General features: G+C 38.5%; 1 protein-coding gene across 1 annotated transcript; it reads right to left on the bottom strand.

The window, feature by feature from the left end:
* Positions 1–107,181: 107,181 nt before the first annotated feature.
* On the bottom strand, positions 107,182–287,940 carry GRIN2A (glutamate ionotropic receptor NMDA type subunit 2A). The gene is made up of 12 exons (XM_075106200.1): positions 287,794–287,940; positions 187,377–187,969; positions 174,143–174,257; positions 161,789–161,994; positions 160,159–160,327; positions 159,881–160,034; positions 154,919–155,044; positions 152,083–152,312; positions 145,464–145,624; positions 127,672–127,859; positions 113,667–113,905; positions 107,182–112,113 (listed from the first exon to the last, which is right to left on the bottom strand). Exons 1-12 carry the CDS (start codon positions 287,938–287,940, stop codon positions 110,323–110,325), a joined length of 4,119 nt encoding a protein of 1,372 aa, XP_074962301.1. The 3' UTR covers positions 107,182–110,322.
* Positions 287,941–288,358: the final 418 nt, after the last annotated feature.

Raw genomic sequence — 288,358 nt, 5'->3', positions numbered from 1 at the left:
CTTATAGGCCAAGTCCAATCCATCTTATTAGCTGCATGCAGTTGTTTCTGAGTGTGTTTGTGCTTTAATTATTTATAACATCAGCTTCATATTTTATGGGTTATTCTGCATCAGTTCTGCTACTTGCCTCATGAATTATGCATGCACCTGAATCCGTTCTGTTGGTAGGCATAAAAACCACAAAACATGTCTCTCACCTGTATGCTTCTGATTAGACAAGATTGTTTCTAACCCTGAGTCTGAACTGAATCCCAAATGTGTCCTCCTTTGTCCCATAACTGCACATTCTCCAATGAAAAGAAATAGAATTTTTTTCTTTTCTCCCTCACCCAAACTCTCATAATTTTACTTTTCGGCCAATGCCAGCTTATAGCAAAAATTTTTCCTGTATAAAATGTACTTTTTTCTGATTGCTGGACCAGAAGTAGTCTACTAAAAGTCACAGCAAAATGATTTTTTAAAGTAATATCTCTGAATGAACCAAAGTCATCAAGTCTAAAGTCTCAAAACACAGGCATTGTGTAGTATATTGCTGTTTCGTACTAACAGGCATTAAAGAAGACAAAGGGATACACTGTTCTGATCACACTAATACACCTTACTGTTTAAAAAATGTGACAAATTATTCATAAGCTTGAGCAGAAATCCAAGTGAAAGTTATTAATTTTTTTTAATTGCTAAGTGGTTCATTGTGCCACACACCTCATTAGTGATGTTGCATTCCTTTCTTCTGTTTTTCAACGTAACTAATTGACAGACCTTCTTTCCTACAGGGCCCCAACTTTTCAAAAATCAAAGACATTTTTCAAAGTTGTCCTAGGCAAGGAGGAAATTATTTTATGGCACAAGGAATGCTCAGGTTGGATGGGGGAGACACTGGTGCAGAGAGACACAGACCAGCATTGCTCTGGCTGGCACCCGTGTTATCTCCGTTCACTTGCCTCCAGGGAAAGGCTCTGATCTCCACCAGCCCAGTGCCACACAGGAGGTCCTTGTCTTTTTCCTTGAAAGCTAACTTTCCAGTAAAATTACCAAGATAGCTCCAGCAAAGGACAACCCAGGAAAGAGTTCTTCAATCACACAGAAATATTTTAAGAAAAACATAGCAAAATTATGTAAATATATTTAAATAGCAGCCTCCTGCATTCTTGGTAATTGTTTTGCCTCCTACACCCAGAGCACTGAGTTCTGAGCATGAAGAAGAGACTGAAACTAATTATAACAAATCAGCATCAGCCCTTGGTCCAAGCAGACACTAATCAGCATCCTGCATTCAAAAAACTATGGGTATTCAACATAGAAACCACTGTTTGATTTGAGGTGTTATTCTTTCCCATTACACTCAGCAGGACTGTTAGCTGCCTGCATTGAGGTACCTGACTGGTTTTCTCCACTATTCTAGCTGGTCTCCAGACAAAGACCTTGGAGAGAATGTAGCTGTTATATGTGTCTGCAAACCATAAGGAAATTATGTCATCCAGCAAATTTCAGACTCTGTTTTTAATCCAGTTTAAATAAACTAAAAATTCCCTACCTGCTTCCTCTACTCATCCTCCCCTATTTGTCAGGTTGAAATGAACCTCAACATTGTTTCATCAAATGATTATTTCTTTTTTTCCAATTACACCTAGGAGGGAAAAAAAAAGTTTGTTTTTACTCATGGCAGACTTGACTGAACACTCTCCTTTATCCCCTTGCCAGAGCAGAGTTACATGCTGTCACACTTTTATTAGCTATTGCACACAGTCTTGCTCTAAAGGTAGCAGTGGTTTGCACCAGTCTCCACCGAAGACAGCAGGTCTCTTCTCTGCGTAGCCACAGGTCAGGCTCACTATCAGCAACATCATGAGATGCAACCTGCCCTCCAGCCTTCCAAAGCGACCCTAGTCTTATCTTCCTGAACTACATTACAATTGTTTTCCACTCCTGTATTCTGCAGCGTTCAGCTATTCCCACCCTACCAGTCTTGACTTTGGGCTGCCAACTCCTACTTTTAGCCGTAATCTTCCTTCTTATCACTTTGGGCTGTGCTCTGCCAGACTTCTAGACATTCACCAATCCAGGCAACTCTGTGTCTGAAAACCCTACACAAATGGCTACTGTATTCTCATTAAGCAACCTCACCATCTGGAGGAGGTGCTTTGGACGTAGAATTTGCTACAGGCTTCATCACTTTGATAGGTGTGTTTTAAAATGTATCCCTACCTTTTCAGCAAAAGTTTCAGAAGAATTGGGGAGTTTTATGCATAAACTCAAAGGTAAACACATATTTATATGTTTTGCATAGTAGATTTTGATGCTTGTTTGCAAGTAGAGAAAGGTTTTTAAGCAGAGTTTTAGGGAGAACACGACCTCCTCTAGACGGCAAAATCTAGGATCCTACCAAATAAACCTTCTCCTGGAATATACAAATTGGATATTTTCCCCCCAGATTTTCTGATGGCTGAGAAAAGTGCTATGAGCCAGCAAATTACTGAGAATTATGTTGACAAAAATGACACCTAAGGCAACAATTTCTGCTATGTTTCATCTCTCAGTTAAACCTGAACAGTTCCCATAACACACAGATACAGAAAGTAAAAGGAGTATGTGAGACTCAGGAGAAATAAACACTTTACTTTGGAGGAGTTTATCTCACCCAGCAATTGCTTATGGCCAGACTCAGTGGAGTAGTCACATACACAAGCCTCTTAATCATTCAGCAATGGTTTCATAAGTTGCCATTTAACTCTTGCTAACCTGTCCAAAAGAAACTTTTCAATAAAAAGGAGCTAGTTAAGGAAAGGTGACTGAGACTCACCTGTCACTTAAAAAGGGTCGTATTGATTTATTTTTAGCCATGCTAGCATGCAGGAAAATCTTGTTCTTGACTGACTTCTTTCTTTTCTACAACAATCCTCTTTCCATCATCCCTCATTAGACAGTAAATCTTCATTTATATCATTGCACAAGGTAACAATGGCATCTGCAACTCCAGTTATGACACTTTAATTAGCTGGCCAAATGTTCCCAAACCTGGTTTTAACCTGATTAGTATATTTTGAGGTTCAAGCTGTATGCTCATTACCATACAAATGTGTCTATAGTGTGAACTTCCAAAGCAGGTTGAAGTGAATGAAAAGACTGTCATGGAGCTCAGTAAGTTTGGAGTGGATATTTTACACCTCATATCAGAAGCACCGGGTACCTGCCTTTCCAGATAGCATGAACTGATTCTCAGCCCTTCTGTATCCAGCTCAGATCAGGCAAGGAGTAAATATCCTACATTTAGATTTACAGAGCACTTTTTATCTCTAAAGTGCTTTGCAGGCATTAACCACATAATCATTAAATATTTATATTTGCACGATTAATGCTTTGTAGTTACATTATATGACAAGAAAGATACAAATGTTGGGAGAAGTTATCTGCCTTGGAAGCACACCATGAATTTGTGCACAGTAACACTGTAACTTGTGTTTCAGATATGCTGCTATTAAAAATCTGACAGCTACAGAAATAGAACTGAGGTTGTAGTGATGCTGGTGCAATATCTTCATTTCATCCTGTGTCAATAATTTGGCTGAAGTTAAAGCCAATAAAGGACCGTTTCCTGCACGAGTGTTTTGAGGCACTAGGTTATACTGCACTAAGTCTGATGGATCTCAGGTCAGTATCCTGGTTTGGGGATTTTATGGTGCCCATCTGCATCACATCTGTAATGTTTCCTTTTGTAGGCCAAAGGGAAAGGAGAACAACTGCTAATGAGACATTTTTCTTCTGAGTTTACTCATTTCCTGCATGTGACTTTTGACATAATTTTTTTAAAATCCATTTCTTAAGGAGGTTAAAAATATACATACAAAAATGTTCTTCATTCGACTAATAAGTTGCTTCCTTGTTACTTAAAGAAAAGGCAAAACTTAGCTGCACCAAGTAGGCAAAGCATAAAGACCAGATCCACAGGTGTTACAATTCAGTACAGCTTTGACAGTTATACCAATGTACCATAGCTGAAGACAGGGTCCCAGAGGGTCTCCATGTTATTTATTTCTCTATTGCACATCTCTGCTAAGTCAGAAAGTTCCTGGTTTTCATTAATACAGTTCCTGCAAGAGTTACACAGAGGTAATGAATGAAACCCAAAAAGGTCCTTTCTAATCTAGTTGACCTTCTTTACCCAGCTTTTTTCCTCCTCCTTCCAATATTCCTCATAAGGCTCAGCATAAGAAAAGCCCACTTCAGCTAACCACCACTTGAAAAGAAGCAGTTGACAAGATTATTTTTTTTTTTACTTTGGATTTTAAAACTCCCTGGGAAGATTGTTAATTGTGAAATATAAGTGATTGCGCTGGTATTTTTAACACTTGGCCAGAAAGAAAATCAGTCCCTCTTCTTCTCAATGACTTTGTAACAGATTCAGAAATTAGCAAGAACTACAGAAGGTGGGAAAGTGAAGAAAAAATACAAATTTAAAGCTTATTTAGATACCAGGTCATTTAATGTCCCTATCAGAAGTGACTAGGACTTTTTGCTACACTCAAGCTGCAAATCACAGAACCACAGAATGGTAGGTGTTGGAAGGGACCTCTGTAGATCATCTTGTCCAACCCCCCTGCTTGAGCAGGGACACCCAGGGCAGGGGGCACAGGAATGCGTCCAGGTGGGGTTTGAATGTCTCCAGGGAAGGAGACCCCACAACCTCCCTGGGCAGCCTGTGCCACTGCTCTGTCACCCTCACAGGGAAGGATTTTTCCCTCATGTTGAGGTGGAACTTCCTGTGTTCCAACTGGTGCCCATTGCCCCTTGGCCTGTCATTGGGCACCACTGAAAAGAGCCTAGTCCCATCATCCTGACACTCACCCTTTAGATATTTATAAGCATTGATAAGATCCCCCCTCAGTCTTTTCTTGTCCAGGCTTAACAAACCCAAGTCTCTCAGCCTTTCCTCATAAGAGAGATGCACCAATCCCCTGACCATTTTCGTAGCTCTCTGCTGGACTTGCTGGTGCCTTACCCAACCCAGAGATTGTTCCCCTGGGGAAGCTTGGAGGTGTCTGGCTTAGCTCTGGGGCTACGTAAATGGCAAGCCACAGCTCCCCAGAGGCCCTATTGCATAAGAAATATTTGTCACAACACAGTAAAGAAATATTGTGTCACAACACAATAATGAATGCTTTTACATTATTCCTAACATGAACTCGCTTCTGTTTATATGCATCATCCCTAAACAAACCCTCCAAATTCTGGATAGAGATAATAGACACATTTTTATGATTATGATTTACCATAAAAATGTGGCACAGCTAGTAGAAAGCTAGACACAGCCACTAAAATAGTCCAGGAGAGGAATGGCAGCCAAGATATATTAGCTCTGTGACATATTACTCTTTAAATACACTCTGATGTAAATTTCTTACACTTTTTGCCTTTTTCTTTTAACTTTTGACATGCAGGATGGCAAGTGGCTTATGAACAAACTACAGGCTTCGATGTGCTGTTGGAGAGGTGTTAGCTGGTATAAATAACAGGTGGTTGAAGAGGAATAACAAGTCTCTGCTCTGTGCAGTAAAGAGAAATGCAGTAAATGTGCCTGGCAAGTAGAGAACCAGTGAGTACTTTCCTGGTTTTCCAAGCACTATAGAGTAGACACTAGTGCTCAAGAAGATTTAACTCAAGTCGGAATAGAAACTCCGCTCTTCCACGCTCAACAGTTGTACAGAATGGACTTGGGACTACATTGGAAGAGTACCCCAGATATTTAATATTCTTTGAGACACACAACAAATAAATAGCCAGTTTCCATTGACTGTTACTTTCTACTTATCTCTTTTCAGGGCAGCAGAAGACTTGCAGTAGTTTTTTAATTTTATATATTATATTTTTATATATATATATATCATATTTAGGTAACACAAAGGTTTTTCAGTCTCCACCATCATACACGGAATCCTTACTCTGAACAAAGGCTATTATCTGTACCAGCTCTGCCCATGTGATTTGGTTTTGTGTTGATGCCCATTGGGAACTGGCCTAGATTGTATTTACACTCATACTAGTTTTGCATTGGATAAGGAGATTTCTAAACTCACATCAACATCCCAACAGTAACAAACTAGTTATATACCCAGGGAGTTCTGAAGGACACAGAGCAACAATCCTCTGCTGTGCAACCACTACCTGCACCATCCAAACAACTATTTTTATCATTCTTATTCAGAGTCACAGCATCAATTTCCCTACAAAACATATGTCATTATAGCTTGCTACAATCTTGGCACCACTAGATTGTGCTGATGTTATTTTTGCCCTGATAACAAGGGCCAAGGACAGCTGTAGCACAATCCTGATCTTGCTGATATTGGTGACAGGACAGCAATCTACTGGAATGTGAGATGGATAAGCCTTTGCTACCCACAAGCAAACACCAGAAACAAAGAAAGAACAGAAAAGCCCATCCTATCATATATTTTTTGTGGTTTTGGCAGGACCAGTGTAATCAGATATGTATATTACAGTGTAACAGTTTAATGGATGTTGTGGTTTAATCCAGGCTGGCAATTGAGCACCACTCAGCCATTCACTCACTTCCTTCCCAGTGGGATGGGGGAGAGAATCAGAAGAGTGAAAGTGAGAAAAACCTGTGGGTTAAGATAAGAACAGTTTAATAATTGAAATAAAATAAAATGTAATAATAATAATTTTAAAATATACAAAGCAAGTGATGCACAATGCAACTGCTCATCACCCACTGACCAAAGCCCAGCCAGACCCCAAGCAGCTGCACCCCAGCCAACTGCCCCCAGTTTATACACTGAGCATGATGCCATACGGCATGGAATATCCCTTTGGCCAGTTTGGGTCAGCTGTCCTGGCTGTGTCCCTCCCAGCTTCTTGTGCATCTCCAGCCTTCTCAGTTGGTAGATCATGAAAAGCTGAAAAGCCCTTGGTTTGGTGTAAGCACTACTTAGGAATAACTAAAACATCAGCGCATTATCAGCGTTATTCTCATACTAAATCCAAAACAACACAACACTATACCAGCTACTAGGAAGAGATTTAACTCTACCCCAGCCTAAACCAGGACAATGAAAACATAGAATTTGTAAGAATTTCCTTATAAGAGTTATGGCAGACTCTCATTCGTGCTCCTGGGAGAAGGACTAGTCAGCAGCATGTTCACACTGATACATTGTAAAGTGCTGCAGCCAGCAAACGATTAGTCGGACCCTGTTCACCATATGTTCAGGTTGAAATAGCTTGTAAAAGGAATGTCAATCTGTCTTTAAGGTGAAATTGTGCTCTGCAAAGCTGAGGTGACAGTGATTCTAGACAAACATGTTTGTTCTTTAACCTTTGGTGGGGCTCTGTGATATTTTTTTTAATAGCTAACAAGCAAGGTTTGAGTAGTGGGCTTTGGAAGGACTGTGGCTTGAAGCATGGTTTCCCTTCCCAGAGGGAAGTTTAAGAGAAGCAAGCCTTGGTGGTCTTAGAGCAAGTCTTTGTCAGATCTTGGTGGTCAACCATTCCTTTGTGCCCACAAATAAGGCATTTCCTCAGAATGCTACACAGGTCAAGAGTGATGAATATATTTTTCTAACCCATCTTGGATACATACAGCATGCAAATCATCCCTAGAGTTCATAGAATTAAGAAGGCAATAGATGGCAGGACAAGAATGCCAGTAACACTGCAAAGTTTAGCTGCACAAGGAATATTATTGAAAATATGCTTCATACTAATGCCAGCAAGCTCTACTTGAAATCTAGTTCTAGACTTTTAGAGGCTTGTTTTGATCTACAGTAATTAACATTCGTTCATTAAAATGCATTATTGACAAATATGCATGTTATGAAAGCAGGAAAGTTGTGCATGTAAAGCAAAATAAAGTATTTTATTATAGAAAATTATTTGTATTGGTTATCTATGTCTGACTTTATACTGCAACTTTATTCTGTTATCTTATTTAAGCATAGTGTTAATATAGTTTTTGCAGCACACCATATAAACAGACATCACAGCTGTGGGAATCTGTTATATTGCTACAGATTTACCCCATGGCTCTCCACAAAGACTTGGGAGTGTAATGCTACATTTGTTCTACCCAAATGCTCTGTTTGACAAAGATGAGAGTCTTGTGACATGTGAGCCTAATAGAGATTTTAGCAAAAAGATTTATTTTTGCCTTGGGTCAAGATGTTGTTTTAGGGGCCAAATATTTTTAACTATTATTTTCATTCTGGTTACCATTTTTAGGCTTTGTTATCAATAAATTAAAACTGGGTAGTATCTTTTACCTTTTGATATCTCAAAAAAACCCTCACCACAGTTTTCCTAGAAAAATATTGGCTGGGGAAATATATCCTAATTTCCCCAAAACTATTAACAACAGTTGACATTTTTACCATCTCCAGTGGTTATATAAAGATCTTTAAATCAAGTTTTATTGGGTTGCAACAGATTTGGCATTTTGTCTACTATCTAAACAGCATTTTATACTGCATTCCACATTCTCTTATCCTTTTACAATCTCTAGATTTTTAAATGCTATTTTTTAAAAAAAATTTCTTCACAGCTTCTTCATATTGGGTTTCTACTATATTATTCACTACTTGCTGAAAATAAAAAAATAACATCAAATAAAGGTGAGATAAAACCCTGATATTTAACATTTCTCATAAACTGACTTGAGATGAACACCTCTGACTGTAGGCATAGTAAAACTGTACACCATTAGGACCTCGTTTATAAAAACATTGGTGTTTAATCTTTAAATCTCAGTAAAATAAATGTTTATACATGTCAAAGAAATTATCCTATCAAATGAAGGTGCTTTCACACAGCTCAAGTATAAGTAACAGTGGTAGGCTTTCCATATTTTTAATACAGTTGGAATAATTTATTTTAGTAACTATTCAACAGGAAAGAAACACTTCATGCTGCCATTTCCAACATCCTTAAAGTATTATTTTTAAAACCACCTAAAGAATTCAAAAGCGGGGGCACAATTCTCTGTTGATTACATTTTATAAGTTGTTATAAATTTTTTATAGAAAGGAATTGCTTGCTATTAAATACTCCAGAGTTTTAAAATTATTTCTATAGAGCTATTTTTAATGTATACACACACGCACAAATAGCTACATTAAAGGACACAGCAAAGTCACCCAATTGAAAGTTAGCACATGCCAGAATTAGAGAGGCCCAAGAAATCTTCCCTCTATCTGTTTTCTGTGTGCAACTTCTCTACTGCGAGTAGCATCACAAATATGGGATACCATTGTGGTGTTAGAGATTGGATCAGAAATCCTGGGGAAAGCATTAAGGTTCAGTGGACAACTATAAATCTAGAAATTTCTAACTTTTGAGGGCTCGATGACAAATGCATTGGCTCTCAATTTACAATACTGTGATTTTTTTTTTATTTTTAAGGAGAAATTAACAAACAATTAGATCATACTATTACAACTGTATTTCCTCAACTATTTCCTTCAGATCAACTGTCTCCACTGCCACGGGAGGACTCCACAAGTGTCAGACTGGTTGGGGCACATGAAATGGGCAGGAAGTGTACGGGTGGGACAAAGGCCCAGCAGCTCCCCCTCAAACTGGGATTGCTACTCTGGTTCTGTGCTGTGTGCTTTACGTAGCATGCGGTGTTACTGCTGTTACTTTGGCTAATTTAAGTTTCAGCTCTTCAGAGTGTTTCATATTCATATATTAATTAGGCTAGATACCATAATTTTCTTGGGGATTACAAGAACGTGAAAGAGAAACAGCAACTTGTAATAGCTTATAACCCAGTTAACTGGAATACACATGAGAAGGAACTGTGGCTTTTCTGTAAACCCAAGGGCTTCCAGTTAAATATCAAACACCTTCTATGAAAGTCAAAGACATTAGACAGAATTTATAAAAATTTGAAAGAGTCTTCTCTACTGGAAAAGAGCTGGGCAACCTCTGTTAGCAGGATATTTTATGCAGGTATTAAGTTCACTCCAAAAATTTCCGAGCAAGTTTCCGTGTCCCACTCCAACAACTGCGTGCTCTTACAGAAGAATAAAAAAAGCCCAGACTGTAAAATTCAACTATATGAGAACCATCTCCAGCTGAATTCCCCCACATGCAGGGCATGCCAAGACCTGGCACAGTAGTCAGGTTGCGATTAACATGTACCATGACTGCAACTAGATTGAAATCAACCTGAAGGAAAACTCAATTCAGCTGCACATAGTTGAATCCTTAGCAAAGTGCCTGATCATATACTCCACACCAAGGAAGAGCACAGTGCAGCCCTCAGAAAAGGGAAGTCAGACCCTTACTTTTACGAATGGGGCGTGTATAAGATTACAATGCTGAAAAAATATAGCCTCCTTTCCTTCTTTTTCCTCCCTTTTTCCTCTCTCTCTTTTTTTTTTTTGTTTTGCCCTTGCTGTTCTAATTTATGATGTTCTGCAGAAAACAAAAGCCCAGAAGAACTTAGTGCACTGGCACCATGCCTGGAAAGGTGACATATTGCACATATATTTTTCATACATTTTCAAAAATATCCGTGCGATTTTTTTTTTTTTGCATGAATTACTGTACGTGTTTGGCAAAGCAACACCCCTCCCTTTATCCTGGGCAAGTACACAAGGACATTCTGCCTTCAGTTCCTGCTGAAACTTCCCACAGAAAGAGACTCCTTCAGAAAAGCATCCTTTTCTCAGAGCAGCTCTGAACTATTCTCGTAACTGTCAGCAAGAGCTTGAAAAAAAGCCGTTGGAATGTGCTGCTTTATAATAGATTGGGACCCAATATGAGGAAAAAAAAGTACAGATTTCAGGGTGTGGTTCAAATCACAAGCAGAGCCACCAAAAAATACAGTCCACAGATACAGAGTTCCTTATCTGAGAATCATCTTATCCTTATTCCTAATCTACTTTGATGTGTTAGCATAAAAAAAAAAAGGTCTTTCTTGAATAATAGCTGCATCCAAACTCTACTCCCCAGGCAAAAGGTTTTTAAGCAAGTGAAGTAATATCCACCTGAACACGAACACGAATCTAACTTTAAAACTTGTCAGTGCAAATTTTTTCACGGTTTTATGTTTGTCCTACCTGCATTCAAGCTATCTGAACAACCTGCAAGGCTTCATCCAAAGCCTTAGTGCTTCAGGGCAGCTTCATGAGCTAGTTTGAGTGCGGTGCTGGCACATTATTGCATCCTCACAGACTCCACCTGAGAGCCGTCCAATCTGCGCTGGGTCTCTGCAAGATGCTGCAGACAGGCTGAACCCTCATCACACAGATGCTCAGTTGAGGACTCATGGGAAGGTGTGAAATGTTCATTTATTCAACACAGTAATTCAGAACTTCATTTTACACCTGCCATTTTGATGTAGTGAGTACAAAAAGTAAGTCAAAAATCCACCACTAAACACAGGCTTTTAGGAAATTCTAAGACTCAAGTTTCTCTTCTTTGAAAGTCTAAAAACACATTCTCTCAGAAACAAGTTTTCTAAAGTTTTCTCTGTTCAGTCCTCTTTCAGTTCACACTTCAGATGCTAAAAGATCTATATATATCCCTCTATATTTCATTTAAGATATTGTTAAGTATATTGCCCTCTAATCTGATGGTGAAACTCAATGCTGCCTGAAGGAGAAAAGAGTTAGTGTTGTAGTAGGTTTTGTGAAGATTTAGTGGAGTATAAATTTAAGTCCATGTAATGCCAATGGTTGCTTTCTCAGTGTCCAGGATTTTTATCCATGAATGCAATAAGATTTGAAAATTCTTGTATTAAACTATTAAGAACTAGTGCAATTCGCTTTTCAAAGTTTAGCTTTAGGAATCATTGAGTTGTAGTAAAACTACTGTGCAATACGTGTAGACAGAAGACACAGCAGACATAAAAATACTGCTGGTGTCTCCTCAGCTATCCCATAAAGATTTTTCTCTTCTAACCATTGGAATTATTCTTCAAAACCAGCCTAAAAGCCTGTACTTCCAGGTTTTTTGTGAATATGCAAATACCTTTTCTTTGATGGCAAATATTCCCACCAGGGTGTACAGAGAGTAGAGGCCTCAGCAGATACATCCTGAAGGCAAGAGAAGGAGAGCCAGTGACTTACAACCATGCCAGATTGTACCCTTTACAAGCAACAGGGACGAAGACAGGTGCAGGGCATAGGACAGCAATCTGCAAAGTTTGAATACCCCTCTAGCTTGATCACCAGCAGAGAGAGGTCAGCATATGTTCCTGAAGCTCCAAACCCTACCAGACTCATTCCATCCTAAAATCAGGCTTTTGTCCTCAAGTTTTGGTCATCCCACTAAACAGTCTTTTCCCAGGCAAGATGCCCTATTTGAATAGTAGGTACCTGACACGCCTTCAAGAGAAACTACCTTCCTGCATGCCTTCCCCTTCACAGCCCTCTGTACAGACCTATGGAGACTGAGGAGCTGGAGGTTTTTAGTTAGCGCAGACACACACACACTCAGAGTTAAATCAAAGCTCATGTTTCTTTCCCATGTGAAGATGTCTCCCATCTTCACATTTGCTCACACTGAAAGTCATCTGCCATTTTATCACCCAGTGATTCAGTTTTCTTTGCTGTACCCTCATGAGCTAGCTCCTCTATACCAGGATTTGTATGCCTGTCGTAACTCATGATATAATACTGGATAACTTAAAACGGAAATAGTAAAAAAAAAACGTTAAAAAAAAACCCCGTAAAATGTAAAAAAAAGTATCTATCTTCTGAGACAAATTTTCATAGTGTGCATGACAATTATAGATAATATATAGGCTAACCTACGCCTGCTGTATCCAGTATCAACGTCAGAGTGCTGAGGAACTAGCCCACAGCAGAAAATACTGCTCTGAGTTTTATTTACTGGGACATCATAGTTACTCTGTTGGGTGCATACTTACTGTGCACTCTTTCTATTGCTTTATTTAATCTTCTGCATAATGATAGCTGTTTCCATAGCCGTTAAATGTCAATATTAATTTTAAAAGCAATATTGTATGAAACCAGCCAAGTAAAATAAGGAAAACTTATTACACCACCTGTACAGCTCTGGATTTTAAACTGTTGGAAACAAAAACAATTCATTCCCTTCCCACTAAACCAGCACCTTTGGGCTCACTAGGCATAACTATAGAAACTTCTCCCTTTTGTTGTTCTCTTTGCTTTCTCTTGTGGCACTGACAAAGCCAGAGAAGTGCTTAATAATGGAAAGTACAAATTACTGCAAATAACAATTTTTTTTCCTCTGACATACATATTTTTCGAAACGAATCTGTACTGTACAGTTTGCAGTCCCTGTTTCAGCAGCATCATAGAGGTCTCTGAACACCCTGCTTTTCAGGGTGGTAATTCATTTTCCTGAGTTAGCATAAAGTAGTTGTTAAAGGAACCCACCACACAGAAAAAAAAAAAAAAAACAAAACAAAGGAAGGAAAATTATGTCAGCCTAACAAAACAAAATAGATTCCAACTTGTGTGTAAAGAAGACTAATTCAAGACTCTGGACAGCTGAAAGACAGATTTCAAGTGTGTGTGTGTATATATATATGGATGGATTTTTGGACTTTCCTTCCCCCTGCCTAAAACACTGTATTAAAATAGCTGCTGGCATGGTTCAGCAGAAGCCAAATCAGCCAAATCAATTGCTACTAAGACAAGAGCCAGTCTTGGGTGAAGTACAAGAAACAAAAGTGGAACAACTGGGCAAAATGATGGGCAGAGAGCCAGTCTGCCCTTCAGAGTGCATTAAATTTTTTTGTTTCAGGCTTTTTTACAACTAGAGATGAATGAAAACGGTCTTTGTTCATGGATTCTTTGTGAACACCATGTGGCCATTCAGATTTTTATATGTAATTACCATTAAGCACCTTAGATCCGTTATGTCCTCATCCAGCTGTACACCACAATTTTAAAGGATCAGTGCTTGAATCACTGAGGAAATGGATATTCATCCTTTCATACTCAGTCTTTCTTTTTACTTTCCACCGCAGATACTTCTAATCATGTGAATTTGGGTAGTTTGTTGTTAAAAACATGGCTTTAAAGATTAAACCACAGACTTGGAAAATCTAAAGAAAATAAAACAGGAATTCTGAAATGCCTTGTGCTGACAGGTTGTTATTATTATTATTCATGGGGGAGTAGTGGAAAAAAAGTACATCCTAAATCAACCCTGGACTATATCTCTATTAAGCATCTATTACAGTCCTAAAAGATTTAGGACAGGACATAGGGATACTGAGAGAGGCATATTGTTCATAAAATGTGACAAAAATTAGTGTCTCCACAGAAACCCCAGTTCCCCATGCCTGTGACAGCACAACCACCTCTGGAGACATGACACATGACGGCACATGATAGATCAGGGTCATAAAAACATGGGGAGAATTCAGAAATGGACCTTACATGAATCCTGTCAAAAATTTATCACAGTTTCAGAGAGGTAATGTACTCCTCATTCCCAGGGAGATTTACATTTCTTACTAGTGTCCCACTATGTAAAGCACCACTTGGTCTAGTGCAGCCAAAGCTAGAGTCCTACTTTTTCCTGAATGCACCTTGATAAAAAAGCTGACTGGATCCAAGTAAAATCAGCTCAGTAGCTGTGGGTTGCAAAAGGCAGCAATGACTGATTTGATAGTGTCCTGAAAAAGTGCTTCATAACTTTTGCTGACTTCATTGGGATCTGCCTGACAGACAGTAGAGACTCTCAGTGAGTACAGCCCTACTTTTTCCTTACTCTCTACATGAACACAGCTCTTGAGAGCATCTTCCAGGTGCCTCACATGGTTGGTCTTGCTTATGAGGCTGTGCACCCAGGTGTGCCCCATGGAGGGGCAGTGGGGCCATGGCAGCACCAGCCCTGCCTGGGTTTGGGGTGCCAGGGGTCCCATAGGTTCTCAAACAGCCCCTTCAGGGTATTCTAGTTCACAAGTACAAAATACAGAAAATTTAATACACAGGCAGGGAGAATTGATACAAACATATCGGCACAGCTTGAGAAGCAATTTATTCACACTGTTAAGTTAATGTTTCTAATAGAACTATGGTACAATTCAGCCCAAATTAGCCCTTTTTTCTGATACCTTCTTCACAAAGACCTGTTGTTCTTTGATCTGAGCAACTCAGTTTCCTCATCTGGAAAAATACAGGGAATACTGACTTAAATCCTCTAGGAAATACATCCTTCCAGTGTGTATTCAAAATGTAGCCTAGGGTGCCAGTGACATCATTTGAGAAATGGTAAGTTGATTCAGACAAAGGCATTCCTCTCTCCACCTCCCACAGCATGTGGGATACCTAATGGAGGTGAAGCAGAAGATGACTGGGTGGGGAAAAACCAAAACCAAAACCTTTATGAATAAGAGCTGAAGACCTAGTAAAGCTCAGTTTGATTTTTTTCAGTGATATGTCTTTGTTCCCTTGAGATTTTGCGCCATATTTCTCTCCGTTTCAGGAGAGACAAAGAGAGACAGAGACGCTAATTTTCATAGTGTATTAACAACCACTTTCATATTAGGCTTATTACCAATGTTTGTTATTCTTATCTGGCTTGCACAATGTTTATATACAAACAAATGTAAGGAAGAGCCACATTTTGTAGTAACTAGTTTGATGATCTTAACATTTTGTTTTCGTTTTCTATAAGGAGGAACATACGGCACTAAGAAAATAAGTGCACCATTAAAAACATCCCATGCATACTAAATGCAGTGATTTTAACTCATTCTGACAATTTAAAATCCTATTAGAGCATATATAGCCAAAAAAGCCCATTTCAAGCATTTAATTGTTGCAAAAGTAAAGAAAGCAGATCTCATTATCCTCTCATGGTGATTTTCACAAATGTAATTCTCCTTACTTAATTGAAGTCACTCCTGATTTATATTGACGTGAGTGAGTGAGAATTTGGGTCTGTTATTCTCATAACACAAATCTCCTGACTGGATGACACTACTGTTAGTGTTCACACTGAGTACAGTCTATTAGTAACCCTGATGACTTCAATCTGATTAACTTATATTTCAAGTTTAAGATTGAAATCTTAAAACGTCAAGCTTTCAAATTTCAAGAACAGCAGCTGAATGCTGGGACAGAAACTCTTCAGCAGATGCAAAATATATTACATAAATAATCATAGGTTGGAAACAACCTCTAGGGTCATCAGGTCCAACCATCAACCCAACAATACCATGCTTCCTAAACCATGCCCTGAACTGCTGTGTCTACACATCTTTTAAATACCTCCAGGGATGGTGACTCCACCACCTCTCTGGGCAGCCTGTCCCAATGCCTGACCACTCTTTCAGTAAAAAAATTTTTCCTAATATACAATATAAATCTCCCCTGATGCAGCTTGAAGCCATTTCCTCTTGTCCTATCACTAGTAATTTGGGAGAAGAGACCAACACCCACTACGCTACAACCTCCTTTCAGGTATTTGTAGAGAGCGATAAGGTCTCCCCTCAGCCCCCTCTTCTCCAGGCTAAACAACCCCATTTCCCTCAGCCGCTCCTCATAAGACCTGCTCTCCAGACCCTTCACCAGCTCCGTGGCCTTTCTCTGGACACGCTCCAGCACCTCAATGTCCTCCCTGCAGTGAGGGGCCCAAAACTGCACACAGTACTCAAGGTGCGGCCTCACCAGCGCCGAGTACAGGGGCACGATCACCTCCCTGCTCCTGCTGGCCACACTATTCCTCATACAAGCCAGGGTGCCATTGGCCTTCTTGGCCGCCTGGGCAAGAACAGGGTGGTTGTGACCAAAGCGCATGACCCGGAAACTGTCCTTGTAAAACCTCATATAATTGGCCTTGGTCCATCAATCCAGCCTGTCCAGGTCCCTCTGTAGGGCCTTCCTACCCTCAAACAGACTGACACTTCCACCCAGCTTAGTGTCATCTGCAAACTTACTGAGGGTGCACTCGATCCCCTCATCCAGATCATTGATAAAGATATTAAACAAGACTGGCCCAACACTGAGCCCTGGGGAACCCCGCTCATGACTGGCTACCAAGTGGATTTAGCTTCATTCACTGCAGTATGCTCTGTTCACCACATATATTTCTATTCATTTTTGTGTAGAAGCAAATTACATGCTAAGGGACCAACACATAGCTCTCCAAAATGCTCTCTTGTGTTCCTTGATCTTGCAGGACTCGTAAAGCTCACTGTGGGCTATGATAAAGAATTTCTGCATTTCCAGGTCAGTGGAGACCTCTCTCAAACACATGCACTTTCAGTTATAGGACTGAATCAAAGGTAGAAACAGACCCACCAGACCTCCTATCACAGCTCCTGGCATCACAGGTGATTATCACAGAAAAACAAACAAACAAACAAAAAGTCGGGGGTGGGGTGGGGTAGGAGGGGTTTAAGACATATGGCACACTGCAAGAGTCTACATTTCCCATTGCAAGAGAAAGTTCTCTAGATCATGCTTTGTTTGCAGAAAAGAAAATTAGAAAAACAAAAAGCTGATTATGCCTCTGTCATCTACAGCCAAGTAAGCAGGTCCTCTGTGGTAAGAGATACCAGCTGCTCTGGAGGTTTTGAAGAGCTTCCTGAGAAGCAAAGAGGGAATGAGACAGGCCTTGGCTGTAAGGGGAAATGCAGGGCTTTTAGTTGCAGGCTCTGTTGCTAAGAGGAACAAATGTTTCTGTCCATGATGCCAAGTATGAATAAGTTTGAAAAAATACAAATCCCTAAAATAGCCTATTTAAATAGTTTAAATAAATATGTTTATTAGTTCTAGATTTACCTTTTGAGATTTCAACTGTTTTTAATTTAGGATTTAATTTAATTTAAAAATGCATGAAGAAGTACCTACTACATCTAATAGATGTCTTATTGCTCCTAGCCAGAGGAGCTGCTGCTTTTACTCAATTTGTAAAGATTTGCACTGGCAGATGGGTTCAGAGCTCTAGAATCAGCCAAGACAAACCAGAGCTCTCCACAAAAGTAATTATGAAGACGGGAAGCACACAGTAACTGGGGGAGAACAGACTGGTGCATTACGGCATTTCCCTTCCTCCTCCGGAACAGTTCCTTCAAGGAAGCCTCATACTGCTTTTGCTTTTCTGCTTTTCATCTTTTGTAGGAAGAAAACCAGACAGTTATGTGCAGGAGAAAACTGCACTGAGATGTTGATACATCTTGATTTGTTGATGCTGTCATGGAGTTAAATACCCATTTGCTGTTGTTTGCACCTCATTTGTTTCTAAAAAAAATGAAGGGCTATCATTCTTCTAAAATAATGGTCTATTTAGTAGGAAAGAGTGGTGTAATTCTATTTCCTTTTTAAAAAGATGTAACAATATAGCAATAGCTATGCCTGCCTATACTAGCTTAAAATTTGTAATGATTAGAACCTTTCTTTCACACACTCACCTTACAGTGAAGTCAACAAGGGTAGAAGCATGTTCCAAGGACAGGTGGTAGTATCCCAAAATTTCTAATTTGGAGGCTTCTGCCTCTCCTTATGCTTCCTAATCTTCTAAAGGAGAAAATGAAACCCACAAGCCTGGAAGAATGCAATAGAGAAGACTCAGATGAATGACCTAAAAGTCCCTTAAGTCCCTTGGTTTACGTTTTTATGTAAATAAAAGTGAGGCACATGCTGCTTTTTCTGGCTTGTCTTCTGTCAGTAAATACATCACCCCCATCCCCACCAACACTCTGGCTACAGCAAAATTCTCTTTTCACATAATCAGTTTTCATTTTCATCAGAGTTGAACATTAAGCCTACAATATTCTATCCTGTCTCTCAAAAACACCAGGAGCTGTTTCTCTGCTTCCTTACCTGATGTGCACACAGGCCTTTGCAGGGGGTCTGCAAAGTACAGGACACACATTACTATACTGTTTCCCGTGATAGCTTGAGCACTAAGATATGTGTATTTGTCTTTCCTTGTAATTCATTCCACATTCAGCTCAGTTTTTAAAGTGTATTTCTAGTTGAAGAACAAAGAGTTAGACTACTAGGCTTTCTGCTCTTGTGAGCTAAATGTGTTTTGGCTGTGAACCCCAAGCTGACATTTGACTATGTCACACAAATGCTATGTATCTGTCAAGATGGGTACCAGATTGTATTTTGATAGCTACTGCTTCAGTAGAATACTCTCTGCCAAAAATATGGGTCTCTGGCAGCTTGTTTGTCCGGTGTCCAGTCCACAAAATCTTCAGTTAGCATTTACCCATAAATCTCAAACTTTCATAATGTATTTCAAAAACAGAAATACCAGATTTAGGGCAACCATTGAACTAGCACATAAGCAGTTTTCTGGGCTGTAAAGCAGGCACTGAGAGTAAGCCATTAAACCAGATTGTCCAGACAGGATTGGGGCTAGTTTATCTGTTGAGGGTCTCTCAGGTTAACTATTTCTGTGTGGTGAGTCAAATGCAGGTTAATTTAAGGTACTTCCTTAATCAAACATATTTAATTTAAGACACTAATCCAGTAAATGGATTCCAAAAGTACATGCAATGGGCTACGATTACTGTAGAATTTCCCAAAAGCAAAATTAGGCAAGAGGAAACACAGCTTTTTGTTATAAGTGGCTCTTAAAACTTTTCACAGAAGATTAGCTGTCACAAAGGTTGGGAAGTTTCTGGTTAGAAGACCTAGAGCAAAGCAAAAAATGTCACACTGAAGCCTTGAGATGATGTTGTTTTCCCCATTAAAGTCCTCTGGTGATGGAAGAACAGTGACTCAACCTCTAATTTATCACCATGTTCATATAGTAATAGCAGCCTCCTGCTCCTTATTATAACCATATGCCAAAGGTTTACCTTGAGCCATTAATTATGAAGGTGATCAATAAAAAACAAAAGAAAGCCAAAAAAGACCCCTTCTGTTTACGTTTGCATTTTGCCTTCATTCAGTCTCAGTGTGTATGGTATCCTCCAGGGTAAGGCTGCTATCTTTTAGATCCCAATGTCTTGTTTATAGAAAGTAATAAATTAAGGCCCAGAAAAAAAGATTAAAAAATTCAGGATAAAAATAAAGAAAAATCAAAGTGCTCTATTAAAGTAGATATCCTTTCATTATTTATGATGCCTAGAAATTTTATTTACCATTTCTGAGTGATATTTTAAGTGACTTAGGAGAAGCTAATTTTTTAAAATAGCAAAAATAACACTCCTTTAATATCCTTCCTAGCCTGAGAAATCCTGCAGTTATTTACACTAAAACAAATTGAAATGGAAAAACTGAAATATCCTAATTTTTCCCCAAGTACCTGTCTGAAAGTTCAAGCAGAAGCCAAAGCCATCAGGGATCCAGGAATATGCATCCATGTATTTAGAAAGCTCAGTGAATATTTCATAGAATCATAGAATGGTTTGGGTTGGAAGACACCTTTAGAGGTTGTCTAAAGAATTTCATAGAATTCTTGAAGTAAGCAAACACATGGAGTGGGGTTTAGTTACAAACGGAAACGGAATACGAAGCAATAGTATGGTACTAACCTAAAGAAAGCACATCTCCCTGCTATTTTTGTGATATTAATTACTATAATGAACCCATTTTCTCTGCATCAGAGGACAGCAACCTGTGCCTTTTGAACGGCTCGTGCCCGTTAGCAGCTCACAGGCAGCTCCAATGCTAGGGCTACAACATGTGATGACTGACTGGCAGCAGGGCTGGACTGACACAGTGGCTCCTGCTTATTAGACATAGCTGGAAAACAAAATGACCCAGAGGGACTTACATTAGCATTACATTGAGAATTAGCTTTCTTACCCTTATACCCAACCTAACATCACATGAAGCATCTGGTGCCCTGACAAGCTGCCACCTTTTCCCACCTATGAGTTATCCCTGTACTTCTTCAGCTGACTATGTGAAATTCAGAGCTCTTCCTCTGCAGGTTACAGAAATGTCCAAACCTGTTTCACACTGCATACCCTGCCCAGGAAAATGGCAGTCCCAAAACCAAAAACGCCAACCAGTGTTGATTCATAATATCCAACACAAACACATTAAAAAAAGCCAACAAGTTAAAGCTCGTGACAGCTCAGTGCTGGTAAGGCAGATCAAACTCTTTTTGATTCAGTATCTCTAATCCAAGGCAGCGAGCACAGATGTCAACTAATACATCAGTGAATCAGACTTTGCAGTTCCTTCTCCAGGAGGCTGACACATGGCACCCCAGGGAAGAGTCTAAAAGAAGTAACTGTAAACTTTAATACACTACCACATTAAGTGGCATCTGTGCTCCCTGGCTGGGCTTGTTTATTTATTTATTTATTACAGTATTCTAATGTTGGCAGAACTATACTTTAAATAAAATTATTTTCTTTTAATCTAGTTGAACTTAAATAGCACAGCTGCTCTTGAAATTGGCAAAATTTGGGTAATTTCAATATTAAAGCTGCTGGTTTTTGGTAGTCCTACAGCTTGGTTTTCTGTTACTTGTTTATCTCAGAAAATTCAGCACTCACTTTTCACAGAACATTTTATTTACATTGTCTAGTTTTGGTTGTTTTGTGTCATGGATGCAGCACAGTATAAAACTGAAAATTTCAAGAGCTTTCTGGAGTCAAGGGCAATGAAGGATTCTCAAATTTAGCAGAGGACACTTAGACCCATTACTACTACATTTTTCAGCTTTAAAGGATGTATTATCAATGCTGAATATGTTTTCAGGCCTTTAAAGGCAACATTCAAATGAGAAGTTACTTAGCCAAGGCATCCTTGGGAGTACAGCTGTGTAAAGGCAATATATCTTGTACTGTCCATTGATCATTACGCCTCTTCAGTGGAATTTGAGACAGATGATGTGCATGGAGATCATATCAGTGTTGGGGAGATTTTTGCTCTTATTCCTCTTAGGCAACATCCCAGAGACATTACTGACTCTGTAAACTGAACAATATGAGTGTGTGACAAGAGTCACCTACTATAAGCATCTTCGTGCCAACAGCGACTTCAGTGGTACTTCAAAACTCCACATGCAAAGAGGCAGAATGATTCCATTTCTCTTGCTACATGTTGTAAAAACCTGTGTTCACAGAGGCATGAAGTGACATTGCTCCCTGAACTACTACTTCATGAAAGACAACTGGTCTGAAGATTACAACATCAATTATTTATACAGCACCTATATAATTTTTGAATTCTCTCCAGTACTCTGTGAATGACACCAGTAACAGTGCTACGTGCCATTTTAATTTGTTACTCTTTTGTTATCCTCCTCCATTAGCCTCTAGACACTCCAAATTAAATCAGAGATTAGGTTGATAGCACTGTACACAGGGGAAAAAAGAAACTGTTTCCTAAGGAGCTATGAGAGGATACCAAAGTATGGAGAAAGCAAAGTTGCTCACCTAAGCCGGCAGAGTTGAAATCAAATGTTGGTCTTTATATCATGCCATCTGCTAAATATTCTGCAGTGCTTCCCATTTACTCCAAGGTAGCGCCTTCATGCTGCATGTTTCCATTTTATAGAAGTGTATTTGACCTCTAAGATGCACCAAAGTACAGCAAACTACATTATTCTGAAATTTGTTTTCACTATAAACAGATCTTTTTAAAAAAACTTCCTGCTCTGATTTTTTTAAAAACTGTTTCAAATTGTTTATATTTCAGTTTTTTCCTGGTTACTTTTAAGTCAGATCGGTGCCTTTGAACCAGCATATAAGCATTAATGCTTAGATTATGAGACAGCAATAAGGACAAAAAACTAACATCTCTGGATGTGCAATGAGAAGCGAGCAAGGGAAGAGTACTTCCACTGTCACCAAGAAAATTTGCATCAAAGCCTGATCCAGTGCATGCAACATACCTATATTTCAGGTACATCTTTCAGTCCATTTTACATTTCAGCACATATTACATTTCAGTAATATGTCATGTACACATGTGAAAGAAGAGGAGCTCTGATGTCAATGATAGTGACGAAAGAAAGGCAAAGTCTGCATTTCCAAGGGGTTCAGCTTTTAAAAAATATTTCTGAAACAGTCACTAGTTTAAGCTTTTTATCTGAAAAAACTTAGAAGATAAATCATACAATGTTATCTGCAAATGGGGAGCTAACGCACTGAGGAGATTAAATGATTCATCCAAAGAAAACTTCGACAGAAGAAAAAAGTGATTTTTGATCTCTATCTCATGCCATAAGGCCATTCTCACACCTTGGGCACAAGCAGCATTTACCCAAACAGGAAGGATTGGGAATGGAGAAAAAGAAATTATTACTTCATCTACTGTAACAGCTAGTATCAGCCCCTGAAATTGCTTTATGTGAACATTTAATGTATAGCTGGAGATACTTCCAAGATGACATGAATGTAACCAGCAATATCATTCCTAATCTGAGCTGTACAAAATACCCCAAAAGTTAAAAAAAAAAAATCAAAAACATGATTTTCAATTAATGTTACCTTGCATATTTCATTACATGAACCAAAGTCTTTTTTAATGGAAAAATATACCTGATGTTGAGGAATGTTGCTTATAATTTTTTTTAACATTAAACAACAGAGAGGTTTGCAGAGGAATTTCTGGAAGTGGTTGTCAGACTAATATGCAACACAAAAGAATAGCTAGTACCATGGGTTTAGATTCCTGGTGCTTTCTCACATTAGATGTGAATCTTGTAAATTATTCAGCACTTCTTCAAAAATATGTTATCCAAATAGAAAATGGCCCAGAAATTAAGTTAGGACACTAGCCATTGCAAACAATTAATACAAACTCTGCATGACCACATATGTTACTGCTGTTTTCTTGTGTACCGTGTGGCGAGTGGTTCTTTGATATGGTAATACAGAGAGTAACAAAAGCAAGTGTCAAAATAATCTGTTTAATAAAACCTTTTCCAGGAAATCTAAAATAAAAGGTACTCTCCAACTATATGATATAAAGCAAATTTTCTAGAACACATTCATTACCATGGAAATAAGAAGAGTCTGTACCCACAGTTAGCTCATCCCTTCCAGGAGGGCAAATAACTAACATCTGCCATCACCCCTCTCCAGGGGAAGGAATGTGAGCAGTCTTTTGGATTTAATTTTTTTTTCTTACTGCTTACTCAAACATACGCACATGGACACAAACATAGAGACACTGCTGTAGGTTTATCTAAGCAAAGACCAAAGAAATATGTTACAGTCCTGACAGTGCTTAGCTCATATCTTCTGCAGTGCTCACCTCCCAGAGAGGCTTGTCTCCTCTTCAGATGGGGATTCCAGGGATATTCCAGACATAACCTTTAGTTCAGAATTTCTGTGGCTTTTTGAATGAGGACAGGTAAGTATAAGTAACAAAGAAACAAACAAAAAAACAGAGAACTAAATCAACAGTCACTACATGAACAGGCTATTTATTGAGACATATGCCTCATCAAGGGGAAAATAGGAAGACTGCTGACAGAAGAGACATTTTTAAAACACTCCTACAAGAAGAATTGACATCAATCCAGCCCAGTGAAATTCCGTCTTCTGCACAGTTAGCCAAATGGTAAATTTTCAAGGTATTAACACTGCTTCATGTAATGCACTTAACAATAAGTGTTAAAGCTAGGGAACTAGCCTTCCTGGGTTTCTTGCAGAGAGGCAGAGAGAGGGTTTTCCAACACATGATTAAAAGTGATATGCTGACTTAGATTCCTACCTACAAGTGCTGCACCCTCAGAGCTCTTTTACTTTTAACTGCAAGAGTTTCATGTCCCACACCATTCAACGTTCACATACTCACCACTTTCCAAAATAAACAATCCTCAATTTGAAGGTAGTTGCCTGGTTTTCTAAGTTGTGTGCGCCCCTTGATATGAAACCAGTTGTTTATGTCACCAAATCCGGTAGAGGTCTCAAAGCACTGAATTTCTACAATATTGTCAAAGCACATGGCTAGGTAGAGGAAAGAGCCACTATTATGCTACATGCTGCAGCATATGAGCACCAGTCTTTATTAGACATCAAGGGATTCATGCACAAACTCCACCTCCAAAGAAAACTCATAAGAAACCAGGGTTTACTTTTTGCTGTTAAGAAACCCAGTGCAACCAACAGAGCTGGACTTGTCTTCCACAAATAAAGGCAACAAAAATCAAACCTCACATTAAGTCTGGAGACTCTGTTTTGCTTTATCTTATAGCTTCCTTTTTTTCCCCCTATATATCATGAATTTTGCCTTTCAGTTATCTAGGATTATTTCTTTCAAACAGTACTGCCTATCTGAAATAAGAGTCCAATGAGAACTTTAATGCCTGTTTCCAGAGAACTTCAATCTTAGTCAACACAGGTTTACTTGACAATAAAATGGCTCCCAGCTAACCTTAAAACTCAGAATGAGAGCTGACTGTGCTGTGATTTATTCTATATGGCAGCTCATCTTAAAAATAAAAAAGGAAGCAAATTAAAGAAAACAAAACATGGGAAAAAATTGAAAATAAATCAATATTTTCCTTATTATTCAGGTGAAAAAAGGAAAAACATTATTTGGGTCTAAACTAAAATTGTTTGGCTTCAGAATGAAGTGTTACTGGTTGTGTGTGTATTCATGTTGTGAAGAAGGATAAGACAAAAAGTTTACGACTTTTTTTGTAACTTATCCATATTCTACTGAACGATGTCATTTCCAAAGTGACAATCAAAAAATTAGTTTAAAAAGCATGAAAATAAAAGAAATATTTTCTTCCTAAGGGAAAATTTCAACTTTCTTGAAATAAAACATTTAACTGTCATTTGTGCAGGAAGTGAGAGGCTTAGTTTGATTGACCCCACCCTGGCCAGATGAATTAACAGCATTCAGTCCAAAGCCCTACAAATGGCTAAATTTTCCTTTTCCTCAAAAAAATAAAAAAGTTTTATGCAACTCAATTTGGAACAAAACCATCTCCTCTCTTTATCAGTCTACAGAACAAGCCAACAATGCAGTAATGTAGCTGAACAAATTGAAGAAATTTTCCTAGGAGATTAAATTTTCAGTTAATATCTCTTCTCTCTACCCTGCGTATATTCAATAAGCAGTTGAAGCCAAAGTATATAATGGGTGTGTTTAGCTTCTTTTGCCTTTGCCTTAAGCTTGACTTCACTTGCTTCCTTGGCAGTATGTCTGCCTGCTCCTTTCATGAAGACATCACCTTTCAGAAAGGACACAGAAAAGCCATTTGTCATCCCAGAGGGGCCTGTATCTCATATCTAGCACTGTTCTCCCACTACTATTAGATCCCAGATTAAATGCAAGCTATCAGATGCCATGGATAGTTTGGTTTTTTTTATTTCGCAGCCTGTGTCTTCCTGCAGCATGGTGAGAGGACAGGACTGCTGCAGCCCTTCACTCCCAGGAGCTGTAAAAGGACTTGACATTGGGATGATCAGACCCGTTTATGGTTAGGGGCTTCTTCAGCTCTGCAAAACTGTAAATGTTTTTAGCCTCAGATTTCTACAGCAGCTCCTTATCATGTTCTTGCCTGTCAGTATTACTCAGTATGTTGCTGTCTGGGGATGGGTGAATGCAAGAGCTTTCTACTACTTTTCAAAGTTTTCCTCCCAGGTGAACACAGATTCCGTTTTCTTCCTCTGAATTTTCAATAGTTTGTGTTGAACCTGGAAACTCTCTGAACAATCAGTTCTTTTCAACTAATAGCCCAAAAGATTGGAAACTTTTGGTAGAATATCACAAACCACAGCATTTAGCTTTTTTCTCCTCAGTCTTTGAGACTTTTTTTTCTCCTAAACAATCTCTTTCCCCTTCTACCTCAACTGTTTTCTTTCATCTGAGCTCTGCAGCAAAGGCAAACCTACGGCTTCCTTCAATTCCTATGTTTCATGTTCATTTCCAGAAGGAAACCAGCTACTCTGATGTTTGTGCTTAACACAACTTCATATGCTCTGCCTTGGAGGGAAACAATACTGGTAAAACCTCAAAGTAAGCAGGACTTGGTTTTTCAGCCACCCTCACAAAAGCCTGACCAAAACAATTATCAGTAGCAATAATGCAAATCAAAGAAGCTGAATTAAATTGTTTACCTTCTGGGAAAGACTGGTGCCAGCAGATACCTGGATTAACACACATAGCCAGAAAAGCAATGTGGCTACCCACCTACTACCCACAAGGGAGTAAACAGCATTTTAGTTGCATTTAACCTCATTAGGAGGTGAGGCATTTTGTGCTGCTACCATGACACATACAAGATTTCTAAGCAGGATCTTGTCTGCAGATGGAGCTGACAGAAGCAGAGATTTTATCAAGATGAGTTGAAGACCTTGCGCTTTTTTAATTTTTCTGATCAGCAGAGTTCACTTTGAACTGGATCTTCTCAGATGTGCATGACTCCATGGAAAGATCTTGCTCATCATTACTGGTGTGCTAGTAAAGCTAATGTTACATGGCAAAATATCGCTTGCTTCCTTTACCCAAGAAAATGCCTACTTAAGGGCAAAACTGCTGCATGATTATTGAGATATTTTTTAAAATGCAAAGAAGTAGGGATAAGCACGAATTACTAACCCCTTAAATCCACTATGAAAAAATTATTATCTTCTTACAATCCAAATAGTTGGAGGCCTAATTAAATTATCAGTTTCTCTTAGCTGACATTCAATGTAGAGCCCTAAAAGAGCTGGTAAAGAAAATGCCTTCTCACTCTGCCAGAAGTTCATGCTGTGCAGCATGTCCTGTTATATGTCTTTAATCAGGAATAATGGCTGTTATGTCCCTTTTTATAACAGAGTCAATGCATTAGACTACCTGTGATTTGGACTTTAGTCTTGCCAGTGTGGGATGTCAGATACAGACACATGCAGTACACATGTTTGTGTGAGAACAAGAAAGGGAACAAGGAGAAAATAGCTTAAATATAAAGGAGCTAATATGCACCTGGCTTTCTGCCTCACTCAATTCTGTGATCTCAGAAGAGCTGCACACAATAGGATGGAATTTGCCATTCTAAAGATCACTATTATACTTATAAAAAAAGAAGGATGATTAGGCATGATCCAGGTTAAACTAAAGAGGTTTATATTCTACTTCCCATATATGTGGTCTAGCAGAACCTTTCTTTCCCCCTCCTGACTACTATGGATTTACATGAGGGGATGAGACCCTTGATTTAACAGCAGGGCTAACGACTGACAAAATAAGGTTTTTCTATAAATATTCCCAAGAAGATCACCTGGATCAGGAAACATGAACTCCGCCCAAAATGTCAGGATTTCAAAAGCTTTCAAAATTTTTTATTTAAAAGGAAAGGAAGACAGGGAGAAAAAGAGCAGGATCTGGAGATGATATTCAGGGGATCTGAATATATGATATTCAGGATCTGAATCTGGTATCTGGTTCCCCCATAACTCAGTTTGAATATCCTGGGCTCTAAGCTATCGTCTGTTCTCAGATCTTCCTCTTGTCAGCTGATGTATTTCCACAAAAAGTTTTCATTTTGATGAATTTTCCAGGGAAACAGTTCCGCTGAAAATGCCCTTACCAGGTTTGTATTCATCTCCATGGTAATTCACATGTTTCTGGTTTCCATGCTGGCTTTTTTTTTTTTGTGCATCCGTCACTAGTACCCAATGCTATAAAAATTATTCCACCTGATCCCAAAGTTGTGATGTTCCTGAGTTACCATTTATAATTCAAAAGCCAGAGGTCTTCTCTGGCAGAAGAATCTGAGAAGGTTTCTCTAAAGCTAGAGGCCTGCCATCTATCAATCATCTGAGTCTGATACTGGGACATGCTTCCCTCCTGGGGTCTGTCAAGTGCCAATGAGTGGACTGAGTAGGCTAAACTATGAATTATGGCATGGGAAAGAATAATAGTCAAGACTGTCCAGTTTCCCATCTGCTCCCAGGGCCCAGACAGAAGGCTATACTGCACGAGCAGCGTGCTGCTTGCTATTCCACAGTGAGCAAACAGCTGAAGACATCACCTAAACCTGTTACGTAAGTTGAAACAGGAAAGAGCTGTCAGAATTTAGGAAGGATAATGCCACCCTTCCACACATCGAAAGGAAAGGAAGGGATGAGGTCTGAGCAAGAATGGCAAAAAGATCAAAAGACAAAGTATTGCCAGCAAGAGAAGGCAACTAAATTCCACCTCAGCCTCAGCTGACCCAGCTGCTTCACTGAAGCAGTAACAACCCTGGTTTTCCCTGCACCCTTCCTGTTTGCCCTTTTCCATGCCTCATTGCACAGGGACGTGCAAACGAAACTTCAAAGCTGCACACCAAACACAATACATCTGCCCATCAGATACCTGCGTACCTCTGTCAAAGGATTGAGTTCAACTGTCACACAGGGCCCTCTCTTCCACATAACTTCTACTGGTATTCAGGAGTGATTAAAAACTAGTTAGCAGCTCCAGGAGCTAGGGAAAGCAAAGATGTCAAGGCTAAAAAGCTTTCAAATGCAGTGAGGAAGTGCTACAGAGTGTCCGGAAAAATCTGATAAATTGAGCAAAGGACACTGCCCACCCCTTCAGCTTTGCATGTTGATTCAGATAGTCCCGGGGCCCCTTTCAGGCAAACTATACCTTGTTCCCAAAATTGTATTTAGAAGTTTTACAAGTGGATATTAATCAACATGTCAGCTACTGTTGAATCATTGACGTCAAATCAGAAAAAGTGCTGTGCTCAGCACTTCTAAAGGATGTTTCCAAAAGCCTTAGATCAAGATTAAAAAAGCTGGAATAGTTTTAACCGTTATTATATTTTCACTGCTAGAAACTAAACTGGAAGTTCGGTGATACAGTAGGAAATTAAAATTATAAAAGCCAAGAAATAATAAAAGCCGGGTAAATAGGTACCCATCCAGGAGTCCTGCCAAAATAAACTGCAAAGCTGTAAAATTACATTAAGATGCTTGCAACTAGAATAAGAATTGAATGTATCTGTATGTGAAGTCAACTTAATACATGGAAAGCAGCAAGAGGTCTTTCTCGCTAAGCTTCATACGAGGCTGGACAAAGATTTGAAATGAGTAGCAAGCAGCTGTGTTTTTTGCTTTTAGCAATCCTCTTTCCTTCCCTCTAAACATTCCTCTTCTAAATAAAAAACTCTAAATTCTTTTGACTGTCAGATCACACACCACAGCAGCTCAATAGAAATGTTTGCTTTCCTCCATTACCTTTCCTTCTACAAGTGTAGCACTCTAATGCTGAATTCAGTTATGAAAATAAATGCATCACTTTTTAATGTGTGACTAAAGCATAAAGAAGTTTAATACCAGACACCAGCAAAATATACAGTGAGGGTTTAGTCATGCACTTTGATACACGTGAATCAAGAAGGCTTTTTCAACAGGTTATGGTGTTATAACAAGCTGTGTTGTTATAAGTTGTCAAGTCTTAAAACACAAAATCGACGCCTCAAAACAAGAGACACAGAGATGTTAGGAGTGGAGAGTAAGAGAAGGTACAATATATTCGCAGCAGGATCAAACAGAAGAACTTGCACTGTGTTGGGAAGAACCTCTGTTTCAAGACAAATATTACTGGAGAGCTCAGCAGTATGATATACTTGCAAAGCTAATGAGCAAAAGCAACCTACAAACTGGAACACTATTGGTTTTAACTCTAAGAAAGGTACTCAGGGAATACAGGCTGGTAGGTTAAATAAAGGAAATGGCATTCCCTTCCTCTAGGTAACAGTGGTGATGACTACATGCAGCATTTCTTACTTAAATTATATGCAACTTGCATCTATAAGGGATTTTGAAAGTAGGGCAGTAACAAACATTAAAGAATTAGGCTCACTTATTATACACGATAACTGAACCAGCAGTAAACTGTACAGATGATTAAAGGCATACAGGTTACAGGAGCATTAAAGGAGATGCTTTAATTAAGACTTTGTGAACACCAGCTTTATCAAGGGGACCAATTTTATGCATTTCTTTCCACATATGTCTGGACCAGATAAGGAGACGAACACCATAATCAGTGCAAATACCGTTTAGATTTTTCAGGGACATGTGAATTATATTGTTCCAAAGCCATTGTGTTTCACTCAGCGTTAGAGTTAAGGGCTGCAAATGAAACACACTGTAAAATTACTTTTCATGAGCACAGACATATAAATCTCTGGGTTATGATTGCCATCTCTGAAACTCATGACCAGTCTGATACTGACACATCATCTCAGCTAGCAGTTACTGAGCACAGCAACATACAGATCTGTGCTATTACTGCGTGAGACCCACTGAGATCCCAGTGATTTCACACAGGTTCTGGCTCTACCTTTCCTCCTTCCACTGCAAGCAGTCCTCAAGTCAGGATTTTCACAAAACAGACATAGCAGAAATGAGCAGTGCTAGGAAATCAGCGTTTCTGCCACTCTTAATGTACATCCTGAAACTACATGGTGTTCTAAATGGCAGAGAAAAAGAGATGGCAGCCCTCATTCCCAGCCTGAAAAAAGATGCAGGTGTCAGAACATCTACTCTGACCTGTGGGGCAGCAGACACTCTTCTGGGCATAGTCGCCTACATGCCTTCATGGCCACAGGAGAGATAGGTGACCAACCAAAAATTAATCATTCATTACAGGTGCAGACTCAAGCTGATTAACATGGAAACAGAAACACATACCCTCATAATCTGCTGAATTAGATGTTTCCATCACTGGGTCCTTTTCAAAGAGAAGTAACTGTCTGACCATCATGAACAGTTAGAGTTTTTTCACATCTACATGCCTGTCTGGTGAAGGACCCACAGTAAAAAAGCAGCATTCAGCACAACAAGAAGACATCTTTGCGTCTGAGAAGGATGTTAATATAGCATGCCTGTTACTCCAATTTAACCAGCTAGATTTACCTGAGAAGACATGTTGAAAGGAAGATCATGCAGGGAACCGCCCATGCCTGTCCCACTGGGCTAATAAAAAATAGGTTTGTGATTCCACAATCATATTTGTTCCATTCCACCTCTTCCAGGTGTTGTGGCAAAATAATGTGACATCTTTTCTGAAAAAATTGCAATAATAAGAAATTAACTGACATGCTCAAAACCCCATAAAGCACCAAATATCAAAAGCCAATAAGGAACTCATAATACCTACTTCATAGTCCCACGCACTGCCTATCCCCCTTATCCTGCATTTCTCACTTCAAAGAAGCTTAAAATACCTCCCTGACTGAAAATAATTTCCAGACTTTGCACAGAGATTATTTCACCCATCAGTAAAAGGCAGTCATTTCTGAAGTAGCATTTAACAGAGCATGGCAGCCTGGAACAAAAGGTGAAGAATAACTTATTTAAATGAAATGTGGGAGGAAATCTAGAAAGGCAGAACTTTCCTTTCAAAATTAGCTCAGGATATTGGGTTAAAAAAAATTCTGCACGTTGTGAAAATTACAACAAGCCGTTGAAAGAAGATCCGAGATGTTTCACAAGTTGATCAGTCCATCTCCCCCCACCATCCTGATATAGCAACTGCATATTAACTCCAGTGCTGAAGGATTTTAGCTAGAAAGCCACCAACTGCAGCTTCAAAAGCATTCCTTGGTGACCCCTCATTCAACACTGACTAGTCTAATTCAAATACCCTGGGGAAATCAGACAACAGGCAATGCAAAGAATAAGACTCTCATCTATATGGGAGTTCCTTCCACCAGCAAACTGAAGGCTCAACAGATTTCCCTATCCAATCATGATTCTGCTGTCCTGAAGCAAAACCCCATGGTTTCTTTTCAGGAAGCTATTTGTCATGTTAAAACATGCCCTGGATTCTCTCTAACATGTCCCTCTCAGTATAGATGCAGGAGCACACTGAGAACAGCTGTCTGGCCTGGGAATCCTGCCCGTAATAAACACACTGCACATGAACAATGTTTCAGCAGTCTAGATCCGTTACCATCTGTCTGGATGGCATTTTTCCCTGCACCCTTATTAACAGATTTTTGCTAAGGGATACAGCTACCAGGCTGGTGAAGGACTTTGTTAGTCATCCCATTGCACACAGAATAAGACATTTCTATTAAAGGCACTCTCTGTGCCAGAAACCACATCCTCTGAGACTTTCTCACACCCGCTACCTTACACAAAAACCACCACAACTCAGCAGAGAAGAGGAAGGTACACAGCTCATGGCCACCAGAGGCTGCCAACAAGACAGCTTGAGTTGACTCAGGTGACTAGAAAAGCCATGAAGGTGGACTCATCTGACTGCCTGAGGCCAATGATGGGAAGGAACACACTATGAAAGGTTCTGATATGAAGTTTCATCACATAGTATCATAAAAGAGACACAAATTTTGGGCGTTAGAGATAATTGCACAGAGCTGATCCCACACAGGAAGAAAAATAAAGCTGCAGCAAATGGACAATCACATGACATGAAAATAATGCTTACACTTTTTCTTTTCTCTTTATAAGGTCTCTGCATCCTCAGTTTTTGAATGGCAAAGCCAAAGAAAGAAAAGCTCTTCCTTGCAGTGGTAGTTTCTATGGTACCCAGACAATTGCCCGTGTTGTTACATTAGGATACATTACATGCTTTTCTGTTACACTGAATTTTTGTGGAGTGATGAGGAGTTGCGGAGTACAAAGCTTCTAGCAGGAGCTGTTCAACACCTTGTGAGGTTTGCCCTTCTGAGTAGTAAGAGCTCTGAGAAGTTGACTTGTTAATGATGGCTGCTTGCTGTCAGCTTACACAGCTTCCCCCAGCTAGGGAGCATGAAGGGCATTGCTTGGGATTTTGTCCTATGAAAGCTGGAGTAACTTCAGGGGCAATTTTAGGGCAGAGTGAAAGACAGGTCAAGTTATCACTCTGTGTTAACAGGAATAGGTGTCTGTCTTAAAGGTGTTCACAGATATCTACTGCTAAAATATTTTTATACAAATAAAAAAAACCCCAAAATAATAACAGTCTGCTCAGTGAATAATTCTTTGCTTGTCCTGGATATTCTCAAAGATAATTATCCCTGAAAAAACATCATTTATTGAGGTTTTATTCTCCAACTAATTTATCCTGACTGCTCTCACAATGAAATTAAAATCTCTCTATTTAGGGTTTAAAATAATCTATTCCCTGAAACCAGCTATCAGAAATCCACATCATCATTTTGCTTGAAGAGTAAAAGAGGACTAGATAAAGAGAGATAAGTCCCTTCTTTGGGATACAATCACCTTTCGCAGCTTAAAAATAAAAAAAATCGTTTAAGAAATCACATATTATAAATTATTAAATACTGTAACACAAAAATCAGACTGTAACAAAAACCAACTCCAGAGAATATTCCTGAATACTAGTATCATCATCTCTCATACAATCAGAATTCAGGATTTGTGCATCCCTCCTCATTAAGTGTTAACTATCCTAAATAAAGCTGATTAAATTTCTGTCTTGCAGCAATAACAAGAAGGTAGATCACTTCATTGGCAGTCTCAGGAATGAACTACATCCCCAGGTTATGATGTTGCAAGTTAATTTCATTACTTTCATGGCTGGAATATAACAATATTATTTTCTAATTAATACTCTTTGCTTTGTCTCAAAGCCTGGACTCTTTTCCCATGGAAATAACAGGTGGAGAGTTGTTTAAAGGCTTTATCTTACTGTTGGCGGGAAAAAAAATCAGTTCAGTTCCAGCTGTCAAAATAACATAAACTGCTAACATAGCGAAAATAATTCTAAATTCTTTAACTCGACTGAGATGAAAAGGCAAAAACACAAGTCAGTTTTTATAAAATCCTTGTCTACATTAGAAAACAGTGCTTTATACTAGGTTTTTCCTGACCTTGTCTTGGCCTACATAATTCTCTTGGCCTCTAACAGAAAATCTTTTTACTTATTTTTAACATGCCATTAGAAAGCTCAAGTACCAGGCATCAAACAGTGATTTACATGACTGGATTTACTCTAAGTATGCGTTTGAGTACACATTATTCAGTAGCTTCACATAACAAAACTTCAACAGTTATGATATCAACACACATAATAGTATCACTTCAGAATCACAGAAAAAAAAAAACAAGTTTGAAGAAACATTTAGAGGTCTCCAACCCCCTCTCCTGCAGAAAACATCTGACTGGGATGGGAAAAATCCGTTTCTTAAAGTTCACCAAATTCAGTTCTGACCAACCAGGAAGAAGTCCCCTGGGACAAAAACCCCAGCATGTTTAGCCATCTCTAACACTGACAAAACTAGTACAATTAATAAAAATACTCGCAAGTGTTTCTTTTATCAAAATTCATCAGAGCAGCTAGAACTGAAGCTGGGGTCTTTCAGATAATTTAGTAACAAACATAGTGGCTGCGCCTCAGCTGTGGTTAGCGCACTGTAGTACTCACAGCATACTACTGGCTTCCCTGATGGGACACGGGTATCCCTAGTTCCTGTATCATATGTCCCAGCCCCATCCAGATGTTTTAGCTATTTTAGAGCATCTGAAATGCCACTGATATGCTATTCTAAGTCTGTATCACTGAAGCCTGAATACACATAATGTGTATTTTAACAGCTTTCTTCTTGCTTGGACTAATGGGACAAACTCACCTAACATCCAGCTCTGGATGCCTAGAGTTTATATTTGCCTGGAAATGTGAATTTCTGACCAAATACATATATATCAAGGGCTTTCGGTATTTTATTACATAATAATAACACAATGAAATCTTAGGTAGTTCATATGTGTAAGCTTCAAATTCTAATGTTTCACAGGCAGGATATTGAGTGCATGGTGGGGTGTGTGTGTGTATCTATTGAAATCCACAGATTCACTACTGATGATACTGAAAGGAGTTCTAAGTGCCCCCAAGTCCTTTCCTTCCTCATTTTTTACAAGTGAAAAGCAATATGTTGTAATAGGCACTTCTCTGAAAGAGCTTCTTAAAATAGTATTTGTAAAATGGCCTTTGGTGGATTGCTGAGGTTTGGGGAGAAATAAATTGGGCAACATGAAATAAAAACCGTAATACTGTCTAGAAAAATTATTTCTATGTCTTTCTTAAAGGCAGATCTACCCAGAGTTATACATCACTGTGCTGTTTGTACATCAAGCAGCAATGAGCTTGTGCCTGTGTCTCCACCAGCTGCATGGAGCTCTTAGCATTTTCACTTCCTTTTCTTTCCACTTCATATTCTGGCCCTCAGCCCATTGTATATCCAAGTCCTCCAATCCCCCAGCTGCCCTGGTACCGTTCTTTCACCTTCTTGGGGCTTCACTCAAAGGCATGTGCAACCATCAGACAGGGTTTCACAATTACATGAACCAGATGGGAGCTCTTAAGTTCATGCTAGTGTCATATATGATTCAACTCAGAGCCCAGTAATTAGACCAGCTTCTGCTTCTGCCTGCATTTCTCACTATCAGAGATACACAGGCATCTTATATAATATTTGGGCTGCCTCCCCAGAGGGTGTCCCTAGAGAAAAACTGCCAGCATGTACACAGATACCAATAGCCTCTTAATGCTCAGTACAACAATGCAGATTCATACCAGCAAAGGAATTGGTGCAATTGCTTCAATCAGGTCATCTCTGCTTTAAATACAGAGGGAAACTTAATAACAAATTAACTCTCTGAACTGCCTTAGCCTTCGGCTCCTTCCAGCTATCATTTACTCCTTCGCAAGGACACTTACTGCTATGGCTTCTTAGCATGGTTTTATTTTATTTGAAGATGGAAAATGATTTTGAAAAATATTTTGAAAATGCAAACCCTCTTCAAAGAAGTATTTCTTTTCTCTTGGTAAAACTGCTACTAAATATAAGCAATGCCATCTTTGAAAACCTACAGAGAGCTAGGAAATGAGACATGATTCCTTAAATATAGCTTCCTATTTCTGAAGTGTACCTTTACCTAATACGTCCATAATGGCTAGAAAAGAATAGGACTGTGTAGGCACTTGAGCAGTGCCAGAAATGGGGAGGAGGAGGTGTTGCTTGCCTTGATTATTTCTAATAATGAAAAGGTTTTCACGCAGCCTTTAACCTACTAGGTATTGTATAATATATATTAAATCTCCTTTTTTCAGATCTTCATCATCTGTCCAATGAAAGTAATGCTACTATCAACTGCCATTGAAGAGTTAATGATGACTTTTATAATTTCATGCATATTTTTTGAAATATTATCCCTCATGAGGATGATAAGTACTTCCTTCTAACACCATTTGTATTAGTTCCTTCTTTAAGTTGCAGAATCTTCCAGGAGCAGAGCCTAGATCTGCTGGCCATACCCCACAGCTGACGATGACTGCCTCAGGAGTGCATCTCTTGGGACTTAATACATCAATTCAGATGCATAGGATTCTGACAGAAAACACAGTTTTAAAAAAAAAAAAAAAAAATTTTTTTTCATTACTAAATGCCTCCAGCTTTCCTGTCCAAAAGTATTTTGATTCCTAAACACAATATTTCAATTTAGGTCAATTCTACCCAAACTGCACTTCATTATTTGCTGTTTCTTGAAACAAACCATTATAGTGGTGTGCTACTTTTACCATACCTGTTAAAGCACTTTGCATCATTAGTTCCAGCAGTCAAACAGGTGAGGAGTAGGATCTGATGTGACCACAGCCTACAAGTACCAAAAGAGGCAGACAATCAATAGACCACAGAGGACATTCTAGCTAACCAATGTAAAACATAATTCCATGGCTGGAAATCAAAAGTGGGAAAAAGACTTGAAGAGAGAGTCAGCTACTTACTGTCTGGTACAGGTGGTCCAGTTTTCGAAGTTTTTCCACTCAGGACTGAGTATCTTTCTAGAAGAGACACTCATTTTGGTATTAATTACCAGGTGGGATTCCACAGCATGTGCAGTACAGGGGTCTGGGGTGATCACAGAGGTGCCTTCTGTCATTCGTCTCTCTAACTCATCATGGCTTTATCACCCTCCCACATTTCTAATGAAGTGCTGCCATCTTGAAGACGACTTGACTCATCCCATCCAAAGTCACCTCTCAGGTCCTGCATGTATCTCTTTATTCAAAAGGGCTTGGCAGAGATGAGGATTCCCCTGAAGCACTGAAGCCACCTATCTCTCAGTCCCTCTGTATCCTTCTCTCTTGGTCTCAAACCTTGCTGACTTCAGTACAGTGATATTTACCTGATTTGTCATCACATCCTATTATTCTTCCTTCTATTTTTCAGTTCTCCTCATTTGGCCCTTCAGAGAAAAGTGATAGATTGCTTTTTATTTATTCATTTATTTTGCCTGAAAGTTACAGGCATGCAAAGTTGGACTGCAGTCTGAATTTCAGAAGCAGCTTCTGCAAACAGTCCTATAGGTTTTCCTCTCCTGCACAAGTCAAACATCAAAGGCATTTGAAACATATTGCCAATTATAAGACTGCTTACAAATGCCATATTAATGCATTCTGAAGCACATTCTAAATAACATTTGTAGTGGATTATATAAAAAGCAGCCATAGCTTTCTTTTTAGCTATATGGGCAAATTCCCCTCCTGTTACCTGTATAGCAATGAAATTCATAGTGATAAAGAAACAAAAACTCTCAAGTTGAGACAAGATGTCTCATTACCATAGAGATAACATAGCCAATGTTTTTAGAATCTCTATCTATGTCCAGTGTCTTCTGGGGAAGGAACAAATTACTAGAAATGAAACAGCTCCACCACAGTCTATTGAGAGACAGTCACCAACAAGGACCAGCTGAAAAATTTCAGCTCTTTTTATCAATGAAAGACAAAAAAACAGAGCTTGCTGTGTCACTCTGTGATGCCTTATCACAGACAATCTGTTTAGATAATACGTACTCGGTTCAGCTGGTGATTTCTGCTCAGAGGAATCTCCCCATACTCACTGACTTCTTACTTCAGGACTGAACTTCTGTCTGGAAAGTGTTTGAGTGTGACTTTTTGCACATTGGTTTTCTGAGAGCCAGAGGCCAGGCTCCACTTGGCTAGGAAGCCCTGGACTCTGGAATGTGAATATGTAGCACATACTGTGTGCACCTTCTTCAGCTTTCAGGGGAATTTTTTTTTTCCCCCTCAATCAACAGTCTATGAATGCAACATCTCAGAGAAAACTTGGAACTAAATTTCCATTATAGAGCTGAGAAAGTGAGAAAATATGGATCAACACTCATGGACTTAAATAGGACCTTCTAAAGTCCCTTCCAGCCAGGGTTATCACAGAATCACAGAATGGTAGGGGTTGGAAGGGACCTCTGGAGATCATCTCGTCCACCCCCCCTGCTTGAGCAGGCACACCCAGAGCAGGGGGCACAGGAACGCGTCCAGGTGGGGTTTGAATGTCTCCAGGGAAGGGACTCCACAACGTCCCTGGGCAGCCTGTGCCCCTGCTCTGGCACCCGCACAGGGAAGGAGTTTTTTCTCATGTTGATGTGGAACTTCCTGTGTTCCAACTGGTGCCCATTGCCCCTTGTCCTGTCATGTTATCCTATGATTCTCTAATAATTTCTAAATGCAAAAATCCAGGGTAGGAAAAGGCTTCCTTCTTGATTCAATTTATAGCAGAGCGCTGTTTTGCAAATTATGTGTTTTGATAGTTACACTTTCTAGTGGTAACCAATTTATGAACTGAAAAATCAGGAAAATAATTCTTTCCTTTCACTACCAACTTCACCTGGCTTCCTAAGCTACATACACTGATTCACATCTGTTTATAGGTCTCTTACTCAGTCCTGACTGCCTCCATTTGTGTTATCGCTCTGTCCCTTCCAATCTGCAGAATAGAGAAGGAAAGAAAATGCCAGTAGCAGAAAAGCCTAGTTATTCGTTTCTCAGTATAATCTTTCTTCAAGGAGCAATACGATCATAGGCTAAAGCGGACATAGCTTCCTTCAAAGTTGGCTTTAGGTAGGAGCATTATGACAATAACAGCGGATTTACTAGGTTTGTACTGAATGACCTTGAAATTTTCTAGAATTCAGTTACTTCATTACCAAACAACTTCTTCTGTCAGCTGGCTGTCCTTCATTTTAAGGCACACCATTAAATTTAACCCAAGATATCCATATTCCAGAAAAATGTGCTTCTTCTATTGTACTTGCTTTACAGCAATAAATTCCTAGTAGGAATCATGGAACTGATGAAAGATCTGTTTCTGTCAAATAGAAACAACTGAATCCCCCAATATGTATGTCACTTTTACAATTTTGATTTAGCCTGGTAAGACAAAGACTCCCTTCTTATAGACCTTACCATGAAAAAGACGCCAAGCGGCCTGCTGGCTGCATCACATAATCTATTTCAAAGACTGAAGAAGCAATACATTGTCTTCAAACTACCACAACACCATTTCCTTGTTTTGTAACTGTGGCAAGGTCACTGCATTTCACACAGACACATTGCCCTTTTCCCACCCACTTACTACAGCATTCCCCTTGCCCACCTGCCCTTATAAAATGCCAAGCAATCTCCCTGTTTCCAGCCTATTTCATTCTTTCCACCACCACAGGAGATTTTCAATGACATGTGGCAGCTTTGCTGTGCAGCAAGAGCTCAGCTCTGAAACACCACAACCCTTTAAGTTCAAGAGGTATCCCAAAGTGAAATGCCACAGTGCTAAATCATGCAGTTCAAGTCAGAACAATGAGTAACAGGTTTCACTACATCGTATGTAGAAGTTGGTTAAATCTAGTCAGGGGGCAGGAAGAAAAAGTTGTCTTTATGAATAAGTCCTCCTGAGACATCTCTGACCTCCCAGCCCAGGGCAGGAGGGCAGTGAGGCAGTGCTGGAGTGTGCCTGGCTTACACAGCTCTGGAGCAGACCCCTGGGCCACACAGTGCCCCTCCAAGCCCACGCAACTCCTGGGGACGGCATAGGAATGACATTGACTCTGGGATTACCTTTGGGGGCTTTTCTACAGCTCCTGCATGATGGCAGTTCAGTCATACATACACCATAGCACAAAGCTTTTTAAGCCTCTCCATTCTGCTCTGACCCTCTTATATATAAACATATCAGGCACACATTGAGAAATAGGCAAATTTTGACCAATTCAAGCTTGGGACAAAACTCTGCTCAGCCTCCCTGATAGATTACCTAGCAGAGAAAAAAATTCTCCAAGATATTTTATTTTTATGTGTTTTCTTCATTTCTTTATGTGTTTTCATTTATTTATAGTTTCTTCTTGATGAAAGATGAGTAGCAAATATATCTTCCCATTTTGTCATAAATATTTTAGTAATATGGGTGTATATATCAATAACATAGGTATATAATAGAAGCTGTCTTTGGCTAATTTATTAACATTTACCAATGCTTTAAGAATCCATATTCAGAATGCGATTACATGTTAATTGTTTTCTTCATCATCTGCAATGACATTGACTCAATATTCAAGTTAAATCTTATTCATACTTGCATCACAGCCTGATTTATTTATGGTGTATCAATTTACAGACACAGGAGAGCACTGCATTCAAAGTTAAACAAAATTCCCAGAAAGCAAAAAGTGGTTGTACTGAAAATACAACATAAGTACTGGGCAGAAAAATCACAAAAGAAGTAACATGGAGATAAGTAGGGGGAAAAAATACAAGCAAACAACAGAGATCAGCTGAACAAAATACTGTACTGCAAAGTTTGCATTGGTCACCTTGAAAAGAAGTCTTTTTAGGTGAACTGGTTCCATAAAAAGGTGCCATGAGCTGAGAAAGCTCAGAGGAAATGTAAATGTAGATGGACTCCTGAGATGATTAAGAATTGCCTCAACCTCAGTTATCATTGAAGGCACAAGGTGATATAAGATTATTCACTTATCTTATTTTTACAAGCAATTTCTAAGGCCTAGATGCATATACATATTTACAAGGGTTTTTGCAACAACTCAGTTTTAAAAAATTCAGAATCTGAAAGTGGGGGCAGCTCATGCCATTTCACTTCAATTTGTATACGCAATTGAAATAGTATTCAGAAATATTTCGCTCACTAGAGGCACTTGGATATGGACACTTCAGGAGCTGGAACTGGAGATTATCTACCCCTGTATAGAGTTAGTGTGTGATCTTGATCAACAGCCTTTTGAATTCAGTAGGAATTAGAGATTTTAGTGCCTCCAAAGAACAGTGCCCTGGCTGCTCAGAGACTCAATTTAATTTTAGGTGTACATGAAAATAACTTCCTTAATTATAGGGTCACTGTGCAGATAAATTTCTTAAAACTGTGATTAGCTAAAATGTTGTTATGATAATTACTAGATATAGATTAGTTGTGAATACACTACTGAATAGAAACTGCAGCTTCTGACTGGACCCTCAGACCTTTTTCTTGACTTAATTTTAAGGTTCACAAACCATATTTTTTCTCAGTTACTCCAAGGTGAATATGGAGTAACTCTAGAAATAGCCTTTTAGTTCCTGAAATCTTGTTCTTACACCAAGTACAGACAACTATATCCAAGAGGACAATAGAGTGCCTGTAATTGCTAAAGGAAAAAAAACCTAAATTTTTAGGTTATGAAACACCAAAAGATTCCAAATCTGAAGGCAAGTTAAGTTTTAGAGAGTCCTTCAGAAACTTTAGCTCAGAAATTATAAATCCAACTTCAGATGCTGGGATCTATATAATCTACCCCAGCTTTCCTTTTATGGAGTCCATAATAAGAAAAATCTGATCAGGATAAGCCAAACAATCCCTATTTAAAGACAACTTCTCCAACAAACACAAGCTCTAAAGTTCACCTGTGAGAATTGTCTCATCTGCTTCACACTCAAACTCTTGAGCCAAAAATCCGACCATTGACATTCCCCAGATTGTTGTGACAAGATTTTCTCTAAGCACTAAGAAAGCACTTGACCACACAGACTAGCAGCCCATATTCCTTGTCAAAGAGCTTTGGCTGCAATTCTAAGCACGCACATTCACTGTACTGAAACCACAGATATATGTCAGCAAAGGATAAGTGGTGACACTAGAAAGGGGTAGATCAAAACTATACCCATAGATAAACTATTTCACTCTTGTCTTCAGAAAAATGGTGTCAAGCATTAATTATTATGATACATTAACATTTTCCCCAATTTCATTACAGAGATATTAAAATTCAAAGTCCGTTTTTGGCAATACACTTGATAATTACTGACATCAAATTGCAATGAAAAAGCTCAGAACCATTCAAGGGATAAACTCTACAGTTCACATCCATTGAAATTGATGCAAATCTTTCCAGTAAGTCAGATACTGAATAGTCAAGCTAGAACTACATGAACATGATTTATTCTTGTTCCTTTCAGGTACAAACACATCTTTCAATAGGACTTACTTGTTCTCTTAGTCTTACAAGAGAATGTATGAATTAGGATAAATCAGAAAACATTCTTCTAAAAATATGTTATTTCCACAGTGCTGGAGACATCATAAATATTTGCTTACCAGGAGTGAAAAAACATTGACATTTTTAGTATCAAATCATAGCATGCTTCAATATACAAATACTATCCAACATCACAGAAGTCTCTTTAGTTACATATTTTGCATACCATGTCAGTTAGATGTACATTTTTTTTTTTTTACACAATATATAACCATTGCACTTACACAAATACATATGAGGTATGAGCTCCTTCTCTTTGCTTATTATCAAGTCCAGTTTAAGGTCTTTTTACAAACCTCTGGTTTATGCCGAATATGTTTCTCTTACACAAACTAATAAATACTCACTAGGCAGAGAAAGTAAAGTCATCAGCTGCTCTCAGCACTGTTTTGAGGTTTTGCATGTCACCATTACAAAGCAGAACAGGGGAGTTGGGGCTGAAGGAAAAAAAAAATAAAAAGAAATCTGGTAGTATTGCCTGGTGTCGCATGCTGATTAGCATAACCCCTTAATCCCTTCTTGCTTATCAACAGTCTGGCTCCCTGCCCACTTAAGCATTTTCTTGCTCCACATGGTCACCTAAGTCATTTGAACTTGGATGTTTCTGGACAGCAACAAACTATAAAAGTGTATTCTGGGAATCCTGAGATGCAATAATTACTCTGCCTCTGCTACACTGAGGTGTTTCGCCAATTACTTTGGCATATTAATACCTACTCTTGGCACTCTGCTGATAGAGCAGCAAGATCAAGGTACCATCTCATGTAGAGGTTGCTAGTGCAACAGCTATGTATTTCTTTTTCCAGTCTCCTCATCAATAGAAATATCTAATTGCTAATCAATCAGCCAGCTCATCCTAACACTAAAACTCAACCCCCTCTTGCAGTCATTGTCTCAACAGGACACTTTATAAAGTAGCTATCACGTAGCCAGATACAGATCTTAGCTGCTGTTCACCCTGCAGCCATGGAGGAGGTTTTCATGATTTAGCCATTACTTGTTCTCACTGTGGATTTTTTCCCTTTTAAAAGCAGAATATAGGTCTTCCTCATTTCTGAATTGAGGTTGCTACTGGCATTGCCAATCCTCTGACCCATGACACTTCCCCCTGAAGATTTCCGTCAGTCATGCATTCAAATCTGTATCTATCCATCCATCTTCATGGTACTTGTTCATTGCTCAAAGGAAAGTGATTTTATTTTTCATTCGATTGATGTTGCAATGTTCAGGATGAGAACACATGAATAGGAGCAATTATACAGCAGACAACGATTCTTTCTCAGTTACCTCTTTCCTGAATACAAAAGAATAGCAACATTCATACACCATAAGAAGGAGCTACGTCTGCACTATCCTCTGCTTAAATTTGCGCAGGGATTATATAGGATACGCAGCACCTCAGAAAAATGTCTAGGGGGTTGGTTGGTTGGTTGTTTCAAATTTTAAAAACAGTCCTTAATTTGAAAACACTGATTTCTATATGGTCATGATTTCCCCCTAAGACTCCATGAATTAAAGGCCTTTAGCCTGGAAATTTTATCTCCACAAGACAGGCAAGGCTGAGCACCACATATATATGTTACTAGGCTGTGTCATACCCTCTCTTCATGGACTCTGAAGGTACTGTAACCATTTTTCTGTGACAGGTTGTTCTGCTATCAAGTAGTACTTTGCTGGCTGCAGTGGAGCACTCTGCTGCTTTGAGCTCATCAGCTAAACTACATATCCTTTTTGGGAATATATACTCAAACAATAGCAATATAACAAATTCTTTTTTCACTGGTTTAAAATACCCATGTAAAGAACAGTTTTGCAAAGCTGAGACTAATGTTGAAAAATTAAAGCAACTGGAATTAACTAATCCTCTCCAATTCAGTATGATCAAATAATCTTGTACCATTCCAGATATGTCTGTCTTGACAAAAGCCCTCTTACCTGAGCTCAAAGTGAGATGGGAAAGACAGAAATTAATACTTAGCTTTTCTAATTTTTCCTTCATATGATGATCTCACAGCAGTTTACAATTGAGAATGAATAGTACTTTGCAGAGGTAGGGACTGAGATGGAGAGCACCTCACTGGCAAAGCCCAGGGTCCCATAATGGTCCATGACAGAGCTGTGACATTGCAGTTCTACTGCTTGCACCTTTCTACTTTCAGATCCAGGATTGTCTAACTGGATTCTGCAGGAGTAAAGTCCATAAACTAGACAGACACACAAAAATATGTTTTCCTTCTGAAGCTATAGGACTTTTTTATCACTATTATTATTACACAGAAGATAAATGTTATTAATTGCCCTTCATCCTGGCTGTGATCATTATAACATAATTATATATGTATAAAGTATGCAAGTATGACATATATACTAAAAACTATAAAGATCCTGACAAACTAAAAACACCACTACTAAAAAAAACACTAAAACCAAAACCAAAAAATCAAAAATCCAACCATAAAAATAGACATCTGAAATGGAGGACTCACCGTTCAATTCCCCCTGCTTATTGTGTGCTGTCTGTTGCCATATGGGCATACTCTATCTACCACGTTCTGGACTAGCTCCCCACTTTCCCTGTGAAGGGTGAGTGAACATTCACTGGAGGAAAACTGGACATGTCCAATACTAAGAGGAGCTTCAACACATCCAGAGACTGAGTGGACTTTTTAATGGACCTTTGAATGGCTCCACCCTCAGTGAAATTCTGACCTTAACCAAGCTGGGAACAAACAAATGCAGAGGTTAGCAGGAGAAGCCCAACTGTATTATTCCAGTGCCACTACAATCCTTGTAAAATGGGTTAAAACAGGGATCATGGAAAGACCACCTGCTATCCAGCTGCTTCAGTTTCTGAAACACCATTAAACAAGTGTTCAAATGAAAGTTCAGGTCTTTCCAGAAAGCATCAGGGAAGACAAACACAGACATACACCATCTTTGCTGGAACACCTACAGACTACTCTGCTTAGGAGGCTCCTAAACATTTCTGCAGAGGAGGATGACTCAAGGAAATGTATTGCTCAGATAGTCTTTTGTCTTTCTTAACAGGCTGTTACTGCACACAGCAATATCAACCAACAGCTGTGATTATATTACTTAATGCATGTGTCCATAACCAAGCAGATCTTAGCATTTACTATTCATTTCTTTTAATGTAGGATTCTAATTCACTGAAAGATAGCTGGTTTTTACATCTGCTAATGCCCCTTATTCTGTGAGTGGAATAAAAACTCAGATTACTCAAATCCTCAGAGTCGTCCCATATCTTTTTTCTTCTACAGTGAAAAGTTTTTGTAACATCAGAAATATTGGGCCTCAAGGCTATTTTCACAAAAGTGTGATTGTTTAGTTTGTGCTTATGGTGACAGTAACTGCCTCAGTACCAGATGTTTCCAGTAGACCAGCAACCTGCAAGTATTTAAGATTCCTTAGGATTCTGTCTATCGCTCATCTTGCCTGGAAAGGCTTTTCAGTTTCACCTTTATTATACAAATATGCCTAACCAGTTAAGATACTATTTCTTCTATTTCTCATTACCCTTTCTATGTCTCTCTGCTTTCAGATAAGTCAACAGGTTAAAGATACTTTTAAAAATAAATCCGCCTAAGAGACTAATGTTAGAGGGCATATAGAATTTCAAAAACCTTCAATGAGCATCCACCTTTGAGACCTTTTTTCAAAAGTTTGTCTCTCTGATGCATACTTAAAATCACTAATTTTAAAGCCAGGAGTGACTCATATCGGAATCTACTCTGACCTCTTACAAGGAACAGGCTGTAAAGTTTCAACCAGTAATTTCTGCGTCAACCTTACAACTTTCCTTTTTGTCACCTTATTGTCCTAATTTATATGCAGCATGTGATAAAATCCACTCCTATCCTTAAGATAATCAATTCAATGGTGAATTTCCCTCCCTGTTAAACATTAAAAGATTTTCTATAATGTTCAGCCTTTAGTGGCTATCATTGAACCTTTACCCCATATTTGACTATGTATGAAATACAAATTTGAGTAGGCAAGCAACATTAAAAATAATAATGTTGACCTAAGAACAAACCTCTGTAATTTACATTTGAATTGCTGAGTCCTACTTAGAGTTTTAATAAATTCTAGAAAGAAATATATTGGGGGGGGGGAAAGAATTTTTCCTATCTTCTGATTTTTGGTGTCTTGGTCACAAAAACACTGTGCTATATTGGCAGAAGTAATAACTCTATTGCAACTATACAGCATAACTATGTTGTGAAACTCAGAGTGATGTAGAGAACAAAAGTAAAACCAAGGCAGAAAAGGGACGAAATACCTCCACAGAGCAGACCACTGTTAAACACAGTGAGCAGCTGGCACAGTGCAAAGTAGCTCAGGAATTTCCTCAGCAGCTCTCTGCTGGAAGCAGGGGAAGGGACATGCTGGACGTGCCCTGTTCTTACAACCAAGCACAGGGCGCTGGCAATTCTCAGGAGCCGTCCACAGTGCTGGAGCGACATTCGCTCGGAGGCCACTCTGTCTGTTTACACACACAGATCGTGGGGCAAGGCACCAAGATTTGACCTAATGCACTGACTTCAGTGGACCTTGGCTAACATCATTATCTCTTGTAAGCTAATAATAAATTATTCTTCCTTTCTAACACAATAATACAATTATTACTATTTATATTAATAATAAGTTGTGCTAATATCAGCATATCTCAATATTATCACATATGGGTTCCCATCTCAAAAGATCAGCTGAATAAAGGGCAACCTAATAGTACTCATAATCTGTAGACAGATGCAGCCTGTTGAGCTGAACAATCTGCAGCAATCTGCTCCAATGGATTGTACTGTTTATTAAAAATCTTTTGAAAACATTTCCACAGAGATAAGGAAAAATGAAGGCTAGATAGCATTCATGTTCCCTCTTTCTTTTCAAAAAATTTGCTCATTATAAACATCATGCAGCTTAATATGCAAAACAACAACAGTTCAACTAATGCCAAGACCATTCTCTATCAGTCTGACCAATATTAACTCCTTCACTCTTTACCTATTTTCTCTTGATTTCTACAGAGATTACAGTCTCCTGGAGACATAGCCTGTCTTTTTGTTCTGCGTTTGGGTAGCACCTATCATATGGGTATCTTATCTCTTCTGTGAAGTACAGCACAGGTGTACTAAGAAACTTGCTGAAGAAGAAATAATGAGCAATTAGCCCATGCTAGGTACATTTCCAGTTCAGTGTCCTAGAAGAATGTCAGGCTTCTCTGCATGTAGAGATCTGAGATATGCTTAAACATAAGGAGAAAATCCTAAAACATGTACTACCTAACAATTGCAGGTAGCACAGCTGAAGCAGTGCTTTCAACAGCTTCAAGAGATGAAGAAATAAACATAGTGTTATCTCATGTATGGAGGTATCATATTCCCTATGTTGATTCACAGTCTATTAGAATGATTATTTTCTTTCTGCTTTACAGAAGTAATACCATGGATAAACTTCTGCCTGAAAATTAACATCATCTTGGTAATAAGGAGCAGCCCAAACATGAATCTACATCCCTGAAGAACTCTTCCTAAGATGCTTACATTGACCTCCACATCCCTACAAAATATTTAAGGCAGAAGATGAAGGTGGGAATCAAGACACTATCAACATAACACTTTAGGATAACACACTTTACTAACTTCTGTGGGACTTGGAAATGTGTGTTCTTCCCTATGAAATGCTGCGTATTTCTTCCAGTCAAGCCTAATTTAAAACTGGCAAAGAGGACACGGGTATTTCATGTATCCCCAAACTGTTAACAGTAGGAGGCCAGTTTCATTTTTAAGCAAGTGAAGAGCAGAGGTTGGCACTACTACAGAATTCATTCAAGACTTAGTTAACTTTATTCAAGGGGGTCCAAACTATGTGATCAAGGAACAAGCACTGTTCTGGTTTGGGACCCAAAATCTCCAACAACAACTTCCCCCCTCCCCCATTTTTAACATTTATTTTCTGCCCACGGTTAGAGGTTAGATTTTGCAGTAGTTTTGTTTCCTCCACCTCTGAAACACTCTGAAACAGGGATGATACTCATTACCAACACAAGTTTCTACAGTAATTGTTTTAGAGCAACTGGGGGGGGGGGAGGGGGGAAGTGCCGTTGTGATAATAGTGGTTTAACTTTTCAGTGTTGGCAGATGACTGGGAGCATACACCCGTTGGTGGACTGGTTCCTTTTCCCTTAATACTGTGTTCATATTTCTCAAATGAAGAGCCCAAGTTTCTACCAGATGACAGAATGTCTTGGCAAAATCAATAAGAAATTCCTAAAGAAGCTGTGTGCATAGTACCATTTTTCAGTAATTGCTTCATTTCAGCAAGGCACAGACAGATTGGTAGAAGATTCATACTCCAGAATTTGTGCATGTCTGAACAGTTTTTGATAGTTTTTGAGGTGTTATTCCAATAAAGCATTTGAAACTGGAGCTGATAAGTGTGTTGAGTTTATGTATCTAGGCCATTCCTCATTGACAAGTTAATTATTATCTTTTGCCATAAACTTTTCCAAGCTACTACATGCACAGTCAGTATCAGCCATGTGATGAAAAACCCAAATTAGTTGATGCAGTTTTCAGCTAAAATATATAAACAATCATCATAATTCAAAAGAATATTATCAAAACAAAAAAGATAGGTATTTTAGAAGCATGTGGCTTATTCTTTTAATACCTTTCTCTTTCTTCCTTGGTCTAGATTTCTCACTGAAAAAGAAGCTCAAGAAAAAGGAAATGAGGAGGAAGGAAACAGGGAGGGGAGGCTGCATTTATTTAAAAAACAAACAAACAAACAAACAAAACCCCAAAACTTTTGCTATGAAGTTTTTTGGGTTTTCACCCCCACGGAAGTCAAGGTTATTCTTCATTTCTTTCCCATGGGTCTGTTTTTGCAAGTGGGTTTTTTACTTCTTTTTTGAGTAAAGGCAATTTAACTCTGTGCTAAGACCATATTGCTGCCACAAGAATGCTTGCAAAAAAAAGTGAGAGTCATAAATCTCTTCAGTTGATTCAATTAGACACTATTTCTAGAAAAAAAGAAAAAAAACCAACCCTATTTCCTATAACAATGAAATACTGACAGCTATTTGTGTTATCAGAGTTCAGTTCCATACTAGTGTACCAGTGAACCACACACAAACAGAATAATTTAGTTATAAAAGCCCTTTTCTGCCACTGTCCTTTTTAAGGACTTCTGTTGATAGAGTGGCACAACATGAGAACTCTGAACAATACCACCTTGCCAGCTAAAAGCTGCTGTGTATGTATGGCCTTATTCAAGCTTTTGCTTTATATAAACATCAAATGAAGAAGCAGTAATTGTTTTCCATTGATCCAGGCAACCAGTCACATGATATGAACAGAGAAAAACTCAAATAAGAGTGGCTTTGTAAATAATACCTATGAAATCTACCAAGTGAAATTGGTTTGCCATCAAATCAGTGTGATTAATGAATATGCCAAAGTTTATCGGCAGACAGTTCAGGTGCAGAGTCAGAAAAATTTTCTGTGGCTAATACTGTGTCCCATTCTCCTCTCTAGAAATTGTATTTCATCATGGTAATAGTAGAAATTAAACTGCTACTAAGATTTTGTCACAAGGTTTAGCTGTTGTAGTCATCCTAAAACCCAAAGGTCAAACCTTCCTTGGAACCAAACTTTTAGAAGTTAATTGGAGGGGGTTTTTCCAATAAACTATAGGCAATTAACATACACTGCTTCTACTTTTCACTGTTTGTCAGAGAAATAGCTCTTGGATGTTTGCTTCTTATTAATATTATGAATTAGAACCTTTTATAAGGGAGCAGGAAAATATAAACTGTATAGTTCAGAAGCAGATATCAGCAGGAAGGGGAGAAAGGGCCATAGGAGTAAGAAAGTAAAGATTTTCTACAAAATCAATCATGCTGCAGGAGTTATAAGGTCAGGTTTTTTGCATTAATGTGTAAAGATCAAGCTTTGCTAGAAGAAAGCCCACCTGCTTGCTGGCAACACTAAAGAGATACCTCAACCCTCAGGACAGCTATAACCCAAGACATGTGGCTGTTTCAGCATCCTACCAGCCAGAGGTAGGGACAATGAAAACAGTACCTGGAACACCTGCATGCCTTGAGGCTATGAGTATTTTTAGCATACAAAGCTAAAGTAACTTCAGATTACAAACCAATGCACAAGACAGTAAGTCAAACTGTGCTGGAGTAGAACTGTTAATTTTAAGGGACCAGTGTTAAATCTGATCCACAGATCTAGAGCTGTGTGATAGGGGCTTCTCTAGGCAGAATCTTCAAAAAAAAGAGAGCACATTCACACCTCTTACTTGCAAAGTAACAGATACCCAGTAACTGATAAACTGATAAACTTCTTTTCCTGAGCTCTGCCACCAAACACTGTATCTTCTCTGACCGTAGAACAACCAGTTCAGATATTCCCCAAATACACTGGTACTCCACACCTTCTAAATGAAAGTTGCTTACTCTAAAAGTCATTTATGTACAATGCACCCTGACACAGTAATCCACTACTGGTAATACAATTTCAGTGGCATGGACAAATAACGTACATATAGCCATTTACTTTTGAAAGGGTGCAGGGAATTTTCATGAGTTCAATTTATCAAGACAGATCCCAGAAAACACACGTAGGTGTTACTGGGCATGACGGACACCTTATGAATACACTTCCATTCATTAATGGCAGTCTTGTTCTCTTTCTGTGGAGAAATATTTCCTCAGTAGAACAAGCAAAGTGCAGCGGCTAGCAGAGAAAATCCTGTTCTGAAGGGCTGATGACCCATTATTAATTATATCTTATTTGCATATTAAATTCTGTGGCCTTAAAGAGGGAGACTAATACATGAATGTTATCCCAGTGATTAGGCTTTCTTCCTCATTAAAGACTTGTTTGCACATGCTCACAGGATGGCAGAACAACCACAATGGCAAAAAACAAAACTGAGATGGATCTCATGAGACCCATCAGAATATCCCTTTGGAGATTTGCAGCTGCATCACACCAACTTCCCTAGTCAACTTGTCCCCTCAGTGTGGCTGACACTCCTTCCTGGAGAAATCCTAGAAGAGCTTAAACTGATAATTCCTAAAATACCTTCTAGGGTGTTAATAGCTCCACAAGTTTTGGGTTAATGCAGTATTTTATTCAGCCATAAAACATAAAAATTTTCAATCACACCAGTATTTCTTAAAGGGCTTGTACTCAGCCCTTATTTGGCTGGAGGGTGTATGTGGGGGGTTTGGAAATCAGGAGTTGCTCAAGGGAGAACATTAAGAAAATAAGAATCATTAAAGAGATTATTTTGGGTCTTTTGCTAATAATCATCTTTGCAATGCTGTGTAAGTTCTTCCCACACTTTCTCATTAAAAAGAGAAGGTTTGTATTATCCTTTAAACATTTCCTTGTGGAAGCTCTCTGGTGGCCTCAAGGAGACAGGAAGGCCTAAGAGGTGCTTCCCCAGAGCTCCTATGTGGAAGGAAGCTACAGCCAGGAAGCTGCTACAAGGCTCATTAGTATAAGTGGTTGTTAGCTGAGCCTGGATCTTTCTTTACCCCAAGACTGAATTTAAGGACAAAAGTTATGCACACATCTCTGCAGAACTCCTCAGAAGTTCCCCCGCCTCCTCCCCAGAACTCCCCTGCTGCTGGCACCATGTCCCCTGCTGGCCCCTGCCTGCTAGAGGAGTTTCTGCTGCCAGCCCCTGTATACTGACGCCATTTCCCACTGCCAGCAACATTTGACCTGATGGCCCATGACTGCCAGTGCCATGTCCCCTGCCTGCGGGTAGCATTTCTGCTGCCAGGGTCTGCCCTGCCAGCGCCATTTCCCACTGCCTGCCAGTGCCAATTCCCCTGCCACCTAGCAGCCTTTCCCCTGCTGGCCCCTGCCTGCCAGCAGCATTTCCCACTGCCTGCCAGCAGCATTTCCATTGCCATGAGGCAGCATTTTCCTTGATGGCCCAGGACTACTGGCAACATTTCCCCTGCTGGCCCCTGCCTCCCATCGGCATTTTCCCTGCCAGCCACAGCAGCCAGCACCATTTCCCCTGATGGCCCCTGCCAGCCAGCGCCATTTCCCCTGCCGGTTGCATTTCCCCTGATGAACATGACTGACAACATTTCCCCTGCCAGTGTCATTTTTGCTGCTGGCAGCATTTTCCCAGCCTGTGGCACTTCCCTGACTAGGCCCTGCCTGTCTGCAGCACTTCCCCTGCCAGCAGTACTTCCCCTGCTGGCTCGTGGCATTTCCCCTGCCTTCCTATGAACACCCCGGAACTCCTGTATGGAAGCAAGTTACTGCCAGGAAGCTGGGACAAAACTCCTTAGTATGAATAAGTGTTTGTTAGCTGAACCTGGAATATTTTTTAACCCCAGGTTGAATTTAAGGACATAAGATAAGCACACATCTCTGCAGGGGGGGAAATTCTAGCCCTGCCACTGAAAGCCAAAGCCTACCATAGTCCTTCTGCAAGTATTACTATGGTAGATTGGAAACAAAGAGATTTCAGCATGAAGTTGCTTAAATGTTCATTCATTGGTGGCTTTGATGTTATGCCAAGGACTACAGTAGGATGCCATGTAGAAATTCAGAGATGCTATGAGAGCTATAGATGCATCTTCATCTTATCTTAATGTTTCCACCAGCAACACTGCAGAGAAAAGTTCCACAAGGTACAGAAGCCATTAAATATATCCACTGTGTTTCTACTTCAACCTGTTGCTGCAAAACCCATGTTGATTCTGTCTTGCACAGGCACGTATGGGTGCCCAGACCACCATAGCCCAATACCTATCACACATTTGTCTACTACATAAAAAATCCCTGCACTTCTACTGGCATTTGTCCTGGTACCAGAACCTCTGGCATGTCAAAACCTTCAGTAAAACTGAACAAATTAAATACAGTGATGTCCTCTTTAACTCGCTTAGTGTACATAATCTCTTACCTGAGGAAGTCCTTGATTTTTTCAGACCTGACTCAAGTCTCTCACCCTTAAAGGTCTGAAGGTATTGGCTGGTGAAGTCTCATGCAAATGGTGTGGAACAAAAAGATTTGGTGAGAAAAAAATTTAGTAAACTAGTGAGTCTTCCTTTCCAGAGACAAAAATAAATATATCAGAGGCAACATGAAATAACTGAGAACAAAAAATTGTTCTGAAGATATAATGGGCAAATTATTTTATCCCAAGGCCAAAGTTTATCAGTTTTGACTTTGATTTATTTATGCAGTACCACTTTGGGTTACAGTAAAATTACAGAGCAAGAGTCTTCTGAAATTTGACAAATTTGTCATGTCAACAGATGGGCTGTAAGAACAGAAGCTCTGAACTGGGATTAAGGATGATTTGGTCTTGAATGATTCCATCTAACTGCTAGTTACAGCTAAAACAGCTAGATATAAACTTAGATCATTATCCACCTATTATAAATCATTCTGTTCATTATATTGCTAGTTCAGGAATACTACAAATATCTCTCCTTGTAAACTTCTCCCCACTGTTCCGATTATTTGAAAAAAATTGTGCTGGACATCAGGTAGGGGAATTAGTAATGGCTGACCAGAAAAATAGTTGCCTTCCCCTCCTGACATTTCAGTCTTCACATTGAATTATGTTGCTTAAAACTAATTGTAACACACTACCTTGTACCATGCTGTTATACCTGATGCAATAAATCATTAAGTCCTGTTAGAATCAATCTATGCTCAGTTGCAACACTGCTGTCGTACCCCACTGGTTTGTGTCATGGTTGAGAGATCCAGCACCAAACTCACATGCAGCAGAGTGCTCCATTTCGTGAGTCTTGGAATTACATTTAATTTAAGGGCATGGATTCAAGTGGTCAAGACTTCACTTTATTAGTCTGGGTTTTTTAGGAAGAAGAATTCCTGGAACTCAGGTCCTTGATCGCTCCAGGAAAAGTAGGTGGTCCTTAGGTGGAATGGGCCCTCATTGGCTTTCATGTTTATGAGACCTAAAGCTAAACTTAGCCAAAGATTATACTCACTTACATTCAAGTATCCAAATACACACATCCACTTAGAAAATCATATTCTTCTGCTGCATGAGCTGGTTCCTGACTGCAAGCAGACACACACAGAGAAAGCTTCCCATATGCTGTGTCATTAATCTGCATCTCTGGCTTCTTCATCCAGATCAATACAAGGTTGCTGTATCCATATGAAACATGCTTATGCTTATGTAGCTCTTCAAGGGCTACCATTTCCCAGTTTGGTTTCCCAGAGTACTTCTGTTGGAAAGAAAGTGCCATACATATGGGTGCATGTGCAAATGTTAGGTCAAGTCTAGAAATCTCCAAGTACCAGAATGACTTAGAAAAGTTACTTTACACCAAGCCCAGCCAGTAATCACACATAATTTTGGACCAAAGCATCAAAAAAATGACTCCACTAGTCTGTGGACCACAACTCCCATAAATAAACCTCAAAAAACAGGCAAGGTAATAAAAGTATCATAGCTGACATCAAGGTTTGCTAACAAGAAAAATTACTCAAATGCTAGTCTCTTACAGTACTTCATTAATTAGATCTTCAACTTGTAGGGCACAATTTAGAGGAAATACAGTGCAGTTATGTAGAGTAATTTACGCAAAGACTGCCTGTCATAATCCATTTGTTTGGCTCATAATTTTCTTCCCTGCTATGTCTTATTCACCCATTAACTGTTATAATAATTTTCAAGCATGAATCTACTGTAGCTTTCCCACAGTATTTGCACACCTTGAGGTACGCAGACACTGCAAACTGCACGGCCAATACAAATCGACTTTATCATATGTTAAAGCAAGGGAATAAAACCTAATCCCAGGCTTCCTGAAGATTGAGAATATTTCCCTAAAAAAAAAAAAAATAAATAGCCAGCCATTAAAAGGAGATAGGACAGTTCACATCATCAAAAGTCAAGTGCATATTGGAACCTCCCTCCTAGAGCTAAATTTGTCAGTGCTTTTTCATGGTTTATTTTTTAATTCCCATAAGGGCAAGAAATATGCTAGACTCACCCACCCAATTAGCATACTCATGTGTCTGAAGAACCATGAATTCCACTCCTGGTTATGCTCATGCTAGAACCGTCAGTCAAACACGCATTACATACACTTCCATCCTCCAGTGCTTGTCCCACCCAAAGAGGATGGGCATGACAAAAACCACAAATAGGAACCACGGATATTTAGCTCAAGCTGTAAAGAAATACAGATTCCTCCTCTGGCATCTGCCACTGGTGAGCAATATGATACCTCTTGTGTTAGAATGTTTCTGGATACACAAAAAGGTGTAGGGAATCTTCAGCAGAATTAGGAACTAACTTCAGACCTTCTGGTGGCTAAAATTTTCAGTTAATATGTAGGGTCTGGAGCTTTTTTGACACAGGTCTAATAGTAAAATCTAAACCACATTTTAAAGCATGAGTGAGCCTATTAATAACTGTCTGTGCCTTGCTGGAAGAATATCCTTGTGGTTTCCACAATGCTTCACTCTACGCCTCCTTTAGCCTTTGCAAAAGATACTTAGCTGTAGGTAGGAGCAGAATTTTGGTTTACATTTGAGTTTGCCTAATTCTGAATCCTTGAGAAGGGAGAACAGAACGGTATGATTCAAATGCTGTTTTCTAAAGCACAGGTTCAGACAACATAATCAAAGCATTCCTTTGACACGTTTACACAAAACACACAGCAGCTTACAGTCATATGAAGTGAGGATCTGTATTGCATGCAACTGTTTTACTCTGTTAAACTGATTTCTTAGTCAACATGGGGATTTTAGTATTGCAGAAATGACTTATTACTGCTGTAGCTGTTTGAATTTTCTATCTCCTCAGTCTAAATAAGCCTGTGGCATGCTTGCAGTAACCTTGCCTTTTAACCAATGATCCAGTTAACCATTCCCCTGGCTCACCACTCTCTGGCAGTTGGGAACCAACCATCTTGCTAGCCATAAGTGTCAGAATATGAATTTGTATGGTAACTGCCCTGACATGGTATCTTGTTTCTAGTAAAACTACTCCACGCCTTCCCATTGGATTGTTCCAAACAAGCCCATTCCCCACACCCCCCGAACACTGGCAGAGCAGCATTTATCTCCTAGGTGCCCACTTCTAGGGTTCTTTTGAAGACCTATCCATTTCTTTTGAGCCACAGGTCACTAGGCTTAAGCAAAAACATGATGTTGTTTAACAGTCACGGATTGAGCCACAACACGTGTGATCCTGTGCAAGCAAACCTCAAAGGGCGATAATGAGTGTAGAACTGCAAAATTTAATTTGATGAAAGCATTTGATGAGACTAGGTTAAATTTGGGTTTGTTTTTTTGATGTATTATGGAGGAGGATGGAAAAGAGAGTGGTTGTCTAAACCAAGTTATTTGTTCAGCTTTGGATAGTCTATCCTCAAATGGCATGTTCCAAGTCCTAATTCTTGAGCAAGTAAATGCACTTTCACCCTTACTACATTTATGGGAATTGCTTGACCATAGCTAACAAAGTTACCAACAGAAGCATTAGGAACAGAAAACTTTGAAAAAGTTACCAGTAAGACCAATAAAAAGACAATCTATTTCTATCCTTTATTGATCGAGTTCAACTGGTGTAATTACTTTTCCAAATTTAAAGATGAATGATTGAAGTTGCAGAAATTTAGATAGACACCTTTAGATAGGCATCATTGCAAGGACATACTTTCCTTCCTTGCTTACACATGCAACATTTCCAACTGATAGTGTTATCATCAGTGTAATGTCACTGCCATCCATAATTCCCATTTTAATCACAGAGGACCCCAAAACTGTATTACATGTGGCACTAGAGGGAGTTGAGTGTATTCCCAATTAAACCTGAAGATTGACAAAGATGTATGCACTGCTCATTACAAAAATACATTACTTATCTAAATCTGTTGTGAAATTATTAATGAGAAATTCAGTTGTAAGCTATGAAAAAACTGTCCCTGTTCAGAGTTCCTTTCTAACTTTGGATTCCACAGCAGCTCACTTTAAAAGAAATATTAAATCAGTGATAGGATGTGGAACACTGTTCTTTTAGATAAAAATAAGAAGTTGTCTGGGGAATCTAATTAGTTCAATAAGCTATGAATGTGTATAACTAACTTTCAATACTAAGAATAATTTTGAGTCCCTGTTTGGCCAATTAATAAATATCTGTAGTTGTAGCTGAACTGGAGAGTCCTGTTAACTGTAAGTAATAAGCCTAGGCTAGTTTCAATGACAACTGTGGCTAGATAAACACATTAGAACTTTTTTTCTGCTTTGGAAACAGTAAAGATTTAGCTTCACAGTCTTGCTTCCAGCAATGCTTTACATAACTGCATTTTATAAAATGTCATCAGCTCTTTCAGTGCCTGAGGACCTACTGTGAGGAAATGCCATAGTTCTATATATGTCACACACATTCTGACGTCTTACCAAAATAATAGCAACATCATTAACTTGTTTGACTGCATCTGGATGAAAAAGGGTTAAAGTGTACTTTCTACAACTTGACCCCAACAAAAAAGTTTAGAGAACAACTTCAGATTCACATTTCCAAATGGACCTCAGTTTTGCCCTTGGATACATGTTGCAGATTTTGCATAAATGTGCATTTGCCATTTAACGTCACAGAATATTATCGTCCCTTAAAATCAGTGCACGGACAACCATTTTCTTTCTTTCTGCATACGTGGACCCCAACTAAACATTCCCATTCAACAAGGAAATTGTTTAAATTCAGCCCACTGTTGGCAATACAAATAGTAAGTTATACTTTACTTTCTAGGCACTTGTATTCTCCAAAGTGGTAAGATTCCTAAGCATGAACCAGACACCACTGGGGTTTATTGGGCAGATGACCAGAGATTATGAGCGGATGATCAGAAATTCCCTGATGACACTAGATCCCACAGAGCAGCTCTAGCACAAGACTGCATAAAATTGTTTCTATACTAAGCTTCTAGGTTTCCAGTTGGAGAACAGGAGCCTTGGCAGTCTTGGAAGACCCACCTCAAAATAGAGCTCTCGATACTTTTCCCTTTTTTAATTCTAAGGTTAGTTTGGATGACCTTGCTGGGTACAGAATATAGCACATTCCAAAACATCTGACTTAGTCCCTCTAAAATAGGTATTTTTCTGCTGGAAGAAGCATTACTTAACAATTTTGGAAGCTAATTTTATTGTAACATTCTTAAGTACTTTGTGCAAATTTAAGCACAAATGCAAATTGAAGCAAAGTTTTAACTATAAATTGGTATATTGGGGAAAACAGTGATGATTGATTAATAAATGCACTCTGCTAACACTGTGAAGAAGGCCGTGAAGGTAGGCAGAGAGATTATGATTCCATATTGCCAGCAGATTGCAGAGGAAAAAAGATAAAACAGGGAAATTCCATCTGAGAAAGGAGCCAGAAAAACATATCTGTGTGGCCTTTCATCTCTGGCAGAAAACACAGTGATATGGGAATTCACCTTAACAATCTTATTAGCTCACAGCCTGCCTAAAATGCACAGCAGGCTGTAGAGAAAAAAAAAAAAGCAAGCATACAGCTTGCAGAGAAAAACAACATCTTGTTTCACTAAGATTTATGTATTGCCAAAGGACAGTGACATTAAAAACAGGAAGATGGCCAACAGCAGTCCCTATAGCAAGTTTATGGTAAGAGCTTGAAGGTATGTGAGCGGTAGAGAAATTCAGCAAGTAGCATATGTTTCTTTGATTTTGTATGATGCATTTTCTAGTAATAAGCCAAATGAATCTGAAGGCCAATGCAAATCATATCAACTCCATGGTTTTTCTCTTGAAAAAAAAAGAATTTGTACTAGGTCAGATATCTCAACCAATTGAGAATAAAATTGAAGACTATGTCGGGGAATAAAAAGATGATGTCTCTGATCCTGAATAATCCTCTCCAAATGCAGTTCATAGAGCACAGTGAATAAAGAACATCTGCAGTCTTCTATCCAAACTGCTTCTCAAGGCAAAGTGCCTCAGGAATATAACAGATAAATGGGTGCAAAGACACATCTATTCTCATTCTAATTCTTTTTATTGCTGTTTTCATGTAATAGAAATGAGCACGCTGGTACACTAGGGGTCCCAAATGTTGTTTTCTTTAAACATTTTATTTGTGAAGCTACATATCTACTCAGGAGTCAAAAGCAGCCGTAGCTGTCTCTCACCCCACAAGGTGCAGGTCAAATCCTCTCCTGTTTCATGCCTCAGACTCATTCAAAAGTTGTGCCTGAAAAATACCCCAAATAATTTCCTTTTTACTTAGCATTACCCCTACTAGCACAAAAGACCACACAAGACCCAAGACACTGGAAAATCACATATGGGTGATATAGGAATCAAATATTATCAACTATTCTTAAGACCAGAAAGAGGAACACCTGGTAAGCAAGTATGCCGCTATTGTGCATTTCCCCAGGGCTGAAAGGCAGACCACAAAGGACACTTGCTGAGAAGACTCAGCAGAAACTGCACGGCATTACAACTGCACGGTCCACAAAGACCAAATGGCCTTCAGCTACTGAGCTCAGCCAGCCACTCCTGCTAATACCACTTGGTTTCAAAACTCTATTTAAAAAAAAAGCCACACTCAAAAAGATTTTTTAAAAGGGAGCAAGGAGGGGAGGAAATAAACAGCCCAAGCTCATTGTGTACATAAATTGCCAGAATCACATGTCTTTAAGCTGCAACAAATATGAAAAAAAATAAACTAGGAGACCCTAAATGAACTAAAATTAGTACTGTGCTGGAGGAGAATACGTCCATTGCCAAAGGCAAAGAAAGAGTTGATGAATGATGGAACTACAGTGGCCAAAATATAAATCCCTATTCCCCACTCTAAATCTTTTTTAACAAATGAATTAGTCATGTCATCAAAAGCAGAGATACCTGTGCCTCCATATTGGCTGATCTACAGGGGTGAGAGCAGATGATGTTAGACAGGACTGAGCAGGATTCAAAATGTCACTTTGTGTACAGTTATCAGGAAACAGAAGTGGTACTACTCTTTCTGCTTTTGGTGCTATGAAATCCTCAGGATTCACCATTGCCTACTGATGCCCTTTGCAATGGGTCCTGAGCAATTTTTACACTTAACTTACGCTTCCATTTCTCTTTTAGTCTTTTCATTCTCTCTATTGCTAGCTTGAGTATTACAGACCAGGAGCAAAACTTTTCCATATTGATCTTATTTCTAGACCCTATGAACAGGCACTAAACAATTGCTACATGAAACAATAGGCTGCTGCTTTCAGTTCCAGACTCTCCTGCTAACAACACACTCCTCAAAAGAATGTAATCTGCCTTTAAAGAGCAGCCTTTTTCATGTAAAACAGGCAGGTGTAAATTTATAGCACTAGATTTCAGTTCTTGATGCAATGGGTCTGCAACCAAGCCTGGTAGAGACAAAAGTCTGAAGGCTTGACCTTGAATTAACTCAAAGCTTGTAGCAATACTTCCATTAATTTAAGGAACACAGGCCTCTAGCTGACTTGCTCAATCCATCCATCAATACCCACCTCATTCCCTGCTCTCTATGCTTGTAGGAGGAACTTTGCAGATTGGCTACTCTGTCCCTTTCAAAATCAGAGAGAAACGTGTATTATAGCCTGTCTTATCCAAAGGGAAGATTTGCTTAACCTGAAATTTATTCCTCAAGACAACATTATCCAAAGGAAAGCTTATTACCTTAATTGAAAAGGATAAAAGAGAGCATAGGTGTGTTTCTAATGTCTCCTATACCCACCAAAAGAGAAAATGTTACATCCAGATTAAGTGGGTTATAGCTTCCAGGCTCCATTTATCTAATGTGCTACAGGAGATAATTCCCCATTCTCTGAATTGGTGTGCAGGACTATAAATTCAGTTTTCACAAAAATTCATTCCAATTGCTGAAGCCATTCAAAGTGTCTGTGATATCAATTCTACTAATCACATTTCCCCTACATGTCCCTCCCTCTCTTTTCCCTCTAAAATCAAAAAAGATGCTTTAATATCAACATTAAATGAATTTGTTTGCTGCCCAGAAGCCAAATAAAATGTGTTCTTTTATACTCAGCACTTGCAGAATAGGGAGAAATAAGAATAAATGAGAGCCATTAATTAAATCTCACAGGGAACCACATTGCTGCAAATGGAAATGAAAAACTATTTTTCCCGTAACTACTGTTTTATGCTAAATGCATCATAATTGCTATTCAAGACCAGATTAAGAGTTTGTTTTTCCAGCATAAGATTTCTTTTTATTTGTGATCAGACTGCAGACTAAGTCTGAATCTCTGCATTCAAACCTAAACATGAGTTTTCTGAGTCATATTTATGTCTGCGGTGCAAGCGTGATTGCAGAGACCCAAGCAAAAAGGTGGTGCCTTATGAACCTCTCAGCGTGGGCTCTCATATAAGATACCATTGTTGGTGCCATTCTGTGCTCCTAATAAGCTCTTCTAAATTCTTTGTCCCGTGTTCCCCTTCCCAAATTAATAACTGTAGAGTGTCTACGAGTCAATAACCTGCAATTGCAGTACAGATGCATCCTGTGCTTTGTATGCCTTTGGGCACATGGCTTCAAACACAGAGTTTAGGCCAAAAGGTTTTCTAGTCTTTTCTAGGTCTGGCCATAAAGACCCTTTCCTTGCCAAAAGTCCTTCAAGTTTAAATGTGGTTTTAATTTACCTAATTGCAAGGCTTCCCATTTCTGAGTTACAAAGGTGAATTTTGTTGAAATACCAAAAATGTCAGTTTTGTTCTGTCTTCATTTAAGTGTCTGTCCCTGTGCACTTTCCCCGCTCTGAGCAGATCATCTTAAAAATCATACCTTGTGAGAAACAGCTCTTTTTTTTTTTAATTAAGAGATAAAACCATAAAATGTTCAAGCTCATCTTGTTCCTGCATTTTGTTACATTATGCATATATGAAAGCCTTTCTAAGCTTTCACCTCTTTTATGACATAAATTACAGCAGGCCATATAAAATCAAACACAGGACACCTTGGAAAGCACCAGAGTCACAAATTCTGAAACCACAGCCTGTGTTTAGAGCTAGACATACATTTCTCAGCTTGCTTTGAGGCTGTAGAACCACTCCCGCTCCCTGTGCGGTTAACATTTTATAATCAAAGCTCCATCAAAAGCCTGGTGTCTCTGTGACCCCTCCATTCATCAGATGGGAACTACAGCTCTCTGCAACCTGTACTTCCTTGCTTTGCATCACACAGGGATTACTAAGAGACAGCAGTTGAAGACAATCTTTCCCCCATGAGCATGCCCAATCCTTTTAATACTTCTAATCCCTGAAAGGCTCAAGTCAAACTCAAATCAAATAAGAAAGGATCCTTAATAAAGGGAGGATCCAAGATCTCCATTCTCAGATTTGAGTACAGGAAACCAGCAGAGGCAATGCAACCCTCACATGCTTGTAATCACAGAGGAGGTCTGGCAGTGCCTGTGAATATCCCAACAGCTGCACAGATGTTATTTCTAAATTGCACTTCCCATCTGAGCGAGTAGTTAAACAGTATGATCCTATCCTCCAAAGCAAATAAGTTTCAAAGCCAAGTTCTAACAGAGGATAGCCCAAATGAGATGAAACAAAATCTTCCACTGAATACACTGCAGACACACCTCATAGTTTTACAGTGACCATAACTGACAGGTATAAAACAGATTGTAACTTCTGCAAAATACCACCCAGAAATATGTGACTACAAAGCAAAGATACTAAATGTGTGCGTGTGCCCCAGCTATACCTATTTAAAGGCAGAGCTTTCTGTATACACGCACACAAAAAAAACAACCAGCAAATCCTACCATGTAGCCTAAGATTGTGTATATGTGCGCACACACATGTATGAATGCTATACCCAATATAAACTTAAGGGTTTTCCCCAAAATAATACAAACTATTTGCTTCTGTCCTCTCACAAGCCCAGAGCATTTACTTTCCTGTTTTCTATTGTCTTAGGGCTTTCTACCCAGACCCTGCTCTAAACCTGTTGTTCAACAGCCCCGATACATTTAAGCCCCCATGCATTTGTCTAGTCCACTGTGAATTCATATATATTTGTCTTCACAGATCTCTACAAGTGGTTCCATAATTTATACTTTGCTTTACATGAAGAAATACTTGCTTTGCTTTAAATCTTGTGCTGCCTTCTCCAGTTCAACACACAATTCTTGGTTTTAGAGGCAACTATAACTTACACACATACACATAATGTTTTCAAAGCCCAGTTATTCTATTCAGAACACCTTTACTTTACCCATGTATGGAAGCCGCTCATCCCAAATATCCCTCCCCTTTTTTCTACTTCTGTTTTGTGAGGTGATGAAACTCAGAATAATGTGCTGTATTCTGCATGTGAGTGTATATATGTGTGAATATGAATGATTCATAAAGAGGCAGAATGTGGCTTTTTGTGTTGTTCAACTTTACATAATAATTTCTAAGACTGTATTTAGGTTTTGATTACCAAGAAGCTCAAGACAGATGCTTTCAGGGAATTACCAATAATTCAAGATCATTCTCCCTGTATGTACACCTCATCACTATGTGGACGTTGACGCATTGTTATCTTTTTACCATGCATTAAGTCTGCATTTAGCCCAAGGCTTTATAATCCAGTAACTCAGTATTATGAGATTTAAATTAAAATTAGAAAACTTGTAATTCAATGACCAACAAAGGGCCATTGATTGTCTTAAATAACCCTTCCCTTCTTACAATTACTCTGGAATAAGAAAAGGGTTGATCATGGCTTACAAGAACAAATAACCTTCGATAGCCATGTTCTCTACAGGTCCATAGAGTAACCTTTAAAGTCTTGGCAACGCAGCGTTCTACATGACAAGATCAATTCTGTCAATACTTAACTGGCCAAAAAGAAATCATTTTAGTCAATCACAGCTTGGAAAAACATAATACTATATTCCCTGAGCTCTCTTTCAACCAAATTATATGAATCTTTAATATTCTCAAGCCTTTAAGTGCTATACAATGACTTTTGAATACATTGATGTAATGGTTTTTAATAACACATAAAAAGAGGGAATATAACTCCAATAATTACGTAGGATAGGTGTGGGTTTAAAAAAAAAAAAAGTACAGAAAGAAGATTCTCTGTCAAATGAAAATCAAAGTAATTCCTAATAACTTACTGACTTCAGGGTAATTTGTACTAAATCCTGTTAGTTTTATCCCTCATAATGTGATTCCAAGGGACTTTCTAACATGGCATAGTAACTGGTTTTGTTACACCAACTCTTCTTATAAGCAATGATGCACAAAAAATTGTGTGGATTACTGTCTGATAAATGCATTCTCAAACATCACCAAAAGATCATAGAAAATTATACTGTAATGCATTCAAACCTTCTCAGTGAAACAGCCTTTTAAGCAGTAGTTTTATCTGTGGTTTTCTTATAAAGTAGGATTGATAGCACACTGCAGTGCAGCTCTTGAGTCAGTAGCCACCTCTGGGATCACGCATACTGCCATAGAAGCAAAGATGAACTTTTCAAGTGTTCAGCACTGACCAAACCCCAAAGCAGTTTTACTAGCAGTTTGAATGGAAGTAGCATTACTTTACTACCAGTTTGAATAGGAGCAGCGTTAGGCCAAGGGTATGTCAAGCAAAATTAAGAAATATGAGCCAGCTGCATCTGAGCACAAGAGTGCTGAAAACAGTGTGGATGCAGAGCCATAAAGTCTAATTAAAGTCTTAAGTACTTAAAGTCTGATTTATTTTACTAGCATTATTTCATTCTCTTAAAATTCTATGCATTTTTTTCTTATTGCATTTAATTATAGTTTAAATATTTTTTCCAAGCCAAGAAAACTGCCACTTGCATGTTGAAAATGTTGAAATGAGATGCTCTCAGCAGTTGAAATCTGTTTCTTAGAGCTTTTTCCACAGAAAAAAATGGATCAAATCAGCCCTTTCCCACACAGTTCCGGTTTTGACAAATTGGCATTTCTAGATGAAGTATGTTCTTCTAAAACATCCTGTTCAGTTCTATTTTAATACATTAAAAATGTGAGCAGTGAAACTATGTGATGAAGTATATTTTATGTGGGGCTCAAATCATGAAATATTGAACATGGCTACAGGAACCTTATTGAATAACAGCTCCAATGAAACAAACCAGACCAAACTCGTTATTGGAGTTGTGAGGAGAGATCACTCAGAGAAAGTACCTGTATTGCAAGCAAAAATCATTTTCCTGTCATTACTTCTCTTGCAGAGATGTTCAGAATATCCAGCTGCTATTTCAAGTAAAAGGGGGTAAAATAGTGTGGTTTTAAACTTGATAGTGTGGAGCTCACTGCCACCCAAATACAGCCAATTTAGGATGGTGTTACCTACACACAGCTGGGACAATATAAAAAATTAGATTCAATTTTTATAGCTAATTTAGATCTTATTAAACGTCAAACAAAATAACATTCACAATTAACGTAAGAGGGGTTACTGTACCTTAAATTTTTGGATGTAAATTCTTTCTCCGACATCTAATCCTGGAGACTGCCATAAGCTAATCATATCCATAAGGCTTCACTAGACTAATCAATGAACCCTGAATAGGCTGAAATTTTAATTCTCTCAAGTGTTCCTATTTTTTTCCAGAAATGCATAATAGAGAACATAATTCAGTTCTATAGATCTTCATAATTTGCTACCCTTCATTTAGTTTAATAATCATGGTATGAATTAATTTGTTTTACAAATTTACTTAATTTTTATGCTTATTGCCAAATGATAGAATTAAAAAGATTGTAGCAGGCCTCTGTACATTGATGAAAAGATCTAAAAATAAGTAAAACAAGAAGATGATGAGGAATCCAGAGCTAAAAATGTAAAATTAAAACATTATTTGAAATTCTTAATATTGTAGGTGACCTATTATGTGACTAAAACAGTGGGAGATAGATAAAAGTATTGGCAAAAATGTAAATCAAGTAACTAAGATTCTCAGCCGCAGCTCAGATAATAGACAATAAGCAGCCTTCAACACAGTCATTACAGCAATCAATTTTAAAGAAAGTCCTGGTAAAATCTAAGCCATAGCTTCAGCTGACTAAAGACCATTTTGTAACAGTTTGAAATGGGCAACAAACATTTTCTTAAGATTTTTTTTAAGATTAAAAGAAAATACAATCAACAGGAAAGACTCAAGCCCCATACTGTAGTCACAGTAGTATGATAACAGGCCAAAATCAAGGAAAAAATATCCAAGTGCAAAAGACAGAACCCTCTTAAACTAATATTGAATAACAAGCTTCAGCACACCTGTTGATCTTCTCTGTATGCAAATTGCTAAACTTCGGTCCAGCTGTTAGATACCAAATCAATGCACATTCAAACCAATCTGTGTGTCCAACTGAAGCCAACCAAGGAAATGCATCTCCTGTCTTTAGAAAATTGCCTAGAATTTAGGAGAACTAGGAAAAGTCAACAGTGTAAAGACAATAGATAGGAACTCTGGGTGTAGAAATAGTTGAGGAAAAATCATAGAACATTATTGCTATAAAACTAAATAAATCACTTCTTGGTTGCTTCTAGACAGCGTCTCAGTGGTTGCTGAACACAGCCCACAACTGATCTTTCTTGATCTCTCTGATTACTCTTTCCCTGTTTTCCTCAGAGTCTAGACAATAGGAAAAGATCCCAGACATATGGGAAAGAACTTCTCTGAAAAGTGCTGTTGATTTGCAATTGCAAGGAACTGATTAATGATTTGTTAAGGAGTAATGATATTTTGTATTGGCCCCCTGTTTCAAGGATGAACTCACGGGAGGGGTCAGTTACAAGCAGGTAATTATCATTAAGAGAATGCAGGTAATCGAGTCTGCTTGTGACAACGACAAAGATAAGAGGACAAGAATGTTACTCCGCTTACCCCTCCGTCACAAAATGGTTTTGCTCCAGATTTGGGACCTGTAATGTCCCTGCTTTGATTAACAAACTGACGTGGGTTTCTTTGATGCATTAGCAAATATCCCCTATAAACTCATGCATTCTCTTTAAACCTGTGGACAATTGTGTTTTTCTAGCACATGCAAAGCAGAATCTGTGAGCATAACGAGGCCAGAACAGACAGTGTCTCTATTGAACAGAGTATTAGGAAGCAGTCTGCATTGCTATCTAACACAGTACAAAACTCATGACACTCATTTCCATATTTGCTGTTCTTTGCTGTTGATTATAGTACAAATGATTAAATTCTTCATCTTAATTCCTCAAGCCGTGTTGTCTGTGTGATTGGTCATGGAAATTGTATGTCATCATTTCAATACATTTATTGCAGCACTTAATTAATTTTTCTAGCTGCATATGTGATAGGGATTGACTGTTGTGGTAAATTATTAATATTTATGATTGAGAGATCTGGCTAAGCAGTTGTCTTTACTACAGGAAGATTTTCTTTGCCTAAACAGTTAACAGTCTGGGATTGTTTCTAACTCCTCACTTCTGACCTAAGATAACCCTGGGTGTGCCACTCTAGGCTCCACCGAGAGCCATCTCTCCGTATTGTCACGTTATTTACCGTTTGATTCCTTAGAACAGTGGCAGCTAGCAAGCTCCTTAAGGAGTCCATCCCCCCAGGGATAGATACCTGCTTTGTTAACATTGACATTACTGTTTTTCCTCACCTCTTTTTTCTTTCTCTGACACAGTATATAGGTTGGCTCTGCAATCACTTGGCAGAGAAGAGTGCACCAGGGGGGAGATGCTGTCCGACTGTTCTCAGGATGATCAAAGTTAATAAAGCTTTTGTCTGACCTGTACTAAATTGTACTTACTTTATTACACTGTTGAAGTCCCAGATTCTCCAACAAGATGTAATCACTGTTTAGGAATGGTAATGCATGCAATGTTGAAATTCATACATAAATTATTTATACCACAACTGATTGGGAAATTCACCAGATAAACTAGTCAGATTATTATTCTGTTGGCTCTAAATTTAGTGAATTATGTACCTCTGAGAACAGGTTGCTTGTACTTGGGAAAGAGATCACTGAACCAGTATCGTCTTTACTTGACATGTCAAGATATTGCAAGAGGTTTATACCAATTCTTGCTTGATATAAGAGTGTATAATTAACTGAGGACCTCGGTTTAATATTACCATTAATACGTATTTTGTAAAGTGCTTACAGGCCAGGATGAATAAGTGCACACTGCAGTCTATGAGAAAGTCAGAAGAGGAGCAGGCTATAAAACATAACAATGAAAACAATTCTATTCATGAGTGGAAATACCTGTCTGCATGTGCAATTTACTGATTTTATTAGTTTCCATATACCTGTAAAATAAGTTTGACCTTGTTCTAGCCCTCTCATTATAGTAGCTTGTGTTTGATCAATCATCCTTTTTATATGAAGAGTTTAGTTCCAGTAATAGCGCATTACTCTGAAAAAATAAAACTGCAGGGATGTCTCTCTGTACTTAAGTATGACAATAACTAATGTTACAAAAGCAAGCTTATTTTCACCTGATAATGTTTTCAGAATTAGCAAAAGATAACAATATATCTAAATTCAGATATTTTTTTTTCCAAAATGTCTTCATAGTAATGGGAAAAATATCTAAGCTTCAAGGAATTTTTTTTTAAAAGACTTACACATGTAAATATTCCTGGCACAGAGATTAAAAGAAAAGCTCATCAAATTGGCAATATTCTGGTTTGCTGGACAGCAAAAAACCACAATAAACACAAAAATAGTTTGGTTTAGATCAACATGATTCGAACAGTACTCGACCCAGAATTAAACAGTAATTTGATTCCCATCAATTTCCTTCAACATTTAATTAAGGAAGGAGACCAAAATAGATAAAAACTATGAATCAAAATACTTCTGAGACTTTTATCATTAAAGGGAAAATCAATACAGTAAGGGATACAATCTTCCCCTTAAGATTCTCCAAAGAACAAAAGACTTCAGTTTGCTTATTCTTCCCCCACCATTTCATGAATACTGCCGAAGATCAGCAAAACAGCATGGCATTTCAGTGGCCATTGCATGAACTACTTCTTCATTTACCCACTTGGTCTCCCTTTCAAAGGAACCGCCTCCTGGATTGTTTTTGGAATGGTTGTGCTCTCATTCAGCAAACTACTGAGGCCTAACTTCAGCCATTCTGTACATGTTCAAACGTGCCTGAAAGGTGTTGTTCCAGCTCAGCATGAACCAAGCATCCTGCCCTTTACAGATCTGGTCTAATAGTATCCAAGACTGTTTAGCACGGCACTGAACAGGAACAGAGATATCTATCACATCCATTTATACTGCAGCCACAGAAACGTCAGCGTGGTTTAAAAGTTAGAGGAGGATTTTTAATACTGTTAAAGTAGAGGTTAGAGTGATCTTCTGAGCTCAGACTGCAACAGCAGACAGCAAGGTAGAGAATGAATATTAATAAATGCTTCAAATTAAGGCAAAAAAAGGAATGAGACATAATATCACAGTAAATACATAAAAACCCTGCAGTGCTTTATCTAGCCTCTGCAAAGGACAATGGACTCTAAATAAATTGTTGTATCTAACCAGCACAGCCTGCAGATACTGCTGGAAAAACCGTTCTAAATATATTAACCATTGATTACACTGGAGGAAAAAAAAAAGAGATCCAGTAAAGCAAAACATTCATAAACAGGTTTATTTTTCCAGAACAAATGCCCAGAGTCCTTAATGTGTTTCTAATGCTATATTACCAATTACCTGGCACAAAACCTGAAGGATTCCTTTTACCTGTGACTCTAGAAACACAAGTACTGAGTTGTTTGGGTACTGGACTAAGAAACCCCAAACCCACGAGGCCTCTCTTCTAGCCCTGCCCCACAAGCTCTCCGTGAGACCGGAGCACCTCTCAGCTCTGTGTGCATTCAAGCTGCTCCTTCATATCTCCTCCTCCTGCCCACCTTCCCTGCCTGATTTTCCACAGCAGCACTCCAGTCACACAAGCTGGCCCACCAGGTCTCAGTCACTCCAATGAGGCTTCATGTGTCTGTGTACAGGCACTTGAAATGGGCCTCTCCCTGCCCTGTTTTATCATTCCTGAGGTTGCCCCTACTCCCATCACCCTGTACCCCTCACTTTCAGTCCTGTCCACCAATGTCTTGCTTAACTGGCCTGTAACCTCCCCCTCACTGCTCCTAGTTTCAAGCTTTCCTCAGCAGGCTGGCAGCCAGCTAGCAAAGGTGCCCTTGTCTCCCCTTTTCCAGGTGGATCCTGTCAGGAAGAAACCCCACCAGGGCCCCCTGCCCAGGCCTCCCCAGCTCTGCCATTGACACTCACAGGGGTGAGCAGCAGGAGTAATAGCCCCAGAGCTGGACAAGCCCCAGCAGCCTCCCCGCAGCACCCTGGGCCCCCAACAAGGACCCACACACCCCACAGGGAGCAGGTAGGCACCCCTGCACCCAGCAGGAGGGACTCTGCCACCACTCCCCCTTGCTGTGGATGTGATGTTGGGGTGTGGCTGGCTCTGAAACCTCCACAGACGGATTTCACACCTCAGCAGCTATGGGGCCCTGGGCCTCTTCTGCAGCTCCTGCAGGAGAAGGAGCCACCTTTTCCAAGCACCAAGCCTCCCCACCAAGCACAGCCAGGCGCCTTCCTGCACAGCAATGTGGGTTCAGGCACTATCTCCCCAGGCCTTCCGTGAAGATCCCATCAGTCTCCATATGCTGCCGCCCAGCCTGACTGCCGGCTCCCTCGGCCCCCCGCTCCCCACCCAGTACAGGCCCCCACACGCCACGGTGCTGCCGGGGCCCCAGCAGCCTCAGCCTCTCGGCACCGGGGCCCGAGGCCTCGGACGGGCCTCGGTGGCTGTCCCACCTGCGCTGGACAGCTCCCGATGAAAAGTGAGGCAGGGCCCATTTTGTTCCCACTGATTTCAGCAGTGCCGTACTAGACTTGGGGAAGCCATTGATTTAGAGGCAGGAGCTGGAGTATTGGAGGCCTTGCAAGATCAGCCTCTTTCACTGCAAAACCTTTTAGAAGAGCTTGTGACATTCTCCAACTTCTAATGTGCTGAGGTAGTTTCAGCAAGTTAGTGTGCATTACATGACTGCATTTACGAGCCATCCCCAACTCCGGACTACACAGAGAGATCTTTATCATCAGCTGTGTAAGACAACAATATATTGGTCCAGAGATTTTTGTTGATACAAACCCTCCTTTGAGATAACTTGTCTGGATCAAACTTTGCCATGTCAATTTGTAAACTTAATTAACTGTGGTCTCAATAAAAGCCAAGATTAGGAATATAATGATTAATTAGATCCTTTTAGGTAATGCAATGGTTGAATTAGCTAAATAAAAATAGGGGAGAAGCTGGCAAGCTCACAGTCCACTGATGGATGTAGGTTTGTCCTACAAAAGCAACTGCAAGAAGCATTATGCATTAGCACAATAGAAATAACTACAATATTAATCATTGGAAGTATGTAAGTTATACACAGCTCCTTTTTATATAAAGGCATAGCTATTGCAATGATATCTTGCCCCCAGAAACAAAGGAAAGCTTCGACCTCTTCATACAATGTCAGAATTATCTTTAATCTCAGATAAGAAATCAGGGACCAGTCCTACTAACCTATATTTGTGAGATAAGATATTACATAGATGAAGATAATTTACAAGTTTTTTTTCCTCTTATTAATGTGGGAGTAGTAGGCCTTTAATTAACCAGTATTGTACATCAATATCAATTATTATTGTAATGTTTTAAAGCTGTTCTGAGATTGAGGGGTTTCTTTTCTGAATCCTGGATTATTTTTTATTTATATATAATATGCTAATATACAAACGCACACAAAGGAGTTGTTCCAAGCATTCTGGTCACTGGCGACAGCTCGGAATAATGCAAACAGTGACCATTATAGCAGAAACCCTAAGAGGTTCTTCCTTTCAAGAGTTTAGAATTGCACTAATGCAGATTTATGTGAACTGATATCCCAGACACTAGCTTCTCCCATGTTCCTTTTTAAGTTAAAACTCCTTCCTCTATCCTTTGCAAATTTTACTTTAAAAAAATTTACTCTATCTTCTCTTTGGAAAGCATTTTAAAAGCACAAGATATTATTATGTAGTTATTAGAAGAGTTGCTACAAAATGGTCAGAATTTCACAGGTGCATTTGGACATTGGTTTACAGAAGTCAGGAGGAGACCTACAAAGTTTAAACAATTTTGGAGAAGTTAATCAAGCCATTGTATATCTTAGCATTTATAAACCAAGCTACATTGATAAATTGGATGGAGAACATTTCTTTAGGTCTAAAAGTAATTGGTAATAACCAAATGGATTTAGCAGTGGTCCCCATAGTCTATTCTGGTTCTGCAAAGACCTCGCAGGCATTGTTATTCATTTGTCCCACTTTTTTTCAACTTAGTTAACTTGGACAAAAGCCTTTCTGATATGAGTACAATTAAACTAAGTGTTTGACTCAAGCTTAACTTAAGTTTTCTTACTCTTAAGTATAATACAAATCAGAAGATAAAAATGACTGATTACTTTCTACACATAGGTAAGGCAAGTTTAATCTCCTGCATTATTCCCCTATTTTCCACCACCATTCTTTACAGTAAAAAGATTTAGAGGATGCATATTTCTTATGAGGTTGATCCACAGTGTTATCTTCCTTACTTTGTTGAAGGAAGTCATAGCTCTTGTTTGTTGTTCTAACCCAACAACAGCATTATGTGAGTTACAGTGGGATGAATTTAGTTCCAGATGCTGGGGCTACTCATTGTCACAGGCAATGATCTTTTTGCTAGCCAGTACCAAAATTTACTGGCATTATTGTTGTAGCATAACTATGCCAACTAAGTTTAGTTGTGCTTACTTGTTTAGCATATGCACTTAAATCTGCAATGGTTGTGATAAGAGCTAATAAATTGTGAGACTGAATTTCACAGGTAAATTCTAACATTATCGTGATCAAAAATGTGTGAAATTGGTTAAAAAAAAAATCAATAAAATCACAAATCTTTAAACTTTTAATTTTTTAAATTAAAAAATTAAAAATTGCAGCACTTTTTAAGGGAAAAAATGTAAAGCTATATGAAGATGTGCTACCTATTTTCTTTTATTCTCACTACAAAAACAGAACTGCAGCTGAGGAGCTGACTAACTCGATCATTTGCAATGAGTCACAATTAAATGGAAGCTGCCAGACTCAATTAACGTATCAGTTTAGTGCAGATATTATTCTGTCAAACTGAAGGGAGAACTGTTTTTTTTCAGGTCCCAGGAGTTTATTGCTTCTTGCTTGTGGAAAAAGGCATACTTCATTCGAGCATTTCCAACTCCTGTTGCCACTGTGTAACAGTACAGGGAAAAAAAACCTAAGGACTGCAGCCTGTTAGGACTCCACACATTAAAAAATATGTTGGCCAAAAATTGGCATAAGAAAACACTTGCATGTCTGTCTAAAATAAGTCATGTCAATGTATTTTGAAGTCATTGGCCATTATGCTTCAAATCTGATTAGTAGGGCTTTTATATGTGTGTTCTGATGTGGTGGGTTTTTCCTCTTCTTTTTTTTTTTAAAGCAAGTGTGATAAACAAATTAAGATTTACTTAAAGTATTAGACTAGCTCTTACAGGTGAGCATCTGAGTGAATTTTATTATGTCTAACAGGCATTGAACTAAGAGTCAAATGCACTGTGTAGGCAGCCATAGGATTTTTCTCCCCCACCCAGCCACATTTCAACAAAACCTAACATCCTTTGCTAACATGGTTCAAACTGGCCAGCAGTTTGAACTTGCAGCAAGACTGGGCACTGCTGGGTAGACAGAGCAAAACCCCATCATTCTCCTTCCCTTAAGGAAACAAGCTACAACATAACAGTGGGGAAGGGGGTCAAAAAGCAGACAACTGTGCAAGTATGAGGCAATAGGAGTCAGAAGATACCACAGCAACAGTTGTTATGAGGCTTTCTTTCAAAGGCTCAGCAGGGGATTGTTTTCCAATAACCAATTTCCAGACTAGTCCATCCAGGCAGCAGCCCTGCTCTTTCTGTAGCAGAGGAGTCTGCTCCTCCAGGAAGTTAAAACCCACCTATTATCTTCAACTACAAAATACCCTACTTCCCTTTTCACACATACTTTAATATCTCCAAGCAGTTTGAGCATATTATTCTCCTAAAATGTGGGGAAAAAATCCCTCACTTTCCTAGCCTCTTTTTTTTATTAGAGATGATGAAATGCCAAACAATCAAGTCCTAGCATATTGAGAAGACATACTTGCACTCATAACTCACCCCATCTAGCATCTGGTTCCATACTCAGTTTTGTGCCAAGGACAGGAGAAAGATAAAGAAGGGAGGATTATCTTCTCTCCCAGGAACGGGTGCAGCAGGACTCTAAAGGATCAGCAAACCCAGCTGCTGCCAATATTTTAATTTATTAATTTATTTAAAATGCAGTTGAACTCTCTTAGAGGCAGCCACACACCTGTAATAAGAAAAGCTGATAAATTAGTCACTTAGCAGCATAATCTCAGTAAACCTAGCACAATCCTTAATCCTGAAATGCAATGACTGGCACTACAAACTTCAGAAGAAAGCTGTCTCACCAAATTGCTACAGGTTCCCCCCCCTTTCTTTTTTTTAATTTGTTTTTGTTTACTTTCAACTGGAGAAGGAATAAGTGCTGTAACTGATAGCATTATTCTGTTTACCCCCTTTGGCAAAGAAGACACTAGCATTTTAGTGCCACTTACCCTGTCGCTTTTCATTCCCCTTCCTCCCAGCCATACAGACTCCCACTGCTTTCTGCTTGCCTTGTAAATAAGTATTGTGTCTCTCAGCTAATGGTCAGGCTCCAAAGCTGACAGCAAATTAACCATCTTTTGGCGGATCTCAGCCTTGTGCCTTCTGCCAACATTTGAACGCAATCCATTAAATTCAGCTCTAGCTAAGCACAGATGTTCTCCTGATTGCTTTCGGCAGACACAAGAGGACAATGAACCTAGCTGTCTGCGTGCAAGTACGTTTCCCAAATGTGCACTGGCCTCTCTATGTGAACATGAATTTCATATGGGAACAGACATGAATTGCAAAGGTACAATGTATTTGTATTCATTATTCAAAGAAAATCTGGGAAAAAAAACAAAACAAAACCCACAAATAAAAAAAAAATAACACTCTCTAAAATCATCCTGCATTGCTAGTTTATAATTTATTAAACATTAGAAACTTTCAGTACATGGAACTCAAACACATTAGCCCTAGGGAATCTCTTAATATCTATAATACTCCTTATTTCTCATTAAGAAACAGACAAACAATTCAGAACATTTTGATATTACCCTGTCACGGTTACAAAAAGATTTTTACATTAACTATTTAAATTTTATGGCACCGTCTGCAGTATTTTTTGCTTTGCTACAACAACGGAATTAAAGGACAAAGAAAAAACAATTATTTCCAGTGGAATTGAATTCCAAACCACACTTTAAGGCTCAAATATTATGCAATCATGAAAGGATAATAAAAATATTTAATAACTCCTTGGAAGTATGCCCTGAAGGAATGAAACTTAGAAGACACAAATAGGTCATCTAAGGGAATTTCTTCCTGTTTGAAACTAGAGAAATGTTGACAGCTGCAAAGAAGTAGTGCCTATGCACATTATCCAATGATGTATTTGCACAAAACACTTAGCCCTGGGAACCAGGGTCAGAAGCTGGGACTAAGCAGCCTCAGGATGCACCTTCTCATTTTCTAACACTTTTTCTTTTAACAAGTTAACCTTGCATTCTTGGCTGTGTGGCCTCAAATGTACTTTTATCTCACAGGCCTTGTACCTAGGGCTAGCTAGTAGGCTCCTTTTAGAAGCTTTAGCTTCGAAGTCCTACTTAAGTTGAATAACATTTACAAAACAATTAGGTGCTAAATTGCATGTTGCTCAGATGATATGGGAACACTGATACATATTTTTCTTTTCCCTCCTCTGAGAACACAACACATATAGTTTCACCTTTTTTCCTTTTTATTTTGAAAAAATACTTAAGACGACAAGAAAGCAAAACCTCAGTTTTCCCATGTACAATAATGTCTTAGCATTAGCTTCTAATAAAGGATTGAGCTAAGACCCTGCCCACACTACCCCCACACAACATATGAACATAGAAGTGAGCACACACAAAGGCACTATAGGAATGACTGGAAATGTGAACAGCACCTGTTTTTTACTCCTGCTGCAACTACTCACGTACAGTGATCCACTGCCATGTTTTTACATAATGACTACAACCAAAATCAATGAGCTTCCCTCTTTTTCTTTTGATCTCCTATAATCATTCATATAACTCCTAAGCAACACATTCAGTAATCAAACACACTGCATGTGCTCCACACACATTAAAGCCTTTTTCATGTTTACAGAAATCTAGCAAATAGCTCCACCTGAGAAGCCCAACTAACTAATGAACACCCAGTTGTTTAAACTACACAGTCAAAAACTAAGCAGCATATAAGGATGTTGCACTTGTTCAGCTCAAGGGTCCATTTAGCTCTGTCTCCTGTCTTCAGCAGTGGCCACAAACAGACCTCGATGTACTTGCAGCTTCAAGTGCTTCATTCACAGTGTCTGGTATTTATTTTACTAAAACCATGACATATTAGACAGTTTATAAGAATTCAGACTATTTTCTGGGCCTGACCACAATATGGGGGATGCTTTATAAAATACAAATGTGCAGTCGTTGGCAAGGCATCCATCAACTTCAGTCATATTCAATCTCTCTTAGGCCTTGGCAAATGTACAAGAGCCCCAGCAAAAATATCTTGCATCCAGCTCAGGTGTGGTGTAGGACACTTCTGCTCTTACTGCTGTCACAAATGCTGGTGCCAAGGAAACCCACTCCATTTAATTTAATTTGCTGGAAACAAGTGCTATTTATGAGAAGTTTCTCTTCCTAGAATAAAGAAAATTTATTATAGGAGTGGAGGCCAAACACAATAAGAGCTTTGATAGAGTTAGAGCTGTTGTGACTAAACCTTGATGCTTTGGGGGAGTTAGAAAGGCTTCAAGCAAGAAGCGCCTAAACAAAATTTACGACACAGATGTACAGACCATAAAGATAACGACACTGCAGAACTACCAAACTCCTGTCTGGAAACCACCTCACGATCCCTGAGGTTCCACTCAGAAGCACCCAGGACAAACATGCAACAGCCTCACGACTGACACTGTTGTAAGGGGCCTCAGGCAAGAATTCACTCGAGGACATAATCTTCTCTAGCAAGCCTGATGGGGAATGTCCTGGAGGGATGCAAACAACCTAGCAGCAGGCACCAGTAGAACTAAGGACATCTCCATCCATCAAGATAAGAGTCAGAACACCAGCTGAAACCAACACACCTTGCAATACACTGTGACAAGATTACTTGATAAGCCAACTCATGACCATATGTGGAAGAAGGGTCTTAAAACGCATGGGTAATTAAGATGCAAGTATTATAATTAGTTCCAGGAAATCTAATGCATATGTATACAAATTAGCAATATAAGCTTTGTCCATCATGACTTGCAGGATGCACATTAGGAGAAGTGATCCCCTGTGCATCCAGCGCTGCAATAAAAAATACCTGCTTAAAGCCGTTCAGACTATTGAGTCCTGATTTTGGCTTTTCATGGCATCACCTTGCTATCCAGATCTTCCCTCATGGTTCAACGTACCATGGAATAATCACTTCCATTTTGCGGGATTTTATACACGAATTGACAAAAAGTTTTGCTTCTTGCCAGGCAGCAAACAAATAAGATATCAGTCTGGGAACATACTGAAAGAAAGTTTGAACTTTAAACAATACCTGCTTTATTGCTGAATCTTTTGTTGGGGAGCCCTGACAGATATTAGTAGTTCCTGGCACACAGTGTATTCTAAATTAAGTTTATAGTTTGAAATTATTTTTCCTGGCAGTTTTTGGTAACAGAGATGCCCACAGCTTGCTACTCGAGATGTAATTTAAGTAGTACCCATATTAAACACTAGCACTACTAATTTTGAATGCACATATCGACAAATATCAGCAAATGACTGACTACTGCAGAGAAGTTAATACTACAGCATAAAGAACAGGGGTGCTGCTCCAAAAGGGTTCTTACAGTGTAAAAAACAAAAGATTCAACTAAAAAGAAAAGGCATGTTTTGAAGTGCAGAAACTAGTGCATGTGAGGTTCATAGGAAAACAAACGAACAGACCCAGCTCATTGAATCAATAAGGTTTATCAGTTAATTTCTCAGAGTATATTCTCACATATCATTAAAAGGCATTTGCAAATGTATCGGGGTTATCCTGAGATCTCAGGGAGGCCTGGGGGCAGCGGGGGTGTACCACCACAACACATTGTATTCATTTACAGTTGCATTAGGTCAGGGTGCCACAAAACCCAGGTTAAGATGTTAATCAGATGTGTACCTGAGCATTTAGAATGATCAGCATTTTATCATCATATATTTCACTTTTAAGTGCAAATTAGTTTCATTTTTCAGTGGCAATCTGGAAATTTCATGTTCAAGTGGAAAGACTTCAAATGAATTTCATTTAAAGTATATAAACATGGCATATAACCACTCATATATTCTTATTCAGTTTACAACAGGCTTAGTGCCAAGCCTTACTGACAGGTATGATATGGACAGTTGTCTCTTTTTGGGTTGTTAGAAGTTAGAAACAAAGAGAAAACTGGAATTAGTTTCAGTAAGAAAAAAGAAGACTAAAGGTATGGTTCACTTAGTAAACTGCATGCTTGTACAATTTGTATCCCAGGGAAGCCCGAGGTTGTGAGAGGATGCAGTATGTTCTAGAGAGAAAATGCACAGACTTACGCAGGCAGAGGGTCCTTGGAGGCGTCAGGCCTGTAGAAGTCAATAGTTTGAGACTCTTACAGGGGTAAAGCCCAAATGAACAATAATGTATAGCTTTCCTTCATTTCACCCAGTAACTTAAAAAGTTCTTTAGCATTTCTGGAAAAAGGAAATTAAAATCTGAGTACAGCATCAGGGGCTGCTTACATATAGTAATATTAAAATACATATTTCCCTTGAAGACAACTCTCCCTCCCTCCTTCCTCCCAACATCTTGATAGCCAAATATAAAAAACAAGTTTGAAAAAAAAAAAGACACTGAAAAGCCTGGTTAAGTGATTTAGCACAGCCAATATGTCTATATTACTAGACAGAGTAGAATTTGTTATCAGAAACAGTCACTTTTCCCCTAATCTTCACTGACTCCTAACGCTTTTCTACATGGCCACATCAAAGAGTATCAACACTTAAAGACATTTGTATGGTAATATTAATTCACATCATCTTTTGATCAGGATTACTTTGATTATTATAGACAAGATGGGTTATATTACATTTTTCACACCCCCAGTGTCATACTATGTAATTGTTTGCTCACCTAATTGCCATGAGAAATCACATGATAATTTTTCCACAGCTGGAAATAGCACTGGTAAAAATATCTTAAATCTGATTTTAAAAAAATCACTCTTCTTATGACTAGGACTGAAAGTAGATAGACCAAGATAAATCAAGAACATTCATCAGTAATTCCCGTGATGACACCAATGAGATAAAATGCTGTGGCTTCTCCTGGCATGTGACAAGCCATTAGACTACAGTGAACAGTCTACAGGCACTACAACCTCCTAAAATACTGTTCTTACAAGCTAGAGCTTTGCCATATTGTTAGGATATTAGTCACCGTACCTTTAGGGTATGGTTCATTGTATTTTTTGTGTGCAGGTGAAGCACTGCAGCCTAGTGAATGGAGCACAGGACCAGGACTTAAACTACAGGTTTTATTTTAGCTGTTTGATGCATTTGATAGGTGACCTTACAAAAAGTCTTTACAATAAGTTTGAAACATAGGGACAGTGATACTACCTCTGTTACAAATAACTTTGAGAATGACTGACGGAGAAGTGCTCAGAAATTACCATTGTGAGGGACATGTGGCGTCAGCAATGGGCAGATTTTGTAGTGCCAGGATGGCATGCTGTCAAGGTATAGCATGACGGTGTAAACTTCTGGTTGGAGGCAAACTGGGAATAGTCTCTGTTGTCCTATCTGGTTTACAGGAGGCTGTAATGATGCTTGCATGGTCTCCACAGAAAATCTAAGCAAGAATAAGGTGCTCTTCCAATTTATAAATGTACTGTTTTCCTACTCTGTACACACATGTTCCCATATTCTGGGAGCGTAGGGAAGATGGCCTGAAGAGAAGCTTCTGGCTTCTGGGTGTTCACGTTCCTGCATCCAGATGTCCAAGATTCAGGGACCTGGAAGGCTCAGGCTCCAGACACTCGCTCTGCAGACCTGGTTCTCAGCCAGCTCTAGCTGCGGATGCCACTGACCCCAGCCAGGCCTGTAAAAGATCGTCTGTCCACAGGCTAACCTTCATTCAACATCGGAGATGGACAACACCTCTCCTACAATGCCACAGCCAGCTGGCATCTCAGAGGGCACCCACTGAAGCCACTATCTTCTGTGCAGAGCAAAGCTAGAATTACTATGGGATACTCACTCCAGTGCAAAATCCTTATGAACCAAACCTGTACAGTACAACTCAACCTCATGGATTTCAAGTCTTAACTCAGTAAAAAGCATATGGGCAAATACAAGCATAGACCTACTTTCACACGCTCACATTAAAAGCACCAGTAACACCCAGCAGCTTCACCAGTTACAGTGCATCAAGGAAAGAAAACAGCCAGCAGATGGTTCGCCTTGAGGACTCTCTCTGAATCAGAGACAGTACATTATCAGGAGCTAACCTCATTTGCCGTGGCAAGCACTCAGCACCACTGGAGAACAACCAAAACAATTTTATAAAAAGTGCCAACAAGAAATCCCATCAGAATGGATCAAGCAACGCTCATGCACAGGTCTCAAAGAGCTGGAGCTTCCACACAGCATCCCACAGCACAGAGGACACCCGTCCTGTCACTTCTCAGCATGAAGTGCTCTCTCTGCATACCTCTCTCTGCAGTCTGACACTATCTGAGGAAGCTCTCCAGAGGCAGAGTGGACGCACTGTTGTTATTAAACAAATTAGGGAACAGACATGTTTAAGAATCTCCTTTGATTTTTCCTCTGAAAATCCATCATAAACTAGCAAAAGATTAATATTTGGTGATTGGCACCTGCATAATAACAAGTAATTATTTTTGAGCCAAACAAGGATAGAGTATCCTGGGTAATTTATACTCGGTAATTAAGGTAATGAATACTTGAGAGTCTATCAAATAAATAGTCCCTAAAAGTGCCATTTTAATAGGGGCATGATTATAAGCAGCACTAAAGAGGACTGAAACAGATACAGCATACCTGTTTCAGACACGTATTTAAAAAAGGCATAAATCACTTAAGCTGCCATCTGAATTCATCATCAAGTAGGGCCTGTTCTTCTAAGCTTGTTTACATGGGCAAATCGACCATCCAATTAACGGGTATAATTATACCAACAGCACCACCCAAACACACTTACTTTAGATCCTTTTTTTTTGTTTGGCCTATCTTGCACCAATTGCTACATGATATAATTGGACAAAGAACTGGCTCCTGTAGTGTTCCCACGCATTGACGAGTAAGCAGATAGAGGGATCCCAGCATAAGAGTTCATCTAATTCGCTATCCTCATTGGGACACAAAGGTAACATTCCACCTTTCAGTATAGTGGCAGGAGAAGGGTGCAAGCTAGACTAATGTTTCCAATACCACTCCTCAGGGGGATAATAAAACAGATAAAGGCTATTAAAACAGTTGTTCCTGCCACAGAGCTGTTGTGTACAGAATCTAGCACTGAATCAACCCAGTTTTATTTCCTATATCCTCCAGATCAGTAGGAGTTGCTTATGTAGCACTCTTTAATGTTCTAACACCCAGCATGGGCAGTGAGTGTGGGTGCCTTGGCCAGAGAAATGAAGCTGCAGTAATGATGAGCTCTTGCTGACCACCACAGTAAGCCCAAACCTTATTATGTTTTATAGATCTCCTTAGCCAAATTATGGCCATTTCTTATCACATCTTGAAAAGGGAGTCACTCATCCTCAATGGAGAATGAAGGAAAAATACAGCTATAGTGGATTAAGGAGTCAACTTGCATGTCCAGGACCCATCCTTCCACTGGGGTCAAGGATAGGCTTATCCCCAAGTCACTATCGCCTGGGAACAGCATGGGTCAATTTACCTACCTCAGTGAAATAATCAGTAATCTGGGTTTTTCAAAGATGAAGTGTGTCCCCCTGTGGTAGAACTGTATTTATAAGTTTGAAGGTGATCATATTTGGAGGTGGAAAGTTGTTGGATTTAATATATTATAAAGTTGAAAGGACAGACTACATTGACATTTCCTTAATGAAAAGCAATCTGCTCGTAATATGACGTGCTTTACCAGGAGACACTTATGTCCTGGTTAATGAGAAATCATTATTCTAATTGGTTTTTACCAGTAAGATGAAACTTTTATACATAATGAAATATCTAACAAACAGAAGAAAACTCTAAGAAGAAACAGAATACCCACTTGCACATTTGATGCTAGTATCTACTGACCAACTAACCTCTTTGGATAGGTTGCCCATGCTAGCAACAGCCTTGCAGAATGGAGGAGAAGGGGCTTACATTTTTTAGGAGCCAGCCTTTGGATTAAATGCAGTTATATGCATTTTTTGTTTACTCCTTCATTCATCTTTGTGCCTCAGTTTTATATGACTTCTTGGTATGATGTCCGGCTTGGAGTCTTGTCATGACTCATGGTTTGGAAGGTTTCATACATGGACTTCCACCTCTGCTTTAATAAAACACTGAGTTTGATGGAAAATTAATTCACTAAGCCCCTTCCATCTTTCTTCAAAGACAACATAATCCCGTTTTCTTATTGCATTTTACTGATTGATCAGAAAACTGGTGCTGCTCACAGAATTTGTCCCTACATTTGCACACTTGTAATTGTCTGGTTCAAAATTTTGAATTGAAAATTAATTCAAATTATGTTTGAAAACATAATGAAGTCTCTGATTATCTATTTCCTTCCAGGCAGGCCACAAGTGTTGGTGAATCCTCACTATTACTTTCCATAGAAACACAAGAGAATACAATGCTGCTGGCTTAGAAAATACCTTAGTTTTCTTCTCACATAAGCACCAGCTATAATACTCAAAGTAATTTCTTTCTGTGAAAAAAAAAAATCATATGCTAGGAAAATAATTTAATAAGCTAAACAATCACTACAACAACCTTATCAATATCCTTTTCTAACCGGTAATGAATATATTTTTTATTTTGTTTCTGGTAACAATCCTGCAGGCTCTACTATTTGCACTCAGCCGCAGAACTATCCTTCATCTCGAGATAACCAGTGGAAATGTGCTTTCTGCTCTCTTCATCCCCTTGCTGTGCACTACACTGTGCAGCACTTGCCGTTCCACTCACTGCGAGTTTGATTCCCAGCACTTTCTGCTCAGGTGTTAAAATCCTCAGGTCAAATCAAAGATGAAGCTGGCAAACATAAGTCATCTTCAGAAAAAAATGGTGGCATCCTATTTTCCTCTTTAAAGGAAAGTATAAAGTAGCCTAAAGCAGGAAATATTCCTCTAATTTAATGTGCTGCTTTACATAAAGTGACTGCAATTTTGGCAAAACAATAAGATAAAATGAACCAGACTGAAATTTGGCTTATGTTAAATGGCTCTACTCAATAGGAGCAAGAAGAAACCAGAAGTTTGCATTTGGGAAAGAAAACATGAGGATTCATCTGACATTGATATTTCAACAATTTCATAATGAATTGTCCCAGTGTTAAATGTTAGCTGTTTTTGCAACAAAGTGTGGAATGTGTTCCTTAGTTAAACAGCAGATTTCTTTGTTTCTTCGTTTAATAACAAATAAATTAGAGGAAGCTTTTGTTTTTCATCAGCTTGACAATTATATCTCTGTTTTGCTGGAAATAAGAGCAGTTGGCATTTTCTTCATGCCAGCATATGCATGTGTGAGTTGAATTGTCTCTGAACCACAAGCAAGAACAAGATACTTCTTGTGCCAGAAAGCAATTAATTACTGCACTGCAGCCAGGTTAAGCCTGTGGGTGGAAGCCCCTATTGCACAGTTACATGGCAGCCACAGTTTCTGCACTAAGGAAAGTCACCTCTGGGGTAACTGCTTAGGCACTTTAAGGAATAGAGACATGCTCTCTTGGAAATACACCACCTAACTTTATTAAAAAGAACCGTCTTTCTAACGATATGCAGAAAAACATAAAGTGTGCAATCAGAAGACTGTAAATGGATTATTTGATTTTTCCTAATGTTCAAAAGGATTTAAGGGCTAAGGCAACTTACCACTCTCATACAAATGACTTTTTGGCAGCTTTTTCTGTCTATCAGAGACTCCAAAATCTGCTGTGAATTGGGATTTACAGGACTGGCACAAAACTAACCTTTCCTAGAAGAGCAAAACTTATCGAGGTACCAGAGAAAACCATTTCAAATGCTCTCAGTGACAAGGCAGGAAACTCTGAGTCCCACAGGAGACATTGCACCCTCAAAGCAGCAAGCATAGTGAGGGGGGGAAGTGCAAGCCTTAAAAAAACATTTCTGTTTTCACTAACAGAGTACCAAATGTTGAGAAACTGTCCAATTATCTACAAGGATGAAGGCTTTTTTTTGAAGTCTGCTAGCAAGAAGTCCTCCATAACTGCACCCAAATGTACAACTATCATCTTCTCTTACCTCTTTAACAATGTCACTCTGGTTACATAAACATGCTGTGCACGCTGAATTTCACATCACTGATGCTTCTTGAAGCATGCCGTAACATTTGCCAGCCAAATATATACGTCACTCCAACTAATATGCATATACATGTATTTCCAGTATGCAGTTAATGAGATGCAATTATTCACAGCTGATAAGACTCTTGTTCTAAAACCCTCTACATGAAAGCAAGAAAAATTTGAGTTTCAGGGAGATTTCTCTCTTTCATCAGTACTGTCAATTATAATTAAAACATTATGTAAGAAACAGGAGAAATTGGCTCTGATCTGGCTAAAGGTTAATAAATGCAGTGGTTCAGGGAACTAGAGCAGAAGAATACTAATGGCTCCTGCACCTGGAACGCAGCTTCCCTCTTTATTCTAATTAGCTTCTCCCATGTCAATGCGTTTACAATGCATTTGTGCCCAATGCATTTATGAAATAATACAGGTCTTTGGCTTCAATAAGTCAAGTTCATGTCAAACAGAAGAAACCGAGTTTTAACAAAAGACTGCCCCTGTTATCACTACTTAGAGAGCAAAAAATAATATTGACAGCTGCTCTGCTCCTCCATCCCCACTTAAAAAAAACCCAAACAACTATTTTTTTCCTGATTAATTCACAAACACTTTTTTTCCCTACATTAATATTCTTAGATTTCTCTGTAAGTATTCTAGCTTCTTCTCATGCACAAACAGGTAACAAAGGATTTGCAGCAATTCTGCATTTCTTGTGAAATCATATTCTCAACAAAACATGAAAAAACTAAACTCAATCAAAATGCTATAGCAAGAGATTTCCTGCCATTGAAGTGGTCAGGAATACATGCAACACATTAAATTAAATGTCTCAGGGCAAAGGCAAGGGAGACACTTGAGGAGTGATGAACTCACATCTCACAGCGCCGTCAGAAAGTACAACAAATTACATGCAAGACATGCACAGGATGAAACATGGCTCCTTCTTCCTGTCAAAGTGGCCTCCCTTGCACTGGCCTGGAGCCGCTGTCACGTAGCATCACAGACTGACAGTCAACCCTTGCACCCCTTGCAGCCATGAGATGAATGCTCTCTCCCAGACTTTGCTCACCAAACGACACTTAATCAACCACTGGCTTTTTGTCAAATCAGTACCTCATCAGAGAGTGGCTAAGTAAGCTGGTAAGAGAAGTTCAGACAACACTTTTGTCATGAGATGTGCCACATCATTTCTTAATTCTTATTTTGGTTCTTCAGCTCTATAAATAATGACTCCCCAGAGCAGGAGTGCAAATCCAGCTCTCCTGGCTGACCACCAAGCTTTGGAGACATGGCCTCCACCACCAGCTAAATATTTTGTCATTCATGGAACACATTTAAGGGGAGAGACGCTATTGGCATAACCCAAAGTGGTTAAGGTTATAAATGGAACATCAAATTAGGTATCAGAGGGAAAGTCAGTTGAGGGAGTCTAGATTTGGTAAACGGCTTGTCTTCCAGCACTGTCAATGTCTGTGAGACAGTGCCCATCAAACCAGGCAACCCTGGGAGGCAAGAAACCTCCGTCTCTGCTCACTGGGGCTGCCTTGCACCAGGCAGTGACCTGACCATGGTGGGGCTATGGCCGAGGCTGGGGCATCACCCTCCAGCCCTCCAAACCTCCACCAAAATGCCTGCACTATAGGTAGGACTGATATTTGCTTGATCTGCTTTTCTTTTTCCATTCATTCAGCAAAGGGAAATGAATTTTTTTTTTGTAGACAAGAAGACACAGAGAGCATCAGCTGCTGTGAAAAGGAAATCATATGGAGAGAACCTCCAGCAGCAGCTGGTGCAGATGCCAGCATCCCCCATCCGCTCCCCTCTCAGACCAAAGTCTCTCTCTTCAAGACTGAGGGGCAGCCTTCTTTTGCAAAGATTGCTTCTACCAGCACAGCAAGCTGATTCCAGAGGCAGAGGTATATAAAGCAGCAATTCAGTGAATCCCAGGCAAATTTGCTATCTCTAATGCCAGGGCAGGATGTCTGAAAGTGGGTAGTAAATAGGATCACAGCTGACGGAAATGCAGACCTTCAGTGAGTTGCCAGACATGGGCATGAATCTACTGAGCAAACAAATATTTACCTCTACAGTAATTACTTCCATGTCACAGTTACATATAAACCAGCAGCTGTGGGTAGGGGCTACCTTGGGAGGAAGTGCTGTTTTGGGCCTTTAATGGGTATTCTTGCCCTCCAAATGGTTGTGTTAAACCTCTGGAAGTGTTTGTTTTGGTAAAGTATGAGATATAACAATTTAAATCCATATAGCTGGTGTTCCTGAGGCATTTGACAGAGTGTTTTCAAAGGGTTGCAAGTTTGTGGCCAGTACTCTTTAGGACCAAGCTTTACCAGTGACTTAGATCACAACCTAAACCTACGACAAAACATTGGTAACACGTGGATGCGTTTCAAACATGCACTAAAAGTATTTTCATTTACTTCTTGACTGAAAAAACCAAGCACCTATATTTACCTGATGATGTCATCTCTCAGCCTGCCCCATCCATCTGGCTTCTACCATCCCTGTACCTGAGGTCCTCAGCTGTTGTTCCTCTGTACCTTCTTCCAAGCATGTGGTAAGATACAATCACACACAAAAGTTCACTTCTTGCTATGGAATTAGTCGCCACTGCCCTTGACACAGATTATTCCCTGAGTCATAGTGCTTAATACCAAGGAAAGATTAATTAAATTTTGTGGAACTGTGGCTCAGGTAACTCATTAGGGACTTGTTTGCTTCTTTTTATTTAAATTTTCATTAGTTCGCATTAAGTTACATTACAGGCTGTAGCCACTTTCCCCTTCTTGTACTCAGCAGACCAACTTAGGCGCTTCCAGGATTGTAAACAATGCAAGCTAATTAGCCCAAGTAGCATTCTCTCCCTCCAGGAGTGACTTTTTCCATGGTGTACCTCCTGCTAAATGAAATCAGAAGCCCCATGTGCTCTGAGGAAGAGGGCAGGGCTGCAGAAATCCACTCGGGGGCACATATTCACTCTACAGTGTCAGTACAACATGCATCCCTCTGAGTGAGAAATCCCGCCTCTCCCATTGTGGGAGGTGGTGAAAAATTACACATACCACAATTTAAATGTTTTAGAAGCCACAAACTCTGGAGACACTTTTTCATGCAGCTGGATGCAGACACTGGCACTTGGGCTCTGTGCAATACCACAGTGTCTTTCAGGCTGAGAAAAAAGGAGGACCCAGTGCTTATGACTGTGCCTCCCCCATGGCCGCCTGATGGGGACATCCATCACTGTGCCCAAGAACCTCCCTTGCCTGCTCCACTCCTTGGGCTGCACACATGTGCTGCTGAGCAATGACCTGAGCAACTAGAACTGACTGGGCTGAGAAATAGCTGAGGAAAAAGTTAATGTAAAAAAAATTATCCTTTTGAGCCCAAGTACAGCCCATCTGCTTCATGCCAGAGTGCTTCTGCACATGGGCAGGTCAAACAGAAAATCTCCTCAGTCAAAACATGGCAGAAATACAACTGTTCAGTCATGAGTGTGACAGACCTGCTAAGTTGCTCTTACAAACTTGATTGAATGTCTCACAGTCCTTCAGGCTTTTCCCACAACTTTCGGTCTTGATGGCAGATGCATTTTCCATCCGATGGCCCAGATGACAGGCCACAGCCCCAGATACAGTCCTTTGCACAAACACTGCTCCACCTAGTAACCGCAGAGCAAACAGGGCCAGGGGAAAGCCTGGCTAAAAGAAATAAGGAGTTTTATTAAGTCTTTGTTTCCTTTGTGAAGCCCATCAGCTGCATATCCAGTTCTTTGATTGCCTGTTTGTGCCAGAATAGCAGGAGCTGAACTTCCCTGTATCACAGGAGAGCCTTTCCTCATGCTGCTGCTCCTCATCAGGCTCATGTGAACCCACACTGCAGTTCCCCGGGGTCTAACCACAGTGTCTGCCCTGGTTTCTTCAGTTTCTCTGAATGTAATCCTCCCAGTGCTCCCACATCTTCTATTTTGGACACAGTGACCTTCCGTGGAGGTGTACAACTCCTTCCTTCTGGATACTTCATGCGTCTTCCCATGCACTTGGGCCAGCCTCCTCAAGCTGGTCTCATCAGTTCTTGACACAGCCAACTGGACAACTCCAAAGATGCATTTTGAGTCCCAGCTCTGTCTGGAACGTTTCAGCTAAGCAGGCCTGGCTGTAGGGCAAGTGTTGGAAAGAAGGATCAGAATTAGTGCTTCAGTTAAGCAGGAATTTCTGTCCACATGTATTTTGGTGGATGGATTTACGTTATCTAAAATAACTGAGCAGACGGTTTTCAATATGAGAAATCCATCAAAATACCTGGTGATACGGAGGGAGCACAGATGAATGAGAGCAAGAAACATTATTTAAAAAGCAGAGAAAAAGGAGTCCATAATGCCAGAGAACAATGGAGGAATGCATTTCCAGGACAGGGTGTCAATGGGGGATTGCTATGAAAAATGATTAAAAGCTGGTAGAAAATACAGGCTGCGCAAAACTGATGTTATCAGGTTCAATTTCATTTTAGTCATTCAAGGTACTGAGTTATTATAACAACCATTCAGTGGTCTCAATAGTTTTCCTTGCCTGTATGTTTATTATCAGGTTTTTCAGATTAAGACAAAAACAGTGAGAGCTCGTGTTAAAATACAAGGTTATGAGCACATTTTTCATAGGTTATAAAAACTGTATTTGCCAAGCTTCAAGTTGCCACATTGCAAAGGAAGGAAATTAGAGAGCATAAATCCATTTGCAGCTGCACTTTATTCCAAAAGTAATCATGTCAGGAAAGGATTTTAAAACATCTACTACATGGTACACTCAACAGATAAGACATCCACACTGGGGAAAACAGATTTTCAAAATTTTTCCGCCTGACACAGAAGTCAATGGAGTCAACGGCATCCTCAGTACTTGCCTCCACAATACACAGACTTTAGCTTTTTTCTTACACTGCACACACCAGCTGAACATAAAATCTGACAAGGCCTTTCATACCCACCACTTACAACCAACCCTGGCACTGTGTGGACTGAAAATTTTTGTTCCCTGTGCAACCTGTCCTATTTTTTTTTTCCAGGATCTGAATTCAGTGTCAGAAGAAAGAAAGTAGTTTATTGTTCACAGCTTCGCTGATGTATTTCTGCACCAGCACCTGCGTAGACAGTTTCTCTCACCAGTATGAAAGGACATAACATCAAGGATGGCTGAATAGAAACGGATCCCTCTGATGCTCAAACCAACTAGGACAAACCTGATGCCAACAAGACAACCACAGGTGAGAGCATGCATCACCTCACATGAGGCTGAAATTTAGTGACATGTCACTGTGAACAAACCCCGAGGTGGTCCTGCCACCCCCACACATAGGTCCTCATTTCATTAGCTGTTGTTGGAGATTTAACATTGAAGAAATACATAGATGAAGATGGATGCCAACATTTTCAAATCATTTAAAGGGCCATGACATACCTGAAGATAACGTTGCCAGAGTCCACTGCACTCGTACAGCTTCTAAAATCTTCTGATGTTGTCTCTGTCTGTCAGGATATATCACAGTGCATATTCCCAGGATGCGGGAAGGTGTCACAGGAGAAAGGGTACCGGGGAAAATAAAAAAAGAACTGGAAGGAAAATTAAGTGTTATTTATTCTAAAAAATTGGTTCTTCAAAACCAAAACACCATTTTGTTGAGAGCTAAACTTCTTGCTGACTAAGAAATTTGCCGTAAGTGTCTTTTTCTTACCCTCCGTACATGTGAGGACAGCAGGGTGTGATGTGCTGAAACAACATACTCAGGCCTCATCAGACTTTACTTGAAATTATCTTTCACAGAGCTGGAAAGGTTGAAGACAATTTCCAAAACTAGTTTCGCTGTGCTAAACTAGCTTCATTAATGTAATAAAGATTCGAAGTAGAGACTTTATTCCATCTGTAGCAATCAAAATGTAAATAAATACAAGAATGCAAATAATTCATCCAAATATCTGGGGGGATTATATCAATTATGGGAAGAGTAACACTTGCAGCAGCACATCAGGGAACAGAAAACTGGCTTGCTCACACTTAGGAGATTAATACGAATCGGATGGCAACACTATTGAATTAGATGGTGAATAGCAGGACAGCACTACACCTCCCAGTATTCAGAACCCAATTCAATATTGCTGTTTTATAACATGTTAGTGCAGGATCTCATATACAAAATACAGTCTTTTTATTCATCAGTTGGAAGCATTTATCAGTGTAAAGAGGGCTTTCTTCTGCTAGCAGAGATTGAGCTAATATGGGATGAATACTGACTATTTTCCTTATTTAACTGAGAAATTTGAGTGGGGCACTGCCAGCTTAGATGCTGTACTAGTAGCAGCCACTGTGCAGCTGCTCCATCCTCTCCTCAACACTGTCACGCTCTTTCTGCACTGGGAAACAAGTCTCAGTAGCAAATACAACTTCTTACTCAGTTTCAGTACTGCCAAATCAGAGTTTCTGCTGGGGATATTCTTTTCTTTGAAACAGCCACTCTAGAATATATTTTCTACTAGTGGATAGGCAGCTTATGTCAACCTGTTGAGTTACCCAGTGACACCCATTCCTCCTGCTCCTCCCTCTCACCTGCCAGTTCAACAAAAGGCTCCATGATAAGACATTCAGGGATTTTTTGGCACAGGCTGGGCAGGGAAGGCAATTAAAAGACATCATGATATTAAAATAAGACTGTCACCATCCTACATCCACAAAGAGGTCTTTAGTTTGATTGGTGAACCATTAAAATGCAGGCCTTTAATGAAGATGTAACTGTGCCAAGAAGATCATTTTGGAATATGAATCAACTCTTCTGATTAAATCTCCAAAACCATTATTACAGGACTTTTCTTTTTATAACCTATCTCATTAAAAAAATATTTGGATCCCTTTTGTTATAGTTAGCTCAAATTCTCTCATTAAGTCCTCTTTTATGGTCATTTTTCTCATGCTGAAGGTTTTAAGGGGAAACAAAGCTGTTTCCTCCTAAGGGCTTTTCCTTTGTGCCCCTTGTAAAAGAGGACAGAGCAATACTGTTCAGGACAGTACAGCTGCTCTGCGCTGTACAGAGCCAACCAGCCAGCAAACCCAGTGAAAAATGAAGCCAAAAAAGGAATCCATGTTTCTGGGTTCCTGAGGACACTCCAGTGAGTCCACAGGGGTCTAATGCACAGCAAATGTCACAAGTGTGGTCCACTGAAAATATCCTGTGGAAAAGCCTTTGAATGAAAACGATCTAGCAACATAGCTTATACAAGGTTAAAAGAAAATGAAGTTTCTGTGTAAGATCAGAACGAACAGTCCAACAAAGGTCAAAAGGACTAGCATTCTCCATGTGTTGCTGTTAGTTTCAGGTCTGCAGCTTTAAAAATGATACTTCCTCTGTGCGGTCACACTGCAAACACAGCTCGTCAGTATGAAGGGCAACGTGGTGTCAGTCTGGTCAATGATTTGCAGTTTGTCTTGCAGGGAGTTGTGGAACAAGACTGATTTGGAGGTTTATTTTTGTTGTTATATTTCAACCTAAATGTTCGTGGCTCCAGAGTTGTGCTTTGCTTCGTTACACCTCTCTGTACATTAGGCTTCTGCTGACAAATGGTCAGATACAGTGATATTAAGCTGATAGTCTTCAGGGTAGGAGAAAAATGAGTTATTGAGAATTTTTAACTATTTGATTGCTGCAACGACAATTAGCCTCTGGCAAGACTGGGAGCTTCTTACGTAAGCGTCTGCGCCATATGAGAAAGTAGCAAGAGACATTAATTCCAGGAAAGAACTGACTTACAAACTGAAGAGGAGCTGGAGGGAAACCAAAGAGGTGGAGTGACTCACAAGATCCCATGACATGGCAATGCCAAGGCAAGCATTAGAAACCAGTCTTTGAGACTCCCAGTCCGGCAGTTTGTTTTGCTCCCAACCAAAAATAAAGCAAGTCTTTCATAAAATCCTTCTGTCAAGGAAGCACAGTTTTATATCTTCATCCAGGATATATTAGCAGCATATAAACTGGCCAGCTACCCCTGGCACCCGGCGATGTCAAGCTCTGTTTGACACACAGAGGTAATGTTCCTCTGGCCTTACCGACCACTGATCCATCTGTCCCCCTAAAAACCATTCATACGATTGCTGAAAAAATCAACAAATAAATGTCTGTGTTGCTGCTAAAATCAGCAAATAAGGGTCCTGTCACATTAGAGAGGATTTGAGAAGCTGCTTCTTTAAAGTACACATGCATGCACACACGTGCAAACACACAGCGAACCAGTCACTAAAATATCAGCAGCCCTAACTTAGTAACAGTCACATTTCTAGACGGCTCAACCCCTTCTATGCCTGGTAAAGAATAAGAATCCGGGACCAGCTTTTTCCCAGGTTACTCCAGCCCGGTGAAGCCAGTGGGAACACTTCGCAACTAGGAGGATCGAAGTGTCCTGGGTCATAACTGGTCTTTGTGCACATCAGCACAGCCATTTGTGCACAGGCTGCCGAGCCAGAGCTACTCTGCATGCTCACTGGGGTAATAGACTGCAGTTCACTCTGAGTTAATTTGTATTTAATTCATGATGGGTTGTCTGTGTGTAAATAACTACATCTCAACTTCCTCTCTAAAATCATGGGATTTTGTTGTTACAGCATTGAGGCAAATATGGTGCAGCACTACAATAAGCCAGACAGCAAGAGGGTGCAAGTGTCACACTGCAGATAACCTCACATCCTACTTTCTCTCTCAGCCTTAGAAAGAAGAAATGTTTCCACACAAGTATGCAGAACCAGCTGGGAAATACACTGATGTGAGCAATGAGCTGGCATCTCTGGTTCATACACTCTCTGGTCTACCCACCCACTACTCTGAGAAATATATAAAAATACCATGACCAAATAGGGCTAGTTTCACCATTGACTCAATTTCTCCCTATGAGACCAGTTCTGCTGTCTGCAGTGTACAGCTCCCCAAAGAAATGAACTTGTGATGTTTTTAGACTGCAGTGTGAAATAATTGAAAACATGTGCCATTTTCTCAAGGCATCAATATTTAATACCTTTCTTGATAACCTAAACTGTGGGTTTCTCATTCTCTGACTTCAAAGCATTTAGTGGTCTAATCCAGTACATCACATTACATAATCAAGCTTTTTTTTTATGTGGAACGTTAACTCAGAAAGTCCTCAGCACGTGGAATGGAATACCATGACACGTAGGCATTTCAGGCCATAGAAGTATCTAAATCTATCTGGCATCCCTTAAAACACACAACTGCTGGCCCTAGCTCTGGTCTATAGATGAACTGTCATTTCTTTGCTATTCCAACCTAGACTAATTTGAAGGAGATCTAAAATGACCTATCAGACTCAAATATTAAGGAAAAAAAAATATGCTAGTGTTTAGAAATGCCAGAAAAAAAATATGCACAAGGAGAAATAATTTAATCTATCCAAATGTTTTGAGTGCAAAAATAACATCTAAAAAAAAAAGGGTTATGGATGTCATTATGCTCTGAATACTGAAATCATCTTCTCATTGCAGAGTGGCAGTGCAGAAATAAATGAAATGTTATTTTTTATAGAGACAGAAATAGGAAAGAACATGGAGATTACAATGATTTTAACTAACACACAGAAACGTGCTGACCATGCAAGTCTGGTTCGAGGTGCTCACACTTCCATGATGTTCTAGCAGGGACCGAAGTGGAGAAAACTGTTACAAGTAGACAGAGAGAATGGGAAATACGAAGGAAGGTGATAATACCAGAGCTGTTTGGTTCAGAGGAGAGATACATAAAAGCAAACAGAAGTACGAATATAGTTAAGGTCACTTTGGATGCTCCCATTTGCCAAGATTATAGTGCCTCTGTGGAAAGGAACAGCAGTGGATTTAAAGCCGAGGAAAACAGGACCTGATTATCTTCCAGACATCATTCCAGCATTTCTGTTTAGGGTAAAAATCTAAACGGTGTAGTGATTTGAGACTGATTTTTTATTAAAGAGTTTAATAAATTATTTTCGTGGTTGGTTAAAGCTTACTGTGAGCTGTTCTTGCAGATGAGAGGCATGTTCAAAGAGATTTTATGATTTTTTTGCAGGATGCTTAGAGTTGTCTAGTCCTATTTAAAAGTTTCTTCCATAGCAAAACCCCTTAGCATCATCCCCATCCCTATTTTTAAACATAAGCTCTTTGCAGACATTTAAGTATAAAATAAAAAGGGTAACAGGAATTAACATGCACTGCAGTTTTCAAAGACCATATTGGGAAACACTCACTGTGGCTAAATCAATGCAACAGCAGTTTTGTTCTCAGAGGAAAATCAAAGTTATTCTAGTCATCCTCATTCCTACTAATTTTATCCTCTCCAAGGTACACAAATGATGATTCTTTTATAACTGCAGTAAAGGAACTGAGACATTTCAGCTACCAGGAGAATTATACAATTTGGCATATTTCTCTTGCTGGGAAAGAGGAGGGTAAAATCAGTATCGTGGCATTGTGATACCACCGCAGAAGCTTTTTCTTTGTTTGGCAAACCTCTCAACTGATAAAGCTATACCACCTCAGAAATTGGGAGTAAAACCTGCCCAAAGTCTCTCTTTTCCCTTGAGCATAGAGAGATGCCTGTTATGGTTCTTGATTTGCTTTTCACTGTGCAGGATGGAGGGAGAGAGCTGCTCATAACCAAACCTCTGAAGTGCCAAACATAATCATTCCCCAAAGTAATAAGTGGAATGACACAATTCTATAATGAGAGTGTCTTAGACTTTCAAACCTGGTTAATATTGTACTTCTCTCTAGAGTTGTGCACTCAGATTTTCTGCTCTTTGTAGCTTTCATAGCTCTTTACGTACGGTGTGAAATGTTACTGGCCTGACCGCCAGTGTGCTGCACATGCAGTCTTTGAAAAGGTTAAATGATCTCACTAGATGTGTCATGTCTAACTAGCAGGCTAAGGTCCACTCTAAAAAGAGGAGAAAGAAAACAACTGATCTTACGCTTTTGCAGCACAAAGGGGATTTTAAGGATGATTGCTGTTAAATTATACCTGCAGCTACACGGAAACTACTGGAAAATGTCTTTGACCTTGCAGTAACCTTGTGTAAACAATGTTTATTATTATTATCTTCTATATTACAACCCCTGTTGCCTACTACAATGCTAAGAAACTTCGATGCATTAAAATCATTATTGTCATAGTTAAGGAATGGTCATCGCTTCCATTACAAACATAGATTATTTTTAATAAGACTTGAGCACACCAACTCGAACAGAATGCAGTCAGCCTCTATAATGATCATCCTCTGTAAGCTAACTAGTGATAAATAAATAAATAAATAGTCAATACATTACCCACCCCCCAACAGCTTTTCGGGGAACTTCTAGAAAGAAAACATGGAAATGAAGAAGGAAGTCAATGCAGAGACCTTCAGTGTGTGGAATTTTCTTTCTTCAGTGGAAAGAAGGACCCAGTTACAAGCTGTGCTGTATGTGGGGAGGTCCCTGCTGAAGTAGACTGCCAAGTGGGAGGAAAACAGCAGTGGCAGAGAATCACACAATAGATCCGATGCAATTTGTAGAAGCCACAGTTTGATTTTTGTACTGCAAAAAAATCTGCAAGGAGCTAATGCTGCTTGTAAACTTGTAAGAAGCAGAAAGGCAAGTGGTTAATGTGATCTACAGGAAAAACTCACCACAACAAGTAGGGTGGATGGTGTTTCTGTATATACAGCTGAGCAGACTTCAGCAGTTGGCCTTAAAACAGGGGTTTTTGTGTCCAAATTACAAGAAGACACTTGTGTGTTCATACTGGGTGAATTGCTCAGTTTGCTATGAACACTGCTGGCAGTGCTACGCACAATATGTCAGACTTAAAGAGCTTCCATTTCCCAGTCACCACTTTTTTTTTTCCAGTAAGCAAAGTCTTAGAGGACTGATAGTTGCCATAGACACATCAGAAAAGACTCGAATGATCTGGGAGGATATGACTATCTTTGAACCAGATCCCAAAGGGAGTCAAAGCTGAAGCTGAGATGACTCATAGGTGCACAGAGAGAACTCAGCTACGCTGGCAGACAGGGCTGGAGGAGCAGCCTGGATACAAACACCAGCCCAGCATTTCAGCTGGAAGACAAGAGTCAAAATGGTCTTTCCAGATCAGAATGGTACAGGCTGTTTCCTCCATTACCTGTTTCCTGTACACACTCCTGTTTCTTTTACATGACTGAAGGACTTGAACTGGTCTTTGGTGGTCATCACTGCAGGTGAACCAAAGCCATTCAGATCACCATGCGTTATTGTGCAGAACAGATTAGCCTGTATATTGCATAAAGATAAAAGATTCAAGATCAGGTAGATTCAATAACCTGGGCATGCTTCATTTTATCTCATGAAGTGAGGATGTTTAGATAAAAATAGAGTGGGGTCCCTTTAAAATGGCTTTCTAGCAGAGGACAATAAGCCCAGCAGTCTTTACTCATTATAAACCTCATTAAGGACAGAATTCCAGTTTTATACCTCTCATATCTCTGGAATCATGTTTATCTTGGGAACAAATAAATGGGACTGTTCTGCTGTGAGACATCTGTGAGCAACCTTTCACCTCCTGTCTGTTATTTTTATATTCAACACAAAGCACATTTATCAAAACGATGCTGTGGATTTATATAATGACTTTCATCCCACTGCCTCAAAGAACATTATTCTAATTGCCAATTTTTTGTTTATGCCCATTTTGTGGAATAAAGGAAGACTTTCATTAGCTGATGAGACATCCTGGAAAATGGGGTCCCATAGAACCACTTAGGAGTGCTGTGTGAACCTTGCTCTTTTAGCTCACCTGGCCAAGCAAACGTCAAATCTTTCCTAAGATTTTGATTGCTACACTAAAACCTCTATTTTGATTTAAGTCTTGATTAACCAGAACATTAAACAAGCTTGCCAATAACAAAGTCATAGAAGATGTGTCACACCTCTGCCATATTCTCACCCCCTGCTCTGCTGTCCCCCATCCTCACCTGATTGGCTTCCGAGACCGCTGCCACACCAGAAGCACTCCACAGCCCCAGCTCCCCAGCTCTTCGCACGGATGGCATTGTGTTTGGCAGGGCAACCTCTCCTCCTTGGGCTGGATGCTGCCTCCCCAGTCGCCCAAAGAGCTCCAGCGTTTGTGCAGCCAAGATCATCTCTTCATGCAGGCCCACCACGGCGTGTGCATCTGACATACTTCAGAGTGCGGGAAAATTATGCCACAAATTAACAGGCCATCCTTAACTTAGCTCCTACTGCTCCCTCTGTTGAGGGAGCATCATTCAAAGTAGACTTCTCACACTGAATGAATTTTTCATAAATTAATTGTGTCTGTCCTTTTCAGGAATTAAATTAAACTGGGAACATCAAGCATATACTGTCAGCTTTAGCTTCAGGCATCTTCACCTTTAGATAATTTCTAACAGCAAAGGGTGGCTCAAAACACGTGGCTGTTAACACCTTTCAAATCAAAGCAACTACTAGCAAAAACCCAAAGGTAAGCCTTATTCATAGATGACACTTCATCTTGTAGAATTTAACAAGGAAGACAGACAAGAATTATACCATTGTTCATTTTCATATCAATTAGCAGAAATTATCTTTATTAGAAAAATGATTTTTTCGTATATTTACAATTTTTACATCATGTTATACTTGGCACGTGTGTTTTCCCCAAATAGTTATATACATTTCGGTACACACAGACATTCGAGTCCCCCATTCCCTTGATGTTTTTCTACATATTTAACAAAAATGAAGAACACAATACAATTTGTAAAACAACCATAATAATTATATATTTCTCTATCATAAAAACTCTGAAGCAAACATTTTTTTTAGATATGTTTCAAAATATTTATACAGTATTAGCACTCAGTCATGCACTGGGTTAAAATACGTTTGGGGTGAACTGTTCTGAGACGGTATGTGTAACGAGGGAGAAAGCGTGTGACTCCCAGCTCCTTCAAGCTGCAGTGTGTGTGTGCTGTTGGGCAGATCCAGCTACCCCCAGGATTTCAAAGGCAGGGACAGGTGGGTGCAGGGGTAGCCGGGTATTTGTGTATCTCTGTAACATGACAGTTAAAACTGTGTGTGTACAGACACACACAGTGTGTTAAAATTCATCTCACTTTGCTAAACCCGTCTAATAAAACAGGCAGTAATTGGAATGTCAAACCTAGTTTTTAATTATTCTCTTTTTCCCCAAACCCTTCTGAAGAATCCATTAGACTATGAATTTTATAATGAAATTCTGGGTTCTCTTAAAAATGTATTATTTTATGCTTGATTCCATTTCACCAATATTCTTTTGTTTCTACTCTAACATCCTGATTTATTTCCCCAGGTGTTAAGAGGTCTTCAAACCTCTACTATTCTTTGTGAGCAATTGGAAATTTATGACTTACCCTTTGGTTTGAAATATTACATTCTTGAAAGCGTTACAGTAAATTGCACTACTAAATAAAAGAAGTGATAGGCTTTTTAATTTACCATGTAGAGAATCAAATGGTTCCAAGATTTCTGGAAAGATGGTATTTATGGAATGCAAATTGCTTCTACTGCAATGTAGATTAGTGCTCCATGTAACCAGTACAAATTAGTACACTTGGGGTTTTTTACCCCCATCAGAAGAAGAATACAACTGTACTAATACTACTTTTCCTTCTGAGCAAAATTCTAAGTTAATATTGTGAATTCTTATTTTCTCAAGAAACAAATGAAACTAAACTGATCTTAGGATGACAAGCGAAGATCCAATACTAATTTTCAGCTACACCTCATTTTTCAGAGTTCAACTGCAAATAACTTCTAATCAAACCCAAACCAGCAATATATTACTTGAAACCATTAATAAATTATTGTAGAATCTTTGTCACGATGCTGAATTTTTGTCCTGCCCCTCATTCCCCCCAAAAACTTTATACATATACATATATATAAAGCTTATATATAGCTTATATATATACATGTATGCATACAAAGACTAATTAGGACAACACATTAAATTTACATTATTCAAGTAAACAGGTAAAAGTGTTTTAAAAGTGTGATTTGAGATTTTGAAATATTTCTGGTGGTTTTTGTTTAGCAGCACAGAAATATTAGCGTTTCATCTAAGCCAGAAAAAAATTGTTAAAACAGGTTGAAAGGAAGCACGAAATGCCCTTCGGGTTTAGTCTAAATTTGAATCTGATGAATTAAAATTATTAACTTCTTCTGAGAGAACCTGAAATGTACGGGTGCAAATTTTGCATAAAAATAGTATACGTAGTTAAGAATCAGGTAGGAGTTTGCCTAACACATTAATGAATTCTGTTTGTACCTTCTGGTTTCAACAGGGAAGACACAAGATATACTGTGCATGTGCATGTGGGCGTGAGGTGTGAAGACAGAGAGATCAAGATGTTCTTGATCAGTGCAAAATGGACGTTCTGAAATGAATAAAACTGTTTCATAATATTATAGCTGATACAAAGTATAAACTGTAAACAGTTCTTGGTAAAAATTGCACTAGTTTCCTTCCTAGCTGCACACAATTTTACATGATGCAACTTTCATATCTTTGCACCATGAGGTTTGGTTTTGTTTGTTGTTTTTTTTTTTTAAAACTGAGCATGAACTGCACTAAGGATCTGCTCTCCCATCACTCACTCACACATCCCTATTTAAGTCAAAAGGTGTTTAGCCTAACTTTGGAATCCAGACCTAGGCCAGGTAAAAATGAGCTAACCAAAATTTTCTTCTTGCAGACAAAGGACTTGGAACCAAGTTCTTCTCCAAGACACTTGCAATGAGCTGTAGACAAAATTTGACCCAACAGAATTTTCTGTTTCTGGGTTAAGGTGGAAAAATTAATAACTAACCAACACTGCCTTTGAAAAAAAGCTCAAGAATTACTTCAGACAAATGATTCCGAAGTATTTTTTGCATTCAGTTTTGGTTAGAGCACTGTACATTTAGGAAAGAAGCTGAGTACCATAATCATCTCTTGGTCAAAATCTCCACATCATCAATAACATCAAGCTCAAAAGCCTGTTTATTGAGAAAAGTGATTCTCACTAAAACACCACTGCTAAATAGGACCGGTGTGCAAAACTGAGTTTGAAAACTGCCCAGTCTGCATGGAAGAATACATGGGCAGCCACTGGTACACACACCAGCTGATCTTTCCTGGGAATTTTTTTTTTTAGTATCCTTCCTCAGTTACCTTAAGTAACATGTTTAATGGCCGGGTGTGACTTGTGTAAGCTGACAGAATTTTTAATTCAGTCACCAGGCCAATAGACCCTCTCTGGCCATGAATTCTCAAAACAGTATGAGAAGACATCCTTTTCCTATGACTTTGTTATTTCTAGCGTGTATCATTTCCAGCTCTCTCAGACAGGAATTCTCCTCTGACATGTTTTCATGTGTCCAAGCACAGTGCAATACTGATCCCAGCAAGCCCTTTAGCCTCTTCTGTAATAGGTATCAAACACCAATAAACGCTGCTAGAGGATTTGTGCATTTAGAAGGTTTGGAACAGAGAGAAGAGAATCACTTAAAATAAAGCACTGCTGAAATGAGTCCCACAGCTTTGGGAGATTACTCACACATGACTAGGTTTGAAAGTGTATGCACGCACGCATGTGTATACTGTATATATATTTAGGTTAATAAGTTTAAGATATTAATAAACAGATTCTTATGGTATTTGGTAATTAAAATATCAGGCTTGTATCATTCAAAATAGTGCAACCTACATAGCAATATACAGGAAAATTACACACATTTTTCCTATTACCATTAATATGCTTGTGCATATCAAGATGACAGGATACCCTTTTCCATAGGATTAACCTCTTGCATATTTAATTGTATTCTTTGGCCCATTTTCCTGTGTAACCTCGTATGACAACATAAAGACTTTGGCTTTAAAAATAAAAAAAGAAGAAAACTCCCAGTTTTTTCAGTGACTTTCAGAAGCTTAAATAGAATGCAAATCACTTCAGTTCAAAACTATCATTTCCTCCAGAAACCACACACCCGCAGCCTGTCACAGACCACCCGCTAGTGTGAATAACTGTGAACCTCCAATTTAATTTTTTTTCCACTTTTGAAGATCATTTACACTTCAAATGTTACACAACACATCCTCCAAAGTTTTTCTCGACTCCTCTAATCTTGTCCCAACAGTGAACAAGATAGGTCTCCTTCCCCAGTAGCACAGGAAGGCACAGCAACCTCATGAAGGCCTTCAACTGCATCACTATGAGTCCAAATACAGGGTTTGCAATGTGAAACAGAAGCCAAAATATATTTCTAAAAGGTTTTTGCCATTAAACACCATTATTAAACAGGCTCAATAAAAAAAAATCAGACTAAAGAATCCTGTAATAATGATGTAACACAAACCTCTTCAAAATGGCTATTCTTATGTACTGCAATGCACAAAACAAATTTTAAAAACGTATTCTTGTAATGCATTTGCTGAGAAAAACATATCATTTTTTCTAATAGTACTAGAAATGCAAAACAAAACATTCTCCATTAAAATTTCATGTCACTGTAAATATTACCATTTGCCCACATTAAAGCTTAGTGCATTTATGAGAAGTGAGGAAACCTTCATCAATTCCCAAGCAAAGTATTGTCTCACTTGGAACTTTACAGTGCACTGAAGAAGTATCACAATATTTATTCGTATTAATTTTCACAGTTTTATAACGTGCACATAGAAATATAATATTTGAAATATATTAGTGAAAACAAATACTAATACAGAAGGGAAAGGACAAAACATCTAGGAGTATATCTGCTTATCACCACTACTTTTTAAGAGTTGGAGAGTCAAAATAATCTCTCTTTTAAATATGTACTACTATATTTAGTGTGGTTATCTACTAATAAAGGTATTGCATGACAACGTTACAACATGGTTATATTCTCTACTAATGTAGCGTTGTTTTCAATACAGGAAAAGAATTAAGCAAAAGGAGTAAAAAGTATCATTTAAGTGCAAAACAACAAATACCTGGTAAATAGTGAGGTAACTTATTTTTACTTATATCATTTCTGGTTCTTAAATTATAGATATGACGAAATAATCACAAAACCAGCAGTGGATTCTTACAGCTGTTTAGACTGGCATTCGTTTTAAAAACAATTTCAACCACAGCAAATATCTTCTGCCCTATGTAGCAAAAAAGCTCATGAACCTGCAAGAAGAACTAAATGTATTTTTACTGCATTGCAGGCCGACGCACACTTGTAATCCTGACTTCCAAAGTTGCAGGACACTGGAAGAGTACACGTTTAGACAGCATAATCTCTACACAGGTCGAGAGAAGCAGGGGAAAAAAAATAATTAAAAGCTTGACTGAGGTGAAATAAATGAGGAGCTTATTTACAGAGTGCAGTAACCCTCCCCAGCAGAGCAGAGAGAAGCAAGGCAGGATTTCTGCCCCTGTTTAATGAGGCAACAGACACCAGAGAGCACAAACAATCACCTCTCCATCCCACAAACATCGCTGCTACACTGTAATGAAGGTGAACATGGGATTAATTCCACAATGAACGCTGAGCATCAACAAGAATTTTACACTACGTACAATATGTGCACATCAGACAGAAGAGTCTGCATGATCAGAGCGATGTAAGAGACATGACGGTCTTAAGCTACTCCCATTTAATTTAACCACAGCCTCACAGGTGACTCCAGGCAGAGCTGATTGAGCCTTTTCTCTATCACACTATGTACCTGTCTGTACTTGCATTTACATCCATAAATAAGTACACACCTGTGATTAAACCGTGCTCCCTCCTCATAAGAGTAAACACTAACATGTTGCCAAGACATTTAAATAAGACAGTACAGGTGAGTTTGGGCAGGTAAATGGCTCATATCATAAAAGTCATACTTTAAAAGGCCTTTGTGCTCTTTCAGAAGTTCCTTCAGCACTGTTATACTTTGAAGGCTCAGGTCTCAATAGGAAGGAAGTTTAGACTGAAAAAATAGCATTGGTAAAACAAAAAATTTAAGTGGAAAACTGTTTCTACTTTGCAAACCGGATCACCTTACACGGGAACGATATCTACTTTAAAATTACTTTTGAGCTAAGGCAGGACTAGAGCTGGAAAAGCAAAAGTTTAGCAAGGGAATATAAGACACTCCATCTTGAAAGAAGCACATGATGCGATGATTAACACTTAACACAATTTAGCCAAGCCACAGGATGGTTACTGTTCTATATTAACTATGAGAGGACTTTGCCATAAAAGATCACTCAGGTTTTATATATCAAACATATTAAACGCAATGTAAAACAACAGAAAGATTCACCTCTTGAATCCTTCCTAAATCCAAGCTGACTCTTAGACCCTTAGATTCATACCACAATCCTGTTCTACGTTGATGAACCCAGAAGGGGAAAGAATAGTACCAAAATCTTCCCCACCACAGACACATCTGCTACACTGCAAAAATATGAAAATATTCTACAAGGTATAGATTCTGACACTTCTATTTCATGCTGGATAGTTACATGGTATAAAGAAAATGATGATACCAACTAGACTGGGAGTACTGCAAAACCCACAAACGACAGGTGCTACCTCAGTAACTACTTGCATAAGCACAGGAACCTATATGCACCTGCAAGGTTTAAAGGTTTAACTTGGTACTGACTTGCAGATTTAACTAGCAGACTTTTGAGTCTGGGGATAAATTGACCATTCCTTTTCTAAGCCCACCTAAATGAGATATCTAAGTTAGGAGGCTATATTTTCTAAAAAGTCAACAGAGAGAGGTAAAATATTTCAGGACACCTCACCCATGTAACTGCTTCCAAGCCTTCAGTGCTCTGAACTACCATCCGGAGCAAGCTCGCTTTCTCTCTCTCCTCCCTTTCCCACCACCTCTCTCTCTCCCCAACTCCCCACCCCCAGCAACAGAAAGAGCTTAGCCTTACAGCACAGAAACCCAAAGCTACGCACACAGCTCTAGCTTTTGCTTCCTCTAAAACCATCTAAACCTCTAAAACGATTTCTTTTCACCAGGAAAAATACCCAAACAACTCCTGCTTTCCCTTGGGAGCCTTATTTTGCCTCCTAAGTGTTCCTGAAAGGTCACAGAATAGAGACATGTATTTATGAGATGCTGCCAAAACACAGTGAGCTGGCAGTGATTTGGTTTCTGTCTGTCCACAGCACGCTTTCTCCTAACCAAGCTTCTTAGATAGCAGAATAATGAATTCTGAGCAAAAGCTGCAAAAACATTAAACAAAGTTTTCGAGAAATACAAAAGCCTCTTAATTTCCTTAATTTTATCTTATATATTAAAATGTCTTATTTCCATGCGCTTAAGTTAGTGGGTGGCTACACTGCTCTAAGAAACACAAGCAGAACACAAAATCCATTTGAAAGGAAAAAGGAAAATTTACTGTGGTGAAAAGGGAAAGACAAAAACATGAAGAAATTCTACAATGTCTTTAAAAGAGGAAAAAAGCAAGAGGCAGGTATGTCTACGTAGCTTGTTTTACCTCCATGTACCTACTCCATTCCTCAGCAATTCAATATCCTGCCTCCATAAAAGTTGTCGTCCAGGAGCAGTGTAACACTACAGGACATGCTACCAAGAATGGCCCATATCATTTACAGCCTGATTCAGTTCCAGCTGGAGTCACGGGAAATCTTGGTGATAGGAATGACCAACAAACTGCTAGAGCTGTAATCAGGAAAATGTAACAAGTCACCAGCACCATCCAGAAAGGTACAGAAAGGATGGCCACTTATGCAGGAAGATTCTTTTCTCCTCTTCAAGAATAGCAGCAGCTAGAGTGAGAGAGAGGGAAATACAGAAAGTCTTGATCTCGGTTTAATTGAAAGTCAGTGCAAATACATCAACAAAGTTCAGGCAATACTCAGAATTCCACGCGCTTTATGGCTAAGCCTCTACTGTTGAAGATTTTTCCTCAACTTAGCTTCTTCTTCTTTACACGTATACGTCCGCAACCACACCAGCTATTCACCTACAACCCTACACTTTAGCCTTTCCTTCCCCCTTTATTTGCTCATTATATGCCAAGATCAAAACAACAAATGCATGCAGATCCTTATTCCCTCTACTTTCAGTATTTGTGTTTTGTTTTTCTTTTTTTTTTACCTTTAAGGCAGCATCTTTTATTTCTATGTGAACAACTGCTGTGCAACATGATCAAGTCTTCCCTCTGCCTCTTTAGTTTGTTTTGGTTTAGAGGAGGTGGTTGTATTGCATATTTACAGCTAATAATAATAAATCTCTACAGTCACCAGAAATCTGCTCAAATCTGAAAAAGCAAACACTGCAATGTATTTCTTTATAGCTAATTTGCTTGTACATTTCACAGAAGGATAAATCCACCTGGGTTTAGGATGTTTACATTTGGATCCCAGCAGTTTACTTTGAAAATGTTGTAAATGGGAATTTTTCTTTCCCACAACTTCACATACAGTACTTGTCTATAGATTGAATTATGTGTGTCTAGTTAGATGGAGATGATGATACAAAAGACTTGGAGCAATCAGCAAATATTTTGAGAGCTTTAAGGTGATGTGAAAGACAAGAGCCACCACTAAGTTTTACAATTCACTTGGTAAAATACTCAGCGCCTTGCATGGCAGGTTTTGGTATGATATCAGCAAATACCGTATCTGCTGAAACACACCAGGTAGTTCAAAATGCTTAAGATTTTACTTACTATTATGATTTGGATTGGAAATCCAAATTTGCCTGAAATATTCTTATTAAACTTGTTACAACACTATTTATGCCTTTAGTGCATTTGCCTTCCTATAGGCCTAAGACAAATAGTATACCTATGTCTTTGGGAAAAGGTTTTGATTCATGAAAAGTAGTGTTCATCCCATAAACACCCTAGCCCTGCTTAGCTCATACAACTATCCCTAAGAAATCTGAATCTCTCTAAGGACAGGTAGGGATCTTCTCTTTATAAAAACTACATCCAGTGAGGAACCAGAAAGTATACCATGTGGATCAGGGCCAAGAAATGTGACCAAATGTTGAATAAAGAATACTCAAAACATATTTGCTCTGGACAGCATACAGATACCCATAGATATGCTTTCTGAACATCCTTATAATAAAGTATACTGAGATTTTTGGAAGCTGGAAAGGAACTCAGGAGCCCAAATCTTATTACATTTAATTCCTTCAAAAATATCACCCTTCACCATTACGGTGAGCATACAAATATATTTGTAAATATCAAGAACTCATTCTGGACTGTTTGGTAGTTAAAGTCAGCTTAAATCTGTTTAATAAAAAAAACCTGTAAACAAAATTAAAGAAGCTATATTTTGTCTACCGCTGCATATCATTTATATTATCTCCCATTTGCAACTCTGCTGTGCAGTATGCTATTCTAAATTAAATAACTTGCATACTGTACCCCTGGCATGCAGATACTACAATTACAGCTGACAGGCACAATTCTATTGAAAAGAGTTTCAGTTCAGAGAAAAGTTAGGGTAATATTCACATTTTCTAATTCACAGTGGTAATGGTTTCCCTGCTCACTGTTCTTCAGTGAAATGTAAGGAATAATGCTTGAATAATCTAAACTTCCTCCACACAAAAAACCTAGAGCAATTCTCAGACGAGCGGCATAATGCTTTCAGTATTTAAATATATTAGCAATTACATTTACTTCTTTCATTTAAATTTACAGCTGTACACTCTACTCATGAAAGATGTCCTATCTTCCCTTCCACACTCCCTTATGGTTAAAATCTAGTGGTTGGTTTGTTTTTCTTTTTTTTCCAGGGGGGTGAGGAGGGGTGTGTAGCAGACATTTTATTTGTGAAATAATCTGATTGATCTTTACTGTACTATACCATAGTATACTATAGTGTATATATATAATGTGTATATATACTATAGTGTACTTTACTGTACTGTACTTTGACAATGCATCCCTGTTTTGTGAATATCTTTGTACACCAGTAAGTGATACTAAAGATACTGTGCCTTAGTTATGTGTGCATATATTCAATTTATATGAAAGGCTCGATCAGAGAGGTTAAAAATACCGGTCTGATGTTCAACAAATATGCCCAATATTCTGGAAAGAAGAAGTCCCTCAGAAGGTGTCAGTCTTCACTGTGTATCCAAATAAATAGTATTGTGCTCCTCACTGATTACACTGAATATATGGCTGTTGGTCTTTGATACTGTATTAACAGCTTTAATACTATTAACATACAATTAATTAGATGTCACTAACAGACTATGAACAAAGAACTACAGTGGGTTGGGATTTGAGTTGGGAAGTGAAAGAATAAAAGAAATACTATACAGCCCTGAGTAATCACCAGTAAGGGGCAAATGCAAACTTACGTACACATTAGGCCTCAAGGTTATTAATAAAGTCCACAGCTCCATAGTAAGTGCCACATAGTGATATCTAAAAATATATACTCTGGATTATGCAGCTGTGAAATTTCTGACAAGATGACTGTAGACCTTTCAATGAACTTAGTTCATAATTGTAAGTGCATATGAAATAGAAGAAAAGCATTTGTACATTAACCAATATCCATGGGGCTTCCTTTTTGTACACAGCAGTTCACGTGTTTGGGACTACAGCCTTCCCATTTATTTTCTGTCAATCTAGAATGAATGTACTAATATTCTGCTAACACACTGTATTTTGTTTATTAGGGTCCCGGGGTTTGGGTTTTTTTATTGTTATTATTTGGCTTAGAAAATGTCAATGAAGCTAAAATATCTTTTTGAAAGTCTAGCTTTCTGTTCTCTTTTAGTCTTACTTTTGAGACTGTGCAAATGCATTCCTAATTCTTTTTGTCTGTGCCATACTACATGCATGCCATATTGCTTATCCAGTACTAGAAAATCATTAAACATTTCTAAGGACAAAAGTACATTGAATGATACTTAGCAACATAAATTAGAATAACCGAAACAGTAAAATAATTAGATACAAAACAGCATAGTTGCCAACATATATTGGGGCTATGTCAGTACAGCTTGCCATTTATATATAAAGCATACATAAATGGCTCATTTTTATCCTTTTCAACAAGACATATTTTAAAAGGATAGTTAAGAGCATACTAGTTTACCTATTCATGTACAAAAGTACACTGGGAAGGGGAGAGGTTTACATATCATTTACCATAGCAGGATACTGTTATAGGATAAATTCTCCCTCTAAGATGGTGGCAACTATTTTTTCCCTATAGATAAAGTGTTCATGGAAAATTTAAACATCTGATTCAATGCTAGGCATTTTCTTATACACACGTCTATTGCTACAGGAATTTAAAACCCTTGGAGTTGAGTACAGGCTATTCCTATTTGCAACGTAAGGCAAAACATGCTCTGAAATGTACATGTCATTATGGATCCGACCATCCCTCGAACAGTAAGATGCTGTAGACTTTATGGATGACCTTAAATAATTATCATTTCTTCCTCTTGTTGGTAATGAATGTTTATAAAGATCAGCTGGACTTCGCCTAAGAGATAAGTGCTGTTCATCACGATACGAGTGCAGGAAGGGATTATCATCTGAGTGAACCGGATACAGGGATTTGCTCCGCTTACTGTCCTCTAGAGCATGACTTAAAAGTGAGGCCTTGTTGCTCAACAGTTTGCTTGAGGGAACGCTAAACATGCTTGCATACGGACTACTTTGTAGAAATTTCTCTCTTTCTTTCAAGCTTATGCTACGAGAAGGTCTTCCAGTATCAATTTCCCTGGACTTATCAGCAATATTATCAAAAGAATGTTGCCTGTTAATCCTCAACTTATTTTTTTTATGATATTGCAGAGCATTATTTTGTGACCAGCTATGCTCATATATTTCTTCAGGAAGTGATAAGTTCGTTGTATCCTGCAGCATCTGATCTTCTTCAATATCATAGAGGTTCCCCATCCGCAAGCATGCGTCACATTTGTAGGGAGATCTGCTCGAATAGTGTCCCGCATAAGTGGGCAAATTGGAAAGACAGCTCCTGCAGTGGGTGGAATTCTGTCTGTATCTGTCGTTCATGTCAACTAGGGAAGCATTTTTATCTTTTAAAGTGTAGTGCTTTGCATAAAGTTTATACTGGTCATTATTTGGAAGACTGTCTTCATTATGCAAGGGAGTCCTGTTAGCATGTTCTGCTTTCCTGTAGTTGTCATTGTGATCTTGATAAACATCAGGAAACTCTATAGTTTCTGGAAGGACAAGGTTTTCCATGTACTGAGGAGTGTCCAAGCGGAATCCTGGCTCTTTGTCAGCATCAATTGTGTAGATTTTATCCCGTGGAGAGCTCTGCTTGGTTTTCAGATATGTCAGTTCCACTTCACTACAGTCTTTTGGGTATTTTGATGCTACTGTCCTTTTTTTAAAATTGTCCTTGGTTTTGTGGTGCTTGTTGTTGTTTTCAGGTTCCATATGGCAAGTAGCTCGGCTTGATGTCTCTGATACATCTGAATGGACAATCTCTTCAGGAAGGTATATTTGACTTTTCACTGAAAGCTGCCTGTTTTCATCTGACCCATTTTCTCTCTGGGAACCTTGGCTCTGGCGTACAGATTCTTGACGTAAAGATTCAACAGATTTCCTCCAAAGCTGCCTGGGTCTGGAGTTTGCTTTTGCTTCTGTTGTTACTGCAACCTCTACTGTATTTGGATTGGACTCATTCAGTGTGAGAGGATGCTGACCCTGGAAAACATAGTTGTTAAGATTGTCCTTGTGTCGATTGCCAGGAAGTGTCTGCAGTTCACTCATGTTGTCACCAAAAAAGTTGTCCTTTGTCTGAAAGGATCTGTTATCAGAAAATACCAAGTTTCCTTTATCCATGACCATATCCATAATCAAGGAACCCCTCTGAATAAAATCAGCTGTTCTTTTGGGGGAGTTAATTCTTGAAGGATTGATATTGGTCATATTTTTTGCTGTTCGCAGTAGTTTTAACATGTTGGTTTGGGAATTGGTCAAAGCAAAGTCAGGAGACTTCTTTTTTTCTTCAATATGTACTCCATGAATACAGCTGTAAATACCCTGTAATATAAAACAAATTAAATCACGAGGTGTAAATTTTAAATACTTCCATTCTACTTTTTACTAACAATAAAGAACAATTAAACAGTGCTTATCTAATGACTGGAAAGATTAAAAGTACATGTCTATTCTTTTAGCATTTCCTAACATTGATATGGGAGAATAATTTCTGCCATATCTGTCAGCAAAGGAGAAAAACTGCCAGTATTTTTCAAACCAATGGTCTTTGTAGGCCCCCAATGCTTATACTAGAAAACAAGATTAGCAGGTACCCCAAAAGGTTCCCTAGTCCCATCACGAAATATAACTAACCGTCAGTAACGGAAACTCTATTGTTTTAAACCAATGATTAAAATATCCCACTAAACAAGCCTGCAGACAGGCTGTTTTCTTGGAGGTTAAGGTACTCTTCACTTTCACTGAAACAGAAAGGCTTCTAGTCATGGTATTTTATCTTTTCTGTACCCTGTCCTAGTACCTATGAAACAATCCCACCTATTTCTAAAGCCTGAATTTGGGTTCATTTTAAGCAAAAGGCTGAAGACCATCTTTTAACTCCAAACTCTTTAGTCATTCCTGGGAGCTCAGTTTGGACCCTGTGAATTTGCAGTTCTCAAAATTTGCTTTTGAAAGAAGTACTTTTCTTCCTCACATTGGTTAGGAGAATTTCACATGTAAAAGGCCAAAAGTATAAAGTTCAAATGTAAAATGTGGAGGTTAAATTGTATATGCCTCTCTAGACAATCCCTAAGAGGGTAGGGCAGAGTATTTTTAATGGAGTTCCGATACAGTTCAACTTACTCAACAGGGTAATCTCAGCACATTTTAAAGCAATTAGGCTTTTTAGTATCATTTTCGATTCTTCTCAGCTATATAAAAAAAATCCAGCAAAGTCAATTACCTAATTAAAGTACTGTGTTAAAAAAAAATCCAACTCATTTGTCAAAAACACAAGAACAGCCACATACTTCCCTTATTTTACTACAAGTGTCAGTTATTTGGATATGTAAATCTACTTCGGGGTTGGTAAAGTTATCATTAAAACCTGTCTTAGTGTCTAACTAAACAAATGACACTTGTATTTGACCTTTTCTCATATGGTTTATTCAAGTTTGCTATCAAGAAAAGCTTATAAAAAGTATTTCGGTATATTTTTAGCACTTAAAATCCACTTGTTAAATAAATACACAAAACTAAGAGCTAACATCTGTCATCAATTTAGTGCTTATTTTCTTTGGATTTTTTTGGTGGAAATGAAGCCATTTCCTGTATCTGAGCAACTCACGATTTCTTAATCAAAATTTCCCCTAAATGTATTAGTTTCCAGCATTTGATTACTGATTATCCTGGCATATGATAATTCATACCATAGAATAATTCAATGGAGAAAAGACTTCCCATGGAGCGCAAGTACATCCTAAGCCGATTATCACACTGATGGTCTTACATGTATTTCAAATGTCCAAGTGGAAATAAAAGGAAAGATAATGTTTGAGAGAGGTAGTGTTTATTCTGCCTGTTGCCTGAAGGGAGAAAATGAAAGTAATACCAACCCTGCTGATTGAGAACAACAATCCCGGCCTATCTGAGCAGACTCCAGTGAAGCAGAATCTAAGTTTCCAGTAAAATAAGTGCTCCCAGACAAAGGTTATTAAACTGAGTGCCATGGCTGCTGCAAGCATGTAAAACACTCCTGCCATGTTGTCAATGTCCAGCTGGCTGCTCATGACTTCATTCTTCTCATTGTGGCAAATACCAGTCAGCCACAGGGTTTCTAACTCTTCCATTTCCCCTAGGGAGAGCAAGGAGTCAAACAAGTTAGAATGCAATAATTACTGCTCACAGTATTCAAAAGTATTTGCATTTAATGCTTCATTTGAGGAGCATTTTAGTCTTTACTGAGGATTTGCAGATATAGCAGGTTGCAACTCGCAGCACCCTAGTTTCACATGTCCTCAGATTTCATAAATTACGTGGGAAGATGGGTCCTCTAGAAAGCAGGATCTGTGATTTGGGTAAAACTTTTTTCTGCTTGCTATAACTAGTATCACGTGTTACAGAGGAGGGTTCCCATCCCAGGGATTCCTCCAACCCACCCAGAGCTGCATTTGGTGCACCCTCAGACCCAGGAGGCTCCTCCCATCCCAGTCCAATAGGTGCCACCAGTGCTGCTCCTGTCTGCAGGTCCAGATGGTAGTAACCTCTCGTGTGTACTCCAGAGGTGCAGATGCACACACCGACCCTCACAGACACCAGTGTTGTTAGCAGCACCCACAGGATACTCACAGACACAAATAAAGATGGCCTGATCATCCTCCTCCTCCTCCTGCCCGGCTGATGAGGACTGAAGTTTGCTAGTGAAAGATGCACACACCATCACTCCTGATTCACAAAGCCACCAATATTGACAGACCCCTCAAACACTGGCCTGGGCTAAGCCTGTGCAATATCTGTGCTCAGACCCTATACGCCCCTTACCCAGGCAGCAGCTTAGACCTCGGGTCTTTCCAGAAGTCCCCTGACAAATCACATCTGCCCCCACACTAATAAACACCGAACAGAAAGCAAGGTCACATCAAATCCAGCTAGGAACTGAGTTTAGTAAAGAGATGGGACAGGCTGTAGCGATCAGACACAGGGCTCAGTCAGACATGCATCCTGACATGTAACCAGACCCTTCTATGCCCCCTCCTCCCCATTTTCCTACACTTGTTCTTCCCTGATCCACTCTGACCCCTCCTGTTGGCCCTTCCCTTAAACATCGCAAAATAAATTTCACATGTTCTCACAATTCCTTTAAAACATGCCATAAGTTTGTTCTTTCCTGTGAGACCCATGGTAACCTTACTTCCCCTTTTTTTAGAAGTTGCAACATTCTGGCTGAACCTCTCCTGATATGTGTCTGGTCTCTGCTATCATCTCTGGTATCTCTTGTTCCCTAGGGCTTGGGTATCCAGGGATTTGATTTATTAGTGTTCTTGTATCTTGTGTTATTTTTTATGTTGAACAGCAACTAACCAGATAACTTTACAATCCAGGTATCTTCATACCCTTTGCATCCACATATCCCTTCCATATTTTTACTCCAGCCTCCCAGCCCAAGATGATGTTTTTGAATGTTAGGAGACAGACCATCCAAACAACAAAGATTAAAACATCAGCATGAGCAGCAGTGACCAAGTCCAGCTGCTGGCAGCCCCTAGATGCTGCACAGGGCCATCACTGCAGTAGTCATTAGTCACGTTTCCTCTCATAGTTGCCTGCAATTTATTAATAGGTGAACTGATTTGGAGACGCAGTTTTAAACCACTTTCTGATCTACAAGCACTTTAGAAAGAAAAGATATTATTTATCAAAACTTTCTGAATTTCTTCCCCATAATACTTTTATTTAAGGCAAAGCAGTGACAGTCACCAACATTGGATGTAAAATCACCCAAACCATTACGTCTGAAGGTTGCAGTAACATTATATTGGAAATGGAAAGCTTGACTAGCTTTACCCATACAGCACATGCAGTAAGTAAGGAAAAACAGTTGTATATGATACAGTATTAACAGAGTCTATTACGTTTCATACACCACCTGTATCTATATATATAGAAATATATATATTTTCTATATAAAACAACTCTCACTTAATGCCTGGATACTTGCAGGGATACAGTATGCCCCTTTTCCTGCTTAAGTTTCTTTTTCATTACATTTTTGTTGTAACTAGCAATATCTTTCAAATACAGTTCTTCTCCTGGATTTGTCTCTTTTCATTTTCTGTTTTCCCCCAGAGACCTGGGTGCTGCCATAACTGCAAACCCTTCCCACATCATGTACTCCCAGCCTTCTCTGTTGTGGTGCCCTGGACACCTCTGGATCACTCGGCCTTTCTTCTTCAGTCTACTCTGGCCTTTTGCTGCTGCAACTGCCTACCTCCTGGGCAGTGGCAGAAAAATAAATGGTGTCATCACGTGCCTGAAACAGAGGCTACGCGGCTATGCCACATCCTTACTGCCATTAAAACACTTCATTTACTTAAAGCTAAGGAAGCAGATCCTCTCTCTCCCTCTGTGGCATATCCTTACACTTAGAATCTGTATTTCACCAGCACGATTTGGCCTCAGATGAAAGACACTATCACTTAGCAGTGGTTGCTCCTGCCAACGTGGACAGAGGTGTGCCAGAAACTGTAACTGTTCCTGCCAAGATTGTTTTTTTATATTGCATGATATATTAATTTTCAAACATTTAGTGTTGTTCTTACTGAAGAATTGCATGTGCATACATGCCTTTTTACTGTCTTGGGGAGCTGAGTAATTCTATTATTATTTTAAATGACATAAACTTCATTATTTCTAGAAAATACAGAGGACCAGAAAGTACAGTATTAGCTGGCTTGGTGTGTTTCTCAATTTAGGATAGGGCTTCTATTTGAGGGAAGAATTCCCATGCTACAGATCCCTAATCCTTGCCCAGTGACTGAGGAATAGGTTTTCAGTATTATAATCCATACATCATTGCAGTAAAGATCAGAAAAAAATGACTAGAAGCCATATTGACATTTCAGCTACTTTCAAGCTAGACTGGAAGATCAATGACCTGCTGTGCAAGAAGATCATTTTGCAGGATAGGATGCCAGGGCACTACGAAAGCTACAACCCACAGATAGTTTGGATGTGTGAGTTGGAAGTGGAACACAAGACTGTGATGGAGAAATTGCTTCTTATAGAATGTGAAGGAAAAATTGAAGTAGAAGAACAAGTACTGAGGCTCTTTAGCAATGGCATTTCACAAATTTGTAATAGGCATTATTTGGTTCCTACTTAATTCTGTGTTTAGTTTTGTGCTTGAAGCATGAATTGAACCTCTACATCTGCAAAAGGCAATATATCTTCTCCCAAATTACAGCGCTCAATCTTCAAAATACCTAAAAGCATGCCCAAAGAAGAAAGTCAATCCTAATGAATCTTTAAAAGTCTTCTAACCCAGGACATAGGGACAATAAATTATTAATTGTAACAGTATAGATATTGCACACTGTTGCTACATAGACAGTTGGGGTTAATTATTGCATTTCCATATCTTAGAACATGTGGATTTCTTTTGCTCTGCTAAACCTCAGTGGACTGTTCCCCTCATACCTCTCTCAGGTCATCCCCAATGTCTATGAATAAAACTCGCAGAGGCTATAGAAAAGAACCCAGGTCCAAAGAGAGAGCAATATTTCTGGTTTGTGCATTAGTAGCTGAAGCTCTGACAATGAGCCCGCATTACTTCCCACAGGAAAATTCAGATCTCCCCAGATTGTCAAACATCAATTTTATTTGACTGCTGTGCCCTTTTACAATTCATAACAAAATTCACGAAGGAATTGAAACCTCTTTTTTATTACTGTTTCCTCTGTGTTTCTTTCCCTTTGGCATGTACATCTAAAGTAACTATTGATAATCCACTAACCTTTCCAAAAACGTCACTACAGAAACCAACCAAGATTTTTTTGAGTTGAGATAAATGACAGTGCCCTGGCAAGCTACAAAGAACAAAGCATCCCAGGTCTCGCAGATCCTCCTGTTGCCATATCCCTTCCATTATACCTGACAATGACAGAGATCACTGTTAATACCCAAAAGTAATCCACAATTTTATAGATTGCAAAGCACTGTGAAACATTGGCTTGTCATATCTATAAAATGATGTTATCTGAGAATGGATAGATTAGGCAGGTAATTCTGGTCTACATATGTATAAAACAGTTACCACTTACAGTGTATCTTTATATATGTGTGTGCGTGTGTATACACAGAGACACAGACACACAGACAAACCAGTTACTAATTTAACACTTCAGTACAGCTGACCCCATAAATTTGGCAAAAATTCCCAACCTATTTACTGCTGTTCCTGCCCATTACATTTTACCCAAGATAATTACAGAAGGCATAACATTTTTATTACAAAACACTCAGGTATGAGGAATTTTTTAACTGGGATGTCAATTCATTCCTTATAAAACTCAGCCACTTCCAAACTTGGCCTGGACTTGGAATTCAAAACATTGAACTTTGCAGCTAGTTAAACTTTGGTTCAGAAAAAAAAATTTAAAAGAATCAAGTCCTTTTGGAGGAATGATGTCTTTCAAATCTTTTTGGGTGGTCTAACTTGTGAATGTATAGGGTAATGACACCTATAGCAATATACTAGCCTTGGCAACTGAAAGGCCAGTAATTTGCAATTACCAGGCATTGCATGGAGGTTCAGGCACCTCCATGTGTGCATAATTCTAATTAACAAGTAAGAGCTCCAAATATTCCATAAGACAGACCTTGGAAATCTAAGTGAGCAACCTCAATATATGTAAATGCCAGGCCTCAATGAACCGAGCGTTAATGGAGTTCAAGTCTGCATCTAATAGGGGGGTCTCAAGTTACTTGTAAATATTAGTCAGACTTATTTTAAGGCTTTTTCTTTTCACTTTGGGCACTTACTAAAAGGAACGTAATGCCACAATCATTTTCTACCGCTGTCCATGTCTGGAGTAGATTAACGATTAAATGAATAGCTGCAGATCTCAGCAACAAAGTTACATCACAGTACTAGCACCAGATTAGAAAAGGAAGAGTTCCAATATATTTGACAAAAAGAAAATAATGTTTATTTTCTGTTTAATGTGTTCACAGTATATTTAACCTGCAAATTTCAAATAACTGCATGATGCCTACATTAAGATATTTTAAAAATATTTATAGTGCTTTATCATAAAAAGTCTGACTCATCCTGTAAGAATCAGTATCAGCAAGTATTTTAAAGTTATATATTTCAAGCAAAGTTGAATCTCTGCACTATTCACTCAAAACACAGTATGGTCTTCTCTAATAAACTGCAAAATTCTAGCACTCTCAGTGGTAATTCAAGACTATTTACAATGTTTTTAGGTTACAGTGCAAACAGTAGTCAGATCCCTTTGTATTTCTCTTGGGTTTGTTCCCGTGGATACGGTGCTCTCTCTCTAACTGCGATTTGCACAGAAACTTGCCAGCTGGCCATTCTGACTGAATATCCCAGAAGTGCCTTTCTTTCTACATTTTAGTGCAACACCTCTAGCATATTTCACACTTTGTCGTTCTGGGAAGGAGTGATAAACTGTCCAGCGTGCCCCCTGAACAATTTCTTCACAATAAAAACATAATTATCTGAACACAGAAAAGATACAGACCAAAGGGTAGAATTACATGCTCTTCCTCATCATAGCCCTCAGCAGTTTTTGCAGGCTGTGGTAAGTATCCCTACCACGATCCTCTTGGAACTGAAAAACATGCTGCCTTTTTGCAGTCTCTATCATTGTCTCTTGGAGATGTGTCAGGTCCCAGGGGTTCTTTTAGTGGGGTTACTGTTATCCCCAGATTCCCTTCATTTCCTCAGCCCAGCATATTGTAAAGGTCTGGCATCCTCCCTTGGTTCTCAGCTTTGCTCATTAAACCACCTTCCTGAAAGATGCTGTGTCCTCCCCAGTGATGGGCCAGCCATGAGGTACTGACGGTTAAAGCTGTCTGACTTACAGGTCATTTCACTGATGTTAATTTGTTTTCTGAGTGTTTTTTCCCTCTACATCTACGCATGCATCCAGGAAGACGCACACGTACTAAAAAATACATTATTTATAAAAGAGAGAAACCCCAAACCCACATAAATCCATCATTCTCCACATGCACTTATAGAAAAGCAGTTTGGGGTAAGATTTTTTTTTTTTTTTGAGGCAATAATAGTTTTTCAATACTTGTCTGATGCCTTCCTCATGATTAGTAAAAAAACAAGATCTTTCATTATCACCCAAGTATGACCCTAGTTACAAGCTTGCCAGAAATAAGCAAGCAAAAAGTTTTACAATTACATCCAAAAAGAGAAAAAACAGACTGGGATAACCTCATTTACTGCTTCTTTAAAAATCAAATTATGAAATCAACTTGCTGCTCCATTCCAGGAAAGAAAGCTAGACCTCGGAATCTTGAGTGGTGCCTAAGCATCTTCTCCCCCCCTCCCTGAGGATACAAACATGGGGAAAAGTGACAGAGATGGAGATTCTAACCCTGTATCCTCCTGATGGCAAAACTAAGAGCGTACATTGATAGTAGGTAAGAAACAAGCATCAGAAGTGCTGCATGCCTGGTAGTGCCTCCACCCCCCTCCTCCAAGTCCACAGCCACAGGGCTTTTATCGTTCTGCTCCCCACAGCTACTGAGAAGCACCAAAGAGCATAGTCCCAGCCAGTACAGCTTGGGTTGAGCTTCATCCTGCTAGAAAAACACCCCCAAAACCAAACAAAGCTCATGATTTACCTCCTTTGATCTTCATTCTTGGGAAGCAAGCCAAGCCTGGGCTGGGTTTCAGTGCAACTTGGGAATACAGGCAGATTAAGCACAGACTCATGACAGCCCAAAATAGCAGTCAGAAGTCTGAGGCACCGTTTGGTTTTAAAAGGTGTGCTGCATTCAGCCAGCCAGCCCCCGCCCCAGGAAACACCACTAGAAGAAGTTTGTTTGATGGAAGAAAATTGAAGAAATAATAATGGACAGAGATATGACTTTGGAATTACCTCTACAAATGAGAAATGCTTGTCATGAAACCATTAAATAGAAGTTACATGAGGGAAGAATAAGCAGCAAAATATATACAGTGATTACAGTCGAAGCATTGACTAAGTGGAAAAGGAAACAGAAATGGTCCTTGTAAAGAATTTACTGTCTACTGGTGTTTCACTTATCTACACTCTCTGCAAGAACAGTTATCCTGTCAGATGAGTAATTACATTAATTTTATAAGATCTGTAATTGGAAGATTAACTTTTCCATTTTTATTCTCTTATTTTCTTCCAAATTATCACAATAAATTAATAATAATTTGTTTTAATATTTTTATAATCACTAAAGTCTAATTCACTGAGTTCTTACTTTTCTTCTTTAAAAGACAGGTGTTTTTCTGCTCTTCTTTAACCATGTCGGTTAAAGCCATAGGTTCCTGGAGATAATCACTGATGGTTTATAGGCTGCCTTGACTACTTCCTTAGGTACTCTGGAGGTGTATTTTAATCAAGTTCTTACCTTAATTTTAATGTATTGAATTATTCGCACACATAAAGGGAGAATAAATCTATTTTATATGTCCCTTCTGATCCAAGAAAAGATTTTTAACACTTCATGTGCTGATCGCAAATGACAATTTCAGGGGAGTTCAGAGCACCAGCCTCTACCTTCACCTTACCACAAACCACAACCTGGCACTGAGGTGCCAACAGAACACAAAAGAAACAGCGAACCTAAAACCGAGGAAAAAATAATCTAATGGGGATTTCTCTGGCAGTGGCATTTCTAAAATTGGCTACTGCTGTCTTGAGCGTGGGTGAAAGTTTGGTTTTACACAGTGAGATCCATTGAACTCAGGCACTTGCAACCACCTGAGCTGTGGAAACCCCCAGTGCTGGATACGCCTGCACCAACGCCAGGTCCTGCAGCAGGTGTATCAGGCAGCTGCAACTGCACGGGAAGTCACTCTCCTCTGACTCCAAAAAACTTTGCCTTGCATGAATGAGAGCTGTCCAGAAAAATTAATTCTCCCCTATATTGTGTTGCTTCACACACTACAGCCATCCCTATCTAAGTGTAGTCTGCATATTCTGCACGAGTGAGCCGAGGGCAAGAAAGGAAAGGATGCTCTGTCCAAGTGGAGAAAGCTGAGCTGCAGCCCATCATCTTTGTTGTTTTATTGTTAAGTACAACAGACCTGTAGCGTCAGCACATCCCCTAGACTTGTATAAGGTGCAGGCCAGGAGGAGGTGGTGGTGACTCAGGCGCAAAGCACTAACCTGACAGTCAGCCTGAGGAGCCAGCATGCAAGTAAAAAAAAACCTGGCATATACCAACTGTAGATCTTGAATAAAAGGGTTAAACTTATACTTCCACATTGGTCAGAGGTAGGGCATCATCTTCAAAAGACTGCAGCTGCAGTAGCAGAATCATCTGCTTATTCAGACTGGACAAACAGCAGTTTTCAAATTTAGGGGCAGAGCGTTTCACACTTACTCTGGTGAGAACTCCCACTAAGTGATGGAGGGGAAAGGTAGCAGCATCCCATCACTTGGAGAGCCTAACATAAGAGGGTCTTTACCCTGAAGAGTGGAGTCAGAAGCCAAATGGGTTGATGTGCATTTGGTTCAATAAGCTCACCAATTTCAATTTGACCTAGTTATATGATCCGTAACAGCATGTTCCACAGAAGAGATTATATAAGCACAGCAACTTTTTGAATTCAGTCTGAATCCCCCAAAACACTCTCTCTTACTCTTATTTTCCGAGGTGTTTCCCCCCTGTAAAAATAGAAAAAGGAACACAGAAGACTGACAGCAATAAACTTATTGTGAGCTAATGACGGCACTCTGCCATGTCCCCATTAGTTAAGGATGAATTAACAGAACTGCTAAGCACAACTTTCAATATTACCATCCCTCTAACTCTTGTTCAGCTACACAAACACCCTCCACTTATACACTCACACTCTCCAGTCACATTTGTTCCACCCACTGCTTAAGGAGGACACTAAATATATAAACACAGAATCACTGGGATTGTGGGTGTGTTCTGCCTGAGAAGCACGCACAGAAAATATGTCCTTATAATCACATATGTATTTCCTTCTTGGTCTTTAACAGCCAGTGTGAGTCACACTGCTACGCTTCCTTATAGCTAGACAGCGATTTGGAAGGCTTATGCTAAAATATGAAAAAAACAGCAAAGAGCTTTCCTCTTCCAGATATAAGGGGGCAAATCTCTTTTCCACAGTTACCTATTACCCCTAAGGACTGGGAAGCAATTATCCACCCAGGAAAATAATTCTTAGTGTACTAAGCTGTCCTAAAAGCACATAAAGATTAACCAGAACTGAAAGTTATTAGGAAGAGGATAACAGACTCTCTGTGGAAACTCAACATAAACCAGTTTTCTTCTTTATATCTCTGTGTCTCTAATTGCTTCAGATGTTGCAGCTTTAAGGGTTAAGGGCTTAATACAGCTATACCATCTGCCCCTCTTTTCCTGGAGATCTCTTCCCAGACCTTCGTTTGAACTGAGCTTGTAACCTGCAGGTAGCACAATACGTTACAAATGCTTCACAAGAGTCTACCTCAGATGCTTAATCTGGCCCACTGGCTGATATTCTCCCACTCCTCCCCCAATTTGCTCTCTTTAACCAGCATTTTTCTCTTCCTCATTTCCATCTGTTTCTGCTGTCATGCATCTTTTATCCCTCTATTTCTGCTGCATCCCCTACAGCTAAAGGATCCATGCTGTGTTTCTCTGCATCCCATGCGCACTTTGAAGCCCTCTTACTCTCTTAATCCCAAAGCAGCTTTGTCATTTGCAGTTCAATAATCTCATTTGTTCACAAAGGGGGGAGGAGGGGAGGAGGAAGAAAGAGAAAGGAGAAAGAAATTCTCCTCACCTACTAGGCACCAGTGATTCTACTCCAAATCCCAAAGACGTGATGCTATAGGCTTCGAAACAATGTCTTTCAAACTACTTTCCAGGATATTTTTAGGAAAGTACCACTCTAAATGGAACGAGGCAGCACAAGCCAGAGGATTATTAGCAATATCTGGGCCTTCAGACAGGTTGCCATAAATTCCTAGTACTGAAGGCTGGAGGAACATGGGTGCCTTCACAAGTGTTGCAGTCCAGCAGTTACAGACTTGCTAAATCAGTCCGGCTGTGCGCCTGAGCCTTTACTGCACCTGGCAAATGGCAAGCTCGCACAGAAAAGCAGTTGACAGCTGCTGGGGTAACATGCTGGATTCTGGGTATGTCGGCCTGCCCAGCTGCTCTTTACAGAGGTTTATAAGAGAAATCAAAGCCCATATCATGCAATTCTTCAGTGCACAAACTTCTGTTCTGACACACTCTTGTGGCTGTGGGCAGATGATCCAAACAAAACGATGGTGCTGCTTCTTAGCAGCCATAAAATTTTAGTTGTTTTTGAGCTCCTGGGTGCTTCTATTTCTCAACAGAAGATAGTGAAATAGTCTCCCGTATCTTAGTAGAAATATTTTTATTTCTCTGTTGAAAACAAATGACAGTTCCATCTTGTGACCACAGCAAGCCAAAAAAAAAGCACAGCCACCGCCATGCTTTAGAGAACTACCCTGATGACCAAATAATTTAAAGAAAATTGCAGATGCTAATCATCAGCTGGAAGTTTTTGCAGATAATGAGATGTGATATACAGATAGTAAGATGTACAAAGCCAGAAATTAATTAATTTTTAATTGTCAGTATCACTTTTCCACCCAGTAGAACTATCCTCAGGATCAGAACATTACTCATGTAGATACGTATAAACCGTCTATTCTAAGCTTAAAGTTATCTTTACCACAAACCTACATTCTTCTGTGTTTACCTTAATTTTTTTCCAGTGCCAACGAGAAAAAAAAACATGGTTCAAAGCATTGACTTTAATGCAGAAAAAGCATCGTGCTCTGGAAAGTATGAAAAGGTGCTCCTGCATTAACAAGACCTTGATACTTCAGTTTATATCATCAAGGAAGAGTGAAAAACTGTGCAAAAATTTCATTTCAGTGTGTAAGTGAACTGGCTTGTATAGGGGAATGACATAGAAGAAGCAAGGAAAAATCGAATGAGAAAAATCACAGAAGACAGACACATACAGAGGAAATTGAAAGCTTTAAAAGACATTTCAAAAGGCTGTCTCAATACTGTGTAAAGGTAAAAGAGAAATGAGATCATGGTTTTTTTGTAGGTGCAATCAGATACACTTTTAAACAAATCACTGGTCTTACCCAAATATCTAGTATCATCCAAAACATTCTCTTCTCACTAACATAACATTCATATCCAGTAATTGTGTTTGTTCATCTCATTAGGGTTTTTTTTCTTACAGTTATAAAACTCATTAGATTTATAATAATTCATTGAAATTATTCCATACTGTGATGAATGTTCTATTACATATATTGAATAATAATTCAATACTACTAGGCACTTTGCTGTTTTATAGGCTTAGTCTTAGAGAATAATAAATTCTGCAGAGGTTATGCATGTGAAAGAAGTATTTCTGCCTTCATCCATGTTGTCTGTTTACTTAAACAACCTCATTCAGACTCCACTGCGGCTTTCCCAGGAGTATCATTTTAAGATGAAACTTTCCCCCAACCATACTTGCTTTTTAGTCTGGATAACTTCAAAGAGATTTTTAGCAATAGAGCAAAGTGATGTTGGTGTGAACTCTGGGTTCATCACTTCTAATTCACCAAAACAGAGTTATGTAAGCTCATAGCTGAAAATATTACTTATCGAACCACTGAAGTTAGACATAGATTACAAAATCAGGTCATGCTAGTTCCAGGCAATCACTCTTTGCGTGTAATTTCTTGGTGTTTTTTTCCAGTTCACTTGCAATGTACTTTATAAATCAGTAGAAGAAACTTCAAGCTCAATATCATTCTTAGGGGATTTTTAGTTGGGCTTTTTTTCATTTTCTTTTTCCCCCCATTTATTTGGTTCGGGGGGTTTGGGGTTTGTTTTTGGTTTTTGGTTTGGTTTGGGTTTTTTTGTCCTGAAAATTATAATCTAAACCTGTGACACAATGAAGTGAGACAAGGTAGCAAACATTTCTGGGACTAACGAAAACATACCTACAACAACCTCCACACATCATATATTTCCAACTGTTATTCTTTTCAATAGTGTGCACAATGTTTTCTGAAGAAATTTAGGATCCTTTACAAGAGAAAATTAACATTTTAGCATTCAAGGATTGTTCAGAGTACCTTCTAAAGGTACTGAAATATACCACTGAAAAAATGCCATAAACGCATTCACAACCCCCATGGTTTGTTCATTCAGAACTTTTGCTCATTTTCTGAAGTAATATCTGAACAAGAGGAACATGGGAGCAGGCATTTTATGACAAGGTTTCATTCACCGGGATGCCATCTGTATCTACTGCAATTCAATAAATTATTCATATGGAAGTTTTAATACTGAGTTTCATAGACAACACATTTGTATTATTTTCATCTACTAAAAATGGGTTAAAGATGTAAGCATTCATATGCTACGTAAATCCATAGGTCAAAGCATAAATACGTGATAAGATTTTTCCCTTTTAACTCCCATCCATTTTGTTTTCTCCCTGATATTCAGAGACAAAAAGCATTTTTGTATTTTGATGAGCTTTTTCTTTAATAACTTCAGTCACTTTCCCTTCCATTTAATTTATTTTCTTCCCCTGTGATTTCATTTCTTTTTGTTGGATGAGAAGTATCAAAAATGATAAAGAGTAAGCATGAAGAAAATGCAAGGTGAAAGAATGAAAACCTCAGCAATGCTGTGGCAACATCTAGAGGGGTTAGCCCACAGCTGAGGAAGACACCCTAGATCCTCCTTCAGGCTACAGAAATATTTTCTTCTTTAGTATGGGACAAATAATTCAATATCTCTCGTTCAAATTCCTCATGTAAAAATGGGTCAGAACTACAGCACCTAACACTAACAGTACTACACAAATAGAAAAATATTCTATTTACAAAATATTCACAAACAGAAAAATAAAGCAAAGATTTTAGCCAAGTAATTGCAACTGTTTAAAACAAGAATATGTAATTGCTTGGAACCTAGCTATTATGGGGCATATATTCTTTTCTTAGCAGGAGTAAGCAATGTTTCTTTCATAAGCCTCTCTAATCCAACAGATAAATAACGATGACACTAGTATATCAAAATGATTATGTAACACACACCATATTCCAATCTGATGGAGGATTTTAGTCAGTCATAACACACACTTTTTTTTAACCACCATATTTTTATTTGCATGCACATGTGAAAGGCTTGAAGTTTCACTGTGGTAAAGAAACATTTCTACAATCAAAATGTAGTTCGAGCCCTATGTAGAGAATGAGTCATTATTACTGTCTACAAATATATCAAAGATGTGCAGTAAGTTTTCTGCTTCTGCAGGGCAGAAGTGCCAAGACGACCTACAATTCCTCTATTTTTGTATTAGAATGACAAATAGCTGTTTGAAATCCAATAAAACCAGTCACCCGACTTCAATTCCATAAAAATTATTTTACCAGAAGTTTATATTAATCCATCCTAGATTAGGGATCACTCACACCAGTTCAGAACTGAGCTAAACACTTTAAATAGCAAAACAGGCATGCTGAAAGATAACCCATCTACCAAGTAAAAATTCCTCAGGAATTGCTCAAAGGAAAAAAAAATTTAGAAATGCTAACATTGAGGCCAATGTTTCTTTGTTATGTACATGAAATCGCTTTCGGAAAATAGATGCAAATGTCCTTGGCGGTGAGGTGAGTTAGAACGGACTGGAAGAGAATTCCTGCCTCAGCACTGAGAAACAATTTTACTCATTTGTTTTGCATTTGCTTGGTTTTTTTGAAGTCTGTACGAGAACAGTAGTAAAAGATTCGGAGCTAATGAAACTGAATTAGCTGTGCATACATAGAGAAAGAAAAGAAAGGAAAAAAGACTGGTCCCTACCATCTCCAACAAACTGAAGGAGGGCTAGATCAATTTGTCTCTTCCAAGGTGATCCTTTCTGAAGTGCTATTCCATAGCCTGTGGTGGCAAAGATGTATCCACTCCCTATTGTGACAAGTTTGCAGCCTTCATCTCTTCCAGCCTTGTAATTCAGCACCGCTGCATCATAGATGAAAGCATCCAACTTCCTGAAATAAAAGAAAACATTTACAAACCAAATCATTAGGGACAGCTGTTCTCAGGCTTCTTTTGTCCTTGATGTTAGGACCCTGTTGAATATCCTAAGGATTCTTTGATATCATTAATTACATATCCTGCTCTGCTGTATCTAAAATTAACAAAAGGCATCTATTTTAGTGAGGGGAAAGTAGGACACATAGTTTTGCATTTCTATTTTAAGGGATGCTGTTAAAAAATACTGAGGAGAAACCAAGCTACAAAATGTTTTACCCTGTTATCTTTGTATCTTTGCTTTCAGAATGGATAATAAATACCTTGAGATGTAAAATGATCTCCAAAAACAACACAAATGGCAATAGAGAACTTAGAATTGAAACAACAATAACCAATCAGTTTATTTAAAATACTGAATAAGACCTAAAAACATGACTTCACCAGTTTTCTGCACACTCTTATGTCTCTTCCCAAAAATAAACAATGACGGTAGAGGTTAAGTCCTTGCTAAGACAGAGGAAGGTACTGGAGCATATCTGCTATAGCTATCTAAATCCTGCTTAAAAATGATAGAAAACATTTCTTTATGATGTGCAGTTCCAAACATATTATTTGTGTACCTGGACCACAGCTGGAATAGAGGAACTTATTGTGGAAAGTTCAAGCCTCTCATCCCATCTACCTAAAAATGTTAGAATTCTCTAAGGTATACAAGGAACACAACAAAACAGAGGAAAACAAAATCAGTAAGGGAAGGAGAAGAGGCGGTGTCCTTCAGGGATAATTTTTAAGAAGCACTGTAAAACAAGAGTTAGAAGAGACAGGTGCACGGATATTTCACAAATGAAGCCAGTAAAAGTGCATATACACAAGGACGCCATTTGGAAGGACAATCACTTGTGAGCAGAATACACAGGCAAGAGGAAAAAACTATCATCTCAGCCCAAACCCCACCTAAATGATGCACTGAAACTAACATATCTTTGCCCATCCAATAGGAGTCAGAGAATGGGGAGGACATAGCGGCTTCAACCGGTTGGTGTAAGAGGAGTCTTCACCCTGCCACCCTCACTGGTACTGCAGCTCCCAGGCACTGCCAGCACTGCCTGCTGTGTCTTTGAAGATCCACAATGCATTACTGTGGAGCACTGCTAAAATTTTCTGACAGGATGCAAATGACAGAGGCGGGCAAAATACTGCTCATAAACAGTTGGGGCCTGTCTTCATAGAAACGGAATTATAAAAATAAAGTAATTGTGGCACAAACAGGTACAAGACCATCAACTTCAATTACATTTTATCACTGTGTACCAGTTGTGAATTCTGTTGCTGTTGAAATTTTGGAATCACTCTTGCCAGTAGCTTAAATCAGTTTATGTTAATAAAGCTTTTCATTCATATCCACAAAACAGAGAAAGAACTAGGTTTTGGCTACCGACAGAAAAAAAAATACTTTCATGCATGACATAATTCAATGTTTGTTCTTAAATAATCAATCAACAGATTCATATAGAACCCTAACTTTTGCAGAACTCTAGATCAGATAGCAAAAATATGGATAAGAGTATTTTTCAGTGCCACTTCACAATAAACCAGGAGAAATACTAGGAGAGAATGAGGTTGTTGGATTTAGTCTGCTGTCATGAAACAGTGAAGTTCCTGTTACTACTTACTGTTACCCCAACAGTCACCATTCGAGTCATCAGTCTGGAATTTAGTGAAGTAGTTAAAGGAAGTACAGGTGGACTATGCAACCACGAAAGGAATAGCTGGGCCATCATTTGCTTTGTTCTTCCACTCTTCCAGAAAATTCAGTTGGTGCAATCCTCAGCTTAAAGGTTAGTTTAACTTCACCAATGCTAAAAGTCTGAATCTCTCCTTCAAGTTGGTAATTTCACACAGAGAAAATAATTGCTAAACAACTGGTAGGTGATGTGTCAAAAACTCAATCTGGAAATAAGAGATGGATGACTACCTAGCACTGAGGGTAACTCAACTGGAAATAGCCAAGATGGTGTTGGGGTACTGCCCAAGCCTGCAGTCTTCAATGCAAGACCAGAGAGTTTTCAAAACGACATGCTTTGATCCAGCACTTTGGAGACAATCTTTGGTTTGTGTAGAGAGAGAGAACAAAAATTCACATCCTTTGGGTAGGAACACAAGGGAAGAAAAGAGAACTGCTTGCCGTACCCTCAAGATACCTGTAACATTTCTGATCTACAGCAAACAATTAAAAAAATCAATACAATCCAATCTCATGCTTTTAGACCTCCGCAGCTATCTGTGGGGGAGGGAAGGATACTTCCCCTTCTCAGTGGGTTCCTGTGGCTCAGGCAAGGAACTGGAAGGTAATGCTTCTCTCTGTGCGTACAGACACTGCTGCAGCCAGCCAATCTGACTTAAATTACATTTTAGAATTTATCATCTGTTTATTCTGGGATAGAATGAATTCCATTGAAATGGAAAACTTTATAGTTTTTCAATGTAAGCATATAAAACACATGCAGGTAAACACAGAGAAAATACAGAGAGTCAGCTATTCTTCTGCCAAAACAGACACAGTCAGAAATAGAGAAGAAAATATATCTTTGTTAAAGGCTCCAGGGCAAAAGCCTTGTGCTACCTGAGAAATCATGCTGTTCGTATGCAGCTTGCCTCCATAGTTATTGAGCAGGGTAGTAAAATCTTGGGACAGAAAGACAAGGCACTATCATAGTTTCACTTGCTCTGGACCCACTTCCCCAGCTTCCCAGAGAGTTTGGCATCAGCTGCAGTGGGTACGCACAAGGAAAGCATTTTCTGAAGACACAGAAGGCTTTATTTGAGGGTTTGCTCTGTACTACTACTACAAAGTCACAATAAATCTCATTACACAAATCAATTTAAAAACACGAGATATTTTCCTGACAGATGCTGAGTGCTGAAAGGTTCTGCTATCAGTTGCTGCCCAATGTCTGAACTGTAAATCAAAACGTTGACTGCCCTGAAAAAGTCTTGCTGTCTACAAATAAAAACTCATATTCAGAATATATTTTCTCCATTTCCAACATAAATTGCATAATCTCTCAAGGTTTAATTATCTCTTCATCATGTACTGATTACAGAAGGACTACTCCTTGCAAAGCAAAGTTTCAGAACATGATGTACCCCTGCAGTGTGGGCAGGGAGTAACAAGCCACGACTGAAGCTCTCAGATATTAGGGCACCCATCTCTTCCCTCACTGGGAGGTGAATTTCCTGACACTCTGAATTTTTAAGAACTTTCAGAAAACTTTGAATACTCCTCAAAAAGAGTTTCCAAAAACTGAGACAGCAAAATCTGGGCAAGTCCAAAGATTTGACCCTTTCCGAGTTGTTTGCAAAGATAGCAGTGAGCATAAGCTCTGGAAGCAGACAAAGCAGGCATCTGCACAGGCCAGCAGGCTGCTGGGGCCACAGAGAACTTTCCTTCCTGCTATGTCTATGTGGGGAAAGCCACATCTGCTGTTTTCTTGGCACTGATAGAAAAGCCAGGCTGCATGCATGGCAGTGATTGCTAAATGCACTAGCCCATCCTTGTTCTGTCATTCTCAAGGCAGGAGCGGCAAGCCTGGATCCATGCTCCCGCTCACCCTTTTCTTCTTTCTCTTCTTTTTCTACAGACGGACTGGCAAGGCCCAGGTTCTTTGTTCTGTGGCAGCAAAATTCCACCATTCTACACAGCTGAGAAGCTTTGTATTGGACTGAGCACTGACCACTCTGCTATTTAAGTTACACATTCACTGTAAAACAGCTTACACACACCAAGTACAGCAGCCCACATCAAGAAAGGCTCAAAGCCTCTTGCAAACCTTAGTCATGTAAAAATGAATCAATTAACTTGTCATTTCAGTGCAGCCACTTCAGGGGGAGAAAAGCTTTGTCACATTGTGTAGGTTTAAATAAACTGCTAAGAATTATCAGAAAGGTGAAAGAGAACTATCAAAAATGGAATGCAGCAAGAAACAAAATTTATAACTGCCGTGAACGAGCCGAACGTGTCAGGCATCTTTAATGAATGCAGAGGAAAAGGACTACAGTGTTATGACTCATCTGAGCAACTGGCAGGTTTGTAAACTTCCTCAGAACTACTGCAATAATCCTGGGTAGGAGAGAAAATACACATTCTGGAATGTTTATATAAGAGAGACTACAAAGGAAAATGTTCTTCATTACCTAGCAAGCCCAAAGAGGAAAGAGGATGGGCAGAATTTTAGCTCACAGAGCATAGGAGAACATCCTATGCTATAAATTTATATAAATTATAAATTTAAATTATAAATTGGAATATTTCTAAAAATTCCCCAAAGAACATTACCGAATGTGATAACTTGAAGCGGGAGATTTGTGAAAAACAAATATGCACAGTCTTGTACCTAAACATTTATGAGTCACCAAGAAGTATAAGAGATGAAAAATCAGAATAGCTATTGCAAAAACCCATTCTCTAAAGAGTCGCTGTATGCATTCAAAAATGCCTGTGTAAAGAAAATTAGAGGAAAAAGTACAGAAAGTAATTTCAGCCAAGCTGAAAACGCTTCGTGTAATTTTCCCCTTCTTTATTATTGGCACATACTTTTCATCAAATTCCTATAATGAAAATTGAAAAGCAGGATTAGGAAAATGCTCCTTTATTAGTCATAGCTTCTTCCTCAACAACAGAGGTATAGCTTTCTTGGAAAATGTTACTTTGCTTCCTTAACCAACTACATGATCCTTCAGCAATTTTGTTTGTTTGATGGAACAAGAGGAAAAAAATCTACAACAGCAATCTTCTCCGTAGTTCTGGAGACATAAACAGCAACCCAGCACACTAGAAATCAATCTCGTTCAGTTACTTTGTGTCCTGCTATGACCTGTGTCATAGTATTCAGAAAATGAGAGGGATGCTTTAACGCAGTCCTGTTTATTCACATTCTTCTATTTTACTGTCAAGCACTGGAGTCTATGGAACAAATAATATTGTGTTTCCATTGAGGATCAGAGAAACTGAAGCATGACTGAAGTCACTTTCTAGTTTTCAACTACTGCAGTAAATCCAAACGTACAATAGCTACAGCAGAATTAATTTCGTGCTAAAGTGGGTACCATTCAGTGCAGTGTTGATCTGTCAGATCCAGGACATTAACTTCAGAATCAATTTTTCTCACTCTCATTTCTTTACGTTTTCTAACACCCCAAATATGTTTTCTTCATAGCCAAACAAAAGATGTTTATTATTACTAACACAGATTTGACTCACACAAAACCAGAATGCATGTAATCTATGACGTGCACCATCAGAGCAATTTGCTTGCACTGGATTTTGCTGTAAACAGCTGTATCACAATTACTTTTCTACATTATTTTTCATGACGCGTACCTTTTAACTCAAATATGCACCTTCTGGGGCTTGTTCTGAAAAATTGAAGGTCAATTACAGATTTAAGAATAATTTTTTCATTATAAATTATAGAAATTTTATTCTGAGCAAAGATAGTTAATGAAATCATATCTATTTTTGAAATTTACCTAGGTGACTTAAAGAACTAAGAGGTATTACTCCTCAAATTTGGTTGTAAATAAATGCAAAAGAGACTGCAAAGATAATACATAGCAAGCATCATACTTGTTTACTAAGGGTCCAGTCATGTCTTTTGAAAGCAGAATGTTTAAAATTACTGTCTTATTACAAATATCAGATTGCAAGTCAGTGAATCCTCAAACAATACTTTTAACAGAACCTTTGCCCTCCCCCATCATCAAGAGCACTTTTAACTTTTAAAGTTTTGTCTCCTAAACATAACTTTGGAGAGACACAGCTCATTTTCAAAACATTCTGAAAAAATGTCACTACTTTTCAGCATTCTTGCTTTTAAAAATAATTGCAGAGGCTGCAGAATAGACGCTTCACATGACCCTTAAAGTAGCATTTATAATTTGATATTAGGCAAAAAATTGGTATCCACTTAAGGTTGGCTTAAACATAAGCATATATTTTAGAGACCATCAATACCGTTGTTGGGAACACAGCAAGTGCAAAACTACCGGCTTTAAAATATGATGGATTTACATTACAGATTTACAGGTGTATTACACATTCAATTATTTACATTTTATTCCTTCTTTATCCACAGAAGGGATAAAAGAAAGTATGTCAAGAGTACACAATGACAGACACAACATCATTTGTTCATCTATAAAGTTATGTCCAGGGGATCTAATGCCAAAAGGTCACTGTGGAACGATGCTGCAATCAAAGGGAAGAAGGCTGCTCTGAAGACGAGGCTTCAATGACAAATGCTCTAAGATGACACTTTGATATTGCTGGAGCAAGAGAAGCAGATATTTAACCTTTAGAGTGAAGGATCAATGATTTCTTTTACCCAGTTTTGACTAAAATGGATTTCAGGTTATCTGATGGCACTTCATCACCAGCAGTCAGTTTATCTTTCAGCACATATTCAAATAGCACCACGCAGATCTTAAGTTCACACACAATGGATGGATTTCTGACATTTTGACATTGCCAATTCATTAGGGGAAAATTTAACAACCACCCCCCTGCAACAAGGCAGGTTAGCAAAGTTTATCCCAGTTAAATGTTGAACTCATTAGCAGGGTAGAGCCTTCAACTTTCCTCCAGATCAAACTGTCCTCACTTCAGTCTTGACACAGAAAATGTAGACACAAAATTCAACAGAGCAAGCTCTGACAGACATTAACACCATCGTGAGAGATTGTGGAGGCTTAACCTCACCTGTCAGGGCAATCTCAGGCTGCCAGAAAAGCCCTGTGAACCTTCCACACCACTTGGCTGTGGTTGCCCGAACAGTCATATTCACCCTCCTCACTCCCAGGAGCTCCTTCTCACCACCCCTCTGTCCACCCACCTTCCCAGTCCCTGTAACATTTTCCTTAGCAACAAAATAATGGAAAATTTAGTGTGCCTTTATGATTAATTTATACAATGGAATAGTGTCCCACTTCAAGTCTCAGAAGCCAAGCAATGAAGTACTTGCAAAGCATCAGCAGATCAAAACACAAAATTTGAAAAGTCAAGTAGGGGGAATATATTTTTAGATTAAAGGTTTCCTCCCAGTTACAATAGCATAATGAAGGATAAATTCAGCACATTTCACCAAGCACCCAATCTCATCCCCACATCAAATGAATACTAAGAATAGCCTTTTCTCAAAAGAAGAGAGGTTAGATGGGATATAGGTACTTTCACCTGTTCATTTAATTTCCAGGTACTTTGCAATATTTAAAGACATTAGATAGATAACTGCATTACCTAAAAAATGGTAATACAGACACGGGAGATAACCATTCTTTAAAAAAAAAAATCAGAAGAGCGCTCAGGTACTTAGTGAAGGAATTAGCAATGAATTACTATGAACGACTTTTTTTCCTACAGCTAAGTTGCTATGGATCAGCTGAACAGGAGAGACAGGCTTTTTATTTCTTAAAAAAAAAAAATAAAAATAAAAAGGCAGCACGTTTATCTATGGCCATGAAGAAAATCCTGAAAATGTGACCCAGCTTAAAAGGACATGATGATGTCTGCTTCTGTTTATAGATAACTTGAAACTAATGAGGTATGAGCTTCCCCAGGCATCACAATGAGTGCCTTCTTAGATCCCATTAACCCTCTAAATACCAACATTAGTATTTTCCTGATCTTCAACCCCTGTAAGAACCAACCTCCCCCAGAAAGTCCCCTGGAACAGCACATTAAGTTCTACCCAGCCTGTTACCCATTTAGACTTTTAAACACATGTGGAAGAAATACAAGAATGTGAGAATAACTACATTTCCTGAAAGGGTGGCAAGTAATGGGGAAACACAGACCAGCCATCAGAAAAACCGATGCCAGAAAATCCTGCCACAAATGGAAATGCCATAGGAAGTCTTTATCTCTGTGCTGCCAGCTCGGTGGCACGTTATAGTCCAAACTCCGCACTCTGCTCACTTTAGCAGTAACACTAGCGGGAAAAGCAGGAAAACTATGCTGATCTGGGCACGCATTTCTTTTAAGCTGTTAGATTTCTGAATTGATACCTTAGTGAACAGGTCCTCTGAAAAATGCACCTGGATGGAAGAGCAAATTTAAATGTTTTCATATCTCTGCAGTCTTTTGGCAGAAATAGCAGTTGTCCAGTTGCAAACCAGCTTTCCAGTTCCTAGCTTGGGTGACTACAGCTGTAACATCAATTGAAAATCATTCCCCTCAGAGTGCAATACCAAAATGAATATCAGAATCAACACTGAAATGAATATTAGATTGAAGTCCAAAAGAAAGAATCATAATGTAAATTGAAATTAAGTTACCCCAGCCATCTGATGCCAAACTAAATGAAGCTATTGATTGCAGAAGTTGCCTGAACCCGGTCAACCAGGACAGAAAATACTGAATGGGCCAAACTATTTAGCAGAGATTTCTTTTTTACAGAATGTAAAAGGAAGGAAGAAGAAGGAAGAAAATCTTTACTCACATTATTTGCTTCTTCAGATTTTTTTTTAAGGAAAGTGTATTTGTACAATAATTTAGTACTTACTGTCAAAATTGATAGACAGACATTCTGGAGCACAGCAAACATCTTGCTCTCCCAGGTAGTTTTGGATCTTTGTTCAGTGTTCGCCTTACAAGTTTCCCCAGAGGTATATACAGTTAGGAATACCTATACATGGGCTGTAAATCCTCACTGGCTTAGACTTAGATCCCAATAAACTATGACACTAGCAAACAATAGATGCTTAAGGAGGAATAAAAGAAACAAGGCGTGTATGAATGCTATTGCCCCTGAATGTATCTTCTTGGCTTCAAATTAATGGTTATTTCATGAGCTACAGGCTGTATTAAGCCCCATCATGTTTAGCAGCTGCAAAATTACCCTCCACCATCTCCTCCTGTTTCTTTCTGAGCTTGCAATAATTTTGGTATTCACAGCACCTGATATCCAGAGCATAACTACACCAGTTTAACTCCAAAAATGCAATATTCTATCAATCACTGCTGAACTCTACAAAGGTCTGGTGCCAAAAAGAAAAGACAGAGAGAGACACTGAGAGAGAGAAGAAAGTAAAGAGAAGCGACCAACTAATGTTCACTTTTACTTGAAAAAAAATTTAAGGGGTGTACGGCTGTGACTGTTTCAACTTGTCAGCACTAAAGAGTACTACAGAACAAGAATTTCTGAAAGTATTTTACATCTCTATTTCCACTCCAGCTATGAGGCAGAAAGTATGCATGCATTAAATATGATACTCCATATACAATATACAGCAAAAGTTGCCTGAACCCATTAGTGCTTCAGATGTGGTCTAGCTCGGTTTCAGATTTCATTTGACTGAGAAAAGTAAAGTTCAGTTCAGGTTTTTTCTAAGGAGTTCCCATGGTCCTGCCTCATAGCTCTATTAAATGTTCTGTTTTGTCTTTCAGACCGGCTGCAGAAATGGATGCTTCGAAGCATCAGCCTCCAAAAATGTCCAAAAGTTATACCCAGAAAAATCATCTAGTGGGTGCCTTTGTACGGAAGTAGAACAATCCAGGAGCTAGTTAAATCAGTCCTCTAAGCTATTTTATATTCCTGACCATTAGTTATAAGTACCATTGACAGTGAATTATCTGAAATATTAATTTTTCATCTTATGTCACGCATTCACATTTTGGATTTATCACCCCCTTAAAGGAACACACACAAAATAATGTGCCCTTTCAAGGTCTGACAAAAATATTTTAAATTAATATCAGATAGATATTAATCTGATGAAAATATGAATAGTGATTTTCTTAAAAATTTCTCAATGAAACAACATTTAGAAATACAATTTGGATTTATCACTCAGTACTTTAACAGAAAAAAAGACTAATTCCTATCTTAGGTTATAACTTTTGTTGTAGCAACAGCAGATGCAAACTCAGGAAAGTATCTTTACAATCACAAGTGAATAAACAAGTTTCAGATTCAGTAAACTGGTGAATTATGAGTTTTCCAAAAGATCTTTAAGGCTTTCACACTTCGAAAGACACCTTGAAAAAGAAGGACATCATTCCCTCTCCATTAAGATCAGTACATACTTCAACTACAGGCTGCTGTTTCAGTGATGTCTTAAAAATGACTCGACCATCTAAAAAGTGGTTGTTCCAGTTGCTGTATTTGTTTCTTAATCCTGTTTTTGAAGCTTGTGAAAAACACATAGCCCAAGCAGGCTCAGAACAGAGAGGTTTGATGAGTAGACCATGAGGAAGCAGGGAAACATCATGTTCTTAGAATGGCAGCTGGATATTAAAGATTTGATAAATTATTTTAAAATTCAGTTGCATAAAGTAGTGCTTGTGCTAAAGCTGTCTCCAGCACAGTTTCTGTCTTCATGTATCATAACAGGCAATCCAGGAGGGCTGTAAGCAATAAATTATTACAGATTACAACATTTCATGCTGCCCACCAACCTTAATTTCTTAAAAATTTGGTAAAAGCGTTGCTATATATACTGTAACATTAGAAGTCTAAGAAAAGAGTGAATATTCTCAATTACAAATACTGTAAGATGTTGTCAATCAGAAAGAATCAAAAAATATTGAGCCACTAGATTAAAAGTTTAAAAATTTATGTCTGCTGAACATTTCTTTGAGTTCAGGTTGCAAGCTGTTATTATCTGCCCACAAGAATGATGAACTTGTGCTTTTTATGAAAAATTAATATATATAATTTTTTCTCAAACAGGTCATTTGTCTCATAGCTTTCCCTCCTCTTTTTACATGTAAGAATAAACTCTAGAAAGATTTTTCCTTTGATGAGAATTTTGATGACAATTTTTCTGTAAAAATAAATTCAAAATACTGCAAAAAATATTGAAAATTTTTCTTGCATCCAAGTGGTGATGTCAGCTGTCTGCCTAAAATACAAGTTTGTTTTGTTTTTTACTTTAGGCACACCACCACTTCAGCTGACAGACCTAATTAACAGAAGGACCTGCTGGGCACAATCTGAATTGTGTTCCAGCTGACAGAAATGGAGATGTTTGCCTCCTGGCTATGCCCGTGCCACGCTGCAGAAGCTGCCAGCACAGCCTTTGACCGGTTATATCTGTTCAGCAAATAACAGAGCATGCAAAACTGTGAATTGAATACAATTTCTAAGCACAACAAAAACCCAAATCAGGCTGATAAACTTAGAGATCGAGGGTTAAAAGGGCATCAGAGCCTTCTAGGGTCTTCTCTTGCACTTTCTCTGCTTAGTACTATTGGATTTTTTTTAAAAAATATTAATAATCACATTGTTTTCACGTGGGAGAGTGTGCTTGTGGGGAGGAAATAATTTCTCATGCCCACCACACTGTTCAGTTAGATGTTTTCAGGTGTTTCTTCCAGCATTTTCATTTGTCATTAAAAAAAAAGCTGAGGAATAGAATCATCACATGTTCCTATCAAAGCGACTAGCAGCTCAGGACACACCTGCAGACCAATAGCATCTTCTCAGGAGACAGCTCAAATTTGACAATCCACTGCATCTGAGGCCATACCTGCTGAGGCTCCAGCAGTGCAGAAACGCTATCACCATGGCATTCTTTCCAAGTGTCTTCATATTTCCCCAGCATGCCACAGACAACTAGGGAATAAGGTATTAAACTTGATGTGTATAAACTACCAAGCATAGCAATCTTTAACTGGAAGGCAGATGGAGTCCCAAGTAAACTTTAGCAAAATCCTTGAATACAGATTCACAGCTGTGGCTGCAAATAAAAATTGAAAACTGCTCACGACAGCAAGGGCGCCTGCAGCTGTACAACAAGGGGCCGCCTGCCTGTGGAACACAAGGGGCACATTACTGCAGTTTCCTTGAAACAAGTTATATTCTCAGCTTTTTGCAATGAAACTGAAATAAAGTCCTCACATCAATGTGTTCCCATAACACAGCATCAGTTAAACCATCTCTTTTCTTGAAACAAGATATACACTGCGTGATGCCCAGCTGCAGTCCTCATATCCAGGAAGATTAAAGAATTGAAGAAAAAATTAGATGGATTCTCAGTGACGGGCAATAGGCAAGTGAAAGATCCCCATTTTATCTCTATAGTAAGAAGAGACTCTCTCAATTACATTTCCTAATTTCAGCCATTAGCAGTTAAATCCTTGACAATATTCCAGTGTAGATGTGCTGGGACAAAGGTGAGAACATGAAATGTATTTCCAGTTTATTGCCATTGCATTTTCTCCTCTTGATAGTTTTGTAGCAGCAGAACACTCATATACGGAGAAACTCTACATACAAACCCAGCAGCTATGAGCTGATACAACCCACATCAAAGAATTACAACAGGTAAGGTTGTTTTGCTTGCAGAAAGATAGGATTCTTTAACTATAACCTTTTCTGGAAAAATATAGCAAGGAAAACAGAAGCAAACAAACCCAAACAGCCACTGTAAACATAACACAATAATTAACTACTTTCTATTCAAAGACTTATTCTCTCTTAAAGAAGCAAAATCAATAGGATCTGTCTCTCTGGTACAGAGGGTTCTAGAAATGTAGATTAATTAAATGTAGCATAGACAGAAATGCTTGCAATGCATTTTAAGAACTTTATTTGATCAATAAACGTCTAAGGAACACTAAGGAGCCACCGCGCTCCAACAGAGCTGGACTTCACCCACCAAGAATACATTAGCTAATGTCTTACCAACTTTACTCTTCTGAATAATGCTTAGGAAAATAACTGCCATTTCTGTTTTCATTAAGGAAAATGAACAAAAAACTCTGGGAATTCCTGACCTGATCAGTCCTGCCTAAAGAGCAATCTGAGACTCTGCAGGTAGCGCAGCACAGGTGGTTCAGCTGATCCCTTAGATGCACGAAATTTAGGTGAAAACACTGGTATGTTTTTTGACAAGCTTGTAAGATCGTGATTACTTTCAGTACTAAATTGCATTGAAGGAGGGCCAATTTTTTGCCATTTTGAAAAATCTTTAGTAGTACTTCAATAACTATTGTTATATATATAATAGCATATATATAGGTTATAGACATATCTTAGTGTATATATACTTGTATATATAACTATATACAAGTTATAACTTGTAATAACAAGTCTTCAATAACAAGATGCATGAATTTTGCTCCCTTTTAATACGCCTGGTTGCAAACCGATACCTTTAATCAATACAGAAAGCTCTGCTATTGTCAAATGGTGTTTCAGTAGCTTTCTGAGAACTGTACCTGTGAATCTCAGAAATAAGACATTATCAACAAGAGGTAGATATTACTGAGACCTTACAATTTTTTTTTAATATTTCCAGAAACAAAGGTTGATTTCAAACAAAGGGAAAAAAACAATATAGCTATTAAATTTGCCTTCACCATTGATAGCAACAAGCTTCATGAGTAAGCTGCAATGAACCCCCCATGGGGATTCACCTGAAGGAGTAGGTATCATGTCAATGACAGTCTAAAACAAAAATCTCATTTCAATTCTGATTTGCAGCATTTCCTGGTTGATTCCTTTCTAGATTGATCTTAAACATTTTCAATGCTAATTGAAGAAGATAAGTCCGAGCCTACTGCATATGTAGTGAAGTTGTTTGTTCTAATTAAGAAAACCAAATGCAGGTGCTTTTCTTGTAAGTTAATTTTTGAACCACTATTAGCTTCATCTCAAAGATGAAAACAGGAAGGGGCTGGGCATTTTGTTCAAGGCTTCCCAGTCACGGATGTGTGCACACTCATCTCTGCATGTACAGCAACACTCCAGCACAAGACCTATCTAACCCCTGCATCAGACCAGGAAATAAAGGCTGGAATATAATTTATTTTATACACATTTCTATCCGTATTTCTGCCCTTGAGGTTTTTCCTGGCCACGTTAGTGACTGAAGCAATGATTTTTCACTTCTTGTAAGGAAGCAAGATGAAAAACCCAGTTTGTTTTCTAATTTGTTTCCAGAATGAGGAAAGGGACATGAGCACATCTCCATCAAAAAAGAAATCTTAGAGAAATCTGTGCATCTGAAGCTTTGTATTTGTCGTCTTCCTGCTTTCTCCTATCAGTTCAACTCAATAACATTATGTATTAAACACAATGGTCTCAAAGATCAAGATATTCCCAATACATCTCGATCAGCTAATTAAAGCTGATAGAAAGACTTAAGAGTTTGAGATACAGCAAAACCCGACTGAACTGTGACAAGACACTACTTGATAGTTTGATTCTATTTAGATCAGATGCCATATGTGTAGCATTATTCAGTCATTAAATACTGCGTGATTACTGGTATTTTTTGCTCTACCTTACAATTAGAATCAAACACTATATGTAAGGAATTAAAGGGGACTAAATCTTATGTCTTCAATTAGGCAAAAGTAGTTTTAAAAGTGGGACTGGAAATATATACATGTTATACAAACATTCATCAGGAATAACACAGGGACTATTTATTTTGACTCACGGAAGGAGTTATCAACCAGACAATCTTTGCAAGTCCTTCCCAAGTCTATAGTCTATGGCTCTATAATTACCAGGTAGTTAATTTTCAAAAAGCTGTGCAGAAGCAGCAAGCTTTACCATATGTAAGAAAAATTGTTTGTTGTATGCTACCAATGATGAGAATGAAAAAAAGCAAAAAGCTAAAAGTACAGGAATAGCTTTGAGAAGAGATAAAGATAAAAACAGACAAACCAGCTGTAATAAGGTAAGCAGAACACATACATGTGGAAGATGAAAATAGAAATTACACATTTGCTCAGAAGCAGAAGTTTGAGGAGGGAGAGAGGGGTCATCTTCAAAAAAGCAGCAGCAACACAGGCTCCATTGGGCAAGATGTATTAAAAATCATGGGATTAAGTAAGCAAAGTAGGGAAGGTGAAAGCTTGGTCAAGCCTAGATAAGGATGAAAGGTCAAACTTTACATGGAAGGGAGAAACAACCTGGTCAAATAACTCATGACAGAGGAATGAAAATGATTCACCGTGGGCATATAAAAATGAGGAAACAGTTATGTATTCTGAGGAACAGAACAGAAAATTTGGTGGAAAAATTGAAAAATTATGTTTCTGAAGATATAAGGCTGGAGAAAAAGAAGAGGCAGGCAATTACAGAACAGTACCAAATACCTATTCATGCTTTTCTATTCTCCTCCCTACAGAGAATGCAAGTTATTACAGTCCCATATTATATAGTCTCATCTCTTTCATTCAGAACACTTTTAGCTCCAGAGATCCCTGAGGTGTCAGCCACAGGAACTTCATCACATCCTCACCAAATACCTTAGCAAGAAAGAAGATCTGGGTGGGCTCAAGATGCAAGTGACAGGTGATGACGGCAGAGCCTGATTGGTTTGGTCACCTAAATGAAATCATCTTTCCAGAGAGAAACCACTCTGAGGCAAAAAGAAGGCACAACCATGCTGTTTGATCTGTAACTGAGTTTACTGCCCACAGTTACCACACTGATTGAGTCTTTGCACAGTTCTTGCTCTGCAGAAACTGAAGGCAGAAAATATGTAAGCCCACTTGACAAAATTGTCCTGCTGGAATGTCCAAACCTGTGATATAAGCAAACACAAAGTGACACTTCTATTGTGGGGAACTTCAGCAGCTGATGGCATGCTGTTTAATCCTTCTGTAGGTGCCATCAGACAAAATACTAAGGATCGCAGGTGTACATAGCAGTTACTTATATTGATCTGGAAAACACTGCACATGGCAGCCTATTTGCACCATCTGCTACAGAAATGTCAGATAAGCGGAGCAAGGTAGACACCTGGGGGTGTCCACACTGAGAAATCACTTAGAAGAGGAAAGAAACTCCGGGGCGGGGGGGGGGAGTGACAAAGAATGAACAGCTTATGCTGTCAGAAGGACTGAAGGTTTTGAGGAAGTGCAGCAGCTGGCACAAGTGCAGCCAACTTGAGTTTTAGTGAATGTCTTGAACTCCCCTGCAGTCAGGTAGCCCCTGCTTTTCATGCTTAAGTCTCTGACAGGTGGCCTGATTTTAAAGCTAGCAGCAGTTTTTCATGGCTTTCAGTAACACAAATGGTTGGTAAAAAGTACAAGGAATATACATCCCCTAAATAAACTATCCATCCAACTGAACAAGCCCTAGCAATGGCTGAAATTAAGGATAGCTTCTTTAGAAATCACAGCAGGAATGGTAGCATTCAGCTGGCTATCTGTAATGCATAATTTAGCTGTCACCCAGGAAATATAACTTGCACAGGCTTGGTTGGAGCAGAAGCTCTGCCTCCAGTTTGGAAGACCTCGGGTGATGTTCACCTCACATTATGTTACACGTCTGTCTTAGGATGGGACAATCCATGCTTGAGAAAAAATGCCAGTTGAGAATGCCTTGAGAAATGATGACAGAGGGAGTCCAGACAGCGACATAGAGACAGCAGAGAGGGAAACAGTAGGAAGGATAACTTTTTAAAAAGGAAGCATGCACCCTAAGGGAAGATTTGGAGACTTCAGGGTTTTTGTCATTAGAAATATGTTACAATCCCCTAGATGTTTGAAAATTAAAAGGACAAGCCGTTCTCAAAAAAGGACCAAAAGTAACAGCTTAACTTAGTACAGGAAGAAATGTGTCCTGTGTTCACCGTAAATAATAGCAGGTGAGATGTGCCTTGAAACAGCCCCTAGAGTAGATGTACTTAAATTCACTAGGGGTAACTTAGCCTTCTCACTTCAAAACAAAACAAACCTAAACAAACTATATTGATAAATTATGAATATTGTAATCCGGGATTATTAACAAAAATACACCTGCTATTACCAAAACCTTTATGTTAGAAAAGATTACCGGGGCTAACGCATTCCTATCACCCAGATGAATACCGATACAAGTAGTGAGCCACTCTCATACCTTTTGAGGATTAAGAATGAAAATTCAGTCTCTTAGTCCAGTCAGGCAGAATGGGCTACTTCAGAGAGAGAAAAGGATGGATGATACTCAAGTCTAGACCTCAGATCTTAAGGAAGAAGGACAATAATATTTGCCAGAATATTTACTGAGATTGCCAGATGCAGGATTAGATAGTACCTCTGAGACTCATCTCAACAGATTTTACTAAGATCAAAGTCAATACTTCAGTTATGACAGTACATATACAGGGCCGTGCTAATTAGAGGAAAGAAGAAAATGTAAGAGTGGACCTAAAAGTGCACCAAAAGGATGGGAGGTTGAAAGGAAATAACAAGTAGTTGCACACCGTCCAGACAAACAAGCTTTGTCAGAAATTCACCCTGCAAAAGCACATTCCTGTGTGAGAGAGTTCTGCAAAGATAATGAGGGACTGTACAAAACATCAGGTTCTGTGTTGAACCTCCACTCAAATCCAGGTCCATCTGTATCATGTCTCTTTAAATTTCAGAAATACTAATTCTGCTCTTTGAATCTATTTTACATAGGACATCGAAGCTTCCATGCAATTTTAAAATAGTCATGCAAATCACAGGCATTTTCCTTTCTGATACCTGTACAGTGCAGCTGACAAAAAAAAAGAGCCATGTGCTGCACAGCATGCCTGACACCAGTCTCTTCAGTATCACAGTGAGTACAGATCAGTATTTCTCAGTTTCTGCAAAGTCTACAGTACTCTAAAATCCATGGAAAAAAGCTTACCCAGTTTTCAAGCTGACCAAGGCATCTTCAACTCCTTTCTGATTATACTTCGTCATGTAAAGGTGCATATCAGGGTAGTTGTTTCTGATATTCCTCTCTGTGCTTCCATTTGGAACTGTTCCAAATCGAAAAGGTGGTGAATAATCATATGGCCTTTGAAACTAGAGAGAAAAGGGGAAAGCAAAGTGTTTCAGGCATTCAAAATGTGAAGAGCAATTTCAGGTTGAAAAAAACAGAAGTTGTATAAGCTGCCTCAAATTTCTTCTAGGCAAATACTGTGGGTTAATTGAGCTCTATTATACCAGAAACTGTGTCTTCACACTGACTGAGCTTACAGAAACATCTACATCCAAAATAAAAACAGCTCAACTTTACCACTCTAATATGACTTTCTCCCATGCATTGTAATATGGCAGGACAGCAGAAACTGGAGCAGAGAGATACTGGAAGATGTTCCTCATCTGCCAACATCTCTGTAGAGAACCCGAACTACAAGCAGACGCGCCAGTAAACAGCAATCAAAAGAAAATAGTATTTTGTTGATAGTCGTTTCACACTTCCATCTCATTTGAGACATTGTGGGTCCCCACACAAAGGCAAAAGGATCATTTGCACTACTTGATAGGGACCCTAATGCACTGCTTCTGGAAGGGTGCAGGTGATTGCAGGAAGCTTGTGCATGGGGAGGGACAGAGTGAGAGCTGGCTTTCCCTTCCACCGCCATGATTCAAGGGGAATAAAAGTTCTTGCATCTTCCCCAGGGCCTCAGTAGCTACATCACTTGACATGAAAACGGCTTCTGGAGCTCTCACACCTACAATCCTAGTCCCTATTTATTCCTACAGTTTAAAACTACAAAAAATTTACTTGAAGGCATATAGGTTTATTCTGCAATTTTACCCTCTATATCACTATTGCATCAGCACAGAAAAACAAGCCAGCGAATATCTGCAAAGAAATAGCGATAGCTCAGGGCACAGTCAGGTTTCAGATTTAGAAATCATTCAGATAATCTCACATAAACTTTTGCTAACAGACCTGAAAATTTTATATGCACCTTTCCAATATTGCTTTTTAAATACCAAGTGGCACTTTTGGATTAACTTAAAATGTGTCTTTAAGAAATAAATGAAAAAGGCCACTCAAATTAGAGGAACTATTGGCTAATGAGGAAATTCAATTGAGCATTGATAAAAGCAGTCACCCATGAATTCCATGGTGAAATGCACTCTGTTTTTACTGTTGAATTTAGAAGAGCAATCTATATACCCTGAGCTGCAAGAGACAGCTAATATTTTTACAGCTTCTGCTTCCTTTGGGCTACATTTGTAATACTTCTCTTTTTCAAGTTTGGTCTCAGGGCATCAAGAATTCCCAGGATCCAGTGCCAATTTGCAAAGAGAATACAAATGGGCTTATACAAAAACTGGGAGTATTTTCAATTCCATCAAACCTTGACTGTGAAATTATTGCTGCAACAATATTTTCGTGTTACAGAACTACAATTAAATGCTTCATTTTAATTAGGCATATTTTGACAAAGCATAAAGGAATGAACTCTATTTTTCTCTATTCGTTTAGCTAACAGATGTCGTACTTTTCTCATTTTCCCTTTTCATAGCTTTACTGCTTAAATTATTACTTTGCTACTACTTTACACATACTAATTGACCCATGCACTAAAATTACACTGTATACTAGTCATGGTTCTTAGACTATATTTGCTGTCATGGTTCTTAGTCTATATTTGCTATCTCCTTTTTTGAGTTTATTATGCAGCACTGAAACAAACCCTGCTTTTAAATATATGTCCATAGATTCTACTGATATAGATGTAGCTTGCTATTAACTTTATTTAAAACTACAGATAATGAATCCCTGAAGTAGTGAGATGGCTTCCAATATTGCCCAATACCTGTGTCAATTTTTCCAGTCAACAGAACTGGAAAAAATAATTAAAGAAACAATGTCGATTTCAAGACCTGTAAAAATTGCTGCTGCACATACAGCTGACTTTTTTTGGAAATTCAGCTGTGGTGGGCATTCTGCAAGCTCAATTCCGAATCCTGGGGTATGGCAGGGGAACCGGGGGAACAGGGAGATTATGGTGGAGTATCCTGGTAATTTAGAAATGGAGTTTTGTTCTGAATATTCTCACTTTTCAGGAATAGTCATATGAGTTTAAGGAATTGAGGTATCTGTCCCAGATTGAGCATTCATGGAACACAAAAATATTTCTGCAGGAAAGCAGAGATTAATAAAAAGTACTAGTTCATTCAAAGATCACAGGGATAACAAGCAGATGAACAGTTCCGAACACCATCCACAGACTGGAATTTCTTGGCACAAGACACCCAACCAACGATTTTTAACTGTCACAAGGAGATAATTTTTGAAAAAACTGCCTACTACTACTGCCTGCTCGCAGACTACTTGTAAAGAAGAAAGAAACAGTTTAAAATCTTTTAACTAACAGTGTACTCATATCTAAGGTGTATAAAGTTCTTAACAATAATTTGAAACTTTTATTTTATCAGCTGATATGTCCTGGAGAAGCAGATAGGCGCTGTGATTGCAGCAAAGATCTATGTCACAGGCATGAGACAAGAAAGAAAAAAGGATCAAGTCTCTACGTGGACTCATTTTCCCTGAAGCCCCATGATGGGAAATAAAATGTATCATCTGCTAGGAAGTAATTTTCTTCCTAGACTTTTTCTGAAATGCTAATTTTTAAAAATCATTAATAAAATCCTTAAACTGAATACACAAGCCACCTGCTTGAATCATAATTGTGGAGAGACTTGCTGTTATTCGGCAACTAACCAATTTGATCTTGTTTCCCCATGCTCTGACAGCTGTTAGAAATGCGGCACATGGCAACAAAACTCCAGTCTTTTGCTTTTATTTTGTTTTGATATATGCCTTAACAAAACTGACAATTTCATTAAGTCAGTAAAGTCATCTTTCACAAACATTAAATACTGACAATCTGAAGATTTGCATCCTTGCCTGAAAAGGCTGCTCTTCAGAGCAGTTTTTTGTTATTGTCCTGGAGTATTTTAAGGAACTGTGGAAACATTACTAAAATAGTAGAAAAGAGTAAATATTCTCCCTCTGCTAACACAGATTTTAACAGGAATTATGGCTGGCTTGGAGTGACAGAAGAATACCCATACTTGAACTCCTTCCTTCCTTCTTTTACCAGATGGAAAACACTGACGATCTGATTTCTGATCTTTGAAAAATATAGTTATTAGTAATTCCAAGACTATTATAATAATCATCAGTTACTGAAGTGGAGTCAATATCTATGCCTGACAACCCTCAAAAAACACTGTAAAGGTCTAATATTGAAGCGGAGAGATGGACTGGGGTAAGAGGGTCACCCCAACCACCTCATCCTCCATGCTGCTTTTGACCTCAGCCTGCTCTGCTTTCATAGACATATCTCTAAGTAACTATAGAAATTGTGGCATCTTGCCGCACAAAAATATAAAGCCAAGGTTACAAGAATACTGTGAATCTTGCAAAAATAAGGAACCTGTAAATGGCACAGTTAAGGCTTCCTATTAAGGTTGAAGAGAACCCCCCAGACCACATGCACGTAGGGCATTTCTTAAAATGTGACTGAGTGAAGGAATCACAGCAGACAAACGCTTTGCAAGACAATTCTGTCCACAGCTATCTACTCTACCTTAGTAATCTTGTCTCTATTTCATTAGAGGGAAAAGGCATAAATGGTCTATAAAGTAACAAGACCTATGAATGCCAGCTTTGTTGGATACTTTTGGACGAATTTTCTGTATCTTTTTACGAACACAAAGCTTTTAAAAATCTCTTACATACACAAGAATGTCAAAATATAATTTTCTCCTCATTTTCTGAATCATTTGAGTTTATGAACACCCACCCTTAGTAACTCTAGTACATGCTGTGCCGTGTATTTCTGGGTGACACATAGATGACATGGCATTCAGAAATTCATTTGCAACATTATGAAGGTTGCGGAAACTATCAAAAGGTCTTAAAGCGAAGAAGGATAAATAGCACGTTATCATGTGTTCAGCAAACCTGGTGAACCAGATACTGCAGTGTAACACGTTTCCTGAATGGGAAGACATTGTATGCTGAGGGTCAGGATGACTGCCCAGAGAGAGAAGAGGTTTTCCTGGCTTCCATTCTCTATAGTCTATCACATGTTGAGCTGGATTGAGAAACCCCAGTATCTCTAATCGGCGAATACTTTATTGCATTGACAATACAGCATTGACAGAAGAGCTTGACAGGGGAGAGGGAAAGAACAGTAAACTGATTTACCAGCCCAGAAGCTTTATCAAAAATTTATTGAACTTCCAGATATTACTTCCTTAAAATTCATTTTACCCATACCTCTGTCCCTTCTCACTGGCCTTTGCCTATTACCACTTTGTTTGCAACGAGGGTCAGAGTTCTCTGTTGAACATCAGTAAAATTTTTGCAAACTCCTGAACTGTTCTTCTACTCACAACATTGCAGCAACAAGGCAAAGAGGGGAGAAAAATAATTTAACATTAATCAGATTATATTCCCATAAATTATTCTTAATTACTCGCATTTTAAAAATCCAAGAAACTTCAGGATTGTGGAGGAGGTAATACCTCTGTATGACAAGAAGAATGTTTTGAAATAGTTCATTGCTTTTCTGGATTTTGCTTGTTTAATTTAATCAGAAAAGGCATCGCTCCCCTGATGTATCTCTATAGGCTTCAGGCAAAATTTGAAGAATTGTAAAATAAAAACATAGGTGGCAGATCAAATAAATGATCAGCAGACCACACAAAAACAGATGGTGTTTTCTGATTCAAGTATTTTTCTATTTTTATTTTGCTTTTTGTGGAAATAGAATCCTACTTAGCAGAGAGAATACAAAAATGACAAAAATAAGAAGTTACTAGCTAAAAGCTACAGAACAAATACTGACATTTTCTCAGCCCCGTAGGCAAGAGTGGCAAACAGCCAGCAAAGAAAGGAAGGTAAGGGTGCACTGGCAAACACGAATGCTAGTCTGTGCCAGGTGCAAGCCAAATCCTACCAAAACCAAGACTTCCCAGGAAAACACTCTGTACTGTCTCACAAACAAGAAAAAGGCATGTCTCGAATCCTTTTTTTATCCTCAAGAAAAGAACACCTTTTATCTGTCTCTTGCTAAGAATATTACCTTAAAATAGAGGTATATTTAACAGTCTTCATACTTTTCAAAGGTTTTGGAACAACACAGCTTAATGAAAACAAAACTACTATCATTTTTTGTTTCTTTTTATCTGTCTTTCCTCTAGCCACACCTGCAATTCATGCTTTGATACTTCAGGAGATCAGTCAAAGGCTGGTCATAAAAAGCAGTTAAAACAAAAAACAGACACAAGGCTATCTCAGTTGTTGCCTTCTTTTGAATAACAATTTCCTTTATTTTCTGCCCTTTGAGAAAAATCCCCTGTGATGTTCTCCCCTGTGCAAGACACTATTGAAATATTAATTCTTAATATCAATATTTAGTTTCATTTTAAAACAGCTAGGCACAAACTTGAAAACAGCTTGCCTTTCATGTATTCTGTGCATATTCATCACAACAATAATTTTGCAAATGGACTTCAATCCCTCCATGCCATACCACTATTACAAAGCAGGCACACAAATGAAATAAAAAAGAAGTAATTGCTAGGTTTCTGATTTCTAAGACTATCAATTAAAATTCACGAGTTCAAAGATCTGGGAAATATACTTTCAGCAGACAAAAGTTCAGTCAAGCTAGAACAATATGAAAAATAAGCATATTTGTTATTTGTCAGTTTGTGTAAAACTTGAGTAGGGTTTAAGTTAATTAGGAGAGCCTACTGCTGAAAGTGAAATTCTCACAAAAGTTCTTGAAGTGGGAAAGCTTCCTCCACAAACACAGCAAAATTCTCTGCTTTCTCCTATGTAATATAGATCTCACGTCAATGTGATAACACAACCCCCCAAATCTTGTTTTGTTTTGTTTTTTTTCCTATTTACTCTTGCCATTTTATACAAGGAAAACATTCAAACATCCACAGATAATATGTGTCACTTCTTAACATTTCTCTTTGCTTATTTTTAAATCTGAACTCTTTCTATAACTTCCTTGCACACTACGCAGAAAGCAAAAAGACATTTTTTCAGAAGCAATAACTGGCTTCCTATAATTACTGGACAGTTGCTGGTTTTATGAATATTTTGTCAGTTCATATATTATTAATATTCCACACAGAGATGTTAAAATAATTTTAAATATGCCTTCCCTGCATTCAAACTGACTTTTTCATTTTTCAAGGTTTTTTGTATTGGCGAGGCATTCCTTTTAATCAAACAGAAATTGATTTCCATTACAAAATAAAGGTATTTTTCAGTTAATGCAGTTACTTTTGAAAAGGCAACTGAAAGACTTTGAAAACTGTCTGATATTTTCATGCTTTGGGTCTTAGGTTTGCTAATAAAGGGTTACACTCAGAATGAAATAATCCAATTTTAGCTTATCATCTTGCTTGCATTTTATTAAGCACAAAGTACAAATTTGTAGAATTATGAAGACAGGGCACTGACCTCTTTTGAGCTGAAGACCTACCTTTTTATCGCTCAGTCCTGTCACTTGGTCAACAAATTCCTCTTGAATCATAAATGCAGCTAAGTTGGCAGTATAACTAGCCAGGAAAATGACAGCAAAGAAAGCCCAAACTGACACCATGATTTTACTTGTTGTCCCTTTGGGGTTCTGCACAGGCACAGAGTTGTTGAATACCAAGCCCCAGAGTAACCATACTGCCTTTCCAATGGTAAAGGATGGTCCATGGGGATCTGTAATTGCAAAGAGCAGTTATTTTAGTTGTAGTTAACTTAAACCTTGGCAAGATGCCCTACATAATATCACAAAGACATGGTTAAAAAATATTCCAATACATATTCACTGTACTCCCAATGCAATCACAGGATTTACCATAGGTACTCTCTATTGTAATGACATTCATTTCCATATTTCTAAAATATAATTCAACATTTTTTATGTAGCATTTAGTTCAAAAATTTTAAAATTAAAATGGAAAGCATAGGTTTGGAGAAGCAAACTGGTATGTCTCTTGCAGTAAGGTGTGTGCCACAGTATTGCCCTTTTCAGCCTTCTCAGCCAGCAGACATGTAAAATGGAAAACTCTGAGTTTAAGTCTTAATGATTCAATTCTAGTACTGTTTTCACCCAAATTATTTTTTATCATCTACAGTCTTCCAACATCATACTTTTTGAAATTTATGTAAGCATATTCAAGGTCAAAATGTGTGAATACATCACCTACCTCTAAGCAACTTTGCACTCAGGATAAATCAGTAAGTCAACGCAAAGGAGCTGCCAGTAAAGACAGGTAACAGAGTGAACCAGACTCTGACTGCCTCACTTGTTCAGAGTCAGTTCCATGGCTTCAAATCTGTTGGCATTACAGGTAAAAACCTGTCCCTGCTAATCCATTCTATAGTTTTTGCTATTCCTGTTTTCAGTCAGCTTTTAATTCCTTCCAAAGCAAGAAGTGGTCAGCATGAAGCCCTCATGCCCACATAGTGGCAGAAGTGGATTAGCAATGCTATTACCCACCTAAAAGGCCATATTTGAAGAGTCCTGTGAGAATAAAGGGAAGTTTGTCCTTACCCAGCTCTAGGTAAGTACAGTGCAGTCATCATATATTGCTCGTCAACGAGACTCCCTTTATCCTTAACGGAAAGGAACAGGCCTCCCCTGACTGTGACTCATTTGACCTTTTTATAAGTATCTATTTTTCAATTAAATGGCAATTCATACAATAAGCTCTGATGCAGACACCTGTAATATTACCTCCTTCCCTGCCCTTTCCATTTATCCAAGGGGGTGCACTTTACAAAGTCAGATTCAGTTATTAATATAATTTATGTTAATAATAATTTAATTTTTATTAAAAGAATAAAACACAAAGTGGGTACACTAAGTGTATATTCTCATTTCAGTAGAAATGCTCTCTAATACAGAACAAATTTTTCACAGTGCAATCAAGGACACCATCTCAGATCATCCTCGTTCTGTTCTGCAGCAGTGCTAAGAAGATAGAGTGCAGTAAAATAAACACAATGGAACAGCCTTTTGGTTCATGAAACTACCTTCTAGAGCCATTTAAGACTGAGCTGATACAGGGATAATAAGTATTTTCCAAGGAACAATGATAAGGAAAGCATATGCCAAGAAAGCAGGCTGAAGTTCTGTTCATGTACTGAAGATTGTATTACCATTGAGCTTCATCTTGCCAAAAATGCCTAGGGAAAGGAGTAATCTACATAAAGATTCCCATTTATTTTAAGCTTCCCACGTTTCAAATGAACAGCAGCTGGATCCATGGCAAGTCTCTAGAGCTAAGTTCGGTTGGTCTAGTGCCATAATATGCCTTTGTAGCTGTAAGTACACTAAATAATCAATCCTGGCACATGAGGTGGCATAGAAAAGAACAGCCTGGCCCCTAGATCCCCAGTGTCTATAGTCACCTTTGATTTCCCCTTCCTAATCACAGTGTTTATTTTGGACAGAGGTTACACATTTACCATCTTATTGAAATTATATAATCTGAATATTACAATAATCCCCTTTCTCAGGGAACAAGCCAGTCAAAATCTAGAAGAAAGCAATAGCTTGGAATAGTCTCCAGAACTGCATTCACCAAGCTGGAAGATCTCTTGTTAGAAAACGAGGCAAGTATGATTTAGAAATTAAAAACAGGCTGCAGTCTCTATTGTAAGTAAAGAAAGGGAAAGATGAGGGCACCACAGTACATGAAATCCTCATTCTCATGTCAAAGTGTTAATAATATACAACTGCAGCTTTTGCTGAGAAAGGCAAGCTCTGTATTAAATTTGTTGTGCTGGTACATTTTGAAAATGATTTTTCTATAACCATGGATGCTACACAGAAAGAAGCGATACCCTTCTGCCACTGGCCTCATTTCAAGGCTGAGTTCATCAGAATTTTTATAGGTACTATATAAAACTATATACAACATAACTGCTATTTTTCCAGATTATCCGCAAAACCACACCAGTTTAGATAATTTTCTCTGAACCAGGAATTCATGAGTCAGGGGTCTGTAGAACTTATTCCAATACTTTTTTAAGCTGACACTCTACAACTGATACAGTATACTAACCAAACACTGCCCGAATACAACTCTCTCTGATATCACTTACTCTTCTATATGTCTTTATACCAATGAATTAGAATACAAACATAAGCATAGAAGCCCTCAAGAAATCAAGTTTTAAATGAAGAGCAAACATAGTTCCAAAGCTGCTTTTACTGTTTTATTCCTATGTTATGTTTATTTTAAAAGATGGAGGGCAAGGGATGGGAAACACATGATTTTTCATAGCTTTAGGGTTGTGTAAAATGCAAAGCTTACCTCTCCCTTGTGCTAAGTTCCTGTTATATCCTACAGGACTAAAGTACTCAAATATAAAGACAGCCATGGCAGACACAATGAGAAGCATCACAAACATCATCACCCAGACAGAAGCACTAAAAGGCTCTGCAGCAAAACAGACAAGAGAAACAGAAATATAGTTCATTAAACTACTTGCAGCACAAGAGTTCTAATTTCTTCAGCTAAAGCCCAGCAGCTTTCTTTAAATTAGCTTTTACCGACCAAAATGTTAGCAAATACCTAAGTAGCAATATATAAAGAACTGCTGTTAGTATATATACAGTAAATTCATACACTGAAAATCTTAAATGTAAGTTGCATTCAAAAACAAAGGCCGCACACTTTTCTTTGACAAAGCCTTCACTGACACTGAGTGGCAAATAATTGGTTTGACTCTCTGCTTATTCAGTCTACAACCAGGTAGCCCATTTCTCTTTATCCTGTGTTATATACATTTATCAACAGAATGTTCCAACTATTATGACTGTGTTTCTGCAGAACAAAAGCAATTAAGCATATGTATAATACATTTGGTAGTTCAGTGAGGTAGAATTCTCTCTTGTTTTCTATCCAACAAAAAATGTTAGGGAAAAAAAGCTAAACACTTGTATTCAAACTACATTCTTTTGTTTCAGATTTTTTTTCTCTCTGTGTTCACTTTCATCTACCTACAGTGAAGATGCTGTTTTTACCAACTGCCAACACATACTTTTGAAAGTCTTATTCTCATTTGGAAGCAAATTTCTGAAACCAAAAAGTTTTTACGGAAAACTGAATGTCTGTTTGAAAGACAGAAAAAACATGATTAAGTAAAAGAAGTAGGTTGGAACAGAAAACTAAAAGCAGTTTCAAATACCAGGCTAAGCACCAACTCTTTGAAAGACTGGATATGGCAATAGTATGTGGTAACACAGATTTCTTAAATATCATGTTGCCCAGTCACAAATTATCTGTCATTTCAGGAGTCCCTGTGATAGCTGTCATGGTATAAAGATATATGTAGGAAAGGTTTTGTATGGCAAAGTAATCTCTCTTTATCGGGTCAGCTTATTTGGGGGCATGCCTTTTATATCCTAATTTTGGTAGATAATGCAAGTGTGAGTGTGCTCTGAAGCGTGAGAAAGAAAAAACCTTAGTATACTTTTTCAAATTAGGACAGAATCAAGACACACTTCAAAGGACAAGAAATTACTGTGTTCCAATGCTTTGCCTGTTTTTGAAAGCCCAAGAGGTTCCTCCATCCTAACTTCTTCATTCTTTGAATTTAAATTAAGATTTGAACCACTGAAAATTCTTCTATTATTGCAGGAAAGGACTATCAGTGAGAGCTGAGGTGTGTTAAACCCAATCTGAACCTTGCCCAAGTCAGCATGAATGATCACCCAGAACTAGAATAAGTGTAATAATTTGGGCCCAAGCATGGAAATCTCATGAGATCATTAGCCTTTGCTACATTTTCTTCAAGAATTTAGAACCAAGACCAAATTCCAAATACCTCACTAGTGATTTTTGGATGCAAACTAAAAAGGCAAGGCACAGAAATTTTAAGGCAAAATGTTCTCTTTCTGTTTTTAAGAGAAGGTTAAGGGGATTTGGGGGGGTTGGGTGGGGTTTGTTGTTTTTTTTTTTAATTATTTTATTTTTAAGAGAGGTTATGAAGTTCTTTCAATTACTGTAATTATTTGTTTGGACGAGAATAGTAAGTTAACAGAATAACAGAATTCTTAAAAGGCAGAGAAAGATCCGTTCAGATGCAGATGGGAAAAGGACATCATGTAGCTAAATATGGTTAATAACCAATAGTCTATGAATTCCCACATTAACTGGATTAAATTGGAATTCACATAAAACTATCATACAATTTTGACAGCATTCTCATAGAAGAAAGCAAGCCTCATAAAACCCTTATCAAAAGCAACAGTGTAGAAACAGCGATGGTAATTTGTCAAAATCTAAATAAGGCAAAGGGCAAAACAAGCTGATGTGAAAAAGTGAGCTATAAACAACAGCTTAAGCAGAATGGTCTTTAATAATTTAAGCAGTCTGGCAATGAGGTGGAGCATTAAAAGAAGCAATAGGAAAATAAAAAGCTATTTAGACTAGCAAACAGTAAGATTGAACAAGTACAAAACCAATTTAATAACAAAGTTGATCTTTCTGTCATATTAGACATCAAATTACACATTCAGCTCTGTTCTTTGATTCTCAAAGGACAGAAAGAGACTTCCCTCAGGCAAGCAGCAGGTTTTTAAAGAATTTTCAGTAAAGCTATGATATGGCAGAAAAACACTAATATATGACTTGTCAGTGTACATTTCAAATGATTGGCAATGGAGAGTATTGAGCAATGAAAAAGCTGTCATACTCCACTAACTTCAAATTTTACCTCCCACCACCAAAACGAATACTTAAACAATACATAAAATAAACAGGGGCATATATATCCTATCCCACCAATGCCTCCAAAAAAGAAAACTGACCTCACCTATGAGCTCAATCCCTCTTAAAAACATAAAAATTTTGATTATTTTGTTTGTTTGTTTAAATAAAGTTGAAAAAATCTCCATAGAATCCTTAAAAAAAATTATTTGTGTATGTAATATATATGAATATTATGAATATTATGAATATTATATTATTCATTATATATGAATATAATATATATTCATGATATGAAAATGTTGTAATGTGGATAAAATTCTCATTTGAAGGAGACACCCACATCAGAATCAGAATACAGCAGATAATGAAGAAAAAGCTGACAGCCCGGACACATCTATTGGACACAACCACTGAATGGAAAATCTAGTTCAGACAAAATCCTGTACCTGTCTAAATTCATACTAACAAATCACAAAACAGATATTTCATTAACTGTAATCAAGGGCTATTTTAAACAAAAAATACTGTATTTTACAGATTTTTTTTAAAAAATATTTTAAAAGAATTATGTAAGATTACTCTATTCTTAGACATTCACTTAACTGAAACAAAATCAATCTGTGAATAAATTCAGTTACCTGCCTGACAGTATTTTGCATGGTAAAGCATTTTACTACTATGCACACCTCGCCAATATACATAGTCAGTTCCAGTAAAGCGGCAGTTTCATTTACATTTAAAAAACCAGAACATACATCTGAGAGCACAGACTTGATTTACTGGTGCAGTAAATGAGATTTCTTCAAAAGTAATGCTAGTCTATAGATCTTTATAAAAAGGGGTTATTTTTACTTTTCGAATTATATGTATGTCCAACTAAACCAATAACATGAAATGCATTTTAGAAATCCAATAACTATGTTGTTGTGGAAAATGCAAAAGCAGCTTCTCTTTTGATGGTAGCTGTAAGCAGGTTTTTAAGAGGTAAGCAAAGTCCATAGTAAAAATCAGCTGCATTTGCAGCACATTTAGAAAACACTCCAGCACTTTTATTTTAAATTATTTCAACATGCTGCAACTGCAATTCTACGATTTAATTAACTTCACAAGTTAATGACTTACAGAAATGAAAAGACACACTCTGAATATTTTCATTAAAAGTACAGCCTCTTATAATTTCACTAAAAAGTCATTCATTAAACAAAAGTATTAACCACCAACAAAATCTGTTTAGGTATCACTGCATTTGGGAAGTTATTTGATTACTCACTGTGTTATATTTATTTGCATCATCTCTGTAATGTGCTTTTATGGAATGGGTATAAGAAATAAACTCTGTGGCTAAATGATGATTCTTGTGCAAGAAAACCCAATTATTTGCCCACTTGTAGCTGATACTACACCAACAATCTTCTCCTCGATGGCTACAAGCACTTTCAGTGGAAGTAAAGAACTTACACTTAGCAATCTAAAAACAAACCGTACAATCATTGATGCAAAAAAGGCATCTCTGCTGACCCAATGGACTTGAACATACTAAACTGTTCCCCAAGACATCTGGAAAATACTGTTTGTTTAGGTTTTCTTAATTTCACTTAAATAATTTTAGGTCATTAGCACTATTTTCCTGTGCAAAATATATTTAAAAATACTGGGCCCAAAAGAACTATGAGGAATATAATATCCAGGCATTTTTGATCCATGTCATGGTTCATTCTCTTTTCAGCTTCAGGTAAATTCAGGCTAACCACCAAATACAGAAGTAAACAATAAGCACTAGAAGAGAAGGAGAGGGAAATAACAGAAGGAGAAATGAACAATTGAAACAAGCAAACAAGGAAGGAAGACCAAAGTCTTTGTTTCTTTTTATCCCACCTCCTTTCTGTCCAGCCTTTCATCTCTTTGCTATATCTTGTCTTGCTATATCTCTTTGCTATATCTGTTCAACTGCATCATCACAAGTCAATCATCTTGTCTAGACTGAGCTCTTCCTAGAAAGGTTGGACTAGATGATCCCTGAGGTCCCTTCCAACCTGGGATTCTGTGATTCAATTGCATCAATGGAGAAAACACTCAGAAGCTCCCCAGTGCAGTCATATGGTGTTCAGAAGCTGTTACCAAATTAGCTGTCAGATCTCTTCTAATCATAAGGAAGCCTCTTTTTCTTAGCTATTCTACAACTGGCTTTTAAATTATTTTGTGAATGTGAACGTTAAAAAGATATGAAACCATTTATAATGGGCCAAACAATCATAAATTAGTTTGTAAAGAAGCATTTTTTGAGGAAGTAAGTTTTCCCAACTGAAGGTTTTGTAGGATCCTTTTTCATATTAAAATAGCTATCATTGGTTTTCACTCACTGCATCTGAAACCAACAGCACTACCTTCATGTGCTAATAATCATGTTAATTAGCATGTCAACACGGTACAAACTTCCTAATATAAAATTCAGTACTTGACAGAAAGACATCAAGGAACTATATAGCTTAACAAACAATGAAACCTACTCAGCTCTATAGAAATGCAATTAAATGATCTGGGTGGTGTGGAGAATCATACCTAGAAAAGCAGATGGTGAAACTGTGCCATTGCTCCGTGACACCATGACACTAATCCCCGTCTCAACGAATGGCACCGAGAAGTCAACCACTTCAGAGCGCTCTTCATTAATAGTGAGAGACCCCACAGCCATAACTGCACGATGGTATACCACCTGATCCACAAAGAGAAGACACCACCAATATTACTCAGTAGATAATACCTCATTTCTCCAAAAGAATTAAAACCAAACATTGCTAAGTTCTTACTTAAGAGCTGTTTTACCTAACAGAACTTACTTCACCAATCATTCCATTCCACACATTATTGACTTTTTTGCCATGTTTCCCATTAGTCACCAAATACAGGTCATATGTGAACTTGACAGTTTTAGACAATTTCTTCAAGATATCGATGCAGAATCCTTTGCAGCACTTCTTTACATTAGTTCCCTCATTAGTTGAGTTGCTGTCAACAGAGGAGAGAGACATAAACATTTCTACTGGGAAAAACAGAAGAATGACAACAGCAAGATTCAGCATACTGCGAAACAATATTTTGTCATACTTGTAAGCGACCATGTTTCTCTGCATCAATGGAGAAATAATCCACAGGATGCTTTATATGGTGTTTGTAGCTCTTACTAATCATAACGTAATTTCTTGACAGGAGATGAATACAAGATAATGGTAGACCTTGTACGACATGCTTTCTGCTGAAGTATCCAGCCTACTGCACTTCACTTCTCCATCAAGACATATAGCCTCCTCTCACTAATCTCTCTCTCAGGCTTAGATTAAACATTTATTACTTTTACTCTCAAGACGAAAGAGTACATGTCATTTAGTAATTACAGAACTTACCAACATGTAAGCTTTATAAAGGCATAGCAGTTCACTGTACTGAAAATGGATGCTACACCTTTTTTCTGCACTTTGAGGAGGTGAATTTCAGGCTGCCTTTGAGTTCAAAGACAAAGGCTTTCCCTTTATGTATTTTTCTGGAATATTCATTTCACAACCTCTAGAACTTTTTAGTATAAGTGTCTTCAGAAGCCAAGGCAACATTTTAAGGCCTTTGAAAAAATTCAAAATTAACATAAAACTAGTTTTGAACTTGACCGAGTATAGTTATGTCAAAAAAATGTTTCTCTGGACTTCAGGAAGCATCTGCACAGCCGTTTAGCAGTCTCTGGAAATCTTTGGAAACATGCACTATATTCCCTAACATCTGCTCAGTAAAAAAATGTTCTTGTTATGTTCAGTTCATAAATATGTAGACTGAAGCAGAGAATGGGTGAAACAACACTCATAAATGCACCATGAGGAATTTTCCGCTGGTTTCTAATGACTGCTCCAAAGTTATAGAGCAATAAAAGCAGGGGACTTTTCTCTAGATGGTATGACACAGTGGTATTTTATGCTGGGGTAGTTTATGCTGTACCAAATTTCAGCATAAACATACATTTTTAATAGGAGACATTCTGAAATTGTTAAAGACTAATTAAAACAAGCATATTTCAACATAACTGGAAACAATTCAAAGAGGACTCAATTAAAACAATTCTATTTTAGAATGCAATTTTCTTCCATGTGACTGAAAAGGGCTAATTCTAGGTGACTTTGAATTTACTGTGAACTTACTCTCTTGTCATTTATTCAATGTAACTTACATGTATATAACCAGAATCTTTCATCTTATTAAAAAGGAAGATGTGCAAACAAGAGCATACCATGTGGGAAAGGGAAAAAGAAAGAGGAAACAAAATACAGAAGGAAAAGCAAAGATAGGAAGCAAGGTGAAAAGAACAGCAAAGTGTCAGAAAACAATTATACAATGAAAAAAGGAAAGGAGAGAATTTATAAGGAAATAGGGGTACGTATGTTGCACTCAAAAAAAAAAAAAAAGGAATGCTGTGTATTTACTTACTTAATTTTGACAAATTTACGACACGGCACAGTGTTTTTTTGGCAACTTTCCATCAAAGGATCCACGTCCTCAACAATGACAAAGGGAGCCTCCTCCAGGGTGACAATACTCAAATGGTTATCATCTGGGTCACTGTCTGCGAAAGAGCTGTACCTTGGCCAGACAGAGTACTTCAGGCTCAGCGAGTTGTTCTCCCATTTCCCCACCTGAAATGGCAAGGTACACAGGCTGCCAATATCTGCTTGCTTGTTTTTGATAAATGAGATCTAATATTAAATGTACTGGGATACAGGTACAGGAAATTACATTGCAAAGAGCGTTGTCTCAGGTTTTTGTCATCAAAATTACTTTACAAGTTTTCAGTAATTGCATGAAGTGACAAGATGCACTGTGTTAAGGACAAATAAGGGAAGGTTATTTTAAGAGATAACAGCTTCACAAAGACTGAATGTCATCAGTTAAAGCTATCTATCACCTGGCTATAGTTGCACTGAAATTTGACATGTATCTTTTCCATTTGAGCCAGAACAGCAACCAGATACTCCATCTGGAATCAGGACCAATTTGCAGTAATAAGAAAACAGTTCTCAAAAGAAAAGAAAAAAAAAAAAAAGAAAAAAAAAAGAAAACTAACACACCCCCCCTAACATCAGACGGATAACCAAAGTATCATAATATCATTTCTGTATCTTCTCAAAAGAGAAAACTCTTCTATTCTTATAGTTTGAAAAGCCATTGTGAAAGGCTGTACCTAGGATGCCCTTGCACCTGAGCCAGGCCAAACCACGTTTTTAATAAACACAAGTTCAGTTGTGCATGATTTAGTTCTTATTAGAAATAACATATTTTATTCCGCTTTAGTTACTGCCAACCTTTGGAAGAGTTTAAGAAAGCATACCCCACTTTACATTAAAATTGTTTATTTATTTTTACTATTATAAATTATCCTTTCTAAATTAACCCACATTTCTTTCCACTTCCAGAACACCAGAAAGGGGCATATGATTTAAATATTTTGAAAGCTGTAGCATTTTCTTCCTCAGATTGCATTTAACTACTTTGTATCTATAAATCTAATTGCATGTTTTATCCGAGGAGCGATGACAGATAATATAAATGTGCTAGCAATCCACAAAATTTATAATATAATGCATTTTAATAATTCTTCAGTTGCTTAAGCTAAACAAATTGTAATGTAATCTTGAGACTGCTAAAATACTTGTTTTGCAAGGAAAAGGGTAGAAATTAACAGTACAATGAGACACTCAAGTCCTAAAAAAAAAAAAAAAAAAAGTAAAAAAATTGTCACCTACCTTCTGTCTCCTAAAGACTGGATCACAAAAATTCCTGAAGAATATGATTTATACCCATTCCTATTTAGGGAAGCCTACAAGCACATGCCCTTTGCAGTTTCCTTTACATCCTGTTTATAAGTCAAGATGTCTTGCTATACTTTAATGTAGGAGGCAGAAATGCCACGGCTCTATACCCTTAAATTAGGATATCCAAAATATCTCAAGAGAATTAGGAATTCACACCTAAATCAGTGGGAACCAGACACAGGATTTGTAAGTACAGTTCTAGTATGAAATTTAACAAAAACACAATGGATTAAGCCTTTATGAGAAAAAATATTTCATACACAGGGAAACAAATCTATTTAACTCTGTATGAGACAGTTATATTGCAAAAATAGTTTAATGGTCAAGTTATGGTATAGAATCACATTCACAGCAGAGTCTGTGCTGGTTTATGTTCACTTACACAGTGTCGTTCACGTCTATGCCCTAAGTACGCCATGAAGTTGGCCATCTGGAGTGGGGAGATATCCAGCCAGCTCAGTACTTCAGTCAAACAGCAAACGAGCCAAGTAATACGATGAACTTCAGAGGTGGAAAATGTGCCTGACTGACTGTTCCAACCAGCAAGAAGAAAAGAAATGTGACCAAGGCTCAGTTGCATTTGTGTGTTCAGGATTATAGCAGCGGCAGCACCTGCCTTTCTAAATCAATCTATTTAGGATTCTGGGAGGAGGCAGATCTGCCTAATTCTGAAGCACATCCCTCTGCAAGCCGCCTCCTGCACTTGCTTCGCTGTCACATGGACCAACAGGAGCACGAGCTGCCCACAACAATATGAGTTCATCTGATCCTACCAAAAATGTAACAACGCTTTTGGTGCTGCTAAAAGAGGAATCATGATACTCTTTCATACATCAACTGGAGTAACCGCCATTTTCTTGTTCTGAGGAGGATATAACCAGTAAATTTTTAAATGGCTGAGTTTGGGGACATGCTGATTTGGTTTGACAGTTGTATCTGTATGGAAGTGTTACGTGTTGAGCAGAGTTCTAAAGTTAGGGTCAAAAAATTTTTATCTGTTGCCTTCCATGGATTTATCTCAATATTCACTCCTTGTAACATTATTTTTTAAAAACAATTACAAATTGAGACCTTGCCTTGGGTCTTAGGGGCATCCCTACTTCTCTGTCCCAAGAGCTCTACTGCTGCAGTCTCAGGGTGTCGCAGTGACTTCACCCGGGCTTTATATGGTGCACAAATTACATGTCTATTGCAGGTCATCGCTGCTACCACCAGTACAATGAGTAACCCACAGTATCAGAATGCACAATGAACAAAAGTACAAGAGAAAGATATCAATGTCATGAAGAATGGTAGAAAAACAAAAAGCTCTCAAAATCCTCACTGGTGGGCTAAGGATAGCAAATGAGGAAGGGGATTAAATAGAAAGAGCCTGTAGGTCACTCCTTTGGGTTTGGGAAATGCTTCTGTTTGGGAAATTTCTTTGTTCTAATTAATAAATTGTTAGCACAGGCGTCAGATATGCTCTGCTGCTGATGCTGGACTCACAAGTGAACAGTTTCCACATTTATTTGGTATTTTGATTTTAAAATAGCTATACTGTTCAAGATTACATGTTACACTTCTATCAGTCTGCTACAGTTTTGAATGATCAAAACAGTTTTTTCTTTTTCATTTGAGTGGAGGGTAAGAATTTAGTTTCATACAATTAAAGCACATAGACAAAATATGGGAGGATTTTTATATTTGTATTAAAAGCCTTTTAGCTTATGCAGAACTAATTATAGCACTGTTATTAAGAATATGCATGATATTAATTATTTACACAATGTTTTGTGTCTTCAGATATTACTCAGTTTTCAACATCCTTGTGCAATTGATAGTATCCCTTTTTACAGGGTGAAGGGTTGAAATGACACAGAAAACCTGTAGAATAAGCAAAACTAAACCAGGAGCAGGTTCCCATCATAAGAAAGAGCATTTATGAAATTGCATCCAAATGCAGGCGCCCTGCAGGATTAGCATTTATGTCACTTAGGGAAGTCAGATCTAGTCAATTAGATGCAGTCAATATCTGTTTTTAATGCCTTTAAAGCCTTCAAATACTTAGGGAAAAAACCAACAGGTTATAACAACTACACATACTCGTATTTCAGAACATTATAAAGAGGTCTGCTTATAAAATGTAATAATTTGTGTGCAAACCCAGATTCTTAGTCAACACTAACTGTTAAAGTGGCCTACCTATGACAACAAAGCAAAATACTTGAGTTAAAAAAAGCATGCCAAGTCCTGGTTCCACCTGTGAAGGTCATTATAAATGCTGTAGAATATGTAAAATATGAAAAGTAGAATATGAGAAGTTCAGTTGCTGCTCTCGGTAGGAGACAACTGAGGAAATGGACTAAACGTGGCATCCTCCGACCAAGTCCAAGCACCTAAATTTGAGGTAGAAGGGGTCTGTGTTTAAACTGGCATGCTTACCTACTAATATTGGTATCTCCGATACAGATATTCTTTATATAACATTTTCTAATTTTAATGACAAAAGATTTGAACACTAGAATACATTAATTTGCAGGTGAAACAACAAACCTTCAATATGGAACAGTAATGAACAGTAACTCTACATACGCTTAGCAGAGACGGGAAAAAATTTTTATAGCCAGTCTATCAAAGACTAACATGTTGACAAAAATAAAACAGTGGCAAACTCACATGTCAGATAGAAACACGCTGCCTCTACTGTGGAAATGTTACCCCCACAGTGAGGAATTACTATCTTATTCTTTCTGTTTGCAGCCTAAAAATTCCTACTTGTACTTGATTGATCTCAATGGAACTCTTTGCCATTCAGATTTTTCTTATCTCCTCAGTCTTCAAGCCATCACTGCTTGAAAAAGGGTAGCCAGAGTACAACAGGAAGTTAAAATACTGCACAGGCCTGCCAGGTTATGTTTTGATAGGGTGGGAGATGGGTTAAAGAGAACTTTTCTGAAGATAATTTCCATTGTCCTAATTTCTTGAAAGAAAACAGTCCAGAAAGTGGGCTCTTTACTGTTCAAGACATAAAATCACCATTTCAAACACCTTGTAAACAGAAATAAAGATGTTTTAATAAAGACATTGCACTTATGGTTCTGGACTTGCTATCTAGAAATACGTGCTAATTTATCAGAATATGTAGAGATAAATTTGAGATGAAAGAATTTCAATTACTCCAATCTATTATATTGGGGGGTTTTGTTTCTGTTACCGATTCATAGAATTTGAAATTTTTATTTTTTTTTCTCCGAAACAGAATGGAAACTCTTCTAAGATTTCAAAACTATGTGTCAGTCAGGATAATAATTTCCCCATGGCTCCTGGAAGCAAGACTACTGCCCCAGAGAACTCGGCTGAAAGCACAGCACATTAACAGTAGGCAGCCAGAGACACGGTCCAACTTAATGAAGAAGAATCTCACATATTTGAGCTGGTGTCTCAGGCCCAGCCACCCTGAATTTAAAATTAAGACAATACAAGATAAAACATTTATATTTGGTGTAGCCAATCCCTAATGACAGGAAATTTAGCTGTAGATGAATCAGGGCAGTTTGCTCAGTCTTACCTGCATCCCTTTCCTCACCTATTCATTTCCTGTTTCCTGGAAGATTAAGAATATTTAAGATTCCCACCAATCCCCATTTTGATGTAGCACAAAGTCATCTTCACCTGCAACCTTTTGCTGTTTCAAAATCTCATGTGCTGAGGAATCATTCCTTAGCACCCCTAGGCACATGTAGAACACGGGAAATATACAGCTATTTTTGTAAAATGTGTTCTGTAAAAACTCCTTTTCATTTAGGTAAATGACTTTTTTAGAACGACAACCATTTAATAGAGCATTAAATAAATTACAGGAGGAACATTTGGACTTCTGGATTATGCAACCTGTAAGATGAAACTACTGAATAGTTCAAAGACAGGTCTGAAAATTTGATGTATGTTCCAACCTTAAACCCAATTAACTACATTTAGTTAGTCTATAGCAAGTCAAGCAACAGAGAAGAGAATAGCATGCTTAGAGCAAAAAGAGCACAAAAGTGTGCCTAGAAAGAAAGCTCTCCTGCTTGGACCTCCTAAGAATCCAATTAATATTACTAGAGAAATTAAAAGTGAAAATTAGCTTATTCTCAGCAGATACAATGGAACATCTGTGTTGCCAGATTCAAAAATGGAGATGGAAGGTAAAACTGCATTAAGAAAGACTTTAAAGTAATAAACACAGTAGTGTGTATTTGTAAAACGAACATTTTTAAAAAAGAAAATTCAAGCTGAGGATAATGCTCAAAACATCACAGAACTCCCTTGCAGAACGGTCAAAAACTGTGCGCAAATACTTCCACTCTGCCGTGTGGAAATGCCACAAAATATCCAGAGATTTATGATAAATTTCTGTCATTCCTACTTAGACCAATAATGATGTGGCCTCAATCCTAGAGAAATACAGAAGATGGCCCTCACTTGAAAAAAGGGCAATAGAAGAGTTTTTGGGAAAGATCCTGCCCCAATTTATAAAAATCCTTACTTATGGCCAAATGGCTGGAATTCTTATACAAAAATGTAGTTTTGATAGTGAATCAAACTTTTGCTTCACTATTGTAATTGCCAAACTCAGCTTCAGGTATGGACTTACAATGGTACATACACCACTGTATCCTTTTTTTGACCTTGTACATTCTTTCCTATTTTCTCCATCTTCATATGCAGTCTGGAATATTCCCTTTGGTTAATCTCTACAGGATACAGGAAGGAAAGCAGAAAATAGCTGAGAGCGTGGAAGAGCTTGTGTGAGGTCAGACTGAATTAGTAATCATAGGGCCTTCATCTCATTCACCATTGTCTAAAGCACCTTACAAACTCACTCTATTATGTACATGGCTTGACCACCTCATACATGCCTATTTATCTTTTGAAGATTGCAGCCAAGGAGTGTGATAATGAAGGATTTGGTGCGTTTCTGCGTAACAGCTAGATAAATACAGCTAGCTGAAGACAGAGAGGCAACTTGCAAAGTTACACATTATTGTACCTCATGGAGACCCCTCTCTCCTGCTGCACCCTAAAGCAGTCATGAGGATGGTTGACATAATTCTAATTGCACACCCTCACAGAGACCATCAAATCAGAGAAAAAGAGCAAGCCAGATCCTGAGCAGAGAGAGAAAAGAGCAGAGCATGTTCTCCCTTGCGTGCCAATGCTGGCACGAAAAGGAAGTCTGTCACACCGGCGTATCTCATGGAAAACAAACAAATAACTCGGTCCTATCACACTCTTCCCAGCAGATGGGAACCGTACGCAATATACAGTCATCATCCTTTTGTAAGAAAAAATGTTACATGACAACATGGATACTAAATGCACTCCCAGGACTACCCGAACAAGCATTTGAAAAGAGAAAAATTTTCAGGGATGTTCTTTCAATGTTAAATACTCACACATATTGCAAACATACTTTTTCAGCTGTATCACCTTTGTGAAGAAAATAATGCTGAGCAAATGCAAAATCTAACTCACCTTGCTTTATAGAAAAAATATTTATTACTTTTATTTCATCACACTTTTCCACTTGCAAGGAAGAGCTACTCTGGCAAGTTTTCAGTCAATAAATAGAAAGCATAAATCGAGTTTGTTGGGTTAGCAATAACAGGCAGCTGCAGAACAAAGCACAAGAGCAAAATCGCTCTTCCAGAAACAGCATCTGTTTTATACCTCCTGCTGCAAACCTTTGCGTCGCTTCGCATTTCTGAAGGTCCACATTTCACAATGACGCTCTAAATTTAAATGACAAAATATGATGTGAGCACTTTCATGTCTTATTAATAGGGAGTGGTTTACAGTCCTGGGTGGTTTGAAGACATCCATTTAAAGACTTTGAAGTTTTCAAAATTTGCTGCAAAATCTCATACGGTGTATGCAAATGTACCACTCTTCCCCCATGGCTGCTCCTTACGCTGACAGGAAGGCACCAATACTGCAACCAGCAGGACTCAAAAGAAAACACAGTACCGGAGAGATTATGAACAAACAGGAGGAGAAAGAAAAGCTACCACTTCCTGTAGGCTCATTTTTCAATGCAGAATTAGTAATTAGCACTCACCAAACCCTCAGTGGTTGGTATAGTTTTGGTACTGGGAAATATCCCAAATAACTCTATGTAGCGCAAGAGTTCAAAGTCATGCCAGAGAAGCCACTTTATGCATTGATTATGTCATTAGAAAGGAAAAGAGCTAAACAAATTGACAGTCCCTTCCTCTACCTCCCAGTTAGGGAAGACTTTTTGTCACCTCTGCACTCAGTGAAAATCTTATAGCTCTCCAGAAATGTCCAGATAGCCACAACTTTACCTCCTGAGAGGAAGAGCTGCCCTGAAAGCTTTCCTACTCTTTAATCTCCTCTCTAATATTAGCTGTAAAGAACAGGAGCAAAACACACTTCACTGCTTTCCATGGTAGCTGTGATTTGTATACAGCAGCAGAGAGGAGGGAACCATCCTCCTTTGGAATACAGGATTTAAGAAAAGTTGCATAATAATTGGTGCAATTCAAAGAATTTGGTACAGTAAAGGTCAAAAGAAAGGCCTTTAGGCTAAGTAAAAGCTCACTGATACAGAAACAATATGCAATTTTCACTTGACAGTAAGAGTCGGGATAGGCATATTTACAGGAAGGCTAAATACACTAAGCAACAAGGATGGAACAAAGGAAATGACAACCCAACAGATGTTAAAGAGCATGCTGTTTCTGCTGTGGGCAAAGAAAATGTATCATGTTTGGCCACAGAGCTACTGAAAAAAGATATACCCGCAAATGGATGATTAGATCATGCAATTTCATCTGTTCTATTTAAAATATATGTATTTCTTCACAATGTTTAGGGAATGTCTATCACGAGGCATCAGAATCCTTCAGCTGTCACGACCCCTGCTCTGAAATAAATTGAGATTTCACAAGAAACTACCCTGTACCATCTCAGTGACTTTTTATTTTCACAGTACTCTGGCAAAAAGCTCTATCAGAAATCTGACTAAGTGTTAGATTTTTCAGTTCTTGTCCAGTGAAGTTTCAGCTATACCATTAGATACGATTGCTGTCCTTTCTCAGCTACATAATGGTGGATGTTTTTAGCCAGAAGGAGCTCTCTGTGAAGACCTGGTTCATTTATTCCAGACAGGAATCATGCACCCTCTGCCCACTCATTCCTACTTAGATACTAATGTGTACATCCTCACACACTGTAGATCTGGCATATGCTAGTTAATCACAGCAAAATCAATTTCTACATTAAATCCAGCATTAATAGAAAGTTAAAGGTTATTGGTTACATTTAGAATAAACTTCCATGTAAGTAACAGTTCTTGCAGTGGCATTTAACTAGCAATTGTGCCATGTACTGTTACTCTTCCTTCTTGTAAAAATTTATTGGCTACAAAAATGTAGGGCACTTATATCTCACAAATTCACCCAGAATACAGACCACCATGGTAATTTTATCTGTATCTATCTGGGAGCACCATTAAAGGCTGTTTTTAGCCTGGAACTCATCTTTACACATGGAATACACTCATCCTCAAATGCTATACAGTCTTCCCTTCCTTACTTAACATATATGATATGCACAGCTAATTATACCGCCTAATTTTGCCACTGCTAATTATATTCTAGTATATGATTTTAATATTGAATTGATTGGGTTTATTTCCACATTAAAAAAAAAAAAAAAGAAAAAAAGAGTAACAGACTGAAGTTTGCAACTCAGTGAGGTTAATGGGCCAGGTGAGACACCCTGGTCACACCTCACTGGGATAAGAGTAATGGGGGAGTTGCAGCTGGTGCTGCTGGACCTCTGAGGATTTTTTTAGCACTAGCACAGTGTTCCTGCAGCGCTTTGGTGATATTTGGGCAACATTTAACTCTGGCAAATTTACCAAGTTTCACTGAAACAAGCACATTAAGCTTGTCTTCTTAAAAACCTCTTTCCTGAGAACAGCAGCCCCTTTGCCTGTCAAGATTAGCAGCAAGAATATGAATGTTGATGTCAGAAGTTTGAGTAGCTGCTTTAGGATCTGTCAAAATATCTTGCTGGATGCCTGCCCAAAAGTGATTTTCAGTCTTCAAACTATTATCATCCAACCAGCTTTTTTCAGAATCTGATATGGGACAAATCCCTCAGTCAACCCCATATACATGTGAAGTTACCGCTTCAAAGTTTTGATACTGAGTCACTTGTAAAGGAACAGGAACTTGTTTTCCTGGGGATAAGATGTATGCTCTTCAGCTATGGTTGAATGAATTTTCTATAACCTCAAGCCTCGAGTCAAGCATATCAATTTTGAGACCCAGGAGAAACTGTATTTAAGTAAAAGCAGATTATTACACTAAAACCAAGGGAAAATTATTTTTATTACTAAATCTTTTTTTAGGAGAATAATGGGTAAAAAATTCTCCACATAAATCTCAATTACTCTTTCTCACATAAATAATAAAGTAGCTACTCGTGATTTCTATGTACATTAGTTACATTACAAGGATTAGCAGGCTGTTGCATTGTCAGTTTTTCACATGAGTAAATAATTTAATTAGATTCTAGGACTTGATGTTTTCCATATAGGATTGAGGATATTTAGTAAAACTTCAGTATAACAATTCTGTGATACTCATTGCGATACCGTAATTGGAATTAAAAGCATGTGCCTGCCTGGAAACTCAGCACAGGAGATGTTAGATCTCAGATGAGTAACTTTGACAGTTTTGAAATTGAGCAAAACAGCACAAGGAGAAAGGAACAAGGAGAAAGAAACTCACTAAGAGATATGGGGTGAGAAATGCAACTTAGAAAGAATGTCAAGATGACACTAGAGGGGTGTTTGAATAAACCAGGGGGTGGGCAAGGGCCTTCTCATGTCTCTAAGTCAGAGGAACTGTCCTATTATTTCTGAAGTGCACGGTGATGCTCTGCTGATATAAATGTGGGGTGCTGTGAGATAGCTGAGAGCTACATCCAGCTTGCCAGGATAATTGATTAGTCAGTTTATTTGTCTTCATCCACAGAGGCAGGGATCAGCTTGTGGTCAGGAGAATAATTCTGGTGGTGACAGCCTGTTCTTGGCCGCCTTTCACTTCTCCCCTCTGACATAATTAAACCTGGCCCCCTTCCCACAGTCCTACGATAGAGAAGCAGATACAAAAGCTGCAGCTAGGGGCAGGCTGTCTCTACCCAAGCAACTCATCTGGCTTGCTACCAAACGCGCTCTAAAGCAAAGAGGCAGGTACGAGCAGATGCATAAATTTTTTTCTGGGCAGGAGCCTTCCTTCAGTCACTTTTTTTTCCTTCTAGAAGCCCCTCAGACACGACAATGAGCAGGAAGAGAGTTACCAGATGGAGAACTGTGCACAGACAACGTAAGCATCAGCCTACAGAGAGCCTTGTAGCCCAGTGCAGCAGGTGGAGCGTGCACTGCTGCTGTAAAACATGCACAGTTAGATAGAGCAAAATCTGCACTAAATCTTCCATTCACTTATAGGCGAGTCACTTGATGGTTAAAACAGGCTCAAGTTATTTCTTGGAAACAAAGTTGGTTCATATATCCAGCATTTCTTTGCTGCTGTTAGCTCATTTTTCAGTAACACCAAATCTATCTCCCCTTGTCCTTTGAACGGTCTCTTTAGATAAGTTTCAAGGTACAAAATATATGAAATTACTATACCATAAGCATTGCTGGCTGCCTCTCTAACCATTTGCTCCCGTTGGTGGCTCATACTAACATTCCCTAATAGTATAATATTTTTTCCAGAATGTTACATGTGATATGCAGACTGTTGAAGAATTTTAAAATAGGGCAAGAAATTTTCATAATGGTTACTGAGCAAAAGACTTCTCCAAAGATTCAGATTGACACATTCAGATAAGATTAAATTTACCCAGAGAATTAAATTTGCATCAAATGAACATAAAGAAATACATAGCATAATCTAGGACTATTCTATGTGTTTCTGCATGACTAGAACATTTACTGAGATGTCCTTCAGTAATTCTTATTTTTGTCATTATTACTGAACATCATGAAGAGTCTTGCAGTCTTACAAACTGGAGTTTTAAGTTGATTTTATGGGATCCTAAAACTATAAGTTCATAGATTTCAGCATCACTTTAGTTATTGCAGGATCATGCTTTATGAATTTAAAATAAAACTGGTGGATGATACAGATGTATTTTTTCCTACCACCTCCTATTGCAAACAGTTTCTAAGGTCCCCTCTTTTTAAAGCATGGGACCACAGATAACCTCCAAAACTCAGAGCCAAAACAATCACAGACTGACACAGGAGTTTTAAAGGGAAAAAAAAAGCTCATTATAAACTTTTTCTTTTATTTCTTGCATATATGATTAAGCCTAATATTAAGACACTTTTCCTTCTAGTCTATATAGAGGTTTATGGTGATCACTTGCCTACCAGGACAACACAAGTCAAGATTCTGAATTTTTAGGCAAACATATCCTGCAATTTAACAGACATTTCACAGTTTAAAAAAAAAAAAAAACAACCAAGCAAACCAACCAAACAAAAAAAACCCCAACCTTTACTCTAAAATCTTTCAAAGAATACAAAACCAAGCAACTAAAAGGACTGGAGTTGTCAAGATACAGGAATCCATCCAAATTTAGGTAGTTAAGGCCCAAGTTTCTGGACATTTTTCAGTCATCCATTTTATTTTACTAAATTGTAAGAAGAAATGCAAGGCATGTTTCAAAGAAATCTTCTGAAATCCATGTGGCTTATCTTCACTGACGTGTTGCTTTCCCTGTTAAAACTCCTTAGACCTACTCAGAATAAGGTAAAATTATCTTTTCTGAACTGTTGTGACAAACCTGCTAGAGCAGAATATCATCATTGACATCCATGACGTTAATCTGTCTACTTGTCATTAATAGGGTTCTACAAAGTCTCTCCTGTCTCCTCCCACGTCTTTTACCCAGAGGTAATGCTCACCTTTTCCCATTCACGATCGTTGTTCAGTACTATCACCACCAGCCTGGGGTGTGCCTGATAACCATCTGCTGTGAAGGACAAATCTTTACCTTCCCAAGTCACATTCATCATAAACCTAGAAGGCAAGGAAAAAAGTTCGTTGAAAAATTAATGAGCTATCCAGCAGTTAATGAGCAAGCTAGTTCAGTTATCAGAACCACTGATGAAATACATGCACCAAATCCTGCTAATGCTGTGAAAAACCTGTTTGCAGCATGGGGAGTGAGCATCTCAAGGCAGTCCATAGCAGAAGACAAACAGAATATTATTTACTTATGATTTTTAATGCAGACATCATTTTTAAAGCAGCTCCCACATTACGTATGACCAGAAAAAATCTTTCTGGCACTTTGCACAACCTCACCAGTTTTTCAGGACCATTTTAAATATGTCTACATCAGCTCTGTATGTAACATTATACTATCGTCTCGCCAGAGTAATACGTGGAGGTAAGCACTTCTACTCTGGTTTCCCCTGTTTAGACCTCCAAGAGTCCTATCAGCCCTTCCAGACAGTGTAGCTATACACAGTGTCTCTGTTACACTTGGATAAATTCCGCTAATGTCTTCAGCCAAAACCAGACATGAAAACTTTGAAGGGGTTCATAATATTTCTGTTCAGTAATTTCGAAAAGAAAAAAGATATATGGTTTAAACTTTTTTTTGTTTAAGGTAATTCTCAATGGTTTTCAAATTATATATAAACTAATTAGCACCTTGAATAGAAAAAAAAAATTAGGGGGATTCAGAAGAATTATTTTTAAAATGTATTTGAAAAGGTCGGTTCAATCCCAACATCATCTCTACCAAGTCATTGCTCTGCCCTGGACTGTGCCACCAAGGGACACTTATGAACTCTGGTAAAGAACACGGCAGGTGGCTCCACACACACCAGCCATGGGCCAGAAGCACCCAGCAGCCAGACACCGCAGTGGACCCGATCTGCTGTGGGGTAGGGATCTCGTACTCTACTTATCACCTTAGAGACATCCTTCAACTCTACAAAGTCCTATAGCATTTCTAGCCATAGATCTGCCCTGAAGGTCTTAAATTCCTTATTGAGTTTATACCAATTCTAATATACTCTTCCTACTTTCTCCATTTCCTGATTAGAATGCATAGTTTTTAATTTCTAACCATTGCTTTCCATTCATCACGGAACCGTGTACCTTCTTTTCCAAAGCATTGTCCTGTCATTGATTCAGAAATGGTGGTATTCCGGCCATCTAACAAACTTGACTTTTCTCAAAAACAATTTTCTCTTAAACTTTTCTACAGATTTATAACATAAATCCATATTTATATTTGCTCCAGTTCCACAAAGCTTAAGTGTTTCTCAGTAAGAACAGATTGTTTCTACCACTCCAGGGTCAGAAAGAGTGATGAGAAATCGCGGTTTTTATTTAAAGTGCAAATACAGGGAACTTACTGCCAAGAGTCTGAACTACTGCATGCAGGTCAAGCTCCCCAGACTGTGATATTGAAAAAATGTATCATTTCATACACTATTTGAAATTCCATCAGCCAAGAAAACCACTCATGAAGGGGAAGAGAGTGAAAGGCTGGTATTGGCATTGGTGCTCTTTGGTTGTGTTGGAAAAACGTCAAAACTTCAGACTGTCAATGTGGTCCTGACAGGGCTATCCCATGGGTGAGAGGCAAAACTGCAATCGAAAATCTTGGAGAACCCATGGCACTTCCAGAAGACAATGTGCCCTCCACCCCATATCCAGGGTCTGAAGTTAATTACATTGAATTGCACTGAATTCTCAGTGTATTTTATTGAAAGAAATTCAGTCCAGGCTTTCACCTAGGTGTTCTCCTTCTGGAATTGAACTCAATGCCAATACCACTCCATCCTGCAAACAGATGTGTTTTTAAAGGGCATTAAAGTTACTTTAACTGTTCTTCCCGTATTGCTCTGTAATGTTTCACCCACAAGAAACTGGTACTGGTTTACATGTTTGTTTGTAGCAGTAATAGTAGCATAGCCTCCTGGTGAATCTGACATAGACAAAATTCTTCAGCTCCACATTCAAAGGGGAAGGCTTTGTACTGACATAGCTGCCTGAAAATCCCAATAGCAGAAGCACACTAAATAAAAGTATATAGACTCAGAAGAAATAATGGCCTTGTATCATAACAGCTAATAATTAAATGTACGCTGCCCTGAACAGCCATATTAACATCATTCAGTACCAGTTGGACAGCAATTTGTAAATTAACCCATCATAAGAACTCATATTTTGTGACAGACTTTCGGCATGAAAATTTTCCCCTTGGCAGAATTTGCTTTTTAGTTGAACTAATTTCCTGTGTATTACATTTTTTTATCCAGCACTGAAAGAGCTTCCTTGGCAATAGAAAGCTTGTTTGCTGCCTTGAGAGGAAGAGGCAAGCCACCAAACAGAATTTGCTTGTGCATACATGTAAGAAAGCAACAAAATGTTCACTCACTGCTGAAAAATAAATGCATTGTGACCCAAGGAATGGAATGCCCAGGAAGTCACTGCAAGGGGAAAACAAGGACATACTGCAAAAACATGCACTACTTGTATTCGTACTTCTGCACCCTCCCTCAGAGATTCCCTCCCAATTCATACACATGAACTAATGCCCCCGCAATGAACACATCATCTTACAGGGCCAGGCAGAAACCACCTCACTTCAATAAAACTGAAAGCCGAGCATTTCTTCTCCTCCTAAGGGCTGGGCCACAAACATGCATGCTGTACTACATCAGGATTTTGTGTCCAGTTGGGTTTTTAATTATGTAGCCATTGGCGCTTGGATTTCAGTGAAACTCTTATTTTACGTAGTTTGGTAGGATCACTACCCTGATTTATTTTGGGATTAACATGCAAATGCCCTAGCCTAGAAGCTAGTCAAGGGCCATCACAAGATGCAGTGCTGTAGCTGCAGTGATGCTCAAATGCTCCAAAAAGGAATATGAACCACAAATCTGAACTGAAAAACTGAACTCAGCATGTGAATTTACCAGGCATTTAGTAGCGAAACACATTCTGCAAATTAAAAAAACGAGTCCCTAATCTGTAAAAGTCTCTTAAAATTGTACTGTCTGAGTCATATACAAAGGTATCAGTGAGTGACATGGTCTGATTGCGGCAACAAAAAAGAACTTCAAAGAAATTCCTGTTTTCCCAAGCACATTTTTCTGTACAAAATTCATCAGCTGCCTGTGTTCTTCAGAAACCAATGCCTACACTTTACATTCTCTTTTGAACTGTCATTCTTCCTTGACGAAGGACAGAAGTCCTGCTCTGCTTTTACTGGCCAAGATCCTAAACGATTTGCCTTTAGAAAAAACAACCATGTGCCGTTTTTGTTCCCAGTTCGGAAGAGTGAGGCAAATAAAGTATTTATATCATATATTATTCTTATGGAATTTTAAGTTTTCCCAAGCTTAATTCTGTGCAAGGTGCCTTTGGCTTCTGAATTGGTCAAAATATATTTCTAAAGCAGTTTCGGAATTGCATATTCCTGTTCTTAACTAAATGAAGTGCTTGATTATTTGAGCTCGTTACTTTAAGGGGGCAATTCAGCATACACCTTGGATTAGTAGTTAATCTGTTTCATACTTCGTTAATGCTATAACCTTTGCAAAGACACAATAGCAGGAGGCTTGTTATGGTATTATTACACTGAAGTCTTAATTAGCTTTTTGCAAGCTGAAGTTTGTAAAGAAGATTCCCCAGGTGATACATGTATGAAAAATGGGATATTTGGCAGGCAGAAGTTACGCTATTCTCACACTGAATCCAAAATAGGTTTTTATCATGCGAAGAACCAAGCCTCAAAACACTTTTAAACATTTATACATTTCTTTTTTGCTGGTCACCTTCCCCAACAAAACTGAAGAGAAGTGTTGAAACACCACAGCAGAGCACTGTTCCCATCGTTTTCATAGCAAGCCTTTGAAGCACCAAGGTTACAAACTACTCTCAAGGTTTGCAACTTAATTTTTATAGACTCAGAAAGATCAAGTAATTCAGATAAAGGTTCATATTAATGCCAAAACTGTGCAATATCTATCCATGTAAAAATTCTGACTTTATCCAAAAAGACAGAACACATTTGAATAAGGTGGGTTTTCCTACCCTGTAAATATTGTATCACAACTTCATTGGCTCTAATTTCCATTAACAAGTGGGGGAAGACTTTGCCAAAAGGATCAGACCTTAAATTTTAGAAGATGTCAGTATTTAGAAGACCATTTGCTAGGGTACAATATTGCAGAAACAGAAGCATCTTTCTGGCCAGTGTCCTTACAGAAGACATGGACCTTCTTTGCCCATCAGGTGTTTGGTAAGGATTTTCTATATCATGTGAAAACAGTCGAAATCCCAGCAAAGCCGCAACCACTCCTGGGGCAGAATCTTTGAGACTTTCTGCTTCTGTGTTATACAACAGCAAACATGTTTGCAAGCTATGGGATTCTTTTGATGTTTACCATATATATATAGACACAAACACACACGTGCAAGATATACAAGTGTTCCCCTAACAGATGCAAGGATATGAGAGCAAAAGCAAGAAGGTTTAGTGGATTCTGCGGTGCGCATTTTTTAAGGAGAAAAAAACCCAACTATGTAAATTATAAAGACCACTGTCTCAAACAAAGATCAGCCCTAGCCCTGGCTTCATATACTTCTTTGCGGGGGTGTGAGAAAATAAATGGTGACAAAATGAAAGCACAACACTGCACAGGAGAGCAATTCTGCGAAACCGAAGCAGGTGAAGTATTGCCTCTGGAACCTCAGTAGTGATGGTGCTCAGGGACGTCCCCACCCGGCAGTGCCCTCCACACGCTGTATCTCCGGGACGCCAGTCAAGGGAACGTCCTCCCAGATATTCATGTCCTGAGGATGGGCACTCTCATGCCCACCCCCCTGTGTTCCAGAAGATTCTGCAGCACTTTACAATTTATTTCTCCGTTAGAGCAAGATGAGCTTACCCTTGATCGCCCATTAAGAGTACTGAGCCGAGAAACTTAACCCCTTGTTTCTCCTTTTCAGGGTAACTTCTGGCATGGGAACAGGATAGGAATCAGTCCCTGAATCAGCTGTCTTCTCCAGGGGAAAGCCAAGCTGAGGGAAAACCCTGGCCAGAAGGCAAGGGAAATGTAGATGTTTGAGATTCATGGGGCTAGAAGTAAGTAAAATAAATGGAATACAATCTGGAACCATCCCTCAAAAACATTGTACAGCCAGGAGGGTCACTGCTGTAGACAGGATAAAACTAGTCTATGCATTGAAGCATTGGCACTCTGCACTTGCTGGGGCCAGACAGATCTACTTATGCTTAAAATAAAACTGAAGTACTCTTCTAGAAAGGTGCAAGGACTACAGCACTAAAAAGATGTCATACGTAAGAAAATACTTTTGCAAATATGTAAAAATTCAGGGCATCTAGAAAAGACCAGGATTTAAAAAGCTAACAGTTGTGTGTATATACATACACTGAGCCAGGAAGTGCTTGGAGTAATGTAATAAATTAAAACATTTTCATTAACTGATCCCTTAAAAATAAATGCATACAATGTAGTTGTGATAATTATTATACATATGACAAAAAAATGCTCTCACCAAAAATAATACAGTAAAAAAATTTCCTCTTCTCCCCTTCAAATTATTTGTTTTGATGTTTTCTCCATTTTTCTCAATTTCATGCTTATTTTCTTTCCATCTATCCACTGAAATATGAACCTGCAACTGTCTGTGCTAGGATCAAATTGTGTAAGTGAGCACAATTAGTAACAACAGCTGCTTTCCTATAGAAAGGATCGTTTGGTTTCTTCCCTGTCCCCTTCTCCACTAACCTCTTTTCATAATATTACAGGATCTAGTAATAAATTCCCAGGGTTACCTTTAAAACCTTCACTCTGGTGGATGTGAGAAACTGCTCCAAGCTCCAGCCTGGCAAAGGGCGCAGCGGGGGAGCCAGGGCGGAGGGGCTGCACACCATACAGGAATTATCTCTTTAGAAACCACATGGGTTGTGCTAACACCCTTAGCAAACATCCCGTAGTTTTAAAAGCAAGTTTAGAGACAGGAAGCTCAGACTGTCTTATGCCCTTTCTTCTGGTTGCTCTGATATTTACTCCTTCCTTTTCTTTTTGTTTTATAATGATAACTTTATACAGATCCAGACTTTAAAAAGTAGAAATTCAGGACTCATTTGGCTTAGGAACAGAGCCAGCTCTGCAATAACAGGCTGGTTTATTATTAGTGTAAAATCTACCTGGCATCCAGCTCCCAAACAGATCACTGGCTGGGAAAAATATAATGGGTATGGCAGAGGCATTAATAAAAACACATGACTCCTAATCTACCTCCAGAGAAGAGAACTTAGTTACTAGACCTGTAAAATAAAGCACTCAGCCTGATAGCTGCAGGTATCGGAAAGCCTGCGGGACTCCTCGCTGCCACGTTTCCTGCCCTCATGCTGCAGCCCAGATCAGATAATCAAGCTTGATAAATTCATCAGGTGCCATCACTGGGGGCTATCATTTTTTATTTTGTGCCTTCTTCACCATGGGGCAGTGTTTCAAACGCAGGACAACCTCAGGCAATGAAGAGAAAGAGCAGAGACTTATGGAAATAGAGGTTTCATAAAAGAAACTCTCCCCCTCCTCTCCCAAAGAAGGAATTTCCAAACTGAGATTTAAAGCAGATGATACACCTCACAATCAACATGTCATCTGGTGATATTTCTCTTTTCTCCAAACAGTATGAACCGGCCATTTTAATAATCGAGACAGCCAGCCTGTCTGGGCTTGGCATTCTCCCAGCATCATACCTAAAAAAAGCAGGAGTGAATCCAAATGTTTTCTTCTGTATCTTGTTGAGGCTCTGAACTGCTGAACTTCCCTTACTATGATTCTACTGTGAAATTTGAAAGATACTTATCAATAGAAACCCCAAGACTAATTATTTATCATTGAGAAGCAGATTTCCTGAAAACACCTATAAAATTAAGTCAAGGAACACTGAATGTGGAATATATAATGTGTGGTCTGAAGTACACAGAGAAATAGGTCTGAAATAGGTCACTATTAAACAAGGTAGCAATATCTTTTTCAAACAGTGAAGCTTTTTTTTAATATTATTTTATATCTTAAGCTACGTATGATTTTATTTTCTAAATTCAAATCCTTTGCAGTGATGCAAAGAGCCTCCTTTTCCTCCTCCTCCTCCTCCACTTCCTCTAGCCCTCGCTCTCCTGAATATAACTCTGCGACGACACCCTGCTTTGGAGATGTATCTCCCTAGGCCTTGAGCCAGCATGGATGAATAAAACTTTGGGAACAATATGCTCAGTGACTGTGAAAAAGGAATGGCATGCCAACTACTTGTACCTCCTGCCAGCTGCTCCTTAAAGCATTAGCTGCCACTGGGTCTGGAAAAGTCATTTTGCCCCAGTTCTGCCAGACAAGTGACAAAACTCTTGGGGACCCCTTCTGAAAGGGGGGCAAGGGGAGGGAGCAAAATTAGAAAGGCCCCAGATGCCTGGGAGGGTGCCGCAGGCTAGTGTCACTCATAAAACACTAGAAGATTTAGTGAGTTAATGTTATTAGAAGCAACATTTCATAACAAAAACCACTAATGTAGCTCCACCACCTCAGAAACATCCCAAACTTTTCCCCGTGAACCTGCCTAGCTTCCTGCAAGGGGATGGTGTCTGCAGCAGCTCCGTCTCCAAGAACCTTCACTTATATTTTGAATTTCAAGGCCTGCTTTCAGCCCTGAAGGTTGGCTCTGCTCAACTCCAACAGAAGTCATGCTTGTTCTCTTGTTTTAAAGTTTTTTTAATTATCAGAAAAAGGGGAAGATGTCCTAAAAGCCTCTAATCTGGTAACTGTTTGGTACCTTCTGCTTCCTAATCCAACCTAACCTGGGAGAAAACTGATACAGATTTTCTATGATTTCTTGAATCACTTCATCAGTAAATCAGCACCATGTCAGGATCTCTTGGGTGGACTGTTTTCCTCCACAACACCTTTGCTGCTGGTGAAGTTTAGTTTTACTCTCAGAGAAACGTGACAACAATTTCATCAATTCAGTTCCTGTTTAATGCAACTATATGGAAAATGCCCTCATATTACAGAAGAGGGGAGTTACAGCACATTAATTAAAAGAACAACAAATATTTAGCTGTTACTATTTAAAATCTGCTCATCAGCAGTAAATTAGACTTTGTGTATCCTGTGTACCAATCCAATTTGGTACTCCATTGAGTCTCCTGATCAGAAAGCATCCTCACACAAGTTAATGAGGTTACGTGGGATCCTGCCACTGACTAAGTTCTTTCTTGCCTTGATTATCTTTTATCATTCATTTTTTCATGTTGACAGTAATAACTTCTTGTAATCCTGGACATCTGAAATCAGCTGTTAACATTAAATCTAGGACTGGCAGCTTGGTCCTCATTTGGAGACACTTTCCTAAATATATTATCCTCCCTGGAAATCTGCTGTTCCCTGCACCTCTGTGGCCTCAGTGCTCCACACAAAGGCTTGCAGCTTTGTTCATGCCTTCAGCCATTTGGGTGCATCATCCTTGTTTGGATTTGTTTCCATTGAGCAGCATTCCCAGTAGCAAAGGAGAAGAATAAGCAAATCTAGCAGCATGCAAAAACTGAAACTTCTTCAAGCTTTAAAGTTACCAAAGTACTAAATTTAAAATATATTCAAATTAGCTGGTTCCCTCCACAACACGAGCAATGTAGGTGACTACTGAAACTTGGGTTACTGTTCAGATCATCACCCTGCATGCAGTGCACTCCTGTGAGGATGTGGTACCATCACAAAATGGAAAAGCACACAAAATATCCTGGAGAGTCTTAGACGAATGCAAATAATATTTGGTTTTCTGCACAGCAAGTATTCTAGTAGTGAAAAAGCATTTTCCTTCATATATAATCAGTTAAATAATAATACATCGTCATTCATACAATAAAACAGATTATATTTCTTTTTCCCAAGTCTTTTGACAGAATTTAAATTAACAAGTCCTCGCTAAATTGGCTGTTGATCTGTATGCAGGGAAAGATTAAACAGATTTGCTGGATTATTCATCAAACCATTGTGTCCACTTAATACCTGATTTTGGTCAAAAAAAGAGAAGAAAATCTATTTGTCATTGCTAAAAGCTGGAATCAAAATATTGAACTTGATGAATGAATATCAGGACTAGAGGGACAGCATACCCTTGCCCTCTGAAGAAGACGTCTCACAGCCATGCTGTAAGCTATCAGCAGCACAACAGCAAGGACGAGAAAATTAACTGTGCAGTAGGCCATGGAAAGACTGCAACATTAGGTAGCACATTTCAAACACTGTTCCCACTGAGTCCCCAGGTTTTTAAAGTAGGGTGATTCAGGGCAGGACCAACTAATGCATTTGTATCTGGCCCTTTGGATCTCACATTGCTCCTGCTCCCTGGCTTGGTGATGATTAATAAAGGAAACTGTGCTTGGGAAGAGTATGAAATGACAGCTGCCCAGAGCAGTTTGGACAGCTTTCTAGCCCTACAACTTCAGCAAGATGAGTCTCTAAATCCTGCATATTATTTGGTTGTATTTGGAAACTGAATGTAACTAAATGTAAACACCACATGGTAAACACCTGACTGCCTATGGACAGACACATCTTTCTGCTTTTCAGAATAATGACAAGAGAGCAACAGCTTTGTCATCCCCACCCATCCCTGTACAGATCAGAGTGGTTGGAACTGTTGCTGTGAAATGTATCTCCCAGGGTTATGAGTTTTATACACAACATGAGCAGAAGCGTATCTATTCACAAAGCAGCAGCATTTTCCATGACGACTTGCAGGGTTATTTTGTTTTGGTGTTTGTTTGCTTACATATTTTCCTTTTTTGAGAGAGAAAGCAAGCATTTGTTCAACTTAGTGAGCTGCTAATTCTATCTGCTGCACTAGTGCCAGTAATTCACACAATAGTGTTTTTCTGTCTTGGAAGAATCTGGGTCTTACACAGATGGGAAAAGATGATCTGAATCAATACATATATATATGTGTGTGTGTGTATATGTCTATAGTTTTTAAAGTGTTGAAAATTATCCCTGCATTTTATTTTAATTCCTTTATTCATAGGGAAAAAAAAACCTAGTTTTCCCATGTGTATCAGAAATAAACATTGATCAAATCATTCCAAAAACTAAGGCAAACATGATTTTTTCTGTGTCTAGAAAGCCAATAAAAGCATCTTAAAATTACAGTGACGGGGAAGGATAAATTGTGTGCTTCAAAACTTACATATCTTCAAACCAATTTAATACTCAAGGGATTTAAGAGAGAGGGAGGAGAAGCTTGCACTTCATGGCTTTCTTTACATGAAATTTCTTCCCAAATGGAGATTAAAATCTATCTAGGTGCAGGAAGTTGCACATAAAGCATTATCAACCTCCATTTACAAGCAAATTAGCTATTATGGCATAGCCTTAAAATACAATACTGAACTTAAAGCTGAATTAGACTGTCATTATAAAAGATGGAGTCTAAAAATCCTGGTTTTTTGCTCCATTCTTGAGCTTGGTTTTGCTCAAGCATCACCTTACAGAGCCTCTTCCCTGCTTTCCACTGAGTTCTCTGCTCCTGAACTCACAAGCTGTGTCCCTTCATGCAACCCTACTTCTCCAGCACTGATTGCCAGCACAAACAGGGAGGTGCAGTACAGCAGGTCCCAGGTCCATACGCTGTTTAAAATTACTTTAGCCCTTTTCATTGTGAGGATGCTCCAAAATTCCTTTCTTCAATTTATCTTCTTAATACAGCATCATATACATTTATCTTGTAGTTTAAAATAGAAAGCTGCACTATCTGTGACCTGAAACTGTGAAGATTACATTTCAGAATAAAACCCCAGTTTAGGTGCTGATTTGTCTTGTAAGGAAGAAACCTACACTTTAGTGATGAGGATAAGAAAGTACGGTGAATTTGCATAATTCACCTTGGCACGGGGAGACTGGTCGGCTCCCAGAGATTACTTAGCACTGCTAAATGCTTGTATATACTTGCTTTTCTTGCAGATTACATGTGACAAGAATAGTCTTGGGGAGTTATTACATAAGAAGGACTATTTAAAGTTCATTCATTTTAGTATAATTCTGACATTTCTAAATTAAAAACAGCCTGCTTCTTGTTCTTGTGGTGTTGGAGAAGCTCAAAGAATCTCTGATACAGAAAATATATTCTCACTTCACAGTGCGGTGTTTCACATTGGGAAGTGACTTTATTAACCACAGTTCACTACATTACAACTTCTCCTATTAATAATTTCTATGTGCATCATGCACTGCACAATCTCCTGGTGAAGTCTAATCTCTCTGACCTAACACTCACCAGCCCTATTCTTGTAGTTGTACAGAATTAATGAGGGGAAAAAAACAAGATTGCTTGAAGAAAGACAATTTATGCTGAATATGGAATACCTAATTCAAGTCTGTACTAGTGTATTACCAAAACAATGAGGTAGGAGTCCTTCCCAAAATGGGTTCAAGTTTTTGTGGCCCATCCAACTGAACCAACACTTCTGACAATAGAATACAGTTTAACTTCATGGAAACTGGTGTTCAAATATTAATGGTGAACTTTTTCGTTTGTATAGGTCCCACTATTAAGGCACAGAATTTGGTTAATGGGGTGTGATTAGCTTTCACTTTTATCTGGCATTGTCAGCACCTGCATTAAGAACCACATGAGGATCACATACTGGGTGCGGGTAGGACAGTCATCCCAGCAGTGCCTTCCAGCTGCTCTGCCTTGATATGAGCAACCGAGTGATGGCTTTGCCACGCTGGTCCAGAGGGCCACCCCAGCGCTGCCTCCTGTCACTCCCCAGGGGCAACTGGGGCAGCAGGAAAAGAATCACAGATTTTCTGCAACACTTCTGGTAAATTTGTACAGTTTTAGAGGCAGAGGCTTAGAAACAGGAAAGGGGAGGCCAAAAAACAGTGAAGTGTCATACTAAGGCAAGTACTCTCTAAAAAGAGCTATCCAAGTTTCTGAACTTTGTTCACATTGTTTATGAAATACTTATACAAAATGGTAAAATCCATTTACTTGGCAGTATTTGGCTTTTAAGAGAGCTTCTGAAGAATACCATGCACAAAGATGCCATTTTCATGGAAAAAAAACAACTGTTCCAAGACATCATATGGCAATCAACCCCTAATCTAAATATGCACATATATCTCAGAAGGCTAAAAATGTTCCACAATCTCCTATTTGAAATCGGCACTGACTTTCCTTCTTGTGCCAATTCCATCCTGCTTTTCTGTAGAAAGCGCTTCATTTGTAATATTTGGTCAGAAAGAATTTCATAAACACTGCTTAGTGGCTTCCATATGAGATATTGTAATGAACTGTTAAAAAAAAATGCAAGATTCCCTTTACTTCCTCTCACAAATCAGATAAAGAAATATATTACTGTGTAGCATGTATTATGCAACATATTGGATAGAAGTAATCAGGAGTACCCTGTATAAAAGGTAATTAATAATTAAAGGAGGGGGGAGGGGGAAGAGAGCAAAGAATCCTGATTTAAACTTGGCAGTTCCCATATGACAAACTGTTTTGAGAAAACATCCATATCCACTTGGAGTAGTGCAGATTAATTTTTACAGTTATTCTAGTACAGGTGACAGAAATAAAATCCTCACAGAAGTGACAGATTTCAGTTATTAGGTGATAAAAGCTGCCTAACTAATCTAATACTTCTATAATTTCCAGGGACACCTCTTTAATGCTGCACTTCTCTTGTCTTCTAAAATTTTACCAGGTTCCTGCTGATGCAAGTGATACAGGCACAGTCTCCAGAGCATTTTGGCAATTTTACCTCATAGTTAAAGTACACAATGGCATCATTTTAGTAGCTCAGCTTCATACCCTCTCAGACCAATTTCTTTCATCTTCTACATCAGATCCAGAGCAGTATTTAGTCTCCACAGCACCTAACATCATTTCCATGTGCACAGTTATAAGTGCAGCAAGTCATCTTGCATGTTCCCTTGGAACACCTGTAAATCATTGCTTAAAAAGGGCATGATGGGATTAACAAAAAATAATATTCTCCTTCAAGAAATATATAATGGCAATAGAATAGAAAATTACCAAGGTTATGCAGGGAAAAAAACCCAAACCCGTAAGCCTTACTTGTGCAAGGTGTGAGATGGCCGGTCATTTTTCTCCAGTTGTCCATAGCAGCTAGTTTTTGCTTCAGGAATGAAGGAGTACTTTTCCAGCATGGCTGATGCAGCAGTGGCAATAATCCCAAGGCCATCCCGTACCCGAGCTTCTAAACTATAGTCCCATTCATCATAAGATGCTGAAATGAGTCCTGAAGGAAACTCCTTGGGAGTGATTTCTGTGTTACCACTAACCAGGCTGGGAACTATCCAAAAGAAATCGTAGCCAGTAAGGCCCAGGGAACGAGCCTCATCCAGTATGTAGACAGCTTCATCCTTGGAACAATAGAGCAGGATGACAGATGAATGAATTTTCTTCAGCTGAATTTGGGTCTTGGCATCTCCAAAGGCCGTATCAAGTATGATGATGTTCTGCATGTCCCAGCCCACAAAACTATTTTCCACTGTGGTCTTAATGACATTGATGAAGTCTCGATATCCAGGGAAGGTGGTGGTCACCAGAGAGAACACGTGCCAGTCATAATCCTGCATGATCTTCAGCATGACGATGGCTTCTTGCTGTATGGAAGCCCCAAACTGGAAGAATGTGGACATCACATCCTAGAATACCAAACACAGTGACATATTACTAATTTTGTCCAAGTCTAAAGGAAACAGAATCTCTAATTCTTCTGCCCTCTTTGGGCCACCATGGCTACCAAACTTTCATTGCATTCGAGTAACTTTCTGTGCCTTAGCATATTCATATAATTAATAAGTAATACTGATTCTAAGTACCACAGCTAATTAAAATATTTGCCAAGAAGTGACAAACATATTTATGTAGGAAATTTCTGAGGGCTTGATCACTTGAAGGCAACAACTCAAATCAGTCTTTACTGAGGAAGCTCCCTAGAGACAGCCACCCACTGTTAAAAAACTTGTCTCCAGCAGGTAGCTTTAGATTCATCAAACTTATTAGGAATGTGATCCAATAAATTCATACCAACTTTTAGTTACAATGGAAATAAATTGATATGCACATGCTGTATATATATGAAGAAGCTCTGTCATTCCGGACCTAATGTCTGAGGGACACTTCATTTCCACATGTTCATTGGACTTGGTAGAAGCAGTCAAACACTGCAAAGTAGATTTATCATCCCCAGGTGCTGAGTTCACTGCTGTTCGTGGGCTCACTACTGATCACGCGCCATTCAGAGCACATGGCCCATTGATGCCTGATGTAGAGTTAACAGGATGGGACCCCAGGAACAGCCAGGGAGCTGCTGGTGTCCTCATTAACAGAGGACTTACTTAAATGAAAGTAAATTCAAACAATGGCCTGATAGTCTGTAAGTTGCATTGAATGACACAGCTGTGCTCTCTGTTTGCTAGGAGACTCCTTTACAATATTTGTCTTAGGCTTTTACAGTATTCATAACATTTTATACAGCGTAAGGGCAGGTGTCTTTTATTTTAACAACATCTATCAGAAATAGGCAACACAAAAATATATTTTGTTGACACTAAATTTATGAACATTTTCACTGGTCTATTTCTACCAAGTTGTTGTAAGATCTAAATTTATTTTTGAATTTTACATCCTAGATACATCACAAATATTTGAGTACCAAAACCGTACACAGGAAGCTATATAATTCTTTATTTTCATTTTCATTTTACTTCAGTATTTATTCCTGACCAGTAGTGGCAACTTATGTGCATCATTTTTAGATGCAGAAAGCATGAACTGCTGCTGAAAGAAAAGCTTATGAATTAAAAATAAGATATTAACAATTCAATATTTCTTGTGCAGCCTTTACAGGAATGACACACAAAGTGCTTTTAATTTAAAGAGTTTTATGAACATGGTTGCTAACTGCTATCCTATTTTACACTTACAGGGAACAGAAACAGATTAATTGACTTAGGTTTCATAGCAAGGTGGTGTTAAACATAAAATTATTAGTGAGAACAGTAACTCAGCTCTACAAGTTCTGTATTTTATCTACAGAAATCTATTCAGAGCAAACTGGGGGTCTATATTTTTTTTTAAATAGAAGATGAAGAGCGTTATTGCTTTCCAAGTGTTAGGAACCCAACACCAGGACTTTGTACAGCTTGACAGCGATAAGTCTGACAACTTGTGTCAGACCACGAAGACTGATATTGAAGGTACAAAATACACACTACTGGTGGTAAGGAATCATCTGCCATGGCTTCTTTGGTACCTCAGAGATGGCATTCTGAATGCCAGGGCCAGATTTGCAGTGGTTTTGTGTTGATTACAGATGTTATAGAACATATTTGGGAGAAGAAATTAATTAGGAAGATTTGATTACTGAATGCTTCTAGGACCTATTTCCTGGTGACCTGCACTGTATACTTAAAAATAAACACGGAAGCAAGCAAGCCTTTCATCTGGGGACACTTACAGCTAAAGGAACCCAGCACACAGAAAATCTGCTTATAGTCAGCATTTAATTGTTTAGTTACTTATTTACTATTACAAAGTAAATTAGGTATCTAGAGACAATGCCGTGAATTCAAGTTTGCTGTAGCTTCCTAACTGAACATAAAAAAAAATACTGTAATGCAAAGTCAATCACTTCAGTTTTTTTCTCCAGCTCTTATCCTATCCTGGTTTTTACTTGTGGCTATGTTAAACAACAGTAAAAAATAAGTCAAATAATTTACAGTAAATTAAATAGATTATTTCCATCATATCTTTTCACTCTACCCCATTCCTGGTTTATGGCTACTAACGTAGTGGAATATTTCTTTCAAACAATGCATACACCTTGGTCCTTTGTGCATCACAAGGAACTTCTATAATAAGGCAACTGAAGATGAAGTCTTTGAGGCAAAAAACAATGCATATAGACATTTCCAAGCATGACCTTTCTAACTAGTAAATACAGTTTTTTAACCTAAAGCAGTCCTTGTCATCTTCCCTGGCAATGCTTGTGCGCAATGCCCTGTGTCACCATTACAAGGAGTCTGACAACACAAGAAAAGTACTAAAAATAAATCCTTTCCTAGGTTAGAAAAATAGTTTATGAAAGGAGTTTAACTATAAATATTTTTATAAAGTTCACACCAATATTACATGAATCATTTTCACATAATTGTGAATGAGAACTTAAGTCAAAATCAGGCAATTAACATCAATTTGTTATCAGAATGGTGAAAAAAATTGTAATTATATGGTGAAAATAAGTTTGGGTTCAGGAAAAGTGGAGATACAAATATCACAACTGAGAGTCTCATCTGAAGAAACCCCTTGTATCTTACCGACTTCATGTGATTCTTTTATAGAGCCAAAGATCTGATTGTACATGTTACAATGAATTTGAAACAGATGGAAGATTACAAACAAATTGCAGCCATAGGAACTTCAGCAGATATTTAAATGCCTACAGGGAGAATATTCAAGGACATATCCATTAAGTTGGGGGAGAAAGAATTTCTAGTGAAGAAACAGCAAATAAATAAATAAAACTAAGGGATTCAACTACTGTATCCTTAAACGTGTACAGAACTCTCCATTTTGGGGATTTTAAAGCTTCACATTCTTCCCGAAAAGCATTATGCTTCTGCTTTATACAGACTTACTATTTTTTACACACAGAGAATTTAAGTCCTACTTTTTTATATTCAAAAGCAAACTAGTGATGTTTCTAAAAAACCAAAATTATTCAGTTATTTTCATTTAACTGTCATCTTCTCATCTGTCAAGACATCCAAGTCATTGCTGAAGTAGGAATACAGATGTAATATTGGAAGTGCTTTACATGCACATCAGAAATATGTTGTTCTTTCCTCAGTGGCCCCATCTATTGAGATTATTGGTGGAGGATGCAAGGAAACTGCACTACTTATCCAATACAAGAAACTTTTATACAGATGAATTCCACAGATACATCTCACAGCACGAAACTCCCAAGATGTTACACTGATACAAGCAAAAATGTAGTTAGAAGTAGTTGTGGAAATGATTAAGTAATGCTTTATTTGATTTTTCTGTTCTAACTTCTTAGCTGGAGTCTACCATAGCCATGTAAACAAAAAACCAGCAATGAAGAGAAAAGGAAAACAACAAATTAAAACTTTTTGTTTCTTTCTGTCTTGCACATGAACATACAGTTCATAGCAAAACATCTCCCCATATGTTTCACACCAGAAGAAAGTAATCTTTCAATTGCTTCTTGCTTGACATTATTTTTGAATTTTGTATACAATATAAAATTCTGTCATTACAGGAGAAGGGTGCTTCAGCATTCCCATGCTTGTGCACAAAACAGAGCAGCTCTCTCTGGTGCTATCATTGCATAGATTAATATATTAGGGTAAGTTGCTTTTTAATTAGTGTACCAAGCCTATACATCTGTCACTGTTGTCAGAATTGCACATTTCACTTCCTCAATTCCAACAAATTAGAGGAATATTTCTCCCGAAACCTCATTCTCAGCTATTTTCATGACATCTTAGCTTCCTAGCTCCAGCTTTTCCATGAGATCAGCAGGGCATACTCACAGCTGCTGTAACAGCTGAGGTAAGCCCTGACAGTAGTTTATGCCTACTAGGGAAAAAGTTGCAATAATTGGCTAGTTAAAGAAAGAAACGTATGTTATCTAAAATAGTATACCTTTTTAAAGTAAAAATGAAATGCTAAACCAGAACAAAATAGGGGTCAACATAAGACCAAATCGATTTTCCATTGGGCAGGCTTGTCAAGGAGAGTTGTTGGGCAGGTAAGACAACATTATGACAGGAAGCAAAAAAAAAAGAAACACAGTTTAAGAAGAAATCCAGAGGGTGATTATATTCAGCTAGAAGCAAGATTATTATGACAGGACTACAAGTAGGACTTTAAAGTTATCTTAATTACTTCATTCTTATTCTGCATCTCCACAGAGATCCAGCAAAAATTATTTTTTTCCTATTTTACACCACTGTAACTTAGATATTCAATTTTTATAACAGATTTAAGGCATGTGGTTCTAGGTCTACATATACAGCGCAAGCTGTTTCCTGTTTAATGAATTATAGTATTTATTTGGCAGTTTTATGAAGAGTGGAAAAACTGAAAGCCAGAGATTAATCATGAATTTAAGCTGAATAATTTAGCACCACAGCAATAATACACAGGAGGAAATTATTTGTACCAATCTCAAATGTAGGTAGATAATGTATCTTGCAGTGTGTTAACTTGGTACCATTTTTCTTGAATTAATTGAAATGATTTATTGATCCCTTGGTAAATATGAAGTGATCGAGTTTATCCGTGATGAATATCTAGGTTTCAGCCATACGGTCGTCCCTTGTGGAAGCATACAGACCCACACAAAACTTTCAGTAAATGCAAACACTGAAGTGGAGAAGTTGAAAGGAAAACCTTTCCTCCCAAGACACCCTGCACATTTCTAAACTCTTAAGTTATTAAATTCCTGCCTCTATTCATTAACGGTATAGAACATGCAATTCCCAACACAAACATCTCACTGAGGCACCCAGGGAGAAAACTCCCCCATTATCACCATGGGAGCAATTCAGTGGAAATTATACAAAATTATATACTTTCAGGCAAAGCAGAGCAACATGTGAGGGTGGAAATAATGTAGTAATTATTACAAACAGCAGAAGAGACTTTTTGCCCAAGGACCTGTCACTTTTCTGGCCTCACACACAGCAAAAACATGCATGATCCCCACCTGCAGGTTTCTCTGCTGATACCAACCTTTGCTGTGGGAGTTGTGCTCCTGCACTCCCACGTGGGCTATGGGCTGCCTGGGCCCCAGGCAGCACCCACCAGCCACCGTCACCCTGGGTCAAGCTCAGCTCCAGCGAGGCCCATGCCCAGCCCCAGATGACACTGACTTGCTTCTTGCACTCAACCTGAAGCCTGACTGGTCCCCCTGTCCTTGTCCAGCAACACCTGGACCCCCATGCCAGCCCTTCTGGGGCATGGGCTGAGCTGAGAGGGACAGAGGGAAGAGCAGGGGCAGGGGTTCTGTGGATGAGGGTGTGTGGGTTCCTGAAGCCCCCACACAATAGGTTTTATGTTCTTCAAATCTGCCCGCATAGACCTATGAATGCGTTTCATCATTTGTCACTGAGAAGACTAAGGCCTTCTAGCAGAGCTAGAAAAGGGATGGAAATTTTCTTACTCTGCAACTTAATTGGTACAAATGTAGAGCCACAAAATGTACAAAGGCCAAGAAAAAGGATGAACCAGGCCTTACTTTTTATTTTAAAAGTTTGCTCTGGGAGAGGAACGCTCAAGTTAGAAAAGGGCAGTAGCAAGCAAGGGAGTACATTATGGCTTTCAAATTTCCGACATGTCCCCTTTTATTTTTTCAAGGAATAAATATCAGAGAAACATGATTTTGAAAGGTTAGCACCGGCTTAATCAAGTGTGTTCTTTCCCATTTCCACAGGGAGCCTGCAGGGATTAATTTTGCAGAGGCTTCGGTATTTTCAGGTCATGGTTTTATCCTAAGAATTTTGCTAGATAACAGATAGGTGTTTTTTGTTGTTTGATATTTTTTTTCTTCAATATATCCATTTAATTTTATACTACTTGCTTGGCTTATCTGGGCCTGCAACCAGAGCTGAACTTTGTCACTATTTTTTCTATACCAGAATAGCAAATAAACAAATACAAAGGAATGAGAACAGGGTTTCTATAGACCATTGCAGAGTCCGCTGGTTTTTAATATTTTGCATTCTTCAAATAATACAGTGTTGTGTCTAATGAATTAAAGTAACTCAACACACCAGCAAGTGAAACAACGTAACTTAGTTACGGAAGACGACTAGTTTAGCACAGAGTTCATGAACTGTTCCCTGGGATGGAGTGCACCGTCTGGTTTTTCATTCATGGACTGTTCGAACATTGGAAAACTTGGTGGCTTAGTCTAAGCTCCTGTTCAACCAGGACAGGCAAGTGAAAAATGCTTTCAAAGGCTGAAATGACATCCACAAACCTGTGACTGAACTTGATAAAATCCTGAAAAGATTCATGTGAACCAGCAGGGACTTTTATATGGTCATTTGATGACAGGTTTATTCAAAGATGCCTCCTTTCTAGATAAATTTCAACTTCTCCTGTTACATAAACATCTTACACCATGAATATTGCAATGATGAAGGGCAAAATTGTGGTTCTACAAAATGCAGTGTGGAGCTGGTTGTACCGTAGCTATTTGGATGAGTAACAGCTATTGTACAGCTTTTGGGGTGAAAGAGAATCCCAACATGTAAGAAGTAGTAGGGTACTGATTCCTGCAAGGAGGATAAGGGAGAATAAAGAGTATTTTCAGACAAATTGTATTTGCTTTATGTGTTCAAATATTTAATGAATATAAATCAGACACTCTTTAACCCATACAGTATCACGTGGTGCTGTACGTCAGTGTAAAGTGTTAGCATTATCCTAAATCACTTTTCCTTTATGGAGAAGATGAGATTTGTACAGAAGTTTGCCATTTCCTATAAGTTTTTCACCATGAAAATAAATATTGAAAAATGTGTGCGACCTAATATATCAGTTAGTTCTCAAGAGGGACAGATTTTATGCCATAGGTTACAGCGTATAGCATACAGAGTATAATTTCTGTTCTGTCCCTTGTCATCACTGCAGGTAAATGTTTTGCCATTTTTTAAATTTAGGTGTCTCATTTTCTCATGGTTTGTACAAGCAGCGTACTTCTGCTTCATTCATGTGTTTAGTCACCACTAAACTGATGTAAGTAAATAGTCTCTTGAAGAGCCCGAGACAACTTCATTTTCCCTGGGAAAATGACTTTAAATTAGCCATACAGTACATCTTTCACCTCAAGGAACACCCAAGTTCACATGCAGAGCTCAAGAGTTTTCAGTGAAAACTGTTCAGACAGTTCTTATGAATGATTGGGGAGCAATCAGGGAAGTTAATGACTTTTCAAAGACAGAGGAGGCAATTGCTGTGAAGATACTCCAACAATACTGTTTAAAGCAACTGGCTTTCTGCTGTATGGAAAGATTCATCTGCCAACATTTCACATCTGATACACCACAACAAAGTTGTAGTGACAGGATTAGAAGAAAATGGAGTCCTGGTCCTATTCTCCCCATGGCAACGTGAGAAAGTTTAGAAGAAACTGATGATGATCTATTCCGTACAGGTTACCTACTTGGATAAGAAAAATAAACAATGAAACCATGCTATAAAACAAGGTAGAAAGAAATCCAAAACGTGTTTTTACTGCACAACTTTCAAACTGTGCTTGCTGGAAGGAGGAAAGCCTAGACTTATTTTCAGGAACACAAAAATTCATTTTGTAGAATCATAGAAAGCTTCTCACCACATAACAGAAACAAAAAGCATTAAGAGAGCATCAGGGAGCTCATGAATTAGCCCGGTGAAAGGCCAAGACTCAGGAAATCCAGCAGGTATAGACTCAGATCCCTGAGGAAAGGAAAAGTCTGGATAACTTTCCTCTCCTAGTATGGGTCATTGGAACTCACTTAATTTGCCTCTAGAAATAAAACAACACAAGGACATAGGATGAATGAAGGATGCCAACCAAATGAGCCACATAGGTCTCTGGAAAATAAATAAAAATCTTGCCATATAGACTATCCATCCCCGCTATCCCACTCTCTTACAGTCACACTGGGGCATTGTTTACTGATGTTCACACTGTTTCATATCAGTATTGAGACACTACATATTCTACTACCAAAACAACATGCTGGGCTATGTGGCATTTCACACCTTCCTCAAGTTTCAGTCTGTGACTACAGAGAATTATCTACAAAATCAATTAGTTCATTTACTTTGAACTGCATCTGCTCCCCTAAGGCCATCAGAGATGAGCTTCTCTTGATTCATGGGCAATTTGGGGAGCTTTAATGGATATAAAATTAAAGCATTTAGTTTACAGTGACTTATATTGTTTCTTGGAGCAGATACCTAATTCTAATTATAAATCTTTAAAACAATCCTGCTGTGAAAGCCATGCTTACTGAAAACAACCTTGTATATGGGTTTTAACTGTCCAGTTCCAAAATGGCACCCTGAGAGTCAGGTTTCGGAGGAGGCAGACAGATCTCCAATACAAAGGAAGATTCCGAAATTTCCAAGGAAGTCCAAAAAGAAAAAGCAGTGTTTTATCTTGCTCTTTCAATAAAAAATGAGGCTTGCTAATCTCAATTTTAAAAATTTTCAGCAAATAAAATTTCATTCTAGTAGTTTAATCTTACAGACTTTACTGCTTAAAAGGGTTTTGTCATTAGTCTTTAAAAAGTGTCACATTTTATCTGATTAACAGCATTTTACAGTACCAGCCTGATTTTTTTTTTTTTCAAAATCAGTCATCCAAATCGATTTTGCTCTACCCCAGCCATAAATTTAAACATGCACACAAATTACTGAGTCATCCACAGAATCTGCTGGAGTCCAATTTACTTGATATCTTTTTGGGTACCTGGTAAATTAAAATACATAGATTTGGTAATATTTTTTCAGTTTAATGATAATATTTTAGCTAAGCAATGTTTCATGTGTTTACATTACTATTGCTGTAGAATCAAAAAAATATAAGTTGTTTGAATAGCTTATGGAAATGTTCAAGAATCAGTGTGATTCAATAACTCATCCCTGGGGCAAATTTTCATTCCAGCTATTTGGTGTCTTAACACATTAACCATTTCACTTTACTATAAGATGACATCACAGCATAATATAGATATGTACCATAAACCGCCAACCTATAGGAAAAGTGATTTAGAGAGGTTGAAGATTCCTATGAATCTTTGTTCAAATTTTCTATCTTATCTAGTACAAATCATGCACAAGAAAATTCTGCGTAACAAACTGCTTACAGCTCATGCATCAATGAAATTTGCGAAAGGATTTTGATACAGTTTTGCCATTAGAAGCTTTAAAACCAACACCATCCAAAGTTATTAATCCTGTAAACAGAATCAAAACTTTACTTACCCACAATAATATTTAAATATTCTACAGCCAAGAGTCCAGCATTAAGTCCAGAATCAGTAACAATTTATCATTTAATGGCAGCAGAATGAAGTCAAATAGGCTGACTACTTATAGTATGTATTGCATATGTGCATGAATTCCATACACTATATAGAAGGATATGCATAATTAAATATGAATAAAAATGCTTTAAGACATCATCTCCTTATCTGAAAACATTTGGTCGCAATGGAATGCTAAAACACTTCTCACTTGTGTTGATGATAAGAAGCCAGAAAACCATTAACTAAGTCATTTCCATACATCTACACTTAACAAATAAAAAAGAAGGCAACAAACAACCTCCCCCTCCACCCCCTTTCACCAAATGGTGAGTATAAAATATTAAGCAAATAAAAGAAATATAAAGCCAATTTAATTTTTTTTTACTGTGTGGTTGTAAGTATGTGCTTTTCCTTTATGAGCCAGAACTCTTGGGCTGGCCACCTCTGCGTACCTAGTCTGCTTCAGCGGCCTTGGACTGAAGAGAGAAATCCAACAACAGCAAGGGCCTAGCTGGGGAGGGCAAACAGACAGATGGGAAGGAAATTTTTTAAGAGGAGGGCTAAACAGAGTTCAAGGAGCCATTCAGAACAGCTTTCCATGGCAACAGAGATTTGTTAGATATATTCAGATAGCAGAGGAAGATGATGATAAGACAAGAGATTCAAAATTCTTGATCTCTTCAAGCAGACATATGCATTTTGGTTCCCCAGGTGGTTTGGGTGCCAAACAAAAAGAGGTCCAAACCTGGCTCCCCTGCCTTTGGAAGGCAAAGTCACAAAAAACATCATAACTTATCCAAAGCATGCATGCTTCTTTTAAATCCTTCTAGAAGAGTTTCAAAATACTCAGTATGCTCCTCTGCTTTTATGTACAATCATTAGATCCAAAGAAGGGTGTGTACTGAAGGGAAATACCATTTATGTTTACACCTTACATTCTCCTCTTTAGGCGCCACCTTTGGTCTCTGGGCAAAGCTACAGCTGCTCTTCTGTTATGCTAATAACTCAAAGTGAGTGGTCAGCCCATCAGCCTAGCAATGAATATCCTTTTCCATTGTACATTTAATAGCAGCAGGTCAGAAGCAAATTCAGTTACAAAATTTCTGGTATGTATGATCTATATCAGTACGTAGATATCACCCTTGCTCAAGACAAGAGGGTGGCTAACTGCCTATCTTAGAATGAATCCTGCTGATAAGAACATAGCCCAAAGTACACCAACAATGGATGACATTTTACCCGTCTTCATTGCAGAGCCTTTGACTAATCATAGCTGAAGTCACAAAAAAACCCCACATTTGTGTTAAAGTAATTGCAAAGCCTCCAGTACTCAGAGCTACTGCATCCATACCAGAAGGAACATAGGAAGAATGTGGAATGAGGAAGAATGTGGAATTCCACTGTAGGCAGATAAAACAGTTTTGCAATATCTATGTGCTAGCCAGGTAAGGACATGTTATAATTAATTTAGCCTTCAACGGAATTTCAATCAAAGTTTACAATTTATTGAATGGAGACAAGCAAGCAGCGCTGGATGCACGGGGGATCCTTCCGCCTAACGTGCATCCCGTCATACAAAATTACAGGGTTTATATAACAATTAGTAAAAACACGCCTAAGTTTACACTCATTGGTCAGTGATAAGCATCCCACTTGCCGTTGGTCAGCCGTCACTCTCCTTTGTAGCAGGGTGTTTCCACTGTTAGTCCTTGAAGTTCTACTGAATTGTATCTTTTTAGGAGGCTTCTTGTCAATGCAGCATTCATTGCTAACGCCCTCTTGACTGGCCTAAGCAGGTGTTAGTTTCTACTCCTAACTAAAATTCTTTCTTAACAATTAACTTAAATCGCCAATCAACATTCCAACCATTAAGACAATTGAACGGCCCTCGGTTACACAAGCACAAACAGAACGGTCAAATGCTAGAGGGTCACACTTCACCGTGTGACTCTAGCATTGTTCCATATTGACACGAATCAGATTTCTGTATCATGTATGTAAAATCATAAAATGTAAAATCACATTTTACAGACATGAGCAATTAATGTTGCATTCTGTGATGAATGGTAAGGTAATGTAACAGAGATACACGTACAAAAAACTCTTACACCTACTTTTTCCGACCACCCATACTGTTCCACATCTTTGACTTAAATCTGCATTTTCTTTTTGGCATTCTGTTTAAAGATTATTCAACTTATTTAGATGCAAGAATTTCACACATCAAGACATTCGCTAAATATTATTCCTATGAGCACATAATATTCCAGGCAGAACATAGATTCAAATTACTGGATATTTTTATATGGGCTCTAAAACTATTTCTTCTATGAAATACCTTAGCTCAAGTTACTTTTCCTTAGTTAAGTAGAGGGAAAATAACTTTAAGCATAGTCCTGATTTACAGTAAATATCAGAGGGAAAACATAACTTCAAGAAAGTAAATGTTCAAAATGCTAAGTTTAGGTCTTACAAGGCATAGTAATTCCTTCTGGAAATTATTACAGATTTGACAGTTATACTAGATACTGCACTGCTACAGCAAATTGAGTATCTCATTTCCAGCTATTAAAAAACATGTTTGTACAATGTTCAGTACAGTGTGGAGAGGACTGAAGCCATCTTCCTTAACCTGAACAAAAAGTTTATACTTTTAAGAGAGAGACATAATAACCCTTGTACTGAATACAAATAAGTAACAAAACATATTCTTTGGGTTGATGTTTTTAACGCCAGAAACTTTTATTAGTTGCATTTGACAAAACTAAGCATATAGCTATTTCCTAGATAGGTACAACACTCCACAAACTAATGACCTCTATAGATTCCTATGAAAATATGAACTTCAGAGTTTTTATAACCTAGGTAGGAAACACAAAAGATTTTTAACTAACCTCAGTATAGACTACAACAGGAAATAGATTTCTTCAAGCATCCATATTGCGGCTAAATTGTAAGTACCCTCACATCTAAATTCAGTGGGAGTTCAGGGTGCTCCACAGCCTCCCAAGGTGGGTATGCTCATGCAGAAAGGAGCATCTGCACAGATGTGAGGGTTCTGCCACGCCCATTTTATTTATGCTACTACATGTTTAGTCTGAAAAGCTTTTAAAGTACTCAGTTAACAGAAATAGATTGTCTACCACTATGAAGTCAGGGTACTTGTTCATTTTCATTAATGGAACTGTGCATCAAAGGGATTTAGATGCCAATCCTTTCGGTTCCTTTGAAAAAAAGCCTTTTGTGTAGGAGGGCTAACAAACAAAACACCTGTTCTTCCAAGTTGTTAAGTGCCTTCAGTTCCACACATAAAAGATGAGTGCTCATTACATTTCAGGGACCTTATGTAACAAAGCTTGTTAAGAAAGTTGCAATTGCAGTTTAGATTTCAGTGTAATAGGCACCAGGGATTGTGCTTTGCCTTAAGCTAGTGTATCTTGATTTGCCCCCATTTGTGTTCCCTAGCGCCATACCCTAGAATAGCAATTTTAGGTTTACAGACTACAAGACTGCTCTTTGTTTGCATGTCCTTTAGAAATAATGCATTGACCTTCTGGTGTCCAAAATCCAGTCTGAAAAATACTGAGACTTGAAAGCAGCATCTTAGCCGTTTCCATCTGATACTTGCTATTTACAGCAAGTGTAATATTTTACTAAGATTAAACATCGCATTAGAATAAGTATTTTAGGATTGATCCTCAAACTTGCCATGCCTTACTGTGACATCATGTACTACCAAAAAGGAAAAGAAAAAGCCATGACCTGATTCTTTGCAATATACTCCACCAAAACTCCTGGAATACAGATGCAATGAGGAAGAACAGAGGACGATTTTACCGCACAGCTCTCACTAGGCAGTTCTGGCATTTCTTTCCATGAATCATAATCCTCTGTATAAAAGCAATATGACTTTAATTTCCCCAGATGATGATATTTCATGTTATATTAACAGATAATTAAAAGATGATGAATAATAAAGCTGAACCAAAACCTCCCCCTTTTGTGCAAGGAAGATGGATCTGTGGAGCAAACAGGGACTGTCCTGTGTTCAGGAGCAGATACGGCTCATTTTAGGGAGAAAGGTGTTGGTTTTTCAAATCCCTACTAAATAAGGCAGTCTTCCTGCACAGTGCGTAGTGAAAATTGAGGGGGAAAAAAAAATACGTAAAAACTATGCTGTATCGCTTGATGTGCTCCATTCCACACAAAGTAGAATCACTTCCCCACATGAAGGTCTTCAGGAGCTGGATACCTGGATGGATGGAAGCTCACATGACATCCATGGTTATTCTCAGTGGAGAGACATTTGTTGCTACAACTGCAACAGTCTGACAGTTCACTAGAAATCTCAGCGAAGTAAACAGAAACAAGCTCATGTAGAGAAAAGCTCCATTCTGATCCTCCCTGATTTCTATGGGAGTAAACTTGGTTGCTGGCAATCAGGACAGAAGCAGCTATTAAAAATAAAAGTGTCACTACAAAACTTGTGAAGAACAAATGACTCTGTGTTACCAAACACATGGTGCAGGGAATTGGTCAACATCCCACAACGTGCATTTTTTTTCCTCTACTCAGGTTTTCTTGCACAGGGCAGCCTGGCACAGACTTCAAAATCCCTCGCAAGGAATTCAGAATCACTGAGCTGCTGCAAAAGACCTTGGAGAACAGGAGTGGAGGGGATGAGCAAAATCCCATCCATTGAAAAGTGAGCAGTTCCTCAGCCTAAGCCTGGGCAGGGAGGGTAGATATTAGAAAGTTCCACGAAAGAGGAAGAATCGTGTATGTAAGTACCTACTGACCCATGGGCTGAGCTTCCTGCTCCCGACAGACACCTTGCTAGGCAACCCACAAGTAAAAATTTCATCTACAACGCTGCCTCTGAAAGCCATTTCTGGTGACAGCTCAGCTATTTCCAAAACATCCTATACCAGTTCCGCTGTCCAGAGCTGACACAGAGTCAGAGATATTCAGCATGTTGGAGACATAGATGAATAGTACAAAACAAATTAACTCCCTCATGGGTAGCAGCAGATATTTCCTTTCACTATTTGTGAATCAGGTACTATTAATAAATATTTGGAAAACAACAGGTTCCTGATAAAATATCAAGTATGAAAGTTTTACCTAATTTTAAACAAAACACCTCCATTTGAAAACACAAAATCCTCTGTGACTTGAATTCGTACTCTCTTTCACAAAACAGATAAAAAAGCATAGAACAGAGGTAATACAATGTGACAGGCGACTGGAGACATATCATAAACGGTTAAGGAATGCCATTTACAAAAGTCCATTTTCTTAAACATCCTTATTATTAAACAAATACTACTAATAACATGATTTTAAATAAAATCAGTGAGGGCCAGTAAAAGTTTAACTCACTCAGTTACAGCCATAATTACCCATTATTAGTAGTAGTGTAGTTTAACCAGCAATAATCTGTCACTTCAGACTGTATTTGCACAATGACTGTATCACAAAAATTAATTTTCACAAAAGTTGTATTTCAACAGTTATCAATTTTCAAAGGTTTAACAGGTTACCTTTCAAATAAGGAATACAGCCTTAGAATAAGCAAATATAATCCATTTCCTTATAAAACTTCCCTCCTGGAAGATTTATTTATCGCCAGTGATACGCAGAATAATTTAGCACAACTCATGATGCAATAGCACATCTAATGAAGTGTCTTGAAACAATCCATACAGAAATAGTTTCTAGTTTCCTCTTTCAAGTGACCATAAGTCCGGTCCAAAGGTGGGTTTAGTACCACATATGAATGATAATGTTTTGCTATACATAACCATAAAATTAATAGTTATATCCTGTATTATGGTTATGTATCAAATGATAACACATCATCTGATTGTGGAATAAAAATTAAAGCTGAAAAAACTGTAACTCCTATTGTAGTGTGATAAAAATTCAAACTGTAAAATACACTACATACAGAATTACATACACCGAAAGACTTCTGCACACTGAGTGCTTCATCCCTCTCCAGGAGATTAAAAAGCACATTTTCTTTGATTTTTTTCCCCAAAACCAATCTCATAAAGGAGTTAAATTCATTATTATACAGTCACTCCATAGAAACAAGATACACTAACATTTTCTTTCTTACTATGAAAATATCAAACAGCTTGTGGTTATCAGTTATATATTCCATTTGTTCTTTCTGTGAAAAACTGTTTTTCTTAAAACCTCACCTAGGCCCTCATGAAAGAACAGATTTTATGGAGTATTCATGTGCAAAATTCAAAACAAGGCACAGAAATAAGTATAAATAAAAATAACATCATTGAAATAATGTACAGATGCTTGGTGCTATGGCAGAAATAAACGTATATGGAAAAGTATTGTCTGTTTATAAGGAAGGACTCAAACTTGAAAGTGAGACCACTAAATCAAAATGAGACCTCCACTGATCGATGATATTTGTACATACATCGGTGCATTTGGAAATTAAATGGATGTATAAGGGATATTCTCATTAACTGATTCACATAAATTGGTATACAATGAGCAGGAGAATTTGAGAAGACAATGCTAAAAATTATTGTAGCTTCTTTAGCAAACAAGCAGAAGATACAAGCAAGAGATACAAATGGGGCCTGACGGCTAACACCACTATGTGGGAAGACTTTGTCATCTCGTCAGTTTCTTTCAGAGAACTAGTTAAATGCACACTGGTGCAGTATGAAGCCCACAGCTAGGTGCATATTCCTACTCACGAACATGAGGTAATTTCCCAAACTCTTTAAGCATTTTCACAGGATCTTAGCATCTTTAACACAGAGCTCTTCCCACCCCCACCGAGCAGCAGCTGAAGAATGTGTTTTCATTTAAACAGGAGCATCTTTATTTACTGCAAAGCTTAGGACAAATTCCTGCCCAATTCAGAAAGATGGATCCCATGCACTTAAACTCTTCAGGATCTCCAGAGAGAATCAGGGTATTTGATGACAAAGTGGAGTAAGAGTTTAGGTAGCAAATGTGATCCAGTTGGCTATATACTCATAAACCAGTGTCATTTATTCCTTTCACAACACAAATCAGAGAATTCAACCTCTTTTATGCTCATCACCCCATTTGCAGAGCCCCGTCTCTACACAGAGACTAGTTAATTTGTGGTCCCACACTCACCAAGAGCTTAATGTACATTTTTTTGAAAGAGTGTGTTGACCAATTTCCATGTACTGGAGTACTATAAAAAAATTGAAGGGATGGGGATGGATGGATGGATGACAAATCTAAATCATTACAAGTAAGCCATGATATTTAAATAACTATTGTGGGAAGGCGTAGCAGTCACCCCATTACCCGTTTATAGCTAACCATAGGACATCTTGCTTGAATAGACCTACAAATTACGTTAGCCTTTGTATTATTTGAATTACCGTTACTTTCTTGGCAAGGTATGCGATTCAACCACTAGACCTTCAGGACATGTATTTTAGCTTCTGATCAAAGTTTGGGAGAGCACACAGCCCCAAGATCCTCTCATTAACATGTTTTGCCATTGCACAAGTTCTGTACTCCAAGATCTACAGACCGGGAAATGTAAATCATGAGAACAGAGAGCTTGGCAGACTTTGCTCAGATTTCTCAGGCCAATGAATGATAATCAATATTAAAGCTAGCTGTGTTTAAAGTTATTGAACCAATGTGTCCCACCCCCACCCTTTTTACTGACCTCTAATTTGTTACCTCCCATTGGCAGCTGACACCCTTGTGGTGCAGCTGGAAGAAAGATTCATGTGAGTACTCCTTGGTTGCTTCAGTGAAAATCGGTCAGGTTGTCTTAAACAGGGTCTTGTGTCTCATTCTTCTTAAAAATTACCAACTCTGCTTTGAAAGATGATGGAGGGTGTGCAGTGATTTCCAGTGCTGCCAGAGCAGTTACCTCAAAGGACAGGGATGGTATTGAACACTGCAGGGGCTGGAGCAAGGGATGCATACTAGAGTGAAATAACTTATTTCTGCAATTGTTATCTGATCATATTATTTAATGACTTTAGTCATTAAAAGCTCAAGTATCAGACTTTATTTTAAGCAAGTGAGTTTAATAATGCCAAAAATATTTAAGTTATTTTCCAGTAGAGGGCAAGAACAGTGATTTCTAGTTCACTTACTACCAGAAGAACATTACCTATAATTTACCTATCAGTCAAATTAGGCATTGGAGTAGCAATACTAATCTAAATGGATGTTCTGAAGACTTGGGATGAAGGTAAGCAGTGATAAAGCATTTTGTTGCTTGCTTGTTTTGTTTTTTTTCAGAACCCAGGTCATGTTCTGAGCTCTGTATTCCTTCTCCAATGTGCGCTGCAAATCCTTTTCATATCCCAGTTGCTTTTTCATAATCCTGCTGCCTTCCAAATTTCTTTCCAGATTACACTTGAGACTTGCCAAAGCCATTTAAAGTTAATGAAGGTGGACTGGCTGAAATTTTCTTCAGGCTACAAATCTTCCACGGTGCTTTCATCCCTGTCTCTCATGTCAGTAATAGTCTATGTGACAGAAATTTAACTTAGCTTTACTACATTTGCACATAGGCAGACTAATGAAACACTACAGAAAAGAGTAGTAAATTTCATAACATATCATGCAGATCAAGCATACAAATTACACACATAAGATTGCAGGGATGTTCTTTCCTTTAGCACTGGGAAGAAATTAAAGACTTATCAATTTCCAGAATAATATTTCTAGTAGTTTTCCAGAAGCAAAATCCTAAAAGAGTCAAGGCATGATCCAAAACCTAAAACAGTTCTACAGCTGGTCAACATCCATGGCTGTAAAACCTGCACTTCTAATAATAAAAGGAAAGCAAATACCCACCTTATCACTTGTTACAAGTTATGCAAGCCCTTTCCATAATATTTTAACCTAAATGATTTTTTCATTTCTAGATCTATGATGGATCCCAGTAAAGTCATCAAACTTGTCTCAAGAAAAAATTATCCAAAAGACCAGATAGCATCACCAGAAGGCAGCAGGGGTGGCGGTGGGGACTACTGGAATGTAATGGCAGGATCATCCCAGAACCGGCATATGTTTTTACAACTTCCAAACATAACCCAAACACATTCTAAAGTTTCTTGACCAGACCAGGAAATGCCATATTATGGTTCATTTATTGAATTAAACTACAGACAAAACCCTTTTTTTTCCTTTGGTCAGATTTTACCAGTGCATAAGAAAACTTACAAATTGGTATATATATACAGTAAACTGGAAAAAAACCCCACTATTTCTTCATCTGTGCAGATCTGGCATGCCCTGTTTTCCATACATGACAAATCTCAGAAAAATCTGAGCTTCCAAATTTAAATTTAAAGCCTCGCAATACCGCACAGCTTAACTGGTTGACACCTAGGAACAGAAAGCATTCACTTCTGCTAAAGGAAAGCAAGTATCTGTGTCTTTGTAACAAAAAGGGTGCAAACCTCTTCCATAAGACTTAATAAAGATGAATCCCTAATTTCCAATCTGTGAGGGACCCTTTTGAAACCTCCCAGCATGATGCTTTCTCAGGTGAGGAACCCTGCTGTTTTGTGGACAGCATTTTCTCCTGTCATTAAAAGGCTATGACAGAAATAACTTCTAGGCTTTTTACAAATAATTAAGAGAAAATTAAATCCCTCCTTTTTTAAATGAGTAGTTTTAATTAGAAGTGGAAGAGAGACATAGCTCCTAAGTGACCCATAGTGCGTGGATCCTCATTTGAGACAAACAAAAATGTCATTTGCAGCAAGAAAAGCCTGTTTGCGGATGTTGAACCCCACATGTGCTGAGCCATAGTGATGATTTCTGGAGCACTTACAGCTACTTTACAGGCTTTCCATAAACGTAGCACTATAGCGTTTGAATGCTTCCTAAACATAGAGGAGTTGATCCCAACACGTCTGTCTGTAATTATCCTGTTTAAGAAAAGCAAAGCAGAGTAATCACACCTTGGGAAAGTGATTCCTGGGAAAATAGTGTATATACCTTTCCTATTTCTGTCCTCTCTTCAAAAGTAATTTCAAATTTTTCTTTCTTAATACTTAAAAACCTCTACTTATTACAAGAAATTCTTGCTTTAAGTTTAAAAGCATTTGAGTCTTTTGGGGGGAAGGTCATTGCATAGGGAAAGGTCTGGCAAAGCACATACATCCACCTTAACGATCAGCTTCAACCAGGATCCACATCACACAGTAACTTCTGCGAACACTTTTGCTTGACGTAAAAATGGCACATGCTATGTTATCTGTTTCTTGTAGGTTAAGACAAAATGTCTGACTGGAATTGTTAATTTTTTAGAAAACAGGAAAGTTTCATTTTTAGATTAGAAAAGCAGCACTGATTAGATGGCAGTGATTACAAAGTGGCTTACCCACTGGTTGTTGTAGATACATGGAAAACTCTCTCATCTCAGAATTTACTATGCTAGGCCAACTGGATCAGCCTGCTCCCAGGCTTGCCAGGCTGTCTAATGGATCAAGAAAAAGACAAAGCAAGTTCACAATTAAAGATGAGAAAGTCCTGTATCACTCCCATCCTACTCCTCGCTATCCAGGTATTTAAATTCAGAATGCATATGTCTAAGCTGCACAAGGCAGCGCTTTGACTGGAAGGTGGGTACTAGGAGGAGTATGAAGCATGCCAGGACCCCAGCAGCTGCCACTCAGCCTGCCTCCTCGCCTTGAGAGTGTGACTTACCCATGTGGCACATTGTCTCTCACCTTCAGAGATAACCCAATCATGCTCACTGCCACAGTGCTCTGTGCAGCATCAGCCTCAGTATACCTCCAGGGAAGACAATTCAGAGAACTGCAGCCCAGTTCTTTATTTAATTTAAAAATAAATGTGTCGGCAGACTTAAACCATATACTGAAAAACTTGACTTTCAGTTTTTACAGGAACTAAAGAGTAGGTAGCTAGGTTTCAACTCTAGTCATACTTAAATTCAAGAAAAAGTTCTCAGCAACTTCAGCACTGGTCAGATTTGCCACTAGTATACCAAGAAAAATGTATACTCTTTCTATTAATGTGAAATTTTAAAATTGATTTATTACTATTTATTTTATATATTATATAATTTAGTACTTAGTATAGTACTAAATAAAAAGTAACAATAATGTAATATTTAATATAGAATTGCTACTATTAATATAAGTAATTTGTTACCCTCACTATGCACTGAGTTTTAACTATCACATTACTGTATCATCACACCTTTGATTTGGCTGCCCAATAATTCAATATAACAACAGTTCAAGCTGACAAGTCAAGCCAAAAGAACCACACAGACTCAATGCTTAGGAAACCACCAGGTCTGCAGGCAGAATAGAAGGGATCTCTTGCTAAGAAAAGCTTGCAGTTCTGTTCTCTTGCTGGCATCCTTCTCTTTGGTCACTGCCCTCTTTAGTTCCCTGCTGCTTTCCACTGTAGTGGAAAAGATAAGACTAGAAAAAAAATGTAAGGTTTCACCATTTGCTGGTTGGTTTTATGTTTGGGTTTTTTCCCCCAATTTTCTATGTATTCATATATGGTTATCCCAATAAATAGGCAAATGTTGCCACTTAGCAAAGTACATTCAACAAAGAAAACATGACTCTAAGAATGTACCTGTCTCTTCAAAACTGTGACCAACAGACTGCTCTCTCCATTTAACATTCAAGATTCTTTACATCAGCTTGAAAAATGAAGAGGAAACGGGCACACAGAGACAACTAGGTTGCATCAAACTCTCATTATATAGATAGATATATAAATGCATCTTTAGTCAAACCCAGTTGGAGAGTTATTTGTTTGCCATGTTTTCACATGTGGGGAAAAGCTGTTCCATAATACTCTCTCCATTTCTTCCTCAGGTTCTCAATCAGGGTACTCAGCCATGGGCTTTTCTTAATAGTCCACCAGCAAAAATATTGCCTACTTCAAAGCATCCATTCTGTATTTACATACATAATCCTTCCCTGTATACAGTGCATTCTTTGTGAAAAAGAAAATGCTAATGACAGAGGATAGATTTTAAAAACAGGTAGTAAGTGTCCTTTTATAACTTTAAAACCTTCAATGATAGTGCTAATGAATAGTGCCTCTGCAAACATTTTTACGACTGCATAAATTAGTTTGGCAAGGTCTGTAAAACAGTCTAAAAATCGATCTCTTAGAATTTCAGAAGACACCTACATATTTATCTGTGCTTTTGCAAAATGCTACATTAGTGCTGAACAGTGCAAGAATTTAATATGATATTAGTTTAACCTAGCATGGCTCTAATCAATAAATAAAATTAGAATAATTTACTGTCCCATGACTAAATGCTGAATTTAGCAGTATTTCCAGATACACAGCCAGATAAGACCAGAGATTTAATTTCATTAGGAGTACTTTTTGCTGTGCTCTTCGAAAACTAAATCTAACTTTTCCATGAATAAATGCAGCCATAAAAAGGCTTTGTAATTTTAGAGTGGTGTTAGAGCCAAACTGTCCATCAGAATCAGGTTAATAGTAAATAAATGATACGTTTGGGGTTTTTTTCAGAACATACCATTCAAAATGATAAACATGTAAATAAATAACTCAAGGTTTTATTTACTTAAACTGTTAAGGAAAATGTCACATTGGCCCCACTTGGCTATGATGGTCCTTGAATGAATCCTATTATCTCAGGATCCACAACACTTTAAATTGTCATCAGCACGAAACATTACCAGCATCAGCTGTGGTTTGGATCAGGCCAAACAGAAGAATTTCTGTGTCACCATTTTCAGCATGAAAAGCTTTCCTCTAAGATAAGGTGTTGACTGTCACTTGGCACAGCAGGGAGACAAAACTGTCAAAGAAACCATCTATCTGTATCTTTTTCCTTTGATACTTCAACCTCTGTGCTTTGCACTGCTAAAGGCTTTAAATTCTTTCTTCTTTAGGAAAAAAGAGTGTCTTACAAGAATAAAACATTATTCAGTTTAATTCACCCTAAAGGAGAGAAGTTCCTGTGAAAGCTAAATGTTATTCCCAAGGCTACAGGCACTTCAGGAGTAAAAAGTCCTATGGGCTCAAGGCTCAAATTCTTTTTGATATTTAGGTAGATGCCCAGTTCAGTCAAGTTCAAAGTGATAACAGATCTCAAATTCATTTGGGATCCAGGCCTTGGTATATTCCCAACACATATGGTATTCTTTAAAAGTGCTCTATGTTTAATAATCATCAGTATTCCTCTGAGATAAATATCATAGTTATCTAACATCATCTACATGTATAATTTCAATAGAGCCAACAAAATACAATAACTGTGAAAGCTTGTATAACTTATGGATTACATTGCAGCATCCAGGGAATTAAGTGTATACAGGCTATAGATCTTAGGTGAATCCCACAGCTGGCTGCTTCTGCAGTGGAGATAGCGTTTCTGAAAGTTGCCAAATGGCAACTGCAGAGGCTTAAGGTCCTTAGAAACTTCAGAAGAGAGACTGGTATAAGCAGAACCATGACCTGTAGGCTTTGCTTTGGAAATACTCCCCTGTTGTTTACTGTCACCCTCTGATAAGCGTGGCTTCACCAATCATGATGTCCCTATGGGCACCAACTGATATCGCATATTACCTTTACCTTGTACTGGACGTATGGTAGACGCTTGACATGATAGGTGCTTTTGTACTGGCCCAAGGAGTTTTCAAGCCAGTTTTAAATATGACAGCGTGGTGCTACAAATAAGGAAGCACAAGCTTCTAAATTGCAGAAATCATAAGCTGACATAATTAATCAGTCAAAAGAGCAAACAACATTCATAGGTTGTGCAGGTATCTGCAAACACCACCAAAAACCGAATCATCTTAGTTCACCATTGCCAGCTGGGGTAAAAGTCAGACCACATGCAGAGAGAAATGGATGCAAATAACAAGAGACAACTGAGGTATCCAGACCTCCTACCTTCACCAAGGAAACTGATAGTATGGTCTTTTGATGTCAAGACTGAATTCCTATTAAATCCGTCACTATTAAAACAAGTTGGAAGTAGCATTTCTTGCTCTTATGGGAACAAAATAAGCATAAGAGCCATTCACAGGGAGAAATGTTTCAGCAGAAGGTTGGAATTAAGCCAGAGGCAGGGCATAGTCTCTTCCCAGTGGTCAGCAAAGCTCCTACTGAATAAAAGATTGAGTCATGGCTGTACTGGCCAAATCCCTATCATTTCCTTGTACTACAAGACTGAAAAGCAAGGGAGTAGAAATCCAGCATTCCCCATATTATGCAAGGAGTCTCACCAACTAGTTTTATTTCAATGTAATCATTGTTTTAAACACTGAAAATGTATCTTTGTCTTTGCAAGGACTACCCTGGTCAGCAGATGATGTGCTAAAATGAACCCTCACGGGAGAGCCCTTCTAACCAGCATGTAAGCCCCCCAGTAGGAAAGTGAGGATTCTTTCCCGGACACGACTCTCTTCTGAGATTGTTATAAACACTTCAAAGTCCAGGATTCTGGTATGCAAACTCCTCACAAAAGAGAATTAGTAGTTGCCAAGCAACTTTCAAAAGATTACCACAAAAACTGTATAGAAAAATAATCACTAATGCATACAAAAAGCACAGGAGTTTGTGGGGGAGTAGAAGAAAAAGAGAAGAGAGGAGAGACACCACGAACACTAAGTTTTCAAGCTTGCCTTAAGTATCTGCTGTCACTAAATGCAGTTCTGTAAGCAAACCACAGCTCCACACCCATCTAAACATTTGGAAATTTTGCTGACAAACAGGTGTCAGCAGCTTCTGAACCTTAATAGCAGTTCGTGCTTTGGAAAACAGTTCCCTAGTGTCCTCAGCTACCACTGTCACAGATCTGTATCTTAAACAGATATTGAGAGATCTCTCTTACAGTCCATCCCATCAATCAGTCCTTAACACCTGTATTTATAGCCTCATCTTCCTTCCCCCACCCTCTGCGCTGACTTAAACTGCAGGGAAGTCCTGGAATAAACCTAAACACAAATTCCCTGTCTAAATTCAGAAACGGCTAACTGCATAACTCCAACACATCATTTTGGAGGTTTCTACACTCTTCTTGGAGGATACTCAAGTTTGAATTCTGCATATGGGCATTTCTCATCCTCAGCAAAATCCACTTCTGTAACTGCCCTATGGCCTCAGCATTACTGCCACTAAAGGGACGAATGTAAGTACATTGTAACGCACAATCGTTCACTGGTATGCTAAAATGGTTTTAGAATGAAAGACACCATTTTGTAAGACAAGGCAAAGGAAAACAGGCTTCAAAATGTTACAATGTGATTTCTTACTGACAATCGTACTAAAAATCATTCCCAATAAAATCAGTAATTTATCTTGCAAGAAAATACAAGAAAAAAGTTTTTCCTGTTCAAAAAAAGGAAAAGTTTGAAACATTAATTGAAAGCTAAATTTTAAGATGGAAAGGTTACCTTTCAATTTAAAGGGGAATCAAGACACTGGATACGCACATTTCTGAGCATGTGCAAAGACTCATTGGAAGGCAGAGAAAATACACATTACTGACTAAATAGCCAGGACCACAAAGACGACCTTTAAATTACACCCTTTCCAGCCAGGCAAAACAATTCCTCTGGAAGCAATATAAACAACACGAAGCTTTTATTCTCTCATTCCAATCCCCTGGAGCCTTAAAGAGATACCAAAAAAGTGGATCATCCGTGTGTCCTGTTTCTTGGATTTTCTAATTTTTTTTGCTAAGCACATTTTGGAACAAGAGCCCATAACACACAAAACTAATGCATTTTTCTAACACTGCAACAGAGGCATGTTTCCTCACTCCCACTTGTCACCATTAAAGTAGCATATGGTTGAGCGGGAAATGACTTTGAACCTGCCACTTAAGGATTTCTGTCCTAAGCAGGAGATAATATATGTCTGAAAAAAGTCAACTGCAGGAGTGCTTAAGAGAAGCATGGTAGAAGAACATTACCTGAACAAACGTTGTAGTCAGTCACCTCATCTCTGCTTAACTTTTATTAGTGTTGAAATTTAACAGGTTCTGAGGTTATATGGTTACATTAACCTAGACAGTCTGTATTTTCACAAGAAGGCACACAGGAGGTTAATGTTTCACAGTACTTATGGGAGGGCCAAATGTTAAAATCTCAAACCTCTAGGTCCTTGGGGCTGCTGCAGCTGTTACCAGGCTGCAGCATGTAAAACAAAGAGGAGATTCTGCTCCCTCAGCAGAAATTGGAGAACTTAAATCAAAACAGCACAAAGCAGATACAGTACCAAATCCTATTTCTTTTTCCTGACAAGAACTGAAAAATCCAGGCAGTACATTACCAGCTACCTAGGTCTAAAAGGTCATGCTGGTTGCCAGCACTTCTTAACCTGTTTCTTTATAACTTGACAGAAAAGTAGGCAGTATGATGCTTCTGATTTACTGTCATGCAGGGTACAAATGTTTGCTGACTCCACAAGGTATAAATTTTCCCTCTATTCTTCACATACATTTCAAGATGTTAAACTGAATTATCCTCAGTAAGATAAAATGTGCATAAATAGAGCATTTGTGACTATAAATAGTCTTAAATAGACCATTTTGTGGTGGAATAAAGACTTGATATTACAAGTTTCACAAAATCCATCTCATTTGCCTAATGTCTGCCTTTCTAACAGCTGGATGTTTCGAGCAGAAGTGTTCATCCTGCTTTTTCTGCTAAACCTTCTAAGGAACCATTGTGATTAACAGAATTTTGTTAAACTTAGAGGCTTATATACAAATGTCTTTAGCCATCATGGTATTCTGGTTCAAAATATTGCAGTACTGCTCTATTTTAACACCTCCTGCAGTTTTACATTCACATCATCGAAGAGGGTAGCTAATTGCAGTGCGCTTACACAGAACCGCTCAGAGGATGGCACATCAGAATTTCAAATTATTTTAACAAAGGGAGTGTACATCAACAAGAAATGGTGCATCATCCATAACTTCTTTGACTTGAGCTAGTTTGTCAACTTAAATTTCTGGAATCCTTTTCAGGGCATGAAAATTGAAATTAAAATTATAGCAGAATGCAAGCTCACTGCAGAAAGTTCCTGTCACTGAGGTGACACATGACCCTCCACAGCTCTGAGAGAGTGGGTGCTCCTGTCTCGTTTTACAGCAATACAGCAGCCCTCAGCAATGACAACACAGAATGAAACCCCAATGATGATTAGTCCCTACAGACTAAAGCTATTATATTTGGTTAAAAAATACTATCTTTCCTCATGCAGTTTTTACAGCTATATGCCTCCATGGCTTCCAAAGCTTTTTATTCTTCCAGCCTTGGTCCCAGTTAGTTTTGAGGCATGATCAGGAGAATTACTTAAAAAGACTAGCAATTATAATCCTAATCGTTGCTGAACTCTCCAGGACAGCAATGAAATGCATAGATACTTCCTAATTATTGAGTGGTGTTGAGCCCACAGTATTTCCCCCATCAGCAGATGATATAAATGGCTTAACACTCATCCAAAAAATCACTGAAAGGAAAAATACAACCGTGCCTGAGCTGGGTGTCATAAGACAAAAGAGAAAAAGAAAACAGCTTAGCTGAGGATGCAGAATGGATCAAAAAGATCTGCAAAAATAGCCTGTAACTGTTGAATATACTGTATCCAATCATCATATTCAAGAATAATTACTTTTTCTTAAAGCATCCATACAGACAGAGGTACAGAAGCACACGCATACATCAAAGCGGCAACCAACCTGATGCATTTGGGATCCCCTTTCACAGACTTTTACCCACATGAGCTGCATATGAGTAAGCAACGTTTCAGTGACAGGTCCTTAAACTCAGCCTCACCCCTTCCAGCTCAGAGATTAAACTGTTCTAGTCCAGTGAACCTAAGCAGCCAAAAGGCTGGTCACAGGCTGTTCCTTGGATTGGTGTCAACCAAAAATCAGCATTTGAAAACAGAAATCTGCAACTGGTGCTTTCACACTCCTTACAGTGAGGAACAGAGCAGTGGTAGACACCAAGAAGCAAGCATTGCGTGGCTGATTTTAAAAGTCTAAGCAGGTCTTTTTAGAGTACAGGAGGAGACTGTCTCTAGTAAAGAGCTATAAGGGAGCAATGCTTTAACAGCATTGAGGAGGGTCAATGGTAGAGAAAGAAGTGATAGGAAAACAATATTTTTAAACCAAGTAGAACGGGGACTGGATCAAAAACACAGTAAAATTGACTCGTGATGGTATCTGACAACCCACTATGAAAAAGCCAAACAGCATTCAGATAACAGCTCCCTCAGGATAGCTGGATCCTACCACGCATGGTAAAGAGATAATTACCATTAGCAATGTAGCATTGTTTTTAATTGACCCAAAAAGCCAACTGCCCAAGTGTTTTCAGTCTGCCAAATGAGTTTTTAGGTGTGTGGGAGGACACCTAAGGACTTTAATATGTTTCTTACAAAGAAAATATCCGTTATAGTGGAAAATTGAGTGAAAATCAAATAGACAAAGGCAGGGAAAGCCTCCAGCATATTCTGATAAATTAAGGGCTAAATTCACAAGGGTATTACACTGTGTCTATGATCAATAGACAAACAAACAAAAAAACCCCAACAAAAAAACCTCCCACCAAACAACTTCATGACTGTGCCTGACCTCATACAAAGTTACTCAAACCAAGAAGCTCCAACAGTTAGTCTGTAATATCTTCACCTATGAAACTTAGATTGGCTGAGGTGTTGGGGACTAGGGTCAAAATCCACTGATATAGTCAAAGATCTAAAATTAAACTATTTCCTGTATAGACAATTTAGGAACTGGCAGTACCCTGTGACAGTGGATTTTAGCATTGCAGTGTTGTGTGAACATCTATTTTTGTGAGCATAAAATGTTCCAAGAAATTTTCTTTAAATGATGGGGTCATCCTCACTGTTCTCGTCTCAAAATGATCTAGCCTGTCCTTGTAAAAGAAGTGAATGAATTCATTGACAGTTGCACCCTCATCCAACATTAACCAATTCTCCCAGCAAGTTAAGGCAGAGGTCTGAAATGCTTCTGGAAAAGAACTTGTGGTTTCATTTTGATCCTGTAACAAGTTCATGCCATACACAGGAAATACCTATATGGGCACATTTTTCCACAGTCATTGCCTATTGAAATTCATTCACATTTTGGAAAGAGGCCAAATATCTCATAGCCTTTACAAGGTTGTTTTAAAAGCTAGATCAGTTCCTTGATCTGGTTCATGGCACAGCCGTACAAACATTGTGCTGGCACAACAGATGTCTGGGGGAAGGTGAGGAAACAGGCATGCTTCATGTTGTATTGCTATCAAAAACAACTTACCATGAAGCCGTAGCCTCCGTATACAGACCATGTACAAATAAATCCAAGATGAAGTCATTTGACAAATTTACAACACCCTACAGACACAAAGAAGCAAAAGCTCTCTAATATCTTCCATTTTCTGTAAAGCCTTTATTGTTCAACGATAGTAAACTGACAACCATTTAGAAGATACCAAATATTAGCTTAAATGAAAAGAAGCTACACTACAAAGAAAACAGGGAATCCAAATACTATCCCTACCATTACAGTCAAGAGGAAGAGCACTGCCCTAGGCATGATACCAAAAAATTTGACAACACTGTCCATAAGAAGTGATTTGGCTACAAATCTATTATATAACGCTGATATTAAACAGGATTCCTCCTACCCTAAGATTGGACAAAAGAATGTGTGATTTTTGTTTTGTAAAAGACATGTCTGTCTGAAGCCCAGAAAAGGCCACTGGTACCTAGCAGGCAGTGTCTGGCAGACATAATCTTTCCTTGAATTTATTCCTATTGGGACTACATTACATATTTTGGAAGGAGATGAACCCAGATTCTCTCACTTCCAGTGAAGGAGAAACCACATCAGTCCATTCATCACATTAGTAAAATCTTCCAATAATTAAGCACTCTGAGTTAAAAACATGCTTCTCTTCTGTAAATTTAAGCTCAAATACCTTTCATTCCAAATCTTTGTTACTTAACTGAAGAGAGGGCTCTGTTGTCCATTTAATTATATATTGTTGTCCAGACACCAGGTCACCTTATCTTGGCAAATAAAATAATATCTTTTAATTTCTTGCTGAAGCAATGTTTCCAATTTTTGTAAATCTCCTCATGGTTCTTGTGGGAGATAAAGGTGTTGGATGATTGCCAAGAACCGGACAGTCAGTTCTTACAGCAGTTACCCTTCACCAGCAACAGGTTCACCATTCCTACTTGGAACTCCCCCACTGGTAAAAAGATTGTATTTGCCCTTTCCCCTGTAACATTGGGGTTTCTGGTGGATAATCAGCAAATGTAAACTGTCTTAAGAGTCAAAGGATCACCCTTCTGAAGATGTTCCCATAATTTTGTTCTAGATGTCCAGCTTAATATTTAGACCAAGGCCTGCTAGAAGTGCATCTACTGAGCACGGATTTCCACTTGGAATTATATTTTTCATGAATGTCTGTAGGATATCAACATTGTTAGTCAGCTGAATGTATGACTGCTGGACGCTGTGTAAGTTTTCTCAAGAACTCATAAAGTATAACCAGATTAAAAGGTCTTGCAGAAATATATTTAATCAATACTATTACTTTTAATCTCATTACAAATTAAAAGTAGCTTATTTTTCACTTTAATTGACACTAATTATGTTAGTCTGCTAATTTTCTATTAATCAAGTCACATAACAGCTTTTCCACTATTTTACCTGGAACTGATGTAAGGCTGAGGCAAGAAACTCCCAAGTCATTCTCTTTGCCCTCTCTGGTATTTATTTAGTGCTCCACAATTCATTTAAAAAACACCAGCCAGCCAACCAACCAACAAAATCCCTCAGCTTTATCACTACATAGAAATCCTTGCCCACTTCTTGGGTGTCAGATATGTGGAGCTACTGATTTTTAAATGTCTTTTTAGTAACTGCTATGTAGCTTGTGAATAGTTGTTGGTAAGTATTCTGTGCAATTTCTCAAAATGTAGGGCTAACCACAACATATAATCATTTCAAATACAAGTTGCTGTTGATAAAAAGCTATAGAAAAGCATCTTCTTGCTGTCAACGTACCACAGTTCACAGGGTGCAGGAGCACCTCAGGGAATTGTTTAGCCACTGTGAATTCTCCCAGCATCAAAACACATTGCTGACATAGTCCATTCCCTCAAAAGTATATACATATAATGGTAAATATACTGTTAATCAGCTATGGCTTAAAAGTGCTTATTAATGATACACAGACTGCTGGCTAGAAGAGAGGAAGAAATATTCTGGAGGGGAACAAAGAAGCACAGCCCATTTTCCCAGCCTGCCTACAATGACAAGCTAAGTAAAAAAAGATACCTACAGAGGCACCAGCTCGAACAAAAGGTTCAGTACAAATTACTTACTCATTAACCCAACGTATAAAGTGTTGTACTTTTATTTTCATTTCTGGAATGCTTAAACGCCCAAACTTGAAATACAGAAATGAAATACAGATGAATCTCTGGGAAGCAAAGTCCACCAAGTGATCTCCTTTATCCAGAAGCAACTGATTGTAACCAGTGCATGCACTGGTCATAAGAAAAACTAAGAAGGATTTTCACTTATAAAACTTAGATGTACTTTACATCCACTAACAACATCCTCTTGACTAGGGTCCTACCTCCTATGTAAACTATTTCACTATGTAAAAATAATACTGTAGTTAGGTGAATATGGCACAGGATTTTCAGACTGTCAAATGGGAGGAAACTTTCATTGCTCTGCTTTGCTTCAGGTGCTAGTTGTATACACTTGGACTTTTGGTAGATTCAGACAGTGAAAGCATCTTTCAGTAATCAAATTTCATGCCCTTATTTAATTGTTTTGCACCTTCAAGCATAAAATGCATTATTTACACAAAGTGCTTTTTATTCTCTACTGATAATTTCCTGATTCTACTGACTACAGCTTTACACCATGAAAGCTTCTGGTTTTAACTTATCTATTTTCTGTAAAATAGATGTTTATTGTCTTAGTGACTACTTAGAACTTACATCTTTTGGAAACCATGTGTTTGATTCCTAATGATAGAAGACTTTAAAAATATTCCATACATTCTTAACTGTAATTACTACAGAAATCATAAGAGTCAACCAGAATCAGATACAGAAGGCAGGAGGAAGAAATGCAGTAGAGTTCCTGCCGGAATACCTTATCAAGGACGGGGAACAAGGAAAGTTTTTGAAGTAGTTTTATCCACCTGACACTCACACTAGTTAGGGGTCTCCCTTCATGGTATGGCATTGCACTATGCAGACATGCCTAGAAAATAGCTAGTCCTAGACTAATAAAATAGATAGTGAAAAAATACAGATACATGGGAAACCATTTTCCCATCCCATCAAAAACTTGAGGGGAAGAAAAATCCTAATTTAAAATTGGGATGAAAAACTAATCTCAAAATTCTAGAGCACCCCAACTGAAAAATTAGTACATTTAAACAGAAGTGCTCTGTTTTCATGATTACAATCACAGAGTCAGAGAATGTCCTGAGCTGGAAGGGACCTGCAATTTGAGTCAAGTCCAACTCCTGTCCCTGCACAGGACAACCCCGCAATTCACACCATGTCTCTGAGGGCCTTGTCCAAGTGCTTCTTGAACAGCATCAGGCTTGGTGTCGTGACTGCCTCCCTGTGGAGCCTCTTCCAGTGCTCCACCACCCTCTGGGTAAAGAGCCTTTTCCTAATACCCAGCCTAAACCTCCCCTGCCACATCTTCCTGCCCTTCCCTTGGGTCCCGTCATTGGTCACCAGAGAGAAGAGACCAGCGCCTGCCCTTCCTCCTCCCCTTGTGAGGAAGCTGCAGACCATGATGAGGTCTGCCCTCAGCCTCCTCTTCTCCAGGCTGAACAAACCAAGTGACTTTGGCCACTCCTCACACAGCTTCTCCTCTAAACCCTTCACCAATTTTGTGGCCCTCCTCTGGACCCCCTCTAGTAGCTTTATATCCTTAATGTACCGTGGTGCCCAAAACTGCACACAGCACTCGAGGTGAGGCTGCACCAGAGCAGAGCGGGACAATCACCTCCCTCGACTGGCTGCAATGCAGTGCTTGGTGCACCCCAGGACACGGCTGGCCTTCTTGGCTGCCAGGGCACGCTGTTGGCTCATATGCAATTTGTCATCGACCATTGTGGTGTTTGGGTTTTCCATCCTTAGCTACTCACAGCTGAAATTCCTCTAAGGAAAAAGCAGCACTTTTTTTTTTTTTTCTCCTGAATAAATAAAACACGCCAAAACCCCTAATCTTAACAAGTTATTTAGGTGCAGGGTAGGGCACTGTTCTTGTACAGAAGCCTGTAAGCCTAGTTCTGCTAATTACACATTCAATTGCCTCCAGAAGGATTGACAGGAATTTCTTCACACAAAAAAATATTGGCTGCATACTATTATAAGAGAGATCTGAAAGTGTTACTGTAATTAAAAGTCTTGGAGGCACTGAAAAGATCCTGTTGTGGCAAGCATCCAGCATACAACAATCGGACACTGACATTGAAATTTCTTAATATGTACAAGAAGAATAATGGGACAGAAAGAAATTACATCCAAACTCATTCAAGCCTAAAATGAAAGAACAAAACAAAACAAAACCCAAAACAAACAAACAAAAAACCTTTTACTCAACTTGTAAACTATTAACAAGTTCTCACAAAAAATCCTCAACACCCCAGTGTTCTGACAAGACAGAGGCTCTGGCTACAACTCCAGATGAAGACCAGATGTTATTTCTTAGGTAAACTATCAGAACGGGCCTTTTAGTTTCACCTCGCGTTTTCCTCATGTCTGCTTTGCCCCTTTTGCTCTCAGCCACCAATCATCGTATGATTGCAGCTGATGAAGAGAGGAGCGCTTTCGCAGTACTATGTGAGTGAGCTCTAGGCAGAACAAATCAGCTGACGGTTTTCAGACTCTACTCCGATATTTGATACACAACAGCAGGGAACATACAGAACCACACCTGGGTGAAAACAGGAGATTAAAAACATATTCCCTTCCTTGCCACTCAGCATCTTCAGTTAGCAAATACTGTTCACTTCATTTAAATTTGATAAGACTATTTCTGGGCATTCCCTATCCTTATTTATTGCTTGTCTCTCCCTACCAGCAAATGCCAGCTTATTTATACCAAGACCCTGATAAAATCTGTGCAACACCTGCCACGTTGGAGTCTTCCCCAACTTCGTCTGAGCAGAAGAGTCTGATGCAACTTGATGTTATACAAATCTCACTTTCTACTCTGCTACTAAAAACTGCCATGCTGGTTAAAGAATTCCCCAGCCAACAACAAAGACGGCTTGAAAACAGTAGTTACCTGAAGAGCCACATTTTTTAACAATTCTGTGCTCAGTGCTGGATGGCTCTTTACAGCAGTCTCCATCCGATCTGACGAGCAGAAGTCAGCAGCCTGCTGTTACACAGCCTTCCCCTTTAATAAAGGTCAGAGTCTGAGAGCCCATCCCCAGCACAGGTGTACCAGGCCTGTGGCACATTTAGCTGTTACAACCACACTAAGTTTATTTATAGTATCTATGTTTTATCTGCAGACTTCCAAATATTCAAGAGTTTTACAGAAATGTGAGTAAACCCCTTTAGATTAAGAAAATTACTCCATTGCATTTTTCAGCAGAGAATGAAATAAAGGAAGCAAAGCAGTGAACTTAAGGGCATTTCTTTCAGCATTGTACATAAAAACACAAATGAAATAAAGACTAGTCATAAGAGTCAGGGAGGAAAAGTCAGCATTAATCTGAGGCACAGAGGTTTTAAATAAATGACTAATACAACCTTACAAAACTTCATACTTATAACAGTACCAGGAGCGCAGCACTGCTCATCTTCCACATACTGATCTGACTTCTTGAGAAAGCCATCCACTTTGCAATATTTAGATTATTTGTAATAACTCAGGGTTTCTTTTCCCTAAGCTCATGAGTTTTCTGCTCATATCCCTGCTGCTCAGGAGAAATATAACTCAGAGAGAGGATTTCAAACAAATGAAGCAATATGCTAAGAAAATAAGGTGATCGAAAGAGAGTTATGACTAAAAGAGAAAAACACTTTAATGGCTGCTGTGCAGGCCTGGGACCCAGCAGATCTGTTTCTTTTCCCAGTTTCCCATCCCATCACATTAATAACTGCAAATTAACTTGTGTAGAAGCTGTTACTTCTAAGAGCCAGATTACCTGATTCTTTCCTGCTGAGGTCTCCAGCTAGAAATGCATCAGATGCAAGTGGCAGCTGCCAGGCCAACAGGTACCAGGGCCAGAGCTCTGGGGGGAGTTTTGTTAACTAGAACAGTTATTTTCTCAAAACCAAAGAGACTTCATAAAACTTTTTTACAGTTTAGGTCTTGCAAAACAGAAACAGACATCCTGTTTGGGCATTTTCAGAATCATGGGGCACAAGTTTCAAAACGAACAGTGGCACCACAGCAGGCAATGGTTATAGCTGCTTTTCTCCAGGATTCCTGCAATTTAAGGGTTTTGATCACCGGCATCAATGTGTGTGAAAATTATAGTCCTAGACTGCTGAATAGGCCATATTTCTCTAAGACTTTTAAAGTGGGTTTTGAAATTATTATTATTTCTTTTCCTAAAGGGAGGCAAAGCCGAGATCTTTGGTTTATTATAGTCACAGTTATCAGTATGGTGATGTGAAACGTCAGTTCTCATTTTCACCAGGCAATTCTGTGACAGGCCTAAACTAAGAGACATGCCAGTCCAAACCAAAATACCTACCGAGGATAAACAGACCAAATTACTTTGTCAGTGCTACAAAATTATTCCTGGGTATTTAATAAAACATTTAAGAAAAAATGCACCCTACGACCGATGTCTTTTCATTCAAAATTCATGAGCTCTATTAATCTATCAAGTATGTACTTTTATTGGATCTTACACAGGTCCCTCAAGGCAAGGACATTTTAAAGCTAACTAAATAGAAACCACCATGTTCACTGCACTCAGTGCTCAGCTGAGGATACTGTTTCCTCCCTGCTTAGTTACTGAGCCTCTTCCATTAACGTGCTACCAAACTTTCTCAAGTTACTCATAAATATACAAACTGATATAAATTAACAAATCAGCAGGTACCCCTTGACTTTATAGATCTACCTATTAAAAATACAATAGTACTGATTTAGCTGATGACCAGAAAAATCATTCCAATGTTTAAATCACATTTCCCTAGACATGTACAGCTTTCTAAAAATATATACAAATGCAATTCCAGGGCTGACATGTCATATGAGGTTTCTGCTCTTTGTGTAAGTTTATCTGAACTTCTGAGCAAAATGCCAACATCATTTCAGAAGGTTGAGAAGACAGTACTGCCAAACACTTTCCTGGGAAGATGAATTGAACAGGTGAACTATTGAAACTCTTCTGTTAATAATACCTATATAAAAGCCTAAAAAACACATTTGCATAGTAAAGATATGGAATAGCTATTGGCCATTACGCACAGAGAATATAAAAATAGATGCTTATATTTTTATAGATGAGGATGGAGTAACTTTCATTTTCTTTAATAGACACAGCTGGAATTTAAGTTAGTTTCTTTTCTTCAGTTAGGGAATGTGTGTCAATGCATCAGTCTAGTTTCAGTCAGCAGGCTTACATGATATGATATACACATTATTTTCCTAGATTTATTCTAGGTGGTATGTGAATGAACAGGTGGTCTCTGGAGTAATCTTATGATTTTGCTCAGGCCAAACAACAGCACTTTGGAATTGACAGAAAAGCCAGCCAAGCACTCAGTAATTTATTTGCCCTAAAACCCTGCACCATGTAAAGATTTCAACCAGTTTAAGTGTTTAAGCTTCTCTCGTGCTATTAATATTTAAAGCACCGCAGATTTTTTCAGTAGGTAACAACGTCTTAAGTGCTAGTGCCAACTCTAAGATATCCACCACCTCTATAAAAGAATGAATATATGCAAAAAAATGCCTATACAGCAATTAAAGCTATATTGAACTTGCATAGCTAAAAAAAGCACAGGAAAAGTGGAATGAAAACAGCATTAATTCAGGTGCTTTGCACACAGTTCCATATTAATTTTTTTCTAGATTGAATGTGAAGGTAAACACATTAGTGCTTTGTAACAAGTTCACAGAGAATTTTCACTTAGATTATAAACAATGGACCATTTTGCTATGGATCACAGGGCTTCACAAGCAAATACGCAATGAGGAGAAACATTGCCAATCTGAAATCAGTCCTCATGTAATCGGACTAAATCTCAAGGCAGCTCTACTAGTTCCAGAAACTCACTGGCCCACTCAAAGGAAAAAGTCACAGTTCCCCAGCACATCTTATAAGTAAGACAAAAGTGCTAAACAGCTTACCAAGCAGCATCAGGCTAATTAACATCATATCAGCTCTAATTGGATGCAATTCAGTAGTCTCAGCTTTTTAGTAGAAGTCTTTTCAGGACTCACTGATCTGAAAGGCTAATACTGACACCAAGAAGTGTATAGTTACCTAGCGCTCAAATGCCAGAAGAAAGCTGCATAGTAACTGTACACTGAAGAGTGGTCTGGAGTCACCAGCAAGAGATAACCCAGACATGTGTTGCTATTTCCTTCATGTTACTTTATAAAGACATGCTGTTGCAAGCACACAGAACTACATGGGCTGGCTAAAACACTTCCCTGTTACACAGGGGGTCCGGAACACAAACAATATCAGAACCTCAGTGCTTAGAGGTCCTCTGTTCTTTCCAAGTTACTTCATGCAATCTGCAATCTAAGACACATATCAACTCCACTGCCTATTTCTCACAGAATAATACCCATCAAAATTTTAATTCTTTTAATGAAGATATAATTAATGCTTGCATTTGTCAGGTCATGCAGACCCTAACCTACTTCTTTGCACTGCTATGAGTAGTGAGAACCTCATCAGTTTGACACACTAATTGAAGATAAATTCTGATGGAAGTCTTTGTCTAGAGTGTGGGTATCAATGATGTAGCCAAAATAAGCAAAGAAAAATAGGAGACATTTAAAACCAAATTAATTTCAGCAGCCCTTTACTGCACATCATCTACGCATCACTGCTGTCCAGCTAAATAGAAAGGGATGATGAAAACTAACAGCTTAAAATGCTCACCATGATCAACTTATTAAATCATATTAAATTTTCCCTTCTTTGCTACCAGATACAATTTTTAGAGGTTTTGTTCTAAAGGACACATGAAAGAGACCTTCACATAAACCCATACAAAATCCTTCAGCTTTCTGTGCTGGGGTATAAACATGGCAATGCCTACCTTCTTAAATTAGCTGTTCAAATGAAGAGTGAGTATTTCAGGGTTTGTTGCCCTACAGATGCCAATAGGTACTGCTCAGGAAACCTGTTATGCAGGGTGTAAATAACTTATACCCAAACTGGCTTCCAAGCTCAACAGTCAGTGTGTTAAGACATATACTTAAAAATGAAGATATCCCACACCTCTTTCATCCCACAAAAGTAGTGCTTAATATATAAAAATATTGTTCCAGAAGAGAAGGTCCAGAAGCACAAATGGAAGTCTGAGCTATTTTACAAACTAATTTCTTGCACAGAAAGAGTACAGCACTATAAAAATGAGCTCCAAGGACACATTTCACATTTAAGTAGAGTCTATTATCAAGATATAACATTTTCATGCATCATTTTATATTAAGAGAAGCTGCGTAGTCTGAGAAATGGCAGTGTCTGGCTTTATCTCTTCTGTGCTGTGACAGAAGAGTAATGAGTCACAGATGAAAATTTAGCTGTTCTCTTATACCTATTTCCCTACCAAGTGTAAAAGTCCATAATTTTCCAATTTATTTCAGCGACAGCAACAAACAGATGGACAGAACCTTTGGTTCTGTCATGGTATTCACATGCCCTGTGACAGCCTAGTCCTCCACCGGGGCATCATCAGCCCTTCACTGTCACGCTTACCCACGGGAAATGTGTCAGACCGATGGACACATCATCACGGAGCCCAAATTTCCTTTTTCTCCCATCTCCATCATATCACAGGGACCTTAAATATCTACGTTAACTGTCTTATTCCCTATTTGATAGATATTTGAAACTGTATCTCAAGATGGAGCAGTGACTTAAAAGTCTGAGTATTGAGCTAAAAATCTAGATCTAAATTCTAATGCTCTGTCACTTAAAGTAATACCTATTGATCCTGGTCTCTACTGCAGTCCATTAAATCACCATGATGGTAAAATATCTAAAGTAATAAGGAAGCATATAATGTAAAACTTGGTAAGAGTAGAAAGCTTAGAAAGGAAATACGAAAAAAGAATTAATGCAAGTCCTCAGAAGAGGCAACTGTGAAACTGTGAAAGCCAGGTAGCCCCACCAAGCAAGGGTGGGTCACAGTCACTGCACCTTCCTCATACAGCAGAGGGCAAGCATCACCGCAGTGAAAAGCTTTTGGGTTTTGTGCATAATACCGATACAGCACTGAGGAAACAATGGCAGAAAGCTGTTAGTGTCTAAATAACTTCGTACTAAGCATGCTGAAATCATTTACCATTTTAGGAAATGCCATCTTAATTAATTTAATTAATTAGCTCTGGTAATGCCAGTGCTCTCTCTAGAATCATTCTGATATTCTTCCTCCTCCCTGTTGTTTCTCTCCTATGGCCTTTTCTAAAATACTTCAACCACACTAGAAAAACTGTCTTAGAAAAAGGCAATTGCTAGCACATTGGGCTAAAAATAAAACATTTTTGATGATGACCAGCTAAACCAGAACTTTCCACTGGAAAAATTAAGGTCTCAATGCACTTCTAAGCACCTAATCCCTTGGGGTGAACACTTCTTGCTCGGAGATCCAAGGTCCAAAACTGAATGACCCCAGAAGCACTGTTATCTCAGAAATTTTAAAGAAGGGCCCTGCAGGTCAAACTTCAGGACAATATACAGGGTTGGATGAGAAAATATGGCCTGTTAATGCTTCTATGCTATCCACACAGCATACCAAGAGGACTTCATTATGCAGAGTGCATGATGCTAGCTCATTTTTAAGCTGAAAAGTCCAGCTCTCAACATACGCTCCAAAACTCACTTGGGGTAACATGCAGTCTCAGAGGAAAAGACTAGGAGTGCAAATGTTCTGCTCCAGCGTACATGTGGTCACCTAAAAAACCTTCGCTCTCCAAGCCAGGAAGGCTTACACAAAGTAAAATGAACACAACTGACTAACTAAACATAGAGCTTATTAATAAAACATTTTAGATTTTAGCATGTAAAAATTAACGGGTAACATGACAATAAGGTAACATGACAATAGGCAACTGAAGTTTGTTTATTTTTGGATTGTGCATTTGTGTCACTTCAGCTGTACATAAAAGGTTCTTCCCTAATTTATATGGCTTTTTAGTAGTTTGCATAATGCAGAAACTAACAGCAGAAACTAAGCAGAGTTTATAATATGACTTCATTTCAGTTGATAGAAATGGAACAGTGAATGAAGTATCCATCCAGTAACTGCTCTGAACTGGAAGATATTGTGACTTACCAAATTATGTTAGATCTAATCTGGGAAAAAAAAAAAAAGTCATGCTAAATTAAATCTTTCCTCAAAATTACTGTCAGAAAGTCCATGAAGGCATCAAAGCGGTACTAGGATGAAATCCTGTCTTGTTTTATTATTAATACAACTTCATTAACACCTTTTGTAGTAGTGATTTCTACATATCCTGAAGAAGAGGAAGAAGAGTGGTACATCACCACTACTCAGTCCATTCTGTGGTGCTGTGGCAGAGCAGCTGCTACTATATTGCTTTTACCTTCATATCTATATTTCGTCTCATTGATTGAAAAGTCATCAAAACAAGTTTGTGTTTATTTGAAGCTAATATCTAGACTACCTCGCTTGTACATGATGGTAAAAGCAGACTGTTTAGTGTGTTAATATGCTAGCAAATCAAGAACATTCCTACTTCATTCTCAGGGACTCTCACGCTCTAAGCATTTTCATCAGTGAATGAAGTATTAAAGCTTATATTGCAACAACAATCAATACTTTCCAGTTTTCTGACAGTCTTCTGACTCTTCTCTCTGGGGTTTCAAAGCAATTTACCAATATGAATAAATTAATTCTCAGTACCCCTCAAGGTAAGGACTATCTTTGTTTTTCCAGGGGCAAAACCAAAGTACCAAAGCAACATCAGTCATGTTTGAAACTGGCCTAAATTCCAGACTGCAGACCTGGAGAACAGACACAGTACTTAACTTCCAGCTATGGCTTAGGCTTTGCATACAGCCCACAGTTCTGGGTATCAAGACCTATTTTTCTCAATTCATGCACTGAAAATCAGAAGTGACTGGGGAAAACAATCAAATGAATTACAAATACGTGTAAGATTTTACAGCTAAGTGACAATTTTTTAATCATAAAACTCTAGCCACTTTCCTGCTTCCAACTCCATTAAGTGTTATTTCATTTGCATTCTCGACTCTGCTACTTTAGAGCAATTATAACTGCCAAGGCACAATAATTAAGACTCCCCCTTGAAAATAAAAGTGTGTGAATATAAGCGGTTGCAAATTTTGAAGTTTGAAACTAGAAGGTAAAAAAAAAAAGCTTCATCTTTTCAGAATTTGTATTTTTTCCAACACACACTTAAGGGTGCAACTCTTTGGAGCTATAAGCATCCAAAAAACCAGAAGCAGCAATAGTTTTTGACAAGCCTGCTAAGTCCAGAAGTAATACTAAGAATGTAGTGGTGTTCAGGTGACCCAAAAAAAAGCATCCAACACTATAACCATGGTTCCCTACTCTACAGAAACAGATGCTGCCAAGAAGAACCTAACTTTCTTACAAACAGATGACAGGAAAATTCACGAACTTCAGTCTGCTGTTCATCATTGCCACCAGCAAATCCTGGATGCACCACTGATGTTACAGCCAAGTTAAGTCCTGAATATAGATTTCAAGACAAATGAAAAGGCTAATATGACTGATATGAAGATGACATCTCACTGTTTTAAAAAAATATCTATTTAATTAGTCAACATATTTTAAGCAACTGCTATCACTTCCTTTAAAACCTCACTTTCCTTTTGCCTTTACAAAATCCTGTGGCTGCTTCACGAAAGACCAGCACAGATAGAAGTTAAGGTTCAATGCAGACAGACAAGGAGCGAGGAACCTAGAATTACTGCAAGGACCTGTAATTTCAGTGTATGTGATCTGTGGCTTCTGAGTTACTGTGATATGTTACTAATGGGTACTCTCTTTTTTCCTAATAAAGCTTATTTGATATTTAGCAAGAAAAATGTCTTAAGGTAGAGGAGTAGGGGATGAGCATATTGAAGATCTAGGCTTTTAGAATGACTTTCACTATTGCACGCCAAAAAAAGTAGGATGTGTGAACGCCTGAAAACACTAGGTATTCAGCAGAAGTATGCAGAACAACGATGCCTGTGATCATACAGCCTGTAGAGCTAGTTAAGGAGTTTAAGCTGGAAAATCTTACATAATATATCTCCCAAGTAAAAGGCCCAATACCTGATCTGGTTAACGCCCGCTTCCAGTCTCACAAATAAAATAATCAAATGCAGTTTGAAAAAAAAAAGTATCCTACTAAAAGTGGAAGTTGTAAATTATCAAAAAACTTCTGCCTACACTAGCTATAGCTTTGAAATGAACCTGAAGTTACCGGACTATGAAGCAACTTCAATTTATTGTGTAAGCAAAATGCCAAGTGCTACTTCTATATTTATATTAAAAAGCTACTAAGAAAATGCCTTCAGTTAACCACTCTTTTGCTGCTTTTCATTTGAGAGTGAAAACAACTAAGGCTTCATCAATGCTGCCATCTACAGAGCACTTCTCCATATCAAAATATGTATTTTAAAGAATTAAGACCTTGAGATTTTGCACTGCCTAACAATAAACTGCTTGGAAACCAAATGCATACCACCTCAGTTTCTACTTGCAGCAGTCCCAAATAGAGTTATATTACATGCATTTTCTTTTCTGGGGGGAAAAAAGGGGAAGAGCCAAGGAATAACAATGATTTCCAAACAATTTCAGAGACAGTCACATCCGCTCACACTGCTGTGGCTGATGTCACGTGCAGCAGTGATGCACCACTCATCTCAGCAGTTTACAGGGAATATAAAAATCAAGGAGGAACAGTGAAAGATTTGCAAGTAAACAGCTGAACTTAAAAAAAACCTTCAGTGAACCCAGGAACATTTTCACCTTCTTTTTTCTCCTCCACAAAAAAAGATAGGTAAATAAATATACGAGTAAAATAATTTTATTATGATAAATACACTCTATTTCAAAATATAACATTTTCTATTTCATCTACCACTACAGCTGCTTCATGTCACAATGTCTAACTTTCAGAAGGTACAAGAAAATCTCTACATAGAAAAAGCTAAGAGAAAAGTAGGACGAAAAATATAAATGAATATAAATAAATAAAAATATAAATATAAATAAAACTGAAAGTAGACAAAATGATCCCTACAGTAACATTTTATCTTGCTTTACAATATAGACGATAACTTATATAATTTGAAAGGGTGATTTGAATTATACACACTACAAACTCAGGCAGCTTTTTAAAATATAGATAAATCTCACTGTAGAAAATATGGCACAATTATGGTGAAAACCTTGCTTTGTCTTGTCTTCAGTCAGCTCTTCTGTTAACAGCAGGCTTCACTGTATAAGACCATGTTTCAGCCCCAAATACACTAAATCTTATTGGGTGTGTTCTCTTCTGTAATCACAAAATGCACTCCAGTTAGGAAATGAAGTCATAATTGTTCACGCATTTCCAGTGCTAAACCTTCAACTAAATTACAGTGCCAGGTTAGCTCCACAGGCCCAGAAATGTTGTTTGTTCTGGCAGAGCACACTGGCCCTGCTCCAACACCTCACCAGCGCATTACCGACATGGTAACTGAATGCAGAAAGGACTTATTTTCTTGTGTGTGTGAGATTCCTGATGAAGTGTATTTGCCTATTCAAGCTGCCCACATTGCCAGGACAGGTTGAAAACCAGAAAAGAAAATTAAGCCTTTGCCGCAGCACATTCCTGAAGGCCGCTGGGAGAGCACAACCACAAGAGATTGGTGCTACCAGCGCTGTTTCCATGGCTTCTGCTTCCCCACAGAACAGACAAATCTCTCCTTCCCACCAATGACTCCTCCTTCCCAGGAGATCCCTTCAGAAAGACAGCCCTGCCTTTTTCCAAGGCCTCTCCCTGTTCACAGCTCTTCCCAGACCAACCACCTCCCGCATTTCTACCATGAGGGGTACTCATATTCAAGATCCAATGTGATCATCCCAATCCCTGTTCACAGGATCATACAGCATCTGCCAAAAGTTTCAGCTGGATCCTGGGCATCATGTCTGCTCCCCACCCATACGGTATTTTTAAATTCCAGCAAGTTCATACTCTTCTGCTGGCTAGCATCTTAAGTAGATGACAATCTGATAGCTAACAGTGATCATCACTTGTCAGCACACCTATAGGATTCATTGTGTACGTGGCTAAAGACTGATTTTCCACACAGAGCTTCAATCCATTCTGAGAGGGGAGTCAGCAGGGCGCTGCAGTGAGCACGTGTATCTTAGAAACTTAAAAAGTTTATGAAAACTTAATCAGAGCATCTGCAATACATGATATAAGTGAACCCAGCATGCAGGTGCATGATCTCCATAGTGGGTTTTACTGGCACATATATGCCTTCTCACAATGGCCAGCATTTCCAGTAAATGACATTCAAAAGTAGAACTTGTCAATTAAAGGGTGACATTAACAACTGTATACTTTCAAAGCTTGTTCTCGGTAATTCACAAAATTCAGCCACTGGGCAGTAATGTTCCAGTCACTTTTGTACAGCAATGAGATGTTAGTGTAGGTCAGACACCCAAGATACACACTAACATGAAACTCTTATGTTGCTGTCACACATGCTGAGCCACTGGACTTCAATATCTTCCCACTGTTTCTAGCAAAATTAAAACTTACAATGTCTACCAGGTGAATTTTTCTACCATTTGGCTGCAGCACCACATACCTGAGGCTGTGCGGAAGATGCTTCTGCAGAGCATGGTGCAGGTACAAATAAACATCTACCCAGCTGATGTGCAGGGGTGTATTTTCACTTTACCACAACATTGAACAGGCTCTGAACAGATTTTAAGAACCTGCCCATTTTACAGAAAACTTGAAGGAAGAAATCCAAGATACTAAAGGACTTCTCAACTACTATTTCTAGCTCATTCCTCTGCATTCATGAAATACCATGCCACAGGAGGATGTAAGAACCCAAGCAACAGTGGAGCACAGGATATATTCTCCCTTGAGCATGTATCAGGCACCATGCAGAAAACATATCAGCAAGCTCAAACAAGCAAACACACGTTTGCTTTAGTTTATATTTATAAAAGTTCTGTACAGATCATAGTTTGGGGAGTTGTTCCTATTCTAACTTCATATGAATTTCAAATACTTGGTTTTATTTTTAAGATCACAGTTATCTAGAAGCCAAAAATTTAGGCAGCCTATCTTAAGCCTGAAAATACAAAATCTGTTGAAAGCAAAACTGGCTAGGCCAGCTCTGAAATTACCAGCACAGAGGATACGCCTTAATTAGGTGTTCACCAGCAGGTTCTTGTAGACAAGTACCTGCCTAAAACCAATGTTGTAAGAAAAGCTGTCAAACCTTTTCAACAGACATGCAGATATCACATGGATGAAAGGGGCAAATGTTTTAAGGTCATGGCAAGTAGTTGTTTGTTGCTAATTCCGTAACTGAACATGGTTGCATACGAAAGAGGCATTGCTAGAATAAACTGTAGGTAAAAAAACAATCACTCCATCTTTTTTTATTGGCCTTTATTCAACTTTTCCTCATGGTTTAACATACTTGCCTCCCTGAACAAATATTAAAAATTAGAATGTCTAATGAAAGCCATTCGGGCACTATTTTATATGTTCAGCCCAACGAGAAGCAACTTTTCCTTTTGCTTATATTCTCCAACAACAAAGGAACAACAAAATGATAATTCTTAACTATACAAACCACTGGTAAAAGTATGCCAGCCCTTATCATATCCATTTGTTCAATTTTACTGCAAAGGATGCCCTTTGGCAGTTCATCCCTCAGAGCAAACACCAACTCCTCTGCACAAGCACGTGTGCAATCTTTCTTAACCTTTAAAAGGCTTTGAGCATAGGAATTTAAATAGTTAGTAACAGCATTACAACACAAAGTCAAATAATTTTGCTCCATCTGTATGCCAAACTATAATTGTGAAGGAAACTGCAAAGGCAGACCTTTTTGCTGAAGGTCTGGAACAGAAGAGGAACCCAACAGTTACAGATATTTATGCCTGGACTGAACATTACTTCTGATCCGCTTACTGACGTTAGTTTTATTTCCAATGACATTTTGGGCGCGCTAGTCAGTGTAGGATCCAGGAACAGAAGACATTGTAAAATATAAATAGATTGTATTGTTAAACCTTTTCAAAATCACAAACCTATATGGAATATACATAACATCAAACATCTCAAACAGGTAGCAAAAACTTGCATGTAATTCTTTTTGAAAATAAATTTAAATGCCTGTTTTTTTCAGGAAGCTAAGTTACAGCACCAAGTAATGAGTGAATTCTCTGACACCGCTGAATTACCATCTGCCTATGGAGGTGAAGTCTACACAGAAATGGCTAATGCACCAATGCACAATGAGGTGAGCATCCAACACCACGAGGTACTTCATTCCCTTGCCGCACGTGGGATGCCAGGTGCAGAACAGCTCCTGTAGCTCCCTGGGTAACGCCACGACTGTTTGTTTTCATGGGAAGTTGGCTACTTACTGCCATTTGAGGCTGACTGCTGGATTCAGTGTGACATCCAGTGTAAAACTTCTATAATTGCTCAGTCATAACCAAATATCTGTAACATCACTGCATTATGAAGACTACTTTCCCTCTCACTTCTGATATTCACTGAAACTTTTCCTTGGAGCTGGATGTATCTCAGTTATCCTTCTGACTGTGGGATCACTGCCCACCAGCTCAGCAAGACCGAATCTTTCTCACTTTTTTGTAAACTTCTTCAAGATCTGCACACATATAGGTACCTAAGTAAAGACTCACTTTAGGATCACTGCCCACATGGAAAGAAGCAGATCCATTTGTTTCACTGCAGTGAGAGAACAGCCCTTGCATCCTTGAGATCTATGAAACTAACACTTGCATCACACAGTCTGATCCCACTAGCAATCACTGAACCATCACTTCTCCAAGTCATTGTCACATTCATGTTGCCCACTTCCCCAAAGAATATAAAAATACATTTGCCAGTGTCCAGCCATCTTTTAACAAATCTTAGATGGTAGATGGTATCAATGCACTAGCCTTTCATTTATTTTAATAGATGCAGTATTAATAGGTTTTCAGATCAGAAAATACTTTGAGGGGTTTTATGTGAAACATTAACAGAAAAATTACTATTTGATCTAGTCTGCAACTCCTTACATATTAGTGAAAATTTATTTTAAGAGATAAAGGAAATAGCCAAATCAAATATTTGACTTTTATAAGCAAACTTTTGAATTTTTTACTTTATAAAGTGATTCCTGTATGATGTTAGAGCTAACATAAGGTCAGACTAGTGACCACTCCTTGCCTGCTTTCATTTGCAAGAGCAAAGAAACTCAATTATCTTAATTGTATACTTCTGTTTCTTTGCGCTATAATGAAAACGCCTTTGATTTCACACAGAATTTATATGTTTTGGCAAGTTCAGCAACAAATCACAGTTTGCATCTGGGGTAATGCTTAAGTATTTTAGTATGAAGCTGCACCTAAGAAGACTTAGACACTTTCAGGTCTGGGACTTGCCTTGCCTCTGCCTCTCGGGTGTCCTTACTTCCACAAGGTTGCACTTCATTGCAGGGTTGACTGAGCAAAGGCTTGTGAAGTTGTCCCATGGGTAGTCCTTCATCTCTGATCATGCCTGTCTAATGATTTCTTTTTTCTGAGATAATCATGTTCTCTATTTTTCTGTCATAAGGAGAAAAAACAAACCAAAACAAAAAAAAACACCCTTTCAAGGTTATTAGAAGTGCTTTTTAATTCATAACTATAGGTATTCTCACCAATATTTGCTTGCTTATTAAAAATTTGCCCTCATTTTCAGTGTTGACTTTTAAGAAACTTAGAACATTTCGCCTTTGTGTAAATTCATTGAAAATAAAAGATTTAATGGTATCTTTTTCTACAAAATGGTAATACACATTTAGTTTGTATAGTAGCTCTTTGGCATTTTTCTCTGAACAGTTGTTTGAACAGATCTTTAATGTATCTTAGAAAATGTGAAAATGAACTGAGAGCAGGCAGAAAAACAACTCCTATACAACCCTAGCTTTGAAATGACACTGGCATCTCCCAGTTCAGCAAAAAGGAATAATAATATTCACTGACCTTTCTACAGTACTTTTTTCAACAGAGAGACCATATTTTTTTAGAATTTCCCAGACAATCTTGTACATGTGTTATACAAGTTACCCATCTGGACAGAAAATCTAACACATCACAATATAATTAATTTACTGTATAGGAACAGGTCATCTGCACAATTCAGTGGATATACCAAAGATTTCCAGGTGGCCTGGGCAAACATCCCAGATGCTCCAATTCTAGCAAGATAAGATTTATGGATTAAAAAAAGATGTTGAAAACCTGTATGTACAGTAGCCCTAATCATGGGTATTTTTGAAAGTCTCTATTAAAGCAGAATTTTTTCTAATGTTAAACATTTAATCATTAATTTATTCCTGTTAAAAACTTATCAGGTTTTTTTACAAATGTGCCATGAATTTTTGGGGGAGAAGGTCTATAAATTCTTCTTACTACTTTAATACTACTGTTCTACCACTTTAATTATTTCATTGTATTTTGATTTTTGGCAATGGTATTTTTGATTTAAATCAGATTCACATCTCCAATTTCAAGCTCATAATCCACAAATCTACATCCAGCTTTTGCAGCTTCATAAGCCATTTTTAGAGCCAACAGAAGACCGCTCCCTGATAGAAGCAGGTCTCCTCAGCCAGCTGGACCTGGCTGGTAGGTGGTACAAAAGCTCATGATCCACAATATTGATCTGTGAGAAGTGGACACTAAATGAAGTGGACTTCTTTCAGCCTCCTTGGCTCAAAAGGATTACTGAACAACAGATCTAGCAAGTAATGGTCTACTGCAGAAACTGGGAATAACTTGGACTTCTACAACCGCAGTTATACATTGCAGCTAAATGACCTGCTCATGTGCACATAGAAGAAAACTCCAATTGGCAGAGCTCTGGTTTTAAAGTCAGCAAACGCTCTCTGCCTTCCTTGGTCTCATCCCTGTCCTTTGTCTCATTCCCTTCATTTTCCCCTAGACACACAATGTGATACATCAATAGAAAGGTCTTTCACACCTTTGTCAGGTGACAAAACGGAGCACAAACCTCCTCTGAAGACATGATTTTAAAGAATGGAGTCACCACACAAAACACAGTCATAATTATATATATAATAGAAACCCATTTTTTGTAAAGTAAGAAAACATATAGTTACAACTTTGTCACTACATTTGCAGCGAATCAAACACTGCTTGGCTAGTTTTGGTCTTCTAACAGAGGTCGCACCAGCAAATGACATATACAAAACCAATAGTATCACTTCCACTAGTGGTATGTCATATCATTACCCTGAACAGGAAAACTCTGCTGCAGTCCTACATGGAAACCTACATTTCAGAACAGAACCACTTCCCAAAAGGAAAACAACAACATAAATGATCAGCTACTGAAAAAAATTCTTTATTGAATGAAACCTTTTAGTTATATTTTGCCACAGGTGAATTCTAGCCAGACTACAAATGGCCCTGGGCTAACTCTTTATTTAATGAAAATTACTTTTTGCAATGGGTGATACGTATGTAACAAAGCCTTGGCACAGTAGGTGGTGACATTAAAAACTAACTCATGTTGTTATTAAATTCCTATTTAATTTTTTTTAAGATTCCATCTGCTCAGCTCTATTCAAGCATTTTAAAATGCATACAGCTTAACTTCTGGTAGTAAGATGTAAAATAATAACTATGGTGACCTTGGCCAGGAATCTCTTGATAATTACTCTTATAGATTCATTCTTGTTCCACCTCTTTCGTATTATTTGTGCAACACTTTGTTCGGCCCTGTGTGCAGTTGTTGTCTATTTGTATAAGACAAGTACAGCGCAGCTATTGAATAATTCAGTCCTACTATTATTTAGGCACAGAGAACATTAATGCAGACCAAAACAATCAACCATAAACAGAATTCAAAAAGACAGAGACCTGGTGAGGTCACGAAGGTTTACACTGAAGAAGCATCTGCCTGTGGTCAAGTACACTGATGAAAAGGTTGTGTGTACCCCCTCAAAACTATTCATGATGACAGCAGAAGCACAGTTCTCATTCAAGGTCAAGAAACAGGGGAAAAAACACACAGATGAACAAAGCTGCAACTAACATACAGGGTGACTGGCCATGCCCAGACAAATGAGAAAACCCAGTTCTTAGCAGATCAGTCAGAAACACTAACCATATAGTTTCACTGAAGTTAGACAACCAAGAGCAAGCTGCAGAAAGGGATCTGGGAGTGCTGGTCAACAGCAGGCTCAGCAGGAGTCAGCAGCGTGCCCTGGCAGCCGAGAGGGCAAACCCCATCCTGGGGTGCATCAAATGCAGCATAACCAGCTGGTCAAAAGAGGTGATTATTCCACTGTATTCAGTGCTGGTGCACCTTCACCTTGAATATTGTGTGCAGTTCTGGGCCCCACAATTTAAGAAGGATGTGAAGGTCCTTGAATCCATCCAGAGGAGGGCAACAAAGCTGGTGAAAGAGCTGGAAGCAATGTCCTATGAGGAGCAGCTAAGGACTTTGGGCTTGTCTGGTTTGCAGAAAAGGAGGCTGAGGGGTGACTTCGCTGATCTCTACAGCTTCCTGAGGAGGGGAAGTGGAGAGGGGGGTTCTGAGTTCTTCTCCCTGGTATCCAGTGACAGGGTAGATGGGAATGGTTCAAAGCTGTGCCAGAAAAGGTTTAATCTGGACATGAGGAAGCATTTCTTTACTGAGAGGGTGGTCAAACACTGGAACAGGCCTCCTAGAGGGGTGGTGGATGCCCCAAGTCTGTCAGTGTTTAAGAGGCATTTGGACAATGCCCTTAATAACATGCTTTAATTTGGTCAGGCCTGAATTGGTCAGGCAGTTGACTAGATGATCATTGTAGGTCCCTGCCAACTGAGATAGTTTGTTCAATTCTAAAATGGGCACAGCCTGACCAATGCAACAATCCAGGGTTTTGTGCTACACGCACATACACAGCAGAAAAAAACAACAGAAGTCTTGTTTCTGGACTTATATTTATGCCATTTCTTGCTCTATATCTGAGTGTGGAAACTATTCTTAGAGTTACAATATAAACAGTACTCCACCTGCATCCCAACTGCAGGAAGATACTCTCTCCCCTGTGACTAAGAACTGTGATGGAAGCCTCAAGCCACCCCACAATAGCAGTCAAAGTACAAGTGAAGACTGTTCTTGGCAGGATTCAAAGTAACAGCTCACAAATTAGTTCCATGTTGACCTTCCCCCCAAATCAAATCCCTTTTCTTTGTACCAGAAGCAAATGTTTAAAAAAAAAGGAAAAAGATTCACAAAATAAGTCATTTGCATACAGCTCTGATCACTCACAGAAGGATTAGCAGTACTTTTGAAAAACGCAAAAATACAGTATTTCCTATGTATTCCCTATGCAAAAGAAGGAATTACATAGCCTGGATGGAAGCAGACTTTTATTTATCATGTCTAATTTTACTAGAATCAGACCCTTAAGTAATTGCAAGATTTTCTATTAACTCTGCCTTTCTTGCTGCAGGATTCACAAGGGGCCTTGTTGCAACAAGACTTACAGTGCACCTGGTAACTGATAAATGATCTGGTAACTGATAAATGTTACTTGGCATTCTAGATGCTGTGAAAGTTTGTTTAGGGAGTTCATTGCTCTCCTGCTACCCACCATTCATTCATGGGATTAATTTAGTTAACTCCAGCCCAAACATAGTCCTTATTTTAATATTTCAAAAAGTTTTATATAACCTCTGTATTCTAGTATATCAGCATTACTTGGGTGTACATCCTTCATTTCTGTGTTGAATTCAGATACCTCAGAGACCAACATTATAGGAGAAAAAAAAAAGGTAGTTTGGAAAGACTTTGTTCATATTTTTTGTGGCAAGAAAAGTGTGTATATGGCTGGTATAGGTGTTACAACCAGTTAGGCAAGGCAGGCTTTGAAATAAAAGCAGACACTTAACTGAGTTATCTTACATAGGTACGGGATTTTATTGTTTTAATGACTTATTCACTTACTGATGAAATTTAGATTTCTTCTCTTTCTTATTGTAGTGAAGGGTAGCACAAGAGATAAGGAATGCTTGTAAAAATATTTTGGCCAATTATGCACCCAAATAAATATCCTCAATTGCCTATGGCATATAGATGTAATTAGACAATTCATTTCTTCTAAGGCATAAGGCTAGTTAGAGATGTGGTTGAATGAGAACATCAAAACATGGAGTTTCTCAAGAGTGGAGCTGGAAAGGTCAGGAGGAAAAAAAAAAAAAAAACCAACCAAAAACCAAACCTTAAAATCTGTTACTTCTTCCTCTTTGAATAAAGAAAGTCTATCACCAGACCTGTTCTACTCTTCTTGTTTGGCTACTGTGGGACAAGAGACCTGGTGAGGACACTGCCTTTCTCTCTCCCTTAGCTCCCTTTCCATCCCAGAGCAGCCTGCCCCTGCTGCTTGCTAGCATCAGCTCCCAGGTAAAGCAACTGGTCATCTTTGGTTTGGTTTTCTATTAATTGCTAGCATCTTCACAGTGGTATCTCCCTAGAGTTAATAATCTCCTGTAGCTAGTATAAATTCTGTTACCAAAACCATGACACAAGGAAAAATAGTTTCTTGAATTCAGGAAGTCTTTGAAGAAGAGCCTGATTGTGTTTGTATACTTCTTTATGTAACCAGAACTTGAATTTTGGGTAGATTACAGTAATGTGTAGTTGCAGTTCTAATAAAATGGTCCTATCCTGGATTTATGTACAGCAAAAGATTCCATGTACATCAAATTATTCAAAGGCCATGAGGAAGATAAACCATGTTTATGGACACACAAAATGCTCAGAAGACTAGTGATCAAGCACACATGAAAGCTGTTAACCAAACGTAAAACCCAGGCTCAGGCTTGCTCTTTTGAATACACTGAAGATGTCCGAAGACTTATAGAGCAAGCGCAGTGCTGCGGAAAAGCTTGTTCCACATTCACATAATCTTAATTTCACTGTTCTGCAAACTAGAAAGTTTGGTTTAGCAAGTTCCTTGCACACAGTTGTTATTTGCATAGACAAAGCATGGCCACCTTTTTTCTAACTGTTAAATTGACAATTTTTTTCTTAACCTGGATAGTTGCTTCTATTTTCTGCTTCATATTAATTTTTGGTTCTTTAAACTACACAAAGAACCTCCCCCTAGAAAAGTCACATGCTCATCATATTCCATACAATGTTCCAGAGCAGCGAGCGTGCTACAATGACCATCCCTCTGCTAACACTGAGGGGAGTGAGCCTCTGCACCTCCAGAGACTAGCGCATCTGCTATTACAAGCTTGAGCTCAAAAGGTGAGATTTATAAACAAATACCAGGCCAAGCGCATAGGACGATACACTGGTTCATAGACTGCACAAATACCTCTTGAAATACTGGACATACTAAAGAAACTGTGCTATGCAACGATTGTCTTGAGAATACTTACAAGCAAATATGATTAAAAATGTAAAATCAGGAGAGAGAAGACCAGTGTGAATGATTAACAATTTCACTTAAACCTAAGACAGGAATCATGTAGAAGGTTTGTTGGTTAGGTAGGTAAATATATATCATGGAATGTTTTGTGTTCTCTTAAGTCAGAGTCCCTTAAGACATTTCCCTTTGCCAGTCACTTCTATTTCAGGTCACCAGTCTATAAAAAGAAAGAACTAATATATACTAGCGTACATGCAGCAACAGAGCTAGTATCTATATAAATATCCCTCAGAAGATAATTGCCCACTCCCTACCATCTCATGCAAAGACACACAAGAAAAGCTAGGAGTTTGCAAGAAATCTGCTTCAGTACAAAATTCTGCTTTAAATCCTTTTGAAGTAGGTGGGAGGGCAAAGGCACAAATATGAGAGAAAGTCACCACTTCTCCATCCAGTAACCTCTGCAACACTTTCAAATCTTTGAATTACCCAAGAAGTATGCCTCAGAGCACCCACTTCACAAGTGCACCACAATACTCATAGCTAACAGATTTGATTAAAAAAATGTTAAGAGCAGTAAACCAGCTAAACCAAGCTATCATGAGGGCAGTATTGGAAATAACACAAAAGGCTTGAGCTGAAGTCATTTATGTGCTTCATTTTCTGGTGTTCTCAGCTTTCTCCAATGCTAGACAGATTTTTCATGGGGCACAGAATGGTCTTTTCCTTGACAATGCTTGATCAGGCCAGTTCTCGACAGTGCTGAACTCTGACACAGCCATGTGGACTGTCAGCTAAGCCAACTGAGAGAAAGATCCCACCACAGCATGGAATCATCCATAAGGAAAGTCAAATTTTGCTTTAAAAGCCTTGTTTCCTTACAGAATTGAAATCCCAGTGGTTTCTATATTTAATTTTTTTCCTGTATTCTGCTTTTGGCAGATAAATGAAATTAAATTAAACCTGAAGAAAAAATAAAAAAACCCACCACAAACAAAAACCAACCTTTAGATTCCAGACCTTGAAGTAGCAAAGTAACCATGCCCTGGAATGAGGCTATCTTCTGGAAAGATATTTTCTGTAACATCCTGGATACTCTCCAATGGTGTTTATGAACTCACCCACTATTGAAATGGATGAGTACACTGCAAAGAGGTAACTATAAAAAACTCTAAAACAAAGAGTTCATTTTTCTCCAGTTGTGAATTCCAAACAACAGTATCATTAAATAGAACTTTTGCCCAGCCAAGGTATTATTTTATTGCATGCAATAAACTCTGCCCTGGTCACATCGAGAGATTTCCTAAATGACTGACTTGTCTAACTTTCTAGCCACTAATCTCTCTGGGCTGTTCACCTAACTTGCCTGAGAAAGGTGCTTTTTTGAAGAATGATGAAAGGCAGAGGGAGCTTTACTAATAGCTATAATTACACGCTCAGGGTAATTTAGTTGAAAACGAGCTGCATAGTGTTTTCATGTGGCTCTAATATTGCTATGTCTCACAGTTAGGGAAGAAGCAGGAAGTCACAGGGAACCTACAAATTAGATAAATTGGATCAAAGCTAAGAAAACCATCTGCAGATTTACCTGTGACAACCTGTTTGCCCGACAACACAGGCAGTGATGAAGCAAACAAGAAAAGCACCAGCATATGCTGCTCAAGAGACAGCAGTAAACCACAGTGGAAAGCAAATTTTATTGCTATGTCCTTTTCTAAGTACCATCAAAATGTTTTCATATTTCATCACTGAGAGCATGCACTGCGTATTAACATAGTGGCAGAGCGCCACAAGTTAGCGCTGTGGATGAGGCTTAATCATCCACCTCTGCTGCCCAGGTAGGCAACAGCTTCAGAATAATATGAGGACATATCTGTTCCTAGTGTTCAGTCTTAAAATACAAAAACTATACCACTGAATTCCTCAACCAGGTTAAAGATCTGCAAAACCCTTCAGTCTTAAACATCTCCTTTATTTCTCTGCTAGTCAAATGCTAAGATTTTGATTCATGATTACTTAGAATTCAAACTATGCTGGCGCTCAAAGGCAGGAGGGACAAGGGTGGAGGGAACAGTGTCAATACAAGAGAAAAGCCAAATCAGAAAGCAGCAAAGGTCTTCCAAAGAAGGCTTATCTATATGCAGCAATGGCTGCCTGCTGTCTTATGTGACTTGAAAGAAGAAAAAAAATCCTACTCCCTCCTTTTCACTCCATGGAATCTTCATTTGTTTTTCAGAGAGGAAAGGTACAGCAGATATTGCTGCAATAACCCGTGACATCAAACGCTTCCCCCAGACCCCTTGCTAGCCCCACAACCTTGCAGCCGTCTAGCACATGGGTCTTAAGATTGTCATATGGCAGAATCAGACCGAAGCCTTTCGCTGCTCATGCTTCTTTTTCTCAAACAGCAGTCAAGGGTTGTGCAAATGCCCTTCTGCCCCAAGGGGTTTTATATGGATTACCACACAGTGTATTTCCTATCACCTAGCATTTATGAAAAAGATTATTAAGAGCCACCAATGTGTCTAAAAAGATGCATTCGCCAACAGAGAGCACATTTACACCCAACTGGAATGGATCACTGGATGTTTCACATGCCTATCTCACCATGGACTAGACCTTTCTCACCATGTTTTCTGTGTGCTGTAAACACACCACAGGCCACAGCCCATAGGTCTTCCAACGCAAATATCAATTGGAATTGTTTCCATTTCATGTGTCATATTGCAATTATCATTACTTGAAGTATTATTGAATTCCTTGGAGCTGCAAATATCGTGAACCAGACTCCTCTCTTGTCAGGAGACACTGCAGCAATATCTTTCTATGGAAGGGCCAGAGATTTCTCTAAAATCTGTGATGAAATGTTTTCATCAACCTCTCACTAGGTACACTCAGTATGCTTCAATCTGTGGCAGGTGACCTAGGCACACAGCAGGTATTGTACTCGTATTTGACATGTAAATTGGCATGGCTTGCACAGATACCATAAAAATAGGACAACATTTTAAAAAGTAAATATCAGTGAGTACATTTGGAGGAGAGAAATCTTTCCTACCAGAATTCTCTTTGGGAAAGAGAAAGATCTCAACAGAGAAAATTATGAAAGAGTGAGAAGCTACCAGGAGAAAAGGATGGTAAGAAAACTGCATCTCATTCAGATGAAATCATATCCTTTTCCATACCTTTAAAGGGCACTGCTAAACATAATGTCTAACATTTGTGAACAATTAGGTAAATCTCTACTGAGATTGCTCCATGTAAAAGCAGCTTTAGAGGTTAAATGTTTTAATTCTAAGAGAAGGCTTAAAGATTAAGCAAAATTGCACTGTGAAGTGCTTTGGGTAATGGCATCTTCATAAACAGAGACTACACTTGTGTGTAACTGGCTGCATATGCACATATGTGTGTGGTTGTGTATGTGTGATGGTTGTCCTTTCTGTAATAAAAATATGACTACATCTCTACATTTAGCATTTTCTCCCAATTCCTAATATAAATATTGGCAGACGTTGTTACCTTTGTTGCAGAGAGATTAGTCTTTGGCAGGTTGCAAACGTTGCAAACTTGTAAATTAAATGAGAACACTGCAGAATCATGGGAATACCAGCAATGGGAGACACACTTATGTAAATTCTCTAAAATGAATTGCAAACTTTTTGAATTACTAGTACTGGGAGGTTTTTTGACAGCTGATTATTGAGTTCTCATGTTGGACAATGGCCTGGAAGACCATCTTGAGATCTGGCTTCTGCCAGCTTTGGTTTCACATCGGCCAGTATTTCTGCAGTTGGTGACAAAGGTAAATCCTACACTACATCCAAAATGATCACGCAGGTATGTTTTGCGTGTGCTAGAAAAAGCTTTTTACACTAGCCGTAACAAAAATGTCACATTTTTAGAGTGAGTTTAGTCAGGAATCTCAACATTTGTTTATGTATTTAAAGGACTATAAGGCAAACTTTTAAGAATGGAGCTTTTTTCAAACTTCACCTCAGACCAAAGACCTTCTGATGTGTTTCCAGTTACAGAAGCTTCAACATAGCTCTTGGGCTAGAAGGAGGCCCTTTTTGGGCAAAAGGTTGTTCAGGGATTTGCCACTGAAACTTTTCTATGGACTTCATTATAATTTTTGGCCAACAAGACACAGACAAATCTACAGAATGGACAATGAGATAGGTAATAAAGTTTCAGAGATAACGGATGTGCCTTTTGCTTAAGGTCCAGGACTCAAATGTTCATATTGATTATTATTTCAACAGCTGTGCATTGAACCATTTGCTTTCACAACACTATGTAAAGATTCAATAACTTTGGCTTTTTGAACGTGGGAATATTTCAGTAGCCATTTAACATCAGACCCAGAGTCAACAGTATAGTCTCAAGCCCCGCCTTTTCATGAATCAGGATACCTTGTAGATCTAACATTAAAAGGCAGTAATAGAACGGTAGAAGCCAGACAACAGCCACAGAGCAATCCAGCCAAATGCCAATGATGGCAATGAGATTAAAACATAAAGCTTGGAGTAATTCAATAGGCAATAGAAAACAAGACACTGAACTCGGATTGTCATAATAAGAAGCTGTAAGCCATTTTGAATGGTGGCCCATTAGAAAACCATCACTGAACATGTCAAAAAAAGAATTATCTGAATATTAATGACAGTCAGAGAGAAGTTCTCACTTAAACATCTTTCTATTTTTCAACCAGCTATTAGAGAATGTACCAAAGGTAGGAGAAAGCCATTATCACTTTGTGCCACTTTTATAGACATGGCACAAATCAAGACAATCTCTGTGAGGCACTGCTAAGATTTCACCTATAAAACTGCCTGCTGTTTCAAAACTCAGTGGTAGAAGTGTCAGACAAAAGGAGGACACTTAAAGAACAGAAAATTACTTAAATGGCTAAAGAAATTGAATTATGAGGAATATATTAAAGAAACACATTTATGTTTCCGTAGTTAATAAAAAGGTTAAGGGGGAAATAAAATTTGATTAACTGCTTTTCAGATCTCAGTGTGCTTCATGTACTAAATTACAGAACCAAATGGAACTTCTCTGAATATGTTCTGATCATTATCAATGCTGCACAAACACATCCTTCTCTCAAGAAAAACAATTCTGGCTAGCCAGAAAAAATTTATTTCCAGCAGTATATTCACCAATGGAAAGAAGGAAAAGCATTTATATAATAAACAGAGAAATTAAGATAATGTAAATCCTCCAATATTGATTTAATTGAAAACATATTATAAGTAGGAGATAATAAAACTTTATAACACTGAATTAGACTCTAGTAGATTATTAGATTTTCTTTGTGCCTCAGTAATCAAGTACACTCATACACACTTCAGTTGCTGAGTTCCTATTATACTATGCACTTCTTTCAAAAAATTCAGAGTTCCGTTTGGGATTTGGATTAGTTATACATTTACCTCTCCACATACTCCAAATTATTAAAAACATATTAGGTATATCCAAAGCCCATGAATTTTTACAGCATAGGAAACTTCCACGTCACCTTGCACATGAGGAGAGCATGAAAGATGTAAAGTTTAGAAGGTATATTGAAGCAGTTTTTAACCATACTGAAAAGGGGTTTTAAGGTCTTTATGGAGTCAAGCAAAGGAAGCAGTATTTTATTTAATGTTTCTGTTAACAAGTATTCACATATATGCAGAACACCTTTATTTGAAATATCCTGCAGAGCCTGCTGGAGCAGGGAGTTGACCCAAATGGAATTTGATGATCCAAGCTACTTTTAAAAAGCTGTTATACTTTTTTCGTCAGAGATGATATAATCTTCACCCAGAACTTTTATTTTCTATCAATCACTTGTAAGATTATAATTTTAAAATATATTTAGATTAAGTTATTAGTACAGTATTAGATTTGGGGGATAGTCTTGTGCTTTTTCCCCAGCCTTTTTAATTTCATGCTCTAGAGCCTAAATTTTTTAGCTATGAGCTCATCCCCTGTGGCACTGCAATTCTCCACTTTCTGGCACAGGATATGCAAATGAGACCCAGTCTACATTGTCGCATAAACCAGTCCCATCTAACTTTGTCTTGGACACCGAGTTTAAGAAAAGTTTTCCAGCTAATTTAAGGTTGCCCAGAATTCAAATGGAAAAATTGCAAAAAGACCCCTGAAAAGTAAATAAATAAACAAATAACCCCAGGTCTCATACAATTCTTATTCAAAGTCACCTGCAGTCCACTGTATTTACATTCCTGCTCTATATAAAACCATTTTCAAAGAAAACTTCTGCTTGAAAGACAAAGGGATGAAAGGCTTGGTTGAGGCAACACTAGCAAGTGAAGGCAGATGCCTTATTCCACACATGGGGGGTTCATTCCTTGATTAATATTGCATTCAGTCGCATGATTTTTCGTTTATGTAAATAGATTTGCAGCACTCACCACATTTCAAGCCTCGCTTTGTTTTACTGTCTCTCATTGAAAGCACATCATCATTGAAAACGCTCAGACAAGAAAACTAGGGCAACTGTAACACTTGTTCATTCCTGTATCATAATCTCAATATAAACAGTGACAAGATAAAAATACATTCAGTTCTTATGTTAAAATCTAAGAAAGGTGTTGCCATCTATATGTATCAGATACCAAATACTAAGACAAAACCAGATAAAGACCTCAAGATAGGCAATGCCTATATCAAAACATGAAAAGCTGAAAACTTTCCCACACCAATTCTGAATTAGCTGCAAGCGGTATGACAGCAATATCCAGCTTCCTGTGTCCTTCCACTTTTGTTTCCAATAATTTCTTATTAACGGTTCTAATTGTTTCTTATTAATGCATATAATACCTGAAGGGAGGGTGCAAAGAAGACGGAGCCAGGCTCCTTTCAGTGGTGCCCAGTGACAGGACAAGAGGCAATGGGCACAAACTGAAACACAGGAGGATCCCTCTGAACGTCAGGAAACACCTTCTCACTGTAAGGGTGACCAAGCACTGGCACAGGTTACCCAGGGAGGTTGCAAAGTCTCCATCCTTGGGAATATTAAAAAGCCGTCTGGATGCAGTCCTGGGCAACCTGCTATAAGTGGCCCTGCTGGAACTGGGGTGTTGGACCAGACGACCTCCAGAGGTTCGTTCCAACCTCAGACATTCTGTGATTTTGTTTCAGTGGTCCAGCAAATCCTTCAAACTCCTGTGCACATCTCCCTGAATGCTCTGTGGTTAATGGTACAGCAGTATTGAAATAATGAAACTACAAATGACGAAAGCCATGTTAAGAGAACAGAATGAGGAATCATCAGTCCTCTGTACAGCAATCTCAGCCCATGGGCAACTTATTATTAGGCCAAATTAGGCTAACAGCTGAACTGCAGAAAACACTGATTTATATGGGGCTGTTAGTCTGTCAGCTGTATGGTAAAATACTTTTGTTCTTAGGTGTATATGTCAGAGGCTATTTCCTCAAAGTATCTAATGAATAAAAGGGTAGGACAGTGCTGTCATTTCAACTTGGATAAAAACTCACAGTTTATATACCTTACAGGATTCTTTATAAATGTAAGCAACAGTATTTTGTTATCTAATAAATTAGGTATCTTCATTAATTTAACTGAACAGTTCAGAGGTCTAAAGAAAAAGCTGGTACATTCATAGATGGGATATTCTTTTCCAAAAATATCTTTTATATGCCGATGGTCACGCTCCTGCAATGTGTGAAACTATGCAAATGAGCATGCTATAACTTAAATTTCTTACCTGACTTCTGAGTCAGCTCCAAATGAATCAGAACACCAAATTTTTTTTATAATAGTGACCACAGAATAAATACACCACTGAAAAAATGATTCTGTAAGTAAGCTGGAGCCACAAGAGAAGACTGATGTAATGCACCCAGAGCGCTTCTCATTTACACACCTGAATTATAAGCAAATGTTCTACATTCCCCTTGGGGAAGAGGTGAAATATGCTCCACTGAGCTGGAAACTCACTGCTCTTGATTTCTCTGCCTCAAGTTGACTTGGATATTCCCTCTGTAAAGCTGGCAGAGTGACAGTGGGAAGTTCCAAAGGAAATGGTCACATTTCTTGATGTCATGTCATAAAGTCATGGGTTTTTTTTACAGGCACGCACATATTTTTATACAGACAGACCCTTTCCAGCAGCACTTCATTCTGCCTTCACCCCAGTTTTCCTATAAGGAGGTTCAGCATCAGGCTGGGGACTGGAGCATGCCTAGCATTCAGTAGCCATTTCAGAGCCAACAGACACCTACGTCAGCCTGCAGCAGAGGAAGGGGAGAAACTCCTCACAACCACCTGCTTCCCCATGCTGTACGCAGCATGACTTGCACTCCCACCCCACACTGCCCTGTTCATCACAGCTGTTCTAGTTGCTTCTCTATCAAAATAGCTTTGCCTATAGTCTTTTACAGAGACCATTTCTTCACACTCTTATTCTTGGATCTCTCTCACACTTTGGTAATGCTGATCGAGGTGCAGACCTGCACAACAGATCTATCACAGGCCAAGAAGCAATATATTCCAGGACTTGTTTCAGGTTACACCAAAGTCCTTAAATGATTTGGCCATCCTCAGTACTTCACCACTTTGCTTTGACGCATATGCCAGACTTCAAAAAGTCATCACTAGTCAGCATCACACGTCCATACGAACAGATGTAACCTATATTGTCACCAGTACTGTCTGGAAGAAAGAACAAATGGTGACAAGCCCCTTCTTCTACTCCTTCAAGACATTCTTTGACTGACTTGTGAACAACAGCTTATCAAAACAGTGCACAACTTCAAGTTACTGAATTGGCGAATTATTTCTCCAGGAAAATGTCACATTCTTAGGACAAGATTTTCCTTGTGACTTCAGTTTTTATTGCTGCTAGATTAGATTACAGTACTCTGTACTAACAAGGGGATTTTGTAATATTCTGAGGGATAAAACACAGTGAAGGTTCTGTTATACAAAAGGACCATCCACCATGTAAAACCTTAAGCACAGAAGACAATTAACGTTATCATACACTGTTGCAAGAGAAAATCTATTAAAACAGTTATCCTTCTCAAGATCTGTTTTACAGATAGGAATTTTAGGCACAAATTATCGCAAATATCCAGGGCCATATATAAATCCAGCATGGTATTGCTACTGCTAGAACGAATGCATGTAACCTACTCTTCTTGTGCAGCTGCAAAATATTTCCTCTAAACCCATTACTTCTTATTCTGCTAGCAAAACACCATTCTTTTACTCCTCTACTGGAAGGGATTTAAAAAAAAGTGAAAACATAAATCTTGCACCTGAAAGCTTAAAAATTATAGCACAGTCTTCCTCCCCCCAAGGTCCTGCTATTCTCTCTAAATCACCTTGTATTCTAGACAGTCTGGCTACATTGCCAATGCATCAATTACACTTTGCATGGTTTGATTGCTAGATTTATTAAATTCAATATAATTAAGCGTGAACCTTTTAGTCTGAAACCCATATGCTGTAAGTACAGGAACAAGTATGTCTGAAACTTTTAAAAGTTACCCATAAGTAAAACAAATATATTATTTTAGATCTACAAAACAGTTATACAAAGTAGGCTACATTTAACCTTATGGTAACACAATAGGGCATGAAGTACAAAGCAAAGATCAGTCTTCCATTAAGTTATAAATGAGGCTAAAATACAGACAGACATACTGACTCCTGGAAGATCCAAATTTAGCCCATTACAAATCTTGAGTAGACTAAAATAGTAACTCATTTTTCTGCTAGAAATAGCTTATTACAGATTCAGAACGAAGTTCAGCAAGCTGTGCAATTACCAAAATACAGACAAATTGAATGACAGGTATAATTTCAGTTGTTATGCAACTGGCAGAGTGCAGGAAAGACCAAGGAAAGCTGGTCTTGGCACTTGCAGAACTCTTCTAAGATAGATAGTCCCATTTTTGGTAAACAGTCATTAGTAGCATTTTGACAGCCGATGACAGAGTTCGACCAAAAGAGATAGTTACTAACATAGAGGTTAATTTGGTGTTAATGACTGTTTAATTTCACAGATTTGTCTGTACCAGAATAAGGATGCTTATTAAAGCAGATTTATAAATTTTATTATTTCTTCTTTGTAACCTTTACATTGTTCCAGAGAATTTTTTTGAAAGCAAATGAAGAAAATTAGGAAAAGGCAAGAAGAACCAAAAGAAATTGTTATATTAAGAAGTCATAAAATTAGTTGCAGTAAGGTGGTAGTTGTAATCAGTGCTGTCACCACTGTGCTTTTAATGAAATTCATATTTTCCCCTTTCAGTGGTAGTTATCATTTTTGTGTCAACATTTTAGAAGCAAAATGGTCAGCATGATTCCCTTTTAATCAATTACATTTAACTTCAGAGCACACTCTGCTGATAAGTATAAGACACACGAAAACTGACAAAGTTTAAATGATTTTTAAATTGCTTTAAAAATAGTTCACTATTTCTCTAATGAACAAAATCGTCTATTCTTTTTGGTAAATCTTATCTAGGTTTTTTAGTAATATGAACTTACCTCTCAACATCTAGAAAAGGGATGACAGAAACAATACTGCTACATTTACAGCCCTGACCAATACTCCCTGTGCAAGCCCACAGATCTTATGGAAAAAGGTATGTCCCAGAAATTTCTCAGAAGTTATTATGAGAAACAGATAAAGAGAAACAGATTAAAAAAAACCCTGTCATTGTTCTTAAACCATTTAGTGCTTTTAAATTGCCAACTTATTCTAGCTGTTCAGCTAGAATCATGAAGGTACTATGCAGTTACAGTATTTTAACTGGGGAAAACATGCTGTCTTTATGTTAAACACCACATCTTCTGGATACCACTCTAAATGCACTGAAAAGTGTTTTGCTGGGTTTTTCAAATTAAGGATGGGAATTGCATGGTAAACGTAAAGAAAGAGGAAGACAATCCTGGATGAACCAGGCCCCCACTTTGCTCCTGTAAATAAAAGAAATCACAGCCTCTTACAATGAGCATTTTCCTGTAGAATATGTTGAATTCAGAGGAGAGCTGTACACTCAACACTATCTAACCTTAAAAAATCACACTTTAAGTGTTAAAAAGCTACTCTTGATAAATAACATTTATTGCAGAAATAAATATTGTGTATTTGTCTTTGTAGACAAGGTGAACAATATTAAGATACCTCACATTCATATCATTGAAATAGCGTGCTATTTTATCCCCAAAACATATAGCCTGGCATGAATTTTATTAATCACTGATCATGATGTAACACAGTACTGCGAAAGAAAAGTTCATCTCAGGATGCATCAGTCAGTGTCTGGAGAAATATTAGTGCTAGTTGACAAATCACCGGTGAACAATCATCTGAAATACCATTTCATACAATTCTTGTTACCCACATTCAGGAAAGATACCTGAAAGGGTACAAGGATAGAGGAAGGTTATAGGAATAACAGGGTAAATTAAGAACCCATCACAGAGGCTGGTTTAGCCTAGCAAAGTGAAGACTGACAGAGAGACTCTTGTCTACTGTGTGAATGGGATGAAAGAGGACCATTAGAAAAGCGTAAGAGCTCTCTAAATTTAAGAATGCTGCTTATACAGTCACAGTGATATGAGGTAACCTTGAATAAATTTAGGTTCAGAAATAAAGAAGGGTGTCTAACCATGAAAATAAAGAGGCTATCAAACATCACCCATTTAAAAGAAATATTGTGTGTACCAAGCAATCTTCAATGTAATATTTGCACAGTTTATGAGAGGGATTTTGTTACACAGTTTTTGAGATGGAAGCCAAGTGCAGTTTTTGAACAGGAGAGGAAATTTTCTCATAAAAAACAGTAAGGTTGAAATGTAGAGAGCTAACTTTGCTAAGAGGTTCTTTGACTGTCACAGCCTACCTGGAAACAAGCTCATAGTTGACCACGAGTGCATGGTCATAGTGCAAAGGTTTTCCAGACCAAAAAAAAATATTCCTTTCTCATCTGAAGAGGAAAACTCTGAACGTTCAGCAGCAGGCAGAATTAGAGGAGAGCTAGTCTAGCACTATGCTGTGCTATTATATTTAGATTTCAAACCAGATGGACATTATCTAATACTTAAATATTAGAATCTTCTACTTGAATTTTAAATAGATCATCTCAGTTCTGACTCAGTCTCAGAGAATTGGTGGCAGTGACACCAGAATTTTCAGAAAAGCAAAAGGAAAATGGATTACAAGTTCAATGAGAGGAAGACATACTAAACACAAGGCTGAAAATTTAAAAACTTTGCAGAATAAGCTTTCATCCAAAGACAATATTTCACTAAGTTTAGGAAAGTTCTTGTCAGAGCCAAAATTGGGTTATAAGCTGGACAGAAACAGGTGAGGAAATAAGATCTTACTCTGTTCTGCTCCACTGGGAGACAGCAGACAGAGCTGCAATGAAAATCAAGACACAAACCTTTTGCTTTCACCATAAGCCTTTCAGGTTTGCTTCCTTCCTCCTCCAAAGTAAACTGCTCTTACACTGAAATCATGCACAGATATATTTGTAAATAGATTGGTAGCTGTATACAGTATTCTGTCCAAGGTCAAATTTGGCAGAAACCTGATAATTCCCATCTCAAAATCTGTATTTTACAAATGGCTTTCATTTTAAGCAGTGAAGACATCTGCTTGTACAAAATGACTCAACCAGCACACTTTTGCAAGCATCTTTTCTCAGACAGCTTTATTGGTTTTCTTTACATTTAACATAATGTTAAGAAACATAAGAATTTTTCTAAATGTTAAGCACATTTGAAGGAGTATATGTTTCATTAAGATAGCATCCTAAGCCAACACTAACATCACTCAGTTTCCACAGTAATTTCTGACATACTAGGAAATATATGCACTACAAGTAGCTAAATACCATACTCTAATGACTACTGGTATGCAAGGCCGCAGCTTGGACACTCAGTATGTACCCTAAGAGAAATGGAAGGGCTAGAGAGAAGGGAAGCAGTAAAAGAAGCTTACCAAGCTTTCTTATAATAATCAACCAAAGTCATCCCTTATACTAATGCATTTTGTCATGTGGATTGTAGCTCTATAGGCAAAAAGTCTTATTTTACTGATATGCCAAAATCAATAGCTAAACTAGTTCAACAACCAAAAGCTGTCTGCCTTCCAACTGGCAGCAGATACAATATTGACTTTTCTTTTAAGTCAAGTTTCTCTGGCCTAGATCAGCACTGTCACAAAACTGGAGATTAAACTAACATCAGACATTGCAGGAAAAATCCTTGAACATTTACAAAAGAAATTTTAAAATTAACCAAATTCGTTCCGCCTCTTCTAAAGTGATTACGCAACACGCTATAAATTTGAGCAGTACCATCTGGTAGGAAGACGTACAATGCACATGCATCCATTATTCGCACATTTTCACACTGTACCAAGCCTCTGGGGGAATATATTTTACCATGATATCTGAATTGGAAAAACATAATATAAGGACTCAAATTTGAAAGGAAATGGTTTGCATTTAAATGCAGTTAGAGAATTAAAAGCTAAACTCATAAAACAAAGTAGAAAAGATATGCACTTTTTCTAGTAAAATGGGTCAGGAGACAAGAGTATTTACATCACCATTTTAAACATCTAGTTTAAGTAGCTACATTTCCAACATAGACACTGCACAAAGTCTGACTTAAGTCCACCAAGTGACCAACTACACTTCAATATCTGTTTGGGGAACACAAATTCTAAACTTAAGCACAAGCAAAATAACTAGAGGAACTGCAAATATTATATATATATATTAATTAGATCCTTATTTCATAGTACTGAAGGCTGGCTTGATTTCAAGATCTCTTTCCTTCCTTGTGCAGATCTGTAAACTGGAGAGTACACAGCCAGCCTAGGGGATAAAGACTAGAAGAGATTATAAGCATGCGTTGACAATACAGAAGGAAAAGAAAGGCTTCTGAGAAGCCTGAAAAGATCCTTTTTTCATATGGGATTTATCAGAAATATGGCTAGTATTGCAAACATCAAAATTCTGCTTCTCTGGATACAGCCAGGTTCCTTGGAATAATGCAGGACAAGTGAGATTTATTCACCACATTCCCAAATATATTTGTATCCACACACAAAGGATGCAGCAGATTTCAGTGTGAATGTAGCATCTATGCTTAGCTGACTAAACTGTGTTCTACAGATGCAGTTAAGTATCACTGATGAGGTTTGTAAATAGGAATCAGATCTTTATGTGCACCAGCTGAGGTGATCTAGTAAAATAAACTACCTTTAACAGCAGATCTAATAGGAAGAGAAATGGTTTTCCTTGCACCACTCAAATTATTCACCCATTCTTTTATCTTCAGAACTCAGAAGCAGAAGTGGATTATGGTTGGCCAGTGTCTTGTTACAAAATACAGAGCAGAGGGGAGGAATAAACAAAACTTCATTGGAAAAATACAGTTTCTATTTCCAGACAAGATCTAAACTAAAAAAAAAAAAGGCTATTCAAGGAACTCTATAAAAAAATTATATACAACATCTACAGCTATTTCCTATCCAGCTAATTGTCTTCAAAAGTTTGGAATTAAAATTAGTTTAGAATTTCCCTTGAAATGATGGATAGACCTCTTCCTCCCTGACCATTTTGCCATCAACCAGTATCCAGTTTATACTGGAGAATCCTACAAACAACCGTAGAGGCTTAAGGAACAAATAATCAGAATAGCCATAGGTTCAATACATGTTGTAGCAGTCTCAGGATTAGCAGTCTTCATATCTTTTTTCCTTTATACAATAAGAAACTAGGCAAGACCAGGTGGCAATTTTGATGGATGTTTAAGTAACACTTTGCTATATTTATGAAGACGCTTGTGTATTTCATCTACAAGCAACCATTACTTAAAATTAAAATGCATAGCTTTTATTTATTAAAATAGGCATCAGATGGGAGTTCTTGTAGAATCATGAAAATTTAGAAGATTGTGAGAACATGTCAAAGAACCTCTAGTGACTCTGGTCTATTTCTCTACAGAAGGCTGCTTCACACCTCTTTATAGAGTAAAGAAAACACTATGAGAAAGCTCAAACTCATCTGTTCAAGAAGGTGTAAAATACATTATAGAAGTGTGAGAGGAACCAGTAAAAGAACTGTTGGGATTTTCTCACTGGGTGCATTTATTTGAATGTCAGCAACTTTAATCTAGATCACTCATTATACAACAGGACCCTACATGTTCAGTGCTATTATTGGAAAGGGACTTTTTCAACCTGGTTGTGTTGCTTCTCTGTTAGTTCTCAAAGCTTGCAAAGCCAACCATCTTTATAAAAACTCAGGAGTAAAGTTGCACAAATTAATGAGTTTTATCATTAAACACCTTTTTAAAATATCACTCAAGGTCATGGATATGACGTGAAATGTTTCTCTACAATGTACATTTTGTTTGCATAAGCATATTTGGCAGGTAGTCTCACTCACAGTACAGTGAGCTTCCTTCATCAGCTCAGGTTTAATTGCTTCCCAACACACATACTCTTTCCCTATTAATTTTTTTTGACCATTTCACTGCACATTAATTTTCATTACTTGTTCTCTCATGCAAAATGGGCCATTATTTCTCTAATTCCATTACATTTTCAAAATGAACTAGTTTCTATTTCAGATGGGTGCGGGTTATAGCTGATACAGTTACAACGTTGTTAATCACAGCTTAAGTCAGAGTAGTAAGCAAAACAGGGTGTTCCATCTACCGTGACAATACTTGAGAAAATACTACCTACTGCTGTGAAAAGTAACACAGAGAGAAGACCCAAGTGTAGCTGTACGCTTCTACGGGAGAACTTATCTTGGGCCGCATATCTCCGGGACACAGGGCTCTACCCACGCTGGGGACAGTGATGCACAGACATCAATATGATGGATACAAAATGTCCGTTTATTTAGCTGCGTCACATGCTTATATAGCTCTTGCGCTTCCTGTTCCTGCCACTCCTATGGGGAGGAGTCTATCTTTCTGTCACATCCCGTGATCTTCCGGTCACCGATCCCTGTCTATTCCCCTACACCCAAGTTTTCTTTTTTTCATGGACAAGACTTTTTTGAGCTATCCAAATGGAACAGAAGAGGCTTTGACGACTATTACTGCACAAGCCTTCAGTCATAAGGAAAATATATCTGATTGTAGAAATAGCCCACTGAAGCAGTTTACCAGAAAAGGTGATTTGTTGAAGCCTTTCTCTAGCTGTTTCTTCAATTCAGGTGGAATTCCTGGAACCAGATGTGCTTTCACTGTCCTACCAGGATTCAGTTCCTACTTTATTCTAGACAATGCCTTCCGTCTACCGCTCAAGGTTCTTCTCTCCAAGGAAGGCTCCAGCTTTCTAATTAACCAGTATGTACGTATACAAAGCAGAACAACACAAGAGGGATCTCTACAAGTCCACCCAGCCCTGCCCCCAGCCTGGAGCTGATACCCATTTCTGAAATGCAAGCAGAGCTGGTTCCCATTTCACTTTCCTGCATGCCAGGTGAGTACCACAGGCTTCCAGTTATTGTCAAAAGTCACTGATATTTAACAAAAAAAACCCTGTGAAAATCTTTTAGGAAACTGCAGGAAAAAGGAGGATAACTGAAGGGAGGTGACCACTGCATGATGTCATAGTGGTTTGGAATTTGTAAAACTTGAAAATTTCATGAGAAATTGCATAGTCAGTCCTTTAAAGCCATGGACCTTCTTCACGCATGAAAAGCGGAACTGTAGTAATGGAATTGGTATTTATACATTTGTGTGGCCAGATGGAAAGTTTAAAAGCTAGGGTCCTAGACAAGGAAGGTGATTTCGCACTGGGCCCAATCTCTCAGCAAAAGCAACAGTTACTACGATGTTCTTAAAAGTATCAATCTTAATTCAAGCTGCAAAATAAAACCTCTCCAGTGATCTATTTCATAAACAGCTCATTTGAATTGATACGGGCTTGGTCTGTTTGCCTTCTGGTCCAGAAATATGACAGCAATGAAGCTTTCAATGAGGTATTTGGGAAACACGAATAACACACACTTGAAACAAGATGTAACATATATTTTTATATAGCTGACTATAAAGCTGCAATTTTTCCTCTTCTGGAAACTTCAGGTAGTTATATATAGTATTAAATATCAAAAAAAGTAATTTTAAAAGTTTTGTTTTTCAAGTATCTTTTTTTCAGCCATTATAACTGGCTGAATTAAAAATCAAACTTTTCTATGAAAAAGGAAAACATACCTCTAAGGGGAAATGCTCAATCTAGGTTGGTCCTTGATCACAAAAGTTACTCTTTAACATTAATACTGATCTTGGACAGTCTTCGTTTCTTCACATTAATGCCCAAGGCAACCCTTTAGATACCTACAGAGCCTATAGGTAATTGTTTATGTTCTCTCAACTGCAAATTAAGTTTATTTATACATATGAAAACTCACTCTAAGGTAACAGATGGGAGCTTCTGTGGGAAATATGCACATAAATTTTAGGTTTCATGTGAGCTGTAGATGAAAACAAGCATACTGCCTCAGATTGAAATCTCCCAGCTGTATTGATTTTTCAGAATGGAACATGACTAGAAGTTATTCACAGACATTCTCCTCCCGCAGCAGCAAGCTGCTCTCCCTCCTCTCATGGGAAAAGGGGCACCAAGGAGAAAAGCTACTGATGGTGCTGGCGGGGGGGGAAGGGAGAATATTCCAGGCATGAGCTGCAATGGATCTGAACAAAGAAAGGAGGGGGACAGAAGAAATGCATTTGTTCAATAGTCCAGGAACTACTTTTATTAATTTTTGAAATTAATTCCTCTTCTCCTTACCCATCTCATTCACTTCATCATATATGTACATATAACTCCGCTATGTGGCCTGCCTCAAACAGCTCTCCTCTCATCATACACAGCAACCCTAACTATCCTCTCCGTCTCTCCCCCACCCCAAAAAATGTCTCAGTGCCAACTACCACCAGACACTTCCTTCATTCTCTTCATTGTCTAGTCCCCTGCAACCTTCCCAAAAGCAACATCCACTGCAGGTTCACTGCAGCTCACACGAGCGTTCCCCACCTGAGCTCACTGCTACCCAGGGCAGAGGGAAACAGAGGATGTGGAGCTGTCCCCAGGCTGACTGTAATTTCAGACGAAAACAGCTTGTGGAATAAACCCTACCCAAAATCCCTGCAGCTCTCTTCAGCCTGTCTTCTCTCCCACCTTCACAAAGCAAAATATTATGCCCTTTGCATGGCTGCCCAAGAACTTTTAAGAAGGGATTGTGCAGCCAAGCATGTGTTGTAGGAAACATTGAAATAATACTGGAGAATCACGCATGTGCCAGGTTTGGTAGGCTCATGGAAAAAGAATCGAGCTTAGATTCATGGTACTGGCGATTTACACTGGGATGGACACAGTTGACCTTTTGTTTTTTATAGAACCATGACCTCAGCTGGCAAGCATCCCAGCAACTGAACAAGTAGGGATGCATGCTCAGTTAATTGAACCCTCTCAACAAAACCCCTGTACCTTCAGGCACCATTCAGTAACATTATTATTCAGTAACTCCAAACTGGGATGTCCACATCTACTCTGCACCAAACAGCGTGCTGTAATAGTCTACAGGAACTGCGTTCATGATCTTAGGACAAAAGGATATTGATCAGCAACAAATTCTGAGCAGAAACATTTGATACAGTCACAATACTGCCAAGGAAGATTTACTTCTTTAGCAAGGCACAAGATCCCAACCGCTGAAATTCTGTCTCCTGGGCATTCAAAGTCTATAGCACCTCAACAAGCACTAAGTTTACTCAGCTAGAAAAACTAAAAATAAACTCAAACAATGACATGGCAGACTGACATTCATAGATGCTGAAATCCAACACACATCAATGCTGACCTAAAGCAACCAATGCTACAAGGGAGCGCACTGTCATTTCACAACCCATAGCTTGCACTATATAACAGAGGGGCACTTCACTGGCCATAAGTTGCAAAGAAAACCAGCAGCCATAACTGCTATCATGACTACAGCTCCTCTTGCTCCTTCTGCATTCCTCATAACAGACAGATGAAAAACCTGCAATTCCTCTCAAGGTTATTCTGCACATTCCCACACAAGAGAATTCCTAATCCTGTGGGTGTGGATCTGATGAAGCTATGAATCGCACAATTTTAGAAACAACCAGGAGACCCTCAAGAGCTGGTACACGCAGCTGGTATAGGCACCGACCAATGACAGTTTTCCTTTTAACTCTGCTGTCAGGGACAGGGTCCCCACCCCAACACACTCTTAGGCTATTATCTTTAAGACTCCCAAGGTGGAACCAGGCCACTCGACACTGAAGCCTGGTGTCTGTGCCCAGTACTGATACAGCTGGAGACAATCTTTCTGGTGTTATTTATAAACATGGACATGAGACCCCCATATCAGATCAACTGCACAGGAACAGTACACAGTGGCTCCTAAGTGTACAGAGCAGCTACAGTTGCAGTAGGAACAACTCCTTATAGACAGACTAAGATGTTCCTACTGGATAATACTTTAATTTTTCCATGAGGCAAGCAGTTCTGACAGTCCCTGAAGTTTGCAGCTGAAAGCCTCATACATGCAACAAATGAAGCTACAGCCGATAAATGATGCATGCTAAGTCATCATCTTCAGAAGCAGGAACCACAGATATAGCACTCCTGTGACATCATATTCAGACACCTGTGAGCTCTCAAGCAATTTGTGAAAGAATTAACTGTAAGGTGTGTAAGATAGGTCCTCACTGTAATAAACCAGGGGATTCCTTTTGTTCACCTTCAGTGTACAAAAGGATGTAAAACAGACAGTGCAAAGGGAACTCTTCTGAACAAGAAATCCATCATCTTCTGCAAAATATTGAACCCAAGTCCCAGATTTCAATTTTTGTAAGGAGTTTTATGGCTAGCGTCATACCGACAAAGCCATCCTTAAATACATCAAGCAGATGTAAAATGTTATAGTAATATCTTCCTGAATATTCAGAAGATCAGTTAATCAAAACTGCTCATCTCAGAGGGATCATTAGGAAGTGCAGTTCTCATTTCTAAATTGTAACTTCCAATCACTACTGATCATCCTAGCAAATATACTCAACTATTATGCTTATCCCATAGCTTAAGTCATCTCCCAGATGACTGTTGCAGCCTCCAGTTTCACTTGCCATTTCCTCAGTGGTGCAGTTATGCATGAACATAAATTATGGCACAAAGAAAACCAAAGTTATAAAAAACATCAGATAAATGCAATTTATTTGGTTTATATGAGGTAAGGCATGAAGTTATGTCATTAAGTATAAAGTCATATTGATTTTCAATTTTAACATGCCTATTTCAAAATAAACCTAAAATTGATCCATAAAGTTTAGTTATTTTTAATGATGGTTTTCCACAGCTTCAATTTCCATTTCAATTGCTTAAGCACACAGGATGTACGTTAAATATGACAAAAGAAAGATGCTTATTAAATCAAAAGTACTTCCTCTGAACTAAAACATTAGTTACTTTCTTGCAGAAATTCACTCTCCCCCCTTGAATGCAAAACTCAGTACACCTTAATACCCTACCCAAAACCTTGACATGTCTGTAAAGGAACTAACTTACTTTAGAAAAAAGCATTCTTCTCTTCAGCCAGCCTGCATGTAATAATGTGCTTACTTTATACCAGCACTTCACCAAACTTTGGATACAGATAACAGCACAGAAAACAGCTTGTTCCCCCACAATGTAGCTGGGAAAATCCATAGGGTGGGCTGGGCGAGGGGGGAAGGGGGGGGAAGCAGCTCTATTTTTACCCATCTGAGGTCTTAATTAACATTAAAATTAAAAGTGAAACACTACATCTAACACAGAATAAGTCTGGTTAATCTTCAGGGTAGCTACATATGAAAAAGCAAGAGTCTTTTACATATTCAAACAGAAAAACAGAGAGCCCAGAGAAATTGTCCCATATACCACAGACAAGTTACTGCAAAATGGGCTTATGGAATTAAAAAAAAAATAATAATTTAAAAAAGGTTAAATTCCCAAGAAATAGGAACTGGAAAAAGCATCAAAAAAAAGTTTTACAGTTTTACTTTCCTGACGCTTGTGTGTCCCGCCTCTACTCCCCATTATGTAAAATGCTTGAATACAACATGTTTAAACCGATCTCATTCAGTAATCTCTAGCAGTAATCTAAAGGATGCAAGAGATTTTTTTACAAAATCTGTCTTAAAGCCATCAGCTAAATAGTCTACAGTCCATGGGTAACTGCCCAGAATGAAACAGTATGCTGTATTCTGGATTCAGGATCTTGGAGCTCTAACCAATTATTCACATAATCATGAAGATCAGCTTCAATTTTGGAGATGATGATGCAGAAGATCTACACCTGAGACAGCTGTCATTGCAAACTCCTGGAAGGAGGGAGCAAGAGGGTAAAAACCTGATGTTGTGAGAGTCAGTCGCAGGAGACAATCAAGTGGAACTCCTTGCCCAAATAACCTCTCAGGTGCAGCCTTATGGTGTAACTATGAGGTAGGGCACAACCATGACTGGCAAACAAAAATACTGGAGTCAGAGATAAAAGTGGAATCTAACCGCAAGGGAATAATATCTGAATTTTCATCACTTTGAGGTGCCTTGGCAGAGGAATCTAGTGAATTGTAGAGGCCTGAGGCTCTCCATGTTGCAGGGGAAATGAAAATTTCTAATGCTGCAATAAGAAATGCAAAAGAAATATTTTAAGGAAAGTCACTCTAACATGAAAAGGAGAAAAAGTCATCCCACATTTTCATGCCCTGTTCTATACATCCTATCTGAAAAAGCTACCTCCCACACACAGAATAAGAGGAGGATGGTCTCACATATTATATTTTACAAGTTAAATTAGGAATGTAATAATCCTCACTTTTTCGTTACATATTTTAAGTAATTAAGCAATGGAAGATACTAGACTTCAGGATACCCATCCCAAGTATAAAGCAGCAGCTTGTGCACAGCTGTACCCTCAAGGCAAGTTCCATGTAGACCAGCCCTGTCTGTGCTCTCTGTTAAAGAAGGCAATCACTCTGTAGGAACTGTCACCATTAATGTCACCATAAAATGCACTTTTGACATGTCACCAATTTGAATCACCAGAAATGAAAGTTAAAGCAAGCAAATTTCACTCCACTTACAGAAAAGCACTTCGTTTTAAAAACTTTGAAACAAAATAACTACTGCCCAGTCATTTTGTTCCTAGTCATGTCTACTCAAGGAAGCATTCGAGTACCTGTTTATGTGTCATTTTGCCACTTGTTACATTCCCTACAATGAACTATGGATGTACAACTGTCAAGTGCTTCTACTTTTTTTCAACTTATACAAAGCATATGAATCATCATGCTATCACGCATAGACAAAGCCAATGTCAAATCAAGTTTATTGTTTCAGATGTCTCCCTGAAACTTATTTTCAATAAATCATTCTGGAAGTCTTTCCAAAGATTTAGCCACATCTCAGCTGCCTCCCCTTGACACATACCTTGTTAGAAACTGCGAATAATGAAATATCTGAGGTTCTGCCCCATCTCAGAGACTGTACATGTTGTCTAATTTTCAAGCATGGTCAATCTTTCTTGTCAATACATAAGCTATAAATCCAATAATGTTGGTATAAGACTTATGTATCATCTGTGTTAGCTGGCAAGGGTTTGAAACTTGCTGTCCAGGAGCTACCAAGGCTGGGTGGTAGGTTCTCACCCTCTGTTTACACTTTGACTGACAGTCCTGCCAAGAGGGAATCCGTTTCACTAAACCTAATTGTTTTACTGAAATGCTTCCAGACACCTCCATTACACCCCTGATGTGCCAGGGGGAATTATAGCTTTTATTTGCACTTTCCTGGAAAAAGCTCAGTAGTGCATGCCAAGATTGGGATCCTGACATTATTCACAATTTGAAGGAGGCAAGCTATCCATCATCTTTAAACAGAGCATTGTTCCTTTTTCAAGAAAAACAAGTAATTATTCCATATTCCAAGAGAGGGACAGTTAATTGTAGCTACCACTTCAAGGGTATTCCAGAGAAGAAGCCCTAAATTACCTGCCACAAGCACACAAACAGGAGGGATCAGTTGAGGTACCTGTTTAGAAACTTCTTTGGTAAGTAGATGATTACTGTTTTATGCAGATACAGTCCATTTTCATCATCTTTTAATATGACACAGAGGAAAACACCTTTAAAATAGGAAGTACTGCTTATGTTGTAATGCATTTGCATACACTGTGCAGCTACATTAAATAATGGATTTCATCGCATAAGTATATAAAAAACATTTCTTTCAGTAATTATAACACCTATTTATGTGATAAGCAGAAAATGCATTTATGCATATGACAATGTCAGTGTTTTTCCTCCCTCTACAACAGTATCTCACCTATTTTCTTCCCCTGTAACTAAATATTTTCTCATAGTCTCACGAATGCTACCATTTTAACTTCGATTTGATAGGGTGAACTAATATTAATTATCGTTAATAATGATTAGCAAGTTTAAGGGAAAAGTATAACACAGAACATAAAAAGAGGCAACAAGATACCTACTTCTGGACTAAAACCATTTCATTCAACAGCATACTACTTGCAGAACTTATTTTGCTCACTACCACATTGCAAAAATTGTCAGTTTTGTCCATCTTCTACAGACACACTCTGGTATCATTCACAGATGGGACACAAATTGTCTCTACTTGAGGTCATGGCCACTACGCAAACTGCTCTGCTTGTTTTTCAATTTTGCACACATCCACTGTGGCATCAGCCAACTTCAGTTTGTTAAGCCTTCTGTGAAGGCTGTGTGCTTTGTTTCAGATTTCAAAGCACAGTGGTCTTTCCTCACACTGTGTTTTGCCCAGTGGTTCTCCTGTGCTGTGCTTGCCCTTCTCAAAAAGTAAAAATAGAAAGAGATGCAATGATATTATGCAAAACCTGATTGTTGTGGTGCTGTGGAGGAGTCTGAGTGGTACTGACAAAGTTTTCGGTCTTTTTGAGTCCTTTGAGGATTTCTGTGATTCTGTGAATAATGTTAGCTAGCGTCACACACGATGTTATGAACTTGCCCTAAACAATTCAGTAAATTATTGGTATTATGCAAGAATAATAATTGACGATCAGGGACAGGATTTATTTCTAGTCTTTTATAGGCCAGTGGCAGAGAGATAAATACTCTTACAAATACAAAAGGAATAAATACTTCAAATGGAAAAGCATCATTCAAGACTCCAAATACTATTCTGCTTTTACTATATAACATGCATATCCACAATTTAACTTGCAGTGGATTAATGCAGCCTCACATCAAGAGTATTTTCACAGAAAAGCATGCTAACACTTGCTTAATAGCTTACAGTACCAATACTGGTATACTATTTCAGTATCTTTCAGCATATATCTCTAGCTCAGTTGATACACCCTAGTAAGGTGCGCCTCCATGGAAAAAAATGTCTTCTAGGTTTCTTCTCAATGCCTATGCAACCATGCAAATGCTAAGTCAAGCTAAGGATAAATAAACAGTAGTTTGGTTTGTTGTTTTGTTTGTCTTTTCTAGTAATCAAAAGCTATGTGTCCATAATGAAAGGCCCAGTCAAACACCATAAAACGGGAGCATTTCATTACCCATACATTATTCCATAGGTATTGTTGCCATACTGATTGTTCAGACATGAAAATCATGTTACCTGAATAACTAGTGACTTATATGTCTACTGGGAATACTTGGTAATGCAAAATTAATATTCAGACCCAGTATCCTATTAGGGCACTTGTCCTCAGTTGGGATTTCCAGATTATTTACCTGATGCTCTTTTTGTAGTGGCAGGCAGTCCTTAATTCATCACTCAGAACTTCACCAAGGCAGGTCCCAAAGAGAAACAGAACAGCAGGATTTTAATCCACATGACAGGTGTTCTAAATGCCAAAGGAAAATACAGATTTTCATATACCTGGTGGGGTCAATAACAGACTGTGCTCACTGGACTAACTTGGAGAAAAGTTAGAATGGTAAGTGGCAGAGTGGGCAAGTATGTGTGGTCACTGATTTCCCCCCCCAAAAAGACTAAGATCATACAGTTGGCAGAAACTATTTTTCTGACAGTATGAATACTGAATAATAGGATCCTCTGCTTTATTCTGTCATAATTCTGGCTAGTCACTTCTTCCAAATCTGTGTCTGCTAATGTCTACTGCTTCAACCCTAAAATATTACAAATATACACAAAAATTGCCTACGAGCAGAGAGTACATGGAATAAGCTAACACTGCAGCATGGTTTAACGGTCCAAGACTGAAATAACAATGAAGTAAAAATTGCTGCTATTCCAAAATCACAGATAAGGTTTGGGAAAGCGGATTTACCACCCCTCGGACAAAGTGCCAGCCAGAACTTCAGAGCTCTTCATACCTACATGAGTGATGGAACCTCACCCACATACTCTTCTCTAGGAGTCATGCCTGCAAGGTTTCAAATTCCTCCCTCTTCACAGAAATACCTCTTTATTAGCAGCACCACTTTTTGAGCAAATTTTACACTTACCAGCACTAGTTAATCACCTCTTAGAGAAAAGCAACAGAAAAGAAATACTTCAATAGAAGAAGACATCACAGAAGACAACTCAGGTATCAGTTGGTCATATGTGAGCAACAATGATTTACACGCTAGTATCTGCCTTTGTATTGTACTTAAGTCCTTTGAGGGTCACAAATTTTCCTGCGTGTCTATTTGGGCACTTAGGTACTTATAAATCTAAATCCCTTCTGTGGGAACAGTCAAATTTGAAAAATCAGGGTCTGATTTTGAGTGCATATTTTACTTCGACTGAATTTAGAAACTATGAGTGCATAGGGTTTTTTTCAAAAGTGCCATTGAACAAGAGACTAGACTGTTCATTTGCTGACTTGCTACACGTTTCTTACTGTTTTGCTCTTTGCAGCATGTTGATCTTCACTTTGGAAAAAGCGCACGGTGAATTCTGCAAATTTTCTGTCCAAAACAGCACACAAAGCACAGCTGCCATTTCAAGGCATTTCCAACAAAACTGAGGCAGGAGGCCAACTCTTTCTTTTAACAGAGGCAGACCATAGGCAACTCAGCTGAGGCCCTGAGGGCTTCTGTGTGCCAGTCAGACTAGATCAGGTGCAACAAAGGAACAAAGGAATGTAAGAGACAAACTCAAAGTACCTTTCCAAAGCTCCCTGTGTATCTGCAGCAGAAGTAGATCTAGAACAGAGAGTGTGGCAGCATGGGGGAGGAAGAGGAAAATTAAGGCACAACTGATATGAAGACCGTAAAGCTGAAGGCAGATGATGGTCATCTCAAAATCAAAAACCTAAACCTCAATTGATAGACACAGGGGAAAAAAAATCCAAAATGGCAAATGCATTCCTAATAGCATGTTTATAAGAATCAGGGGAACTATAACATTACACAAATAATTATTACCATGCCATTAGAACTACATTTATGAGGAAAACCACACATGGGCTCAAGTTCATGAAGCAGATGCTTTTGTGGGGAGGTAGAACTCTTATAACAAAAATGCCCCAAGCAGAAGGATACCAACCGCCCTGCAGAGTCAGGGCATGAAGCCCTGGCTGCTCAGAGGAACTGGCTTTGCTGGTGCACCTGGAGGCAGTTCCAGGAGATTTGGCTGTGCTAGTAACACAACTTTGTTTCATGACCCTGTACGTGCTCTCTTATGTTAGGTAAGTCAGTGAAAAGGAAATGCTATGTGATACTGGGTTTGCTAACTCAGAGATTAAGCCATGTACTTCAAAAAGAAGTCCATGAACTTGTGCCTAGGCAGGGAATGCACAAAACTACACTAACTTTTTCCAGCACTTCATACTGCTTTATTTAATGACATGAGTACAAACAAACACAGCACACACCTATTTTCTTTTTCAAACTGAGATGTATCCTTCTTTTTACCTCACTCCCACTGCAAGAAAGCAAGGGTCTTCACAAAAACAACAAAACAACACTTAAACCGAGGATGCTGCTCTGACTTTTTTCTTCTCTCCCAAAAGTACAGATAGGAGTGCCTTAAACTTTCTGAAACAGTTCTCTTACACCTGCACTAGCCTTTTCTTTCCACATGGCCACATATTTTCCTTAATAAGCAGTTTACCACAAAATAATTTGCTTCTGCAAGTCCCTGAAAATGAAACAGCTGTAAGAGGTAAACAGGTTATGATAATTCCAGTATTAATGAAGTCTGGAAGAAGTCTGAATTGCCTCAGGGAAAAAACAGGCTCGGTCACTTTGAAACAGAATTTTATCCAATTTGCTGTTCAGCCTTTTTTGGTGCAAAAAGTTATTTATATACAGTACTACCCAGGTGTTGCAGACCATTTGTAGTGTTCATTAGCACATCACCTCTACCTTCCTCCCCAGCCACAGTAAATTATCAGTAAAGACTTTGGGCATTTCATTAAAGTATTTTAGGAAGAATATTCCATTCCTGCAAGAACACCATTTCAGTTCTTTAAACACAGCTACACAGAATGGCAAACAAATAATGCAGCGTAACTAATGTTTTTACAGTCTTCCTTTGCTAATGTTCTGCTGTATGTGTATATCATGTCCTGCACTTGGACCAGAGCCTCTCTTGGGTACTGACAGCACATCTTTACCCAGCTTGAATCTGCACAAAAATGATGGATTCTGAAATGCATTAACTCCTGTGGCCTTTTTTAAGAGCTATTCAATAATAAAATCAAATTCTCAGTGATAGTAACACTAATTTCCAACTGCTGAACACGGCCAGATGAAGTATGCTGTCTCTGAGGAGCCCTTCACAGCTGATGACTGTGCAAGCTCTGTGAGCAGACACCTGAAATAATCAGTTCCTCAGGACAGCTGTGTAGAGAAACACGGTAGCCCAGGGGAAATGGCCAGGAGAGATTTTCAAAGTTTAAAAGGATATTTATCAATATCTCTAGGTCTCATTCTCTGTCTCACTGAGTCTTTGAAACTCTTTCTCACAGCTTAAGTCAGCCACAGATAGAAGTGGCACCACATGCATTAATGCTGCTCTTAAGCCACAGGGCAAATGGTGACCTCCAGGTCCAGGACTGTGCTCCCCTTCACGCCCGTGGGAGCTGATCTGCTACACACACACATCGCTTGCAAGGAGCACAACCTAAAGCAACCTATCCTACCTTTCTTGCGCAGGTTTCCACCTAGAGGGAAATAGTTTGCTCCAGGTACAATCTCATGAGTGAAGTGACACCAACAAAGCATGGCCAGGCAAGGGACTGGGACTAGGACCCCGAAATGAAATGACAAAGTGCCTAAAATGCATAAATATGCTCATCTGTACACTTATCTAGATTTTTTTTAAATATAGCCTTTCCCAGATATGAAGAAACACAGTTCTACACATCTTCAGGCCGTTCCATCAGCTTTTCTCCCCCACTAAAAAAAAATAATCATAGTACTTATATGGTTTTCCTACTTCCTTGACCTGGTTACTTAAAATAATTACACTAGCATTACCTCTCTACATTCACTACATACGGCACATGACATATCCCCTGCGTGTCGTGGCACTCTCTAGAAACTCTTACTCCAGAGCACAAGAAAGAATTAATGGATTTTGCTCTATGAGCCAGACTTTTGAATGAGAGTCAGCATATTTAGCAAGTCAATTCTCAGTACCAAAGGCTGGTTGGTCTAGAACTCCTGATTATTTCAAGAAACAGAAATACCACCACAGACTTGAACCTGAAAACACTTATTTGAGCATTAAGAGGTTTTAAATATTTCTTTCCGGTATTTGGACGTCATTCAATTAAGATCTTTGGAAGCAATTATCACAGTAACTGACAACAGGCAATAGCACCGGATAGGAGTGAGGAACTTGTTCAACCTGATAATCTCCAAGAACATGAAAAACCTGAACAATTTATGATTGCCTTCTATGTGCCTATGTAACACAGAAAACAAACGGAACAAAATTAAAAGCATCCTGTGGAACATATTCATGCAAACAGGTAACTAATGGCTTGGTTTTCCAAATCAAAACAAGGCCACTCAGCAACTGGAAGAAAACATACTGGGGATCTGATTTTTACATAATTATGTATACTTTTCCATTAAGCAAAACATCATATTTTTTCATGCTTGTCCCACTTCTGTCTTCAGTCCACAGAAAGGCAATGAATGTCCAGCACAGCCATTAAAAACTGTAGCATTTTGGGTGCCCAGCTGCAACTGCAACCCAGACAGCTCACAAATTTATCTAATGTAAACCACTGCATAGCATGTCTGACATGCAGGCAACATCACGAGCAGATTATGGTGGGATGAGACTACAGAACTCACAAAGCTTTCACCTTTATGACTACTGTAACCTTCTAACCATGCAGCTTCACGGCTGTTAACAGCACCATTTTTCCAAGTTGAGAGTATGTCTTCATATCACATCTCTCCTGAGAATTCTGCTGCTGCCTGAGGCACAAGAGAATGAAATACAAAAACGCAGAAATACCCAAAGAATAGTAATAAACTCTCCTATTTGAAATAAAAGGTAAAATTAACATTTCCTCAGGAAATAAAAAGCATATCCTTTTCTAGGTGCTGAGGCTTTAGAAATTCTTGGAACATAGTTCACTATATTCCTACAAGGATCCCAAGGCCAGTCTGTCTTTCCAAGGCCGATAAGCACAGTCCTTGACTTTCTGATGAGCTGTACATCAGGATTCTACTCATCCCACTTCATCTTCACTAAATCTAGCATTTATATAAGCCTGGCTACATTTGGAGACAATCTTATTATGATATTGTATGGTTATCTCAAGCTTTTTATAAATGTAAAGTAGAACGTAGGATTGGAAAGAACTTCATGCCACAAGTCTTCATCCTTCTTCATTCCTTGACCAGCTTCTGCCATAACATTAGCTGGCTTCTTGCCATTCCTGAACTTCTTAATTTTCTTTCTAAATACCATTCATTACTTTCCATTTCCCACCCAAATGATGCCCACTTTAGTTTCAGTCCTCCTATCAACTCATTTTATCTTGTTGAGTCAGCTTTTCTTCATCCTGTGTCCAGCTACGATATTCCCCTCCCAGATTCATTTTTACTAGATTAAACCAAACCAACTCAAGTCCTGCATGTGAGACTTTCCATTCTCCAGTCACTAGTGTAACTACTAAATCCATTACAAGTTTAGCCAGGGCTTTTTAGAATGTGGGAGACTAATTGCAGACAATATTCCAGAAGTTCCTCCGTTTCCTGCATAGTGGAGTGAAATGGTTTCTATTTCTAATAGGAACACTAATAGAAAAAAAACACAGGAGCACCCTGCCGGGTTCTGGCCCAGAAGAGTTTGTTGCCTGCAACCAGTTCTTAGCAAGATGTTACAACTTCATCCTATTAAACTTAATGCCGTTCTTTGTTTACCCCTTTATTTTTTCTAAAATATCTATTTCTACAGTGTCTCAAAGCTGATAAATTTATCAATATTGTAAACTGCAAAAATAATCTAGAATATGTTAAACTATATATTGTGGTGTGGGGTTTGTTTTGTTTTTTATAACTGAAGTACAATGCAATCCAGTGAATTCAACATACTGTCCTTTAGCTCTACTCTTATTCTCAGAACATTTCTGTTCTGGTGAACAGACATAACTAATATTCAAAAACTGGAATAAAGAGCCACAATGAGCAGCACAGAGATTTTAATCCTATCCACCCGGTCATGGAGAGAACTGCTAAAATCTGGGTTAATCCTTCCAATCCTTAGTCAGAAATGACAGTCTGTGCAATTGAAATAGTATGCCAGAATTAGACTTGCTTGTGGTGAGGATTCAATTAAGCCAAAAATTAAGATCTAAAATAGCTTCAGTTATAATCAAAGTAGTGCATTTCTACTGACAGATATTATAATCCAGAAGAGTCATTGTACTGAGACCAAACTCACAGCCCTTCTCTCCACAGGAAGTTAATTTGGGACAAATCCCAAACAAACTAGTTTTCAGATAGGAGTTTTGTCAAAAAAGAAAAAAAAAATCAGCATTTCTCCAAAACAATAATGACAACCACTGGACTGGAACACCATGAATAAGGCACAGCCTCCAGTTAGGAAGACCACAGTGATAAAGACAATTATTTATATTGCATTTTTATGAAGCAGATTCTCACAAACACCCTAGTGGCAATTTTAACTACTTTGTATTTTTTTACTGTACTCTAAGACATGACATACCCATTAGATATAAAATATTTATCTCATATCTATTTATCTGTATTGGGCAGGGGATTGTTTTTGTTCCTAGCAAGTGGAGAGATTACACTTGTCAACATAGAAATTTTAAAAATGCAGAAGGGAAAGATACAACTCTCCCAGGAGCCATTTCACGTGAAGCTTCTTCATCATTTGATTAAAGCCTGCACAAATCAGGCTGGATTAAATCTAAAATATAACAAACAGTCTGTATCTGCTGCTGCAAATCTTCAGACTTGTCTGTAGAAAATTTATGTTAAGCCTGAAGTTTATGGCTGTTTTCTTGATGAAGTTACATATGAGATTGCCTCAAGACCCAGAAAGCCAGTGCTCCCCTTGAGCCTACAAACACTATGTCTGCGCACTTGTGTAACACATCACACTGTGCAGTTACCATGGGAGGCAAAAGCAAAATGGCAGTAAAACTTTTGGTTAGAAAGATTTAAGGTCTATAGTAACAAAATAGAGGCAAATATTCCACTGTAGCCTCCATGCCAAGAAAGCCAGAGGTTTCAAGCTACTGCATAAGCATATTTCTGCAATCTTTGTTGCTCCAAAGCTGGAAGCTTCTACTCAGACAAGGCGCTTTGAAGTTACTTCAGGATCTGGCCCTCTGCAGATGGAAAAACAAATGATTAAACCAGCTCAATAGGGAGTCAGACTTATTGGACATACTTGATTTAAAAGGAGCTAAGGGAGAGAGAATGTTTGGGTTTTTTAATGTAACACCAGAATGCTTGTTAAAGAGGAAAATATACCACCATCTGAGCTGAATCAGAAAAGCTGTTTTAATAATAGTTTTTAACTGCATCAAACATGCAAATGAAATGTTAAAGTGACCTGGTAAAACAAAAATCTAATTATTAAAATGAAGTTTAAATAGAATATCAGGTTTAACTTGACTAATACCAGGTAGGATGGCAATCATGTATTTCACCAGCAGTCCAGCAAGTCACAGAATCACAGAATGGTAGGGGTTGGAAGGGACCTCTGGAGATCATCTTGACCAACCCCCCTGCTTGAGCAGGCACACCCAGAGCAGGGGGCACAGGAACGTGTCCTGGCAGGGTTTGAATGTCTCCAGGGAAGGGACTCCACAGCCTCCCTGGGCAGCCTGTGCCCCTGCTCTGGCACCCGCACAGGGAAGAAGTTTTTTCTCATGTTGAGGTGGAACTTCCTGTGTTCCAACTGGTGCCCATTGCCCCTTGGCCTGTCATTGGGCACCACTGAAAAGAGTCCAGTCCTGTCATCCTGACATCCACCCTTTGGATATTTATAAGCATTGATGAGATCCCCCCTCAGTCTTCTCCAGGCTGAACAAACCCAAGTCTCTCAGCCTTTCCTTATAAGGGAGATGCTCCAGCCCCCTCATCATCTTGGCAGCTCTCTGCTGGACTTCCTGAAGCAGTTCCCTGTCCTTCTTAACCTGGGGGACCCAAAACTGGACACAGTACTCCCAATGTGGTCTCACTAGGGCATCTGAAAGAAAGCACCCCAAGTACAGCCTTTAAGATACCAAATCATTCCTTTATCTAGGGACTACTCTTCTAAGCAGAATATTCCTTAAGTCTAGTGTGTTGCTTGGACCTTCCACCTCAGATACTAAGAAGCTATATCTGCACCTTTGTGTCTTTCATATAAAGAACATACTAAGCCCCTTGTTAGAAAGGCAAAAAAACTTCCATCTTCTCTTTACATTGCAGCATTTAAATCTTCAGGAAAAGCATTTAAGTAAGCATCAAAGGACTAAATATTTAAAGTATTTTCTTACTTTGCACTTTCTCCTAGTCCTTTACTTCACAATGAAATCAGTCATGCCACAGCCAGGATCCCACAAGCAGGGTGTTTGCTTTCCACGTGGGATTTGTACACGACCTGGATGCTGTAAGCCTGGATGGTATCTTTTCCTAGTAGAAGTATGTTCCTTGGCGTTTAGAAATGCCTTCGCTGACCTAGAGAACTGTTTTCCACATAAGTTATTTAAACTAAGGCTCTGCATGCCTATAACTTACTTATCAGACTGTAAAAAAAAAAGCAGTAGAGGGTGGGAAATGAGCAAAGTTGATTCTTATTTTGGCTTAAGTTATCCACAGCTTTAAGGCAGTGTCCACTGCAGCTAAACAAATCAATAGGACTTACACTGGAGTAAGGGTTACTGAGCTGGACTGTTTCATTTTATTATTGGATGAAATAGCTCACTATTTTAAGATCTCTGCCTCATAGCGTGAAAAAGGTAAATCACAAAACAGCTCTTCTCAAGCCAACAGTCACCTCATCCAATGAAACACACTTAACATAAAGAAAACAACTTAAGCAAGCGTGCAAAAAGATTGGTAAGGCTTTCAATGACCATTAAAGGCACACATGCTTGTGGTTTAACCCAGTGGGCAGCTGAACACCACACAGCCGTTCGCTCATTCCCTGCAGTGGGATGGGGGAGAGAATCAGAAGGTAGAACTCGTGCGTTGAGATAAAGACAATTTGATGGAACAGAAAAGTAATGGAAAACAACAACAATAATAATGATAAAAGAATATACAAGTGACGCACGACGCAATTGCTCACCACCTGCTGACCAATGCCAAGTCAGCACCCAGGCAACGGCCCTGGCCAGCTTTTCCTCTAGTTCATATGCTGAGCATGATGTCATATGGTGTGGGACATCCCTTAGGTCAGTTGGGGTCACTTTCCCAGCCATGTCCCCTCCCAATCCCTTGCACTCCCCCAGCCCCCTCACTGGTGGGGTGGAGTGAGGAGCAGAAAAAGCCTTGACTCTGTGTAAGCACCACTCAGCAATAACCAAAACATCCCTGTGTTATCAACATTATTCTCATCCTAAATCCAAAACATGGCACTATACCAGCTACTAGGAAGAAAATTAACTCTATCCCAGTTGAAATCAGGACAGTGCTGCAGGTGACAGCTGGCTCCCATATAAACTTCCCACATGTTCATTTAAATTTTAATTCAGAGACCATGGGATGTGTTTTTATGAGAAAATGGGAATCTGAAAATATTTCTATACAGTGAGAAGTTACTGAGCAACTGTTCAGGATATTTTATATGTGAAGATATATTATTAAGTACAACTGTCCTCAGTCAGCTATTTAGGGTCATTTCACTAATTCACTGATCACTGGAAATATTCCAGTAACTCTTATGCTATAAAATGGTGATGATAGTAAAGAACAACAGGAAAGAGAAAGAGATTGTAGCCAGAAGCCTGTATCCTGGAAGAGGTTAGAAAAGGAAAGCACATGGCATGACTTTTAAAATCATAAAGAGTGGAAAAATGACAGGGTGAGTATATCTGGAAACAGCTATGAAGATTATTTGTTGACTTTAGCCAACCTGAGCAGAGCAGGATGGGGGGGAGGAATTATGTAAACTTCTATTTTTCCTTCCGCAAGTGAGTTTACCCTGCAGAGAGCCAAAACTATCCTTGTCTGACACTTTCCTATGCTCTATTCTCTGAAGGTATTGCTCATTTCCAACCTCATGATACCACCAGTCACTTAGATAGCATCAGCATTTATGTAATTCATGATCCATAACTGTGTTCTGTGCGCGTAACTACAATTTCAGTTATAAGTTCCCATAAACATGAGTCTCAGAATAATATTTTAAAGCACGAGCAAAACACATTCACATACAGGGGAGACTGCAGAATCAGCAAACCACCTAACACTGTGGAAAGCAATTTATTTTCATATATTTCAACTGTCAGTCTGTCCTGTCCCCAAGTATTCTGAAGCCCCCAGTGGGAGATCTGAAATCCAGGTTAATTGAATTGAAAATCAATTATAAAGAGGAATCATATTTTTCAAATGCCAGTTCCTACAAATCCAACGTAGTAGGCACCATTGCAAAGCACCTGAACAGAATGAACATACATACATAGAAAAAAACTACAAATCAGAGAATTTTTAAAATCTTTCAATTTTCTATAGAAATGGTTGTTTACATAAAAGGACATCAGTGCTGGCCACAGTAGCCAGCCAAGTGCAAATTAAAGGGAAGGTTGTATATTTAGGAAAGCCTATAGACTGACCCTGTCCCAGAGATTATACTAAAGAAAAAAAAAATAAAAGCAGTAGTGAAATTTTAAATGGCATTAGAAAATAAACATGCAGATTTCAATACATTAATTTCCAGATACTTAACCACAGCCCAGACTCCCTACATTGCACCAGGAAAAGCAAATGCCCCCCTATATAAGTACATAAAGCTGGTCAACGAATGCAGAAGGAACAACTTGGGACAGGAGAAGAATTGCCCAAAATCCCAAGGCCAGGAACCCTGAAGAGATACTAAGATGGAAACTCTTCAGAGTTTTGAATATTTTTGGTTTTCACACTTCTTTCTTCTCAAATATACCAATTTCGTCAGTAATTTCCGTTGCTGGTTTATCACCACCTCAGCTCTCCACCAATGTTATCCTACCTCACCTGCTTTAGCTTCTCATCCTTCCTCTATTTTCTGCTTATTAAATATAAACAGCCTTGGTTTAAAGTCATAACAGTTTTTATTTCCTTCTTGGGATGCCAGAGAATTTTTATTTGCTCCAATTAATCTTATTTTAGCACAAATATCATCTGTGCTCTGTGTGCGCTGAAAAAGTCCTGGTACTACTAACATTATGGGATATATAATTTCAAGCTGAGAGGAATATTCTTTCCTAGCCAACACTGCTTCTGCTGGAAGGCAACTAAGGCAATAAATGGAAAAACAACCCCCCCCAACTCTAACACTAGGGTGACAGCCAAGTATAAAGTAGAATAGCAAAGAGATGGGATGCAGATGAAGACAACATAACAGGAGGGCATTTGGAAGCAGTGGTTTGGTGGAAGGAGATCTGCATACAGAATGGACTGGATAAGGAAAACACAGTCTAAGAGCAGGCAAAGGAAGCAAATGTTTCTTTTGACAACTTCTGGACCAGTTTGCTGTTACATAGTTATGTGATAGAGCTTAATATGTTGCATGCTAAGCATTGGAGTCATCCACAACATCTTTCGCTAGCAACCAGATTCCACAACAGGAAATTTCAGCCTTTTTGCAGATAACAATAGTTAAAAGGCAGATAAAGGAGAAAGGAGAGAGGAAGGGATGGCAAACAGATCAAAACGAAACAAAGGACAGGGTTGGCTTATTTATTACAAAGATAATGTGACTATTGAAAATAAATCAGACCATCCTAAATGGCACTTGACTAGAATACAGACACTTTCCAGAGTTTTTGCATCTGTTATCTTATGATGAATTCACAAGCCTTATCTCATCCCAGTTAGGTACTTCATATAGCTCTGATGCCTCTGCCAACACAATTTACCCAGAACTCTTAATCAGCCTCACACACAAAAAATATAATGTAATTTGTCTGGTAATTATATGTTTCTGTAACTCCTCAAAGCAACTCATTACAGGAATGTTGTGCACTTAAAACAGATTACCTTAATTCTACTTTCTGTTTATTCAATTACAACTGTCATTCCTAATTGTATTGTAAATTGTTTTGAGCTGGAAGGTGGCTATAAAATCCCTGCTCTTTCCTCTTTCATAGTGGTTCTACAAAAGTAGTATGTTTCCACTAGACACAAAATCAATGTAGTGAAAACAAAGCAGCCCTGTTGTTAGTTCTAGTCATGTGGAGAGGCAAGTTGGTCAGCACACGTAAACAAAACTTTGTATTGACAAACTTAGAGGCAGAAACCTTGAACCAAAAGTTAGGACACACAAAAAAAAATAAAACCAAACCCCACTGTCAAGAAAAGGAAACAAAAGGAAAAGATAAGCAGCTTCCCACCCAGCAATCCCAGAATGAAACGTGTTTATAGTAATATCTTGCTCTGAGATGCACAAAAGGCAGGCTACAAATAGTTACGCACAATGAGTAGAGTCTGTGGGGCGAGGCCAGCACTGGTGTTCTCAGTCATGCTGCAGCAGGTAACTTGTGACAAGGAAACAGCCTACCCTAGCTTCATTATAAGCCTAAAAGTAAATTACTTTCCCAAACCTTTGATGGCAATAGAAAGCCTAAAACACTGGCTGAAAAGTTATCCAGTAATGAAGCACCTTCCCAAGAGCTTACTCAAACCCTAGATTAAGGGATACATAATTTTAAAGTTGAAAGGTATACGGTCTCAATTGGAAGAAAATCTACTTTATCCAGGCTACTCAAAGATGGATGTACATGATCTTATCGGGAAATTACACTACCGTCAGCCAGTTCAACACACCAAACCACTATTGCTTGTAGGCTCCATCCTGAGGGGCAGGTAAATCAATGTACTTGAAGAAAAATATTAAACGCTTGAAGACGACAACCTTTTATTCTCTCGCCCTTCCTCTCCATCTTCACCAAAGGAATCTGGAAGAAAGCAGGGAGGAGAACCTGCATTTATATGAAAAATCAGGCCTAGCTTTATCAGACCTGATCATGCCTAAATATGAAACAAAATATGACTTCCAAAAGAAATGGAAGTCATTTTGGAGCTGTATGCAGAATATTACAGTGTTTTAATCAAATCTCATCAACAGCCCTCCAAGGTGCTGCTTGGTATATTACAGCCAAAAGGGTCTGCACTTCTGCTTTGAACTTGCCCCTGTCCACATGCAGGTTAACCTTGCTAAGCATTCTCTGTTTTATAAACGTACAATCAAGTGGAGATGTTTCACTGTTGCCCGTGGCCTAGAAGTTTAGGACTAGTCTATGACCTCGGGTACACTGCTGGATTTACTAGATTAGTTTTAGTTCAGTCTTTGCAGCTGTTGATGAGATGAGGGGAGTAGGAATGTGTTACACAAACTGGCTAGATACATATATTTATGAATTATTTAACCTGCATGTGAAGCTTAAAGAGTCAGTATTCAAACAAAACCTTAGTCACAAATTTGGACTAGAAACTGTTTTTTCAAGAGGTTTAAATCAATCACAAAGGTTGATAAGGGAACCCTGTGTACCCCGCAGCCCATCCCAGTAGGCAGCAATGGACCCCTCATGCCTGAGTCCCAGAAGGCACAGACCTTTCTCCACAGGCATTTTTCTCTTCCCTAAATAAGAGATAACCTGTACACCTGGGACCTCCTTTTCCTTCCAAACACTCAGGCTTTTTGGTCACTTAAACTTCATGAGTACAGGGGAAATTGCTGTTGGGAAAGGTGATACAACATTAACTGCATACCACAAACTTACAGCTGCTGGATGCCAAGTAACCTCCATCTGCAACTTGGAATATCACATTTGCATATCAGGAAACAACCTGGTTTTCCTCTTGGTTGTTCAGCTTTTATACTGCGTTTCTTCTACACACTTTAATTTAATTTCTCTCTGTAATATTCCCCCTTCTAACCAATATTATTCCAATTCTGGTTTCACACAGAGCCTGTGAGTCTCAACTTTTCCCTGACCCAATACATCAAGTCTAAGGGTAGAGGAAGATACATCACACCATCAGCATTCTAGCCCAGCTTCTTTGAGTGCAAATAGTCAAAAAGAAATGCTCACTAGCTGCTATGCATTTACACAGGAGCACAAAATCTTTTCCTAGAAACAATGGGAGACCCAAGCATAATCATGAGCAGCTCTGCCTCTCTGGGGCCACAAGACCCCCAACGAGGTCTCCATCTTGAGAAGCCCGAGGGGCCTCAGTTGGAGGGTGAACTTGCAGCTTAACTAGAGCTCTGCACTAAGAGAATTAAAACATGTCTGTTTTTACAAACTGTGCACCTATCTTCCACACCTCAATTAAAAGGCACAGGGTTTTTCTCCTAAGGACATTAAGTCTAAATCTAATATAAATATCCAATGATGCTGCTACAGTTTTATTTATTTATTTCAGTGAAGTACAGAAGAAAATATCTCAAGGATTTAAGCAAACAATATGGTGACAGATGGTGTGGAGACAATCCAGGCTGGGCTCCCTCACTAAAATCCAGACAGTTTCATATCTCCAGGAAAGAGGGAAGGAGGAAGAAGGGGAAGGAGAGAAGAAGGGGAGGAGGAAGAGTACATGCAAAGCTGGCCCAGATTACCACAGATTTCTAACAAATTAGAACAGTTGTGGACTGCAAAGTTTTTCTGTTCATCTCTACAAAGCTCTTTGTACCGTCACTGATGTACACAGATCTACCCCAGATATCCTCCAAGCAAGTCCAAAAAAATTATGAAGAAATTCTTTAAATTAAATTGTTAGTTCAAATAAGTGAGAAATAACACACACTATTAACATGTCTATTCAAATAATCTAAGCATCCGCTCGAAAATAATTAATAGTTGAAATATGAAAAATATGTTTGACATGATATCAAGGCTGCTCTGTTCACTGCATAATTTTATTAGGATGAATATTTTCAGGTATGTTCTCTGGATATATTCCAATTGCCAGAAATGTCTCATGTGCTTTATAATAGTCTATTATTATTTTGTAGCTTAAAGAGAATAAGTTTGGATTTTATATTTCAGAAGATCCTTGGGAAAATAATTCCAAAGATGCCACCAGGAATGTCTGCAAGCAGAAAATTATGCTGAAGGTCTGGTGTCCTACTTTTACAGCTCAGGAGTCTGCTGCATTATAATTACCTATAGGCATGCAATAGTTTGGAGAGATTGCATGGATGGTCTACAACAGTGACTTACTAGCAGTTTTAAAATGTTGCTCAAAACAAAGACACTTACCAGTTTCTATTTTCAAGAACTGCAAGAACAGACAGTTTGAAGAGAAAGGAAATAGTACCTTTGAGATTAAAATATATTGCTCTTACTGCAAATGACTAGATCCAAATGAAGCCAATCATTCCTCTCTCCTAAATGAGTGGTTTTTAGGATCCCACCCTGGGCTCACCTGCAACTGTGTCAACACAAGCAAGCTTTTTTTTTTTTTAAAAAAAAAAAACAACAAAAAAAAAACCTTACCCACACCTGAGCTACATAAAAAAATTAAGTAAACTCAAGGAGATTTCAATTTCCTACAATCTGCTTATTAGTTACAGAGATTCCCAATGTCTTCAAAACTATCTTCCTTCTACTTAGGAAAATGAAACCAAATATCCCTCCCTTCAATTCCAAAAGAGTGACTGTTCAAGTCTACTCTCACAGTATTCCACAAAATCCTCCATGTTTTCCTTTGATGAATTAAGAGGGAAACTTTTCTGTGGACAAGTGAATGAGGAATAAGGTAATCATCTCAGAAATAGCTAGGAAAAATACTTTAGAAAAGAAAAGAGAGAGTGGGAGAGAGAGAGCAAGAAAGCAATGCTTGCACCATTAGTACAACGCTCCTTTGAGTTCTGAGACACAGCTCAATGCAGTGAACGCTGCAGCTCTTGCTGTTAAAGCTTTACTTTCTCATAGCGATGACAGTACAAGAACAGTAGTGTAAACCAGCATGCTGTACCATAACCACCTCACATGCCCAGAGCACTGGCTCCTGTTGAAGAAAAGCACAAAATATTGTACCTGCTCACTTCATTCACCTTAGTAAGACAGATTTCAAGCATGTTTTTAACCATTTAATAACAGTGATTTCAGCACATGTGCGTAAGACGTGCGACCGCAGATTACAATCCTACTTCTAAAAATCTTTACGGATGTGCAAGACAACTTCATTTTTAAAAGTACATGTAGATTGACTTTTATGGATATTGCCAGGTAAATACAGCTTTGCAAGAGGAGGTAAATGCTACATTTTTGTTGCAGTTCAAAATAAAAATGAGAATATCTGAAAGTTACACTTTCCAGAGTGGCATTTGTACAGCTAGAAGGAAAGAAAGTGAAATTCAACTGCTTCTTTAAAGGAGGCAGAAGCTGGAAGTATTGTGTACAATGGAATAGTGCAAGCTACAATATTTAGACCTGCAACACCAGCTACTTGAATACAGGTATTTTTGCACTAAAGCATTTATTAAACTACAGTTTAATCTTCCAGTCTTTTGCAGTACCAACAAAAGCCAAAGTTAATATTATGTTCAGGATTATAGTGCCATGCACACGCTAATATTGGTGATCAGTAAAGGCAGGAATAAAAAATTACAAAATCTAAATTTAAGATTTTCTGTAAAAATACAGGACTGCTTTTACAAGCCAGCTAGAGGAGCTGGGCAGAAATCTACATGATACATATGGAAGACACAAACTGATGCACATACCCCAGGACATATGATCTCCAGAAAAAATTTTACAATAAAAAACACAACCCCCTCATTGATCACAAAAATTTTTAAAGCATAAGACTTGAAGCATGCTTATGCATGCAAATGTGAAGTGTGGCTTTTGACCTTTTTTTTATATGATCACTGCGCTATGAGGACACATGACAAAGAAGTCGTAAAATGTGTAGAGGAACCGTAAGAGCAGCTACAAAGTCATATACGAATAAGGGAGTGTAAATTCTCAGTATCAGAGCCAGGAGTTTGGGTGTGCTCTGATGACAGTTACAAGGCTGGGCTTAGAGTTCTGGTTTGGGCAAGTACAGTACAGCTTTTGTATCTCAGGAATGAGGAAAAATCAAGCAATTCCAGCTATGTCTATAATGAGCTGAAAATGACAGGTAATGCAAACATCTGCAAATATTTCAGTAAAATGCCTGAAAGAGATCCACCAAAAGCATGAACAAGATTTAAAAGTACAGTTTCACTCACTACTTATTCACAGTTAGATGTCTTAATAAATATCCCAGCAGCACTATAGGACACAGGGGGCCTGGCAGATGAATTGAACATGAGCCAGCAGTGCACCCTTCCGGTGATAAAGCCTAACCAGGCTGCATTAGCAAGAGCACAGACAGCTACTTGAGGGGAGGGATTATTCCCCTCTTTGATACTTGTGAGGCCATGTCTGCGGTCCTCTGTCCAGTTTTGGGTTCCCCCATACAAGAGATCAGTATACCTAAGTGAGTCCAAAGGACTGGAATGCCGGAGGTGGAAGAAAAGGCTGAGGGAGTTCTTTTCCCCTGAAAAGCAACAGGTTAAGGACAGGTATAATTGTAGCCTACAACTATACAGAGACAGTTGGACTCAGAGACTCACAGCAAAAGAACAAGTGCCTGTGGTCATGGTACAGAGGGAAATTCTAATGAGATATAATAAAATTATTTGCATGGTGAGAAGGGTTAAGTACTGGAACAGATTGCCGAGGGAGACTGGGGTACTACATCCATGGAGATATCCAAACTTGACCGGACAATCTGATCTGACTTTGATGTTAGCTCGTAATTGAGCTAGGGTTGGGTTAGACAACGTCCAGTGATCCCTTCTAACCTCAACTGCTCTGTGATTTTATGTTTACTATCTTGGAGGAGGGTGGGGTCAAAAAAAGAAATCTGAAGGTGTTGGCAGATTCAAAAGGGACTAAGCCATTATAAGTGTTTATTGCCAATATTATCAGCAGAAAGAATAATGAGGTATTATAATTTAACCATATATGGTACTTATTTTTTGGAAAAGCAAAGATTTATTTTGCATAACATTTCCAGAGCTGTTTGCAGAAGCATCATTTTGTAATAGTTCTTCTGAAAAATTACCCTCACCTTTAATGCTGTTTGGCTATGCATTATAACTGTCAGCACTTCCACAACACTAAAATGCTTCCAGTTATATCTTTCAGAAAGATTTCTAATGAGAAGTTAGAAAGGCTTAATTTTGCAATACGCAAAAGCAGTGTGGTTGAAAGGCACTGAGTATTCCTGGGTGTATCTACAATACATAGGGGCTTTCTCCCCACTTGTGAAGGAAACAAATCTTTTTTTATTGTCACAGAACTAACCACAATGTTCTGTTTTAGAAAAGTCTCACAAATAGTATCGTTATAATGATAGCATGTGGTGAAACAAACATAACTAAGTTTAAAACGAAATGCTGAAGTCAGGAAACAGTTCCTAAGCAATGTTTGGTTTGAGATCCCTCAAATGTCAACAGATACAAGATGAATAAACAGCTAGTCTGTTTTCAGCATCCTCAAAGGGATACTGATGCACAGCAGGTTGGCACAGATGCTCCAGACACAATTCTCCTCTTGTTTCAGTAGACCACCCCACATCTGAATATGTTTTAAGTCTGTGGCAGAACTGGGGACCGATGCCAAGGAGCAGTTCATTGGCAGGTGAGTTCCTGCCAGCAGCAGGTGATAAAACCTACTGGAGGCAGAGCATGTGGCACTGTCCAAAGGGTAACTCTACAACTCAGCTGGGATCAGGTAGGTATCATACATCCTTAAGTGTCACAATGGTTTATTGGTAGGGTTTTGACAGCAGATGTCAGGTGAAGGCAGATCAGCTAGGTTCAGAAAACCTTCCAGTTTTGTTGGCCTCACATGTCTGTCAATTTTCTTAGTCTGTATCAAGCAACATATCTCCTCAGCTGGTGCAGGAAAACTTTAACCAAACTGAAGTAGAGTACAGCCAGCTGGGCCAACAGAGGACACACTGTTCACAGCAGATGTTCACACGGGGACTCAACACTTCAAAAGCTGTATGTCCTGCATTAATCACTGCATACTCCAAATGTGGGCATACCTCATATTTAGAAATGTAGAACAACTTTTTTAAAGAGATGGCTCTTCATGAGAGATTCACATTGCATAGTATTTATCAGCCATGAAGAATACGGTAAGCTTATCTACTCTGAGTCATCTATTCTGCTAAAGGCTTTAGCAGTATAGAGCATTACAGATGACTTCTCATTTCCGTGCCTTCAGTTGAGTTCACATTTAGGACAGTTAAGCATCATACAACCACCACCCAGCACAGAATTCACTGAACTGTTGTGCCGCCTTTGTGCCAGCCGTGCTTGGTAGAGTACAGACAAGCAGGTGCTACACACACACGCACACATACATTTTGAAGTAAAAGTCATCTAAAACACAGTACCAGCATAATGCCACAGAGGTGGAAAATATCTGTTAGAGCCATGCGATAGGGACATACATGAAATGGCCTTATTAGAGTGCCAGAGAACTACATCCACAAGCAGGAGTGGGACCAAGCATCTTTTCTGCATATCCAGCCATCTCAATGTATGAGACAAAATAGGAGACCTTTAAACACTGATCAACCTCACAATTTTGCCATGTGTTTCAGCTAAAATCCTGACACTGACTTGGAAGACAGATTTTATGTTTGCAGTCCTTCTCCCTCAGACTTCATCTCTTCTGCCTATATGTCAGCCCATTGAATTCTACCTTTGACTCCCAGGAATTCATTCCTAAATGAAAGGTTAATTGAGTGGCACATACAAGTCTCTCATTACTTAATGTTGCAAAACCAGTTGGAAGATGTGGCACTTTGCAAAAGCCAAGTTGAAAATTAAGGCAAACTTAGTTACATGAACAAACAATTCCTTCAGCCAATTCAAACTGCTGAAGGCAGCTCTCTTAGATCATCTTAACACACAAAAGAACAAATTTTATTTCCCAAGTGGAAATCTTAGAAGCCAAGTTTCAGCACAGAAATGTTTTATTACCAAACTCTGATAACCCCTAAAATCAAAAAGAGTGATAGAATAATGACAATATTAGCATACAATGAAAGTAGCATTAACTTACTGAGAAAAAAAATACAATCTATTTCATTTTCTACAGGCTCCTACATGAAAGTAAAAAATAGATCTATATCAGTAACATCCTGCGTCTGCTACCGAGCGTGAAGTCGATTCCGTAAGGATTTCTGCCAGTGTTTCGTCACTCAGCACTGGCTGGGATCTTCAGATGTTCTTATACTGGCATAGAAAGTTGAGTGAAATATGTATTGAATAAAATTCCTAAATATATATAAAGCCAGCTTTATAAAGATGGGTAAATCTGTACAGTAATTTAAAAGCACAAGAAATAACAGCCTCTGACTTGGTCACTGCAATTACATTTAAGGTAGTAGCATTGACTGTAATGATCTTTCCATATAGATGTCAAAGCCATTGTTATAGAATCTCTGCTATAAATCAGCACTTATTGTCCTCCACTTGTATGACAACGTAAGTTTTAAAGAAAGGCCATTCAAAACACCAAGAGAGACAGATCTCTTATCCCAGTGGAAAAAGCCTTTCCCAGAGGTAAAAAGTTTTAAAAGTTCAAAGCTGACTCCTCAACTGTAACTAATCATTGCATTTTCCCACTTCTTTTTCTCCCCTCAGGTTACAAAACAATGTATCTGGACCACTTCATTTTTAGATGGATTCAGAGAGCTTTTTACTATTCAAGTACTATTCAAAAGCCACTTACAAGGAATAACAATATTTAATGAATAAGGAAGTCTAAAGGGTACAAATATCAGGAATAAGTTACAATTAATATTGAAAAGCCTTGTGTGCTGGAAAGCCAGTAAGTGACTTCCCACACTTGAACTCCCTCTTCAGCTGTCTATCCTCTTTTACACCATGGTGGGAGATGCTCTCTGACTTCCAGGCCAAGCAGCAGTCCATGCCAGAGAGCTTAGTCCTGCGCGGTGCTAAGCACCTGTTTCAGAAGCAGCAGTGATCACTTTACAAGATCAATGCTGCAGTACCAATAGAGATTTTTAAATAATGGTTACAATGTTTAGGAGCTGGGTACATGAGACACTTTTGTCATTCCACAGTCTCACAACAGATTACATAGAGATGTTTGCCAACAAAACAATTTGTCATTATCTCCAGAGTTCAGACAACATTGTTGATTTTCATGAACTATAATAGGATATTAGAAATATCCAGTTAGCAAAAATCTAATTTAATAAACATAGTGAACATAACAGCTGGTTCAAGTTTGCAAGATTACTTAATTTATAGAATGTAGTAGATCACAAAAGTCCAGCTTAATATGATTGTCCTGTTACTATTCTTGTCCTCAGACACATCCAGGTCTATTGCTTGCTATTTCTTATAAGCACCACAGAATATCTGCTTGTAATTTTACATCTTATCCCCAATATCATTTTATGGACCCACTATTTTGAGGTTGTTTTTTCAACCATATGTCATATTTGCTAGTAAAAATTCTAAACTGATCAGCGTTCAGTGTGCTGGAGAGTAGCATTTCATTAGGACTATTTTTACAACGGACAGAAAGTTGAGTTTCAGGCATGAACCCCAAAATATTTCAGACTATTTGACGAGTGACCAAAGAGGACACTGCTCCATGTATTTTTTTCTTTTTTAAAGTACAGAGAGACAATTAGAAGCATCCTTTTTGAACTGCTTCTAGCGATTATTTGTGATAGAGACCAACATAGTGAAGTACATTAGACTAGCAAAGGCATTTAATAAATATTCCTACCTTATCTGCCATTATCATGGAGGCCCCGCCATGAATTCCAAGAATTGGAATAGAAGTCTGAGATGAAATAAAATCCAAAATCTGAGCTACTGCCTCCTGATCAGTATCATCTCCAAAAACCACTCCGTGGATCTTGGTGCCTGACATCAAGTCACAAACATGTGTTATGATGCTTTTAGGGTCAGTCTGGTTCACCAGAAGAGTCACTACATTGACATCAACAGTCAGGTCTGCTGACATTTCCCTCGTCCAGAGAGCTCTGATATCTCTCTCTGTGATATCCTTGGTCCTTCCCAGAATCACTGCAATGTTCAGGATGGGATAACTTTTCTCCGCTCCACGAACAAAATCCAAAGGCACCAGAAGAGCTTGGAGTACCAGGAGAGCCCAGCCAATTTTCTTCATCTTTGCCAGCTTTATTCCCTGTAAAAGTGATCACATTGTATGAGAAAAACAACAGAGAGGAAAAAAATATATACTGTATATTTCCAACGACGGTTTTAAACAGAAAGCTCCTGGACACAAGGCAAACCTTAGCAGCTTTTTATAATGCATTCTTCACCTT

The sequence above is a fragment of the Phalacrocorax aristotelis genome, chromosome 10, assembly GCF_949628215.1.
Source record: "Phalacrocorax aristotelis chromosome 10, bGulAri2.1, whole genome shotgun sequence".
Lineage (NCBI taxonomy): Eukaryota > Metazoa > Chordata > Aves > Suliformes > Phalacrocoracidae > Phalacrocorax > Phalacrocorax aristotelis.
The sequence above is the reverse complement of the archived record's forward strand: the minus strand, read 5'-3'. Positions and strand labels throughout refer to the sequence as shown.

Bases quoted from the DNA above. Each gene is read 5' to 3' on its own strand.
- GRIN2A (XM_075106200.1), bottom strand. From the start codon at position 287,940: ATGTCAGGCACCAAGATCCACGGAGTGGTTTTTGGAGATGATACTGAT. The intron at 174,258-187,376 runs GTAAGGCTTACG...CTTGCCTTCTAG, and splicing joins CCATCTCACACCTTGCACAA to GTTTATGATGAATGTGACTT. The intron at 160,328-161,788 runs GTAAGTAAATAC...CTCTGTTGACAG, and splicing joins CGTAAATTTGTCAAAATTAA to CAACTCAACTAATGAGGGAA.